General features: G+C 36.7%; 4 protein-coding genes across 10 annotated transcripts; 1 reads left to right on the plus strand and 3 right to left on the minus strand.

The window, feature by feature from the left end:
• Positions 1-16,781: 16,781 nt before the first annotated feature.
• On the minus strand, positions 16,782-63,813 carry WASHC3 (WASH complex subunit 3). Of its 6 annotated transcripts, none has more exons than XR_003121911.1 (8): positions 63,601-63,813; positions 62,953-63,051; positions 49,677-49,742; positions 47,748-47,855; positions 43,513-43,620; positions 29,784-29,848; positions 21,535-21,623; positions 16,782-17,031 (listed from the first exon to the last, which is right to left on the minus strand). XR_003121911.1 is itself a non-coding variant. In XM_025403581.1 (7 exons), the coding sequence occupies exons 1-7, from the start codon at positions 63,649-63,651 to the stop codon at positions 16,947-16,949; spliced, it is 582 nt and encodes a 193-aa protein (XP_025259366.1). In that variant the 5' UTR covers positions 63,652-63,813; the 3' UTR covers positions 16,782-16,946. The 6 variants fall into 6 exon arrangements, 4 of the variants coding, with proteins under 4 accessions (XP_025259366.1, XP_025259365.1, XP_025259364.1 ...); XR_003121912.1 differs by lacking the exon at positions 21,535-21,623 and adding an exon at positions 23,109-23,203 and having other exon boundaries at positions 43,513-43,623; XM_025403581.1 differs by lacking the exon at positions 21,535-21,623.
• A 12,303-nt stretch (positions 63,814-76,116) lies between these two features.
• Positions 76,117-122,568, minus strand: NUP37 (nucleoporin 37). Its single transcript, XM_025402928.1, has 10 exons — positions 122,378-122,568; positions 120,677-120,897; positions 114,431-114,555; positions 103,312-103,384; positions 101,351-101,445; positions 87,752-87,842; positions 79,281-79,462; positions 78,754-78,804; positions 76,954-77,047; positions 76,117-76,395 (listed from the first exon to the last, which is right to left on the minus strand). The coding sequence occupies exons 2-10, from the start codon at positions 120,830-120,832 to the stop codon at positions 76,282-76,284; spliced, it is 981 nt and encodes a 326-aa protein (XP_025258713.1). The 5' UTR covers positions 120,833-120,897; positions 122,378-122,568; the 3' UTR covers positions 76,117-76,281.
• On the plus strand, positions 122,499-186,773 carry PARPBP (PARP1 binding protein). Of its 2 annotated transcripts, none has more exons than XM_025402927.1 (11): positions 122,499-122,605; positions 124,053-124,208; positions 139,545-139,773; positions 145,140-145,247; positions 155,101-155,271; positions 156,401-156,555; positions 165,811-165,994; positions 168,910-169,088; positions 172,401-172,479; positions 184,565-184,700; positions 185,210-186,773. In XM_025402927.1, the coding sequence occupies exons 3-11, from the start codon at positions 139,630-139,632 to the stop codon at positions 185,548-185,550; spliced, it is 1,497 nt and encodes a 498-aa protein (XP_025258712.1). In that variant the 5' UTR covers positions 122,499-122,605; positions 124,053-124,208; positions 139,545-139,629; the 3' UTR covers positions 185,551-186,773. The 2 variants fall into 2 exon arrangements, with proteins under 2 accessions (XP_025258712.1, XP_025258711.1); XM_025402926.1 differs by having other exon boundaries at positions 122,505-122,605; positions 139,540-139,773.
• Positions 185,718-187,098, minus strand: PMCH (pro-melanin concentrating hormone). Its single transcript, XM_025402929.1, has 3 exons — positions 186,775-187,098; positions 186,230-186,428; positions 185,718-185,960 (listed from the first exon to the last, which is right to left on the minus strand). The coding sequence occupies exons 1-3, from the start codon at positions 187,021-187,023 to the stop codon at positions 185,911-185,913; spliced, it is 498 nt and encodes a 165-aa protein (XP_025258714.1). The 5' UTR covers positions 187,024-187,098; the 3' UTR covers positions 185,718-185,910.
• Positions 187,099-231,925: the final 44,827 nt, after the last annotated feature.

A 231,925-nucleotide genomic window follows, 5' to 3' on the forward strand; every position in this document is an offset into this window, starting at 1 on the left:
CAAAAAAAAAAAAAAAAAGAAAAAAAAAAAAGAAAATAGTCCATATATATTATTTGTGAAGCACTGACTTTGATTTTTAAAAAGTATCTGTTCATGGCTTTTCCATCACTAGATTGTGAGTCCCTCCCTGCCCTCTGTTCTGTCTATCCTCTGCCCTGGCTTAGCTTTTCTTCAAGTACTTATCACCATCTGGCATGCTAGGTTTGTCTCTATCCCTCAAAAAGAATATGAATTACATGAAGGTGGAGATGTTTTACCTGTTATGTTCACTGCAATCAATATCCTTGATAGCTAGACTACAACAGTGTCTGGCACATAGTAAGCACTCAGCAGTCATTTGTGATGTAAACAAATAAATCTTCGCCCTGAGCACTTACAGCAGTATCTAACACATAATGTGGGTTGTTACACTCTACTGCAACCTTGTTTACTCATCTGTCCCTGCTACAAGAGTGTAACTCCTCAAGGTGACTGTATTTTGTTTACCTTAGTATCTCCAGTGCTTAGCATTTTTTTTTTTTTTTTTTGGCATATACTATACTGCATAAATAAATCTCTTCAATACTGCAAATTCATCAGGGCAGGTGTGAGGTCCCCCAACACCTGGAATACTGCCTTCCACATAAGAGATATCTGATGAATGTGTGTTTATGGCAAGCTGAGCATAAGCCACAAAAGAAATTCTTTATAAAATTGAAGCATAATACCAGGGTGTGTGAATAGCATTGTACATACACAAAATCAGTTTTTGAAATCCAACCATGGGGGTCTTATGATTTCAGGTTAGGAATTAGATGCTTACACTGTTAAAAAAATAAAATTTATGAGAGGAGCATAATAAATTGGGATTATTTCATAAATTGTTTTCTTTATCTGAATAACGCAAAGATTTACTAATTTATTAGAGGTAACAAAATGGTGATATTTTATTTTGATTATTTTTTCTAAGCTGGAATGTTTCTTAAAAAACACATTTTCACTCACTATTTGAACATTTTGTATAGAAAATATAATTCTTTTTTTATTTGTTTCAAAGTAATGAGTTAGTTCACTTCCATTCTTCGAAGAAGAATAGTACATTTTATTTTTAACTTTTCGTACTTTTGTGACCTAAAGGATTTAAACATATTTAAAGTGTTTTCAAGTCATTGCAGTTATTATCTTTATTGATCCTCAAATTATCTTATTTGTTCAGTGGAAATCTATGCAAACCAGTGCTTGGATAGGTTGACTTTTTTTTTTTTTTTTTTTTTTGAGGCAGGGTCTCCCTCTGTCATGGAGGCTGGAGTGCAGTGGCACGATCTTGGCTCACTGCAACCTCTGCCTCCCAAGTTCTGACGATTCTCATCTTCAGCCTCCCAAGTAGCCTTCCAAGCATTCTCTTGCTTCAGCCTCCCAAGTAGCTGGGATTACAGGCATGCACCAGCACGCCTGGCTAATTTTTGTATTTTTTTGAGATGGAGTTTCACTCTTGTTGCCCAGGCTGGAGTGCAATGGCGCGATCTCGGCTCACCGTAATCTCCACCTCCCCGGTTCAAGTGATTCTCCTGCCTCAGCCTCCTGAGAAGCTGGGATTACAGACGCCCTCCACCACGCCTGGCCTATTTTGTATTTTTAGTAGAGACAGGGTTTTTCCATGTTGGTCAGGCTGGTCTCAAACTCCTTACCTCAGGTGATCCACATGCCTCAGCCTCCCAAAGTGCTGGGATTGCAAGCATGAGCCACTGCGCCTGATCAATTTTTGTATTTTTAGTAGAGGTGGGGTTTCACTATGTTGTCCTGACTGGTCTTGAACTCCTGACCACAACTGATCCACCCACCGCGGCCTCCCAAAGTGCTAGGATTACATGCATGAGCCACCAAACCCGGCCAAGCCTGGCTTCATTATAATAGCTTTCACGCTTGCTGATATGACATCTTGTCCAGGTTCATATTGTATATTTTCTATCCTGGGCTTAGAATCAACTGTTTTTCCCAGGAGACTTGATTTCTCATATGAGAAAGGGTAAAAAGTCAAAAGTCAGAACCTAAGGATGCTCATTGATATCAAATTGATCATGATTTTTAGGTATTTCAGCACAAAGGGCAACAGTTCTTTCTTTTTTAAACTTTTAAAAGGTTTATATGGAGACACAGTCTCACCATGTTGTCCAGGCTGGTCTTGAACTCCTGGCAGGGTACAAGTGATACTACATTTTGGCTTCATAAAGTACTGGGATTACAGGCGTGAGCCACCATACCCGGCCAGGGCAACAGTTCTTCCTGTCATGTTTCTCCAGTTACTTTGGTGACCTGCTGCTCATTCTCTATTGGATTCCTGAGAAAAATATTATGGGAAAAATATTCTATAATCAAGTTCTTGCATGCTCTTATAAGTATTTTATTGTGGTAAAATACATATAAAATAAAAGTTAACATCTTAATTTCTTTTTTGTTGTTGTTGTTGTTTTGTTTTGTTTTGGTTTTTTGAGATGAGGTACACTATATTGCCCAGGCTGGTGTCAAACTCCTGAGCTCAAGCGGTCCTCCTGCTTCAGCCTCCCAAGTAGCTAGGATTACAGGTGCACACCACCATACCTAGATCATTAATCATTATTAAGTATGCTGTTCAGTGGCATTAGGTACATTCACATTGTTGTGCAACCATCACCACCATCTATCTCTAGAACTTTTTCATCTTCTTTAACTGAAATGCTGTACCCATTAAACTCTAACGCCCTACTCCAGTCCCTGGCAACCACCATTCTTTCTGTCTGCATGAATTTGGCTACTCTAGGTACCCCAGACAAGTCGAGTAATAAAACATTTGTCTTTGACTGGGCACGGTGGCTCATGTCTGTAATCCCAGCACTTTGGGAGGCCGAGGTGGGTGGATCACTTGAGGTCAAGAGTTCGAGATCAGTCTAACCAACATGGTGCAACTGCATCTCTACTAAAAATACAAAAAATTAGCCAGGCGTGGTAGTGCACACCTGTGATCCCAGCTACTCGGGAGGCGGAGGCATGAGAATCACTTGCACCCAGGAGGTGGAGGCTGCAGTAAGCTGAGATCGTGCCACTGCACTTCAGCCTAGGCAATGGAGCAAGACTCTGTGTCAAAAAAAAAAAAAAAGGTCCTTTTTGTGTCTGGTTGACTTTATTTTTCATAACATCTCAGAGTTCACTCATGTTGTAGCATATACGAGAAAGCCTTCGTTTTGAAGACTGAACAATATTCCAATGTGTGTATACACCAGATTTTATTTATCCATTCATCCATCAATGGGCATTTAGGATGGCTCCAACTTAGAGCTATTGTGAATATTTCTGCTATGAACATGGGTAGACAAATATTTGTTTATACCTTTGCTTTCACTCCGTTTGAGTATATACCCAGAAGTGAAATTGCTGAATCATAGAGTAATTCTACGTTTATTTTTTTGAGGTACTGATCTACTGCTTTCCACAGTGGCTGCACAATTTTACATTCCCACCTACAATGCACAAAGGTTCTAATTTATCTGCATCCTTGCCAACTCTTGCTGTCTTTTGTTTTATTTTTTGATAATAGTCATCCTAATGGGTGAGTGGCGGAATCTCATTGTGGTTTTGATGTGCATTTTCGTAATGGTTAATGATATAGACCATCTTTTCATGTGCTTCTTGGCCATTTGTATATATATACATATTTGATTTTTTTTTTGAGAAGTGACTATCCAAGTGCTTTGTCCATTTTTAAATTGGGTTGTTTATTTGTTTATGTTTGCTGAGCTGGAGTATTAACAGTTTGTATGTTTATATTTGAAGTTCAATTTGGTTGGATATGAAATATTTAGCTCATATTTTTTTCCTTGGGGTGTCTTAAATATGTTACTCCATTATCTTTCAGCACAAACTTACTACCAAAAAGTTTGATGATGATCTAATGTTATTTCAATTAGAAATGACTTGGTCTTTTTGCCTGTATGCCTGAAAGATTTTTTTTTTTCTTATTGCCTGATAGGTTTAGTAAAATGTGTCTTGATGTTAGCTGTTCTGGGTCTACTTTCCCAGATACATACTGTGCCTTCCCAGTATGTAATCATTTTTGTTTCAGAAAAGTTTTATTGAATTGTACCTTTTAACATTTTGTTACATTGTATGGCTTTCTTTTTCTTCTTCATGAACTCCTATTACATGTATGTAGCATCTTCTTTGATATATACATATATATAATAAATACATATCTAAAGTTTGTGTATATATAAACTTTATCTCAAATTCTCCACATTATTGCCAAGAGTTGGTATGTTCAGTCATTTAAATTTTAGCCATTCCAATAGGTGTAAATTAACATCTCATTATAGTTTTAATCTGCATTTTCCTAATGACTAATAATGTTGAGCATCTTTTCATATGTTTATTTGTCATATGTATATCTTCTTTGGTAAAGTATCCATTTAAATCTTCTGTCCTTTTGTTTGAGACAGAGTCTTACTCTATCACCTAGGCCAGAGTGCAGTGGCATAAGCTTGGCTCACTGCAGCCCAAACCTCCTGGGCTCAAATGATCTTCCCACTTCAGCCTCCTGAGTAGCAGGGACCACAGGTGCATGCCACCATGCCCAGCTAATTTTTGTACTTTTGGTAGAGATGGGAGCTGGTCTCAAACTCCTGGGCTCAAGTGATCCATTCACATTGGCCTTCTAAAGTGCCTGCATTACAGGTGTAACCCACGACACCTGGCCTTTTGCCCTTTTTTTTTTTTTTTTTTTTTTTTTTTTGAGACAGAGTCTAGCTCTGTCGCCCAGGCTGGAGTGCACTGGCCGGATCTCAGCTCACTGCAAGCCTTTTGCCCATTTTTTAAATGGTGTCTTCCAAAGAGAAGTTTTTAATTTTGTGTTCCAATGTATCGACTTAGTTTTTATGGATCACATTTCTGGTCAAGATCAATATATAAAAATATATCTAAACTTACCTATTAGTTCTAGTAGCTTTTTAATACATTACAATAGATTTTAGATATAGATGACAATGTCATCTATGAGTAAAGATAGTTTTATTTCCTCCCCACTATCTGTATGCTATTTATTTCTCTTCTTGCTCATTTTACTGGCTAGAATCTCCAATGTAGTGTTGAATAGAAATAGTAGGAGCAGACATTGTTGTCTTGTTCCTGGTCTTAGGGGAAAAGCATTTGGTCTTTCACTATTAAGTATGATGTTAAGTCTAGGATTTTTGAAGACACCCTTTATCAGGTTGAGGAAGTTCATTTCTGTTTTCAGTTTGTTGTTAATTAAAAAAAAAATCAGCAGTAGTTGTTGGATTTTGTCAGATGTATTTTCTGTACCTATTGAGACTGCCATATGGTCTTACTTTTTTGTTAGTTTGTTAATATAACAAATTACATCGATTGATTTTTCAAGTGCCAATCCATTCTTGCATTGCTGGGATAAGCCCCACCTGGACATGATGTATTATTTTAAAAAAATTATAGGTTATCTTTTTAGTACAGTTGTAAATTTACAGAATAATTGAGTAGGTAGTATATGTAGTTTCATAAATCCACCTCAGGCTATTCCTCCCCAGTTTCTCCCACTATTAAAATCTTGCTTCCATGGCACATTTGTTGTAAATAATGAACAACTGATACATTATTATGAATTAGTCCATAGTTTACATTAAGAGTCATTGTTTGTGTTTTACAGTTGTACCAGTTTTGACAAATGTATAATGGGGTGTGTCCATAATTATAATTTCATACCGGATAGTTTCACTTTCCTAAGAATCCTCTATACTTCATGTATTCATTCCTCTTTTCCTTCCTTTCACATCCACTGATCTTTTACTGCCTCTATAGTTTTGTCTTTTCCAAAATGTCGTATAGTTGGAATCCTAAAACGTGTAACTATTTCAGACTGGCTTCTTTCAGTTAGCAATATTCATTTAAGGTTTTTCTGTGTCTACTGCTTGATAACTCATTTCTTCTTATTGCTGAATAATATTCCATTGTGTAAATCTATCAGAGTTTGTTTATCCATTTGCCTATTAAAAGACATCTTGGACTGGGTGCCATGGCTCACACCTGTAATCCCATCACTTTGGGAGGCCAAGGCGGGTGGATCACCTGAGCTCAGGAGTTCGAGACCATCCTGGGCAACATAGTGAAACCCTGTCTCTACTAAAATACAAAAAATTAGCCCGGCATGGTGGTGCATGCCTGTAGTCCCAACTATTCAGGGGGCTGAGGCACAAGAATAGCTTGAGCCCGGGAGGTGGAGGCTGCAGTGAGCTGAGATCACACCACTGAACTCCAGCTTGGTCTACAGAGTGAGACTCTGTCTCAAAATAAATACATAAATAAAAAACAAAATAAAATGAAATACATTTTGGTTGTCCCTAGCTTTGGCAAAACTATAAGCAAATAAAGTTTATAAAACTTATAAACAATGCTGCTGTAAACATTCACGTGCAGGTTCTTATGAAGACATAAGTTTTGGTCAAATACCTAGGAGTGTGATTGCAACATGGCAAAATTATGTTTAGCTTTGTAAAAAAACTGCCAAAATATTTTTTCAAGTGGTTGTACTATTTTTCATTTCTACCACAATGATTGAGGGTTCCTATTTCTCTGCATACTCATCAGCATTTGGTGTTGTCAGTGCTTTGGATTTTAATCTTTCTAGTAGATATGTAATGGTATCTCATTGTTGTTTTACTTTATAATTCCCTAATGCTATATGACAATGAGCCTCTTTTCAGATGTTTGTTGATATCTATATATCTTCTATAATATTGGTTTGATTTACTAAAATGTTTTAAAGAATATTTATCCCTGTTTTCATGAGGAATATTAGTTTGTAATTTTATTTTCTTGTAATGTCTTTGTCTGCTTTCATGTGTTGGCCTCATAAAATGTCTTAGGAAGTAGTTTCCTTTTTTTCAGTTTTCTGCAAGAGCTTGTGTAGAAGTGGCATTATTTATTTCTTAAACGTTTGGTAGGATTCACTCCTGAAACCATGTGCGTTTCTGGTTTTCTTTATGGGAATGTTTTAAACTCTACATTCAATTTCCTCTGTAGACATAAGGCTATTCAAATTAACTATTTAATCTTGAGTTATTTTTGATAGTTTGTGTCCTTCAAGAAATTTTGTCACAGATTTTAGCCATGGAGGTTTTTAAATTTTTCTATCTAGGTATTCTGTGTTTATGCTGGCCATTTTAAGCATCCTCACCACACACATACACACACAAAAGAAGGGTGATAATGGATGTGTTAACTAATTTGACTGTAGTAATCAGTACACAATGTATACTCATACCACCTCATCACACTGTTCACCTTGAATATACACAATTTTGTCAATGAAATATTTTAAAATACAAAATAAAAACTATTCTTCCAGCATCTCAGAATTTTGTAAGGTTTTATTTCTAAAACTAGAATGACAGTATAGCAAAGTATAAACCAATATGATTAAGAGGTCCCTAAGAAAATGTGGAAGTAGCTTTACTTGATTGCCACAGGGTCACATCTTTTAATGCAAGTGAAAAATTGAGAGATCAATATTAAAATGTACTTAAGATACATGAAAAACATTTCACAACTTCACTTTGCAGATTACAATGTGAAATTTTAATAAGATTACCAAAATTTTAAGTATTTGGTCTTATATAGATAACTAAAATTATTAATATTTATTATAAGAATACTGGTATATTAAATTTTTTTTATATAATAAAACTCTTTTCTTTCTCATGTTTCTTGGGGGAATCATTCAACTTCTCTGAGCCTCAATTTATTCATTGGCAAAAATGGGTCAATTAGATTAGATTTTTGCTAAGACTTCTTCTAGACCTCAACTTTTAAAAAAAGTTTTCAATGTTAACTGTAAAACAAAGTGTTTACCTCTAAAGTGTTTTAAAATAATTATATCAATTGGAACATAAGTATATATGGATGCCTAGCAAATAATTTATAGATACTGTAAAATGAGTTTTTCCCCACATTTATTTACTTGTAAACTGCTAATCTAAAGTAATATTGTTTTGGGAATAGAGGAAATGGAGTCACAAATGAAATCTTTATACTTTTTTTTTTTTTTTTTTTTGAGACGGAGTCTCGCTCTGTCGCCCAGGCTGGAGTGCAGTGGCCGGATCTCAGCTCACTGCAAGCTCCGCCTCCCGGGTTCACGCCATTCTCCGGCCTCAGCCTCCCGAGTAGCTGGGACTACAGGCGCCCGCCACCTCGCCCGGCTAGTTTTTTGTATTTTTTAGTAGAGACGGGGTTTCACCGGGTTAGCCAGGATGGTCTCGATCTCCTGACCTCGTGATCCACCCGTCTGGGCCTCCCAAAGTGCTGGGATTACAGGCTTGAGCCACCGCGCCCGGCCGAAATCTTTATACTTCATGTTCCAAAGGAAGAGAGATGTCTCTTGTTTAAGCAATCTGCCCAAATTCCAAGTCAGAGTGAGACTTGCTTTGGTGTCAGTCCTCTCGTTTATGAATCTTACCAACAAAAAAGGTAAAAGTGAGTGTTTTTGAGAAGATACCTTGGCACTGTTGCAGCAGTTATTAAAGTAGAGGATTAAATTGTGTGAATCTAAGCTCCTCATAAGCCCTGGAAATCAAGCTTGTTTTTGTGAGGAACTTGATCAGAAACAAAAGAGTTTGACTGAACATTATGCTGTCTGGACAGTCTTCAAGAGCACATGGACACAATTTATTCTTTAACAGGAGCCATGTTCTGGTTCAGATGTAAAAGTTTCACAGAAAAACACTGTGGGGTATGTGTAAAAGGAAACACTTAAAAATTGTATTAAAATTACTGCAGACTATAAAGATACAGATTTAGTCATTGTTTATCTTTTGCTCATTCTTGGAAGATTTTTAAAATTAAAATTTTTAATAAAAAGTTCTGGAAATCTTGAATGTGGCTTACTATCCAACTTGTCTTTATATCCAACAAGAAAAGTGTGCATTTTAAATAAAGGTAATCTCAGGCCCATTTGGTGTTTTGGAAGCAGCACTGTCTGTAGCTGATACTTCTGGTGGTATTCTGAAATATATCCCCAGGCCCACCTTGGATTTCAGCCACTGCTGTAGTGGAGAGTTCCACTCAATTTTAGACTCACTTTTTGGTGACAGCAACCAATCTTTTTTTTTTTTTTTTTTTTTTTTGAGACGGAGTCTCGCTCTGTCGCCCAGGCTGGAGTACAGTGGCTGGATCTCAGCTCACTGCAAGCTCCGCCTCCCGGGTTTATGCCATTCTCCTGCCTCAGCCTCCCGAGTAGCTGGGACTACAGGCGCCCGCCACCTCGCCCGGCTAGTTTTTTGTATTTTTTAGTAGAGACGGGGTTTCACCGGGTTAGCCAGGATGGTCTCGATCTCCTGACCTCGTGATCCGCCCGTCTCGGCCTCCCAAAGTGCTGGGATTACAGGCGTGAGCCACCGCGCCCGGCCAGCAACCAATCTTAAATGATTGCCCCATTTCTCTACTTTCTGATCTTGTATCCTTTCCAAGGTCATGGGAGCACCCTAGGCCTATGTAAACAATAACAAAATTCCAAGGCCCCCCAGCCATCTGAATGGACACCTCCTCTCAGTCAAGGGCATTCCAACATTATCCTGAAAAACTAGTTAGGGGATGATGGGAAGGGGAAGCCAGACATGCCCTTCTCCCTTTTGGAATTACTGATAGACCAGACTCTTTAAGTCTGATAAGAAACATTTACAATCTAGTCTCTCTGAAGTCTGCTACCTGGAGGCTTCATCTGCGTGATAAAACTTCACAACCCCTTATCATAATCCAGACATTCCTTTCTATTGATTCCAGGTCTTTAGATAATAACTCTTTCAACCAATTGCCAATCAGAAAAGCTTTGAATCCACCTGTGACTTGGAAGCATCTGCTTCCAGTTGTCCTGTCTTTTCAGCCTGAATCAATGTACATCTTACATTGGTTGATGTCTTCTGTCTCCGTAAAATGTATAAAACCAGGTTGTGGCCCAACCACGATGGGTATATGGTCTCAGGATCTCCTGAAGTCTGTGTCTCAGGCCACTGGTCACTTGTATTTGGTTCATAATAAATCTCTTCAAATATTTTATAGATTTTGACTCTTTTCCTTGATACCTGTGTGCGGGTAATCCTGTGATTATGGAGGGGTAATGCCCCACACCAGAGGGTCCAGGTTAGTGGACAAATGCTACAGCTGCCAGTCCTTCCAGTGGACAATTCTAAAAGCACTGCTCATTTCTGAGGAGTCTCTGGTCCTGGAATCAAATCCCACATACCCATAATGGCAGTCACAGTAATATACATCTTATTAGGTTTTCTTCTCTCTCATTCTTCCTGTTCTCTCACTCTTGCTTCCTGGGATTACCAAATAAATTCCTTGCACCCAAGTGTTTGTCCTAGGTTTTCTGCTTTAGGAGAAATGTAAAACTTTGATATGAGGCGTGACCCTTGAGGGCAGATCTTAGGATGGGATTCTGGAACTGGATCACTTACCCTTATTGCTGGGATAAGTGAGATGGTGATAACGGTGTGCATCCTAATTCCTATAAATCTTACCTGTGGTGGATTGGCATGAGAAGAAGTAGGTTATCTGGTAGCTCTATCACTACAATGGTGTGGAGACAAAGGATTGTGGAATTGGCTCACATTTGTCAACTGCTTTGGAAGCCTTGAAAAAACAATACAAAAAAATAACTGGCAGGCCCAGATCAGCCAATTATCAACTTAGGGCATGCTGTGAAAGCCACAAGTCCTCCTTGGCAGTGTTTAAACAGGCTATTATCCCTTCAGCCATAGGGAAGCTGTGCTGAAAGTCAGATACACAATGTAACTGTAAGGATGGCAGAGTGGCAAAGAGATAAAAGATGCCACCTCAACAAGTCTCCTTTGCTAAAATCAGGGCCCTCATGTCAAAGGAGTGGGACTCTGAGACCTGGGATGAGACAATTTGAGTGCATGTGCTTGAGGATCTTGAGTCCCTGATTTCCTCTGAACCCTCCATGCCAGCCAAAGGAGGTATTTCTCCCACCCTACAGGAGAGCAACCTCCCCTTACCTGGAGACCATGTGAAGTGCTCGTCTGAGGTGGATGGCTTGTTAAATGACTCCTGTGTCTTCAAGATCTAATTCTGCCTTCCCTGACTGCTTTTAGATTAATTAATCTCAGATTTCAGCTGAGAAGAAAAATACAGTCCTTGAACTGGGAAGAAATGGCTTATTTACTGAAAGAATTTTAGGTAGTGGTTAGTAAGTACTGGCAATAAGTTGGAGAATATGAGTGAAGATAAGTCTTGTGTGGGCTGGACCAGAGAGGCAGAATATAAGGCTGGATAGAGGAGAGTTTACTGACACAGGAGCACACTCTTATGACTCAAGGTATAGTATCTCATCTTTAGGACACATGAGCTGGTTTTAACAGGCTGTTGGGGTGGCTTGGTCATGATGGCCTACACTAAATGAGGCAGGAATGCTGGAAATGCCTTATCAAAGTGAAGAAGAGGTCAGAGGCAGAGAGGTGGATATGTTGAATGCATTTATTTAATGCCAAGAGAACAAAGGTAGTATTTTCCCAGGAAGGGCCCAGAGAACACTCTCTTGACTAAGATAATAAAGGATGTTACTGAGGGTGACATCAACATCTTTGATAAAATCATCAGAAGCTGTACCCTTGAGGCCAGGATTCACAGTAGGATATGATGCTGTAGAATTAGGCTCTTTAGTACTAACTGAGATGATAGGATTCCTTAATGGCAGGAGGCAGGTAGTGGCATTCAACCATCAGCAGCAAAGTAACAGCAAGCCTGAAGTAAATGCTACCTATGTCACCAGGAGTATATACGGTAAACATTCACCCAATCTTTCTTCAAAGGACTTTGAACCACTTCACAAAGTGAAACAAGTGGAATACTCGATCTTCGCAAAGGTTGTTGTATACAGGGCTCAGTTGCTTGATATCAAGTGATCTAAAATTGTCCTCATTGTCCCTCAAATAGAGTGGACACCACACCAAATAGAGTGGATACCAGGGAATAGATGGAGTTTGGGCTCTAGTCTATTTCACAGTATTTTCAGTTGCTCCAGCGGGGTCCCTCTGATTGTTTCCCTGGTCTCTAGTGCATACCTGATACATATTCTTAATAGCTTCTTGTTAGTTTCCTGACCTATGGAAAAAAAAATCCACTGTGGCAGGGAGGATCAAGTGAAAAATCCCTAAAATTGTACCTTCCGTATCCCAGCCAAGACAGCAAACCAGAAACAATACTGCATTCTGAGTGGAATTTTGGAGATTAGCACCACTTCCAAAGACTTACAGGATGCAGAGGTAGCATCTTCTGCATTTACCTGTATGGCATTTGCCATGGTGGAAGACAAGGGGATATTATCAACTTAATAAAGTGATAGTGCCAATCATGTCTACCATGTCAAGTATGGTACCTTTCCTGGAACAGATCAACACAGCCTCTGCATGATATGTGGCTCTTGTTCTGACAAACATTTTTTCAATCATTAGGAATATCAAAAGTGTTTATATTTATATGGAAAGGATAGCAATATGTATTAACTTGATTGCTCCAGAACTATGTTAGCTCTCCTGCTCTCTCTCACAGTGTAGTCTTTTTTTTTTTTTTTGAGACAGAGTCCTTGTCGCCCAGGCTGGAGTTCAGCGGTGCCATCTCGGCTCACTGCAGCCTCCACCTCCTGGGTTCATGCGATTCTCCTGCCTCAGCCTCCTGAGTAGCTGGGACTACAGGCACGCACCACCACGCCTGGCTAATTTTTGTATTTATAGTAGACTTATCATTTATTTCCCGTATCATTTACATCTCTTACACTAATGCCTTTTCTTCAACTTACTTGTATGATCTCATGGAGAATCTTCAGTGGTCAATTGTATCAGTTATTTATTGCTACAATTATGTGGTAACAACCAAGAACAACAAAAAACTGTATGATAATCAACCGTGAGTATTTGTTATTCACATCCACAGCCAGCTGAGAATTGGCTAGGTAGGTTTTCTGACCTTGGCTGGTCTTGCTCATGTCTTGGGTTGGCTGATACATGGACGTAACAACTCATCTCTGCTCCACGCATCTTTCATCCTCATTAGACTATCCAAGTCATGTTCTTATGTCAATAACAGAGCCGCAAGAAAAGGCAAGACCAACCAAGTATTTGTCAAGCCTCTGCTTGGATCACATTTGTTAATATTCCATTGGCTAAGTTGAGAATCAAAAGTTGAGGCCAAATGCTCTATTCAGAGGGGGAGGGCAATGCAAACATATGGCAAAAGGCATGCAATAGGGAGAAAGTGAATAATTGAAGTTACTTTTGCCATATTAGCTCACCAGCTGACAGGAAGCAGTGGACCTTGTTGATGCATGGACAAGCCTGATATATTGGTGTGGGCAAAAATGGCTGGCTGCCACACTGCTGCCTCTGACAGAGGTGGCTCTAACAATTAGTGGTGGGGAAAATAATCTTCCTGATGGACACAGCTTCAAACAGTACATTTTGTCATGATGTTGCTGAAGAAGCATGTAGTCTGAGTTAAGTACTATAGACTTTTGATCTTGGTAACTGGCTTGGCTGGTCAGGGATAAGGAGGGAGCGATATTGAAGATTAGAGAAAGCGAGATTTAAGGATGAAGAATGTGGACAAAACTATAGGAATGTGCACAAAGTGTGAAGATTTTTGTAAGACGAAATGTCAGAAAGAAAACACTCACTTGAGGAGGCAAAAATTAGGTGGACAGGATGATTTCTCCAGTGGATGTCAGTCAGCTAGCCTTGTCCTTGATTGCCCCAGGTTACACAATGAGCCCACAAATGGAGTAATCATGGTGGTAGAGATGCCGGCTATGCTTGGGCTCAACAGCTTGGGCTTCCACACTAATGGTCATCTGGTGATGAGCTAGATGAGCTAGGATTCAGCTACTGCTGAATACCCTATTTGTCAGCAGCAGAGACCAATGATTTGGTACTATTCCTTGAAGAGGTTAACCAGTCACTTGGGAGCAATTTATTTGCATTAAATTCCTTCTACCCTGGAAGAGGAGTAATTCTTTCTTATTGTAATTAATTACTACTCTTAACAGGGGCTTTCCTTTCCTTCCAGTGGCACCTCTGCCAGCATTGCTCTCTGATAGCCTACAAGATGCCTATTACCAACATGGTATCTTGCATTACACTGCCTCAGATCTTCGGATTATTTTGTAGCAAATGAGTAACAATAGGTGCATGAATTGTTGGATCCACTGGTCTTACCGCATACAACATTATCCAGAAGAAATCAATCAAATAGAACAATGAAATGGTCTATTATAGGCTCACTGTAGGCACCATCTCAGAGATTCTGCAGGGTTGAAGTGCTAAACTCTAGGATGTGGTAAATGCACTACAAAAATGGCTAGTATATGATGCCATGTCCTCAACTGCCAGGATTCATGGATCCAGGAACCAAGAGAAAAGAAATAGGAATGCCTAGACCAGCGGAATTTCTGATATAGAGCAGGAGAAACGTAAAACAGGTGGTGGAAGAAGATGTTAAGTACCAGTTTGGGCCTTGCGTCCAGTTGTAGTGATAGTAACTGTGGCTTGTCTCACTAATCTTCCTGTGTAGATTTTAGAAAGACTGTGGCTGGCTATCACCTTGTGACAAAGTAGACTTAACATGGGACTCAAGCAGTTCTGAACTGACTGCTTTTGGGTAGACTGCAGCAAGTATCTCTTTTGCACATTCCGTCGTCCACTTCCAGTATCAGTCACAGCTACATGGATAGTTCTAGGTGAGTAAGCTCAGACTTGTCCTTTCTGTTGGTGAAATCCCACTGCAAGTCAAAGCCATGTATCTTTCTGCTTCCTGTTCCAAGTCTTTCTTCAACACTGGGGTGCTGCTTTCCCACACAGAAGCACAGCCCGGAAGTGTAAGGATAATTAACGACCCTGGAGGCAACTCTTAACTAATGGGGGATGGAAACTGGTTAATCAATGTTCCCAGTTCTATTAGTTGAAAAACCCTGGGAGGCATTCTGAAAGTTCCTCAGAAGGTCTTGGAGCACTCAAACCCCAACTGTCAATCTTGATAACACACTCTTTAAATTTTATTATTTTTGAGAGTCTCACTCTATCACCCAGGCTGGAGTATAGTGGTGCCATCTGGGCTCACTGCAACCTCCACCTCCCGGGTTCAAGTGCTTCTCCTGCCTCAGCCTCCCAGTAGCTGGGATTACAGGAACCCGCACCATGCCCAGCTAAATTTTGTATTTTTAGTAGAGACAGGGTTTCACCATGTTGGCCAGGCTGATCTCAAACTCCTGACCTCAAGTGATCCGCCTGCCTCAGCGTCCCAAAGTGCTGGGATTACAGGCATGAGCTACTGCATCCGGCTGATAATATACTTTTAAGTGATTTTCTCCCTTTTCCACTCCCTGTTTTTTCACTTCTGTTTTCTGGGATCACCTTGCAAATGACCTTATACACGCAAGCCGTTTTCTCAGGCTCTACTTTCAGGTGAACTAAACTAAAACAGGCACAATTAGTTAAATGCATTTATATATTTTTTCACATAAGTACTTTAGGAATTTTCTAGACTGTGTATAAGTAACTGTGAATAATAATTACTTATTTGCAAGGTGAGGTGAGAACATTTTAATCCTGCTGCGCAAATTTTTTTTGTTTAGGTAATACAGGAGTTGATGGCAATGATGGTTACTCATTCTGAACCACACTGAAATGACCTTCAACTTCCATCTGCTAATAAATACAGTCATGCGCTGCATAATGTTTTGGTCAACATCCCCTAAGATGATAAAACCACATTTGACTGCACCTTTTCTACATTTAGATATACAAATACCATTGTGTTACAACCGCCTACAGTATTCAGTACAGTAACATGCTGTGTGTAGCCTAGAAGCAATAGTTTAAGTACATTTGTGACGAAATCCACAATGTTTGCACAACAAAATCGCCTAATGACGCATTTCTCAGAATGTATCCCTGTTGTTAAGCAATGCATGACTGTATAAGAATATCTGACTTAAAAACACATATGAACTAATGGCCAAGTGGTGAAAGGCTGTGTATGCTAAAAAATACTACCAAAAAGTTCCATACCCATAACATATGTGATATGTGAGTTTTAAGTTGTCACAGAAAATTTCAACCCAGTATTACTTTCTACCAGAAATGTCTTTAACAACTCATGATATGAATCCATATACTTTTCACACCAAAATATTCACAAAAGTTGAATAATTCACTTAGCCAAATTCACTTTTTTTTTTTTTTTTTGCATTGGGTCTATTATTGATCACTAAACTCACACTGACTTCATTTAAAATTGTTCATTGCATCGCTTTTGTTTTTTTTTTTTTTTTAGATGGAGATTCGCTCTTGTCGCCATGGCTGGAGTGCAATGACTCAATCTCGGCTCACTGCAACCTTTACCTCCTGGGTTTAAGTGATTCTCCTGTCTCAGCCTCCCAAATAGCTGGGAATACAGGCAGCCACCACCATGCCCAGCTAATTTTTGTCACCACGCCCAGGTAATTTTTGTATTTTTAGTAGAGACGGGGTTTCACCATGTTGTTGCCCAGGCTGGTCTTGAACTCCTGACCTCAGGTGATCCACTTGCCTCGGCCTCCCAAAGTGCTGGGATTACAGGGGTGAGCCACTGTGCCTGGCCGTAATTGTTCATTGCATCTTTAAAATATTCCATCTTAGTATGTGTAGCACTAATTGTACTTTATTTAGGTTATCCTATTTTTCATTTCGAGGCCCTTTATTTTAGCGACAAGACACACCGGCAAGTTAAAAATGCTTTATTATTATTTTTTTTAACATAGAAGAAGCTTGGTAGTGGACATGTGGCCATTCGACGTTCTTATGACTAAGAGAGTTCAGGCTCATCTCTTACAGAATGTAAGTGTACCCCTATGCATGCATATGTAATTCTTCTCAAAATTAAGCTTAGTCACTAAAAGAAGATTCGCTATCTGAACTTTCTTCTACAGTTTTTTCACTTTCACCATCAGGCACTGGAGCATCTGGCCTCCTAAAAGAAAAGGAAAAAAAATTTAAAGGTCTTTTCCAATTGAAAAGAACACTTACAAACTCTTAAAATTGGTTCATCTTAGAATATTGCTGCTACTAATAAATCTGCCAAGTCCGTGTCCTTAGTCTCCCGCACTACCCCACTAGCATGCTTCTCTCAGGCTTCTTCGGCACCATGGGGATTCAATGCTATGCCTGTAGAGGCTGCGGCAGTATTTTCTCTTGCCAGTCCTTACATAGTGCGCTGCTTCAGCACTTTCTGCTTCTCATTACCATGGAGACCCAACTACAGACAGAGATGCGATCTGTAGAGGCTAGCATGACCAGTGCTAAATCCCTGAAGCTTCCAAGTGTACATGAGGTACAGAGAAAGGAAAGCTAGAAATGAAAAGGAAACGCTTCATGTTCAGGAGAGCTTCAGGGAGAAACTTAGAAATGGAAGAGAGTTCAAAAATGGCTATTAAAAAATAGGTAATGTGGAAATTTTGTAGCGAAGGAGAGTGCCTGGTCAAAAAAGGTTCTTAATGTTTGTTAAACGTTTTCACTTCCATGTTTTATCTTTACAGAATGAAAATAGAAAGTATGAGTTGGCAAAAATACTGTTTCAAAGATCCCCTAGGCATAATAAGGAGACATGAGAATGGTTAGATTCCAACTTTGCATGGATGTGCTCTAATAAACCTAAATGAAATTTTAATGATGTTATTAAAATAGTCAACTAGTTAAGCCTCAATAGTTTTGTGCCAGTAAATCATTTAATCAGTGCAGTGGCACTATCACTCAGCCTCTATTCACTCTTACCAAGAAAGTAAATTAAGCAAAAAAAGTATTTTCTGGGGGCGGGGGAACCAAGAGGAAAAGGAGTAACAATATAACTGCTATATATTTTTTTTTTTTTGAGACAGAGTCTTGCTGTCGCCAGGCTGAAGTGCAGTGGTGTGATTTCGGCTCACTGCAACCTCCGTCTCCCAGGTTCAAGCCATTCTCTTGCCTCAGCCTCCTGAGTAGCTGGAACTACAGGCATGTGCCAGCACGCCCAGCTAATTTTTGTATTTTTAGTAGAGATGGGGTTTCACCATGGGGGCCAGGATGGTCTTGATCTCCTGACCTTGTGATCCACCCGCCCTGGCCTCCCAAAGTGCTGGGATTATAGGTGTGAGCCACCGTGCCTGGCCTATAACTGCTCTATCTTAATAATGAAAAACTACCAGACTGATTTCTCCCTCAGGCTTCTTGACTCTTATTAAACATTTAGGACACTTAAAACTCTTATTCACCACAAACAGAAATTACTATTACTAAAATAAGAAAATGCACAGTCTAACAGTTACTTTAGGTATTAAAATTATGGCTCATATTTTAAAATATATTTGGCATACTACAAAAGAGAAAGAAATACTGGCATTGCTCCCTAGTTGTCAAATATAAACCCATTTGCTCTGCTGAATAATTTTAGATTGTATCTACAAGGAAGCCTTATGTACTCAATACAGTAAAATTTTAAAGCTGGGTATGGCGGTTCCAGGATTTGACTGATGCTCCATCTGCCTAAAATACTAACATGGGACCATCATCGTCATCGCTTTGCATTAGAAGCAACAACTCTAGAATTAGTGGGCATGAATACTAGGCACATTTTACTCAGTAAATTTCTCTTTGCTATATAGTTGATTTCTTACTGTCTACACTTTGTTAAGTAGGAAAACATTACCAGTGGGAATTATTTTAATACCACATCAAAATTATATTAGTATCTATGACAACTCAAACAAATACAACAATGTACATAACTTCCTAAAATAAATGCTACTTTAGAAAAGGGTAGGTCAGGGATATTGGTTCATGCCTGTAATCCCAGCACTTTGGGAGGCTGAGGAGGGTGGATTGCTTGAGCCCAGGAGTTCAAGACCAGTGTGGGCAACAGCGCAAAAACCCCATCCTTTGCAAAAAAAAAAGATAAATTAGCCAGTAGCGGCCTATTGTGCCAGCTACTTTGGAGGCTGAGGTGGATTGCTTGAGCCTGGGGGGGCAGAGGCTGCAGTGAGCTGTGACCATGCCTGGGCACTCCAGCCTGGGCAACAGAGTGAAACCCTGTCTCAAAAAAAAAAAAAAAAAAAAAAAAAGGAAAAGGGTAAAAGCTTAGGACTAGAAGAAACTGAAACTATAAAATTCATTAATTTACATGTGTAACCATTTATTGAAACGTGATGCTATATTGCATAGTAATTAAGAATATAGGCTCTGGGTACAGACTGTCTGTGCTGAAATCCCATCCTTGTTTCTTACTTGTTGGCCAACTTTGGGGAAGCTGTTTAACTACTTTGTGACTGACTGGATTTTGTGATGATTAAATTAATAAATGTAAAGTGTGTTTGATAATATCTGGCACATAGTATCAAATAAATATCTGCTGTTACTATGATTATTTATTTTCATCATCATGCATCTACTACTTGCTAGAAAATGTGTTAGGTACGGGAGATACAGAGATGAATAACGAGTAGTTCCTTCCCTGAAGCAGCTAATATTTTTGTGAGGGAGACAGAAATGCAAACAACTTGTTACAGAATGTGATATAGCCATGTGCCACATAATAATGTTTCAGTCAGTGATGGACTGCATATGATGGTGGTCCCATTAGATTATAATGGAGCTGAGAAACCTCTATCGCCTAGTATTTACTATACTGTACTTTCTGTTATTTTATCTTATTTGACAAGGAGTCTCACTCTGTTGTCCAGGCTGGAGTGCAGTGGTGTGATCTTGGCTCACTGAAACCTCTGCCTCCTGGGTTCAAGAGATTCTCCTGCCTCAGTCTCTCGAGTAGCTGGGACTACAGGCATGCACCACCACACCTGGCTAATTTTTTTTTATTTTTGGTAGAGAGCAGGTTTCACCATGTTGGCCAGGCTGGTCTTGAACTCCTGACCTCAACTGATCCATCTGCCTCAGCCTCCCAAAGTGCTGGAATTACAGGCGTGAGCCACAGCACCCAGCCTCTCTTGTTATTTCATTTTGTTTTACATTTTTTGAGACAGTCTTGCTCTGTCAGGCTAGGGTGCAGGGGTGCAATCTTGGCTCACTGCAATCTCTGCCTCCGGGGTTCAAGCCACTCTCCTGCATCAGCCTCCTGAGTAGCTGGGATTACAGGCATGCACCACCATGCCCAGCTAATTTTTATATTTTTAGTAGTGATGGGGTTTCTCCATGTTGGCCAGACTGGTCTCGAAGTCCTGATCTCAGGTGATGCACCTGCCTCAGCCTCCCAAAGTGTTGGGATTATAGGTGTTAGCCACTGTGCCTGGCCTCTGTTGTTATTTTAGAGTGTACTCCTTCTACTTACTTTTTGAAAAAAAAAGTTAATGTTAAACAGCCTCAGGGAGGTCCTTCAGGAGATATTGCAGAAGAAGGAATTGTTACAATAGAAAATAGCAGATTTATGTGTGTTATTGCCCCTGAAGACTTTCTAGTCAGACAGGATATGGAGGAGAACAGTCATATTGATGATCCTGACATGTGTAGGCCTTGTATGTGTTTTAGTTTTTAGCAAAAAAGTTTAAGAAGTCAAAATAAAAAGTTTAAAGAATACAGATATAAAGAAAGAAAATATTTTTGTATAGCTGTACAATGTATGACTTGTCTTTTAAGCTAAGTAGTATTACAAAATAGTTAAAAAGGTAAAAAAAAAGTTGATAAAGTTATACTAAGCTAAGGTTAATTTATTATTGAAAAAAGTTTTTAAAATAAATTTAGTGTAGTCCAAGTGTACAGTGTTTATGAAATTTACAGTTGGTATAATAATGTCTTAGGCCTTCATATTCACTCCCTATTCACTCACTGACTCACCCAGAGCAACTCCAGTCCTGAAAGCTCCATTCATGGTAACTGCCCTATGCAGGTACCATTTTTTACTTCTATGTTTAGATATGCTTAGATACACAAATACTTGTCATTGTGTTACAACTGCCTACAGTATTTGGTACAGTAATATGCTGTACAGGTTTATAGCCTAAGTATGTCGCACGCTATACCATTTAGGCTTGTGTAAGTACATTCTATGACGTTTGCACAATGACAAAATCACCTACAATGCATTTATTGTAACAGATCCCTGTCATTAAGCGATGCACAGCTGTATATATACAAATAAGGCTGAACTGTTTGTTTGAACAGAAAAAATGGTCGCTGAAGTTGGTCAGAGAAGACTCCAAATAATTGGAAATACTTGTGAAGAATTTTATGATTCGAGTAAGACTTCGCCAGAAACAGAAAAGGTGGAAATAAGAGAGAATGACAGCATTCTGGGTAAAGAATAAAATGGGGTGGTGTAGCAGGCTGCACTCAGAAACTGTAAGTCATTTGGTAGTTAGAGTGTAAGGTACCCCGGGGTGCAACATTAGATGAGATTAGAACATCTAGCAGGAGCAATAGGTGGAAACTCTGTTTAACCCTCCGAGGAGCTGCCAAACTTTTCCGAAGCAGCTGTACCATTTTACATTTGTACCTGCAATGTGTGAGGGTTCCAATTTCTCCACACCCTCAGCAACACTTCTTATTGTCTGTACTCATTCATTTTTTTCTTTTTCAATTTTTCTTATCGTGGTAAAATACAGATAACATAAAATTTAACATCATAACCATTTTTAAGTATACGGTAGTGTTAAGTACATTCACATTGTTGTACAACCATCATCACCATCCATTTCCAGAACTCTCTTCATCTTGCAAAACTGAATCACCGTACTCACTTATTAATATTCCCTTCTCCCTCCAGCTGCTGACAATCACTATTCTTTCTGTCGCTATGAATTTGACTACACTAGATACCTCATGCAAGTGGAATCATACAATATTTGTCCTTCTGTGATAGGCTTATTTCATTTAGCATAATGTCCTAAAAGTCCATCTATGTTGTAGCATGTGTCAGAATTTCCTTCCTTTTTAAAGCTGAATAATATTCCACTGTATGTATATACCATAATTGTTCCTATTCATCCACTGATGGTTACTTGCATTGCTTCCATCTTTTGGCTATTGTGAAAAATGCTGCTATGAACATGCATATACAAATATCTCTTTGAGACTCTGCTTTCAATTCTTTTGGGTACATGCCCCAAAGTGGAAGTGCTGAATGATAATTCTATTTTTAATTTTTTGAAGGATCACAGTACTCTTTTCTATAGCAGCTGCATCATTTTATATTCCCACCAACAATGCACAGGGGCTCCAATTTCTTCATATCCTTACCAATACTTATTATTGTCTTTGTTTATTTATTGGGGATATCTCATTCTGTTGCCCAGGCTGGAGTGCAGCGGCATGGTCAGAGCTCACTATAACCTAACCTCCTGGGCTCAAGTGATCCTCCTGCCTTAGCCTCCCAAGTAGTTGGGACTGCAGATACACACCATTGCGCCTGGCTAATTTAAATTTTTGTAAAGATGAGGTCTCACATTGTTGCCCAATCTGGTTTAGAACTCCTGGCTTCAAGTGATCCTCTATCCTTGTCCTCCCAAAGTGTTGAGATTACAGGCATAAGCCACTGCACCTGGCTCCTCATTCATTTTATTTTATTTTATTATTTATTTATTTATTTAGAGATGAAGTCTCGCTTATTTATTTATTTAGAGAGGCTGGAGTGCAGTGGCACCATCTTGCTCACTCCAACCTCCACCTCCCAGGTTCAAGCAATTCTCCCTGCCTCCGCCTCCCAAGTAGCTGGGATTACAGAAGCCTGCCACCACACCCAGCTAATTTTTGTATTTTTTAGGAGAGACAGGGTTTCACCATGTTGGCCAGGCTGGTCTCGAATTCCTGACTGCAGGTGATCTGCTTGCCTCAGCCTCCCAAAGTGCTGGGATTACAGGCATGAGCCACCGTGCCTGGCCCCCTCATTCATGTTAAAATAAATTTTATGCTACTTGAAATTGGAATTGCCAGGAGAACAAAAGAAAAAGTACATACTAGTTCTCTTTGGGTACGAAAAAGAAAAGCAAGCCACAAGAATCAAATGAAGATAGGAAAGCATTTTGTAAGTTGTAAAGTCTTTTAAGTATTACTAGTAATAATAAAACTCACAGCAATACCATCATTTCCAGCCTGGATATTTGTATTTTCAAGGGGAACAGAAATTTGGCTCTGCATATTTTGATCATAAATGTTCTTACTTTACCCTGTAAGTTGTTTTTCATGGAAAGAAATTTAAAGACATATTTGAAAAAGTTGCTACCTTAAACTACTAAAGTTTAGCTTCTCCCAATTCAAAGAAAACACACTTTGCTACTAAAAATTTGGAAATGAGGACTTTATAATAGTCTCTTGTTATTTTAAATATATAAGTGAATTTCCAAAAAAGATTATATCAACAAAATACAGAAAAATATATATCATGAATATCATGTGTATTTTTTTTTAACAATTTCAATCTTTGGTGGTTACAATAAAAACACTAAATTGGTGGCTACATTTTAATAAGCATATTTATATTTGTGACACCAAAATTATCAGCAAAATTCTTAATAAAAGCAAATTTTTAAAAAGTTTAAGTTTAAGCTAATTATTAAACTTATATCTTAAAAATATATCTTAAAAATATTTTTAAGATACATCTTAAAAATATATATCTTTTCAAAGAAGTTACTAGGTTGACCTCAACTAAAAATGAGCCAAAATATAGAAAGGTGCAGGAGAAAGGACGAAGTATATACAAATCTGCCCTTTTTAGCATACCAGATGCTGTGCACATTCTAATTTTGACACCCACTCTTCTCCCATTGATGTGAATCAGTGAAGGTTGTCAACTAGAATCCTCGCTGTCCTCATCTTTTCCCTATCCACTTCCTTGTTTCAGTCACGCAGTCTAGGCCCGGCTAATCACAGGAATCTATTCCCTTGCAGCGAGAGAGAGATGGATTCAAGGAAAGGCACACAATTCAAACAGGGCTAGTCAGAATGTTTCCTTATAAATGAGCTATGAGTTATGGAGAAGAGGGAACTCTCTCTCTGTTCAACTGGAAAAACTAGCAATATTCTGGGGGGCTATGTTCCCAGGCTTCAGAGAGGAAACTCATCAGCACTAGGAGAGACACGGTTTATTACACCAAGGAAGTAAAGGTAGAATGAAGTGGGGAGAGAAGAATGCCAGTCAGCCAGCCCTGATGACACTGAGTCCCTAGATCCTGTCCTTACCTAGATTTTTCAGCTATGAGAGTCCATAACTTCCCTTCTTACATAAACTAGTTTGAGTTGATTTCTGCCATCCTAAATATGAAGAGAGTCCTAAAATACCAATATTGTTGGTTTAATTTGTTTTCATTAAAGGAAGATTTGTATTTGTGTTTAAAACTAGCTACTTTAAGGACACAAAAACCAAACATTCTTTGGGAAAACATGTAAGATAAAGAGTTTAAAAACATTTTTCATTTTCTAGACACTTAAAAACATTGAATTTAAAGCAGATTAAGTACCAAAAACATTGTCAGTAAAAATATTGCTGAGTAGGAGATGATGAGGTAGTTATTATTCAAATCACTAATGGCAACTACACACACATAAAGTTATAATGTCACATGGTACTGTTGTCCATTAATGGTCTGTCAGAGCTATGCGATGGCAATAGGTGGTCTTAAGAGAGCCAGGTGTCGTGGCTCACACCTGTAATCCCAGCACTTTGGGAGACTGAGGTGGGTAGATCACCTGAGGTCAGGAGTTTGAGACCAGCCTGGCCAACATGGTGAAACCCTGTCTCTACTAAAAATACAAAAATTAGCCAGGCATGGTGGCATGTGCCTGTAATCCCAGCTACTTGGGAGGCTGAGGCAGGAGAATCACTTGAACCCAGGAAGCAGAGGTTGCAGTGAGGTGAGACTGCACCACTGCACTCCAGCCTGGGTGACAAGAGCAAAATTCTGTGTCAAAAAAAAAAAAAAAGAAAAACAAGACCCAAAACACTAAGATTCTTGAATTAGATTGTATTGACTTAATAAGGGCCTCTGGGTAATTAAAAATGTAACAATTTTGACTTTGAATTATAGTAGCTAGTGAGATTAATTTGGTCTTTTCTCTTTTGAATTCTCATCAAGACAGGTATATCCTGTTTTTTGTCTTAGTAGGTAGACTCCTGCAACCATGAAAACAATTTAATGCCTAATATCATGAAGAAAAAGAAAAGCAGCTGTTCTAGGTAGGATGGACTTTTGCTATTGGTCTTGGGATCCTTTATTTCCCAGCAGCTCCTCTGCCACTTGCTTGCTAGCCACACACAGACCCACAACTGCTTTCTAACATCTCCTCTTTGATATATCTATTATCTCTCTCATTCTTATGATCAAGTTCTCTAAAAGTAGACCAATTACAATTTTTGATATGGTTTGTCCTATACTTTCTAGCTAGTGTCTGTCAGCTAATGAATGAGGACTGGTAATTACATTAAATGGAGAACGTAGCTCAGCAAAAACTAACAAAATGGAAAGAGTAAAAACCCTATTTTTGCATGTCCAGTTGTGCAACTGAGGTCTAATCTGTCCTCAATCAGCTAAAAGTCAATCTTTACTCCACTATGCTGTTGTATAGCAGGAGGTAAAGATCCTCCTGGCAGATAAGGAATGATCTTAGAGGGCAGGAAAATCTGCTGGGCATGCCATGTAAAAAAAAGTTTTCTTGCTTTCCAGTATCCTTTTGTTTAACAATAATAAATCCCCTCTTGTCTCAGCGATAAGTAGGCTAAGGTGGCTACTTTTATTTCTGGCAACCATAAGAGTGGTCATTCCACCGTCTGGGAGGATGGTATAAATGTCTTTTGGATAGATATATCCAGGAGAAATGCCAACTGAGCTGGTTCTGTTCAAAGTCTGCACAGTAACTTGAACTCAATTATATGCTTTCTTTAGTCAAATCGATAAGCTGCACACTGCACCCTCCCACTAAGGTTAGGAGTGTGTTCAACTGAACTTCAAATTCAGAAATCTGTTCTTTAAAGCAAAGTTAACAATATAGGTTCTCAGTTTGAGAAAACAGAATATAATTTAAAAAGATAACTACTCTGTATATGTTAAATACGTCTTTGTTGAGAACATAATAGTATATAGGCAACTACAGGATTATAAACAAGTTGTTATCCAAAGCCTGATAAATCCATTGTCTAGAATTTGCTACATAGTCCTCGATTAAAACATTCATAAATCACAACTAATATGTATTAAACATTTACTGCTTATCCAGAGCTGTGTGTGCTGAGTGCTTACATCATTAACTATCTAGTCTGAACAACTCTATAAGGAGCGAACTCTTCTATTTCCCATTTTACTGATGAGGACACTGATGCACAGAGAGGTTTGGTAATCAGACCAAGGTTATACAACTAGAAAGTGGCAGGGTAGAATCTGAATACAAGTAAGTAGACCATCTCTAAAGTCTGCCTCATCCTGAGCCTCAACCATTGTGAATTTCATGGCTTGCCCATGGGCAAGTCCAGAAGCTAGTCTGTTTATCCTAGAATTGTAAAAGTAGCAATTACTAGGTAACAATAGTAACGCTAGTTCAGGGACATAAATGTAAGAGTACAGAACAGGATGGGGTGAAACTTTTTTCTTTTTTTCTAAGCAAGAAAATCTAGGCAGTGATTGAAAGAATATTTAAGGCATGATTTACCCATTGTATATTTCTGAATGTATTAACCTTTGGCCAAAAACCAATCAAATTTTTCCATTTTCCCCTTAACTCTTTTGAGTATTTTGATGACAAATACTCTTTCACATATCTTTTTATCTCACTGGTAGTGAAACTAATTTTTAGAAGCTAAACAGGACTAATTCTTGGTTATATATAAATGATTGTTATTTTCAAAAAATTTAATTTTTAAAAACAATCACGTGAATCAAATCCAATATTTACTTAGCAATTATCACGCATTTTCTACAGTTTTATAGACTTTCTAAATTCTGTAATAGTCATTTTCCTGGGAAAATTGCTAGGATCTCTTCTCTCTCATCATGTAAATATTTTTGATTTAAAATTATGTACTCTTAGCTTCCAATTTTTCATACAAATAAGCCAATCAAATAGCAATATATTTTCTGATCAGTATTTATTTCTGTATTAACCTCAGTTTTGCCCTTTGCTCAGTGCAGACAGAGCTAGGCCATTTCTTCCAACAGTTGTATGAGTTTGTCTTACTACTTAAAGCTAATAAAAAATAAAGTGTATGTTTATACTTTAAAAGAAAAAAGAACACAGAACAATCTTTACTGAAAGTTCTTGGCTGAGGCTTAAAATGTACCTAAGATTCTAAATAAAAGTGTACTCTTCCCTTGGATGGCACATTTTCTTCTCTTTCATCATCTCATACTTCTCTCCTGAAGTGAGGCTCCGTAACTTTTATGTAAACATGATTCCAAAAGCACCATAATTCCTCTGTTAACACGGTAGTTGATTGCACTTATCATATCTAGCTAAATACAGTTGAAACTGGGTTGCTAGTAGTGGTGATAGGTTATAGTGAGTCATCCCCCCCATAACCAGTGCCCCTGGTGACTAATGGCATGTGCATATGAGGTAATGGGTCAGAATTCAGGCTCCAGGCTGTGGTTGAGGAGCAGCTTTTCTGTAAGACAATGTTAATTGTTACTGGAATTTTACCCTTAAACTTGGCACTACCTCACAACTGAATGTTTCTCAACATTTATAGACAATGAAATACCCTCAAACTGGCCAAGCGAGACACAACGAAATGTTGAAGGGCCTGGGATCTTCCCCCATGGTAGTTACCTATGGACTCTATCAGGTGGTGATACCTGATGGAGTCTTGAAGAATAATAGGTTAGCCAGGCCAGTAAGATGGGGGAAGGGAGTTCCACAGAGAGAAAGGAGAACATTTAAAGACACCAAAAGGGAATAGGAAAACGATACATTCAGAGAACTGCAAGTAGTTCACTATGGCTATATGAAATAGGCATATGTGAAAGAAACGCAAGAGAGGATGCTAGTGAGAGAATCTGCATCTTGATGATAAAAGCATTTCTATGCAATACTAAGATGTTAGACTACATGTTGATGGGAGTGGAGGGTCACAGGAAGATGTGAAGCAAGAATGAAGTATGAAGAGATCCACTCAGGCTTTAGTGGATGGCTTGAAAGAGACCAGGAAAACCAATCAGTAGCTACTATAGTAATTCAGATGACAAATGATGAGGGCGTGAACTTAACAGCAATGGATATGGAGGTATACGGTGAGATGTGAGAGATATTAAAAATGAGAACACATAGTGATTGACACTGTAGTGGGTAAGGAAGAAGACAGAATCGAGGATGATTATCAAGTTGCTAGTACAGGTAGCTGGTTGAAGTAAAGGATTATGAAGTAGGTTTAGGCTGGGCAGGGGATGAAATGAAGCCAGTAGCAGGTAAAAGTCTTGGATATCCAGCACATGCTGATGCTTACAGGGTGCTAGTTTTCCATTTATTATATTTTCTCTAGAAAAAGATAATCATTTTAAAGGTAATTTTAGTTCTCTGTTATTATAGGAGGTCTAACTGTATTTCCAGAAGCAAAAGGTGGTCATAGTTAATGTTAAATATATTTACAACCTATATACTGCAATGAGTACCAAAATGGATTGAACCTATAGGTCTGATTCACATTAAAATATATATCACAATCCATCTGGCTTTCAATGTGTGTGTCAGAAACAATTTCCAGAACAAATGCCAAATATCTCAGAGATCCTTCAGTTCAAGTTGCCAAGCTATGCCATTGTACTTGAACTGTTTGCTACTTGGATGTATACCAACTGTAGATATATGTTTGAAATTTATTCTTGTAGACTTTAAAAGAATTCATAAATTTCATATTTTGGCAGATAAAATATGAGACAAAGACTACTTCATAATGTTTTACCACCAAAGTGTACACCTTTTCTTGGAGGACTGAGAGCCAAGAAAAATTCCAAAGTATACTCTGCTAGTACAGTAATGAATGGTTGGAGTGTGCAGCTAAATACATTGGGGTGAACTACAACCCCAAACTGGAAAGATTCTTTACAAGTACCTAGATACTTGCAAAACAGAATTCTTCTGAAGAATCTATTACAATATATTTTATACAAGATGAACTGAACTATGCAGCCAGATTTGCTTGGATGAAATAAATTGTTGTCAAATTTCTGAGCTACAATTTTTTTTATCATTTCTCAAAAATATTTTATAAAATTCACACAATAAGGGATTAAATACTTTCAGGTTAAAAAAACTCACATAAATTAGTATCTAGTTTCTTAATAATCATTAACATAGACCTAGGGAAACTTTAGCCTATTTATTTCTCAATCTGGCTTAACCTAGATTATAGCAGACTAAATTTCTTACACACTGAGATCTTAAATGAAATCATCTACCCCCCATAGATAATAATCACCCCCCACCAAAAAAGGACAAACAAACAAACAAAAAACCAAGAGGTAGTACAAAAAGGAAACCAAACCAAACAAAAAAACAACTGTCATTAAATTCTAGCTCCTTTGGATATCTAGAATCATTACTAATCTATTGAAACTGTTCCTAAAATGTGTAAAGGCTGGTTTTAGTAGAATAGGATATTTTTCTTTTTGGTAACATAACAGAGACACTATTTACAAAGATGATATCCTCAACCATAAAACACTGTAGGGATAAAAATATAGAGAATTTGAAATATTTTTATTATAACTGACAAATTCAATGTCCTGGCAATAATATAATTATATTAGAAGAATTACTTACTCAAGAAGATCTGGGTCTAGTCCTTCTGATATCATTTTGTTTCTTATTGCCATCACTGGTACACCCTAAGCAAAGGATATAAGATAATTTCATCATTAAAAATGCCTCCTTTATATGTCTACACATACCATCTAAAACAAGACCTTTAGATGCCTCATTATTTAAGAGTTCTTATTCTACTTTTAAATTAACATGTGCCAAGGACTTGAATAATTTAGTGAAGTACCCATTTTACATTGACCTAACAGAATCAGTCTTATCCAATACCACATAAGCCCAAACTACATCATTTGAGCTTATTCATTACTAATTCTGCTGTATAGAGAACAGAAATCATATTCTCACTCTTCTTATATCACCAAAAGAAAGGAAACATTACTCAAATGATTAAAATACCAGCTGAAGCGATACAATGAATAGTTAACAATATGAATAGGTATCTTTTCAAAGATTTCAGAGACTTCTGCTCTTAAGTATAGCTACATTAATGTTCTTTTATTAAGCAAACAGTTCAATTCCATTTGAATACTTTAGACACAAAAATCAAATCTAATTCAAGAACCTCCCTGGGACTATATTACACATCTTCCCAACACCGGTGCAAACACTAACTAATGACAATTTTAGAAGTATATACGTTACAAAAATAGTAAAAACACGTGAATCTCAGAGTTCAGGTTAAGAATATGAAAACAGTAAGAAAAGAATATGACAGAAATAGACACGTTTACTTGAAAAGGAAAGAGACTTGATGTATAACTAAACATTTATTCCAAGTTCACTTGGTGAAGCTCCAAGGGGAGAAGATGTAATCAGATCTCTGTCAACTCCCCTCTCTTCACACCATCCCCAAGGATAAGAAACACTTATGTGTTCAATTTGAGGGCCTTGATTCTATCTCCTTAAAGGAGGCAGGGTCACAGCATGGGACCCTCTCTCTCACCCCGTGTGGCATAAGAAGGAAAGTACACCCAGGCACACTCAGGAAAAAGCCCAGTCACCTCTCTATTGCTGTTGTACACTTTTCCTTTATCATTAGCCAGTTGTGATGTTCATTTTTTTACTTTTTAATTGCCAAATAATAATTACACATATTTTTGTGTATAATGTGCTGTTTTGAAACATGTAGACATTGAGGAATAATCAAATTAGGCTATTTAGCATATCCATCACCTCAAATATTTATTATTTGTGGTAGGAACTTTTAAACTCCTCTCCCATAGCTATCTTGAAATATACATCTTGAAGATGGGATAGGAGTTTGTCTAAAATGAAAAACACAAATACTTAGAAATATACACAAATCTTTATATAGCCTATCATATGTGCACTTGTCTCAAACTTTTAAGTACATACTTGTCCAGATATACTCCTTCCCCTCCAAAATGCTGATTTTATATTTCCCAATAAAATCTCAGTTTAAGTCCAGGCATGCATATGTACAAACGTGAGAGCTAAATTTATTACAAATTTAATATGGAAAGTCTTCAAAGTTAAGGACACTATATATAACATAGTATCTTGTATCTCACAGATCTTGCCAAATTAAGTTAAATCATTAAATTTAATCCTCCTTTTTTTAAATCAGAACATTTTATGTCAAAGAATTTAATTTTTATTTACTTTTTAAAAAACTGCCCAGAAAAGATAGCTATAGAAAGAGTCATAATCACTTATTTTGGCTATGGAGGAGAAAATACCTACATCCCCTTTCACAGCCTGCTAGGTTAAATAAGGCTAGGAAAGCAGAGGCTTTCTTTTGAGTTTACAGGTTACTAAGAAGACTCTCATGAGAAGTAGCAAAGGCAAGGTGGTCATTTGCAGGCCCATTTATACACTTATCTTGGTAACTGTTGTGTTTTATCTTATAAATTAGTAAAATTTAGCTTACTAAGACTCAGGTAAAAATAAATACTTAAGTGCATTCTAAATATTTTCACGAATCAATATAAATAGCACCATCTTTGAATTCTCTTCAAAACCATACCTCTGAAAGCAATATTGTTCCATGAGGCAATTTTTAAGATATTCTGAAAAGTGCATTATAATAGGTTTCGAAGTCAAAGAAGGTGGAAGATAAGTTTAATGACCAAAAAAGAGAAAAACAAAAAGGAAAAAGCCCACTTGCTAGGGGCATCCAATGTGAACAGACTAAAGTTTGGAATAAAGAAAGCAAGAAATTAAAACTAACACCACTTTTGAATATATTATCTAAAACTAAGACTTGAATGAAACATATTTAAAAACAAAACATACTTAATACAAAATTAATTTTAATAGTAGAGGAGAAAGCTGATTACTTGACACAGCTGGGAATTTAACTTGATAATTAAATGCCATTCAATTATTTATGATAACAGGGGGTAAGTTAGGAGTTTGAAACATTCCACAAAAAAAATATGAGTGCTAGGAAAAAAAGAGGAGAAGAGAAGAGTTAATGTCATAGTTCTTTAAAAAGACCTTTCGGCTTCTAGTAACTATGGTTTGATAGTATAAGGTCTTTCTACAAACTCAAGCATGTGATTTATTTATTATACTTTAGCATAATCCACAGGACATCACTGGAAAGGTCACACAAATAAGTTACAAAGCCAAGAAAAGAGAAGGGAGGAGAATGAGGTTGAAAAAAAATTTCCTAAAATATAGCAAAGAAAGTGTATATTGGGTGGAGGTGAGGGGAAGCAATGGGTGGGAAGGGAGGAATGGGGAACAGAGAAGTTGGTAGAATTAGATAAGCCCTCTATTTGAACATCAGCTTCATGAAATTGATTATAGTATAAGAATAATAGAAACCTAAACCTGTAAGCTCCAAATGTGAACCTTAGTTTCTGGGGTCTGCTTACAGCAGAACAGCACAGATATGCATACAATTTCGTATTTTTAGTCATTTCTGTATATGCATATGGGTAAAGAAAAATATACACAATTGCTAATATCTTACTTGATTCTGAGACTTATTATCCCTACCTTAATACAAATCTCATAAAGCTTGATAAAAAAGAATAATTTGGCCTGTGTTCCAAATAATGCATTCCAAAGGGATTTGCTGTTGTTTCCAGTGACGTTGCTTAGAAAATTTGTTGTTTTGCTATATTCTTCCTTAGAAGTCAAGTAACAGTCTGGTTTGTTAAACACCAAAAAGAAGTGTCCAATTTCTGATCGCCAACAGACAAAGCTACTGGTGGTCTAAGAAGGACAAGAAAGACCTCAAAACTGAAGTCTACTGAACTGTGGGATTTTTTTTGGCAAGTGAAAATGACAGTGTGTCCAACATAAGTAATGAAGAAGAGAGAAGGCAGCCATAAGTCTGATGTTCCAAAAAATCACGTCTGTATTTGCGTCACTGGAGAAAGTGTGTAAAGAAGCCACACTAATGAAATTATGATGGCAACACTAATAGTTAAATACTAGTTTCTTATATCACAAAAAACTGTTTGGAGGTTTACAGGCCTGCCAATATTTACATTTATTTCTTATTGTGTTAAAGAAAGTCAAACTACAAAATCCTTTTATAAACTTTAGGAAATTTTCCTAAAGTTTTAGATTAGAAGGGGGAAAAAAAACTTCATTCTCAATTTAAGATAAATGACTTTCCTTGTTTAAAAATAACTAAAAATGCTCCTTATATTTTAGAGTTTTTCCTCTTAGTTTAAGAGTGTGAATTGTAACAATTCAGTTATGAAAGATGAAAAACATGAAGTTTTCTTCCCCACCTAAGGCAACAATAAAAAATAAATCTACTGAATACGTTGGTGGAAAAAGCTTTTTCTTTGCAGAGAGCGGGAACTAGTAGAATTTGTAAAAATGCTACGGATTGTTAAAAGGCAGCCAGTCCCCCAGTCAGGGTCCTTTTACTTAAAATTTAATAAAATGGACTCAATCATATCTTTGCCTTCTGAATTTCAACAGTCCTATTAAAAAAATATTTTACTGAGGCTGGGCTCAGTGGCTCACGCCTGTAATCCCAGCACTTTAGGAGGCTGAGGCAGGAGGATCACCTGAGGTCGGGAGTTCGAGACCAGCCTGACCAACATGGAGAAATCCCATCTACTAAAAATACAAAATTAGCTAGGCATGGTGGTGCATGCCTGTAATCCCAGCTACTCAGGAGGCTGAGGCAGGAGAATGGCTTGAACCTGGAAGGCAGAGGTTGCGATGAGTCAAGATTGCACCATTACACTCCAGCCTGGGCAACAAGAGTGAAACTCCAACTCAAAAAAAAAAAAAAAAATTTACTGTATTTTATGAAATAAATAAATTAGTAGGATGTACATTTAGGATAAAATCTTCAGATTAAATATTACATATAATGCATTATTCACTGAATGAATCATAACACAAAAGAAAGCAAATGCTCAATGACCTTTTCTCTTCGAAGCTTTCAATGAAGGAATATCAATTAATTTAAATAAATTTTTTAATCACGTAAAATGAATATGGCTGTCTAAAAAAATGGAAACTTTATTTCTAACGACCTATACAGATCTAGAAAATACTTGGTAAACAACTAGTTCCTGGAAACAAATTCTTCAAAAATGAACATTTTCACAGCAATTAAATGTCACTAAGGATGGCTATAAAAAATGTGATATTAGTATTAAAATATTCTCAGCTATATGATTATGATAACAGTGGTATCAGTGAAGAATAAACAGATTAGAATTGAGGGAGGCATATATGATATTACCAAGTAGGTACTGACACGACAACCATATAACTATTTAGTATCTGCCCACTACATGGCAAGTACTTCCTTCCATCTTCTAGCTTTATCATGCATCAGAAAAAGCGAGAAATTTAAAACCTGAACTTAGCAGTATCATTGTTTACTGCTCTCTAACAAACATTTATAACAAGAAAATTTAAAAATACGCAAAAGGGCAAATACATAATAGAAAGATTTATGTTTTGAAACAACATTAAATCTGTACACAGTACGACTGGTTCTAAGCTCCCCAACTTTCAAGGCAACGTAGAGGGTTCAAAAGGCAGCTAAAATGATGGAAAAATCATAATCTGTAAAACTGCCATAATCATTCTTCACACATGATTTCCTTTGAGGTCAGTTCACTGACTTTAGCAGAGAGTAATTTTTGTAATTTCTTGCTAAAAGTCTGACAAAAGTTATCTTTCTCTAGGTCCTCTGTATACTGGGGCCATGGCAAAGCATAGGTAATATGGCAGGGGCTTCCAGTTGGTGGCTAACTGTCACAGTTTTCTGCTTAAGGGAAAGCTCTATCCAAACCTTCTTGCATTTGATATAAGCTAGAAAGTAGGAGGAGGAGGACAAATGTCAGAGGTCACTTGAATTTCATTGATCCTAACTCAAAATTACTACTCATATAGTCTACCATTTTGCTAAGCTTTGCTTCTTTCTTTTAGTTGTAGTCACACAGACCTGCCTAACTTATTTAGTTCATGGGAAGGATAAAATAGTTTTACTCAAAATTTTCAAAGTTGGCTAAATTCTACAACTAATTAAACAGACAAATGTTCATTTGTATCTTTTCTTTATAGTCATAAGTGTGGCAAATCAAAGTCATTGGACATGAAGCTTTATTTTTCAATGAACAGAAAGAGGCTAAAACAACACAAAATAAACCTTCATGTACTCAATAAATATTGATCTTGATATTGATTAGTAAACCTTAGGTATTATAAAAGAAACGAAATACATATTAATATTATTATACCTATAGTTAGAAAACAATGAAAAAATAAATCACAGCTATTAAGCTAAACCTGTAACAGTGTTGTTCACAGCTATGATTATATACGAACCAGTAGCTCCTCCTTTTTGACTATACTTTGACTATACTGTTGATCACTGATGAGGAACTTACCTGGAGTTCTCTAAACCATGGAAAGCCACATTGGGGTTATATCCAAAAAATGTTTTAAAGACTTTAATTACTCTTACAATAACTACATCTTGTTTGTCATCTAAAGAACATGCTATTTCATGCTTGATTGGGTTTCACAAGGTCCAAAGTGCATAACTTCTTGATGAACATCTTTAATAATCATTTAGAGCCTCTTCATCCTTAGGTAATGGAAGTCACATTTCCTCAGGCCAACATTCACCGCTGGCAACGGATGCATCAGAACCACCAGAACCAAAGAGATTATTCAATTCACATTTTAAGCCAGCCAAAGAAAATAGAGCTTTAAAAAAAAATCTAAGCGTCCAAGAGACTGTTTTGGCAAATACGGTTTCAAAAAATACAAGTCATTAGCTTCTTAATGTGGAAGTCGGACTTGCCCAATGCACAATTTATTACTGGCAAAGGATTCACCAAGATCTGCCAGTAAAGAGGGGAGAATTGTTGGAAAAGTGATCTATGTACACAATTCCAGTTAAGTTATAAAAGCAATATGTAATTTAGTAAAGGCTTGTGCTGCACTATTATGACAACAAACATTAAATCAAAATCAATTATCTGCCACATTTGGAACACAACACTATTACTCACTGAAAAATCTTGTATAAAACTTGCTTAAAAAGGAAAAAAAAGTCAGAAAATGCCAGCAGGTGTTCCAGGAACATTCATTAGTAATGAGATCCAAATTTGGGGATCAATCAATAGATCACAAATCTAAAAGGAATTTCAGATCTCATTTTATGTGTGAGGGAACTGAAGCCTTGAGAGGTGACATGACCTGATGTGATGGCAAAGCTAAGAAACTATACCATGTTGTATTTCAGAAGTACTGGGAAAAGATCTGGGTGTACTCCTAGGCAATGAAATTTTCTTCCAGAGAAAGAACAACTTTTCTTTAATTGTTTTAATCTAATCATTGTTTTATCTCTCAGAGTGTAGTAATCCAGAAGTGACAGAAAAAGGCATGGAGACCAAAAAGTAAGGTATTGCTTATTACTCTGTCGACTGGTACTTGTGATTAGTGAAGGACTGTGTTGATTTTTGTTCAAAGGAGTTTACATTAATTAAATAGTTTTCATTATCTAGACTGTAAAATAGATTTACAGGTATGTGGCAAGTGAAGCAAGGCATATATAAAAGCAAGGCATTCCAGGAGATAGATAGTTCCCAGGAAGAGGAAGTTTTCATTGCAGTTTAGGGAGGAACCCAAAGGGGACTGGAGTTCATCCTCATATCCAGGAAGTCTTAACATTAAGAAAAATCTGTTTTTGTAACCCACAAGACTTTCTACCATATCTGAAGTGAATGATCACATCAGAAGTCTGCAAAATAAAGCTTTCTATACTACAGAAGAAGCTCAAAGGGCTTGAAAAACACGATTCTGTCATATTACAGAAGACAAAATCGTTCTAAACAATAATTCAAAAACTAGGAGAAATGGTTAAAAGATTGTTGAGGAGCTATGTATCAAGATGATACTGAGTGGAAGTATATTACACTTTGGAAAAAGAAACACAGTATAATTGGAATAGAGGTATAAGACTCTTCTTATGGGGCAGTAACTCATATTTTTAAATGACAAGAATATAAAGGCAACTGAAAAAGAGACAAATCCTATTATTACCCTTTCACAAGGTGAAAGACCTTGTAGCACTGTTAATTCCCTTTTGAATGTATAGAGATGGTTATTTTTAGGATCTTAGGATTAAAAATTGTTGGCATAAAGGATTAGATATTGTTGGTATAAATACAGTTTTTTTTCAGAAAGAGTTTTTTTTTTTTTTTTTTGAGACTATGCTATCTTCCTTTGTGTTAATATAAACAATTCCCTAAAAGCTGAGATGTAGGCTTCTAAAACTGTTTCTATAACCTGTAGTCATGTGTACAGTGGATGTAAACTACTCAAGGTTATACTAAGAGACAAATTAGAACTCATTTAAAGAATTATGTTGTTATCGGTCTTTCTCTGCATTAAGAACTAAAACTGAATTTTGAGTGGTGGGTAAGCAAACGTTAGTCACCCCTAAAGTTGAGAAAAATTGGGTCTTTTAATGCAAATCTAAAATCTTGTTGGGAAAGTGATACGCTTTTCAGTATGATAAGGTAGTCTGTAATGAAGTCACTCTCTAGAATTAACTGGGGTTAGGCTCCTCCTTATAGCCAGTGGTCAAATTTGCTTTTCTATCTATATCCCTGTTTGTTCTCAGTTACACTCGAAGAACTTAACCACATTTTCAGAGGGAACAACCGATTAGAAGACAAACACAGAAAATAGGAAGGCATATCACTATCCTGAAGTATAGAGATACAAAGCTATCTGTTTTCTTTCCATGTCAATGACAGAAAATGAATGGCTCAGTGGTACAAATTATAATAGGTCTCTAATGATTGTTCTTCACTCCACTTCTCTGAGTCATTTTCTAAAGCAAAGTGGTACTGTTATCTGCTCTCCCAGTTAAAAGTTATAGTTTGGTAACGGAATGGATATAGGAAACACAACTTGCTACGCAGATACTGCTGAAGAATAATATTTTAGGTGATAACTTACGACATTAGAATGACTGTACTCTTGGAAAAGTGCTAAGTGGTTTGGAAGAACCAACAGATTATGTTCAGCAATACCCACAGGTATGTTCAAGAAGCTTTACACTGAAGTCAAAAGATTAAAAAATCCTCAATTAAAGTTTTAAGACTAGACCTATGAATAACAACAATATAATGGGGAAAAAACAGTGGAAGAACTGCCAGGAAATTATTAGGAGGAAAATGTAAACGGCAAACAAATCCAACAGCCTAAAAAAAAAAAAAAGTGTGTGTGTGTGTGTGTAAATAGAGCAAATCTGAAATTTCAAAATAAGTAAATCTTGGGGACTGCCAACACTTAATGGGAAGAAACTTGTGTATGAGAACTGGCATTTCAAAGAAACGTCTTACAATGTTTTCCAGCAGAAAGAGGACAATAACCATAAATCAAAATATATACACGTATATGGAAATTCTTGAACATGAGATAAAGAAACCCCTAAGTGACGTTAAAAGAAGGCAAAAATTTTATCAGATGGAGCATACTTTTTGGCTACCTAGCCGGGTAGAAGATTTAGATAAGGCTTTCTTAAAACGCTGTAAACAAGCAGAAAGATCCAGACACGATGGGGGATATTATCCATCTACAGGTACTAGAAGCTTAATTTTGCCTGTATTAGAATATCTGATAAATTCCTAAGTTGCCCCACTGAAAATTTAATTCCTCAATAGATAAAGGGAGCAATGAGGCAAACATGCAACTATTTGTGCCTAACACAAAGGCCAAAATAAATGATAATGAAGAAGGGACAGGAATTCTGGTAGTAATCATGCCAAGGAAAGAAAATTCCTGGGCATTGTCAAATATGTAGCCTACATCTGTTGTTGGAAATTTTGACAGTCACTCATGATATGCTTAGAAAACAGAAGAAGGAGTGAATTTATAGATGGCTCAATAATCATAATCCAAAAATTAATGATTGGCAGATTCATGTCAACCTCGAGGAAGACCTCTGCTGGGTCTATTCTTGTTATGGTCCTGAAAAACATTTTAAATTGATAACCTGAAGAAATGAGAGCATATTTATACATATCCAGGGAGCACAAAGTGAGAAAGGAGAGATCATATGCAGGATTACATATAGAGTCCATAAACAAATATTGATTGAGCACCTGTATGGGTAAGGTGTTAAAATGAATACATGGATTAATCAAGACACCATTCTTCCTCTCATGATTCCATTTTCAAATGGAGATAAAAAAATATGTACAGATAATCATAAAACAAAGTATTAAGTGACAAACTGCAGAAAGAATACCGGTAAAGTCATTGGATAGGTCAACAAAAGGAACTATTACTTCTATCTAGCTTTCTGTGTGTTGGTGGGTTTAGAATCTGGAATGATTTAGTGGACACAATCATAGGAACATGTTAGATGACAGAATTTGGACATGTAATAATAAAGAGAAGGATAATCTAGATTCAGAGAAGGAAAAGCATGGCACTTACACAGGGAACAGTTTGTGGTTCTGCCTGATTAAAGAATGGAATTCAGGGCTGGGCACGGTGGCTCACTCCTGTAATCCCAACACTTTGGGAGGCTGAGGCGGGTGGATCACCTGAGGCCAGGAGTTCAACACCAGCCTGGCCAACATGGTGAAACCCTGTCTCTACTAAAAGTACACAAATTAGCTGGGCGTGGTGGCGGGCACCTGTAATCCCAGCTACTCAGGAAGCTGAGGCAGAAGAATTGTTTGAACCTGGGGGCAGAGGTTGCAGTGAGCCATGATCATGCCCCTGTGCTCCAGCCTGGGTGACAACAGCAAGACTCCGTCTCAAAAACAAAAAACAAAACAAAACAAAAAAAACAAAAGAAATGCAGGACAGGGAGCAATAGGAAATAAAAGTTGGGTAATAAGGTTCTGGGATGCAGGTTGGCACAATAAACTAAAAACAATAAAATTAAATTTAACTTGGATGAACTTCTAGTTTTAGGATGGCAGTTTGATGTAGCTCCCCACTTTCTTCTTGAAAATCACCCCTAAACAATTTGAAACAGAATATGACCTCCAGCTTTAATGACTAAGAGGCATATATGAACCAATTACATAAAAATTAAGAGCAGATAGAAGAATGATTGATGACTTAGCAGAGCAAAAGAAGGTCAAGTCCATGTGCCTGACGAAGGAGATGCCAGGAAGAAGCAGCACTTCCAGAATGCTGAAAATGCTTAGGAAATAGATAAACCCCCACCAAAGGCAGAAAGGAGACAAAGGGCTAAAAACAGAAAAATTTGTCTTAAATCAGAAACAGTCTGAGGCAGAAGAAATTGAACCTCTAATCATACTCAGTGACATCAAGCAAAAAGGATAGGCTGGAGTTAAGTGCCAAGTACTGCCAGAAAGTTTAGGCTTTTAAAAAATAAAACAATTATTTATTTTCTTAAATGCTTTTTAAGTTTAAAAAATGTAAACGATATTAAGACATAGTTTAAAATGTTTTTAAGCAATTCTTAATCAGGGTTTTTTTCCCCAAAATACATACGCTCTATGTATCAAGTACCAACTTTAGAGATTCTAATTTTGTAGGGTAGGGCCCAGGAACTTATATTTTGGAAGTTTATCAAACTACTGAGCTAGTGTGAAAAAGGAATCTATCACCTAAATCTATCAAAAGGTGAAATGGTATAGACAAATTATAAGCATTTTCGTTCACAGGACTATGTACAAGGTATTGTTGCAGGAATGAGGAATAGTGTAGTACACAAAAAAATTCCCTGTCCTTTTGGAGTTTATAATTTTGTAGGGAAGAGAGACAGTAAATATATAAAATATGTAGAATGCTGGAAGTTGATAAGAAGAAAAATACAGCAGAGAAGGAGTAAAGGGAATTGGGTAAGAGGACACTGCAATTTAAAACAGCGTGGCCAAGGAAGGCTGTACTTAGAAGGTAATATTTTTGAATATAGATTTGAAGGAGGTGAGGGAGCAAACCATGAAGGTATCTGGGGAAAAGTGTTTCAGGCCGAGAGAATAGCTGAAGCAAAGGCCCCAAGACAGGGGGCTGCCAATGTATTTTTATTCAAGGGACAAAAAGGAGGCCAGTAGAGCTAGAGAAGAGTGAGCGAGGATATGAGATCATAAAGGTAACAGAGGAGCTAAACTGTATAGGATTTCATGGGCCTGTAGAGGATCTTGGCTCTTATTCCTATGAGGTGATAAGACATATGATTAAAAAAGTAAATATTTAAAGGGTCATCTATTTGTTTTTTTTTTTAAGACAGAGTTTTACTCTTGTTGCCCAGGCTGCAGTACAATGGCATGATCTCGGCTCATCGCAACCTTCACCTCCTGGGTTCAAGCTATTCTCCTGCCTCCGCCTCCCGAGTAGCTGGGATTACAGGCATGTGCCACCATGCCCAGGTAATTTTGTATTTTTAGTAGAGACAAGGTTTCTCCATGTTGGTCAGGTTGGTCTCAAACTCCCGACCTCAGGTGATCCGCCTGCCTTGGCATCCCAAACTGCTGGAATTACAGGAGTGAGCCACCGTGCCCAGCCCGGGTCATTTATTTTATATGTATATTTATGACTGAAAAGCAATCAAACTTGTTCATGTAATTAATAACAAAAATAAAAATTGCAAGTGGTATCTGGAAACCTTAGCTGGCTAAATAAATCTAGACAGTACCTAATACAGTAGCTTAGCTTAAATTAAGTATTTGATAAATATTTGTGAAATGAACAGATGGTGGATTTATAATGAAAAAGAAAAAGAGTTTTTGAAGTTCTTGTAAAATTGAAGGCAATATATCAAGAATTTAACAATTATCCTAAGATGCAGCCTTCATAAAAGATTTCAGGGCATTTTTACGGAGTATCATCTAATAGATTTTCCTATTTCTTATTTTATATAGATTTGGCAAGAAGGGGCTAATATAAAAAATCTTTCAGTCATTTTGAAGCATCTCCCTTTTGTTTAGAAGAGTGAAACACAGTTGTTTTTTTTTTTTTTTTTTAACAAGTCTATCTTTTAAGCTTAGGCTTTCCTAGGTTCTAGTTTTAAAAATGTGTTCATCATGATTCATGCCTAAACTGGCTGTGTTTTATTCTTCTTAATTAAAAAACTTCATCTATTTTCACCCCGAAGTTTGGTTTATTTTTTTCTAAATTGACCGCCAATATCCTGAGCTCTAGGCTTCAGAAAAAAGGAACTGTGGAAGTGAAAAATCCACTTCTGATAGCTAGGAAAAGTGCAGCTTCCAAATGAGCCAATCTACTCTTTCTGGTTGTCAGAATTTGCTTTTAAATTACTAGGTGATAAACTATCCCATGGATAGCAAAACAAAACTGTCCTTTAGTATTAGTATTCTGCTTCTTTTGCTTGATAATAGAATTTTACAAAAGCATTATTATTATTACTATTTTTGAGACAGGGTCTCTGTCACCTACACTGAAGTACAGTGGCACAATCAGTCAGGTGAGCCAGTGCACCCTTGAACTCCTGGGCTCAAGCAATCCTCCCACCTCAGCCTCTTGAGTAGCTGGGACTACCAGGTGCATGCCATCATATGGAGTTTTTTTTTTTTTTTTTTTTTTAAATGTAGAGGTAGGGGGTCTTGCTTTGCTGCCCAGGCTGGTCTCAAACTCCTGTCTTCAAGTCATCCTCCCACCTCAGCCTCCCAAAGTGCTAGGATTACAGGTGTGTGTCACTGCGCCAGGCTTTAACTGTTTGATTAACAGAAAAATGATGGACAACTAACTCCTTCAACTATTGAAATAGTTTCTAAAGGAATAAAAAAATGTTAACTTCTGCTATTATAGACAACTGCAGATATTTTTGGTACCATACCATGTTATGATTTCTCAGGAAAAATATGAATTCTGAAGTCATATAATATCAAAAGCATTACCTTACATGGCCAAGAGATCATTGATAGATGAAAATAAAAATTTTAAAAAATATTATTTGTGCTAATATATGGGGATTAAGCTAGAATCAACTGATTTACCAAATGAATAGTCTAATTTCATTACTTTTTGTATGTAAGATTTGCATTGATAACTTTGTGTAATGCAAAAAAATTTGTATAAATCTATATTAAACTATGTTAATTTAAAGTGTGGGATCGATTCTAATTACAAAGATTTGACTTCTTTTTTTTTTTTTTTAAATCAGAGAGTTAAAATAGAAAGGAAGAGAATAGAAAACTTGGTTACTTGGTTTAGCAGTTTTCTCAAATTGAAAAAAATAACAGCAAAACCTCCAGGGTTAAGAATTTCAAATGAGGCTGCTACACAAAGAAGACAGACCAAATTAGCTTACCACTTGAACCATTTTGAGATATCTGGCATATCTTGGATCCTTGGCTACAGTTAAGATATTTTCTGCTGATACTTCACTTTCCTGTAGTCCAGAGTCTTGTGTACTGCTCTGCTGTAGAGAGTATTTTGTGTAAATCTTTAGACAATTTACAAAAGGGGTCCATCATGTTACTTAAAAGGAATGCTTCTTTCCATAATTCTAAGGCAATAAATTGCAGAAAAAAAAGCATCTCCCCAAATTTAAATACCAATAATTTAATTATGAGATATGTTTGCAAATATCTACAAATATTTAAATATCACTTCAGAGGAGGTTACACTTCAACACTATATTGGTTCCTTAAAACACAAGTATATTCATGCATTAAAATAAAAATTCTGTTTTACTTGTCCTCAGAGTGCTGATACAAAGCATGAATTATATATAGGTGGTTATACTATTTTAACAAAACTTTTAAGAAACCTAATAAAACTATCAACTGTTTATAAATTAATAATAAATTTACTGAGATAATGATGAATTGATTTCCTAGATATCTATAATCTACCTAATTGAGCCCTTTATTTAGTAAATCATTTTATTCTAAGTGGACATGGCTCTTCTAACTTTTTAGAAAGCAATTTTTGGAGAAGTTGTAGAAGAGAAGCCAGTTTGTCAGACAGAATTATCTGGTTCTATATATTTCAGCTACTGATGGAACTATTAATGGTAACATTGTCTACAGAGTGGTTAAAAGTCATACTACATACGACTTGTAATAAAGAATCTTGGGGAATGGCCTTTTTAGATAAAAATGCTATTGTTATACAGGCAGTCTTCACTTTGCATGGTACCATGTTACTGAAACTTGTGCATATCAGAACCATATCCTTGCTTAAATGCAAAACTAGAACTGCCTGTATACAGTACTTGATTTTTGTATCAAACCAAACATTTAGAAAAAGCTTAGTTTTGTGAATCTCTCTCATTATCTGTATATAAGCATTAAGAAGAATTTCCTCAGAAGAAATCAATTTTATGTCTATTGTTCATGCTGAAATGTAGATAAATCAATATCTTTATATCTTCACAGTCTTTAGACTATGAATGTGAATTACATATTGAAGTTTTTCCTCAGATAATTCAAATATAAATTAAATCTGTTGAAAATTCCAAAGCAAATAAAACATCCAAAAATCCTTTAGGTTTCTTCTGTTACATGATATAGCTAAGTTTTACAAAAGTCAGTGTGTGTGTGTGTATATATATATGTGTGTGTGTGTATATATATATATTCATCTATAATATACATAAATACAAAAATTCCAAAACACTGTTAATTAAATAAAAAATTAAAACAATAACCAAATATGTTTTTTAACAATTTATGGAAATTAAACTCATATAATAGCAAAATGGTGCAAATGAGAACTATATCCTGGCCAGATATCAACTCTCAGTCGTTAACTTTTGCATAATAACCAAGACCTCAACAAGGTTTAATTATGAAACACCATTGCTATCTGAATGATCCATTAAAACCTCTATCATATCTCTCAACTGTCCTTCATTTATTCTCAAATCAAACTCACTCTGCACAATTGGATATTCTATTGTGAATAATGATGAAATCTGAACTATGAAATTAAAGTTGCAGAAATATCAGTACACAAACTTTGGGTCTTTGACTCATGTATAGATTAGAGAGAGTGATAAATAGATGATTTTTTAAAAAAGTGCACTATTCCCCTTTATCTGTTAATTGAGTGAACTATAATGTCAATGAAAACTCTGGATTAAGCAATACTTAAGCCCACTTCAAAATATTTTGTATAAAATATACCAGTTGATAACAACGAAGAAATGAGAAGTTGATGTGAATATTAAGAACATGCTGAGCAGTTATTTTATTAAGCTAATCAACACACAACTTTATCACAGTATTTCAAACTTTGGAAGCCAAAAGAACTTCATAAACCCTCTAAATAAATACATAAACATTTTTAAATAAAATTGCCAGAGATATACCAGGTTATTCTGAATTTGCAAAGCAAATTAAGAAATTCAGCTGTGATTACTGGTAATCAATTTTTTGGGATATTAAATATGTGAGGACCAACACAACTGCATAAAAATTTTAAAGGGCATATTATAGATGGCATTCATAATAGCACCTGGAAAAATTAATAATCAAAGTTAGGTATACTTAAAAATATTATAGAAATATATGACTGCTCTATCCACCACATAATAACTACTAGATAGAGTGGAAATATTTTCTTGATATTCTTTATAGATGCTTTGTTTTAGAAAGAGGATAGTCATATTTAATTGAGAGAATATAAAGTTAAACTCCTCTATAACATCTGGATATCCTCTTGCATTTTATATATTTGAGTGGCCAGGATAATGAAGTTTGCTATATTAAATAAATGGATGTTAAATTTTATAATATCTAATTAAGTAAATGATAATCTAATTTATTACCCAAATATATACTATATTCTAAATATATGGCTTTTCCTACAGGGCCTCATACCACATATCCTCAATATGTTTAATAAATTGAACACAGGTACTGAAAACAGAGTAGTGTAGTGTAGTATAGTGTAGTGTAGCAGGTAAGTGCTAGGGCTCTTGGCACCAGACTTTCTGGGTTAAAATTCTAATTCTTACATTACTTTTCGACCTTCAGCAAGTTACTTAACCTCTATATACCTCATTTGACCCATCTATAAAGTAAGATTGATAATATGGTGCTTATATTATAGGGCTGTTGTAAAGATTGAATTCATTTATGAAAGGCACTTAGAAACGTGCATGCCTTGGTAGACAGAAAGCACTCTTGAAGTGTTAGCTGTTATCATCATTGTCAACATCATCATGATCTAAAAAATATCCTGTGAAAAGTGCCTCCAGGTACAAAGGCAGAATTCCATTATAAGTCTATTTGTTTAATTTGTTTATTATTACTTTGGTAGGCCACCACTTTGATAATTATTTTGTTTTAGATTTTAATACCTCGCTGAGATACACTAGAGATTGTTCTCAAAAAACAAATAATTTTTATTTTTTGAAATAAAAAGTAATAGAAAATTGAAATTCATACAGAAGCATAAGTAAGTGTTAAGATCTAAGAGCCAAATGTAAAGTATAGCTTTTATTAGGATGCTGATTCAAATGAATCAACTTCAGAAACACAGTTTTTACACAACTGGTATTTCTAAGATCAGTAGCTCTCAAATTTTAAGAGCCTACAGATCACCTAGGGGTCTTGTTAAAATGTAGATTCTCAGCAGTTTTGGGGTGGAGCCTGAGATGCTTCATTCTAACAAGCTGCCAGGTGATGCCCGTGTGGTTGGTCCATGGGGTGTACTTGAGTAACAAGGGGTTAGACAATACCAGCGAATGTTCATTTATTTTATTTTTGAGGCAGGGTCTTGCGCTGTCACCTAGGCTGGAGTGCAGTAGTGCAATCTCAGTTCACCGCAACCTCTGCCTCGTGAGCTCAAGTGATCCCCTCACCTCAGCCTCCTGAGTAGTTGAGACCACAGGTGCGTGCCACCACACCTGGCTAATTTTTGTATTTTTAGTGGAGACAGAGTTTTACCATGTTGCCCAGGCTAATCTCAAACTCCTGAGCTCAAGGAATCCACTTGCCTCAGCCTCCCAAAGTGCTGGGATTACAGGCATGAAAGACTGCACCTGGCCAATTATTGTTAATTACATTGTATATGATAAGGGCATTTATATAAGCAAAATGTTACAAAAGAACATGTCAAAACTTTTCAGAGATGCTCAAAAATTTATGCAGGGGTGAGATGATAAGCTGTCTGGGATTAATTTCAGCAAGTGACCAAGAAAATAGATAAAGCAATTGTGACAAATCATAACTGGTGAATTCAGGTCTATTTTTGTGTATGTTCAAAAATTTTACAATAAAACATTTTAAAAGTACATTTCTTATAAGAACTTAGAAAAATTTCTAATTATTTTGAAGAAAATAATTATTTGAAGATTTTTCCTAGTCCTACATAGACTGATTTTCTTTTTTATAGGCAAAGAAAGTATTAACTTAAGGAAGCCCTTCAAAATAACACAGCTAATTTGTTTTTCCCAAACTTCATTTTCTATGTTAAGGTTTTAAAATTTTACTATTAGAAGTTTTACATTTTTATTTTTCTTCCTTCCAACCTGCTGCTTAAAACTATCAGTTTCAACCAAAAACATCTGCTCATTTCTTAGAACTCACTTACCTGTGGTTGCTCTGAAGTGGCTTCAGGATGTGCTCCATTTGTGACACTGGTGACATTTAAAGGAGATACTTCAACTGTGACATCATCTAGGCCTGGGATAGATGACAACTGAAAAAAGATGAAAAGAAAATTGGTATTGAAATATGAAGATAGTACCTGCATAAACACTATAAGTTTCTAGGTTTGTATATTTTTAATAGCTGTCTTAAGTTTTAAGGCTATACAAACAGGTTCATAATATCTTGTCTTAAATTTTCCATGTCATAAACTAAAAGTGGAAGACAGTCACAAATTATTTTGAAGAACTTCTCAAAAATCTAATTTAGTTTATATAACCATTATTTTCAAAATACAGGCAATCCTAGTGTAATGACTGAGAGCTGATCTTTGAAGTCAGACTGTCTAGGTTTAACTTTTAGCTCTACCACTCACAAGCTGTGTGATCTTGTGCTAATCTCCCTATGTCTCAATTATCTCACCTGTAGAGATAAGAAAATGTACCTAGAAAAGTTGTTGTAAAAATATTTCTATTAATAATACTTTGAAAAAAAAGGGCTTTGTGCAAATTTTGACTTTCAATTATCTAGGATATGCCAAAGCTCTTGTCTTTACACTTTAATGTATGACACAGCTCATTCTTATTTCTTTCTTTGAACATTCACCACTGAACGTTATTAAAATACGTTTCTTGTATGCAAAAAAAATGGGCATATTGTTGGTATTTCAACCTGAAATGGTTTAGCATTTCAGGTTAGATCTGTAAGACCCATAAAAACCTTCTTTTCTGAGTTCATCCTGATATCAATGACACACATTTGTCAGACGTTTGGCTAATTTTGGGGATGACTCTATGGCCATGGAGATAACTAAGGTTAACTTGTCCATATGGTAACTTAATGTGTGACCTTGGACTCTAACTCCCTAAGAATTCCTTAAACACTAAAATAAGACACATATTCATAATAAAGAATAATAATAAAAAAAAACCAATGGTAATAAGATCTCAAGCAGCAATACTCATTGAGAACTGTTGACTGATAACCATAGTTAGCACAGTGGCTACGGCCCAAATAGTTTCAAGTGGGTATGGCTGCTAGAGGAATACTTGAACATGTTCAAGGCCAGGTTTCCAAACAAGAGAAATGTTCTAAGAGAAACACAGTTGCTGAAGTCCATAAGGACACGTAGTAAGTACAAACTAGACATTCTGGTCATATTAAAAAGGGATATCATTTTTTTCTTCCTCATAAATATTCACTGAATATTTCTTAGGTTTTTTTTGGTAAATGGACAAAGAAAATATTAATTTCAGAAAAGTTAGTAATGAAAATACACTAGTGTCTCCATAATTTTATAAACAGAAAAAACACATGTAAAAAATATTAAAAATGAAACCAAACTAAATACATCACTGTTATTGAAATCTTTAAGCTTTCAATCTAAAACAGTCTTCTGTTTTTCTTAGTTATCATTTGCAATTTCTGACATCAAAATTGTATTCTTCATTAGCATTTAAGGTATTCGCAAATAGAAACAGATGATATTGTCTCTAAAATTTGCTCTGAGACATCTAAAGATTTATATAACTATTATTGTATTATCACATAATAACTAGTAAAATAAATTTGGAATTTTCTATCAAATGAAGTGCGCTTGATAACAGCTCAACTTGTTAACATGTTACTCGCATTATGCGTTTGCCTAGCACAATGAAAGAAATCTCAAACCATGTGTACGTTTGAATTAATGGTTCATAATGAACACCATTTTCTTTGCAATTGCAGTAAAATTAAAAACACAACCAGTATCACTTCACAGATACAGAAGTTAAATGGAATCACTCCCAAATGCAATGAAAGTTAAGTATGATTAAGAAAGCTGGTATATGTACAGCAAAGTTTATACTACAAATTATTCAGAAATACTAACCTTTGCATCTAAAATATTTAGAGTTGTTTCAATTTGTTGGATACGAAGCGAAAGGTCTGCCAGTTTCTGGAAAAGAAAAATTAGAGACATAAATATAAAGATTTTAATTAAAATAAACTGTTAACAATAACTAAGGGCAGATTTGAAAATATTAAAAACCATTAAATATTTGTCATATTCTAATGTAGTACTGTCTTATTTACATGAGTAGGAATGAGAACTCTTCTATTACCTGTATTAGAATGCTTCTTAGTTTTTGGGTTTTTTTGGGGACAGAGTCTTGCTCTGTCACCAGGTTGGAGTGCAGTGGCGTGATCTCGGCTCCCTGCAACCTCTGCCTCCTGGGTTCAAGCGATTCTCCTGCCTCAGCCTCCCAAGTAGCTGGGACTACAGGCACGCGCCACCACGCCCAGCTAATTTTTGTATTTTTAGTAGAGATGTTGTTTCACCATATCGGTCAGGATGATCTCGATCTCTTGACCTCGTGATCTGCCCACCTTGGCCTCCTAAAGTGCTGGGATTCAGGCGTGAGCCACCGCACCCAGTCGCTTCTCAGTTATTTTATAAAATCATATTCACTTATAACAAAGTGACATTTTCTGCAAACTCATTATCAGAGCAGTAAACAATTGTTGAGACCAGAATATAAACAAACCAGGATAGAGCCTTTTGTTTACTACTGTACCTGTAGTGCCCAGAATAGTACCCTGACACTTAATAGGAGCTTAATAATTATTTGTTGATGAAGAAATTTTTTCATAGAAAATAAAAGAATAAAAATTATTCAAAGACACTCTGCAACAAAGTCTGCCTTTATAAATTACTTAAATGCATAAGCATATATAACTCGTCCCAGATTTAAACATCCATAGTTTGAAAAATAAAGGGGGATGGAATTGGAAGACGAGTAATTCATTTCGGAAAGAGAAGAGAAAAAACTAGAGTATTAAAACAAAATCTACCATCAAAACGCAAGGTAAACCAGATTGAAGAGCTTATCATGCTTGTTACTCTATATAAATTGTCAATATACCTTGTAAATATACACCTACACAAAGAAAGGTAACATCATAAAATATGACCTATAAGAACATTTACTTAAAACCTCTTAATCTTTTTTTTTTTTTGAGACGGAGTCTCGCTCTGTCGCCCAGGCTGGAGTGCTGTGGCACGATCTCGGCTCACTGCAAGCTCCGCCTCCCGGGTTCCCGCCATTCTCCTGCCTCAGCCTCCCGAGTAGCTGGGACTACAGGCGCCGCCACCTCACCCGGCTAGTTTTTTTTTTTGTATTTTTTAGTAGAGACGGGGTTTCACTGTGTTAGCCAGGATGGTCTCGATCTGCTGACCTCGTGATCCGCCCGTCTCGGCCTCCCAAAGTGCTGGGATTACAGGCTTGAGCCACCGCGCCCGGCCAAAACCTCCTAATCTTAAACATTACATTCAGTCACATAATCCAAGAGCAGTTAGCCAGTTTACAAGTTGGCAGATACACAGCATCCTGACTGTATTCTGGGCTATTATTAAGATCCTGACTATTAAGTAGAACTTTATCATTCTGTGAAATGGTCACTTTGCCCACAATTAGAGGGGACAAAAAACTGAAAGTGGCCACAAAGCTTCTTTACAGATCACTTATTTTTAGGTTAACATCTTGATATCCACAAAGATATAATCCTCAAATAAAGTATTAGGATCTAGTTTTTACGGTATCAAAGCTAAGTTCACCCTTGACTTCTAGAATTCATTCACATAAGGCTTTTAGGTAAACACCAATACAGGTTTATAACATGTATTATGGATGAATCCTCTCCAAATTATAAGTGTATTCCTTAAAATCATAGAAATTTAATTTTGGCAAATCTAATCAGTGTCTCAATTCACTAGAGAAGAAATTCTACAGCAAATTAATATGTAAAGTGAATGATAATTTCCACCTTATTTAAAAACGGACATATTGGTTTGACTGAAGGAAACAAAAAAGGAAACAAAAAATTGAATTAAAAATTTTTCTGTTTTAATATACCTTTAGAAGTATTTACTTTTAAGCAATAATCATCAATATTGTAAATATTTGAGTCTTTGCCTTGCCACATACGGCACACTGTATATGCAACATATCAATTGAAATCTTACACCAAATCTATGAAGTAGGAACTATTACGCCAATTTTAAAGATGAGAAAATTGAGTTTTATAGAAGTAAAATATCCCGAACTCAAACCCTCCAACTCCAGAGGCAATACATTTCATCAGATTTTTTGAGAATTTTACATTGTTAAAACATAATGGTAAATTATTGGGTATTGCATAGAATTTTTGTTATCCAAAGCTAACAAATGATCAATTCGTTTCTCACTAAGATGATTCTGTGCCAAGAGGAAAAGCCTTTTGCTCTTCTGATTCTGAGATGATCACTTACAAAGTGGTTCTGAACTACAGTACATGAACTAGGATGAGAGAAAAAAATTCTACCTTTATTTTTATCTACTTCTACCTTAAATTTGGCATTGTTTAAAAACATAGTAAAAAAAAAAAATCACCGTAGGTTGGGCACAATGGCTCATGCCAGCACTTTGGGAGGCCGAGGCAGGTGTATCACCTGAGGTCAGGAGTTCGAGACCAGCCTGGCCAACAGAGTGAAACCCCCATCTCTACTAAAAATACAAAAAAATTAGCCAGGTGTGGTGGTGTGCGTCTGTAGTCCCAGCTACTGAGGAGGCTGAGGCAGGAGAATCGCTTGAACCTGGAAAGCGGGGGTTGCAGTGAGCTGAGATCATGCCACTGCACTCCAGCTTGGGCGATGAGTGAGACTCTGTCTCAAAAAAAAAAAAAAAAAAGAAAAAAAAAATCACGGTGGTTTTAGGATCTATGACTGTCATCAATAGAAATCAGATTTTTTTTAAATCACATCACAATTGCTGCAGATTTCTTTACACTTCAAAATTATGGTTATTAGACATACGAAAGGATAATATAATTTAATGCTTTAATAAATAACCTACTAGTATAACATAGTTTTAAATTTTTTTAAGTATATAACTGGTTTCTTTTGTAATCCTAGGCATTTTATTTTATCCACCTGAAAACATTAATTTGGTTTCACTAGACTGTCAAAGCGTCCATGGCATGACTAAGAAAGAACTCCTTTTCAAAGATAATTGAGTCTAATAAATGGTTTTGTATGTTCCAATGTAATTATTGCTATAACATACCTGAATGTATACTTTTTAAAGAGACATTGTCAAGTGAAAAGGTATACCTGGGTTCACTGATGGGTTGCTGAAGTTCATTTCTAAGATGTTTATGCTTGTGGCATTTTCCTCATACAACTCCCAGACCACTATAAAACAGGTTTTTCAATGCTGGCTATATTGACATTTGTGGGTGAAATATTCTTTGTTGCAGGGGACTGTCCTGCACGCTACAAGACGCGTAGCAGAATCTCTGGTCTCTATCCACTAAATGTCAGTAGCACTTCCCAGTTATTACACTCAAAAACACCTCTAGACATAGCCATATGTACCCTGGTTGAGAGCCACTGCTCTAAATTATGGATGACTATGGATATAACGAAAGTAACATAATTGGTGACAGTAGCTGTTCTCACCTCTGAAAGTTTTAGCAAGAGGAAATGGGAAGGTAACGGTCTATCATCCATTTAACCATTGTTTTATGAACACTGAAAACAAACTTGAAATGCTATGGTTTGGGTAACAGGGGAATTTATAAAGTCCCTGATATTTGTCAGATAAGCTGAAAGCTTGATTTACTATCCATCTATTTCCAAAGCAGTACATTTTATAAAGTTTAAAAAAGGACAAAATAAAGAAGGAAATATGGAGTTACTAGTTGAATACGGAAACAAAACACTGGTGTTTCATGGTTGTAAAATACCTTGCTTATATATCCATTTCTCTAAAAGGGAAACAGTATTTTAAGATAATGGATCTCTTGGTATACCCCACTGTGTTGTATGTGCCCCAGAAGCCAGAAAAGGAAGCAATCAAGGTTTTATTAGGTTGTGTCTGATACTTAAGCCCAGCAGTTGTTAAAGATGTAAGAGCAAATAAGGATTTAAGTAAAACATTATCTGATTAAAAGTTAAGTCCAATGGCAGGCTAAAAAAAGGAATGTAGAAGATAAGCACTAAAGAAACTTTTAGGTTATGTGACAATTCTCAGCACTTTTGCTTGTACCTAAAGATTTTAGAAAAAAGAAAAATTTCAGAATATTAAAAAATTATTTAAAAATCCAATATCTCAGGCATGTAATAAGTCTGAGTTTGGCTGAGGGCGCTTGTAATCCTAGAACTTTGGGAGGCTGAGGCAGGCAGATGGCTTGAACTCAGGAGTTCAAGACCAGCCTGGGCAACATATGGAAACCCTGTCTCTACAAATACAAAAAATTAGCCAGGTGTGGTGGCATGCACCTGTAGTTCCAGCTACTTGGGGCACTGAGGCAGGAGGTCTAGGCTGCAGTGAGCTAAGATCACTCCACTCCACTCCAGCCTGGGTGACAAAGTGAGACCCTGTCTTACAAAAAAACAACAAAAAAAGTTTGAATTAAAATAACATTCTGGCCAGGTACAGTGGCTCATGCCTATAATTCCAGCACTTGGGAGGCCGAGGCCGAGGGATCACTTAAGCCTAAGAGTTGGAGACCAGCCTATAATGTAGTGAGATGCCATCTCTAACTCACACACACACACACACACACACACACACACACACAAACACAAACACACACACAAAATTAGCCTGGTGTAGTGACATGCCTATAGTCCAAGCTTCTAGGGAGGCTGAGGTGGGAGGATCACTTGAGCCCAGGAAGTTGAGGTTGCCCTGAGCTGTGATCACGCCACTGCACTCCAGCCTGGGTGATAGAGCAAGACCCCGTCTTAGAGGGAAAAGAAAAAAAAATTATAAAAAACCCCAAAAACCCAAAGTTCACATTTGACACTCCTGTTTACAAAGTACCACTACTTTAAAACTCACTATAAGGTTAAATGCTCAGGTTTCACCTGCAATATGCGTAGATCTTATGTTGCTTCCCGCCAACCCCTCAAAATTTGCAGTCCCAATGGATGACCATAAGATTTTGCTGACTAAAGCAAGAATAAAAATGCTCACTGGGGATTTGTGATGGAAGAGGAGATGACCCTAAGTACCTCTGCAATGTGGGTCTGATTCTACTACTTTCTCTGTCATCTAATCTCTCTTCTACTCTGGTGCCAATCACTGGAAGAGTTACAAAAGTAGCCTAATATGCAGAAAGTTTTTGCAAAGTTGAGTTCTTCACAGAATGCAGTTTTATACTCTTCTCTTTAGTGAAGAACTCTAAAAACAGTGCCACAGACGAAGAAAGAAGCCTAGCAATTTGTTTCAAACTTAATTCTGGCTTGAGGGTTTATCTATGACTGAAGTTGTTTAAGTTTGGGTTTGGTTCAAACCAGATCCTGTCGGGGGATGGGGAAAGTTTTCTTTTTCCTCCCAGTTCACTCTCAGTTCAAAAACTAACAGTTGAGGTTCCTCTTTTGCTGAGAGAAACAGTCAGTTGGTTCTGGTTTAAGGCTTTAAATAAATAAGGACTAGAGGCCTATTAGGTACTATTAACAAAAACATTTCAAAACACCAAAGTGACTTTAACTTGGGAGAAAATGGCACCTTACATTTGAATACATATATTCTTGGAATTGACATAAAAATATATTACAACAAATAGACATAGCATAGCAAAGAAGTGAATATGAATCTAAAAATAGATTTTAATATAGCTATAAGGTACTTGTACTGCACACTCTCACTTGAAACTGACATAAGCATGCTTCTTAATCAGGTTAAGTCAGTGCAATGTAAGAGAGTAATGAGATATTGACTTTTCCAGTTAAAAAGTCAGTGGGAATCCAGTTCTGCTACTTTCTGTGTATGTGCAGCTAATGCAGCTACAACTACTGGGGGCATGCAAAAATATGTTGAATGAATGAATGACTAAGCAAATGATTTAAACTCCTCTACATCTTAGTTTCTGTATCTGTATGAGTGGGATAACTAAGCCTCTCTCAAAGGGCTGACTGCTATAATTAAATACACATAAAGCACTTAGTATGATGCCCAGCACAGAGTAAGTACAGAATAAATATTAGTTGTCATCTCATTGAGCAGCCTCCAGCTGACATGAATATCCAAATTGCTAAAATATATATTGTAGAAAATCAGTTACAGTCAACCCTAGATTATCAAACATAAAGGAGAAAAAGGTGGGACAACAGCAAGATGGGGAAACAGGACTTTCCAGCACTGATCCTCCCACAGAAACATCCATTTGAAAAACTATTCACACATGAAAATACCTTCTCAAGAGCTAAGGAAACCAGGTGAGAAATTGTAGCACTGGGTGTAGCACAAAAATAAGAAAAAACACATTGAAGAGGGTAAGAAGGACAGTTTTACAGAACTCATGTCACCCTTTCCCCAACTCCTGGCAGCACAGCATGGAGAGAGATACCCTCCAAGTGGGCGAAGGAGAGGTAGTGAGCACAGGACTTTGCCTTGGACCACAACACCAGGCCCACCCCAGTAGAACTCAGTGCTGAGCAAGCCCCCTCAGCCCAGACTCCAGGCTGACACCTGCAGGCGAAGCCTTTAGGCCCCTCCTGGCACTAGGCTGGATCACCTAGTCCTGAGTTCTAGGCTTGTCCCACTGGGACCCCAGGCTCCAGACCAGCTCAAGACTCAGGACAGCCCCAGCACCAGGCAAGACTGCATAGATTGTCTCCAGGTCTGCTCTAGGGGCAGGCCAGCCCCAGTGGCCCTAGGTTCTAGACCACTCCCAGCACAGGGCTGGCCTCCATGGGCCCAAGGTTCAGGCCCACGCCAGCACCAGGCCAGCTCCTGCAGATACAGGTTCCAGGCCTGACCAATGCCGAGTCAGCTCCTGTGGCCCCAGTTTGGCTCCTGCAGCCCACACCCCAGTAGAAGTAGGTTTTAGGCCCATCCCAGTAGGCCCTTCTGTTGGGCTGGCACCCATAGACACAGGCTCCAGGACCATCCCTGTGGACTCAAGTTCCAGGCTAGCCACTATTGCCCTAGGACCCCGGCCAGCCCCATGTAGCCCAAGTCACCAGGCCACCACCTATAATCCCAGGCTCCAGTCTGGCCCCTGTGACCCCAGGCTGCACACTTGCCCCAGCACCACGCTGGCCCCAGGCAAATCCCTGTGGTCAGTCAGAATCTAGGTATGTTCCAGCAGACCCGGAGTCTGGGACCACCCCAGTAGATTCCATTGCCAGACTGGCCCCCATGGACTGAGGCTTCAGGACCATTGCTGCAGACTCAGGCTCCAGGCTAGTCACAGTACAACCAGGACCCAGGCCCACCTCCACATACTCTGGCTCCAAGTCCATCCCAGGGGTCCCAAGCACCAGGCCCACCTTGGAACCTGGCCAGACACTGCAGACTCAGGCTCAAGGCTCATCCCAGTGTCAGACCAGCCCCTGCAGACTTAGGTTTCAAGTCAGAACCCTAAGGATCCAGGCCCACCTCTATAGAGCTAATCAGCAGGTCCATCCCAGTGGATCAGGCTCCAGGAACAACCCTATAACCCCAGGCACCAGGCCAGCCTACCCAAGGACTCCAGCAGCAAGCCTGCCATGCACCACAACAGATGGCCTGTCTAGAACCTCTGGATGGGCTTACTGGTGAAGGGCTTTCCCAGACAAAGCCAGTCTGCAAAGACTGGAATAAGTCCTTACTTCTTCAAACACATACATACCAACACATGGCCACAAAGACCAAGAATAATCAGGGAAACACGTCACTACCAAAGAAACAAAATAAATCACCAGTAACTGACCCTTCTTCACAACGAATCCAAAATTATTGTTTTAGGGAAGCTCAGTGGACTTCAGGAAAATTCAGAGAAACAATTCAATGAAATCAAGAAAATAGTAAGTGACCAAAATGAGAAATGTAACAGAAAGATTGGAATTATTAAAAAAAAAAAATCAAACAGCAATTTTAGAGCTGAAAAAAAATATATACAGTCAAATTCAGAATATTCTAATACTGTCATGGTGATTAAATCATTTGTATCTTTAGTATGAAAGTTAACAGATAAAACTATTACAAATAATAATAGCTAAAATAACTTAAGGGATATGCAGTGTAAAAAGATGTACAATGCAAAATCAAAAACAAAATGTGGAGAGGTGGAGTAAAAGTGCAGAAGTTTTTTATGTTATCAGTTATGTTATTATTAGTTTAAAATAGCCTGTTATAACATGTTTTATGTGAGCCTCATGGGAACAACAAAGCAAAAACCTAATAGTAAATACACAAAAGATAAAAAGTAAGGAATCACAGTATATCACTAGAGACAATCATTTAATCACAAAGGATGACAGCAAGAATGGAAGAAAGGAACAAAAGATCTATAAAGCAACCAGAAAACAATGAACAAAATCGCAGCAGTAAGTCCTTACCTATCAATAATTACCTTGAATGTAAATGGACTACATTCTCTGATCAAAAGACACAGGTTGACTGAATAAGATACAAAAATAAGACTCAACTACATGCTGTGTACGAGAGACTCACTTCACCTTTAAAAAATGGACGCACATAGATTGAAGTGAAAGAATGGAAAAGAGCTGGGCACAGTGGCTCACATTTGTAATCCTGGGATGCCAAGGCAGGAGGATCCCCTGAACTCAGGAGTTTGAGACCAGTCTGGGCAACATGGTGAGACCCTGTCTCTACAAACAATTAGAAAATTAGCTAGGCATTGTGGTGTGTGCCTGTGGTCACAGCTACATGGGAAGCTGAGATAGGAGGATAGCTGGAGCCTGGGAGGTTGAGACTACAATAAGCCATGTTCACGCTACTGTACTCCAGCATGGGATGTAGAAGGAGACCCTGAAAAAGGGAAGGGAAGGAAAGGGAAGGGGAAAGGGGAGGGAAAAGAGAAGGGAAGGGAGGGAAGGGAGGGAGGTAGGGAGGGAGGGAAGGAAAGAAAGAAAGAAAGAGAGAGAGAGAAGGAAAGGAAAGAAAGAAAGAGAGAAAGAAGAATGGAAGAGAATATTTCAAGTAAATAGAAACCAAAAAAGAGCAGGAGTTGCTCTTTTCAGATAAAACAGACTATAAGTCAAAGGCTGTAAAATGAGTCAAAGTAGGTCATTATATAATGGTACAGGGAGCAATTCATCAAGAAGATATAACAACTGTAAACATATATGCATCTAACATGGGAGCACCTAAATATATTAACATATTAATATTAATAGATCTGGAGATAGACTATAATATAATAATAATGGGGGATACCAATAACCTACTTTGAACCATAGACAGATCATCCAGGCAGAAAATCAGTAATGAAACACTGGCCCTAACAGACATATGTAGAGAATTCAATAAAACAGCAACAAAATACACATTCTTCTCAAGGGCCCACAGAACATTCTCCAAGTTATATGATATGCCACAAAACAAGTTTTAATACATTTAAGAAGACTGAAATCATATCAAGTATCTTTTCTGACCATACTGGTTTGAAACTAGAAATCAATAATAGAAGGAATCTTGAAAAAAAATCATAAATATCTGGAAATTAAATAACATGCTCCTAAACAACCAATAGGTCAAATAAAAGGGAAATTAAAAAATATTTGGAGACAAATGAAAATGGACATACAACACATCAATACTTATGGAAGGTGGTAAAAGCAATTTTTTTTTTTTTTTTTTCTTTGAGACAGAGTCTTGCTCTGTCGCCCAGGCTGGAGTGCAGTGGCCGGATCTCAGCTCACTGCAGGCTCCGCCTCCCGGGTTCATGACATTCTCCTGCCTCAGCCTCCCGAGTAGCTGGGACTACAGGCGCCCGCCACCTCGCCTGGCTAGTTTTTTTTGTATTTTTTAGTAGAGCCAGGGTTTCACTGTGTTAGCCAGGATGGTCTCGATCTCCTGACCTTGTCATTCGCCCGTCTCGGCCTCCCAAAGTGCTGGAATTACAGGCTTGAGCCACCACGCCCGGCAGGTAAAAGCAGTTTTAAGAGGAAAGGAAGTTTCAGCAATAAAGACATATAACAAAAAAGATGAAAGATCCAAAATAAACATCCTAGTGTTACAACTCAAGGAATAGAAGAACAAATAAAACCCAAAGTTAGTAGAAGGAAAAAAATAATAATGATCGGAACAGAAAAAAATGAAAGAGACTAGAAAAACAATAGAAAAGATGAATGAAACTAAGAGCTGGATTTTTGAAAAGATAAACAAAATCCACAAACTTTTAGCTAGATTAAGAAAAGGAGAAGATTCAAATGATATCAGAAATGAAAGAGATGTTATAACTGATACCACAGAAATACAAAGAATTGCCTTTTACAGCCACAGAGCGCAACTCAGCTCAGTGACGTTACAATGCTGATGAACTTAAGGTCTGGTGTGTGTTTGAAAGAATCAGTGAAGCTTTTCTTTTTTTCTTTTCTTTTTTTTTGTTTTGTTCTTTTGAGATGGAGTATTGCTCTGTTACCCAGGCTGGAGTGCAATGGCGAGATCTTGGCTCACTGCAACCTCCACCTCCCAGGTTCAAGTGATTCTCCTGCCTCAGCCTCCCAAATAGCTGGGAATACAGGCGTGTACCACCACACCTGGTTAATTTTTGTATTTTCAGTGGAGATGGGGTTCCACCATGTTGGCCAGGCTGGTCTCGAACTCAGCCTCAGGTGATCTGCCCACGTGGGCACAAAGTGCTGGGATTACAGGTGTGGGCCACCGTGCCCAGTCCATCAAAGCTTTTCAAGTAGATAAGCAGTATTTGAATATGGGACCATTGATATATTCAGAACAGAAGTTTTTGCTTTCTTTGTCTCTTTCATGGTGGTAGCTGGGGTGAATTGAGATGGTCCCAATTTTGTATAGGAATGTTTAGATAAGAATTTTTTGTTTCTGTCCTGTGGTTGAGTTGGTGCCATAGAGAATTTCCATAAAATTCAATTCCATTACTTAAAATAGTTTTTTTGTTTGTTTTTTTTTTTAACTAGTTTTTCTATCAACCAGCCCCAGTCTGAAACTTGAGACAGTGTTAACACAAAAGAGCATACTCTACCTACAAAGACATGACCTAGAGTAGTTCTTCAAGCAGGTCAGTTTTAGGACACATTAATTCTATCCAACTAGACTAGCTATTTTACAACTATGGAAGACAACTTTATAAACTCTGCTTTAACTTACAAAGGTTATTTAATAATACCATTGTTTTGATGATTCTAAAGATTATAAGTTTATTTTTACAGTCTACTCTTAAATATTACTGTTGAGGCATATATACAGCAATGGTGGACTTAATTCTGCCTAAGATATCTGAGCATCTGTAGTAAAATATGAAGCTACCTTCATTTGGTTGGTATGCTAAAGAAATTTTGTAAGCATCTCATTTTTAAAAAATTTGGTTTGTGTGTTTTGTGTGCTCAGGAATTTTTCCACAGTACCAGAGATCACTGTAGTGATTAAATTTGACCCTTTTGACAGAAAACAGAATAACAGATTCCTAGGGATAAAAAAAGGGTGACTGCAAAGGAACATGAGGGAATTTTTGGAGTGATTCTACACCTTGTTCTACAACTATTCTACATCTTGATTATGTTATGATTATGCATTTGTCAAATCTCATACTTAACGGTAAATTTTAGTGAATATAAGCTCATACTTAAATAAACATGACTTTACAATTAAAACAAAAGAAATATGAAGGCTCATAAGAGACTGCTATGACCAATTATATGCCAACAGATTGGATAACCTAGAATGGATAAGTTCCTAGACACATACAACCTATCAAGACTAAATCATAAAGAAATAGGTAATCTGAACAGACCAATAATAAGAGATCAAATCAGTAGTTAAGTCTCCCACTAAATAAAACCCCCGGGACCTGATGGCTTCACTACTGAATTCTACCAAACATTTAAAGAAGAACTAATACAAATCCTTCTCAAATTCTTCCAAAATACTGAAGAGGAGGGAAAATTTTCAAACTCAATTTAGGAGGCCAGCATTATCCTGATTCCAAAGCCAAACAAATACACTACAAGAAAAGAAAACCAAAGGTCAATATCCCCAATGAACATAGAAGCAAAAATCCTCTACAAACTCTAATTGCTAAGGCTATACCTTACATAAGGCAGAATGTTCAACAGACTTACTTGTGAATTATCTAAGCCCCATAATTTACTTTTCTTTCCTTAAATGCAATTTCAGCCCATGGTTCCCATTGTCCTCCCCATCTTCTTTTTTGGCTTTTTAAAAGACAGGGAGTCCCTGGATCCTGGATCTTGTACCTATCCTCTTTTTTAAAACAAAAACAAAACACTGAGTTTCTCTATGTTGTCCAGGCTCGTCTCAAACTCCTGGGCACAAGTGATCCTCCTGTCTCTGCCTCCCGAGTAGCTGGGATTACAGGTGCACACTACTGTGCCAGCTCTGGCACCTAGTCCCTAGTTGGATACTTAATCCTTACAAGTCATTTGCAGAAAATATTTTTATTTCTATAATCATATTTGATGCCAAAGTTATGTTTCCAGCCTATCTCCTCTAGCCATCTTTTAGATTCGGAATGTAAAATAAATTTAATATAAACAATGTGGTTTTGGGGTACGAGAACGAATAACAAATAGCAAAATAAAAACTATTTTCAACTAATTTTAGAAGTCGGGCACGGTGCCTCGGGCCTGTAATCCCAGCACTTTGGGAGGCCGAGGCTGGTAGATCGCCTGAGGTCAGGAGTTCGAGACCAGCCTGACCAACATGGTGAAACCCCCGTCTCTACTAAATACAAAAAATTAGCCAGACATGGTGGCGCATGCCTGTAATCCCAGCTACTCAGGAGGCTGAGGCAGGAGAATCGCTTGAACCCGGGAGGCGGAGGTTGCAGTGAGCGGAGATCGCGCCACTGCACTCTAGCTTGTAAGAGTTAGACTCTGTCTAAAAAAAAAAAAAAAAAAAAAAAAAAGAAATTTTAGATTTTCCTATTGTTCTCTTTAATCGCAATAAGCCTGACTGAACTATCTCACAAGGACCTCTAGAACACTAATTCAGTAGAGGACGGTTGCAAGATTGATTGTAACAGAGTAAAAGAGAACTTAAGGTGTGTTAACACAATTGGGTGACGAGAGGTCATGATACATGAATAAAGACTGTAATTCTTGTTTTACTCCATTTGTCAATCTCAGCAGTGCAAGGTGACTTCTAGGCGACTCTATAAACCAGTATCACAGGACCTACCTCCTCACAAACTGTAGAAAAGCGGTTGAGGAACTGTACAGTGTGCACCACAAATTGGTTTAGAAAAGCCACCGTTCTTTTCTGTTGAATAGCTGGCACCTGTGTTACGTAAAAACAAACATGGTTCATACAGGAGGAACGTACACAGTGCAAACCTTTTCATATTTGGAAATAATCACGAGGCACTTTGCTGTGTGATACGAATTTCTTGAAGGACTGGGAATAGTCATTAACTTGTTTTCCTAAACTGTGGGTGGGGTGTCCGAAGACGACAGAGGTGCATAAAAGTTTGAGAACAGGCTCTAGACTCACTGGTACGAATTTTGGCAGGCAGAAGCAACACACAAACACACACAAAAACTTGGGGGCTGAAAAAGAGGTAGGGCTAGCTATCACAACCGGCGTCTGTCGCCGGCGGCACAGAGACACGAGAGATGGGAAGCGAAAGTTGGGAGATGCACACCGTCTCCTTAATCAGTTCAGGAGGGACCCCATTTGAAGGTGGACTGCGGAGCTCTCCCTCCTGAGGCCGGCAGAAGGGCCCGGGGCCGTGACAGAGTGGGGACCCGGAAGGTGTGGTCTCCCCGGGAAGCTGCGTCTTCCCCATCCTCCTCCCGGTGGAGGAGTTTAGTATCGCCTTTTACAAACCTTGGTCAGGTCTATGCCTGACCCCATGAGAGGAAGCCCGTCCTCATCCATCTCCTCTGCGGGCGGGAGACCCCGAGTTCACCCACAAACCCCTCCCAGATGGGGCCCGACCAACCCGGTAATCGCGTCTCAACTTTCCCCCCAAGTCCCCGCCTCCGGGGCCCTTCCCGCCGGAAGAAAATGCTTCCGCTCACTAATCACTCGGCGACTTCCGGAGAGCCCGCCTCCTCGCTCGGCATTCTGGGATTGGTAGTTTTAGTCCAGATTGTGACGTCAATTTCGCGATGGTGCAAGGATGCAGTTATAGCAGTAAAATCTTAGGAGGCAAACAAAACAAAACAAAGCCAGAAGTTGCGTCCCTTTGAGGTTACCCCTACTTAGTCCTATCTGTTATATAACGGCTCCGTCATTCCTTGAGCAACAATTTTTTTTTTTTTTTAAATCCTAAGTGTCATATATATTCTGCTAGGCTTTTACTGTGAAAACAAAGATTGAGTTTGATTGCTGCATTGGGGAGGTTTATGCTCTGAAGAATGAGAAATAAGACCTACTTCCAAAGGGTGTGTGTGTATATACACACCAGTTCCCAGGCTAGTCTCGAACTCCTGACCTCAAGCGATTCTCCTGCCTCAGCCTCCCAGAGTGCTGGGATTACAGTCGTGAGCCAACCCGCCTGGCCTTCCAAAGGTTTTTAAAACATGAAATAAAACGTCAACTACTAGAGGTGAGGCACAAACCTACGGAAGTGACTGCCATTTACAGGGAGCATGGAAAAGATGAAGACCAAGTTGGCAGCTTTAAAATGGGGGTCTCGCTGTGTCACCCAGTCTGGTGTGCGGTGAGGATCATAGCTCACCATAGTCTCAAACCCCTTGGCTCAAATGATCTTCATGCTTTGGCCTCCCTAAGCACTGGGATTATAGGTGTGAGCCACTGGCACCTGGCCCTGTTGGTTTGGTTGAAGCAAGTAATCCCATACATGGAGAATGGTAGGAAATGAGGTAAGAGTGCTACCGGTGGAGGGTGTCCAGGTTCTTGACGTTTTGAACAAAGAATTGGACAAAATGCACAAAGCAAGGAAAGAATGAACCAACAAAAGCAAAGATTTATTGAAAACCAAAGTACTCTCCACCCTGTACTGGATACAGAATCTTCTTGGGGCCAAATACCCGCTAGAGATTTCCCATTGGCCACTGGTGTTCTCCTCAGGCAAATGAAGTGGTGGCCACAATCAGTATGATTGGTTGTGGAAAGCAACCAATCAGAGGCTGAAGTAAAGTTACAAAGGTCACACTCCTATACAAACATCTGGTTGGTTGTGGAAAGCAACCAATCAGAGGCTAAAGTGATGTTACTAAGTTGCACATCTATGCAAAGGAAGATTTGGTCCGCAATCAGTCTGATTGGTTGAGGTACCTTCAATTTCCATCTGCCTGTCAGAAAAGGTGGGGATTTGCAAAGGGAGTAGCCGCTGCTCCTTTTGTTACTTAGGTGTGGAAATTTGGGGTTTACCTTTTGATTTAGTTCTAGGAAGTCAGCGTGAATTGGCCTTAGGTTCCCTGCCTCCAGACCCTATTCTGCTTCAGGAGATGTAGCCAGAAAAATTTCATTTAAGGGCCTTTTATGCCAGATTTGATACTATAGTCCATGTTTATCTAATGTGATCCACAGGGCATCTGTAGCAATTATTTGGGTGTGGGTATTGTTTCTTAAAGTTGCACATTGCACAGCTTAACCTTACAGTGATCACCTTCTGATTGAACTTTCTTAATTTTTCTTTCAAGAAGGCAAATCTTCTCTGATTTTCTTTGTATCACTATGGTCATTTCTTTTCAGTTTCTTTTGCTGGTTGCTTCGCATGTCCCCATTCTCTAGAGTTTCTCACATTTATATATCTAACCCAGATCTTACATTGGAAGCCAGTATAACTGAAGCAGAGCGAGCAAGGTGGGGAACTGAAGGACATGATGGATAAAAGTTATGTGGAGACCTGATCATGCAGAGCTTTATGGGACATCATAAGGACTTTGGCTTTCACTTTGGGTGTGATGGGAAGTCATGGAAAGATCCAGAGCAGAAAAATGATGGGAGCCACTGAAGAGCTTTTAAGCAGGGGGTGGCATGATCAGAATTGCATTTTGGGACATTCTGTTTGGTACAAGGTAATGAATGTGACTTGAAGGTAGGTGGCTGAGCCTGGAAAGGTTACATAGCTCTAACAGTCACTCTTTACTCCATCCTCCTTTATATCTAGTCATTCATCAAATCTTACCTCTTCTATTTCCTAAGCAGCTCTTGAATCAATCTGTAACTCTCCATCCTTACTGCCATATCTCAAGTTCTGTACGACACAGTTTTATGCCTGGGTTACTGCAATAGCTTCTTCCTGCCTCCATCTTGTGTCTCCAATCTATTCCACACATTGTAGCCACAGTGATTTTTAAAAAGACAAATCTGATTATATTACCCAGGATATAATTTCGTTCCCCATCTCCCTCAGTTTAATATGCTCACACGTCCTCTCTATGGCTCTTGGCCACTTCTTTAACCTTAACTCTCACTGTTATAACTTTCTCCTTAGCCCCAAATAATTTCTTTCAATTCCTGGAACTGCTTGCAGTGTGTGGGTCTTTCAAGATGTTGTCTTCCTTCTGCCTGGAACAATCTCCCTTGCTTCCCAACAACCCCTGCCTGGCTAACTCCTACTCATTCTTCACATCTCTTCTCTCCTTTATCCTTGGTTTTCAAGTTTGAATATAATGTGCGTGGGGTATGGGTATGGTTTTCTTTGTATTTATCCTGCTTGTGGTTTGGTGAGCTGCTCAGATCTGTGGGTTGGTGTTCTAAATCAAATTTGAAAGAAAGATTTTTGACCATTAATTCTTCAAAAAACGTTTTTGTGATTTTTCTCTTTTTCTGGGACTTCAAAAATACTTTTATGTTAGACTGGTTAATATTGCCCACAGATCATGGTGCTCTGCTCATTTCCCCCAAAACATTTACTTCTCCCTGTGTTTCAGTGTGGATAATTCTTACCAACCTATCTTCAAGTATTTTCTAGTTTCCAATTTAGTTCCAAAACACATCTAATAAATTGATTTCAGATATATTTTTGTTCTAAAAATCTGTTTTTTAGAATTTGTTTTTCTCTTGAAATTCCCTTCATTCATCTTTTCCTCTATATTAAAAAAAATGTATAAGTTTTTAAAAAGTCCTTATCATGCCAATTTCTGGTTCATCTATGTGCCTGCTTCTATTGACAACTTTTTCCTAATTATGAGTTGTGTTTCCTGCTTTTTAGCATGTCTTATAATTTTTAATTTTATTATGAACATTGTGAAAAAAAGAACGGAAAGTTCAGTGAGAAATGGAACATTCAGATTCATTCACACTTTGAATTGAGCTGATGCTGGGCTGCAGCTTTAGATGAAGTTCAGCTGCAGTTAATTCAATTCAACCTCCTGCAAAGGACTGAGCTCTTGGATCTTGTCAGTGTTTGTGTTAGAGAGGGAGGGATGGGCCATAGTTTCAGATCATTTGGTTCACCTTCGGATTCAGCTTTAGCAGGGCTCAGGAATCCAAGCACTGTAAGAATGTGCAAGATTCAGTGAATTCTCTCTACTTACTGAAAACATTTCTTCCATTGCTGCTTTCTTAGCAATCTTGGGTGTGGGATGTAGGCCTAAGTGATTTATTTTTGTGATTGAGGTCCTTGCCAGATCCAAGTCTGTCTCACCAGCCTATACCATTGGCAAAGTCTCAGCCACTTTCTCCTTAACTCTGCAAAGTCTCCTAGAGTGTTGTAGGCTTGTTCTTCCATCTACTTGTATCCAGACCACGCCCTTCTCCCTGGGCATGGCAATGCCAGAGCTCTCTGTTAAACTATGTTCCTCCAAACATAGGCATGACTGTAGAATTTATTTCATTAAGGTCTTATATACATGGCTTTTCAACAGCCCCATAAAAAGTATGATTTTTATCTGGTTATTTCTTATTACCACTACGTAAAAGGCTTTCATGCATCTTTCTGTATTCTAACGTAGCAGAAGTCTTAACATTCCATCCTTAGAGCTTTCCTGAAGCCACAAAGATTAGATTAACTGTTCGTACATGCTTCCGTAGCATTCTCTGCTTAACTCTATCATAGCACATATAATTGCCTGTTTGAAAGCCTGCTATATTATCAATTTAGGGCAGAGTCTCTGTTAGTTCACTATTAAGGCCCTAGCCCAATGTTTGTCCTATAGTAAACGCTAAGTATCTTCTGAGTGACATTTGGGCTTAATGAACCTTGTACTTCCACATCCTACTTGATATTTCATTAACCTTTGATTTAGGTAGGACTCACAACTTTGGGTACTCCATCAGTCTCCCTGAGCAGAATTCCCCACTGGTCAGCCTAGCCTTCTTCTCTAGAGCCAAGAGAGACTCCCAGCCAGGAGAAAAAAATCAAACAAACAAACAAACAAAAACAACACAGCAACTTTATGGTTATAGTTATGTATAAGTAGCAGGCATTTATATATGTGTATGTGTGTATATACATGTATATGATATGGTTCTATACACAGTTATGGGCCACAAACCATTTCCTCAGTGATGGACTACATATTAGAGGGTGGACCTATTATAGTAAAAGGTATAGTATTTTTACTACACCTTTCCCATGTTTAGATACACAAACACCATGGTGTTACAATTGCCTACAGGATTTAGTACAGTAACATGCTGTACAGGTTTGTGGCCTAGGGGCAATAGACTATCAAAAAAAAAAAGTTTGTAAAATGGTTTGGTTTTTAGAGTGGCAGTTTCTTTGCCTCCTAGGATATTTGATGATTACTGTTCGTCAGTCATCCTTAGCTCCTCAGAGCAGGGCCATTCACATTTTAATAACTGATTTCCAGGACTATTAAAAACAATCTATACCTAGAAGTCTTGGCCAACCACCAGATGACCTTTGAAGTATGTACTCCTTCCTTCAGGCTTTCTTGCACTGGTAAAAATGAAAAGTATTGCCAGATTTCATTTACTGTAGTGAATTTTGGGGGCCAAAAAGATTGTAATGAATACTGATTTCAAAGACTATGTGTGCCACCTCCATGTATTCATTTTATAAAAAACTAAGAATTTTTCAATTTCTTGAAATGTTTTCATAAGATTACCAGAAAATTGCTGTTATCACGGTATAGTCTTGGGTGGGGAAACAATAAAAAATGGTCCCCCATTTTTTTTTTTTTTTAAATTTCTCCCTGCTTTGCTTCAGGATGGAACAGTTAGAGAGGCATGGTGTTGATTCGTAACAGTGGGAAAATAAAATTAAATGTTTCCCATCCTTATTCCCTCCTCAATCCCATCTCTCAGGAGTGATACCAATAATCTGTTGAGACTTCGTTAAGTGAAGGAATTCTAGCCTTGCTTCAACTGTGTTAAGAATTCATGTTTCCCGTTATTCCTTTTAATTGTTGTAGCTTTCTTAACTTCGTACAGAAAATTGAGTTGTAACCTTATATCCTCTAGGCAGGAGACATGATTCCACTTTGGAAAGCTAACTCCCTCAAGAGAAGAGACCTAAAGATACTTATAGTCAGCTATTCCCCAGTGAAAGAGCAAACAATCTAAATTATCCTGCTCTCTTTGAGGGGATTGGGAAAAGGTCTCACTGTACTCATTTGTGCTCATAGGACTTTTACTTATGGAGACAACTAAGTGATGACACAGGCCAATGCTATTGAAAGAATTTAGTACTTACAGTTCCCAAGAGGGCACACCATGCCGTGAAAGGCCACAGGGGAAACACGAGTTTGGTCAGGAGAAAGAGGCAGAAGCAAAGGAACTTCTTAGGAGCAACCATTACCATTTTTATAGAGCTATGGTACTTTATCTTGAATTCACTGGGTGATGTTTTTCCCCTTTTGGTGCAGTAGAAATTAGGTAAACCTCAGTCCTGAATGTTTGCTTAGTTTTGTACACTTTCGTTAGCACTCTGTCCTCTTCATAGAATCGCCATCTCTGTTTATTTTTTTTAAAAAGCAGCAAATGATGCCACTATCAGCTGCTTCTAATTAACCTCCCCTGGCTGTGTCTGTAAATGACTCAGCACCTGGCTTTCTTAAAGTGGTCAGGTTATTTTGAATCACAACCATATAAAATCACTTAAAACTACTCAGAAGTTCAACACCAACATTTCTTCCCGAAGCTTTGTTTCTAGAGTTCAAAAGGATCATGCTAGAGCCTTTGCTATCAACTTTAAAAAAATAACTGGGCCACAAATTAAAAGCCAGTCAATCCAGGAAAATGGTTCATGGTGTTTTCCAGTATGAGAAGCCCTTTTAATAATATTCAAAACATTCTGAAGAACATTGATGATGACTGTGGTTGGACATCTAACATTCACTGAACAAACACATAGACATTGTTGTGGGAAATTGAAAATAGGAATATAGGTGAGCTCTATTGGGAAATTCATCTTAAAATCCCAAATTTTCATTCAAAGATAGTATTTCTCTCCATTTCATTTACCAGGCTAGGTTCTATTAGTTTTCTTGTAATACATCCTGCCTTAGAAAGTCTTGCCTCCTATATACCACACAGGAAGGAATGGTTAAAGTACACTGGCTTATTTCCAAACACCAGAGCTAAATCTGAAGACATGTAGTAGATTATCAAGTTGACAAACACACCTCCACATATCTGGGAACACTTTTTTACCCTCTAAGATTGCTGAGATCTACAAAAGCCACTATCTCTGAATGTGAATGGAGAGTTCCTTGGCTGGGTCATTCCCCTCCTTCCTGTTATGGTGTTTTGGGGAGGAAGTGGAAGATGGCAAGACACCTTAAGTCAAAGTCTGTTGGGAACATGTGAGCAAGTTTGATTTGGGGGCTGTCTATATTATCTCAGGACCCCAGGAGGTCATGGCTTCTAAGAAAAAAGAGAATTTTGCTAATGGTAGCATGAATATAATTTTGAGAACCCTTGCAATAGTTCCATATTCTCCCAGGTACTTACCACCAAGGTTGGGGAGCAATGACCCAGGGTTACATGAAAATTATGTATACATAAAAATACATCTTAGTTATTGTGTTAGGTGAGTATAACCATGGGAAGAGAGAGGTCAAAAACACTGACAGAATTCCGGAATTGTTCCATTTTCTTGGGGTTTAACGTATTTGTGGGTTAAGTCTAGGATGAGGTGAGACTTCTGAAGCAGCTGTCTATATAACCACATCCTGTACTTGGCTCAAAATCAAGTGCCAGGAAAATCGTATTAGCCAATCCAATATTAGAGCTCTACAGATTTCAGGTGAGGGGTACTACCACCGATGTTCTCTTGGAATAGGCAGTTTGGAGAGAAATGCATTATTAGCTGTTCACAACACAGCTTGAGGTGCTAGTGTCCAAATCTCAGGAGAATCAGCCCTACAGAACATTTGGCAAAGTATTTAAAATTCCAGAAAGTCTAATACTTAATGAATTTTTTTTTTTTTTTTGTAGGCTGGAAACCAAAATGAGCTATTACACAGTTACAATAAAATATATCAAGTTATTCTATTTGTAATAAACACCTAGTTTTATTATTAGTGGAAGAAAGTACTAGCAATTAACCAAAGAAACATTAAGATGGTAGAAAGAAGTTCATTAAAAAGTAACTTATATTGGTCTGATTTAAACTTAATGTCAACTAAGACTACTATGGTAAGAAGTGACTTTCTAAGTCAAAATGAACCAAAATGAACTTATTTGGTTATGCAGTTTCCACCTTTCCATCTTCTTTATCACTATGGTATAATTTATCATTAGTTGCGTCTGGCTTACTTTAGAGGTCAGTTGTCTGGAACTTACTTCCTTTTATGCTGTCTCAAAAACAAAGATTTCCTAAAACAGTATTAGAAAGCTCTTACTTGAGATGGTTGCAAAGATTAACCTTAATTTTGGCCAGGGTTTAATCCTGTCTGAATTTGGCTCAATTATAGGACAACAGCTGTGTTTATAAGATCAAAGTTTTATGTTTAACCACCATTAGAAGCACAGATACCAGCAGCATTTATTGTCTTTTACTTCATAGAAACAGAAACTCAACTCATTACAGCATTATAAATGAAGTTGGTAGAAATGAATATTTCATAAATCTTTAAGTCAAATTGTTTGTAAAGGCTGAGAAACCCGGTGGTCTCCCCATTACTTACTATTTTTCATGTGGATTTTATAAGCTTACATTGTGTTACAAGTCCCAAGGTAGAGTATCCTGTTAGAAATTAGTTTAAAAGGCAAATAGCTGTATAACAAAGACATGTTACACAGAAATAAGCTGATCCAAGGAAATTTTCAGACAAACAAACGTCACTTGACCCTATATAAGGACAATTTTTTTAATTAAAGTAGTTCAAAGAACAGATGAAAATGTCAGAAAGTAGATTAAATGCTTTTGATTTTCCATGAAATCTGTGCCCAATGCATGCAAAAGGAAGTGCTTATGAGTTTGAGTGATGGATATATCATAACATGTGTTTTTTAGCTTTTGTGAAATGAGATCTTCAAAGCTGATACACTAATTATTTTGTTGTGTTACTGTGATTAGGTAACAAATGGTTGCTATAAATTAAAATCATGTTAATAAAAAAATTCTACCTACATTTTAAAGGGCATTATTTCTTTAAATGTATAATCAGAAAAAAATGTTAATTGTTTTGAAATTCTTTTCAAATGCCTGTTAAATGTTTTTCAATCAGCAAGGTGTTAAAATTAAAGAAGCAGAGTGTTCTCTCCTGTCCTTGCTGCTGAGCACACAGTTTGATAAAGATATATCGGAACACAATGCTGCTTCTGAGGACTTGACCAAGCTCTCATGAGGAATATGTGGAAATGGATCATAATTATCATTTTTATTTGGCAAATTTTATTTAGGCTCAGAGCTAAGGCTATTATTACTTGTATGGTATAAAGTTGGATTAAACTGAGTTTAACTTTTTGAGGTATAGAAAAACATGGAAAATAGTCTAGAGTGACTACTTTTTCTCTCCTAAAAACTATTAAAATCAGTCTTGGGCACAATACTGCCTCATAACTTCCCAATCAGCGTTTCTGGGACAATGTCAGATTTTAGACAATTACAGAAAACCAGGCACAAATGTGCAAACCAGATTTCAATTTCTTCTTCACTGACATGAGATTTAAAACAGCAACAGAAACATTTCTAGGTCAGTGTCAATATGTAGTCACAAATTACCAAAGTAAGAAACAAATTGGAGTGCATGGGTGTGTGATTTTGTGTTTTGGCATGGGAGAGATACTGAAATACTCACAACGTAGAAGCCAAATCATAAAAATGAAATGGGACTTATGATCCCATCATTCTGAAAAATGTAGGATTTAGCTCTGACATCTTGCAGATTTGTGATATCCTGACTTTTGCTTCAATAGTCCTAAATAATACAAGTACAACTTTTTTCACTTTGATGTTTTAAGTGAAGCAATCCTGAGGAAAACTTAAATTTCAACAGAAGAAAAACACTCTTGGACATATTTACAAACAAACATGGAAAAACTAAAACTGGGACATACAATGTGAAATATCTCATGTTATCATCAGGAATTAGAAGTGATGACCAATAACTAATTCCTCATAAATACTTCCTCGTGTCTTAGTCTAATTTAAACATATTTCGAAGAACAAAGTTTACTAAGAAAAAAAATTATACGATTTAAAAATAATTAAACACAATAAAATTTAACAACAAAGTATAAGTTGGAACATGGTCCTGTAGCCTACTATTAAGATCTAAAGAAAGAAAAAGAGGTTAGAGTTCTCAATGCTTACACAGGATAAAGTACATTTCATTTCTGAAACTAACAGGTGAAGGCAACCCTCTCATTTCTTGAGAATGTCTTATCTTACAGTCACTATATTAGTCCACAAATGGAATCACCATTTTCTTCTCTTTGAGGATAACATTTCCTGCCTCTTTTTGGCATAACAGTATACAATCATCATGAGTTATCTTTTTCCAACACAGCTTCCCCTACTAAAATACAGAAGTTCTATTGGGTATTTTTTTTTTTTTTTTTTTTTTGGAGATGGAGTCTCGCTCTGTCACCCAGGCTAGAGTGCAGTGGTGTGATCTTGGCTCACCACCACATCTGCCTCCAGGGTTCAAGCAATTCTCCTGCCTCAGCCTCCCAAGTAGCTGGGATCACAAGCATGCACCACCATGTCTGGCTAATTTTGTTTTTGTATTTTCAGTAGAGGTGGGGTTTCACCATGGTGGCCAGGCCGGTTTTGAACTTCTGACCTCAAGTGATCTGCCCGCCTCGGCCTCCCAAAGTGTTGGGATTACAGGCATGAGCCACCATGCCCAGACCTACTGGGTAATTTTATCAGACAACTTTTATATTTTGGTTAAACCCTTATTCCAGAGAATCCATTTCTTATACACCCAAGCCCAACATAATCATCTCCCTAATTTCCATCCCTAAATAAAACCCACCCACTTCATACATCAATTTTTCTAAGTATATGACAACAACTTTTGAATACACTGGCCTTAGAGGTGACTTTTTTATTTCTTGGACACATCCTGAAATGACAAATTCTTATAAGAATCACTATTGATAGCCCTTTGGCTATCCTGATGCTTTTAGGAATCCTTGCCCCATCACAGAGAGTCTTAAAGAGAACCATGTCAAAATTCCTTGCTCTTTGCTTTTTACTTTGTTAGTTCAAAATCTTATTATGAAGGGGTAAACAAAACCATTTATATCATTTGGTTATAATATTTAACTGTATTAAAAAAATTAGGAAATTGCTATGAAATTTTTCATCTGTACTTTAAAGCATATAAAAGTTGAACCCAAACATCTACATATTATAAAATTTCACTGAATTCTTTCTTTTAATTACCTGGAACATTCTCCTATCTCTTAAAAATATCATGTTCTTTTTTTTTTTTTTTTTTTTTGAGACGGAGTCTCGCTCTGTCACCCAGGCTGGAATGCAGTGGCCGGATCTCAGCTCACTGCAAGCTCCGCCTCCCGGGTTTACGCCATTCTCCTGCCTCAGCCTCCCGAGTAGCTGGGACTACAGGCGCCCGCCACCTCGCCCGGCTAGTTTTTTGTATTTTTAGTAGAGACGGGGTTTCACCATATTAGCCAGGATGGTCTCGATCTCCTGACCTCGTGATCCGCCCGTCTCGGCCTCCCAAAGTGCTGGGATTACAGGCGTGAGCCACCGCGCCCGGCCAATATCATGTTCTTGATTCTATAATTATTTTAAGACACCTTACGAATAGAAAACTGCAGTAAAAAATATTTACTGGCATTAAACATAAATCTCTAAAACCTCAAAAATAAGACCTACTCATCTCTGAAATAAATAATTTCTATACATCTCTGAACCGTGTGACAGACACATACTAGGTACTTTCATTCACCTTTATTTAATCTTCACAGCAACTCCACAAAACAATGATTTCTATGGGTACTTTACAAGAGGAAGTGAAGCTTCAAAGAGGGTATTAACTTGCAGGAATGGGCAGTTTGTCAAAATGTATTGAATTCTGTATGTGACTGACAAGCAGAACCATAATTTTATATCCTTCTGACTGTACCATGATGTGTCCCCAAAATGTGATACAGCTGTCTTAGATAATGTTGATTTTAATGATCTTTGAGAGGGTGAACATGGTTCCATTGCCAATAGGTCCCATCTCAAAAACACTTAAGTTTCTAGGTAAGAACAGTGAAGATTCATAAAAAGGAGGCTGTTAAAGGGATACACTAGAAGTCATTTTGATCCCATATACCACATGTTCTAAGACTCTTAAAACACCTAGTCCAAAGGAATCTGCATATAATAAACAGGGTTAAGTAATATAATTACATATTTAAGAAACTGAAAACCATTTTTTACATTGAGTATACACACACACACACACACACACATATATATATATACACACACACACACACACTCAACAACCACTTCCGGAGTACCCTAAGATATTTTTTTCTCCTTTTATTTTTTTTTTTCTTTTGAGATAGTCTTGCTCTGTTGCCCAGGCTGCAGTGAAGTGGCACGATCTTGGCTCACCGTAACCTCTGCCTTCCAGGTTCAAGTGATTCTCCTGCCTCAGTCTTCCAAACCATGCTTGGCTAATTTTTTAATTTTTATTTTTTTAGTAGAGATAGGGTTTCACCATGTTGGCCAGGTTGGTCTTGAACTCCTGCCCTCAAGTGATCCACTCCCTTCGGCCTCCCAAAGAGTTGGGATTACAAGTGTGAGCCATTGCACCTGGCCTTTTTTTCTCTTGATAAATGTGGCCCTGAGAATTAGAAAAACAGCATACACTCAAAGTACAGAAAATAGGTACACTTTAAATATTCCTTTTCTGATAAACTCAAAAGCATTATTTTTCCTTGGTCATCTCTTCTCTGGAGGTCAGTTGCTGAATCAATATATGATTTTATAAGATTATTAAAAACAAAATATATATATACACACACACACACAGAGTAGAAAAATAATTTTTCAAATCATTCACATTTTATTTAATAAAAGCAACTAAGACATTTTCTAAAGTATATGGTATATTTGATATAAAAATTCTTCAAAATATGTACTATAGAAATTCTTCAAAATATGTACTAAAAATACAAAGTTTGTGAATCTAAGGTACAAAGAAAACTTTATACTTCAGTCACCCAAAACAACAGCTTGTGGTCTCCTCCAATTACACACAGAGGGAGAGTTCGATGCCAGGACAGGCCAGATCCAACAGCTACAGAACCCATGAGGATGGGCTATAAAATATGTGAAGAATTAAAGAAGCACAGTAAGTCCCCAAAATTAATAAATAAAAATGACTTGCAAAAATACAAAATGCATTGATAATTTATCTTTGTAGCAGAAACAAAATTTAAAAATATGCCCCCTTACAGGTGAAATACACATTATTGATATGCAGCTGGAACATGGGATACAATCCATGTATGAATAACTGGTACAATCCAGACTCCATTTTTGCAGTCTACACCAACCAAACAAGCAAAATTAATGTATTTAAATAAAGAAGAAAATATAAAAGTGACAGAAGAATAAAAAGCTTCTTACATGAACATTGGCCAAAAAAACCTGTTGTCACTGGTAATGCAAACATCAAAAAAAAAAAAAAACAACACACACACACACACACACACACACACAAAACAAAAACAAATGAACCACCTTTTCTTGCAATTTAAGCAGATAACAAACATAAATGTCTTTAGTTAACAAATTACAAATTTGGGGCTATGAGTGGAAAAGTCAAAAACACAAATTAAGAAAAGCACATATGTTATAAAACATTTCCACATTACCTGAGGGTGTCCTAAATGATGAATTTGAAACTGGCTTGCCATTTTGCCAGGATAACCAGTGGTTGCAAACAGATTTTCACTAATTGTGGACCACCTGTGAAACAAGGATGCATAAAATTAAGTATTGTATCCTATAGACAACGACAAGCTTTTCTAAAGCGGGTTTTTTCTTTTTCTTTTTTTTAAGAGACAGGGTCTTGCTCTGTCACCCAGGCTGGAGTGCAGAAGTGCTAACAAAACTCACTGTAGCCTCAAATTCCTGGGCTCAAGTGATCTTCCCACCTCAGACTCCCTAGCAGTTGGGACTACAGGTGTGTACCACGATGTCCAGGTAAGTTTTAATTTTTTTTTTTTTTTTTTTGGTAGAAATCGGGTCTTGCTATCTTGCCCAGGTAGATCTCAAAGTCCTGGCCTCAAGTGATCCTCCTGCCTTGGTCTCCTGAAGTGCTGGGATTATAGGTGTGAGCCATAGCACCTAGCCAGAAACAGGTTTCTTTTTGTATAAAACCAGTGATTTTAATAATGCTAAATTTGTTAATATGTCTTTACAATTAGACTGGGAATTTGAGGAAAATATTCCATAAATATTTTCTCATACTTTTAAGTATTTATGAAGTGCTTATTTTGTGTCATTTCATTAAGTTCCAAAGTCACACAAGGTTAATACAATCCTTTTTTTCACAACCAAAGGGGTAACAGTGTGGTAGAAGACACAAATAAGGTATCAAATACGACAGTCATTCTGCCCATTTTCTATGCTAACTGAACCCCAACTTTGTTCAGGGCACAGTGTGTCCAACCCTAGGGGATTAGACATAATTAGTTTAAGGCAGTCATAGCAATCTCCCATAAAAGGAGAGGGTTCCTTCTTCTCCTCTTACTTTTTTTTTGTTTAATTCTTTGGCAAATGGAGTACATCTCTTATGCCTGGAACTCTCATAGCCATCTTGTGACTATGAAGCAACAAGTCCCAAATCCTTACCATTGAGAATAGCAGAGGGAAAGGATGAAAAGGGTCTGAGCTCTTGATGACAGTGATGAGCTGCTAAACAAGCCCTGAGACTACCTCCTCTAGACTTATAAGTACCATAGCTCATTGATTTTAAAAATGATGTATACTCGCTCATTGGTGTATATTTGTTCACACATCTCTGAAGTCAGGATATCTCTTATGATCCACGGCATTCTTACATTTAGTCGAATGTATTTTATTCTCAACAATGGTATCTCTAAGTTCTACAACTTTATTGGGGATATTTTATATCCCCAATATATTGGAATATAGCATATAATAAAATTTCACTGGTTTTAGTCTCTCATTTAGTTTTGCTGTTCCTTAAAAAGCAGAAATAATAGCTTAATGACCACACGATACAATGGAGTATTATGAAAAAGAACAAGGTAGACATGTATGTTAATTTAAGTGAAAAGCAAAAACACATCGCAGAGATATACTATCTAGCATGGTTTCATTTAACACACAATAATAAAGTTTATATACATGAATATGGGCTCCCCTACATTTACATCCTTAACAGCACAGAACAATCAGGAAGCATAATATATTCCAAATTGTTGGGGTGGTAGTGGTGGAGTGGTTACATGTTTTTCTGTATAAAGAAAATATTTGGAAAACAAATCAACTCCTTGTCTAGACCAAAAGACACAATCGATGACTTAGTTGTAATCAGGGAAAAAAAAAAACTCAGTGCAAAGAAGAGAACTACAAAAGTATCCCAGTGGTGGCACAGCACGACATCAAAAGATCAAATCACAGCTCTGACAAAAATGGTACATTACCTGAATAAGCAGGCTCGATCCATGTGAACAGGTCTCTTATTTTGAGGATAACTAAAAGATAATATTTTGCATTTTATGAATTATGTGTTAGACTCAAGTGGGTGAACTTAAGGTTTAAACGGTATCTTCTCTTTATAGGACAGAATGTCCAATGTGTTTAAACTATAATAAATCCTAAACAAGCAATCAGTTAAAACAGATGAAATACAATAAAGACATGACTTAGAACCACTGCAGGGAACCATCATGCAACAGGGTCGGTGTTTTTCTTATTTTCCAATATAAGTAAACATTGCACAGATCCAAGATTTCCTCTTTTGCACTGTCCTTTCTGGGTTACTCCCAGAGTAAATCTGGATAGCAACTTTATGTTATGTAAAAATCCATAGCTCTGGCCTTCTATAGGAGAGACTTGTTTTCGCTTGACAGTGTAGTCTCAGGTATAACAGGATGGACGAGTGGATCATTTAGCAATAGTTACTGCCTTTTTTTTTTTTCTGTAATAGACAAACATATCAAGAAAGTACCTGGACCGAGTAATATCCCAAATTAACCAATCATTTCCTGCAACGGCTCCAACTTTGAAGGTGTTTTTTAAGCACCAGTGTGCTGACATTAATGGCACTTGTTCTGATTCAAGAGATAAAATAGCCTGTTGGGCCAAAAGATCATAAAATCGGATTGTTCCATTCTTCTCTGCAACCATTAGCTGTAAGACAGAAAAATAAAAAGAAACTCAATCACTTATCTCACTAACTATACCTGAAGTATCAGCAGAGATTCACTGTTGTACGGTAAAATGTAAACACTTGCAATATACAGGTTGAGCATTCCTCATCTGAAAATCTGCAATGCTCCAAAAACGAAAACTTTTTGAGTGCCAACATGATGCCACAAGTGAAAAATTCCACATATAAGCACTTAACACAAACTTTGTTTCATGCACAAAATTATTTTAAAAAGTTATATAAAATTATCTTCAGGTCATGTGTATAAGGTATACAGGAAACATAAGCGAATATCAAGACTTGGCTCCCATTCCCAAGATTTCTCATGTATATGCAAATATTACAAAATGCAAAAAATTCCAAAATCTGAAACCCTTCTAGTTCCAAGAATGTCAGATAAGGATCCTCAACCTATATTACAGATGGCAGATCAAATATAAAGGAAGTAAGAGGCTATGTAAAAATCTCCACAGAATATAAAAAACCTTAGAGAAAACTGGCAAGATAAACGATTCAAGATTTGGCTGGGTGTGGTGGCTCACACCTGTAATCCCAGCACTTTGGGAGGCTGAGGCGGGCAGATCACTTGAGGTCAGGAGTTTGAGATCAGCCTAGCCAACATGGTGAAACCCCGCCTACACTAAAAAAAAAAAAAAAAAAAAAAATAGCTGGGTGTGGTGGCACAAGTCTGGCACAATCTTAGCTACTAAAGAGGCTGAGGCGGGAGAACTGCTTGAACCCGGGAGGCAGAGGTTGCAGTGAGCCGAGATGGCGCCACAGCACTCCAGCCGGGGCAACAAGAGCGAAACTCCATCTTTTTTTTTTTTTTTTTTTTAAAAAGAAGGTTCGAGATTTGGTAGAATTTTAAGTGATGATGTATGGTCACTAAGAAGAGATCAATTTACCAATTCCTTCTGCGAAAAGTTACTTTTAAGTAAGTTAGTTATGTTGTCTAGAAAGAATACCTAAGTATGTATCTCTCAAGAGAGACAGACATTTATGTGTTACGCATACTTACGCAACTCAAGTTTGTTTCTAGAATGGAAGGCAGGGCAGCAGAGTTAAAGAGCACAGACAGGCCACTTCCTTCACTTATAAGCTGAGTGACTGCCATGTGACTGGCAGCTTTCTCATTTCTAAAATGGAGATGGGAGGATAAGAATGGCTACAGGATTGTTGTGATTATTAAATAGTAATGTGTGTAAAGTACTTCAATGTAATGCTTGACAAATAGTAGCCACCCACTCAAAAAATAGTAGCTATTACTTCACTATTTCCTTTATTCTAAGATACCATTGACTTAAGATGTTTAATACATTGATAAGTTTTATGTGTGAAATACTTTATCAAATGCACAAATTAATTATAATGTGAATTCCAATTTTACAAAATAATAAAATGTGAAAAAATTTTTCTTAATCTCAAGGAAGCATGGCATTGGTATACCCATTTGTGGGAGATAAGGTATGAGATTGCTATAAGTATCTAAGTGCATGAATAGTTGATGCCTGAATAAAATGCTTTTCCACTCTCTACATCTCTGTAAAGTTCTTACTTTTAAACAGTGTTCTTTTAATTCTGGTTCTATTTAGTTGAAAAATCCTTAAGGGTGTAAAGTAGTAGTGGTGGATTGGTAAGAATGTGGGATTTGGCATCAAAAATCCTAAGCTGTACCATTTAATCTGTTGAGTAACCTGGAGTTAGCTTTCCTATCTGTAAAATGGAGGATAATTATATCAGAGTCAAAAAGTTACTGTATGGCTAAAATGTGATTGTTCTTTAAGAATGTACTTTTGTACTTTCCTAAACACATAAAACATCATTTATTCTACTATTCATCTAACAGGCTTTTACTGAGCATCTATTTTATACACACATACGGATAGTCAATTATTCAGGGTAGTTTGTTGTTATAAAGTTGCTGCAAACACTCAATTAGTGAATACTGAACCATTAGAGAAATACACAGTTAGGTTCCCTGCCAGCCTGTGGTCACAACCTTTTTGATGACTGATCAATATGTAGCTTTTAAAAACTGTGTTTCTTTTTAAAGATATCTTAATATATACTGATTCACTAATATAGACCTCACCATGAACAGCGCTATAACTCATGCCTAAACAAACCTTACCTAACATATTTATTTTCTTCATAAGGCACATCACAGCCTTCTTGCACTTAGAACACTAGACAGCACTACATTACTGTGCTTGGGGATGATTTTACACGGCAAAATTTTACACAGTAAAATTACCCACAAAAAGTACAAAAATGTTAAAAAATGTGGCACTAAACTGACGAGGAAAAGACACCTATTTACAGTATGAAAGCTAAAATAAGAAGCCAGAGCTCACCTTGTTCAACCTAAGCTGAGCAAGTGCACATAAGCTGACTCAAACCTTTTGTTGTTCTGTGCTCCCTGCGTATGTCTGTGACTAAGGAAGTGCTTTGAGTATTGATTTTGGGGTTACAAATAAAGTTTAGTGAGGAGGGAAATTCAAATATGCAAAATCTGTGAATAATGAAGATCTACTATATACAAACATACACAAAACACTATATTAATTCCAACAGAAGTCAAAGATAAAGGACATATTCCTTGATCTCAAGAAACTTTCTATCTAGAAAAGAGAATTATGAAAAAATCGGACAATAATTTAAGGCAAAATGCTCTAGAGTACAAAAAGGAATTATTCCAGAATACAGACAAGGTTTGGAATTACAGTATTCTTAGAAGAAGTGGAATTTGAAATTATTTTTATTAGCCAGGCGAGGTGGCAAGTGCTTGTAGTCCCAGACACTCAGGAGGCTGAGGCAGGAGGATCCCCTGGGCCTGGGAAATAGAAACTGCAGTGAACTATGATTGTCCTGCTGCCTCCAGCTTGGGCCACAGAGTGAGACCCTGCCTCAAAAACAAAACAAACAGAAAACAGAAATGATTCTTTAAGAACAGGCAAATGTTAAGATAATACTAATGCTACTAACAATAAATACAATGAGGTCAATGACAAACATACAACAAAAACAAGTACAACACTGAGGTGAGAGCTTTACATGTCTGCTTTATTTAATCCCCTAAGCTACTGTATGAGGAAACTACTATTGTTAATCCCATTTTTCAGATGAGACTGTGGCTCAAAGTGATTCATGTGATTTGTTCAAGGTATCAACCCTAGCCCATGATGGAGCCTGGATTTGAATTCAAGTCTGTTTAACTACAGTGCACACATGTTCCTTGCTACAAGGCTAGGCTGCTGAAGACTGGTGAGTGGTCTAGTGTGCTATAGTCTGGAGTGGGGAAGGATCAGAAAAGGTAAGAGAACGAGGAAGATTTACCAAGACCTAGTAAAAATATTTGATATTTTGAGAGTGACTTGAAAGATCTTGCGAATTTCAGGTATGACTTATGGACTATGGAAGGGCTAAGACTACCTGAGCCTGGTCCGAAGGTACTAGGAGCAGTAAAGCATGGTAAGCAGGTGTGCAGCCTCTATAGCCAGACTGCTTGGATGGGGCCCAGCTCCGCCTTCAGGAGCTGTAAGATCTTGGGCAAACTGCTTACCTTTCTGTGTTTCAGGTTCTTATCACTAAGAAGGGACTAATAAGAGTATCTACTTGATAGGACTATTGGGAGAACGGCAGGAGTTAGTAAATATAAAGCACTTAGAACTGTTTTGGCACAAAGCAGGCACTCAACAAACCCTGGCTATTATAGGTTAAAGTCAAATTAAAAACTCACTTCTAACACAAAATTTTTGTTATTTGCTGTCTGTATAACTGTGCTCAATTATGACAATAAATCTTTTTTTGGGTGAAAGAACAGATAGGGTAGAAAAACTAAGTGAGTTTGGGAGTAGCTGAATCTAAAAATGGCACATGGGGATTTTTTCCTTTAGGAATTTTCAGAACTATAAACAACACCATGCACTGTGAATTTCCAAGGGGGAAATACTTTAAGTGGCATAGAACATTGTCATATTTGAACCAGATTGAGTTCAAATCTGTCACTGTGTGACTTTGGGCAAAATGCTTTACCTTTTGGTGCTTCGGTTTTCTCATCTACAAAATAGAATACTAGTACTGTCCCTGTAGTGTTTTGTGGGGATTAAATGAGAATACATGTCAAGTACTTAGTACAGTTCCTGGCAAATAGGAAGCATTCAACAAATGTTAAATCTATTTCATTTAGCTATTTTTTTTTTTTGAGACAGAGTCTCATTCTGTTGCCCAGGCTGAAGTGCTCACTGCACCCTTGACCTCCCTGGCATGAGCAATCCTCCCACCTGAGCCTCCAGAGTAGCTGAGACTACAGTCAAGCACCACCACACCTGGCTAATGTTTGCATTTTTAGTAGAGATGAGGTTTCACCATGTTGCCCAGGCTGGTCTCCAACTACTGAACTCAAGTGATCCACTTGTCTCGGACTCCCAAAGTGTTGGGATTACTGGTGTGAGCCACTGCTCCCGGCCACATTTAGCTACTCTTTAACCTCTTTTTTCTTAGGGTAGAGACTGAGATGTCCTCAGTCCCAATTATTTGATCCTGTGACATCCTAAATCCTTGGTCCTGTTATTAGTATGCATTGAAATCCTAGCTCCTATTGAGGCTTATTGGATTTGGGAGCTTAGTTTTTGGAGGTCTCTTGACTTTTATATATTTTACTATTAAATTCTAGCCATTTGTTTTGTGTTCTCCTGATTTCATGGTTTTTTTGTGGTTTATATCTCTTGGGATTTTCATAAGCATTCTATGAGATAGGTAATCAAGAACTCATCTCTCTCTTCTCTAGCTGCCTTATTTTCATCAAGGCCAAGCATAAGAGGCCAACAATTCTGGGCTTGCAGAGCACTGAAATGATTGTAGAGCACTGAAAACGAATGGCAGAGCACTGAAAGCGATTGGGCTTGTTACCACTGCAATGATAGTATCAACAATGACCAGTAGCTAAAATTGACTGAGTACTTACTATGTGCTTTTTAAAGGATTTTACACGTTAGCACATTTAATCTTATATATCCATTTTATAAGATGAGGTGAAGACAGTGAGAGAAAGTTTAAGTAACTTGTCAGAGATCACATAGCTAGTAAGTGGTGAAACTGGGATCTGACTCCAGGCAGTTAAATGAAGAATCCACACTCTTAACCACTTCTCTGTATTTCAGGTGTCTGAGTTTAGCAGTGATAGGATGAAACTGATATTCTAAGACTCTTAGTCCAGTAGGCAAGAAGAATCAAAGAGTAAAGAACCACGGACTTTAGAAACAAGCTAAGGTTTGGCAAGTTAGGCGTGAGAACAGAAAGTGGGAGAATGCACCTTAATGAAGAGAAGAATGCTAGAGTTAGTGAAAATGAAGGAAAAATTAAAAGACCTGGAATAGTTTGTGTATAGGGAAAGAAGGAATTAAAGGTAATTTTAGGATTCTGAGTTTATGTGATTTAGAACAGGGACTTTCAAACATTCTGAAGTCATGGAAACATCATAAAAGAAAGGAGATGGGGTAAGGTGAAATTTTAATGATAAGTAGGAGAAAAACAGAAATTAAGTTAAAGCATATGGAAGAAAGAGATAAAAATAACAGCAAGAAATTAAGCATTAAGATGTAAGTTTTGGGATAGAAGTTATAATAAATGTTCTCATTTGTCATGCAGGTCATAGTTTTTACAAAGCAGTTTATTGTAGTTATATGTGGTGATATTAACATTTTGGTAGAAACTGTGACTGTGTTTTAATTTAAGTAGATTCACTGCTCTTGGGGAGAAATGTAGGCATAAAACAAAATTTAGGAACTGGACTCAGAAATAAACCTATCAATTTAATAAGTTAGAACATTTCACTCATGCACATATGCAGAGTATAATTCTACTGATGAAAAGACTCAATGGGCCTGAAACAAATTTCTATGAAATCCCAGGGTTCAGAGAACACACTTACACACAGTCTGGGGATTATCTCCTCTGTGAAAGCTGTGAGAAGATTTGGTTAATCCTTCTTTATGTCATCATTCTACTTAATAGATTTTTTGATTCTAAAACTTATTTGTGTTGCTGTATTTACATGTTTTTCTTCCTTATACATCAGTATACAACTTAAAAGCAGGGACTTTATTCATTCTTTTATTCCCTATTATAATAAAGGGTACAGTGTAGTGAGAATTAACCCTTGAAGCAATTCACATATGGTGAAAGAAAAGTTGGCAGAGTATAAAGAAAAAGGGAACATATATGCAAAGTTGCTCAAAAGGACTTAGATAATGTGGCTTTAAAAATCAAACTAGCATTGCAAGAAGGAGGTGATCAGCAGTGTAAAACACTGGCTGGAGAATAAGAATGAAGGAAAAGGCCGTGGGATGTGTTGAAAATATCCCTGGTACCTTCTGAGAGAATAGTGGAGACTGACTGAGATTACGGTGTTAGGCCAAAGGATGGGAAAAGAAGAAATGAAGTTAAAAGGTACAAGTGATGGATTCAAACATTCAGAAATAAAAGGTGTGATGAAGATAGTTTAAAATTTAAAGGGGAGGTGGAAAAAGGGAATTTTTAAGAGTAAGATCTATGGAGCTGGGAGGCATGAGTTCAAATGCCAATTCTTCCACTTACTAGCTGTGTGACCTTGGATAATTTATTTAATTTCTCTGCACCTTGGTTTCCTTATCTGTAAAATGGGGATAATCACAGTGCCTATCTCATGTTACCATGAGGACTAAAAAAGCTAACATAATGAAATGCTGACTATGGACCTGTCATATTTAAGCACTACGTGCTTGTTATGATTAGTGAAACTTATCTTCTCATGCAAACTTGAGGACGGAACAGAGTCGACAGAGAACAAGCATGAAGACGGCCAGTGCGGTGGCTCACAACTGTAGTCCCAGCAATTTGGGAGGCCGAGGAGGGCAGATCGCTTGAGACAAGGAGTTTGAAACTAGCTTGGGTAACATGGTGAAACTCTGTCTCTACAAAAAATACAAAAATTAGCCGGGTGTAGTGGTGCATGCCTGTAGTCCCAGCACCTTGGGAGGCTGAGACAGGAGGATCACCTGAGTCCGAAACACGAAGGTTGCAGTGAATGACGAATGCTAGAGTTACTGGAAATGAAATATCAAGCATGATCCCAAGTTGGCCATGCTTGGTAACTACCAGATTAAAGGTCAGTTGGTTGTGCCACTGCACTCCAGCCTGGGTGACAGCCAGGCTCTGTCTCCCAAAAAAAAAAAAAGAAGTATGAAGACATTAGAGGACTGTGGGAGTCTAAGGAACTGCCATGAACTTTAGAGAACAGATGAAGAATTAACTTTAAGAAAGATGACTGTAGTAACTTCTCAGATTCTAGGGAAACATACAATAACTACAGTGATGATGAAGAGAAGACACTGGCAAATGAGAGAATTCTTGTTTAATGGCTCCTATCTTCCCAGTGAATCAGCATTAAGGGTAGTTGATAATAAGAACTTGTAGTGTATTTTTAGTGTTTTAGAAAGCTCTATCTTGAATAGGAATTGAACACTACTGTAGCTAAGACAAATTTGCCTTCGTCCACTAATGTTTGTTCACACTAGGGCTCACCAGGGTGGATGATGTAACTTAAAAAAAAAAAAAACAAAAAACTGCCTACTGGGCCAGGTATGGTGGCTCATGCCTGTAGTCCCAGCATTTTGTGAGGCTGATGTGAGTGGATCATCTGAGCTTAGGAGTTTGAGAGCACCCTGGGTAATATGGCAAAACCCCAGCCCTACCAAAAATACAAAAAAATTAGCCAGGTGTGGTGGTACGTGCCTACAGTCCCAGCCATTCAGGAGGCTGAGGTGAGAGGATTGCTTGAGCCTCGGAGGCAGAGGCTGCAATGAGCCAAGATCACACCACTGCACTCCAACCTGGGTGACAGAGAGAGACCCTGTTTAAAAAAACAAAAGCAAAAACAAAAGAAAAACCAAAACAAAAAAAATCCCTGCCTACTGCTACTAGATTGTTGGAACACCAGTTTTTACACTGACATCCACTAAAGATCAGGAAAAGTGTAGTTTGAATAAATGCCAATTATGGATGATGGCTGCCAAATACAAATCTTAACAATTATAGAGAAACTTCTACAGTACAGGTTTCTAGACTGACCCAAATACATTTTTGCTGATTAGTACAATCCAAATGCATTTGTGCTGATTAGTACCTCTGAGATGGGAAAAATCATTGCTCTTTCTCCTCGATGTATGTGATGTCTTATATCTCTATATGTCTTTTCAATTTGATAAGAGAGTTAAATTATAAACAATAACCTTAAAAGTCTCCTCAGGATGCCAGCATACACTCATGCCAGGAGAATGCAGAACAAAATGAGCTGTTTGCACGCCTTCCAAGTTCCAAATCCTAATAGAAGAATAACAGTATAATGTTAATTGTTCTTGATATATCATTACTAAAAAATTAAATTTCCATGAATTTATTCAAAGCTATTAACTACAGATTATAAGGCAGACATTTGTATTTAATGTATATCTTTTAAAGAAAATTATAACACCACTTTTAAATAATATGAAAGTAGTATGAATAATTTAAATTTTACCATACTCAATCATAGACAAAAGAGTCACACACATTTTCCCTCTAATTAATCTATCACAGCAACACTGTTACATGGTAATCAAATTAAATTATTTATATACTCTTTATTTTGTGGGCAAAATCTTGAGGTTTCTAGGTCACTAATCAGGTTGTCTGACTACTTCAGTAGTCATTTCAATTGACAATAATTACTACTGAGGTGCTTACAAACACACACACACATGCACGCTGAGTATTTTTATTTTCAAAACAACATACAAAGAAGCTAATATGAAGTTATGTAAATGTAGCAACATGGCCATCTTCCATATTGTTTATTCCTTCTACCTTTAGGATTCCAATCCAGTGGCTACTTCCTATTTATACCTTTTGTAATTTGGCTTATTTTTTCAGTTTTCTCTCCCCAAGCTGGCCATGGTTGATGATTAAAGCTGGGGTGAAAGAAGAGGCATTTGGTTCTTGCTGTTCTCTCTTTCCTCAATAGTAACAAATCCACAGTAATAAGGACCAGGTTACCCACCAACATGGCTCTCCACTTCAATTGCTTTATCATCGCAGAGGGAGATCAAGACTCAGAAACCTCAGTCATGGCACTATGTTGTGAAAATGCTATCCCTCACCCACTGCTCATTCTCCATATTCAGCCACTGTTACCTTGCACTGGCACAGAGAGTGGCACAGAGTACAGCAGGTGACAGAAGTCGGTGAGAGGCTGGCAAAGTGCACATACAATTCTGATCCTTAAGAACTGAACTTGACTGAGTGACATGGCTCATGCCTGTAATCCCAGCACTTTGGGAGGCTGAGACAGAAGGATCACTTGAGCCCAGGAGTTCAAGACCAGCCTGGCAAATACAGTGAAACTTCGCCTCTACAAAACATACAAGAATTGGCCAGGCGCAGTGGTGCACACCTGTAGCCCCAGCTATTACTCGGGAGGCTGAAATGGCAGGCTGACGTGGGAGGATTGCTTGAGCACAGGAGGTGGAGGCTGCAGTGTGCCACGTTTGCACCTCTGCACTCCAGCCTGGGTGACAGGGACCCTGTCTCAAAACAACAACAACAGCAACAGCAAAAAACCAACAATAAAAAAAGAACTGAACTCATTCATTGGAATTTTTCTTCTAGGTTTTATAGTTCATATCTCATTAGAGACCAATAAAACAGATTTAGCCAATTTCAGGAATTTATTTTCAATGTGTAGGCAAAAATTTATTTCACAGAAAGCAGAATATATATTGGACAATGCTACTATTCTGTGCCAAAACACATTACTTCAAGTATTCTTCTTCCTTGTAGAAATTATTGGGTCTCTGAATATTAAAATATCATAGTTACATATAAATGAACATAGATGTTTTTCAAAATGATTATCTTAATGATTAAACAATTTAGAAGCATACTGTCCTCTTGCCAAATCAATACTTTTCATCTGTATTTATTATACAAGGGAAACAACTACAATTTAATTGAAGAGAGAAATCACATTTAGCAAGGCTTTATGCATCTGTGTTTCACTCCCCACGACGAATTAGATGATTAATTATGGCAACTGATTAAGTATTTCTTCTCTATTGCCTTCTGCAAAATAAAGTGTTGCGCTAGCATGTATTTTACCACTATTGAAATAGTAGGAATTTGTCTTGAAAATTCAGCAAGTTACATAAGAGGATGGTTTAAAACCTCCATTCTTTTGATCTTATTCTAATATGTATTTGTTTTGTTGGCTATTATATAAATTGAGTAAATACATTCCAAAATATTTCCATGATTTTTTCTTCCAAATGAAGGAAACAAAAGAGGTAGAAAATATGGATAAAAATATTAAATAAAAACTGGTCAGTTAATGAAGTGTATTCCTGTCCAATGAACCAAAGTTTCACCTAATTTTTTTTTTTTTTTTTGAGACAGAGTCTGGCTCTGTCACCCAGGCTGGAGTGCAGTGGCCTGATCTCGGCTCACTGCAAGCTCCACCTCCTGGGTTCATGCCATTTTCCTGCCTCAGCCTCCCGAGTAGCTGGGACTACAGGCGCCCGCCACCACGCCTGGCTAATTTTTTTGTATTTTTAGTAGAGACGGAGTTTCACCATGTTAGCCAGGATGGTCTCGATCTCCTGACCTCGTGATCCATCCACCTCAGCCTCCCAAAGTGCTGGGATTACAGGCATGAGCCACCGCGCCCGTCCTAATTTTTAACCAGTATTTTATCCTGAACAGAGCCTGACATTTAAGAAAACAAACAAACAAAAACCTGACTTAAAAATGAGATTAGTTTTCAAGGGATTGGGATAAAATGATTCATGGTTTATAATTATATGCTTATTCAATAATTCTTAGTGGTTACACAATCCAAGTACTAAGTATGTAAAATACAACAAACGGGGCTGAATCTAGTTATCCTAACTAAATTAGCTACAGATGGGACAATTTAAGTTGTTAAGTCTTATTTTCCTTTTTGATAGATTCCTTAATTAAGCCCTTCTCAAATCCTTTTGTGGAGTTCAGCTCATTTTTCTGTGTCTTTACTATACAGCTTATCTAGTTAATATTACTTACATGAGATAGTCACTTCTTTGGATAAAATTTTTGAAGTATACCACATATAATAAAAGTACACAAATCTTAAATGTACAATTCGAAGAGAAGACACTCAAAAAGAATGGCACCTAAATCAAGAAACAGAGTATTGCCAAGGCTCCAAAAGTTGTCTTGTGCTCCCTTTCCAGTCATACCTCTTTGCTCTCTCACAAAAGGTACCCACTCTTCTGACTTCAAATGTTATTGCTTACTTTTGCCTATTTTTGAACATCATAAAAATGATGTCAATTTTCATATGTTACATGTTTTCTTGGTCTGACTTCTTTTACTCATCGTTAGGTTTTGTGAGATTTACCACCATTTGTTGCATGTTGTTGTAATTTGTCTTTTCTTAATGCCTTATACAGTCTTCAATTAATTCAGTACACAACAACATATATATTCATTCTACTCCTGACAGACATTTAGGTTGTTTCCAATTTTTGGTCATCACCAAGAATGCTGCTATAAGCCTTCTTGCACATGTCTTTTAATGAATATAGATACCCACATACGATCACATACACACACACACACTTGCTGGGTACATACCTAGGCATGGAATTGCTGGATCACAGCTTACAAATATATTCAACTTTAGCAGGTAGTTATCATCAAACAGCTTTCCAAGTTGGCTGCACCTCATATTTCCTTTTTCCCTCTCATATTTAATTACCAGTGGAAAAAGTCAAAACTTTCTCTCATTCTCTGACAAAAACAGTCTTAAACAATTATTTATATGAATGGCAACAGGTACAGCTTTTCAGGTGGTCTTATTTTGTAAGGTAGATTTCTCATCTTTTTTTTTGCATTTTACTTTCATGTATCTATGTATGGACAAATGTGCCTAAGTTTTAAAATGTGGTAAACACAGTCTACAGTAGAATCTCTCTGAACTGACTCTGACAGATTTTTTTTTCCCTCTATAGAAGTGACAAGAATGAGAACGCTATTTTTTAATATGCCCACACGTGCATTTGTTATATGTGTACGAAGAGGGAATATAGCTTCTTTGCTTAGCAAACCACTGGTTGTATGTGATGTAAACCCATGCTTATTAATGAAATTACATAATATTATATAAACTGACAAAATATGAATGTGAAAGCTATTTCAATGAAACCAAGTCAGTGCCAACTAACTAAAGGTAAGTTTCTAAAAGAGAAAAAAAAAACTCACTCAAATTAGGTATGTGTGACAGTTTTAAAAGATTAAATAAAAAAAATAAAAATCTAGATGTATTCTGAATTAAGATTGCTTTTCTAAGTGTTATTTTCATTGAAGACATTGTATTTTGGTTGTGGTTCATGTCAAAAAAGTGGTCCCAAGGCAATCAATGGACTCATAACCTAAGAAAAAAAGCACTGGCCTAATGACTGGCGAATGGTTTTTAATACACATGGGTCGTATATTAAAATAAGGCAGGTAGGCATTCTTTTAAAATGATGTCCTGAGTTTACTGACTTTTTGTTATCTAAGAAACTTTTGGTCTAGACCACGACAGACAACAGGATTTCTACTATAAAAGAAAAAAATTCAAAATCTGAAAATTCAGGTTTTAATATTTCCAAATTATTACTATTGCAAAGTCAGTTATAACCACAGAAGCACACTTTTCAGGAAAGTAGTGCATCACAGAAAGAGAAATGCTTTAAAAGCTCACAGCCGGCCGGGCACTGTGGCTCACACCTGTAATTCCAGCACTTTGGGAGGCTGAGGCAGGCAGATCACCTGAGGTCAGGAGTTCAAGACCAGCCTGACCAATATGGTGAAACCCTGTCTCTACTAAAAATACAAAAATTAGCTGGGCATGCTGGTAGGCGCCTGTAATCCCAACTACTCGGGCGGCTGAGGCAGGAGAATTGCTTGAATCTGGGAGGCGGAGGTTGCAGTAAGCTGAGATTTCGCCACTGTACTCTAGCCCAGGAAACAGAGTGCAACTGTCTCAAAAAAAACCCAAAAACCAAAAAAAACCCCACAGCCTTCATAATACACATAATCAAACATATGAAAAGATGACAGACCACTTATCAAAGGATAAAAGTACATAATAAATGTTATCAGGTTTAATTACCTTAGACAAAACCTAGGATTTATATTAATATACATATGCACATATTTAAATGTTTGCAAGGGAAATTTAAAAGGAAAAGCTTTTATGGCAAAGTTATGTGCTGACATATTGAGATGCCAATACAGACCAAATCAAATGGGAACTAGGTAAATAAAGCATCACTCCTCAAGTGAAATAAAATGACAGTTTTCATCCAATTTGAACTGTAATTATAATAAACATCCCCATCCCTCCTAACATTGTGGTCCTAAATAGAACTCTTAGATTTAGCTGTAAAATGATGGGATAGAGAGCTATCCAGATCTAAGATTATGAATTATGCTTATTTTACGTTTAGTATTTTATTGCATAATTATTGCTCCATTTGAGGCCGAGTGCTTTTCAGCAGAACATTAAGTATCTCTACCATATGGTATTTAAATGCTATTGTCCCATTTAATTAATAAAAAGGTCCCATAAATTGGGTGTTGGCATATTGGGGATATCCTAGATATTCTCAAAGGTCTTTTAAATGGACATTAGTAAAGAAAGATGTTCTGTCTGAGGATTCAAAAGGAAATTTCCTGGGTAATACTCTGTTTAATTGTTCATTCTCCATTTTTAACATTTTTGGCAGCTCATTGTTTGCTAGGGAATTCATTGCAGAAGGGAATTTCTACTACCAAATGGTTTTTGACAACACAAAAGGAGGAATGGATGACATTAAATGACACATCTGTATCCATTTGGCCCTAACTGGTAAAGCAAAAAATATGAACCATAATCTTTCTAAAAGACATGACTGGATCACATGAATCTGTGTATTGATTAATTAAATGAGAAAGAAAGAATAGTAATACAGAGATGTAGTTATAAGGATTAGCAGGCACTTTACAATGTCACTGGTACACGAAAGGGACCCTCAACATTCTTAGACAAGAAACAGATTTTTCACTGAGCAAAACTAGGATTTTCTCTTAGTTCCAATCAATCAATTACTAAGTTAAATCAGGTTATAGATGATTCAAAGTAGGGTAAGCCATAGTGTGTTTGCTTAGTAAATGAGTACACAATTAGAAAGAAAAGTGAAACATTTTGCAAAGTGCTAAAATATCTGGTTTTAAGTGCAAAAGGAGTTCAGAGGTGGGGAACCATGTAACTGAAAGCCCACATCTAGAGATTAGATGGACAAATCTTTTCGGTGGGTATGGTAGGTTAGAGTTGGTAAATAAACTTTGTCAGTTTATGGTTGAGACTATGGAGAACTTTGACAGCTAGGCAAAAGCCTTAAAAGTGGAGACAACAAAATAGCAGGATAGTCGGAAGTAAGAATTTTGTAAAGGATACTTTCAGTATGTGTGTCCAAATATATTTAGAAAATAAGATTAGATTAATTCTTTTTTTTTTTAAACTTGAGACTACTGAGCAAGTAGTAGCTGTAGCAGTAGTTTTAATGTACTAGCAGTACTAATGATAAAATATTATTATTAGAAGTTTTACTGACTTCAGAGCAAGATTTAAGAGGGTGAAAATGAGATAATTGTACATGCTTATTATCTTACCCCTCAATAACTGAAAATAGTAAGTCAAAATCAGAGTTGATAACAAAGGCTGCATGTACTTTGAGGGTGGAGAGAGAAGGAAGAAGGTGCCCTGTTTCATACAGAACACTAATAAACTACACCACACAAAATTTAATCTATTATACATCTTCACAAAGCTTTGGGGAGGGTAAAAATCTTATCAATTTATATGCTGTTTCTTCATTTTGATTTCTTGTAATTGTAAACAAATTGAGCAGAAACTACAATTTATTATCACAGAGGTGAGAAACTGAGGCTGTCTCAGAGGACAATTGTTAACATCTCATTTAACTTATACAGACAGATAAATTTTTGAAGGATGGAAATTGAGAAATTTTGTCACATTTAAAAATAAACTTCAAAAATTAAACTCTCAACTGCAAAGAAATACCATATGTTAGTTTTCAAACAGACCATGTGTAATGATTTCATCTTTAAGGAATTCAGAGTAGAAGGGCTTTTTCTTTAACTAACATAAGCCTTAACACAAGCAACAGTAACACTACCCAGGAAATATTAGCATTTCATTTTATCCAAGAAAAATTTTGATAAACTTTACAACTTAAAATTTGACTATATGCTGAATACTAAAGCTATCAATAAGAGAAAGTACTCCTTTATCATTCATATAAACGGTCTTTCAAAATCTGGAAACTGTTTATGGATATGATTCCCATTTTACAATCCACTTACTGTAACCACATGAGGGCCACCTAAAGCAAGCTTAAATTACTATAGTCACTGATTTGGTGGTATATTTTATTAAGTACTTGTTTTGTATTTCATCTACAAGGGTATACAAAAAAGAACAAAGTATTGGCTACTAGAGAGTGATTTTTACCAGTAAATGATCATGTCAAGTTTTAGAAAACTTTTTCAGCACTTTACTGACTCCTACTCTATTACAGTCTTTCATTAACACACTATTTCATTGCATTGAATTTAAAAATGTCTGCAAAAGTGATAAACAGGTTTTAGTATAATTTTTGGAGAGCTCTTTTAAAGACAATCTCTATGTTCTATCACTGGAGCTAAAGTATTACCACGCTCAACACAAAGTGTCCATTTTATCCCTTTCTCAAGGCTTTTGTTAGAACTATGCAATAACTGATCTTTATTCAAAATGTTACAAAAAATTAGAGTGAGTTTTAGAAGACAAGCAGGGAACTTTTCCTGAATTTTAACTATAACACTATAATAAATCATGTAAATTATTCTGATTATACTTTGTACCCGGGCATGGTTTATGCACTCCTAGATGTGGATTACTTTCCAAAGAATGCTTCATTGGCCTGCCTTCAGAAGGCTCTCAGTTTCCTTTTTTCTGTTTCCCACAAGGACTATTATTAAGTACATTGCATATTTTGTGATCTCAGTTGGGGTGGGGGTGGAGGAAGAACACTTCACCTTAATTATGGATCTTAAAGACTTGCAAATGTACATAAACAGAGGTAATATGAAAAACACATAGCTTGCATGTGGTACACAGAACAAATTTGATAAAAATCCTTTTTCCTCTTGTAACATTTTTCAAACAACTATTTTACTGGCTTAGTCAGTAGCTTAGGTAATTTAGTATTCCTTTATACAGTGATTTGGTTACATTCCTATATCTTATTCTTTATTTTTTATATGCCACCCTTCTCTCATTCTTTTAAAAAGTGATCCCAGTTAGAACATGACAACTACAAATATTCCATGGCTTAGAGAAAGTGAATGGAACATTATATGCACACCTATATTTTATTAAACTAAAAATTCCCTGGTTACTAGAAATCAGTTTTCTTTCACCATAAACTTTTATCTAATATTTTAAAAGATTATTGAGGGATGAGGAGGAGGGATGGGATTTACTATTGATATCCTTTGTAGTTACAGTGAGTGCTAGGTCTTGTATTTCTTTTGTATCACCCGAAGTACTAAATATTGGGTATACTAAATATGTTTAATAAATACTTGTTGATCTGACTTGTTCTTACAGAATGGTACTGTTTCTAATATACAAGAACATCTGTTATTTGGCAATGACTGGGAATGAGATGTTCTGTATTAGTGAGTTTTAAAAAATAATAAGCTTAACCCATTAAATACTTAAATGACACTTTTACATTCTTTTGCAGGAAGAGATAATAATTTTTTCTAAATGAATATGCACTTCTTTACCTCTCAAATACCATAATAATTTTAGCCTTCTTTCAATGACACTAGGTCATAACTATGAACATAAGTATTTATATTTTTCTGTGCATATGCACATACAAACACACACATAAAGCATCAGTATTTGTATCAACATGTGTATATATGTGTACATATACATTTTTATATATACATGTATATGCACGTGAGTGCATTTGCATATGGTAGACATGATGAGGGATCATAAAGAAAATGGTGTAGAATATGAGGCTGAATGACTAGAAACTCCATGCTTTACTTGGGAATTTCCTTTATTAAACACATCTCTCAGACGCTTGCTGTTTCAGTAATGGCACCTTTTTCATAAAGATACATATTTCTTCATCAAGATATATACTTTTCTGTAAGTGTGTGTGTATATATATACTTCCTGTAAGAAAAGTATATATATACTTACTTTTTCTATAAGAAAAGTATATATATACTTACTTTTTCTGTAAGAAAAATGAAAATATATATATATTTTCATACAGAAATAGTAAGTATATATATACTTTTCATACTTTTCATACAGAAAAGCATTCTTTTACTACCAGAAGAGCATTTTTCTAAGCTCTTCTATTACTACCAGCAGAGTATTCTTCTAAGCTGTGTGATGTCCTCTACAGCAGCAAAGCATGGCCGAATCCACAAAATACCTTATTAGTGAAAGTCTAAAGTAACCTACTCCAGAATAGCTTTCCCTACCCTCCAGAAAAGTCTGTTTCTCAGCAGCAGTCAAACCCTCTGTTACTTAGGCATCACTGATACCATGCAGCTCTCTGTGGCAGCTTGCATTTTCTCCTCTTCTTTATCTGAATAACTGGGCTAATGTGGTATGAAGAGGGAACCTAACATCTTCATTTCAAGGATTGGTACTAGAGTGTGATGTCAAAGGTATCTTTAAAAACGATAAGTTCTTTACCAGCAGAAGATGGTAACACTTCTATAGACATGACTCTAAATACAATTCTATCAATTTTATGAAGCTATAACTAATGCTTGATTTTGATCAGAATGGACAGGTAATAGGAACATTTGCTTTTTCAATAACCCCAAAAGACTAAAATCTCTTAGAGAATCTTAAAGTAGAAACAGTATACTTCAGTACTTAAGAGACAGACTGCTATAAAAGGGGAATACTAAAAGAACCTATCCTATAAGGTGTTTGAGGATTAAATGAGTGAATTCATAAAAAATGCTCAGGATAGTGCCTGGTCACATATTATTATCTAAACCAATGAGCCTCAACAAGGGGTTGGTCCAATACCTAAGGGGCTATTTTTGGTTGTCCTGATTATTGGGGTGCCACAGACATTTAGCACATGAGAGCCAGTGATGCTAGTCATTTTATATGCCTTTTGAATGACTGAGTGAACTTTAGAAATCCCAAAAAGTAGGGACATTTCAAAAGAGATATTTTCTGCAATCTTCATTAATTATTTCATTCCATGGCATAACAGTGAATTACTTTGATACTGTACATATAAAAACTAGCTGATTTGCAAGAATATTGTCTTTCCTTATTTTTCCAACTTGACATCCTATGATTTATCTTGCTATGTTATTCCTATTTTGATTACCTGTATTTCCCTATTTCTCTTATGAGATTTAATTTCATTCTATTACTACTAACATGAGCTTTTATCCTACAACTGTAGATCTGCTCAGGGCTATGACACTGTAGAACTCCAGATGGCACTATTTACATTATACTCTACACAACTCATAAATCCTTGCAACTGTGCAAGTTGACTGCCTTGCCTCTGCCTTACATTTTCGTGTTATCTAATTTTTCTGATATCCAGTCTTATTCGTTGTAAAGAATAACAAAAGCTACCTCACTATGTCTTCATATGTAGTTGTATCTGAGCTTATACACAATGCATTATTATTCTATTGGTTTTCCTTTTATAGAAACATATAATAAAATTAAGGGACTATAACAATTTTTCTGTACTTACATATTTGGAAGGCTACATTTTCGGTGAGTTTCATTTAAAAAGGTGTGGTAGGCATTATAAAACGTTTGTTAGAAAGGCAGTGTTGGAACTGATAAAGACCGACTTTAATGAGAACTCAATTTTCTTATAAACTTGCATAGATCACAGAATAGTAAAACTAGATGGAATCTTAGATAAAATGTAATCTATCATCTTCCATAATAACATTTTATATTATCAGAGGTACTTTGGTTCACAGTATGACTCTTTATTCTATTTGATTCATAATTTGGCAATTTTCAATACAACACATACATTTCATGAACCTATTCAGGTGACAGATTGTTTTAAAATAGTGTTCCTAGGGCAAAATTCTGCTAGCTGATTGTAATATCGTGTCTTTCTTTGAAATGTCAAAGTCAAACATCAGAAAATATGCACAGATCAAAATATTAAGGTTATTTAAAAATTTTTTAAGCACTGAGTCTGCTCTTTACAGTACAGAATACATGTTGTAGAACTGCTCATATGATAGTCTCTTTTGTCACATATGTGATAATGTAAGAATATATAAGTGATATTATAAGAATCTTACATTATCACATATGTCCTCTCAGAATTCCTTCTTTTCTTGCTATGAGAGTGTATGATACTATCTACTCTTTCTCATTTTAAATTTGTTTTTATATGTGTTCTGTTTTTTTAAAAAATCTTACCTATATTGCTTAGGTTTTGGCCTAAGAGGTTTGGCTTTAATAACCAATCAGAGTTGTTTATTTTTGGTTGGTGAACTAAGCTGTAAAATCTAAAAATACTTTGATGTGCATCAACCCGAAAATCTCAGTGGTTTACAAAAATAAGCATAAATTTCTTGCACATGGGTCTATGGGAAGCTCTGTTTCCATAATGCCATATGGGTCCATATCTGCTCCATGTGTTTCTCATTCTGTGATTGGTAGCTATCTAGGACATGCTCATCTTATAGCAAATGACAGAGCACAGGAGGTCAAGTCAAGCCAGGCAAAACATTTGAAGCTTCTGCTGTGTCACACCTGTTAATGCTACATTGGCCTAAACAATTCACAAAGGAAGGGCCAATCAGGTGGGAAAATCTCCTTTCATGGGAGGGTGAAAGGAAAGCAAATATTTGTTGAACACTAATATCAACAACCACAGTCTGGCAAAATGAGAAACTTAGGAGCAACGTAGTGAGGTTTTAAAAAATTAGATTTATTTAAATGAAAAGACTTACTCTTTAGTTATGCCTTTCCTACTTTTTAGAGTAATAATGTCCTTTCTTTTATAAAATGATAATGGTAGAAGGCAGTAAACGTAAGAGTCTTATATTTGACAAAATAAAAAGTTATCAACCCTATGTCAGTCCCCTAAATTTTTAAATAATTTTGCTAGTGTACAAAAAAAACTGAGTCATAAGAAAACAAACAAACAAAAACATAGATACTGAGTGTGATCCTAGGTCTCTCTGGCTTTTGTTCACTATTCAGAGGCGATTCCTTGGCTTGCAGAGACACTCATTTTCCCCCTTTGCAGATTTCATTATTCCAAATGCTTATGATTAGGACAGTCTTACGTTTTAAAGGGCTGAAATGCCATTATTTATTTCCAGTGATTGAATTTTTACCTTAAAACAATTCCATTTACTCTTCAAGTCACTATACAAACTTGATTTTGTAGTACCTGGGGCTCTAGAATCTTAATGTCATGTAAATCTTTCATATCTCTGACATGAAAATTTTAACAGACAGTACATAAAGAATAATGGCCTATGACTCTATCACTTTAAAAAGATGAGCTATATTAAGAAGATTAAAAATTTAAAAAGTAGCTAGCAGCTTTACTTCTAATGTGAACTCATACATATTTAATAGTTTTATATGTACATAAGTACTAACAAATACTAAGGATTTTGGCAGAGTTTTATGAAACATTATGCAAAACAGCAGAGCAGCAGTTTTTCTCTTCCTCAGTATTGTTAAAGCAAATGAAGCAACTGACACCCTTCCAATGACTGATGCACTCATTCCACTCCTGACTTCTCAGCTTATTTCCACCTGCTATTCTTCCTTTTCATCTTGTTCTTTACTTGTAAAATTCTCCAGCTTTAGGCACTATTAAAATGTTATAGCTACCTCATCTGTTCTAAATTAGAGGGTGAGGTAGAAGAACATAATAGTTAAATGTATTGTATCTAAAAAAAAACTTACGTAGAAACTACTGATTTTATCAAAACACTAAATTTTCCATCAGTCTTATGTAGCAGATGAGAGTCATAGTTCATTATTACACACTAACTTATACAACATCTGTGAAGTAACTTGACAACTGCATTTTACTCCTACTCATCTTGTCCAATATTGAAGAATTTGATCCAATGTATGTTTGTGTGTGTGTGCTTTTTTTTTTTGAGATGGTGTATCGCTGTGTCACCCAGGCTGGAGTGCAGTGGCACAATCTTGGCTCACTGCAACCTCAGCCTCCCGGGTCCAAGCGATTCTCTTGTCTCAGCCCCCCGAGTAGCTGGGATTACAAGTGTGCACTACCATGCATGGCTGATTTTGGTATGTTTAGTAGAAATGGAGTTTCGCCATGTTGGTCAGGCTGGTCGTTAACTCCTGACCTCAGGCGATCCGCCCACCTTGGCCTCCCAAAGAGCTGGGATTATAGGCATGTGGCACTGTGCCCAGCCCAATATAGATTTGGAATTCATAAATGTGAAAATCTGAAATAAGAGATAAAAGACACACATGGGAGGCAAGGGAAGTTTTCATTAATGGCGATGAGGACTCATCTCACTGGTTTTGAAACTCATGTGTGTGCCATACCAACAGTTCAAATAAGGTATGCTTCTTTTACAACACTGTAGAATTTATATAAAAGTCACATTGTTTTCTCATTTTAAAAATGTAATTCTCATTAAAATGACAATTTAAAAATGTGGTTATAACATAAGCAACATACCTACAGGTGTGATCGTCACTCACACTTGCAATTTCTTGGCCTTCTTTGGGATCAAACACCAAACCATTAATGAAATCTGTATGGCCCTCTAAAACCTAACAGAAAGAGAAAGCTTAGTAAGAAAACAGAAAAATAACCTACAATATTCCTACATAATATTTTTGCTTCACTGCCTTAAAAGCTTTCACTGCATGTTTTTCTATAAATATTTCTTAAGCAATCTGCTATTTTTAAAGCATGATTTATACACCCACTTTTCTGGAAGGTTTATCTTGGAAAGAAATTGATCATTCAACACACTATTAGCTTAGTCTTTCTTTTCTAGTATGCATTTCTTACAAAAACACACACGCATTTTTATTGTACCTGTCCTCATATCACCTCCTTTCTCACTTATTATATAAAGCCTAAATAAAAATTAGAGCTAGAAAACTTTTTAGGGGTACTTTTTAGGGTACTGAGGGGTACTTTTTTAGGGTACTTTTAGGAACTTTTTAGGGTACTGAGGTAGAGTACTTCTAGGCTTTTTACCTTATATCTGTTGTTCTGCATACTCACTACTACTTAACAAACATACACAGGATGGACTTCCCCATCTAATGACTTCATTTACACGCTCAATGTGACTGCCAGCAGTGAAGACAGCTAGTTGTTATAAGCCCATAGTCATCACAAACACAAAAAATCTTCTCGACACAGAAGCAATAAATGAGAAGTTGCACAGTGGAGGACTGTGTGAGCAGGTAAGGCTCAATCTGTCTAAATCTTCATAGTTGAAATGCTAAATAGGCCTGTCAGATAATTACTTTAATGGTTATCATTCTTTCTACCTTTCCTTCTTTCCAAGAACTCAAATTTGATCTCAGTTCTGAGGTTATTAAAGCAGTTCTATATAGTACTGCTCACTATGTAGAAATGTAACATTAAAAAAGAAAAAAAGGATTTGGGTCAAACATTCCTGAGCAACTTTAACAAACCCAGGTCCTCCAAATCATTCTCCAAAGCTTCTGTCACAGTCTACAAGACAAACTAAATTAACAGTAAATGTTTAATGTGTATTATAACTAGCATATTAACTTTGGATAAGTCAAAATTTTATGTGCCATTTATATACTTGGTTATTTCTGGTACAGCCTTAAATTAACCAATCCATACAGTACATTAAGCCCATTGTAAATAGCTTACAGCATATTTTTTTTACTATTTTCTAAATGATTGGAAAAGTTTATAATTTATCTTTGTTTTATAACAATATTCATATTTTGGCTTATTAGAAAGCCAAGAAGGCAATACCATTCTTATAAGAAAACATGATGCAATTTCAACCCAATCTGAGGGTTATTATTATAGTAACAGAAAACACATATGGCGTTTACTATGTACCAACATTATTCTAAGTGTTTTATATGAATTTGCTCAGTCAATGCTCGTAATCCTATAAGGCAGCTGCTATGATTACCCACATTTTACAGGTAAGGATATTAGCACAAAGAGATTAGGTTACTCAACCAAGGTCACACCATTACTAAGTAATAATACTGGGGTTTAAATGCAAGGAATCTGGCTTCTGTGTCTGTGCTCTTAACCACTTTGGAATCCTGCCTGTGCTATGCTGTACCGATCATTTGTTCCCATGAAGTTCAACTCTTACTCTATGAATGGTCATGTCTATCATACTCCTACTATATCCAACTGTAAATTTCTAATTCTTTCTTATTTGTTGTTCCTACCTAATATTTCAATAAGAGATATCAGATTTATAGTCATTATTAAGAACCTAGTTCTTAGTAATATAGTAAGCTAGTTACTATAACCTATAGTAGAGTAAATGAGACCCTAAATTATATACTTTAATGATGACCATAAAAAGCCATTTTAAATTGGAATAAATCCAATTAAAAAAGCAAAAAACAAACACGTTTTAAAATAAACTCTAAAGATGTAGACAGTTGTCAACATACCTTATATTCATTTTTATCTTGAAGATCTGAAGTAAATAATCTAATTTTCATATCAGCAGCTGAAGTACAAAATCTGGAAGCAAAAAAACAAAAATATACCAATTTTCAGCCTTTGTAAGTGAAAAGTCTCCCCTTTCCCCATCCTTCCCTCCAGGTCACTGAAGCTTTTATCATAACTCATAATCATGCTTTTTATGGAGGGGGAAAGAAGACTGTTGTGGCTTTATTGTAAAAAGTATTATACAGCCATCACAGAAAGTAGGAGTCATATTATTTTATTTTGAGAACATACAAAAGGTTAGTCTATTCTGGATTTGCTTTTTCAATAATAAAAGTATAGAATTTTACACTAAATCAGCACTTGAATTTAATTTTAAATGTTTTCTTAAAAGCAAAAAAGGATGGATTTTAAAAAGTATCTTCATTTTAGCCAGGTCAACAAGAGATATTAAAAATATTGTTATACATCTACTTTAGTCTTTGCCCTCTTCTGTTATCCATAATCCTTAGTTTTTTCTATTCCTCCAAATAAATCAGATGAAGTAAGATACTATTTTTATAACTATAAAAGCTGATACATTTATACCTACTAAAGGCTGGAGTATTATTTATACTTTAAACATTTAAAACATGTTTTTCAGTAATCAATGGATTATTAAATTAAAAAACAAAACCTAAGCAGCAAACCCTCCTTTTTTTTTTCTTTTTTTTGAGACAGTCTTGCTTTGTCACCCAGGCTAGAGTGCAGTGGTATGATCTCAGCTCACTGTAGCCTCCACCTCCCAGGTTCAAAAGATTCTCCTGCCTCAGCCTCCCAAGTAGCTGGGATTACAGGTGCCCTCCACCACACATGGCTAATTTTTGTATTTTTAGTAGAGACAGGGTTTCACCATGTTGGCTAGGCTGGTCTCAAACTCCTAACCTCAGGTGATCCACCCACCTCGGCCTCCCAAAGTGCTAGGATTACAGGCATGAGCCACTGCGCCCGGCCAATAACCACTTTTTAAACTAGTTTACCTTTAATCCTAAATTTTCTAGATTCGCAGGATGTGAGACAATGGCTGAGAAAAAAATACAAATTATATACTGAAAAACAAAAGTTTATTTTCAATTCTTTGGTAAAAAGAGTATCATACACAGATCTAAATTCATTCTTTAGTTTGACTACAGTGAGCCATTTTTTTCTTAACTAAAGGCTCTTAATCCACAGACCCTGATGTGTTGGTAGACCTTTGCTACTACACCCCTTTCCAGTAATTTGTCAAGAGTTGTTAGAGAAAACAGATCAAAGCCACCAGGGAATGATTCTTTGTCCAAGGTCTTCTCAGAGGTAAAATTAAAGTGGTAGTGGAATAAAGCATGTTTTCTTTCAAGAAATGTCTACTCAGGTTCTTTGCCCATTTTTAAATATAACTGTTTTCTTGTTATTGAGTAATTTGAGTTCCTTACATATTGTTGATATTAGCCCCTTATCAAGATGTATGATTTGCAAATATTTTCTTACTATCTGTAGGTTGCATCTTCACTCTGTTGTTTTCTTTGCTGTGCAGCTCTTTAGTTTAATACAATTCCACTTGCCTAGTTTTGCTTTTGTTTCCTGTACTTTTAGGGTCAGATCCAAAAAAATCACTGTTGTGGAGATTAATGTTGTGAAGCCTTTTCTATTTTCTTCTAGCCATTTTACAGTTTAAGGTCTTAGGTTTAAGTCTTTAATCCAATTTCAGTTGATTCTGCACATGGGGTGAGATAACAGTTTAGTTTCATTCTTCTGCATGTGTATATACCATTTTTTGCAACAACATTCATTGAAGACACTGTACTTTCTTCATTGTATGTTCTTGGCATCTTTGTAAAAAATTGATTGACCATAAATGCATGAATTTATTTCTGGGCTCTCTATCCTATTCTATTGGTTGAGGTATTTCTTTTTGTGTTAGTACCATGCTGTCTTGAATACCACAGCTTTGCAATATATTTTGAAATCAGGTAGTGTGATGCCTACGGGTTTGTTCTTTTGTGCTCAAAATTGCTTTGGCTATCTGGGGTGTTTTATGATTTCATATAAATTTTTAAATTGATTTTTCTATTTCTGTAAAGAATGACATTGGAGTTTTGATAGGTAGGCACTGCATTAAATCTGTGGATTGCTTTGAGGAGTAAGAACATTTTAACAATATTAATTCATCCAATCCATGAACACAGGATATGTTTCCAATTATTTTTGCCAAGTTCAATGTCTTTCATCAATGTTTTATCATTTCTGTGTACAGATCTTTTACCTCCTCAGTTAAATTTATTCCTAAGATATTTTGATGCTTTTGTAAATCATATTACCTTAATTTCTTTTTCAGATAGTTCATTGTTAGTATATTAGAAAGGTTACCGATTTTTGAATGTTGATTTGCATCATGCAACTTTACTGAATTCATTAATCAGTTCTAACAGTTTTTTGGTGGAGTCTTTAGCTTTTCGGTATATAAGATCATGCATCAGGAAACAGATAATTTAACTTCTTCCTTTCCTATTTGGATGTCTTTTAATTCTTTTTCATATCTAATTGCTCTGGCTAGGACTTCAAGTACTATGTTGGCAAAATACTAGCAAACTGTAATCAAGAGTACATTAAAAAGATTATTCACCATGATCAAGTGAGACTTATCCCTGGGATGCAACAATGTTCAACATACGCAAATAAATATATGTGGTTCACTTTATTAACAGAATGAAAGACAAAAACCACATCATCTCAACAGATGCAGAAAAAGAATTTGACTAAAGACAACATTATTTCTTGATAAAAACTCAACAAATTAGGTATAGACAAAATATTCTGCATCACAATAAAGGCCACCTGTGACAAGCCCACAAGTAACATCATTCTTAATGGTGAAAAGATGGTGGTCTCTCTTTTAAGATTAGGAACAAGGACGTCCATTTTTGCCACTTATATTCAAAATAATACTGGAAGTCTAGCCAGAGCAATTAGGTAATTCTATTTTTAATTTTCTGAGGAACCTTTGGAATGTTTTTCATAGCAGCTGCACCATTGCTACATACTGACCAACAGTACAGAAGAGTTCCAATTTCTCTACTTCCTGGGTCAGCATTTGTTATTTTCTGCTTTTTTGGTAGTGGCAATCCTAACATGTGAGGTAACCTCTCATGTGGTTTTGATTTGTATTTCTTTAATGATTAGTGATGTCGAACATCTTTTCATATGCCTGTTGGCCATTCATATACCTTCTTTGGAGAAATGTTTATTTAAGTCTTTTTGAATCATTTTTAAATGGGATCATTTATTTTGTTGTGGTTGAGTTGTGGAAGTTTTTTGAATACATTCTGGATATTAACCCCTTGTTAGGTATATGGCTTGCAAATATTCTCCCCCATTCTGTGGGTTGCCTTTTGACTCTGTTGACTTTCCTTGCCATGTACTCGTTTTAAAGTTTGATTTAGTCTCATTTGTCTATTTTTGCTTTTATTGCTTGTACTTTTGTTATCAAAACTAAGAAATAACTGCCAAATCTAGTGTCATACAGCTTTTTCCAGATCTTTTCTTTTAGGAGTTTTATAGTTTCAGGTCTTAGGTTTAGGTCCCATTTCGAGCTCATTTGTGCAAGGTCCAATTTTATCATTCTGCATGATACTCAGTTTATTCAACACCATTTATTGAAGAGACTATCCTTTTCCCCATTGTGTAGTCTTGGAACCTTTGTCAAAGATCATTTGATGGCTATGTGAAGGTATTTTTCCTAAGTTTTCCACTCTGTTCCATTGGTCTACATATTTATCTTTATGCCAGTACCATACTGTTTTGATTACTGTATAGCATTGTAATACGATTTGAAATAAAGAAGTGTGCGACCTTCAGCTTTCTCAAGATTGTTTTGGTCATTTGGGGTCCTTTGAGATTCCATTTGAATTTTAGGATGGTTTTTCTGTTTCTGTAAAAGTGCCACAGAGATTGATAAGGACTTCATTGACTCTGTAGAGCTTTGGGTAGCATAGACTCTTTAATACTACGAAATCTTTCAATCCATGAACACAGGCTTTCTTTCTATTTATTTGTATCTTTCATTTCTTTCTGCAATGTTTTGTAGTTTTCAGTCTTTGGCTTCCTCGGTTGTCTAGTGAGGGTTCTTATGAAAGGGGATACCATGCACTACATTAGCATACAGTTTATTTTGCACCTCTATATATTTATATATTGCACAAGAATGCCATGGTCGGGTGCAGTGGCTTATGCCTGTAATCCCAGCACTTTGGGAGGCCAAAGTGGGCAGACTACTTGAGCCAGGCGTTCCAGACCAGCCTGGGTAACCTGGCAAAACCACATCTCTACAAAACAAACAAACAAACAAAAAACAATTAGCCGGGTGCAGTGGCGTGTGCCTGTAGTCCCAGCCACTTGGGAGACTGAGGTAGGAAAATCTCTTGAGCCTGGGAGGCGGAGGTTGTAGTGAGCCAAGATCACGCCATTGCTCTCCAGTCTGGGTGACAGGAGCGAAACTCTGTCTGAACAGCAAGAATTCCATATTATCTTTAGCAGGTTAAAAAGTGCCCTCAGGCTGGGCACAGTGGCTCCCGCCTGTAATCCTAGCACTTCAGGTGGCCGAGGTGGGCGGATCACTTGAGGTCAGTTTGAGACCAGCCTGGTCAACATGGCGAAATCACATCTCTACTAAAAATACAAAAATTAGCAGGGCATGGTGATGTGCACCTGTAATCCCAGCTACTCTGGAGGCTGAGGCAGGAGAATCACTTGAACTTGGGAGGCTGAGGTTGCAGTGAGCCGAGATCACGCCAATGCACTCCAGCCTGGGTGACAGAGCGAGGCTCCCTCTCAAAAACAAAACAAAACAAAACAAAAAACAAAAAAAAAGTGTCCTCAAAAAGATAAGTCTATCTGCTAACCCCTGGTAACTATAAGTGCTGCTTTATTTGAAAATAGGGTTTTGCAAACATGATTAAATTAAAGGATACTGAGATGATCATCCTGGATCTAGGGTGGGCCCTAAATTTAACAATGAATGAAACACAAAAAAGGATAAACACAGAGGAGAAGGAGGTATGAAGGGTAAGAGATTGAAGTGATGCATCAACAAGGCAAAGAAAGTCAAGGACTCCTGGTCACCAACAGAATCTAGAAAACAGGCATGGAATGAATTCTCCCTCAGAGCCTAATAAACCAACCCCACTGATAATGTGATTTTGAACATGTGCCTCCAGAACTGTGATAATAAATTTCTGTTGTTGTTTTAAGTTATCATGCTTGTGGTGATTTGTTATGGCAACAGTGTGAAATAAATATACCCTCATAAATCGTATACAAATATATGACTGTTTCATTAAATTGCTTAACAGATGTTGAGTATCAAGTTATCCCCTAAAAATCTGCCATATTTTAACAAGATTTTCATTTGATTAACCATGTCAGCCTGGTAGTGGCTCTACTACTTTTTAGCTATGCAACTTGAAGATGGCATTTAACTACTCAGGGCTCAGTTTCCTCCTCAATAAAGTAAAGGAGACTGGATTAGTTTACTTCTAATGCCCTTTGTATTAATAAATGAAAACACTCTATCAATCTCATTTTAAAATGCAAATGTACACTCTTATCATTACTGTCACTTAACCTAACGAATACCTATATTTAATTAACAACACATTATAAAAATAGGTGCTTTGATTTGGGACATAACAGGTCTGGCAAAAAGCAAAAAAAAAACAGGGAGAGCCAAAACCCAATCAGGTCCACTTTGTGGTCCTGATGGTGAAACTGGCCCAACTTCCCCACAGAACTAATGTTTACGGTTTGGGGATAATTACAGAGATTGACTCTCCTGTTCTTAAAGCCTGAAACTTTTATTTGTCTTCTCTGAGTTCCTTTCTCAGGAAACTGACCTTCAGGCCTCCCAGATAGTATAAAGGAACTGAAACTTACCAGATCATTGCATCTGGACAATGAGACACCAGACCCCTCGTTTGTCATGCTTGGTTCCTTACACCCTAGAAGTCCTGTCTTTCTACATGTAGTTACATTTCTTCCCTGCTGTATAAATCCCTAATTTTAGTGGGTTAGTGAGATGGATTTGAGACTTATCTCCCATCTCCTCAGCTGCAGCACCTGAATAAAGCCTTCTTCCCTTGCAATACTCGTTGTCTTAGTCACTGGCTTTCTGTGTGGTATGCAACAGGGCCTAGACCAATCCCTTGTGTTTTGGTAACAATGGCAACACGTTAAAAAAAAAAATCCCCTCCTATGCTGCATTTGGCATACACATGGAATGACAGGTTGCTAATGCCCAAGTTTTGATATCAGAATTTTGCCCACTTTAGTTCAAATTCCCCTATCTAGGCTAGTCAGCTTCCCTTTGGTTGACCTGTCAGTCCATCTCCCCAATCATTCTTCACATCTTTTACAAGTGGATAAGACAAGGAAAAAAAAGGGGAAAAGGAGGAGAAAGAAAAGGCCTAAGAAACACTGAAGAAATATGTGTCAGCTGTTAGGGGAAAAGTATGTTTCAAGTATGTTAACGGTAGACTCGGTCTCAAAAAAAAAAAATGTGCACATGTACATTATGATATATATGCACAGTAATGTTCAAACAGCACATTCAGAACCCCAAACTGGAAATATAGTATTAATAGAATGCATAAACTGTCATAGACTCACAACGAAATACTACATAGTAATAAATAATTAGATCTACAAGTAGAAACATGGATGAATCTCATATATATAACGTGAAGTGAACAAAGCAGGACAAAAAAAATACATATAGTATTATTCTATTCATAAGAAAGTTCATAAGCAGGCAAAATTAAGCTATATTGCTCAGGGATGCATCAATAACTGATAAAACTACAAAAAAGCAAGGAGATAATTATCCTAATAAACATGAAACTGATAGCCTTTAAGGGGAAAGAAGAAGGTTGATTGGAGAAGGGCACACTGGCAACGTCAAGTGCTAGCAATGTCCTATCTCTTGACCTCTGTGATGATTACATGAGTGTTTATAATAAACATGTTACAATGCACATATATACTCTGTGCTGGTTAATATTAAGTGTCAACTTGATTGGATTGAAAGATACAAAGTACTGATTCTGGGTGTATTCGGGTGTTTCTGGGTGTTGCCAGAAGAGATTAACATTTGAGTCAGTGGAGTGGGAGGGGAAGACCCACCCTCAGAAAGACACACCCACAATGTGGGTGGGCACGATCCAATTGGCTGCCAGCACAACTAGAAAAAACAGACAGATGGAGGTGGAAGGAGCTAACTTGCTAAGTCTTCCAGCCTTCATCTTTCTCCTGTGTTGGATGCTTCCTGCTCTCGAATATTAGACTGAAGTTCTTCAGCTTCTGGACTCGTAGGCTTACACCAGTGGTTTGTCAGGGGCTCTTGGGCCTTAGGCCACAGATTGAAGGCTGCACTGTTGGCCTTCCTACTTGTGAGGTTTTGGGACTCCGACTGGCTGCCTTGCTCCTCAGCTTGCAGACGCCTTATTGTGGGACTTCATCTTATGATCATGTGAGTCAATACTCCTTAGTAAACTCTCCTTCATATATACACCTATCCTATTCATTCTGTCCCTCTAGAGAACCCTAATACATACTATATGTATGTTTAAGCATGTATGCTATATTTTATACATGCAAATAAAGGGTAAGAAAAAAACTGTAAAACAAAGCTTATTCTACCTAATTCTTCTCCTTTGAATTTGTCCCATTAATATTTTGGGAATTCATTATTTCTTTGCTCATAGGAAACTCTACACAAATTTGCCATAATAGTATCACTCATGTTGAGGGTCTCCTTCAGTAGATTTCCTCAGTTATAACAAAACTTTGTTCAAAATGTCACCTCTAAAACAGATAAAAGCTATTTTGGAAGTTGTTAAAAGAAATATCCCAACTAAGAGGGTTTGTAAAGAGGTATTAATAGCAAAATGAGGCCAAGTTCAGTAAAAATGTCAGCAAACAGAGGAGTTACAGTAATCAAAGAATACTTACTTAAAAAGAAAATTAATAATCTTATTAGGATCTAAATAAAACCAACCAAACAAACCCAGAAAACTTTATGGCCAGCCTTGTGTTGCTCCACTTTTCTTTGAATCCTTGCTGTTTTAGGGATATTTAAGTCCTTCTTTAACTGAACCAGAAAATCTCAGAGAACTGAAATAAGATGAACAATGAATTCTCTGGCCACTGTAAAAGAAAAGCAAGTAGTGATGGAAAGAGTAGAAAGGCAGGGAGAAAGAGAATTTAAGGCAACTACATGCTAATGATAAGTCATCATAAAGGGTTTCTAAATGTAAGACAAAAATTAATGATGATAAGAGAGATGCTGAGTTATACCTTAGTCATGGTGACAGACAACTATTTATTTTAGAATACTATAAAAAAGTAAAGTAAAAAAAGTATAGAGAGTTACTCTAGTATAATCACAATTATGTACAATTATGTACAAAAATGAAAAGGGTATTGGGAGTACAGGTGGCATTCTTCTCCTTTTTATTTTCTGTGTTTTCTAAATTTTATCTATTAAGCATTTATTATTTTATAATAAAAATAATTTATTTGAAAACAAGATTGTGCTGTCATCTTGCTCTAAAAATAGTCTAAAATTAATGGCCTGCTAATGCTTTTCGAATTTGTTACTGATATTTGTACAGTTCCAAAAAGGACTTGAGACAGTTTACCAAAAAATAAGAAAAAACCAACCAAACAAAAACACCAACCAGAAATGATGAAACACAGCAAATTCACTAAAAAGAGGACAGGAAAACAAGTACCAAGCAACAAGGAGAGTATAGAATACAACAGCTGAATATCTAGATTAAAGTATCACAAAACTTAAAACCAAGGGAAAAAGACTGTTTCCACAGCTTTCAAAATGTAAAGAATCAGAGACTTGTTCTTGTTTAGGTCTAGATATTGTTACCACTTTCTTTTAATATAAAAGGAAACTAACAGCACACCAGCTGCTGGCAATGACATTACGTATGCTGACAAATGCTATTGTGTAGATTATTCAAAACTAAGTTAGCTAAATATCGGTACAGGCTTCTAGGAAAAAACATGCAACATCTTCACAACCTATAAGAAATCACACAATGATTTCTAATAGAAGAAACGAATACACCAAAAAAGCGTCAGCATCATCAGTCATCACGGAAATGTCATTGTGGCATCAACTAGAATGGCCAAAATTAAAAAGACAGGCTGGGCACAGTGGCTCAAGCCTGTAATCCTAACACTTTGGGAGGTCAAGGTGGGTAAACTGCTTGAGCCTGGGTGCTCGAGACCAGACTGGGCAACATGGCAAACCCCATCACTGCAAAAAATACAAAAACTTAGCTGGGAGTGGTGGTGCATGCCTGTAGTTCCAGCTACTTGGGAGGCTGAGGTAAGAGGGAGGGTTGAGGCTCAGCCAAGGGAGGTTGAGGCCGCAGTGAGCTGTGATCACGGGTCTGGCTGTCAGCCTGGGTGACAGAGTGAGACCCTGTATTAAAAAAAAAAAGATTTACAATAGTAAATATTGGAGAATAGGCCAGGTATGGTAACTGATGCTGTCATAACAGCACTTTGGGAGGCCGAGGCAGGTGGATTGCCTGAGCTCAGGAGTTTGAGGCCAGCCTGGGCAACAGTTTGTAGGGACAGGCAAATCCCTGTCCCTACAAAAAATGCCAAAATTAGCCAGGCATGATGATAGGCGCCTATAGTCCCAGCTACTCAGGAGGAGGCTGAGGTGGGAAGATGGTTTGAGCCTGGGAGGTAGAGACTGCAGTGAGTGGAGATGGTGCCACTGTACTCCAGCCTGGGCAATAGAGCCAGACCTTATCTCAAAATGAATGAATGAGTGTTGGAGAGCAGGAAGACCACCCTTAGATTATTGGGGAAAAGACAAAATGGTAGAGCCACTTTAGAAACAGGCACTTTCTTAAAATGTTAAACATACATCTACCCTGTGACTCAGCAATTCTACTCCTAAGATAAATTAAATCATATAACCACCCAAAGCAGTATTCAGCAAAAAATAATAACTGAAGTCTGGAAACTATATTGGTACCCACTTATAGAAGAATGAATAAACAGACTATGGTCTATTGATACACTGCAATGAAGTACTACTTAAAAAGCACTGGTATACATAACAGTGTGGAAAAATTGCAAAAACAAGCCAGACACAAAAAACATTCTGTATGATTCCACTTACATGAAGTTCTAGAATAGGCAAAACTGATTTCTGGTAATAGAAATCGGATCAATGGTTGCTTCTGTAGGGAGTGGGATACAATGATTAACTGGGAAGAAATATGAAGAAACTTTCTTGGGTGACAGAAACACTGTGCATGAATAGGGTGTGGGTTATACAAGAATATGCATTTGTCAAAACTGATCAAACTGTACCCTTAACAGCTAAGAATATCAGAGTATCTAAATTATCCCTTAATTTAAAAAATGAAGTTAGCTTAATAGTTGATAACTTTTAGTTCCTAAGAACTGTTTACTAAAAAAGACACATCTTTTAGATTTGACATTTGTAGGAGGCAAGGCTAGTGTTTTGTAACAGATCTTAAATAACCTAACATATTCTTGCCCCTGTAAAGAGGGTTTCAGCAGGCATTGCTAGGATTTTTTCTCAGAAAACCATCATTCTTTTTAAACACTTTCACAAAAACTGAAGTCCAAGGACCAGAACTACAGATTTATATACTGTTAGACAAGAAAATGTGATCTTGGCCTATGTGTGGGGAAGGAAAGCTCATTAACATCTCAACTACATTTAGTTATTTTAAGAGTTGTACTTTCAATTAAGTTGTAAATTCAGTGAACAATCTGTAAAGACCTTGATTCAGATGAATCTCACGTAAAAAGCTTTGTAGTTTGACTCAAACACATGGTCAAAGAATCACAGTCATGGCTGTATCTTTAAATTACAAATTCAGATGATAAGCCTAAATTATTAAGTAGTAGCAAGTATCAAAATATCTAATATCTTGGGTTGTGGAAAATGGAAATGGAGAAAAAAGTATCTATGATTAGACTTCAGATGATGTAACACAATCAAAGTACACTAGTAAAGAATGCATTTGGTACTGTTAAACTTACTTGATTACTGGAGGCAGTGAATCAAGTCTAGTCTCTGGGCTCCAAGCTATGCCATCGACCCTGACTCCATGGTGAAATGTTCGAAGTGTTTTATACTGAATGCCTTCAACGTCTGCTTCTTCTTCCTAAGCATACACAGTAAATGTTTTAGTAAGTAATGAGAACAAACAATATTCTGTATTTCATTATAATGAATTTATCAGAAGGTTATGTTTATGCTTTTGAAAAGTTCAAGAGCAAATTACATATTAAGATTTAACCAGTTCATTGAATTTAAAAAAAAAATCCAAAGTTGTCTAGGCCTCACAAAATAACTCCTAAGGCAACTAGAAACAAACAGTAAATATGTTCCACTTTATCTTAGGAGGCATTTCATAATAAGTTCAATGAAAAGGGACTGCTTGGTCAGGTGTGTTGGCTCATGTCTATAATCCCAACACTTTGCGAGGCTGAGGTGGAAGGATTGCTGGAGCTCAGGAGTCTTAGACCAGACTGGGCAACATAGTGAGACCCGTCTCTACTTTATAAAAAAAGAAAACAAAGAAAATGGAATGCTCTAAAGAATCAAAATATTCTAGGTAAATGAATTACCAGAACCGGATTATCTACTGACAATATTAAAAAAAATACACTGAACATTTTGATTACATGGAAAATACCTTGGGACCTCATAAAGATCTCAAAGTCTTTATAATCAGTGTCAACGATGTTCATGTAGTGTTACATGTGGCATTATATGTGTGCAAGATGCTACAAATAATTCATCTGGACTATTACAGTCTATGAATAGTGAATATGTAAGAAATAATCTGGTTAGTTTTAGATATTTGATTCTGGGAATAAATGCTTAATAAAGTTGGCTTATTTATCTAGTTCAGCCCTACTAGAATGATTTCAGTTTATCTTCATGGGAAGGTGAGAAAAAAATCAACTTTAAAAGTCAAGCCATCCATCGCTGGCAATGGGGACAATAACCTGAAAAGTTCTCCCATTACAACATTGCAAAAATTCAAATACAGACAAGCAAACAACTACCAAGGTATGCAGCTGTTATAAGGGCATCTGCCTACATGCAATGATTTAAAGCTTCAGTTTGCAATAGAGAGGAGACAAATCCTAGTGCCAGGACAAGGAAGGATGCCAGATGAGAGATCTCTGCATAGATCCAGGGCCCTTAAGGGGGAAGCAGGAAAAAACAGACAAACAAAAAGAAAACCCTGCCATGCAAAATACCTACCATGAGTAAGGGAAGGATACTTAGGGGGCCTCAAAAGAATTGCTAATGTTCCTTTTCTTAAAATAGGCAGCAGGTATATAGGGATTCATCTTATTATTCTTTATGCCTTTATGGATAACACATATTTTATAAGCATTAAAATACTGCTCAGCACCATAGGAAAGGTAAAAAAGAAAAAAAATGATAAAAAAATTTTTGCAATTTTAATAGTAAGTATATCATTGTTCTGTTATTTAAATCAATACCTGAACTGGGTCTAGAGACTAACGCCAAATTTTCATGACAAATTTGTCCAAGAAATCTTGTGTGTTAACTACAATTATTTTTAGTATCAGGGAAAAAAATCTAGCAGGTGAAACTTGATATTTAATGAAATACGTATGTCTATATTGATAGGAATTACTTGAAGGCCTGATCTAAGAATTCCATTCACCCAGAATCTAAATGCAAAGTTTTATAATGTATACTCGAATGAAATCCAAGTAGATATACTGATTTTTCCAGGATAGCCTATGGGATCCTAGTAAAGTCATTTCACAAACATACTACACATCTTTCTCTATATAATTCAGATACCCTTTGAAAATAACTTCAAATTTCAGGTGAACTTAAAGTTAACAGCAAAAAGTTTTTCCATAAATGAAAGAATAGAAATACACATATCAAGGAAAGAAAAACACTGTCAAATTTTACTACTTCGTAATTTGTGTGTATAATAGTTGTATAGCTAACAGCCAGATATGCCAAGACAGCAGCCACTAAGCAATTTTAAAATAAGTTTAGAAGCCTAATCATAGCTGACTTCACAGTTTGGATTACATCTATTTTTCCAAACTTGACAAATCAGTCTCTTAAAAATGAAGTTTTTACATGTAAATACACATCATCTTGCTACTGTAACAATATTATTGACAATCAGGTCCTATAATTTGTTACCCAAATCACATACAGGATTACTGGGTGGTCATGGGGATAAAGAAATCCCAGGGACTGTATAGCCTGGGCTTTTTATATTGCCAGTGAAACCTTTTTTCCTGGCAGCACTGTTTGCCACTAAGCCAACTAAAAGGCCAGGGTGTGTGTGTGGTATAGGCAGAGACAAATGCTATTTTGGATTTAGTTTGGGGTGTAAGCAGAATTGTATAGGCAGGAAATTAAGACACTTTGGAAAACTTGCTATAATACAAATGATTACACAAGGCTTCAGTATATTTGAGGTTGGGGCAAAGCCAGGTTGATGGAAGTGCTATTATAAGGTTTGAAACTGGCAGGCCCTCCTACCACACCCATTTAAGGCCAAATACAGAATTTCAGTTAGTCAAGACTATGAAGTTTCTCTAGTTCAATTCTTTCCCCTAATGCTTGAATCCCTAGGAGAGCATCTGAGTTTACACAACCCCTCTCTCTGAACATTTCCAGTGAGAGGGAACTAGCTACTTCTTTGGAAAGTTTATTCAATTGGGGAATAACTCTAATTATTAGAAGAGTTCTTAACGTTAAGCCAAAATCTGTTTCCATGTAAATTCTACTCATTATTCCATGTTCCATCTCTGGAACCACACCAAGTCAGTCTAAATTAACGATGGCAAGTATTTGGCCATAGTTGATCTCCTCTAGGTGAAGACACACTAAGCAGTGGATTCAGCCTCAGCCTGAAAGCATTATAAGCAACAACTCTGTCCACTCAAATAGAGTGACAAATAACATAAAATCCATTTACCATTCTGAGTCTAATACCTCTTTCACAGTTTTAAACATTTAGATACTACCCTGAAATTTGTATTAAAATATATTATCTTCTCTGAATCATAATATACTGCTGAGAACTAAAGAGTATTATTATTATATTAAAGATTATTGTCAATTTACAGAGGAAAATGCAGAGAGAACTGTGCTGTCTGATATGGTAGCCACTAGCCATATAGGACCTTACGAAGCACGTGAAATGTGGCTAGTTCTACTTGATACGTGTACACTTTAAAAAGTGTAAAATACATAGCAGATTTCTAAGTCTATTCAAGGGGTCTTCATTAGTGAATTGAGGCCTCTAGTAGAACTTGGACGAGAACACTGATTTAGGCAAGCATACACGTTCATGCTCCTCTGCCCTTTAACAAAGGTTTTTATAGCAGTTTTCTTATTGCTCTGCTTTATATTTAAATATTTCCTTAAGGATACGGTCCTTGCTTTTTTCATGTCTTGGCACCGAGTATGCACTTAAGGAATATCTGACAAATACATGACACCAGTTAACAGTACTATCGTGCAGAAGCTCGTATGTCCATCATAATCAAAGGGACAGCATGAGATTCTGAAAAATGCTTTGTTGAAATTCAAATTCACTATATCTACAACGTTTTCTAAATAGCCTTAAAATAAGGATTATCTTTCTGACAGGAATGTGGAAATCTTTCCACTTAATTTACCTTTACTTAGTTTTCTCTCAAGACAAGAGGTATGAAACTGGGTGCAATGGAACTTGAAGGTTCTAGGATAACAGAATAGTAATAATGTTTAACAGTGTTTAGCTAGATAAAAAATAACTTCAAAGAAAAGCAGTAATTTATTTTGAAATGGACGTGCTTAATTGTATTTCCAATGTCTGGTGCAGAATATAATTTGTGTTTACTATTGTCCAAATTAATAAAAATCTAATTTTTTCCTTAGTAATTTGGGCATGAGACCTACATTGCTAATCTCACAGGTATGAGGGTCAACTGAGACAATACATGTGACCATAAAACGTAACAGAACACAAATGTTTATACTAGTTCTTTTTTCTCACGTTGTCATTTTCCTTCTTTCTCCCATCTTCTCCCTCTCTCATCTTTGCCTTTCTCTTTTCCTAATTTGTTCTCCATTGACTTTCTCTCTCAACATTTCTTAATCATAAATGAGAGACAAACATTTTTCAGTGTTTTTGAATACAATTTTATGTTCAGTTATTAATTTTAGAAGTAATGAAGTAAAAATTAGTTTTACCTGTAGGAGGCTGCTTTACTCTTTTGTGCATTGGTGGCCTGCATTAGAGAAACGGTTTTTCCTCAGTCTTTTTCAAGTATGTAACATTGTTTTAATCATATAACTTTTTATGATCCTAAACCATGTCCATGTAAGTGAGGCTGAGGGTCATATTTAGTCTAAAAGGTAGTAATTTCTACCCCCCCACCCAAAGAGACAGTATGAAATAGCCTAGGAGCTGTCATATTCTACTCAGACAGCAACAAACTGAAACTTTTAATTCATACTTCCTCTTAAATATGACTATATTCCAATTTGTAAAGCTTTATATATTTATTGTGCTATAAAATGCCAAATTGCATTTCTGATGTCACAATACTGTAAGATTCAGAATTGCCGCTGGGCATGATGGCTCACGCCTGCAATCCCAGCACTTTGGGAAGCTGAGGCAGGCGGATCACGAGGTCAGGAGTTCAAGACCAGCCTGACCAACATGGTGAAACCCTGTCTCTACTAAAAATACAAAAAAGTTAGCTGGCATGATGGCACGCACCTGTAATCCCAGCTACTCAGGAGGCTGAGGCAGGATAATCGCTTGAAGTCAGGAGGCAGAGGTTGCAGTGAGCAGAGATCGCACCACTGCACTCCAACCTGGGTGACACAGCAAGACTCCATATCAAAAAAAAAAAAAAAAGATACAGAATTGCCTTTTCAGTAAAGGAGGAAATAACATTTATGATATAATATCACTTTAGTGATAGTTATTTTAAACCTTAGAAAATTGCACACTTCCAAATTACTGTATTAATTATAATTTGAGAAATACAGTTCTATTAATAATATTCTGATAGGCCAGGAAGGGTGGCTCACACCTGTAATCCCAGCACTTTGGGAGGCCAAGGTGGGCGGGTGACATAAGGTCTGGAGTTCGAGACCAGTCTGGCCAACATCATGAAACCCCCTACTAAAAATACAAAAATTAGCTGGGGGTGGTGGCGCATGCCTCTAATCCCAACTACTCAGGAGGCTGAGGCAGGAGAATCAATTGAACCCAGGAGATGAAGGCTGTAGTGAGCCAAGGTCACACCAGTGCACTCCAGCCTGGGCGACCAAGCAAGACTCTGTCTCAAAAAAAATAATAATAATAATGATAATAAAAATAATAATATTCTGACAGACAAAGGATTAGCCAGATAGTCCTGACGCTTGAACCTTTGTTGTTCAAAGTCTCTCTTACATGTAAAACTAGTTTTCCTCTGCGAAAACATGGTTTATGTTCACCACAAAGCAATGTTACTTTGGTGATTAAATCTGAGAGTGTTACCATTGCCCTTATCAATGACAACTAAAACATATATATGGATTACAATGTTGTCAGATGCCCTCTTGGAATTTTACACATACTAAAATTTGAGCATTGTTTTCCTCTTTTTTACAGGAGAGGCTAAATATCTTATTCAAGGTCTCATAGCTAGTAAGAAGTAAGTAAAGCAGGAGTAAACATGTAGGCATTCTAGTTCTAGAATTCACGCTCTTAATAGCGATGCTTAACTGCCTCCTCAATTAATAAGACTCCATACTCTGCATACTTCAGATGCACAAAAAGTATGACAACATACTAATAGGAAAGCTGAATATTATAAAAGGTATAAAATCTCCTGGAAGATCATTTTCCAGGCTCTCAATATTAGCTGGTTTCGTATGTCAAAGCAGGATGTAGAAAAACCGTAATTAATTGGATCTCATTTATATTGTTTTTTTTCCTGTACATACCATTGTTCAGTTAATCATAGCCTTCAGTTATCAGAATATTCCATTAATGATCATGAAGCAAAAGAGAAGCCTCATACTATTCTTTTTCACTATCTATATAATGTTTACATAAATCTCAGGCACATATAACTGGGAACATCTTTCTCTATGGGTGTTATCTTTTTTTTTTTTAATATTCAAACTCAATATACTTTCAAAGTTTAGATTTGGTTTGTGTAAGTTCTCTTATCAGTGAAATATGTTCACTGTCATTCGGTGCAGTTTTGTAGACTAACCTGAAACGTACACGTGCCAATGACCACATAATTATTGCCACCATATGCAATTAGGTTTCCTGAATCCCCATTCTCAAAGGGATTAAATTCTACCACATGCACATAATCTTCACAATCCACAGTGTAGGCAGCATTTCTTGAGGCGTCTTGCTTCATCTTGTATGTCAAAATTCAAGCAGTTGTGAAAATTAAATAGCCTTCTACTGGACAAGGTCACGAAACTGTGGATTACAGCACAGGTACAATTAGAATGGTTGAAGTATTAGTCATTAAACAAATGCATCAAAATAAGGTTGTGGTGTTACAATGAGACAGAAAGCTCAAAAGAAACATTTAAAGTACTTATCAAGGGACACAAACTGAAGGAAAAATATTAAATCTAGTTATTAATGGTTCCACATTGGCTCTACAGCTTTTTCCCGTATCTGTGATTCTAGCAGACAAAAACACCATAAAGTTCTGTTTAGATTATCTAAAACAAAAAGTATTCCATCTGAAGATGGAATCATTTTAATAGCAAATATGTTAATAAAAATAACTTTTATGAACCACTATTTGCAGGTGCCACACTAAGGATTTCACTGACATGACCACATCTAGTATCTGTACAAATCTAAAGGCAGGTACTACCTCTGGTCTCCATTTTGCAGATGGAGAAACTGTAGCTTCAGTAAGTTAACTAACTTGCCAAGCTTGTAAGCAGGGCCAGGATTTGGAAGACTTCATTGTGTGTGGAGAACCAGTGCTAATGAAGAAAAAAACAGCCTTCTGGCTTAAAGGAGACCACAATTTAGCGATAGTTATGACTCAACGTGAAAAGGGCTACAATATAAACAGATACAAAATACAGGATCTGTTGTAAGGAGTGCCAAAATTTGTGATACAAAAATAATGTTCGGGGGGCTGGGGGAAGGGAGAGCATCAGGATAAATAGCTAATGCATGTGGAGCTTAATACTTAGGTGATGGGTTGACAAGCGCAGCAAACCACCATAGCACACGTTTACCTTTGTAATAAACCTACACGTCCCGCACACGTATCCCAGAACTTAAAATAAAATTTAAAATAGTAATATTCTTAAAACTAGGCACAAGACTTTAACCGTCAGGGACTAGTGTGCACTCTGGAAGTAGCATTCCCACAGGAGAATTATGGGTTTTAGAGTTTTTGGTTTTTTAAAAAATTCGACACAAGCGTTGTCCTGAAAACAGACGGGCTCAGTAACAAACATATCAAGCATCTTAACAGCATCTACTGAGAATCAGATGAGTCCCACCTCGAGACGCTTATAAACTAGTAACCTTAGGAATGGACATCCGGGACTGAAAACTTGTTAAGGGTGACCAGCAAGTGTTAGGGACAGGGAGGCAGAGAGGTATAGGAAGTGCAAGAGATTCGAGGTCAGGATATTGTGCAGTTCCCACACCTACTGCTCATTAAAGCAGTGCCCAGGGCCTCACCATACACGTTCGGCAGGACTTGCCCCTGTAAAACTAGAAGGGCAGAGAAGAAGGGAGGGAACAAGATAACTCCCTGCAATGAGCCCCGACACCTCTCCCGGGCCAGGCGAGTTCCTCAAGACCCCGCTCCCACCTCCCGGGGCCCGAGGTGGGAAGGAAGAACTCCTGGGGATAGAATGGCAGGGCTGGGCGGCCGGCAGAAAAGCATCACGGCCTCTTGGGCTCCCCGCTCGATACGCACCGCAGAGCGCCGGGAACCGACCAGAGACAAGCCGGTCTTCGTTGGGGGCTCCTGCGACGCGCTCTGGCTCTGCTTCCGGGTCGGAGGGCGAGCACAGCGATTGGCTCCCGAGGTCTCCCGCGAGGTTTGAAATGTATTCAGCGGCGGCTGAGGCGGCCGTGGGAGGGCTGTCCTTGGGGGAACTTTCCGCAAGCTCAAGCGTACGTCTTCGAGTCTACCCCTAACCAGGTAAATCTCGCGTCTGCCCCACCCGCACTGTCGCATTTTTAAGTGATGTTTCAGGCTGTGGCTTTTGAGGGTGTTTTGCACTATAATACCCGGTCGTAGCAAAGTGCTGTGGGACCGAAGTATTATGGTGCAGTGACTTCGCGCTCGAGTCTGGTTGGGCCTGGGGGCTGTAGGTGGAGTTCACAGTATCTAGCGATGGAGCTGGAAGGTCCTGAGGGTTCGTCTGCAGCTTGGAAGACAGGCCGATAACTGATTAGTTACAGTTTAATATGATGCTTTAGGAACACAGCTTATAGAGTTAGACGTCTTAAGTTTACACTGTTTGTCCACTTACAAGCTGAGAGACATGGAGGATATTAGGTAAAATGAGGATAGTAACAGACCTGTCTTATTGGACACTTATGAGAATTGAGTGAGGTAATCAATATTAAGCTTTTGAAAAGCATCTCCACCAAGTAAGCTCCTAAATATTAGTTATTTTATTGGTTATGTAGTACAATGTAACAAACCATTTCAAAAGTTAAGGTTTTAAAATAACCCTTTCCTTCTGATTCTGTGGATCAGCAGTTTGGGTGGGACACTGCTAGGTGATACTCCGGTGGTCACGCAGGACACAATTCCTCCAGTAACCTGTTGTGACAACACATGTGAATTATCTACCAGGGAAGCTTATTAGAGACTCCATGCCCAGGGTTTTTATTGGGGGCTAAGTGCAAAGGCATCCACTGTCTGACATGTACCAAAATTCCAGACTCGCAAGTGTTTAGCATAAACTATATTGTTTGAATGAACAATTTAGCCCAGTGAACCACTCTTACTGGAAACGCTCCTGAAATCTAAGTTCCCAGACTGAACTCCAGCTTCAAAGGAGAGCATTCAGGCCTATTGTATTAGTACTTCTGCACATACCACTTAAGGCCTAAGCTCAACTCCCACAGCGTCATTCTTGCCACATTCTATTGGTTAAATCAAGTCACGAGGCTGGTCCAGATTCAAACAGGTAGAAAAATAGGCCACCTCTTTTGGGACAATGTAGGATGGGAAGAAATTGGCTTTTTAGTTTTTTTTTTTTTTTTTTCCAATTTATCAGATATTACCTATCTCAAAACAAATATATATATTTAAATACAACTTTAATTAGTTATGTTTGTAATTATAAGTTCGCAGTAAATTTGCATGTCTGTTTTTGTGTGAATTTTCAGAATTGAAGGCTGCATTTTGTTCTTTCAAAAGGTTTGGCTTAAGAAACCAAAGGGAAGGGAAATATGATTGAGCAGAAATTGTATTATTTTGTTTTCCTAAATGTAATTAAAAGCAATCTTGGTAAATACGAAATGACCTCTCATTCACTATATATTTTTCTCTATCTGTGCTTGCCTATACATGTTAAATGTTAATTTCCAGTTAACGTAAGGTACTTTAACTTTGTATTCTGTCCTACTTTAAGATAATGGCTGTGCTTAATCAGAAGTCTGTCCTGGATATGATTAAAGAGTTTCGAAAGAACTGGCGTGCTCTTTGTAACTCTGAGAGAACTACGCTATGTGGTGCAGACTCCATGCTCTTGGCATTGCAGCTTTCTATGGCAGAGAACAACAAACAGGTTGGTAAACTATATTTAGGTTAACTTGTTTTTTTAAAGCAAAATTTCATTGCTGCCCATTTGAATAAACTTAAGAATATTAATTTCCTTACAATATGTGCCCTTCTATGATAATACACCATTTTCACAAATGCCTCTGTGTATCTGTGTCAGAATGTTACAATTGAATTTGAAATTAATTATTTCAAAATTAGACTCTTCATATGTATGATTATGCATGGGACATGCACATTTGTTGTTTAATAGGAAGACTCAGGATAAACATGTAACTATTATTGTGGTCAAATTATTTTTATTTAATAAGACTTTCTTTGTTCCCTAAACTTTAAAAACTACTGGCTCTTGTACCCCAATCCTGGAAATTCTGATCTGCACTGAGATGCTGGAAACTGCCTTTAAACAATTTCCACAAAGTGATTCTTACTTAGGTAGCTTGAGCCAGACTAGTGTTTGGAATTAAGCCCTAGCTAAAGGGCTGGAGGTGTTCAGATGAGAAAAGGATGAATGTAGGGTAGAGTGGTAAGGAACGGCTTTGTGATATTAGATGGATTTTAGATAAAGGAAGAGAAGGCTGTAGAGGAGGCATGATGAGGAAAGTCAGTTCAGAAGAAGGGTTCAGGGGAATCAAAGTCATGGTTTGACTTTGGTAAAGATACCGGCTTGACTAGAGAAGAGGATTTTTGAAGGGTAGAATTAGTTTCAATGGGTCTATTGGTCTAGATATTGAAATGACATTCTGATGAGTTGTTTTAATTTTACATGTCAGTAGTTTCCAGATTTTTAGATTCCATAGACCAGTAAAATTCCTAAAAAATTATTAGACACTGACAGATTTTAATCATTTCTCATTTTTGCAAATAAGGCCATTGAGAAAAAATAGTTACTATATACTATGATCATCATTTTGAAAAAGGAAGAATATTTTAACACTTAAAAAGTATAAAATCTTAAAACAGGGATAGTGTTTTCTACCCAAGAATAATTGGCAGTTTTGCATATTTTAAACAATGCATGTTAAGATAAATTTTGAATCTCTGAAACAATGACAGTGATATTTTACTTTATATAGTCATTTTTTGAACAAATACTGAGTTTTTACTGTGTGTTAGACATCATTGTAAAAATTGGGAATACAGTAATGAAAGAAGTCTCTGTTCTTATAGAGTGAACCTTCTAGGGAGAGATAGCTAGTACTGTAAGATATTTAGTCTTTTAGGACATAAATGCTATTAATAATAGCGTTATTAATATGTACATAATAAATATACAGAAAAGAATAAAACAGATGCAACTAAGGAATATGCAGAGTTTGGGATAAAAGGGTTGTTGGAATTTGAAATAAGGTGGTCAGGGAAGGCCTCACCTGGAAAGTACTATTTGAGCAAAGATTTGAAAGAGGGGAAGTCATTAGCCATGGGGATTTTTATGGGAAGGGTCTATCTCAGGCAAAGGGAGGAGCAGGTGTAGCAGCCCTGAGGTGGGACTATGCCTGTAATGTTCCAGGAACAGTAAAAAGGCCAATACAGCTGTTTAAATAAATGTTAATCTCCTTCCCTCCACTAATTACTTTTTTCTCTTTTTCTATTTTTGAACTTCTACTATATGCTAGGCATTGTGATATGTGTTGGGGTTAAAACGGTGAGCGAAACCAGACTTGACTCCTGCTGTCATGAAGCATATTACCTAGTAGATAAGGCAGACATTAAGTAGAAGATCATACAAATACATGTAAACTAATAGCCATAAGAAGAATATGATGCTCAGACACCAGACAGTTGACTTCATCAGAGAGATCAAGCTGAGCCCCTCAGTTGTACTCTTTGATCTAGAGACTCTTTTTCACCCTCTCCAGGGAATGAACCTTCAATTTTCTGCCAAGTTAGATGATTATTCTCCCCTACCTCAACAGAAATTAATTATTAGGCAAAAATCAAAGCAAAGATTACCCAGAGAGATAAGCACAATACTGGAATAACTTCTAGAATCACTTCATTGGCAAATCTCTTCACCAACGCCTTCCACTGGGCAAATTGTTTTTCTAGGAGACATATTAAGAGTGTTGCCTTTAGAAGGCTTTGGCTTTATGTGGCGGGGTGAGCAGAAAGGGTCTCTGATTCAGCTTTCTACCTTTCTTGGACTCTTCCTTTGTCCTTTAAACTTTGCGCTCAGGGTTTAGAAAACCAGTTTCTAGAGTGCCAGGGAGTAGTAGATGCCTTGAAACAAACACAAGCCCCACCTTTTGCTTACCCTTCTATATTGGCACTTTCTCTTTGTTTTTGACCTTTTGTAGTTTCTCTTTTATAGACTATTTAGTCATGCTTTAAAACATTTTTTCTATTTTCTCCTGTAGTTTTAGGTATTCTGTACCAGGAAGTTTTTCTGCGTATCAAGTTAGCCATATTGCACTGTTGGTGTGTCTGTTTTAAAATTGTAACAGATGGGGCCGGGGGCGGTGGCTCACGCCTGTAATCCCATCACTTTGGGAGACTGAGGCCGGCAGATCACGTGAGGTCAGGAGTTCAAGTCCAGCCTGGCCCACTTGGTGAAACCTTGTCTCTACTAAAAATATAAAAATTAGCTGGGCATAGTGGCAGGCATAGAGGCAGGATTATCACTTGAACCCAGGAGGCAGATGTTGCAGTGAGCCACTGTACTCCAGTCTGGCCGACAGAGTGAGACTCCACCTCAAAAATAAATAAATAAAATAAAATTATAACAGTATCAGTTCTTTCTATATCTTTTTTTCATCCAACATTATTTTCAAGATCTTTTCAGGTACTGATAGAAAAGTTAATCTAATTTATTCATTTTATCACTCTCACATGTTCCTTTAATATGACTGCTACATTTTATTTATTGGTGGATCTTTAGACTGAAGTTCTTTTGTGTTACAAATAGTTTTGCCTTGAAATGAAATGTTTGTACCAAGCAAGAGGTTCCTTAGGCTCCTTATTTAAGTAGTTACATGATAGACACTTTTTTATCTTGCATGTGGCAGTTAGAATTTACATTTATGGGCTAGGCACACTGACCCATACCTGTAATCACAGCATTCTGAGAGTCCAGGATGGGCAGATTGCTTTAACCCAGAAGTTCAAGACCAGCCTGGGCAACATGGCAAAACCTCGTGTCTACAAAAAAATACAAAAATTAGCCAGGTGTGGTGGAGTGCGTCTGTAGTCCCAGCTACTTGGTAGACTGAAGTGAGAAGATCACTTGAGCCTGGGAGGTTGAGGCTTGCTGTGAGCTGAGATCACGCCAGTGTACTCTAGCCTGGGCAACAGAGTGAGAACCTATCTCAAAAAAAGAGAGAGAAAAAAAAAGAATTTACATTTATATCATCAATGGAAGAGAGTGCCATTTTTTATCCCTCTTTCCATATTAGATGTCAGATTTTATTATAAAAGAGAAAAAATCGTATTTCATTTTATTTTTTGGACAGCTACCGTGTTTAAAAATTTGTTTAAATGCTTATTTGATCATTTAGGTATCTTTTTCGTAGTAGATTCATTTTTAATAATGAAATAAACTAGAAATATTCTACACATATATCAGCTGGAGGTTGGTTGTATATAGCATTGTAAACCACCAGTAGAATAGTGTGCAATAATTAAATAGCTTAGGTACGTGTACATTTATTGACATGGAAAAATATTCAAAATATATTGTTAATAAAACAGAGCAGTTTGTATTATGGCTAAGAATAAATGCTAGGGAGTCAGTTGGCTTGGGTTCACAGCCTAATTCAGCCTTTTGGCTGAGTGACCTTAGACAAATCACTTAATTTTTAAAAAAACATAGTTTTTTAAATTGACAAAAAATTGGCTAGTAACCATCATTGTCTTTCTACTTCTGTAAGTTCACCTTTTTTTTTTTTTTTTTTTTTTTTTTTTTGAGATGGTGTCTCACTCTGTCTCCCAGGCTAGAGTGCAGTGGCACAATCTTGGCTCACTGCAAGCTCTGCCTCTCGGGTTCACACCATTCTCCTACCTCAGCCTCCCTAGTAGCTGGGACTACAGGAGGATGAAACTCCATCTCAGGAAAAACAAACAAATAAAAAAAAAAAGAAGTGGGCAAAGGATATGAACAGACACTTTTCAAAAGAAGACATACATGTGGCAAACAAGCATATGAAAAAAGCTCAATATCACTGATCATTAAAAAAAATGCAAGTCAAAACCACAATAAGATAGCATCTCACACCAGCCGAATGACTATAATTAAAAAATCAAAAAGTAACAGACGACTGGACACAGTGGCTCAAGCCTGTAATTCCAGCAGTTTGGGAGGCCAAGGTGGACGGATCACTTGAGGTCAGGAGTTTGAGACGAGCCTGGCCAGCATGGTGAAACCCCATCTCTACTAAAAATACAAAAATTAACTGGGCATGGTGGCATGCACCTATATTCCCAGCTACTTGGGAGGCTGAGGCATGAGAATCACTGGAACCCAGGAGGCAGAGGTTGCAGTGAGCTGAGATTGCACCACTGCACTCCAGCCTGTGTGATGGAGCGAGACTCTGTCTCAAAAGAAAAACAACAGGTACCGGCAAGACTGGAGAAAAAGGAACACTTATACACTGTTGGGGGAGTGTAAATTAGTTAAACCATTGCGTAACGCAGTGTGGAGATTCCTTGAAGACCTAAAAACAGAACTACCATTTAACCCAGCAATCTCATTATTGGGTATAAATCCAAAGGAATAGAAATCATTCTATCATAAAAGCATGCATGTGTAGGTTTATTGCAGTGCTATTGACAGAAGCAAAGATTTGGAATCCACCTAAATGGCCATTAACGATAGACTAGATTAAGAAAATGTGGTACATATACACCGTGGAATACTATGTAGCTGTAAAAAGGAATGAGATCATGTCCTTTGTTGGAAAAGGAACTAGAGACCATTATCCTTAGCAAACTAATGCAGGAACAGAAAACCAAATACCACATATTCTCACTTACAAGTGGGAGCTAAATGATGAGAACAAATGGACACATAGAGGGGAATAACAGGTACTGGGGCCTACTGAAGTGTGACGGGTGGGAGGAGGGAGAGGATCAGGAAAAATAACTAATGGGCACTTGGCTTAATACCTGGGTGACAAACTAATCTACAGCTGGGCATGGTGGCTCACACCTATAATCCCAGCACTTTGGGAGGCTGAGGCAGGCAGATCGCCTGAGGTCAGGAGTTTGAGACCAGCCTGGCCAACAGGGTGAAGCCCACGTCTCTACTAAAAATATACAAATTAGCCAGGCCATGATGGCATGTGCCTGTAATCCAAGCTACTTGGGAGGCTGAGGTGGGAGAATCACTTGAACCCGGGAGGTGGAGGTTGCAGTAAGCTGAAATCACTCCATTGCATTCCAGCCTGGGGGATAGCGACAGAGTGAGACCCTGTCTCAAAAAAGAATCTGTACAACAAACCCCTATGACATGAAGTTACCTATATGACAAACCTGCACATGTACCCCTGAACTTAAAAGTTCAAAAGAAAAAATCCATTTTGAGTTGATTTTTGTAAAAGAGATAAAGGTCTAATTTCATTCTTCTGCGGGCAGATACCCAGTTGTCCAACATTTATCGATTAGACTGTTCTTTCCCCATTAGGTGTTCTTGGTACCTTTTTTGAAAGCCAATTGCCTGTAAATCTGTGGATATATATTTTGGTTCTCAGTTCTGTTCCATTGGTCTAGCCGTATGTTTTTATGCTAGTACCATGCTATTTGGATTACCATAGTTTTGTAGCATATTTTGAAGGTAGGTAGTGTGTGCCTCCAACTTTTTTCATTTTGCTCAAGATTGTTTTTGCTGTTTGGGGTCTGTTGTAGTTCCATATAAATTTTAAAATTGTTTTTTCTATGTTTTTGCTGTTTGAGGTCTGTTGTAGTTCCTACAAATTTTAAAATTGTTTTTTCTATGTTTTTGCTGTTTGAGGTCTGTTGTAGTTCCTACAAATTTTAAAATTGTTTTTTCTATTTCTGTCAAAAATGGCATTAGAATTTTGATAGGAATTGCATTGAATCTGTATATTGCTTTGGATAATATGGACATTATAACAATATTGATTATTCCAGTTCATCAATATGGGATAACTTTCCACGTATTTGTATCTTCTTTAATTTACTTTATCCATGTTTTATAGTTTTCAGTGTGCAGATCTTTCATCTTCTTGGTTAAATTTATTTGTAAAAATTTATAGCTATTGTAAATGGGATTTTCCGGATTACTTTTTCAGATTGTTTTTAATGTGTTGAAGTGATACTGATTTTTGTATTTTTATTTTTGTATCTTGCCACTTTACACAATTTGTTTATTCTTATGGTTTTTGGTGGAGTCTTTATGATTTTCTATATATAAGAACATGTTATCTGTAAACAGGAACAGTTTCACTTATTTCTTTCCAACTTGGATGCCTTTTATTTGTTTTTCTTACCTAACCACTCTGGCTACACCTTCTAGTACTATGTTGAATAGAAGTGGGAAGAGTAAGCATCCTTGTCTTGTTCCTGATCTTAGAGGGAAAGCTTTCAACTTTTTCACTATTAAGTGTGACGTTAGCTGTGAGTTTGTCATATATGGCCTTTCTCATGTTGAAGTATATTCTTTTATATCTAATGTGTTGACAATTTTGATGATGAGAGGATATTTAGTCAGATTTTTTTTCTGTATCTTTTGAGATGATCATAGTGTTTGGTCCTTCATTCTGTTATGTGCCATATTTTGTTTATAGATTTGTGTATGTTGAACCATCCCTGGTATGAATCTGACTTTATCATCGTGAGTGATCCTTTTAATGTGCTGTTTAATTTGGCTTCCTAGTATTTTGTTGAGGAATTTTGCATATGTGTTCATTATGGATATTGTCCTCCAATTTTTTTTTTCTTGCAGTGTCCTAGTGTGGCTTTGGTATCCAGGTCATGCTTGTTTCATAAAATGAGTTTGGAAGTATTTCCTTTTCATTTTTTTGGAAGAGTTCTTAGTTCACACAGAACATTCTTCAAGATAGATCATATGTTAGCCCACAAAACAAGTCTTAACAAATTTAAGAAGATTGAAATCATACCGAGTATTCTGATTAAAGTGGTATGAAACTAGAAATCTGTAACAGGAAGAATTTTGGAAAATTAACAAACACGTGGAAATTAACCAATGATTCGAAGAAGAAATTAAAAGGAAATTTTAAAAACCTTAAAAAAATGGAAGTACAACATACCATAACTTATGGGATGGAGCAAAAACAATTCTAAGAGGAAAGCTTACAGCAATAAACACCTACATTTTTTTTTTTAAAAAGATCTTTAATAAACTTAACGTTAAACCAAAAGAAACTGGGAAAAGAACAATACACTAAGCCCAAACTTAGCAGAAGGAAAGGAATAATAAAGATGAGAGCAGAAATAAATGAAATAGAGACCAAACAACCAATAGTAAAGATCAATGAAGCTAAGAGTTGGCTTTTTGAAAAGATAAACAAAATCAACAAACCTTTAGGTAAACTAAGAAAAAAGACAAGACTAAAAAAAAAAAAATCAGAAATGAAAAAGGATACATTATAACTGATACCACAGAAATAAAACAGGCCATAAAAGACTACTATGAACAATTTGTATGCCAACAAATTGGATAACCTAGAAGAAATGGATAAATTCCTTGACACGTACTATCTACCAAGACTAAATCATGAAGAAATAGGAAATCTGAATAGACCAATAAAAAGTAAGGACATTGAATCAGTAATAAGAAGTCTTTTATTAAAGAAAAGCCCAGGACCTAATGGCTTTACTGCTGAATTCTACCAAACATTTAAAGAACTAATACTAATCCTTCTCAAACTCTTCCAAAAGCATGCAGAAGAGGGAACACTTTCAAACTCATTTTATGAGGCCAGTGGGTAGGTATTCTCCTTATAGACTTTCTGTTCATATCCTTTTCTTATTTTACTATTGAGTTGTTTTTGTCTCTTGTTTTTGTTTTTGTGGTGAGATAGGCTCTCACTCTGTCACCCAGGCTGGAGTGCAGTGGCACAATCATAGTTCATTGCAACTGCGACCTCCCCAGGCTTAGGTGATTCTTTTACCTCAGCCTCCCAAGTAGCTGGGACTACAGATATGTACCACCATGCCCAGCTAATTCTTTTATTTTTTATAGAGACAGGGTTTCTCCATGTTGCCCAGGCTGGTCTTGAACTCCTGGGCCCAAGGGATCCGCCTACCTCGGCCTCCCAAAGTGCTGGAATTACAGGCATGAGCCACTGTGTCTGACCTCTTTCTTATTTGGAATATTTCTATATGTATTTTAGATATTCTCTTTGTTATAAATTTTGTTGGTACTGAAAGGGAGGCAAAATTTTACCTCCACCCTTTTAGGGTTTTTTGGCTGGGCCTGAGAATTAAATTGACATAAGACAGATCAACAGGAGAAAATCATACAACTTTAATATGAGTATTACATGGCACAGGAATATGCATAAGGAAATGAAGACCAAAAGACAAGTTAGAGTTGAGCACTTATATACTGAATCAGAGAAAGAGTAGTAAAATGAAAATGTGACGAGGCAAAGGAACTTGGCCTAGGGTGTTTAATTGGATGTAGTAGTGGCCAGGAAATAAAGATTAGTTTAATAAGGTTTGTTTGTATAGATTTCCCTGGACCTCAGCTTATACTCCTTGATGATAAGACTGTTACTTATATAAAGAGGATATCTTTCACATGGGAATTTTGTCTTCTGCTTTGAATAAACAGAAGGAAGTTCATAGTGATCATTTTGCACCTGCTGTTTTTCAAGTACTTTTAGCCTAAATTTTCATTTTACCAGGTGGCATAATTTGGGGGTGGAGTGATCTTAATTCTTTCAGTATCTTCTAGTTTTACCTACAAATTTTACCTTTTCTCCATTTTACCTACTTTAACTGGATGCATTTCCCTTACACTGTTGTACCTGCGTTTATGTGAGATACCATTCTACTGGGTCTTAAATCTAGTATGATCATCTTTACCTTGATGTCCCTGTACTGTTTCCCACATCATTTTTTTTTTCGAGATGGAGTCACTCCCACATCATTTTTTAAATAGAGCACATTGTTTGCTTTTTCAACTTACTTTCCCATTCATACTCTTAGTCGTACTGGCATGTGCCTTGTTCACTCAGTCACTTAAGTTGGTAGCCTATTTTTATTTTAATTCATTCTTCTTTAGTAGTGTGAAGAAATAGTACTAAGGTAAATGATGGATTTGAGAATATTGAATAAATAGACTAGCTAAGGGTTAAACCTTGGTGACCATACACTGGAAAATAATGAGAGAGGAATTGAGGCCATTTTTCAGAATCAGTCTTGTATAGTGATTGAAGGCTGTTATTCTGCAATCAGACTACATTCAAATCACCTCCTTTCATTTATTTATGAATTACTTCTAAAGAAATAAATAGATTTTATCAATAAGCTAAGTGAAATGTACCCTGAAAAACATTTAACCCTCATTGTAAAAATTTTGACATACTGAAATACTCAATCCAAATCAGTTTTTCTTCAGGATTTATCTATGTAGCAGTCACTCAGTGTCTCTACTTGCTAATTTTCTACTTGCTAATTCACTTAATTCAGTGTGAAACTTCAGACTCTGGGTGGGAAAGAAGAGGTGAGTTACAACTGAGCTTTTCACAGTTCTTTTATGTGTGTGCACATGTGCAGTGGTGTGGTGGGTTGTAGGTCAGTTTTATTTCAACTTTCCACATACAGAGTTAGCTTAGGCATCCTCAACTGTGCTCAGACTTCCAAGTACTCAATGATATGAAACAACATACATATATGTCTGCAGGTGCATTCATGAGTAGCATATAGTAGTTAAAAGTAGATAGAGTTGGTTGTGTATATCCATTGCTTATATTTTTTATCCTGTGTTTGAGCTCTATTTACGTTTCTCTCTTGTTGTCTTGTTTTTTTTTTTTTTTTTTTTCTGAGACAGAGTCTTGCTCTTTGCCCAGGCTGGAGTGCAGTGGCGCGATCTCCACTCACTGCAAACTCCCGGTTGACACCATTCTCCTGCCTCAGCCTCCCGGGTAGCTGGGACTATAGGCACCCACCACCATGCCCAGCTAATTTTTTGTATTTTTAGTAGAGATGGGGTTTCACTGTGTTAGCCAGGATGGTCTCCATCTCCTGACCTCGTAATCCACCCACCTTGGCCTCCCAAAGTGCTGGGATTACAGGCGTGAGCCACCACGTAGGTTTTTAATTCTCTGAAGTTTGAGAAAATAAGTCTTAAAGTATAATTCTTACAACTGAATTTGACTACAGTAAAACTTTTGAATACCTAGTAGAGTTGTTAGTCTGTCTAATGGCATATTTGTTTTTTCTTAACTGTTAAAGTGGGAGAAAAGAAAAGATATATTAAAATACCCTTTACATTTTAGGTTTTTAGCATGTTTTTTGAGGGGGAAAATTTTTTAGCTTGAATTATACAGTGCCTCTCTAGCAGTTTTATCCTGCTAAATTTTTTTTTTATTATACTTTAAGTTCTAGGGTACATGTGCACAATGTGTAGGTTTGTTACATATGTATACATATGCCATGTTGGTATGCTGCACCCATTAACTTGTCATTTACATTAAGTACATCTCCTAATGCTATCCCTCCCCCATCCCCCTACCCCATGACAGGCCCCAGTGTGTGATTTTCCCCTTCCTGTGTCCATGTGTTCTCATTGTTCAATTCCCACCTATGAGTGAGAACATGCAGTGTTTGGTTTTCTGTCCTTGCGATAGTTTGTTCAGAATAATGGTTTCCAGCTTCATCCATGTCCCTACAAAGGACATGAAGTCATCCTTTTTTATGGCTGCATAGTATTCCATGGTGTATATGTCCACATTTTCTTAATTCAGTCTATCATTGATGGACATTTGGGTTGGTTCCAAGTCTTTGCTATTGTGAATAGTGCCGCAATAAACATACGTTGTGCATGTGTCTTTATAGCAGCATAATTTATAATCCTTTGGGTATATATGCAGTAATGGGATGGCTGGGTCAAATGGTATTTCTAGTTCTAGATCCTTGAGGAATCGCCACACTGTGTTCCACAATGGTTGAAACAGTTTACAGTCCACCAACCGTGTAAAAGTGTTCCTATTTCTCCACATCCTCTTCAGCACCTGTTATTTCCTGACTTTTTAATGATCACCATTCTAACTGGTGTGAGATGGTATCTCATTGTGGTTTTGATTTGCATTTCTCTGATGACCAGTGATGATGAGCATTTTTTCATGTGTCTGTTGGCTGCATAAATGTCGTCTTTTGAAAAGTGTCTGTTCATATCCTTTGCTCACTTTCTGATGGGGTTGTTTGATTTTGTCTTGTAAATTTGTTTAAGTTCTTTGTAGATTCTGGATATTAGCCCTTTGTCAGAAGGGTAGATTGTAAAAATTTTCTCCCATTCTGTAGGTTGCTTGTTCACTCTGATGGTAGTTTCTTTTGCTGTGCAGAAGCTCTTTAGTTTAATTAGATCCCATTTGTCTATTTTGGCTTTTGTTGCCATTGCTTTTGGTGTTTCAGTCATGAAGTCCTTGCCCATGCCTATGTCCTGAATAGTATTGCCTAGGTTTACTTCTGGGGGTTTTATGGTTTTAGTTCTAACATTTAAGTCTTTGATCCATCTTGAATTAATTTTTGTATAAAGTGTAAGGAAGGGATCCAGTTTCAGCTTTCTACATATGACTAGCCAGTTTTCCCAGCACGATTTATTAAATCGGGAATCTTTTCCCCATTTCTTGCTGCCGCCTTGCAGTTCGATCTCAGACTGATGTGCTAGCAGTGAGCGAGGCTTCGTGGGCCTGGGACCCTCCAAGCCAGGCGCAGCATGTAATCTCCTGGTGTGCAGTTTGCTAAGACCGTTGGAAAAGCACAGTATTAGGGTGGGAGTGTCCCAATTTTCCAGGTACCGTCTGTCATGGCTTCCCTTGGCTAGGAAAGGGAATTCCCCGACCCCTTGCACCTCCCGGGTGAGGCAATGCCCCTCCCTGCTTCGGCTCAGTCTCCGTGCTGTGCACCCACTGTCCAACAAGCCCCAGTGAGATGAACCTGGTACCTCAGTTGGAAATGCAGAAATCACCCGTCTTCTGCGTTGCTCATGCTGGGAGCTGTAGACGGGAGCTCTTCCTATTCTGCCATCTTGGAACCTCCTCCTAAAGATTTAACCTTTATAGATTCATTGAGGACTTTTGACTTCATTATATGACAAATGTATGACTTCATTAGGTGGCAAATAATATTTTGGCTTTCTTTCTTTGGAATTAGCTTCCTAGTTTGCATCTGACTGGCAATCGTGTTAATAGAGGCTATTTTGTTTTGCCTTAAATTGTCTTATTGAGAAACTTTTACAGTATTCCATTGCATAAAGCAGATGAAGGTATTAATTTTATACCTTTATGGAAAGCAGTTAAAGTACCTGTGATTGACTGTCAGATTTGAAAATGATATAACTGGGATCTAACAAGAAGAAACAGGTTTTTAAAATTGTATTACATTTTATCACCACTCTTTCCCCTCAAAACAATGATTTTACTTTAAACAAGAGAAGAGAAAGGAAATTGACATTTTTGATTACCTGTCATTTGTCAGGTGTTATTTAATCTGTGTAATCTCATTTTATAACCAAGGAAACTGACTGAAGGGTTTCAGTATCTTACCCAAGGTCACATAGCCCATTAGTGCTCTTAAGTAGACCTATCTTTTCTCTAATGACAACAAAACATCTAGTCAATTAAAAATGTAAAGTTTTAAAATTTTGAATTATTAGAAATATATGATATAATGTACAGAGTACAAATGCTTTGGAAAATGTGTAACTCTTGCTTTTCTCATTTTATTCTTGTGAAATACAATCCTTCTTATGTCCATCAGAGAATTAAAGTGCTGAACATTTTGAACTTCCTTCATATATTAGCCAGCTGGCATGTTTTCCTAGCAAAATATTTTCTGATTTGACCACAGACTCTCTCAATCAGTTGTTACTGGTTTGAATAATAGAATATGCTGTCATGGTGGGCACCTGATCATGAAAACTGATATCTGGAGTGCATTTTTATTTGGATTTAAAATGTTTTTACAATCCCAGTATAAACACTGTTAATCTAGTCAAAACTTTTTCTCACAAGATCAAGAGCTTACATAGTTTTACTTTAACTAGTTATAGTCAAAAGGGTAAGAATAAGTTGTGCATTTACATTACACAAAATCTTATTTTAAACATGAAGGATGTCAGACTAAGAATAGTTTTGCAAATTTTTGAGATAAAACAGTTTAGTTTTAAAACTAAATAACTGGATTTATTTAATTTAAATACCATTTGGAAATTTTCTGATGTGTATGTAACCTTTGTGGGGTTGGGGAGTAAGTGTACAGTTTTTGGTACAATGCTGGAAAATTACAAATATGTCCTACATTTGGAGAATAGATCCAATGTTTGAGAGTTACCGATTTTTTTGGGGGGCGTTATTCATGGAACTAGTTTCATGAAATAGAATTAATTTCCATTTTCATGACACAACAGGCCCCTGCACTAAGGACAATTAGGATAATTTTTTTAGTTGTGTTTATATAGATGAGTAAAGAGCTGCTTCTTTTAAGGCAGTTGGACACTTTGTCTTAAATGTGGATAGTGAGTAGTAACAGTGGCTAATTATTATAGGAAGTATAAAAATGCAGATTTAAAAGGGTCAAATATATAGAAAATAATATTCAGGAGTACTTAATTTCTTTCTATTTTTGTTGGGTAAAGGTTATATTGTAGTTTAGTTCTAGTGAAATGTAGTCGTACTTCAATACACACCCATCTTTAAATGCAATTAATGGACAGATCTTGGTGTTAATGGAAACTACTAAAATATTAAAGGAACTTAAATATGGAAGACAGCAATGTATTACATTTCATAAACCATATATAGATACTTAAAAATATTTAGTACTCATGGTGTATTAGAAAGGAGTAGTTAGAATTGGCCAGGCGCGGTTGCTCACGCCTGTAATCCCAGCACTCTGGGAGGCGGAGGCGGGCGGATCACGAGGTCAAATCAAGACCATCCTGGCTAACACAGTGAAATCCCGTCTCTACTAAAAAATACAAAAAATTAGCAGGGCGTAGTGGCGGGCCACCTGGTAGTCCCAGCTACTCGGAGGCTGAGGTAGGAGAATGACATCAACCCGGGGGGCAGAGCTTGCAGTGAGCTGAGATCGCACCACTGCACTCCAGCCTGGGAGACAGAGCGATACTCCGTCTCAAAAACAAACAAACAAACAAACAAAAGGAGTAGCTAGAATTTAATTTTTGCTGAATTAGGGCTGGCAGCTTTTGGAAGGCATCATTATTAATTTCATTAATAAGGGAGCAGAATGGAATCAATAAAAAAACCCTTCAACTTGTTCACTGAGAGAACTTATTATGCAGATATTGAAGACTTTAAAGAAAGTTTTATAGTTAGATAAAATATTGGCATGCAAACATGTTGGTAACATTAGTGGGTCTCTAAGCAACTATATGTCACTGTGGCCAGGTTATAATCTGTTTTATTTCTTGTGGGAAAAATAGAAACTCTGTCAAAAAAGAGAAAGAAAGAATAATTTTGCCTGATTACTAACATCTGACAACTTACAGAAAGAAACCTGTGTCTTTTTAGCACTTGTTTGTTACAGTTGCATGTGTCCATGAGCTGAGAAGAATCAAAATTAATCTCTGGCTCAAGATTTTACACTTGGTCTTAGCCAAAAGGCCAAGAAGCAATGGCTCAAGGTTTTAGCACTGATGTTTTGCTTTCCTTGTAATAGTAATGAAACATAATTTAAAAAAATTAATCTTTATGACCTTATTTTAAGACTAAACCCTTGGAATATTATGTTATGTGGGAATTCACTATGGCATTGAGAATTTTAAATACGAGATTAAAAATAGATTAGCCAAAAGAACTAAAAGGAACTAAAAAGAATCAAAATTTTCCCCTATCAGTAGTATTTAAGTATACTTTACTGCCCACCTATCCATCCACTATGGGTAGAAGAAGGTTGACAAATTTCAAGAAATGTAGCAGTGACTATGTATGTACCATTTTTGTCATGTGCAAACTTGCCTTAGTTGTTCATATTTTATAAAATCATGAAAACCTTTTTCTTTTATATCTGGTTTCCAAAATTGTCTCATAGTTCAACTTGGGTGTTCTCTTCAAACCCACAAAAATTGAATGTAGACTTTAACAAAATTTAGTTTGTATTTCTTATCTCAGTTATAAGTTATTGAATATTCTGGGACCCAACTTTATCTCTTTTTTTGGCATTATCTTTTGCAGCACAGTGGAGAATTTACAGTCTCTCTCAGTGATGTTTTATTGACGTGGAAATACTTACTCCATGAGAAATTGAACTTACCTGTTGAAAATATGGACGTGACTGACCATTATGAGGACATTAGGAAGATTTATGATGATTTCTTGGAGAATAGTAATATGTTAGATCTGATCGATGTTTATAAAAAATGTAGGATTTTGACTTCTAATTGTGAAAGTAATAAAACAATATGCCCCGTAAGTATTTTTTTAAACAATTCTATTTTAATCAAATTAAAATTTAGCTCTATTTATTTTAAATTATACTATCACCAGTTATAGTACCTTGGTAATGTTTTTGCTTTGTGAATCGTGTTAAAAATGGGAAAATTTAGCTACCTGAAAGCTACTTATTACTTGAAAGAAATATTTTGGTGGTAAATTTTCTTGGACTTGTGTTATTGTTATTTCGTTGCTATGAGAATAGCTTCTAATTAGACCAAAAATTTGTAACAAAGAAATTTGTCCCAAATGATTTCTTTTTGATTCATGTCAAAGATTGCTTTCGTATTTCACTTCCTTGATTTAGTGTGCACCTGTTCATTTGGCATATGTTGGATAAATGATTGGTATGACTTTTTCTATGGATTAATAATGTTATTTTACTACGTATAGGTATCATTTATGAGAATAGTATTATGCAATATACATGAGATAATAGACTGTTCCATTTTTGTACAAGCATTTTTTTTTTAATGGAGTATAAATTTAAAAATTAAATGGAGTAGTATCCCTTGCAGCTTGGTTTTGTCTATGTTAGAATTTATAAATTGTTTTAGAATATATTTGGGTATATCTAGTTATTTTTAAAGTGTTGGAAATATTTTTGGTTATTTGAATATTTACTGAGTGCCAATAAAGTAGTAAATAGTGGCAATAAATAACTGTAGCTGGAATTAGAAGAAAATGTTTACTATATTTTATAAGATATTCAATTATTTTATAAATGTTTCAATGTAATACTTGAGAACAGTGTTTTAGCTGATTATAGTAGAAACCTCCACTACAATAGTTATTTAGAGAAAACAGAAGTATAACTCTTTTATTTAAGATGTCTAAAGAAACGCAACCAGGACTGATATGATAGCTCCATGGTTATCTGACACCTGGACTTTCTCTGTCATTCTGCTCCCTCATTTTAGTCCTTGGTCCCTACCCTCAAGACCATTTTATGTTCCAAGATGAACATTGGAGCTCCAGCCATTATATTCATTATACTGGTATTCCTTGCACCAAGAAGTAGTAAGGAAGAACAGCAGTTGCTTTTCTCTTAAGGGTACATAGCTTTTTCTTTCATCTTATTGCCAAAAGGTTAGTCATATGGCTGCAACAAGCTGCAAGGGAAGATGGAGAATATAGATCTTATTCTGGGTAATATCTTGCCAGAATAAAAACAAAAGCTCTATTACTGGGGAAGAAAGGGAGAATGGATATTGGCAGGCAGCTTGCTGTCTTTGTCTCATTGAACTATCACGAAAACCTCTGCCTTGTTACAACTTCCCCAAAACATATCCACACACGTGTACAACTACACTGTGGTAAGGATACTTGTAAAGATAGTTTTTAAAATTCTTCCTTAGCTATATCTTATTTGCTTGCTTACAGAGATTATTTTTGTCTATTTTTCACATAGTTGATTTAGAGAGGCTTAATCATATATCAGTATTGGATTGCAGGAACAACAAAGATCTTAAAAACCAGTGATAGTAAAATCTACCTGAGGTCTTTGGACTCATTGTTTTCCTTCTATTCCTTGCCCTTGTCTAAGTCCTCTAATAAGTTTCCTCATTTGAGTGGGTTAAGTTATAGTATGATATGTATCAGGGTATGAGTTCGAGGTTGTCTATGTGGGAGACTGTCTCCAAATGTCATCATGTCACCAGGAGTAAAATTGAAGCTAAGATGGTAGTAGATGAAGTAGAAAATGTTCTGCATTTTAACCCTGGAAGATCAACAACTCAATCTCTGATACTATTGTTTGTTCCAGGGAAATTTCCAGTGTGGGGAAAAAGTAGACAGGAAAATATATCCTTAGATTGATTTCTCAAAAATATACTAGATATAATCCCAATTTATGCTAAAAGTCTCTTTAAAGATACATATTAGAATATTCCAAACAGTTTTGAATGTCATGATCCTGAATTTTCATAATCCTGATGAAGTTTCTTTGTTTCATATTTGTAGCTGAAGTAAGGTAGGGATTATGAGGAATTAAGATAAAGCTAAGTCAGGGCAATTTTGGGAATGTGGTCACTTAAACAGTGCCCTCTTCACTCCCTACTTATGATTCCTCTTCTAAGGAAAATGGATTCAGGGCCCATGGGCATCTCGGAGCACATAAGGCCTTAGATTGTAACTGGAGTCTAAGTAGAGAGATTTGATACAGGGCTTGCTTTCTCATGAACTGAGCAAGTATCTCAGAAGACAGGATCAGAGACCTGGGGTGAGGAGCAGAAATGGTTGATCCTGACAAGAGCTTAGCCTTAGAGATCTGTGGAACGTCTTTTGGGGGAAGGTCAGCAAATGACCTCTGTGGGTACACTCATATTCCCTGACCCTCAAGCCAAGAAGTAGCTGAATAGATGGGCTCACTTCTTGTTGGTGAAGCTTAGGAGAACACAAGACTCTTCCTTAGCCTCAGCAGGTGACTGGTAGCCTGTTTTTTTGTCCACTGCTGCTCTGTAAGTATAGATAGCATTTCAACTTCTATTACTTGTAGAACTGTCACCACTTAAGCTACCTCAGCAGTCAGATCTGAGTCCCAAAAAGCTAATGAAGAAAACAACACATGATTTAAGGGTTTCCAGCAGCCAGAGAAGGGTGAGTTCGCTGACAACACACATGCCTAACAGAACAGAGCTACTACAGGGGAATGACAGCAACTTGAATACATATAAATGTTAGGTACTTGGGAAAATTCAAGAATAGCACCTCAACTTAAAACTACGGATGTGACAAAAAAGAAGGTAGCGCACCTGCGTGGGCCTGGGTCTGGGTGGGGGTGCCGTGGGTGCTTCATGATGCTGGGCTCTCTGGGATGGGGGGATGGCAGAGGGTGCTGCAACCACCCAGGGGAGAATGCAGCCAAAGGCGTAGGTTTTTACCTTGAACTTCTTTTGTGATGAGAAGGCCACCCTTGAGAAAGCTCATAAAACATAACACCTCTGCAGAAATGGTCCTTAGTTGGAGACTGCAACTGCTGGGAGATGCATCAACATCAGTGAATGGGGTCTTGCAAGTGGGTCCCTGATGCCTGCACACTTTTTTGGACCTTCTGATCTACCTGGCAGGGGTCAACTATACAGCCACTTTTGGAAAGAGGAAGCTTGCTGCTGTCCAGGCCAGATCTCTTGGCTCCTGGGGAAGATCCACCAGTGTCAGCCTCATTGACCCAGGAGCAACAGAAGGGAGAATCCCTCTGAGCATGGAGCTGGTCTCTAAACTTGGGATTGCCTGGGATTCCCATCACAGTCCAGAAGAAACCTGAAGAAGCTGGCGGCTGCCATGCGGCAATTGAGACAGTAGGAAAGCCACCTGCTTCAGAACATTGAAGAAGCCACCTGGCACCAACTCACTGTCCAAGCTGAGAAGAAGGAACCAGGGACCCAAGGAGCTTCAGTTTAATATAAAACCAGCAGCAAGCCTCTGAAGTCCAGGCATGTCAGAGAAATGCCTTTTTTTGTGGGCACATGGTTACCAAATACAGAGCTAGATTTTATTTTTGTAAATATTTGCATCCCCTACTTTATCAAAAAGCTTTCCTTTTTATTTCTAAAAAACAAAGAATGCTTTATTTCCAACTGCATCCCTTGCTCTGCTGCCTCCCTGCTCCTCTTCCCAGATGTTGGGCAGGTGCTGGCTCTTCTCAGGAATGCAGATGAAAGCTTGTTGCTAGAGTGGAATAAAAAAGGGCAGCCCCTGTTCGAAAATTCAGACTGCATTGAAAAACGCAGGGCATAATATAGTCTAAGTCCATCTGGGATCTTCTGTTTTAAGAGACAGGTGTAAAGATTACTCTCAAACTGCAGGATGGGTGGAAAGTATTCCAGATCAAGGTTCCAGTTCTCCCTGGGAGCACCCACATTTCTTTTAAGGTTTCCAGCAGAGATGTAATGATGAAATTAATCACAAAAGGGATGAGATGCAGGCTGGTAGTTGCAGTTACTGGGTTACTGTAAATTTCATCTGTTGATGTTCTACATATGTGGTAAGAATTTATTTACTGTGTAGTATGTTTAAACATTTGTAAATTTTATGAGCTAGTTCTAGTTCCTCCTGTATAAGCTGACAATTCAAATTGTTCACTGTTTTCCTGTGACAGTTATTATCTGGTTATAAAATTATCAGATAAAAATGAGAGAAATTTATTTTTCAAATACAACATGAAAGTATAAAAAAGTGGACTTTTTCCTTTGTAATTGCATAACACTGAAATAAATACTTCAGAGTAATGTCATCTGATATTTATTAAAAACAAATCATTTTCATGACAATTAAAAAGTTCCCAACATGGTAGACCAATTCAGACCAAAATTAGTCTCTTGAAAATTAAGCACAGTAAATACTTAAAGCACAAAGAAAAATATTAGATAAAGAAATCATGAAGTACTTAGTAATTTTCCAAGTAGGAGAACAGTAAAAAAAAAAGAAAAAAAGAAAAAACAGGGGTTAAACAGAAGCAGATCCATGAGGCTATAATTAAGTACATAATTTGATATAGATATATTTGTTATAAGACATATTTTCCTTAGCTGAAACAAAAGCAGATAACACCATTATGATAGGTTGGCCTTTTGAGATATCTTTTCAGGTTTTTTGCATTTCTGACATCCATGGCTCCACCTGGACCAACCCAGAAGCAATTTAGCATGAAGGACAACAGCTTTGATCCCCTATTTCCTCTCTGCCCAAACCAATCAGCAGCAAGCCTAGCCACCCCCATCCCTTCTTCCAAACTGCCTTTGAAAACCCCCTAACCTATGAGCTTTGGATGAGATTGGTTTGAATACTAACTCTATCTCCCACGTGCCATGGCCAGCCTTGTGCCTATTAAACTCTTTTTGATACAGGGTCTCACTCTAGCACCCAGGTTGGAGGGCAGTGGTGCAGTCACAACTCACTGCAGCCTTCCCGGGCTCAAGGAATCCTGCCACCTCAGCCTCTCAAGCAGCTGGGACTACAGGCACACGCCATCATGCCCAGCTAAATTTTTGCATTTTTTGCAGAGACAGAGTTTTATCATGTTGCCCAGGCTGGTCTTGAACACCTGGACTCAAGCAATCCACCTGCTTTGGCCTCACAGAGTGGTAGGATTACAGGTGTGAGCCACGGTACCTGACCCTAAACTTTTTCTTTACTGCAGTTATGTGATCTTTATTTGTATAGCAGACAGGAAGAACCCATGGACAGTTACATTATGAAGTTTAATTATATGTATACTTAATGATTGCTAACAATTGTCAGGTAATACTCTGGACTGAAACATCAATGACACTGAGTAGAGCTTTATGTGAAGTAATTTTTATAGTCAGCATTTTATTAGTAATACCCTGTATTTTCTACAGAGTCAACTACTGGATTTTCTGTCTGGCAAACAGTATGCAGTAGGTGATGAAACTGATCTTTCTATACCAACATCACCAACGAGTAAATACAACCAGGATAATGAAAAGGTACTGATAAACTGTGAGTAAGTTCAAGCAGACTATAATCCCTTTCAAATCACTGAATTTGGTGGTACCTTAAAGTTACTAATGCTTTGTAAAAATTTTTTTAACAAATCTTTAATTTGTTTAAAACTGTATTCACAAAGAATAATACATTGGAGGCTGGTGAGAATGTGAAAAAAGAGTCTTTATGATTTGGGGCCAAGGTAACAGGCATTTAGTAAAAATAGGTATCATTCAAAGTATCAGGAAAGTAATTGAAGGTCCAGTTTGTCAAAGTTCTTTGAATCTCTGATAAACTTCACATTTACTCTTTTAGATCATTGATCCTTGGGAGAATGTGCTCAACTGAAAAATCTGGTCTATACCCTTTGCTGTAGTACAACTCATATATCAGGAGTTTGCATGATAGGGTTTGTTGTATAAACCACCAAAAAGTAGTGCCACATACAAGTTTGGTTTAATATAATTTACCTTCAGCTGAACACTATGCTGGGTACCTAATCATATGTGGTAACCACACTAACCATAGTAGTAGTACTTATGAAAATGGGGACAAAACTATGACCTTTTTTCTCTCTTGCCCAAATTCCTATTTAAAGGGACTGGGGAGTATACCTTCTAAACTGTAACATCTCATCAGTTGGGTTTTATTTAACCGTCTATAATGTGGTTTACTTTCCAACCTGACTCTGGCATAATATCACATGACAGATAGAGAAGGAAATAAAAATATTTTACCCCAAAATACATTTCTTTGCCATATTTTGAAATGGTCCTACAAAGCTGTCTTTTGTGGAGGAAAATTTGCGTTTGTAAAGGATCTTTATTAATGTAACTAAATCTTTCCTCTTCCAGGCCCTCCAAATCCTGAAGAGATAACTGAGAGTCTAGCACCTTTTACAGGTCTAAATAGGAAGCATTTGCCATCTGTTGTTTCTAAGGGTGGCCATCTATGAGACTTCATCTACATAATAAGAACCTTGGTCTTCACAATCCCATATCTTAAACCAGAGACTCCTTTCTACTGATTCCGGGTCTTTAGATAATAATTCTTTCAACCAATTGCTTGCCAACCAGAAAATCTTTGAATCTACCTATGACCTGTAAGCCCATTTCAAGCTGTCCCACCTTTCCAGGCTGAACCAATGTTTACCTCACATGTACCGATTGATGTCTTATGTCTCTCTAAAACATATATTACCCCAGCTACTCAGGAGGCTGAGGCAGGGGAATTGCTTGCACCAGGGAGGTGGAGGTTACAGTGAGCTGAGATCGCACCACTGCACTCCAGCCTGGGTGACAGAGCAAGACTCCATCTCAAAAATAAAAACGAAAAACAAAAAAACATATATAATCAAGCTATAACCCAACCACCTTGGGCACATGTTCTCAACATCTCTTGAGACTGCACCTCAGACCACTGAGAGACAGGACTAGCTGGATTTCCTAGGCCGACTAAGAATTCCTAAGCCTAGCTGGGAAGGTGACCACATGGACCTTTAAACACGTGGTTTGCAACTTAGCTCACACTCGACCAATCAGGTAGTAAAGAGAGCTCACTAAAATGCTAATTAGGCTAAAACAGGAGGTAAAGAAATAGCCAATCATCTATAGCCTGAGAGCACAGCGGGAGGGACCAAGATGGGAATATAAACCTAGGCATTCGAGCAGGGAACGGCAACCCCTTTGGGTCCCCTCCCATTTTATGGGAGCTCTGTATTCACTCTGTTAAATCTTGCAACTGCACACTCTTGTGGTCCATGTTTGTTATGGCTCGAGCTGAGCTTTTGCTCGCCATCCACAACTGCTATTTGCCGCTGTTGCAGACCTGCTGCTGACTTCCACCTCTCCGGATCTGGCAGGATGTCCACTGTGCTCCTGATCTAGCGAGGCGCCGATTGGGCTAAAGGCTTGCCATTGTTCCTGCATGGCTAAGTACCCAGGTTCATCCCGATTGAGCTGAACACTAGTCACAGGGTTCCACGGTTCTCTTCCGTGACCCATGGCTTCTAATAGAGCTATAACACTCACTGCATGGCCCAAGATTCCATTCCTTGGAATCTGTGAGGCCAAGAACCCCAGATCAGAAAACAAGAGGCTTGTCGCCACCTTGGAAGCACCCACCACCATCTTGGGAGCTCTAAGAACAAGGACTGCCGGTAACACCATGATCACTCATATTTGGCTGAGAATAAACCTTCTTAAATATTTCACAGGGTTTAACTCCTGGCAAAGTTTCTGTAATTAATAAAATCACATTGACAAGATGAGAATTTAAGAGTATTGAAAAAAGTGAAATTATATTCAACATATTTTAATTATTTTTATTTTATTTATTTTGATTATTATTACTTTTTTGAGGCAGAGGCTCACTGTGTTGCCCAGGCTGAAGTGCAGTGGCATGATCTCCGCTCACTGAAACCTCTGCCTCCTGGGTTCAAGCGATCCTTCCACCTCAGCCTCCCAAGTAGCTAGGATTACAAGCGTGTGCCACCACGCCTGGCTGATTTTTGTATTTTTAGTAGAGACCAGGTTTTACCATGTTGGCCAGGCTGACTTTGAACCCCTGACCTCAGGTGATCTGCCTGCCTCTGTCTCTCAAAGTGCTGGGATTACAGGCATGAGCCACTGTGCCCAGCCAACATATTTTAGAAATACGATATATAAAAGGTCTAGAATACATTTACTTCCAAAATCACCTGCTCCAATAAGTTAAAACACTTGGTGAATCGCCTTCATTTTTTGACAAACATTGCTGAGGTAGATTCTTCTATGTGTCCCATGTTAAATAGATTGCACTTAAAATATGTATTTTAGCAGTGCCCTCAAATACCTGTATGTCTCCTTCCTAGATTTAATGAAGTGTTTTATATGTGCATCTGATATTTTTTCTGTCATATTTGAAAGTAAGTTGCTGACATGTGGATCCATAAAATTCCTTAGCATACATTTCCTAAAAATAATGACATAACTGCAATATAATTATAATAAATAAGAAAACTTTAACAAGTATTTTCAAATATCATTTACTAACTTCCATATTTAAATTTCTCCATTTGTCCCCAAAATGGTTTTATGTCTCCTTAGACTCTTTTACTCTAGAAGAATTCCCGTAATCTTTTCTTAAAAAAAATTTCGGATTAATTCCTTGTGGTATTATTTAACTTGTTTCTCTATTTGCTGTATTTCCAATAAACTGGAAGTGACATCTAAAATCTTGCTTATATTTTGGTTTAGCATTTCCTAAGAAATACTTCTTAACTGATGCAGAGTATTTCATTTTTTGTCGTATTGGGAAGCAAACTCAGGTTATCCTAAATTTCCAGGTCTCTCCAGTATAAAGATGTAGTTTTCCCTTTGCTGTCAGCAAAGATCTGTGAGGTGACACTTTGGCACTGTATAAATATCCTGTTTCCCAGTAACCTTTTATCTAATGGTTTTAAGCATTGATGATCCCTGCTTGAATCAGTTATTTCTATAGTGTCTATAGAATAGTGAGCTTCTAATTCTGTTATGTCTTTACATTAATTAATTGCCATTTCTCAGTAAAACTTTATCTTATCAAATGAGATGAAGTACCCTTCTCTAAAAATCTCAGGGTAACTCCTTAATTCTCTACCAATTTAGGGGTTAGTGTAATAGTTATATATAATATAAGTAAATTAGATATTTATTCTTTTATAGTACTCCCTTTTGTGTATCTATTATATGGATTCATGAATTTATTCAGTGTAAAATGAGCTACACTCATTAATCTTTGATGCTAAAATAGAGGAAGCTGCTTCGAGCAGGTTTTTCTGTCTTTTTTATATGCTCTAGTAGACTTTTCGAGCATTTTCCTCTTTTCTGGTACAAGAAAATATCCCAGCCCACCTGCCCAGACCTGTTTCCTTTTAGATTTCTCTTGCTTGAAATTAACTTTTCACTTACATTTCCTCTCTTTTCCCTCAATGCCCAAATCTTGACAAAGTGATTGCCAAATTGCCTGATCTTTTCTCAGTGGCACTTAAGTGGTGCATTTGTATATCAAGAGGGTAGATCACTTAAAGATCTCTTGTATGTGCTAAAGATCTATCCTGTATGTGCTATAGGGAGGAAATTATAGTTGTTATATCTGTATTTTTAAAGAGGAATGAACTAATTTGTATGTATGAAAAGAAGCTTTTGGAACTTCAACTTATAAAGTTTAAAGGGATATCTGTGACTAAAGATTACAAGCATGTAGTTTCCTGATTTAAACAACACTGATAGTTTCATTGTGTTAATTCTCTAATTTCTCTCTTTTGCTTTCTTGGATTGTATTTTCTAATAGAATTTTATCTACTAGTTCAACTAATGGATTTGATTTTCTGAGGAGTATTAAATTGTCAGCCATCTTCCTAGCCATGCTTCTGTTACTTGCAGTTTCTAATTTTTCTTTTTACAAGGTCTTTTTGGAAGTCAATGTATTTCTTTTTTCCCCTCTGAGACAGAGCGTCACTCCATTGCCCAGGCTGGAGTGCAGTGGCGCGATCTCAGTTCACTGCAACCTCCACCTCCTGGGTTCAAGCAATTCTCCTGCCTTAGTCTCCTGAATAGCTGGGATTACAGGCACGTGCCACCACACCCGGCTGATTTTGTATTTTTAGTACAGATGGGGTTTCACCATGTTGGCCAGGCTGGTCTTGAACTCCTGACCTCATGGTCCACCCATCTCGGCCTCCCAAAGGCTGAGATGACAGGCGTGAGCCACCGCATCCAGCCAAAAGCCAATGTATTTCTAATTAAAATCTTAATGTGAATTTTTGGGCTGCAGTCTTGCAAAGATATATTTTGACCATCAAATGTGTTTACTAATAGAACACCAGAGTCTTCAAGTAGGTGAATGGATTGAATTTGAGAAACAATATTTTTGTTTCCTTATTTTATTTTACTTCATTTTATTTTTCCTAAGGTACTAAACCATTGCTTTTAAAATTCTGAAGTAATGAAGGGAATAATAGAATAAAGTCCAAAAAAAAGAAAACCATCAGTTTAAAAAAAAATCTGAATATCTTAGTTTTTGTCCAACTTTTTTTTTTTTTTTTTGTCAGTATATATAACCAGTTATGCATTGGCAAACAAAAGTTAAAAAAAGACCCTGTATAAATTGTTAATCTTCTCAACTTAGAAGAACTGACTTTCTTCAAACTGAGGTTGAATATCTGCCTTTCTCTCAGTAAGAAGAGATAGGAAAAGAAACTTGGAATTGTCAGAAAGCTTAAATAAAATTGACCAACTTCTAAACAAACATTGCAAATACTTTGTGGTATGGATAGAATCAGTTTATTAAACAAATAAACAGAACAGTATCCTTATTTTTGGTGTCTTGGTAAAGGCTTCAATCTTGTGGATTTTTTCAATTTAGGCCCTTGCTCTTGGACATCATAACTGTACTTATGTGGACTGCTTTTCCAGGGAGCCTCTTTAAAACTCACTTGTAAATACAAGAGCAAGGAAACCATAACAACCATGTTATCTGACCATAATGATAGGGATAGATTTCCAATTGCAGCCATGAGTTAAACGAAACACTCTAACTGTGAGGACTCCAAGATGTTTTTCCCTTAAGTTTGCCCAACATCACAGATCAGAAGGACAAAATTTGCTAACCTTAAGGAGCAACTTATAGATGTGAGAGCTTAAGCCCTGGTTTTGTACCCAATTAGGATCAGGTATATACATATTTGTTAAGTTCTTGTTATTTTTGAACAGCAGAAGCACAGTGACATAGAGATTGCATTAAGTTAAATTTAGGGAAAGTTTCTGATTACAGTGTGAATATCACTTTTTCTCTGCTTTGATTTTTGGTAAATTGTGTTATTCTTCCCAAATGTCAAAGGAATAAAAAGAATTGTGTTTTAGACAGACTATTGCACTGTGAAGTTAAAATGGAAACTCATATTATAGACTTGTATAATAGAAGTATTGTGATTTACTGTGAAAATAAAGATAAAAGGACATTTGAAATATGAGCAGAGGCTGGTCACGGTGGCTCGTGCCTATAATCCCAGCATTTTGGGAGGCTAAGGCAGGCAGATCACCTGAGGTTGAGAGTTCGAGACCAGCCTGACCAACATGGAGAAACCCTGTCTCTACTAAAAATACAAAATTAGCCAGGTGTGGTGGCACATGCCTGTAATCCCAGCTATTTGGGAGGCTGAGGCAGGAGAATCACTTGAACTTGGGAGGCTGAGGTTGCGGTGAGCCGAGATTGTGTCATTGCATTCCAGCCTGGGCAACAAGAGCAAAACACCATCTCAAAATTAAAAAAAATAAAAAATAATTTAAAAAAGAAAGAAATATAATCAGAAAACTATATTATACCTTATTCTATAAAATTTTAGGAGAAACTTTAAAGCTTATTTTTATTTGGTTGTGCCTTAGAATACCTTTCTTTGTAAGGCACCGTAATAAAAAATATAAGCATTTATTTTATCCCAGGTAAGTTTTTTTTTTTCCCCTTTGGAAGCAGTCTCATTCTGTCACCCAGACTGGAGTGCAGTAGCACTATCTTGGCTCACTGCAACCTCCACCTCCCAGGTTCAAGTGATTCTTGTGCCACAGCCTCCCGAGTAGCTGGGATTACAGGTGTGTGCCACCACGTCCCGCTAATATTTTGTATTTTTAGTAGAGACAGGGTTTCGCTGTGTTGGCCAGGCGGGTCTTGAACTCTTGGCCTCAAGTGATCCACCTGCCTTGGCGTCCCTGTGGTGGGATTACAGGTGTGAGCCAACACACCCAGCCTCAGGTAAGTTTTTCTTAATAGATTTTTAATTTTGAAATTTTTAAAAGGACAAATTTATATATTGATTTTTCTTTCATCACTGAAAACTCATTGAGAACCTATTGAGTTTCATTAAATGAAAACTCATTGAGAACAAAAATAGATTGGTTACCTACTATAATGCGAGTCATTCCGTTAGCATCTAAGGACACATGATTTGCTCTCATGGAACTCATAAAGTAATAGGAGGATTAAGAAACGTTACCAGAAAGTGGCTAGGCACAGTGGCTCGTGCCTGTAATCCCAGCACTTTGGGAGGTCAAGGCAGGAGGATCACTTGAGCACAGGAGTTCAAGATTAGCCTGGAAAACAGAGTGAAATATTGTCTCCATAAAAAAATATTAAAAAGGAAAGTATCAGGAAGTGTTAACACCTATGCAGAGAATTATAATAGGGTGGTATGCAGAGTTATCACAGGATGGCTGGAAAGAGAATACATGAATGTCTACTTTAGATTGGGGAATCAGGGAGCATCTCTGAAATGGTAACGTTGAACTAGTATATTTAATATGCAAGGAAAAATCTTTCTCATGGTTAATCTTTAAACTTTGTTTTCTTGTAGTTAATTTTGCTTCAATTCTATCTCAAGTCCATATTTAAAGCAACGCTTTCCTGTCCAGTGAAGTTTTTCTTTTAAATTGACCCTGACTGCCTCCTACGTTTCAAGAATCGTTTTTTACATGGAAATTTAAATAGTCAAAATATATTATCTTTTGAATTTCTTTTAAGATGAATATGCTTAATAATTATTTAAGAGACTTGCTAAGGATTTGTAATTTTTTATTACTGCCTTTTTTAGTTTCTTTGATGCTTCAAAAATTTAAAATGTGATTAGATTGAATATGATGAAATTTTAGTTTTAATAAGGGAAATATTTTCTTAGCATTTACAGATGATAAATTCCTGGGACATTAGTTGTGACTGAAATTACTGAAGGATTTTTGAATTTCGTGTGTCTTGGGCAGGAATCGAGTTTAGAGTTTGTGAGTCTGTTATCTGAAGGAGTAGGCAAGAAGATGATTTCAAGTGGGCAGTTTGGGAACAACATTTAAGAATTAGAAACAAACAGGGTTCTAGAGCAGAAGGTGGGATGGAAGTAGTTGAGAAGGCAAAAATAGGAAGAAAATTCCATGCAAGGAATTTAATTTTGAGCTGCTCATGGTGGCTCACGCCTGTATTCTCAGCACTTTGGGAGGTCGACGCGGAAGGATCACTGGAGCCCAGGAGTTCAACACCAACCTGGGCAACATAGTGGGACCTTGTCTCTACAAAAAATAAAAACATTTAGCTGCTTGCGGTAGCACATGCCTGTAATCCTAGCTACTAGGGAGGCTGAAGCAGGAGGGTCACTTAAGCCTGGGAGGTTGAAGTTGCAGTGTGCCCTGATTGTGCCACTGCACTCCAGCCTTACAGCAAGACTCTGTTTCCACAAAAAAAAAAAAAAAAAAAAAAAAGAATTTGATTTTGATGAAATCCAATTTATCTTTTTTTTTTTTTTTTTTTTCCCTTTTCTGATTGTGCTTCTGGTGTCTTACGTAAGAACTCTGCCTTATTCCAGGTCATGAATAATTTCTATTACATTGTCTTTTAAAAGTTTAATAGTTTATATTGTACATTTATAGACTTATGATCCACTTTGAGTTTACTTTTATAAAAGGTGTGAAGTTGAAGTTGAAGTTCATGTGTTTTGCATATGGATGACCAATTGCTCCAACACCAATTATTGAAAAGACTGTCTTTTCTTCATTGCTCCTTTTGCACATTTGTGAAAAATCAGATTGCTCTATTTGTGTTGGTCTATTTCTGCACCCTATTCTGTTCCATTGAGCCGAGTGTTCTTTTGTAAATACTACTCTGTCTTAATTATTGTAATCGTATAGTAATTTAGATTGCTTCTCAGCATGTTTAATACACTGTTCCAATATCATCTGGCCTACATAATTCTGGATGATTTGTTAACCTTATTATTGTTCCTCTCTAGGTAATGTGTCATTTTGTGCTGGCTGCACTCAAGATTTTTTCTTACTTTTGGCTGTCAGAGTTTGTATACATTTTGTTTGGTTTTCCTACTTATATAGCTTATTGGATCTATAAATTAATGTTTTCTACTAAATTTGGGATGCTTTCAGACAAAATTTCTTCATATATTTTTTCTACCCTTTTCACTTCTCTTCAGGGATTCCAATTACATGTATGTTTGACTTCTTAAATTGTCTCATACATCCCTTTGGTTCCTTCTTCTTGTTGCTGTTCTCTTTCGTTTTTCAGATTTGGTAATAGCTATTGGTTTGTCTATAAGTTCACCTGTACTTTCTTCTACTCTCTCCAAGTTGCTGTTGAACCCATCAAGCAAATTTTGTTTTATTTATTGTACTTTTCATTTCCAGAATTTATTTTGTCCACTTTTCTGTTGACATTCCCTCTGTTAATTTGTTGATAACAGATATTCTTTTAATTCATTGAACATATTTCCTTTTAATATCTTGAACATAATTCATAATAACTGCCTTGATGTTTTTCTGCTAAACTCGGCATCTAGGTCTTCTTGGTGGCAATTTCTATTGACTACTTTTTACCCGGAGTAGGGGGTCACACCTTTTTTCTTCATTTATTGATTTTTGGATGAAAACTGGATATTATAGGTAATATTTTATAACAACTCTGGATTCCTTTATGTTCTTCTGAGAAATATTGTGTTTTTGTGCTAGTGGGCAACTGACTTGCCTGAATTCCAACTTAATACTCTGTTTCCATTCTATGTTGGTATGCAATTGCTGATATCTGTTCTTGTGTCTTCCTTTGCTGCTTTTTTTTAGCTGCATTTTTGTAGGTCTCCCCTCTGCCTGCCAAATTTGGTAGTCAGTCAAGAATTTGGGGAGAGATGGAGTTTACTGATTGTCCAACTTGTTTTTATATGGCAGTTCTCTTTTTCTAAAGAGTTAAGTGAGGTATTGTGATTGAATGATTATATACATATTTACTGCATATGAAAAAGATTATGGATTTAGAAGAATTGCAATAAAGAAATTAACTGAATATTTTATTGCACAGGTGCAGCTGCTAGCAAGGAAAATTATCTTTTCATATTTAAACCTGCTAGTAAATTCAAAGAATGACCTGGCTGTGGCTCATATTCTCAATATTCCTGATAGAGGACTAGGAAGAGAAGCCTTCACTGATTTGAAACATGCTGCTCGAGAGAAACAAATGTCTATCTTTTTGGTATGAATGTGTGACATGTTCAAAATTAAGACTCCTTGCACAGTGGATCCATGTATCCTAATATGCTTGTAACTAGGATGAAACAACTTTTAAGTGGTTAACTTATGTTCTACCTCTGTATTTGAAAATCCATGGTATTTTAATTTTTTACCATATCCTTCAAGTTTGGTAAAGGAGAATTTCTCTAAAGCAGTGTTTCCTTACATATGTTCTGTATAGTGCTGGCCCTGATAAATTCTCTGTGAATAAATGTTTCCAATGTCAAAACGTTTCTGTTAAATGTTCTTTGAATAAATGTTTCCAAGGGCAAAATGTTTAGAAGTAGTATATACCCTTATTCATTATACATAATCCATGATTGTATATAAGAGCTCTGAGAAGTCCTGCCATAAAGAAATCTGCTCGTAGCAAATTAAGCTTGTTATTTAATGTGTTGTTTCCTAATTTATTTGACCGTGGAACTTTCCCCTAAATTACTGACATTTCACAGGATTTGTCTTTCTTAAAATGTACCTTGGAACATTTCATCTTTGATTGAAACACTCTTATGTACAGCTATCACATATGTATTTTTATCATTGTAAGGACAAGCCTTTTGAACTATACATGATCCCAGGATGGGAAAGCTGGATAGAACTTAGTGATTATCTAGTCTATATTTTTATTTTACAAATAGAGAGGCTGAGGTTTGGAAGTGTTAAATTGCCCAACCAATTCATCTGTTTAACACAACAGATCAGTTGACAGTAAAAATTCCCTTGTTCCATATAACAGTTTCAAAGCCAGTAGTCAACTATATTAGAATATATTCATAAATGAGTTATTTATAGTCAATAATACATTCTAATTAATATACTTTAGCTCTTAATTTGTCCTCTAACTCAGCTCCTCTGTCTCGATCTGCAGCTGGGTGTGTCATTGCTACCACACTTGATAGCATGAATTCTGCATGGCATTTGTTTCTTTGGTTATTTGCTTCTGACTCAACGTGTGTCATGAGCCATAAAGTGTGCTTCCCTTTTAACTGTATACCCAGAATTATATAGATTTACTTAGCTTTATGAAGTAAATTACAGTTTTAATTTAATAAATCACTGGACATAACTTACCCATTTGTTTTAATTCATAGGTGGCCACGTCATTTATTAGGACAATAGAGCTTGGAGGGAAAGGTTATGCACCACCACCATCAGATCCTTTAAGGACACATGTAAAGGGATTGTCTAATTTTATTAATTTCATTGACAAATTAGATGAGATTCTTGGAGAAATACCAAACCCAAGGTAATGACTTTTGATATTTTACAAATATGTTATTAATCTATCTTTAAAACTTTATAGAATTGGGTAGAAATAAGAGATATTGAAATGACCAAGCATCAGACCAAACGGTGGGGAGAAGAAACAAAATCTGGATGAATAAATTACGATCATATGACCTTACCTCCTAAATTTCTGCCTGTGATTCTGAGTTTTTGCCAAAGTCAAAAGTCATGTCCATACTAAATTGATTAGAGAAGAGAGTTAGCATTTATTTTTATCTGATGAAATAGATTTTTGAGGACTGGAAATGAGCAAACAGATAATTTCTGTATATGTATTTAGCCGTAAAGGAAACTGATATCAAGAATGAGTAAGCAAATTAAGAAAGATATGAAATCCCTATTCTATTTTTTGTTATTTTTCATTTTCTTATGTGCAAGTCTTTGGTTCAGCTGGGATTTGTTTTTATATGATATTAGAGGTAAGAGATTTTTAAAAATCTGATAGACCCCCATTTATAATATTGGTGTAATAAGTGGTGAGTAAGTTTTGGGGGCAGAAGTGGATTGTATTTGCTAGCAATCATGGTGGATCATTGTCAATTTGGTTGGTATCCTGTAACATAAATAAACATAATAAAAATAGCTGATATTTATTGAACACTTGTTATATGTCAGACATTGTGCTAAGTTCTTTACTCAGATTATCCTTTGATCATTACAACAACCTGACTTGATAGATATTATTACTATCCCTAATTTAGAGGTGAAGAAACTAAAACATAGGGATCAAGTAACTTGCCCTAGTTTATATTAAGTAGCAGAGTAGGGATCTGAACACAGTCAGTTCTGACCCTGTCATCCATTCTGTTAATGACTATATCTTGTTCTATGAAACTTCATTCCATTCTAAGATTCTAAGAAGGATTTTTTTCAGGGTTTTATTCTGAATTGCATTCTATTTTCTCATATGGATATCCATTACAAAGAAGTAAATTTGGAAGAGGGTTTTGAAAATAACTTAGAGACAAAATAAGTGACATCTTCTGAACTTCCAGATAATATATTGGGGGCCATTTCTATTGAAACATCATATGTTTAATTTTAAAAAATTTTTTGGTAAGGCAATATAGATATATTTTGTTAAAGTCAAATACTACAGTCATCTGCAGTTTTTTGCCCTTGAAGATATTCCTTCTGGAGAGTCCCCTGTCGTCTTTATTCAGTCTTTGCTTTTGCTTGCTGGGCCTGTGTCAGAGTGACAACCATGAACCTTCATCCTCACCTTGTGAAACAGTCTCTGCCTCTTTCCTGGCTCTTATGACTTTACTTTTAATTGTTAAACCCCTTGTTTTGCTCAAGTAGCTTTCTCAGAAAAAGTAAATGGTAAGCAAATATTAGTCTCACATTTGATTGTATATGATTTTATGTCATGTTTCATTTATTTCTTTAAGATTATTTATTATATTTAATGTAAAAATATTGTTATCTGCTTCCTGAATGGTCTTTGTTTTATCTAAATTGGATGCTTTTCTGTTTTTTACTTTCTTTCTTTTGCCCTCTTTCGTGGTAGAGGTGTTCCCACAATGTGTGGTGATTCTGAACTGTCCTTTCATATTTAAGAGTGAGGCCCTATAGAGCTGATTAGTAGCTCTATATAGTGGGCTTATTTATAGCATGCTGCCCAGTTGGCTCTTTTGTTGGGGACTTACTCTCCAAATGTCAGTAACTTTAAATCTTTTCTTTGGGACTTTCCCAAAAATTTCCACAGAGGAATCTTTTAATCTCTGAAAGCTGTAAATCTGGCTAGCAATATTCTGGGATTTGAGATAGGTCCAGGTTGATGCTGAGTCTCCTGGTTCCGTATGTAGACTTACTCAATTCCTTTTAGTCCTGCTGCCCCTGTGTCTGGAGCCTCTCTTAGTTTCTTTAGAACAGTCCTGCTTCCCATGCTGAGGTGGGAGAGAAGCGCTAGCCTAACTGCTCAGAATAGAGAGAGAATGGAGGTATAAATGTTCCTTATGGAGACTGTCAACTAGCTTTTCTGTTTTCAACCCCATCTTTACATAGCCTTCAGTACTGCCTTCAATTTCTGATTAATTTCTGAGGTTACTTCTTACTGATGTTCCTCTTAGCGGTTACTTAGGTTTTAGCTTTTGTATTCTGGGTAGTTAGTTATGACTCAACCATCTGTTTTCATTTTTTTGTACTTTCATGAAATGCCTCTACTCTCATCAGCTGTTGTTTCCTCTCTCATTCTCTTTTTCTTCATAGATGGAAACTTTTTTGTTTTTTGCTTTTTTGTCATTTTAGTGAAGTTTTGTGAAAGAGCAGAGATAAATGTGTATGTTCTATCCAATATGGTTTGTTGTAATTACATTCCTTTTGGAGGAATTTCTGGTTGTGGTCAACAGGGTAGAAGGATATTTATTTTAGAGGCATGCAGGGTGAGGGAATAGACTTCTTCAACTTAGCAGCCGTTTATTTTGGATATCCCATGTGGTTATAATGAACAAGTATCTTCTAGAGAAGGTCTTGAGGAAGTGAGTATCTAAATAGTGAATGTCTTCAGTTCGGTGTCTGAATAGTCCACTTGAGCAATTTTTGTTCTCTTTTTTGTGGTGATTTGTTTATTTTTGTTCTGTAGTAGGTATAGGTTTGTTCTATAAATAAGAAAGTAAAATTATTAAAAACTAAAAACATATACCTTATACATATCATAATAGATATTAATAGAAGGTATACAGAGGAAAGGGCAATTGACCTGGTTTGTGGGAGCCAGGGATAAGGGTGTCAAGAATGCTTATCTGGATGGGTGTTACAGTTAAGCCTAATTTTGAAGGATGAACTTGAAGGAGTTAACTAGACATGGTGGGTGGGAAAGTGGATAACCCATTCGGACATTGCTTCACTGGTTATTCATTTTATCTTATAATTTCAACCTCTTCCTTTACTAGTACTTTAGCCACAGTCTATAAGCTTATAAGAAAAAAACAACAAACTGTCTTCTCTGTTTCTTCCAGTTCCTTCTCCTTCCATTTACAGCTCAAATTCTTAAAGAAAATACTTTCCATTTTTCTGATTCCCTCTTTGTAATTATTTAATGTATATTTCTCAATAGACAGTAAACTCAGTGAGGGTTTATTGGTTTTCTTCACTAATATTCCCTAGCCCTAGCACAATTTTTGCCAGAAGAGACAGTCAATATTTATTTGATTGTCTGTACTTGACTGATTTATACTCCTTCACTTTTTCCCTCTACTGAAGCTATTCTGCCAGTGGTCACTTGTGATCTTCTAATTGTCATAGTCTGTGGTCTCTTTTGAGTCTCCAAATTTAGTCATTTCCTACTGAAACTCTTTTTTCCTATAACTTCTGAGAGGTCATTCTCTTATTTTCTACCGACCTCTTCTACTATATATATGCAAATTCTTCTAAATCTATATTTCAGTGAAATTTGAACCTCTTTCCTGAGTTTCAGAAACATATCCTCAGCTATCTTTAAGATGGTGCCTCACAGGCAACTCATATGTCCTAAACTAAATTTTCATCTTTCTCTGCAAAACTGCTTCTCCTCCTGAAGTGATGAAGCCTGTCTTTCTCCAGCTCCCAAACAAGAATCTGGGGCATATCCTAAATGCATTCACTCAGTAAGATCTGTCACTTTTTCTTACTTCACATATTTTATGTTCTTTCTTCTCATCTCTTCCTATTACTGTTTCAGACTTTCATCCCTTGTTGCCTGGACCTTTTCATATGCCACCGAGTTGTCTATTCTGCCTCCAGTCTTAAGTTGCCCTATCCTATCGTCCTCATTGCTGCCAGAGTGATTTTTCTGAAACAGCAAATGTTACTCCCATAATTAAAACTTTTCAGTGATTCCATATTTGGTACAGGATAAAACTCCAGGAACCTCAATATAATACACAAAACTGTCTATGCTCTAACTCCTGTCCATCTCTCACTCTGGCCTCTTTATCCTCCTCGTCTCTCTCAACCTTAAAACTTAGAGATAAAAATGTATTTAGCTCTTGTATCTGAGGAAGAGTTTATACTACTTATTTTAAAATAGAAAAATTACAGTAATCTTTGAGTCTAAGGAAGGGTGGGATAGACAGACTGGGAAGAAATAAAGAAAAAGAATTGATTCTTACACTCATCGCCCCACTGCCAGCTTTCCATGAGGCCATCTTAGCTATAGGTGGCTGTATTTCTACACTTTGCCAGTAGGTGACACCATAAAATGCATAGTGTACTTTCACCTGAAAGATGTCTTAAATGAGATGTTTCAAGTTATATCAATTAATAGTTCCCTGTTGTTTAGAAGTTGAAAATTCTGTATTTCACATTTATCACACAACTTTTGAATGCACATTTACATTATACTGTCATGCACCACGACGAAAATATGCTCTGAGAAATGCATTGTTAGGCAATTTAATCATTGTACAAACATCATAGCCTGTGCTTACACAAACCTGGATGGTATAGCCTGCCACACACACAGGCTATATGGCATAGGCTGTTGCTGCTAGACTACAAACCTGTATGGCCTGTTACTGTATCAGATACTGTAGACAATTGTAACACAATGGTATTTGTGTGGCTAAGCATATCTAAACATCGAAAAGGTCCTGTTCAGAATGCAGTATAAAACATAAACATAGATAAACATAGATACGCATAGGGTACTTGCCATGACTGGAGTTTGCAGCACTTGAAGTTGCTCTGGATGAGTGGTGAGTGAATATGAAGGCCTGGAACATTATCGTAAACTCTTGTAGACTTTATACACATTATAAACCTAGACCACACTAAATTTACAGAGCAAATTTTTCTTTCTTCAAGAATAAATTATTCTTAGCTTGCTCTAACTTTATGAACTTTAAACTTTTTTGACTATGAATTTTTTAAAATTTTCAAACTTTTTGACTCTTGTAATAACACTTAGCTTAAAACACAAATACATTGTCCAGCTGTACAAATTTTTTTCTCTGTATTCTATATGCTTTTCTCTCTTTATTTATTTATTTTTTTTTTTTTGCTTTTTAAACTTTTTTGTTTAAAATTAAGACACAAATATACACATTAGCCTAGGTCTATACAGGGTCGGGATTATCAATATGACTGTCTTCCACCTCCACATCTTGTCCCACTGGAAGATCTTCAGGAGCAATAACACCCCTGGAGGTGTCTTCTCCTATAGTCACAACACCTTCTTCAGGAATACCTCCTGAAGGACCTGCCTGAGGCTATTTCACAGTTAGTGTTTTTTTTTTTTTTCTTAATAAGTAGAAGGAGTACACTCTAAAATAATGATAAAAGGTATAGCAAATACATAAACCAGTAAGATAGTCATTTATTATAATGACCAAGTATTACATATTAAACATAACTATATGCACTATACTATTATATGATTGGCAGCACAGTAGGTTTGTTTACACAAGTATCACCACAAACATGTGAGTGATATGTTGAGCTATGATGCTACGATGTTATATCACTAGGCGATAGGAATTTTTCAGCTCCATTATATTATGGGACTACCATCGCATATGTGGTCTGTTGCTGACCATAATATTATACAGCACATAACTATGTATATTGGACTAAATATACATGTATGGAGTGTTAAATCTCATTGAAATTATTCAGTCTAATCTAATGTTAACATTTTTCTTGTTTAAAATATTTAAGAAATATTTTTCATACATTTTATGTGGCACCTTTAATTACATTTAATTTTTAAAGGTGAAATTTACTTCAACAAATAGTTATTAAATTCTTGAGTGTGGTATGGAAAAAGCAGTCACTTTATTTAGGAAAGTGAAGATAGTAATTACATTAAAGTATTACCAATCATTTGCCTGTATTATTGCTTAGTGTTCTCTTCTAGTTACTTTATTTTGGTACAAGCTTGGGGATTCGGTTGTGCTTTTCATCAGCAGCCTCGGGTTTCTCTTTCTGCCCTAGGGCACTGGTGTGATGCAGTTAAGAGTTAGGAGCTCAGTTTGCCTCTTTCTCATCTAAATTCTGCTATTAATGTTTATCCAGAATCGCCATAATATATCTTCTGGGAAGCACTCCTGAATACCTCCTCCTTCTCTCTACTTCCCCACTCAAACTTGTCTATACTTTCAGTAGTTCATTGTATCATAATCACTTGTGAGCTCTTAAAGAGAAAGATTGTATTCATTTTTGTATTGCCAGTGAACAGCATAAATATCCTGATGTCATTTTAGTTAAAACTTCTGGAGTTTCTCGGCTCTAGAAGCAAGAATTTGAATTAAGCCACTGTGTTGCTGAACAGATATTAGAAGCCAACCTAATGGTGGCTCTAGAAGTGAGTATATAGTAATAGAGTAGTCAGAGCACTACTGTTTGGGGTATTTTGCCATGGGTTCAAAATGTTGACCTTGGCAAGTCTCTGAAATACAAGTCTTATTTTTTCCTGAATACAATTCAGCCAGTGAATTACATCATCTTTAAAATTTAGCATTTTTGTCTTGTAGAAGGAATGAGAAAAAGAGGTCAAAGGTGACTTTCCTAATATCATTTGAAGCATATTTTTTGTTCTTATAATTGGCACTAAGACACTTCCAGATTTTATTAACCATTTGAATCTTTTCCAAAACTCTTTTCTATTAGAGATTAATTCCCAGGAAAAGCATATAATGTTAATTATGTTTTCATTTTGGCTACATTTCATCCAGTTCACAGCTGAAAAAGGAAGTCCTCATATATGTGAAAGAATTCCCAGGGTTTACTCAGACTTCTGATTACAGAAGTATGGCAGACTAGGCCCCCAGATTGATTCTTCCATTGAAAATAATTAATAATGTTGGATAGTATATTTCAAAAATGCTTCTTAAATGCATTGGTAAGTAGGCAAATGTAATGAAAATACAGGTCAAAAATAGGTGAAGGAGGAAAGCCAGAGAGGCAAGTCAAGAAGGGAAGCCAGCTTTTAGCCCAGGAACTGGCCAGCATGGGGAGATAAATAGGAAACACGTACCCACTCTACAGGGCGAATCCCTCAGTGTAAAAATAAACTAAGAATAAGGGCTTTAATTTGACAAAAGTGTTTCTATAAAAACCTAGTTAATGTTAAAATGTTTTAGCGTTCTGCTTAAGAATAAGACAAGAGTACCTGCTGTCATAATTTCTTTTCAATATAGCATGAGATGTCCAATTCAGTGTAGTAAGACAAAAAGAAATAGGAGATACAACAATTGAAAAGATAAAATTCTATTTGATGATAATATGACTAATTATATAGAAAACTCCAAGAATCTAAAGGCAAATCATTACAATTGGCAGTACAGTTTAAGAGTGTTGCTGGACACAAGGCCAATAAACAAAATGCAGTTGGATTTCTGTATCATTACTAAACAGAAGGATTTTTTTAAAAAAAGCTTCAAAAATATAAAATACATAGAATAAATCTAGTAAAAACCATACTAGCTTATTCTCCCTTGAAAGGTTCAGACTGAACGTGGAAGTCCCTGCTTGTCCTCTTCCACCTTGCTGCTAGCCCCGAGCTTTGTATCCTGATCACAGTGTTACTAGAGATGTTTGTCCTCAGGATGATATCCTGCTGGCTTACTATGCACAGCTTTCAACTTACCATGCCAGGTCTTGTTGGTTTCTTTTTAAGGGAGAGATTGGGTGGTACTTGAAGATTTTTGTCTATTCAGTGATATGTTCTTCAGGGTATCTAGTATGCCATTGTGTAAGTAGACACCGCCTACGTACTTTTGTATTGCAGATAATAATATGAATAGTAAAATATATATCATTTCTCTTACTATTAAAAACTTTAGATTGTTGCATGTGATAGTATTCATTTATTCAACAAACATATGTCAATCATCTCTTCTGTGTGCCAAATGTAAACTGACAGTATGAAGATTAGTAAAATATGATTGCTTTCTCAAGGAGCTGATTTTTTCATGACTTTTTTCTCACCCTTGCCTAATCATAAGAATCACCTGTGGTACTTTTAAAACAATGCAAACATTCAGTGCTCTTCTCTGGAGATTGTAATTCCATAGGATGGGATCTGGAGTTGATGTTTTAAACAAATGCTGGATATGAGTCTGATGATCAGGAAAATACATTGTCATCATACACTAAGTCTCTCTGCAGTTTTCTTCTAACTTTCCTCTTCTATCTGGACCAGCTGTTTAAATATTTCTAGCTTGTTAGGGAACCTGGCATTTCTGTAAAACATACAACCTGGCAATAAGGCAGCAAGAGTGAAAACTTCATTTCATAATTTCCTTTATGCCTCTACAAAAGAGAAGTTCAGTAGCATACCCAAGGTTGAAAGTGGCAGAGCTGTGGTATGGGCTCAGGCAGCCTGACTTCAAGGTCTGTAGTCAGACTACAACAGTTTCTCATTTGGCATTGTGCAGCCTTTCCAGTGATACCTCTAGGGATAGGATTGCCTGGCTTCAAAAGAGAATCCTCTTCTATTGGACACACCTCATTTCTTCCTTAAAATGGACCAGAATCCTTCCTCTTATATGTTTCTCACATTTGTCCTTTAGAGCAGAAGCTGCAACCCAAACTCTTAGATTTAGGTGTGGTATAAAGAAATATCAATTTCAGGTTTTTAAAAATACTTATCTGTTGGCCATAGCTGGTCCAGTTTCTTGTTTGCTTTAGGTCAGTACTAACTTGCTTAGTTTCCTCTTCCATATAATAAGCTTTTACTTATTAGAATGCAATATCATGTTTTTCAGATCAGTTTACTTCCTCCTTGTCTCTTCCCTCACACAGAACACCATATGTTCTTGGACAAACCATTTAACTTTTATAGGACTCAATTTTCTCATTTGTGATTTAGGGATAATAATACCAACTTACTGAATTGGTTTTAAGATTAAATGAATGTAAGAGTCTAGGTATTCAATGAGAGGTAACTGTTTTTGTTATTTTAGTTGTATCTAACGGTATGTATTTTAAATATTTTGAATGTATACAACCACTTCCAAACCTGTTATATTTCACATATAACCAAATTATTTCCCTTCAGCTTTCAAATCAAGGAAGAAGAAACTTATTGAAATTACTTGCTTTTAGACAAACTTTTAAATTTTGTTTCTAATGGTCCTCATCTTTTTCTTAAATGCTTTAACTGTTTGATTTATAAGATCAAAGCTATATTCTTTGAAAAGTGTTGATTAACTCTGAAAATTATATTTTCAAGTCTATAAGCATATTGTCATTTGCAATACTTTTATAGAGGCAATCTTATTTCTACTTTCAGCATTGCAGGGAGTCAAATACTGTCAGTGATAAAGATGCAGCTGATTAAAGGCCGGAACAGCAGGGATCCTTTTTACAAAGCAATAGAGGAAGTTGCTCAGGATTTGGATTTGAGGATTAAGAATATTATCAATTCTCAAGAAGGTGTTGTAGCTGTTAGCACCACTGACATCAGTCCTGCTCTGGTAATGAGCTTTTTATTTTTCATTATCCTTTTTTACAAATCATTATCTCTTCTATTTATTGTAGAAATGGTTTATTATTGCTACTTAAGTCAGAAGAGTGTGTTTCCTGTGTTCTAAAATGATGTTGAAAATGTAAGTTTCTCAATAGGATTATGTAGGATTATATGTTCAACTTGTGTAAATTATCACATATTTGGGCTGAATTTCTGAATTTGTTAAAGTAAGGCATAGGGTAATCTCTGGTATCCCTTTTAGTACTAAAAACTTATAATTCTTGATGGATATTAAGGTGTTTTATGGTGTTTTTCTATAAATGTTCTTTTTTTCTTTTTTGAGACGGAGTTTCACTCTTGTAACCCAGGCTGTAGTGCAGTGGCACGATCTTGGCTCACTGCAACCTCCACCTCCTGGGTTCAAGCGATTCTCTCACCTCAGCCTCCGGAGTAGCTGGAATTACAGGCGCCTGCCACCATACCCGGCTAATTTTTTGTATTTTTAGTAGAGATGGGGTTTCACTATGTTGGCCAGGCTACTCTCAAACTCCTGACCTCATGATCTGCCCACCTCAGCCTCCCAAAGTGCTGGGATTACAGGCGTGAGCCACCATGCCTGGCCTAAATATTCTTATAAACAATTACTTTCCCATTTACTCAGACATAAAATAAGAGCCTTTTTTTTCTGTTTCTGACTTTAATACTAAGCCTTGTATTAGGACAGCAGTCCTGTTAGAAATTGCTTCCATTCAGCAGTTTACTTTTCTTTTATAAATCTCTGTCTCTTATTTTCTACCTCTATTCTCAGCCTACTGAAACCTGTACCTGGCAATTTTTAAACCATATGTTCCCAGAACATTTACTTATTCTTAATTTTTTTATACAGATAATTAAATAGAATAGATTCTAACCCACAGAATTATAAGAGAAATTGACTACTATGTTTTTAGAACAGAATTTTAGAGTAGTATAGTTCTTTTATTGCAGTTTCTTCAATTTTTCTGACAGCCCCTTTTTATTAGGTGTGATTATGTTAGCCTGTGTATGAAGAAAGACTTTTGCTTAATTTTTATTATTTATCATTCATTCATTCATTCACTCACAGCCCTCTAGGACCACTTTTAGCTATTTTTCTATAACAATGCTTGTTTTTAGATTTACTTTGAAGGTGGGGTAGATTCAGGGTTGTTGCCCTGTGTGTTTCATGGGTGTTAACACTTCCTGGTGAATAGTTTAGCTCAAATGACAACCAGGTTATTACTATAAATATCAATCAGGATCTTTCAGCTCAAATAATTAACATCAATTGCTTCCATTTCTTGGCAGAAGAAATAAAGATACCAAAAATCTTGTTCTTAATTTCGTGTTTTCAACCAAATCAGAGATCTTTGAAAAATATGATCAAATAGTACTCATGAAGTTACTATTAAGCAATACGGAATTCTCTGGTACTAATGAAAAATATGTGTGAAGCACCAGATTGTGATAGGCAATTTGTTATAATTCCAGTGGATCTATATACATTATAGTTCACCTGGTAGCCCAAGTCTGCCAAGAGAGAAAGAAGGCCAAGACGATACTGATGAAAGCCGAAGAAACTGGCACAGCTTCCAACAGATGTCCCAGAATATGTAGCTTTGATATCTAGGTATAATGTCCACCAACCCTCTGGGTTAGGCATTATCATTGCCTCTATTTCATCAGGGAGTTTAAGTAGAGAGGTCAAGCACCTTCTCCAGAGCTATACAGGATATATAACTAAGAAGTTGGTATCAAATCCAGCCAGAAATGCCTTCAGAGTTTTTGCTTACATGTATCTATAGATAATATTTTATTATTATGTATTTTATTTTATTCTATCTAGTCGTGAAGTTTTTTTCAACTTTCCCTTTTTAATCCGCTTTATCTCTATTACTACTATCTTAGTTCAGAACTCTCTACTTCTAAACTGGTCTACTATAGTCTTTAATTTGTGACCTGTCTCCAGATTTGATAACATTCATATCTCACAATATATTTTACACATTGCCATCGTTGATTCTTTAAAATCTAAATAGGATCATTTTACTTCCTTGCTTAATAAAGCAAGAGATTTTTCCTCTGTAACAGACTGGCTTATAACTTCTTGGCATGATATACAAAGTTTTCCAGGCTCATCTCATATTACTTCCTCCCTTTTACCTTCTTCTTCAACCATGCCATGCTACCTGGTCCCTGAAAGTACCATGCTCTCTTCTTCCTCTGAGTGCCTCCTCCTCTATGGAATCATCTTTGATGCCAGGGTACATTGGTCACTTCTTTTGTACTCCTACTGCACTGTGCATACACTTGTTAGAAATAGCACTTAGCATTCTGTAATGCAATTGTCAGTTACTTATTTATCTTATCAAGGAAACTATGGGTTTCTTGAAGGCAGTGGTTGTCACCTTTGGAGCCTTAGCTTTAAACACAGTGCTTGGGACATAATATATACTTATCAATGATCATTGAATGAATGAATGTCAACTAGCTTTTCATTTTTGCATTTGATCTTTATAGTCATCCATGGGGCCTGTATTCAGATGGCCAGAACCTCGTACTTCTTTGGCATGAGAGAGAAAAAATAGAGATGTTGAGCCATGGGGTGATGTCACATAGCTAGATAGTGGCTAAATTTTTCTGACTCAAAGCCTAATGTTATTTTGACCAGAACCTAATGTCTTCTTCTGATGATATTATTTTTGTGCATCTGGAATTGGTAAAGTTGATTATAGCATGGCTTAAGGAAAAATGGTCACATGCCTTACAGCCACTTCTTATAGCTGGTGTTTTATTACTTTAACAACAGATGAAAGAGGCCAGTGCCACAGGGAATTGAAAAGTATGGCCATTCACCCAGCTGGGGTGATTATTACATTTACTTAAAATTATTTTTTTTCTTAGCCAAAATCTCATGCCATAAACCATGGCACTGCATACTGTGGCAGAGATACTGTGAAAACCTTATTAGTTCTTTTGGATGAAGAAGCAGCTAGTGCTCCTACCAAAAACAAAGCAGAGCTTTTATATGATGAGGAAAACACAATTCATCATAATGGAACTTCTATTCTTACACTTTTTAGGTAAGTAATGTGGAAGTTATTGTATTATAAATGTTAACCCTGGAGAATTATAAAAGAAATGTATGCTTATGGTAGGAAACTTAGAAACTACAGAAATTGTGAAGAAAGAAAATAAAAGTTAATTAAAGAGAGATTGAACATTTGAATTCAAAGAGGTTATATATAAAAGAAGTAGTATTTTATGAGAGTACAGCATGAGAGATGTCTTTGGTTTCAATGTTGTTTTTAGTTCTTGTTTTGCTTTGAAAATATTTCTTTCCTTTGCTATGTGTCAAGAATTTTGCTAAATGTTTTCAGTTAAATTATTTTAGCCTTCCCAACCACCATGTTCTTAAGTGAAGAATTAGAGGCTCCACTTTATAAGTGAAGAATTAGAGACTTGAGAGAGATTAAGTAATTTGCCCAAATAAGGTATGTTAGCAATTAGCAAGGGTGTCTTTCCTAAAGCCTGAGGCCTATGCTCTCAGGACTGCTAGTCTGCCTAGAATAAGAGAGAGCACATACACCAAACTTACACTGGAATTGACAGCTCCTGTTTCTCCCTCAAATTATGAAGAAAGATATTTACCAAATTAATGCTGGTATTATGTATAAGACATTGATGCTGTCTTCGTCTACTCAGGCTGGCATAACAAAATACTATAGACTGGGTAGCTTAAATAACAGAAACCTATTTTCTCTTTGGGCTGGAAGCTGGAGATCAGGAGGCCAGCATGGTCAGGACTGGTGAGGGCTTTCCCCTTGGGTTGCAGATGGCTGCCTTTTTGCTGTGTGCTTACATGTCCTTCCTTAGTAGAAGCACATGGAGAGAGATCTCTTTGTCGTCTTCTTATAAGGCCATCAGTCCTATTAGATTCGGATCCCACCCATGTGACCTCATTTAATCTGAATTACCTCCTAAAAGCCCTATCTCCAAATACAGTCACATTTGGGAGTTAAGGCTTCTATATGTATGTGTATAATATATGTATAATATACACACACACACACACACACACACACACACATATGGGTGATGCAGTTTCATCTATAGCAGATGCTCTCCAGTTTTAATGATTAGGTCAGTCATTGAATAGGTTGTTGGTATTTTTAATTAAGTGGACGTTCAATTTGAGAAACATTAAAATTTTTAGAACAACCATTTTAAATTGTATTTAGTACACTGTAGAGAATTGTCGCAAAATTATCCTACTGTTTGATCTCTTCTATTTTCTACTGGAGCTATTTTATTGAAATCTGGCTTCATGATTGCTTCATGTACTCTCTCCTATGCCTCATTATCCTATCTCTGCAAAAATAAAAAAGAATTATCCAGTGTGGTGGTGCATGCTTGTAGTCCCAGCTACTTGGGAGCCTGAGGTGGTGCATGCCTGTAGTCCCAGCTACTTGGGAGCCCAGGATTGCTCGAAGCCACAGTGAACTATGATTGCACCACTGCACTCTCTCCTGGGCGACAGAGCAAGACCCTGTTCTCTTTAAAAAAAAAAAAAAAAGAAAGAAAAGAAAAGGTTTTCTATACTTAATCATGTCACTGAACACATTGCTATTGTTTACAGTTTGGATTCTGCATTCACATTTCTAATTGTCATTGTGCACACTGGTCTGTGGTAAAGTAAATTTTCAGTGGTCTACACTGAAATGATAAAATTAGGACAATGAGGTATATCAATTTAAGGTTGTCAACTATTCTTTCTTAGGGTAGCCAATCTTTTATTCTTGCTTAGTAGTCATTTGAGTCAAGGGGGTTCTAACTTTGGCTCTGTTAAGCCAAAAGGGATTAATTTATTAAGGTGTTCAAGTTGGTCTGAATCCAAAACTATAGGGTGGGTCTCCTCCATTTTACCTTCTCTGACCTTCCTATTTCTATGTTTTTCTCTTTTGAATTCCTGCACTATTTTGAATTTCAGTTATGTGGATTTCTTATGTTCCTTACTTAGACTTCAGGATGCCTGAATATAGGGTCAATAAATGAGTCAACTTTCTATTCTTCACAATATCTTGAATAGTGCCTTACAAATAGTAGAAGCTCATGAAACGTTTAGTTACTGGATTAAGTAACTAAGCAAACCATTACTATTTAGGATTCTCAGAATAGAAATACTGACACTTCTATAAAGTACAGTTATGCACTGTTTAATGATGGGGATACATTCTGATAAAGGCATCATTAGGTAGTTTTGTCGTGTGAACATTATAGAGTGTACTTACACAAACCTAGATGGTAGAGCCTATTACACACCTAGGCTACAAACCTGTACAGTATGTTATTGTACTAAATAGTATAAGGAAATAGTAACATAAAGTAAGTATTTACGTGATAGGAGTTTTTGACCTTCATTATAATGTTATGGCATCACTGTCAAATATGTGGCATGTTGTTGACCAAAATGTTGTTATGCAGCACATGGCTGTATTATAAACAAGTAGATTTAGTTGTCCTTTATCCTATAACTGTGCTTTTGAGTAGAGGAGGGGCAGATAGTAGTTTAAAAGCCACTTTGGTTTGTAAGTGTCTTCATCTGTTCAGGCTGTTATAACAAAACACTCCAGACTAGATAATTTGTAAATAACTGAAATTTGTTTCCCATAGTTCTGGAGTCTAGAAGTCTAAGATCAAGGCACCAGCAGATTTGGTGTCTGATGCGGGCCTCTGCACCATAGATGGTATTTTCTTGCTGGGTTTTCACGTGGTTGGGAAGACTGAAGGGCAAAATTGCTCCCACAAACCCTTTCATAAGGGCATTGATCCTGTTCATGATTTAATCACCCTGAGGCCCCACCTCTTAACACCATGGATGGTCCCAAACTGATGATGGTTTGACTTGTGATTTACGTTCACACAACTTTACAACTGTGTGAAAGTTGTACACACTCAGTAGAAACTGGGCCTCTAATTTTGAATTTGGATCTTTTCCTGAGCTAGCAATATGCGGACCAATATTCTCTCATGATTCTGGGAAGCAGCAGTGAACCACAGTACTCAGCCACATGATCATGATGGTAAACAACGGATACTCTACTGTGTTTCCTGATGATTTTGCCCAACAGATATTGCAATGTACTAATTCCAGTTAATTCCATGTTTAAGATAGGCTAGGCTAAGCTATGGTATTCGGTGGATTGGGTGTATTAAATGCACTTTTGACTTAATGGTATTTTCAATTTGTGATGAGTTTATCTGGAGGTAACCCCATCATAAGTTGAGGAAAAACTATATTGTATTGGGAATTAAGTTTCACCATGAATTTGGGAGGGAAACAAACATTCCAAACAAAGCAATAAATTTTTTTTTTTTTTTTTTTTTTGGCATAGGTCCCCCACACAAGTGAATAATTCGATAAAACCCCTAAGAGAACGCATCTGTAAGTCAATGCAAGAGAAAAAAATTAAGGTACAATTTAGTGCATGGCATGAAAATAGCAAACACTGTTTTATTTTTAGAAGAAATAAATACATTTACGGCTGAGCTGGGTATTGTAAATATTGTAAACATTGTACATGACACAATAGGAATTAAATGGAAAATGAGTTATGACAGTTGGCATACAGTGACTTTCCTTTTATACAGTCTTGACTAATCTGTTTCTGGTTTGCTTAATCACTGGACCTAAAAAAGGGAAAGGAATAAGCAGTTGCTATTGTAAGTGTTGAATAAATATCTGTTGAATGAGTGATGTGGAAAATAAAGAAGATAAGTCTTTCTCATTTACATTTCTGTATCTTAAACTGAATCTCAAGATATGTGACTTTAAAATTGCCTCTGTCTGAAGATGTAATGCAGAATATAATTAATTGTAGATTGAGCTGAGAGCATTTTACATTGCTCTTGACTAGAACTGTTCCTGTTCTTTCTTCATTTAGTTTGAACTAAGTTTTCCTGTCCTCATATGAAACATCTGTGCCTATAAGTAATCAATAATGGGTTTTCAAGCAATTTTTATTGGCCTTATTTTTCAAAAGGAAATTTGGCTTTAACTCATTTGTTTAACATACTTTTATTGGGTATCTACTATGATCCAGACACTATTGTATGGTTGGGAATTCATTAATTCATTAAATAAGATTTTTATATAAACATAATCATCCTTAAATTGTCAAATATTCATCTTGATACAACAAAAAAGAGAACAGTAATTTGTATGCCCTTTATTTTTTCATTTGGAAATTTAGTTCAAATTAGCAAAGCTTTTAGTTAATACCTGTTTCATCTACATACCCTACACCCATTTAGTTTATTCATTAATACCTTTTCTTTCTATTGGTTATTAGTAATTGTTAGCAATTAATGCTTGTGGAATACATTGAGTTTCATAAAATTTTTCTGTGAATAAGATTTGTCCATTCTTTGTCATATTAATATAAGTATTTGCAATCAAGGGGTAAGATTTTTAAAATCTATCCTTTGGACTTGGGTAGAAATAGAAATGTAACATATCAAAACATTTTTTTTCTTGCTAGGGATACTGACAAACTTTAATATTTTGATTTAAAAATAAGTCATATTTTGGGGGACTCAATTTCTCTGTCTCTATTTCAAATAGAATAAGAAAGTGGGTCAGACATGGTGGCTCACGCCTGTAATCCCAGCACTTTGGGAAGCCAAGGCAGGCAGATCACTTGAGATCAATAGTTTGAGACCAGCCTGGCCAACATGGTGAAACCCCATCTCTACTAAAAATACAGAAATTAGCCGGGCATGGTGGCATGCACCTGTAATCCCAGCTACTTGGGAAGCTGAGGCAAGAGAATCGCTTGAACCTGGGAGGTGGAGATCACACCGCTTCACTCCAGCCTGGGCGACAAAATGAGACTCTATCTGAAAAAAAAAAAGAATGTAAGACATCACATAAGGAAAAATCACTGACAGTGAAGTACGTTAAATATTACCAGGAAAGGGCTTAGAGTTTTCTTTTCTTTTATTTACTTTTATTATTTTAAATTTTGTTGTTTGTAACTTCTGTGGGTAATAGTAGGTGTATATATTTATGGGATACATGAATAAGCATGCATTGCATAATAATCACATCATGGAGAATGGGGTATCCATTCTCTCAAGCATTTTATCCTTGGTGTTATAAACAGTCCAATTGGATTTTCTTAAAATTAAATCAAAATGAAAAAAACTATCTGAGAAATGATAGTTTTTTTTTTTTTAAAGAAAATGTTAAGGCTCAACTAATTACTACAAAATGTATAGACGAATTCAGAAACTTTTGGGAAATAGAACAGAGATCATCTAATGCAGTCTCATTTACAGATGTGGAAACCAAAATTGTAAGAAGGCAACTTACCCAAGATCTCATAACTACCATGAAATATTTTATAACAGTTTGGAAAACCATGGTTAAATACTAATGAGGTTATAATTACATTGCTTCCATTACTTAACAGTAGAGCTGGCTTAGTATATACAGCTCTGAATCTATTAACAAATGGCAATCAAGAAAGGAAAGCATTGCTTATGTTTTACGATACTCTTTATAAAATGAAGTATGAAAATGATTAGTTTAACCAGGTATACAACTGAACCATAGCCATGTAGAGTATTTGTTGGAACAACAAAAAATGCTGCCAATATTTACTACCAAAGTTCCTATGGAAAAGTAGTTTAGCAGCTGATTACCTTATTACTCTGTTACTTTTGCTCTTTTGTCATATAGTGGTTTTTAGTCACAGAAAGAATATGTGATCTACACTGGAAATATCCTGAAATGAGCATTTAAAGGTAGAAAATATTAGAGAACTTAGAATTTTGATGTACTTACTTATGAAATATCCATGTCATTATTATACGGAGTAAATTAACTCAGATTTTAGTTTCCTCATTCTTAAATAGAAATAGATGCTCCTATGATCACAAAAGTCTATGAAACCAATTTGGAAATGGTTCATGAACACACTCATTTTAGGTCCTGAACTTTTATTTCCTACTGTAGTGTATCAGGAATCTTGTTTATGATGGTCAAATAAATTTCCCACAAAGGAAACCAGAAGGTTCTTCCTGAACCTTCATTATTTTGTTGATTTTGTTAGGACCCTTTAGCGAATGTTTTCTGCCACTTTCTTACCCCAATTTCCAAGCACTTTATTTATTTATTTTTAAAAATTCTTATGGGTACCTAATAGGTGTGTATATTATGGGTACATGAGATATTTTGATAACAGGCATAGAATGTGTAATAATCACATCAGGCTATATGGGATATCCATGACTTCAAGTATTTATCATTTCTTTATGTTATGAACATTCCAATTATACTCTATAAAAATGTATAATAAATTATTGTTGAATGTAGTCACCCTGTTGTGCTATGAAATACTATATTTTATTCATTCTATCTATATTTTTGTACCCATTAACTATCCTCACTCTTCCCAACCTTATGCCTTTCCCAGCCTGTGGTAACCATCATTCTACTCTGTCTCCATGATTTCAGGTTTTTAATTTTTAGCTCCCACAAATGAGTGAGAACATGGGAAGTTTATCTTTTTGTGCCTGGCTTATTTCACTTAACATAATGTCCTCCAGTTCAATGCATGTTGTTGCAAATGACAGGATCTTTTTATTTTTATTTTTTTTCATTCTTTTTTTTTACTCCATTTTTTATATGAACCACTTTTTTTTTTTTTTTTTGGAGACAGATTCTCACTCTGTCACCCAGGCTGGCATGCAGTGGCGCAATCATGGCTCAGTGAAGCCTTGAACTCTCAAGCTCAACTGGTCCCACCTCAGCCTCCCAAGTAGCTGAGACCACAGGTGTGTACCACCATGCTCGACTAATTTTTTGTATTTTTTTCTAGAGATGGAGTTTCACTATGTTTCCCAGCCTGTTCATGGGTTCCTGGGCTCAAGAAATCCACCCACCTCAGCTTCCCAGAGTGTTGGGATTACAGGTGGCCTACATTTTTTTATCCATTCTTCAGTTGATGGACACTTAGGTTGTTTCCAAGTCTTGGCTATTGTGAACAGTGCTGCAGTAAACATGGCAGTGCAGATATCTCTTTGATGTATTAGTTCCTTTCTTTTGGGTATATACCCAGCAGTGGGATTGCTGGATTGTATAGTAGCTCTATTTTTAGGTTTTTGAGGAACCTCCAAACTTTCCTCCATAGTGGTTTTATTGACTTACATTCCCACCAACAGTGTACGAGGGTTCCCTTTTCTCCACATTTTTGACAGCATTTGTTATTGCCTATCTTTTGGAGATAAGCCAATTAACTGGGGTGAGATGATATATCACTGTAGTTTTTTATTTTGGATTCCTCTGATGACCAGTGAAGGGGGATAGTTTACAAATATTTTCTCTCCTTCTGTAGGTTGTCTCTTCACTTTGTTCACTGTTTCTTTTGCTGTGCAGAAGATTTTTAACTTGATGTGATCCCGTTTCTCCATTTTTGCTCTAGTTGGTACTGCCTGTGGGGTATTACTCAAGAAATCTTCGCCCAGACCAATGTCCTGTAGAATTTCTTATTCGTTAGAGAAATAGTAGAAGTGGCAATGGAAGAGAACTATAGACAAAATGTGGAAAATGAACCCTGGGATTTACACACTGAGAGAAATAAAGGCTCTAGTTCTACCTACTGAATTGGGGAAATTATCCAAATGTTTTCCTTCCACTTGATTGAAATACACTCCCTAATGAGATGAAGTGAAACTTCCTTTGGTATATACAATACCTAATAAACTCCTAGGGTGCAGAACCCAGAAATTTTCATAGACTACCTGTCTCCTCAGATGAGTTCAACTTCTACCTCTACTGTTCCTCAAGCTATGGAAAAATGAGGGATAACAGAAAAAAATGCAACTTTCAAAATGTAACTCTGAGGAGAAAATAAAATGCTGTCAGATAAGGAAGGAACAGAATCAAGTAGTGACGTGGAGACTTCTTTTTTTACTGAGGATATAGTACATCATGGTAGAACACCATTGTCGCTACAACAGCAAAACAATAAAAGGCAGATAAGTTGGGAAAAATATATTTTAAAGATATAGGAGAGCTATATAATCAAATAATTTTAAAAAAATTAAAAATCGGGACAGGATAACATCCTTCTGATGGGAGAAGTCTATTGTCAGCTATTTTCTTCCCTGGGATTTGTTGCTACTTTTGAATATGAGCTGAGGATTGGTGTTGGCCCATGTAAAGGAACTCTGTTGAGGAACAGAGAAACCACCAAAGTGTTTGGGTGTCTTGAGGGGCTGTCAACAAATTGGAAACTTCAGGAGTCCTAAATGCAGTTATTTTTACCTAGGACACACACTCTGGATTTTGTAGTTATGTGGGGGGTAGGGAGCCTTAATACAATAGACTAAAACCACCTTGATTCCACTTGAGAAGTGGGACCTGCCTCAGACACATGGCTGGTCTTTTTTTTCAAGGTATTTGCCATATTTGGAAATAAAGTGGGGTGGGTGATCACAGAACACAGTGTGAAAACCCCTGAAAAACAGACTGAATCCCCCAGATTTTAGGCCAGAGGTGATAGAGATCCCTACAAAGCTCTCAGTTGAAAGCTTAGAAGGAACACACCTTAGGAAAAGGTAAAAAGCGGAAGTCAAATGTGAGTTAATGAAAAGTGCAACCCAGCTCTGAAACAGCTCATTCCTTGATTGTATTGAGGTTATCAGTCTTTCACTGTGTCTGCCTAACAGTGAAAAGGAGAACTCTTCTTGCTGGAAGAGGTCATCTGTTAGCTTCTAGAGTTCCTTTATGTACAATATCCAGCATGAAATAAACTACACTGGACATGAGAAACGGCAAGATGATTTGTTCTTTAATAAAGAGAAAACATTTAACAATAGAGGGAGACCCACAAATGATCCAGATATTGAAATTTACTGGCAAGGAATCAAAAGAAATTAACTTATCAAATTAATTGGAGGAAAAGATAGTCAAAATATATGAAAAAATGGAGAATTCCAACAGAGAATTAGAATCGATGACATAGAACAAAAAGACAATGTTTTTCCAGAACTGTAAAAACATTATCTAAAATTAAGACCTTGTTAGATGTGGTTGGTAGAAAACCAGACACAGCATTAAGTAGGATAAGTGGACTTGAAGATGGAGCGTTAAAAAAATATCCAAACTGGAGAGAAAAGAGAGAGAAAAAAATTAAAAAGCAAAATAGAAGAGCAGGACACAGATAAAACGTCTAATGTATGCCTAATTGGAGTCCCAGAATGAGAGGAGAAAATAGGGTAGAAACAGTATTTGAAGATATATTGATCATAATTCTTTCCAAAGCTCAGTTCACATCAGATTACTACCTAGCGTTTAGAAGAGAGGGTGAACAGATGCAGGGTTTCCTTTACAAATATAAAGTTGCATATGGGTTCCAAACGTGTGGACCCAGCAAACTACAAAATGTCCCAGAGTCCTTTGAGAATCCATCTGCAGCACATGAATATGCCACAGGGCATAGACTGTAAAGCTTTGTTCTAGAGCAGTGCTCTCCAGTAGAACTTTCTGTGGTGATGGAAATGATCTGTGTTTGTACTGTTCGTTACTGAAGGTCCTAGTCACATGTGGCTATTGAGCACTTGAAATGTGGCCACTGCAACTGAAGAACTGGGTTTTAAATTTTATTTAATTGTAATTAATTAACCACACATGGCTGGCACATTAAACAATGCAGTTCTAATGGATTAAAGATATACTTAAATGCAATAACTAGAGACCCATATTAAGTGGAGGAAATAATAAGAGATCAGAATAAATAGGATTTGAATAGGCAGAGAGAATGAAATAGAGCATTTCAAACAACCGATGATGAAAGTATTAAATTGCCTTGATGTTGTAAAGAGAATGTGTATAGGGTAGTTGCGAAAAAAGAACAACAGTGAATAAATAATGTTGGGGAAGATTAAGGACAGTATGCCTTTTATGGTAGGAGGAATAGGGTAATTTTTTTTGTAGGGGTTTATTTTAAGGATGTGTACATGAGAGAGAAAGGCAGAATATTTAAGAACTCAAAAGTAAACGGTGGATATTAAGCAGCTTAAGGAATTCAGCTGCATAGTTCTTTGTACTTAAATGTGATTTAGGTTTTCTCTGCATGTATATTTCTCTCTTGTTTCTGTACCAACTGGTTTCTTTACCCTATTGAACAGAGTAGAGTTTACTCTGAACATATTTTTCTACCTCAAAGCTTGTGTTCCTAGGGTGATATAGCTGTTCTTTTCAAGTCTACTTACTTTTTTGAAAATTACTTTGGATACATACTAGTTGTATATTTTTATGGGGTACATGTGGTATTTTGATACAAGCACACAATTGTCATGTGGTTGCCTTACAGAGTTTATTCTTTTTCCACCTCCAAACTTTTGCTTGCTCATGGCTTCTGTTCCCTCATAGCTCTGCTTGCATATACTTGTTATAGTCTGTTGTAATTTTACTTCATTAATTAATTCATTCAAAAAACAATAAGTACCTCCTGGATACCAAGTTCAGTCCTAGGCACTGGAGATATATCAGTGAAAAGAAAAAAACAGATAAACCTTCCTGCCCTAAAGGACAAGACTTCCCTAAATATTTGTTCAGCTGAGGTGCAAGAATCTAAATGGAAGCCACTGGCCTACCCTGAAACCCCTTCAACCCTGATTTTGTTTCATACTTTGAAGGACACTCTCCTAGTAGGTATATATACCCCACAGCCCATCACCCTTGCCATAAACAGTCAGCTCTTGAACCTAAAGGAAGAGGCCAGCGCCAGCCCAGTTCCCAGGGGTCCCTGAAACAGGATCTATAAAGGAGGTCATGGTTTCCTGGTGAGCATGTCTGAAGCCCTGGGGACTCCTCACCTTGTAAGGAGGGGATGGCAACCGGAGGACCACAGCTGGCCATCAGTTGTCAAACTGTAAGGGTTTTACTGCTGGTGGAGAAGCAGACAATAAACAAAACAAACAAGTGGATTATATGGTATATTTGAAGGTTATCAGTGCTGTGGAGTGAAATAAAACTGGGGCAGGGGCTAAGGAAAATGGGGTTCCTTTGCGTGTGTTTGGGTTTTAAATAGCCATAAGTAGGAGTCTCCTTGAGAAGGTGACATTCAGCAAAGTCTGTAAGGGAGTGAGCAACATTTTCCATTAGAATGAAAAAGGAATGTTTGTATTAGACTGAATTAAAATTGAATTTGTTTTAGCTGAAATAATGGGATCAGGATTTATTGAGTACCTACTAAGTGTCTGATGTTTATACTGGATATTTTATATCCCTCATCCCAATTAATCCTTGCTCAACTCTAGAAGTCATCATTTTGCAGACCATACAGCTAGTAAGTAACAGCGCAAGGGTTTATAGTCAGGTGTCAGACTTCAGTGTTTATGCTATCTTCATATAGTCAGGTGTCAGACTTCAGTGTGTATGCTATCTTCAAAGAGTAAATAAAGGCATGGCAATTATGATGAAGGGTCATGATAATGTTACTACTTAGGTCAAAAAGATTCTTTTTCTGCTATTTAGCAGGGTAAATGGAATTTCACCGATGAAGAAATGGATTATTTGATTTATGTACAAATTAGTATGTAATTAAGGATATAAAATCTTTGTTCTTTTGAAAATGTGATAATGTAAAAATAAGATAAATTTAGAATATTTTTAGTTACATATTTACTAGGTATGTTGAATAATTTCCTTTTTCAAACTTGCTAATATATTTGTCATATAATGGGAGTATAGAACTTTCATTTTCTTGTTGATACAGCTAACTCTGAGAGTGTCTATGACTTTTCAGTGTTTTGACTCATTCATTTTAATTTAACTGGAGTCAGGCTTTCCTATGTGAAGTGCTATTTTCCTCAAACTGGGAACGTACTAATAATTTCAAATTAAAAAGAGCTTGTGGCAAAAGGACTTTTCCAATTCTTGGCAAGTGTGAAGTTCATTGCAATTATGCTGTGGATAGAAATCTTTCCAAAGAGGGGAAATCACTCTACAAAGGCACACTTTCAATCCATTTCTCTCATGTGACTTGAACATGAAATGATTTTAACAGCCATGTGTGAATCTGGACATTATTCTTAGTTGTTTAGTACTTCAAAAGCACTTTCAAGAGGGAATTATTTTGCTTATTCGTGATTCCAAATCAAATACACAGAGAGATTTGGAAGATTTGCAACAGGAAGTAATCTCAGTTCTATGTAGCCACTAATCTTGTGTAGAAAAATTCAGCGTTTATGAACAAAGGAAAAGCAGTCTCTTTTAAGTTATAAATATAAGCCAATGTAGGTTGCATCGTTCAAATAATTAAAATGAAGAAGCTGTTTGTAAGTTCATTTTTTTGAGCTGCATTCCTAGAATCATTTTAGAATTGGCCTGGTTCTGAGACACCTTATTGAACAGATCTTTTTCTTACAAGAATACCCTCTTCCTACATGTTATTACGATAATAGTGATATAGTGTCTGCATAGATTTCTAGAGTCTATATAACCTTGACATAAGTTAACTGCATCCAATTCTGATAATTCTATGAGGTAAATATTCCCATTATATGTGGATAAGTGAGAGGTATAATGGTTTCCCCAAAGTTATCTAGTTAATAAGTAATAGGGCCAGTATTAGAAGCCAGGTCTTCTGACTGCAAATCTGATGCTTTTCCCGTCACATCATCTTACCTTTTTGTGCTGCTTTCTTAGTTGGACATCACACTGTTGGCTCTGTCAAGTTTGTATCTATTTAAATCTCTAGGTCTTTTACATATGTTGTTTTTAAGTCAGGTTCTCCTCATCCTGTACATCTGTAATTGATATTTTTGAACTTAAATACTGGACTTTGTTTATCCCCATCCATTTTCATCTTATTATTTTCTACTTATGGTTCTAGCCTTCTGAAATCTTTTCAATCTTGATTCTATTATCCAATTTATTTGTTATTCCTTCCAGCTGTTTGTCAATAGCAAATTTTATTAGTAGAATGTCTTTGAAGTTGTAGAAGCCATCCTAGTAATCTCTAGTATACGCTGTGCTTATCACATAGTTGGAACTTAATAAGTGGTAATTGATTTAAAAAAAAAAGTGATTTTTGTACAGGACAGGGAAAAGAAAATCTACATATAATCATTTATGTAAAGAAAAAACCCTCAATATACAAAGGGGAGAATTCTGTTGTGTTTATTTCTCATATTTTAATACATTTATAAATAATATTTTTCATGGTAGAAAAAGTCATTAATTATTTTTCTTTTACATCTGAATTTGTTTTCAGTACTTCAGGAATCCATTGCCTGTGATGGTAGTTTTCTGAAATTTTACTGTGGTCACTGAGGATTCTAGAATTTGTCTATGGAGGAGCCTGAATTGAGGAAATCTAGTTGTAAGGAGAGCTATCACACTTATTTTGTGACTATTTGCACAGCAAGCAAAGATTTTTTTACCTAGACTATATGTTAAAAATTAATAAGAGTAATGAAACATTCTAAAGAAATTTTTATTCCTGCTAAACATGAGATTGAAAAACATTAGTTTTCTGTACTAAATAATATAATTATTATTTAGTATTATATTTTTATTTAGCATGTTTTATGGGTGGTGCTTATGAAGGTTTTGCAGTGAGAAGCTAACATCTCCCAAGCTAACTCTAGGTGCCGTCACTACTGGGGTACAAAGAGTGATCCAAGCCAGCCACTCAGCATCTATTTGCCTGCGTGGTCTTACTATACTCTTTATAACTCTTTATAAGCAATAAGTTTATAATTCTCTATAAGCCATAACTTCTGTGAAGTGAAAATAATGTGTGAAAAGATAATATCAACAGTTAGTACTGGTGTTGCAGGTGGAAATAAAAGTTCATGGATAATGCTACAATTATGTAGTATAACATAGAGTCAATTTTATAAATAAAACTTATTTAAATAGGTTTATCAAGTGCTTTAAATCTGTAGTTATAGGATTAATAAAGTCCAGAAAGAGCTACTTAAAGTCTTCAGTTATATATAGGGCATCTTGTGGTAGAAGCTATATAAGTGTTGCATTCATAGGGATTCATGAAGGTAGTGGGTTGTAGTCCCATTCATTTTTGAGAGTCCATTCTGTTCAACTTTTTAAAAAATAGTTTTTGATCTTGTATATTTTCATGTTTATTTTCAGTTTTGTACATTTTTATGCTTAAATGGAAGATAAAATTCCAATTGTCTAATGCTTCATGTAAGCACATGAAACATAAGTTTTAGTGATCTGGGAGATGGAGACTGTCACAGACCTTATTAGTCAGAAACAAAATATGTCATCCTAATAAAACTTGCTTTTATGAAGCAGCTGGACAAGCGATTATTCTGACTTTTTCTAAGCCGTAGTCAGTAGATTTCACTGCTGTTATCTTTACAAACATCTGAGTGAATTAATGCATCGATCTCTGAGTATATAACATAATATACAACTACTCAATGTATAATGTAAAGTCATGCTGTTTTAGATTTCATGACTGTATCAACAAATACTCTGTAAGTGGTAATCAGGGTAATGTAGTTACATTCAAAGTTTTAAATTTTTGAATTATTGAAGTCATCATTATTGAATTATGTATTTGAAACTTTGTCTATTTCATAAAACGATTTCAGGTGACTTCTATTTGGAGACATCTCTCCATTAAACCTGAATGGTATTACACACCATCTGTAATTGTTGAAATCGGCATTATTTATATAGGCTACTTTGTTCTAAAATTAATTTCTATCCCCCAATAGCTCACTGGTTTATGTTTGTGGAATACATTTCCAAAACTACTTTTTTTGGCATCCTTTTCAATGGTCAATAATTAAGTTTATCTTTGTAATTTTCTCCTATTTGTGTAGAAAGTTAGGCCCTCCTATTTGATATTAGAAGATAAATGCAAGAGTATATTTTGAATTTCTGACCATTAAGTCACTTGGTCACATCTTTCTAGAATGATATATTGAATCCTCTTTCTTGTTTTCCTAAATGCTCGAGAAATAATGTCTTTCCTATATCATTTTGTTTTATCTTGTAGTTTATTTCTTTGCTAGTTTCCTGTTGTTGATTGGCCTCACCTAATTCTTTTCTTCGTCTTAGCATTTCTTCCCTCCCTAATTTCCTGAATTTTGTGCTATTTTTTTCCAAGAGTTGTGTTCTTCTTAGGATGAAGAACTTGTATGTTTCTATGATTATGTATATCACCTGTATTTTTATTTTACTTACAATAAGATGCTCCAAAGCAGCACTGACATAGGAATGTGTAACAAAGCCCTATAGAGTCTAAAATTGATTGTTTTGTAACTGTTACCAAAATATAAAACATAAAAAAATACATAAAGCTAGTATTTTGGAAAAGAACAAAAATGCTAGCCATAGCGATGAATGAGTTTGCAAACTATGAGATATAAAAGGTTAGAGGTTCTCAATGAGTAATAGAATTTCTAAGGGAAATTGTTATACTTTGATTACTATAGAGTGTGTGTCCATCTAGATGAAGAAATAAAATAATGAATAAATGGCATATTTTCTTCTTTCTGTTACCAGATGAAGCAAACTTTAATTAGATCCCAATTTGCTTGTACTTATAAAGATGACTACATGATAAGCAAGGATAATTGGAATAATGTTAATTTAGCATCAAAGCCTTTGTGTGTGCTTCACATGGAAAATGACCTTTCTGGTAATTGGCCTTATTTATGCAATTAAATAGCAATTTAATTCTAGTCTACTAATTAGTTTTAACTTAAGTAAAATTAGATTATTTTTGCAAAGTACTGTGAAATGTGAAAGGTTATATTTGTAAAGACCTCAGTTTATTTAAAAAGTTAAATCTAAGTACAAATTTATGGATAGGAATAGGACATAGTTTGATTTAACTAAATGTATTTAAGAAGTAATTTGTAGCATATGTTTAAGGATTAAATGTCATGCATTCAAACAAATATTTGTTAGTAGGGCTGACAAGTTGATTACTGGCCAAAGTTAACTCAGAGGTGCTATGGTAAAATGAAAAGTAATGGGATAGTAATGTAGCTGTATTTGTTAATCATATTATTTATAGCATTATTTTACTTTAAAAATAAACATTTGAATATTCTTTAGCCATTTTTAGAGTTTATTGTAAAGTTCTCGTGAATATTAGTACTAAATATTATATAATTCCTTTCCGCTTTTTATCTTGCATAACAGAGGGTGTAAATTCATCTGTTGGAAGATCAACAATTGGAAAGAGTTTTGGAAATGTTCATCTGGACAGAAGTATAAATGAAAAAGTATCAAGAAAATCAACTAGTCAGACAGGAAATAAAAGCTCAAAAAGGAAACAGGTGGATTTGGATGGTGAAAATATTCTCTGTGATAATGGAAATGAACCACCTCAACATAAAAATGTTAAAATACCTAAGAAATCAAATGATTCACAGAATAAATTGTACAGCAAACTAGCTAAAGTAGCAAAAAGTAATAAATGTACTGCCAAGGACAAGTTGATTCCTGGCCAGGCAAAGTTAACTCAGTTTTTTAGACTATAAATTTGTGTCTTATATGCTTTAGGTTTATGTGTCTATAAACCATTCACCAAAAACATGCTTAATTTTTAAGAGATCAAGGTGTAAATTATGATGATTTATTATTTTGGTCTACAGTGTATGTAAGGTTAGTATGTTAAGCATTGTTTAAAAATACTAGTAAGTCATAATTATGCAGAATTTTCACAAAGTTTAATGCACAGTAAAAGCATATAATTTCAGTTACTGATACATCTTAACACTACTTTCTTTTAAAACAAACATTTAACATGCACAAGTTATAGTAGCATTAGGGGCTTCTCCTCCCATTGACAATTAAATGCTTTTATTTTCTTCTGAAAAGATGATGTGGACCAACAGGTATCAGACTTGCCAACAAGGTCGGTAGACTCTTCCCAGCATACATCTGAGCACTGAAGGAAGAAGAAAGTTTAAATTGTTTAAAGGACTATGATTATCACACAAAATTTATTAAGAAAAAAGAATGGATCTAGCATAACTAATTCTGAGTAAACCAAAATGATAATAATTAATTATTGCTATTCAATCCCACATTTTTGGCAGGTGTAATTGAGCCATGGTCTTATTTGATTTTGTTATGATTGCATCCAAATTCGCTTTAACTCAGAGTTCTGTTTAATGGTGGTAGGACGTAGAATTGAATTTTGAAAAGACTACTCACTGTCAAAATCTCTCCTTCCTATAGGAAATTTAGCTGAGTTTTCTTCATCCCCAATTTCTCTCTTTTCTTGTGTTGATTCAGTATTCTGAACTCCATTTTCAGCTGGAAAAGCTACAGATCCTTTTAGTGCAAGATAAGGTTTTATAGCCAGATTCAGTGGCAGACCGTGATTTAAGAAATTATGTTTGGAGCCTGTGTTCTGTAAAGAGAAAGTTGATTTGTTTTTTAGCTATCGTATTCAGAGTGGAACTGTAATAAACTGCATAATATTCTTGTCGATCAATTCAAAGATGCTCTGCACTGTTTTTGACTCTTTAAAAATACCTTAGATGCAAATTTATAGGAGAAAAAAAAACCTTTCAGATAAGAGGGTTTTCCAGGATGGAAGAACTACCTGGCATGCAAGAAATATCGTCAGTTGTCCTAATTCATATTGTGACTGCATATACTTCTGTTTATAAAAGTATTAGTTTTACTTTTCAGAGGATTTGTAAGAATCATTTAAATTTTCATTGAAATAAATGACAAGTCACATTGCCACTTACCTTTGAAATTTTGTTTTCCTCTTCGTTCATGAAACTGCTCTCATCGTTTTTATATTGTTCCAGGGAAGGAGCAATAACTGATTCTTCTGCAGTGTCTTCCTTCTGAAAGGCTTTCCCCAACCTGAATGTATTAAATACCATGTCATCGTCTAAATTTCTTATGGACTTGGATGCTGAAAGTAAAATACCTTGAGAAAACAAAGAAAAAGTTAGTATTAATATGTAGGAAGAGAGATTCATTTTTGCCATTCTTAGTTTGATGTTCGCATACAGTCAAACAAGAAAGAAAATGAAAAATTTCTCAGTCAGCCTGGTTGGGAAACGATTCTGTATCTTTATATATTTTCCAGCTTGAATAAAAAGTACTTCAAAGAATTATACTTTTCATCATTTTAGAAATGACTCAACAGATTGAGGCTAACCTTTATGCAGCTGCTAATACCTATTGTTTTGGTTTTAGTGGCACATTGTTTATTTTGAGTGTGAATTTTCTCAGCATCTGATTAAGATCCTTGGTAGAATGCTTTCTGTTGAGTAGATTATAGTCTCTTGAAAATGGGTTGTTATTAAGGAAGACCACAGGACATCAGGCTCTCTCTATATTATTGTTTCCTTCCATGTATTTTCTGATTAAGTAAAGATATTAAAACTCAAGTTATGTCACTCAAGGATGATAAGGATAAAGTTTTATTTCCTTTTAATCCTGATTAAACTGAAATAATCCTCAAAAGGGATTTTCTTTTATTAATACTTGATATAGTCTTTGGTGATTAAGGTACATATGCCTGTCAGTGTGAACAAAAAGCCATTCATGCTATATCAAAAATTGACCTGTCAGGTGTATTTTATCTCTGCATTTACAAAAGGATAATAGGTACAAATATTTGTTAATGAATTTAGCAATTAATGAATAAGTACATGAAAATAATATTTATGTGCCCATAAACATTACTTTTGGATGATGAGTGTATATTGTATGACTTAATTAAACATTTCAGAGCTAATTTCTAATTTTGACCCCAATGAGTAAGATAATACATTCTTTTATATGTCTTCTGGTACATATATGTAAGAATTTTTCTAGAGTATATTTCTCAGTATGGAATTGCTGGGTCATGGAGTATGTATATGTTCAGCTTTACTAATGCCACAATGTTTTCCCACATACTGGTAAGCGATTTGTGCCTCCGATAAACAGGGTATGAGAATTTCCATTGTTCTATGTCCTAGCTGACTCTTAGGCATCTCATTGTCCTTTTAATTTGTATTTTCCTAATTACCAAAGAGGTCAAGTGTCTTCCTATATGTTTATGAGCCATTTATGTTTCCTCTTATGTTAAATGCTTTTTTTTTTTTGCTTTGTCCATTCTTCTATTGGGTTGCCTTTTTCTAATATATTTATGGGAGTTCTTTATATATTCTGGATATTAATTGTTATATATGTTGCAATTATTTTCTCAGTTTGTGACATATTTTCAACCCCTTTATGGTGTCTTTTGGTGAACCAAACTGATTAATTTTAATGTTAAATTTTTTTCTTTTTTCTTTATGGCAACTACTTTTAATGTGTTGTTTTTAAGAAATCCTTCTCAATCCTTAGATTATTAATGTGTTTTCATATGTTTTCTTCTAAAAGTTTAAATATTTTGACTTTCATGTTTAGGTTTGTAATTCATCTGTAATTTTGTGTATGATATAAGATAGAGATGTAATTTTACTTTTTCCAATGTCCTTATATATTTCTCGAAGAATTCGTCCTGTCCCCACTAATCTGCAGTGCCATCTCTGCAGTATATCAGATTTCTATATATGTGTGGGCTTCTTTCAGAATGTTCTATTCCACAGCCAAATCTACAGTATTAATATAACTTTAAAATAATTTTTAATACTTGGTAGGTCAAATTTCCCAGCCCTCTACTCACCCACATGTGTTTCTTTTTCAGTAGTTCCTTAGCTATTCTTAGTCATTTATTTTCCATATAAATCTTAAAATCAGCTTTTCAAGTTCTGTAAGAACACTTGACAGGATATTAAGGTTCAAGTTAGGTATCCCTTATCTGAAACACTTAGGACCAGAAGTATTTTTGGATTTGGGATTTTTTTTCAGAATTTGGAACATTTGCATTATATCAGTTAAGCATCCCAAAATCTGAAATCTGAAATGCTTCAGTAAATATATATTTTTTTAGCATACTGTTAATGCTCAAGAAGTTTCAGATTTTGGAGCATTTTTGGATTTGGGGTTTTCAGATTTGGGATGCTCAACCTATAATCACATTGGTTTTAAAGATTAATTTTGGAGAAGGATTGATACCCTGAAGGTAATTTATTATCTATGAGCATGGCATTTTTCTATATTTGCTTAGATCTTCTTTAATTTTTTTTTCTTCTTTAATCTTTTAATGACATTTTCTTTTCTTCATAAAGGTCTTGCATACCTTTGTTGAGAGAATTATAATTCTTTATCATTTTAATTGAATTTCTTATTTTTGGTTATTATAAATTGTATTTTTTAAAAATGATATTTGCAACATTATTGCTGGTATGTGCATGTGCGTTTGGCTTTTGCATAGTAATTTGATAACAGAAAAAACTTTCCAAACTCTTTTTTTTTTTAATAGTTTATAAATGTATAGATTCTTTGGGATTTTGTATGAAGACAATTGATATAAATGATATAATAATGGCATTTTATCTCTTTCTCCTCAGTTCATCTATATTGTGTATACATGTCTGTGTGTCTGTTTGTGTGTTCATACACACTGGCTAAAGCCTCCAGTAAATACTGAAAATGGAGATAAGAGATATCCTTGCAGTGTTACTGATTTTACAGATAATGATTTTAATGCTTCACCATGGAGCATAATGTTTGATGTAGGTTTCTTGTAGATACTTGTTATAAAGTACAGGATGTTCTTTTCTATTTCTGGCTTACTAATAGTTTTTATCATGAATTGTTGAATATTATTGAATGCTTTTTTTTTTGCATATATTGAGATGATCAGATCATTTTCTCCTTCAGGCTTTGGAAATATTAACAGATTTTTCTAACGTTAAACTAACCATGTGTTCATGAAAGAAACCTTTAAATTATTGGATTCGGCCGGGCGTAGTGGCTCACGCCTGTAATCCCAGCACTTCGGGAGGCCGAGGTGGGTGGATCACAAGGTCAGGAGATCAAGACCATCCTGGCTAACATGGTGAAACCTCATCTCTACTAAAAATGCAAAAAAAATTAGCCGGGCGTGGTGGCGGGCGCCTGCAGTCCCAGCTACTCGGGAGGCTGAGGCAGGAGAATGGCTTGAACCCGGGAGGCAGAGCTTGCAGTGAGCCGAGATCGTGCTACTGTGCTCCAACCTGGGCAACAGAGTGAGACTCCATCTCAAAAAAAAAAAAAAATTATTGGATTCAATTTGGCAATATTTGATTTAGTACATTTTACTAAATCAAATTTAAATCAAATTTACTTTTTATGAATAAGAAAGATCGATTTGTAATTTTCCTTTTTTATATTGACTTTGGTTTGATATTAAGGTTGTACTAATTTCATACATTTGAGGCAAGATTTATCCTTTCTTTTCTGTCTTGTTAGACTGTGGGTTTGGTGTTTTCTTGGTAGGATTTTTGTTAAGAATTGATTTACTTTCTTCAGTAGCTGTAGGAACATTTAGCTTCTCTGTTTCTTTTTTAGTTTGTTTTAGGAATTTACATTATTGTATAATTTTTCTATTTCACTTAAGTACATTTTATCTGAGGTAGACTTAACTGTTGATTTTCTCGGGGACTATTAAGATCTTTCTCAGTAAATGTTTCGTGAGTATAATTATAAACAAAGGACTCTGACATCCCTTGACTTTTTTGATCTTAGAGCTTCCTTATCTTTTTAATGTTGTTAGTTGCGCCCTAATTTGTTTCCCTTGGTTTGAACCTGGTTTGGATGTGCCTGTTTAATCTATAAAAGTCCTTGTTAGGCTGCATGCGGTGGCTCACGCCTGTAATCCCAGCACTTTGGGAGGCCGAGGTGTGTGGATCACCTGTGGTCAGGAGTTTGTGACCAGCCTGGCCAACATGGTGAGACCCCATCTCTACTAAAAATATAAAAATTAGCCTGGTATGGTCGTGGGCACCTGTAATCCCAGCTACTTAAGAGGCTCAGGCAGGAGAATTGCTTGAACCTGGGAGATGGAGGTTGCAGTGAGCCAACACAGTGCCATTGCACTCCATCCCAGACAACGGAGCAAGACTGTCTTAAAAAAAAAAAAAAAAAAGTCCTTGTTAATGGAAATCTTTTTTCTTAGATGCTGTTCTGGGAGGGTAATAAATATTAATAATTATGTATTTTGTTTTACATTTCCGCCGGATGAATTGGCTTGACTGATCTTCACTCAAAATTGGGACCAAATCCAAATGATTTTGATGGTTTAGAAAAGTTAATGCTTTATTTTGTTTAAACTGTCATAGCCTCTGAACATTGTGAGGTTTTGCCATAACCATTTAATTATGGAGATAGTTTCCAATTTTTTTAATGATAACTTTAAAAAAAAAATTGGTTACTGTGATGTGCAGTGGAGCATAGCAGACTTCTTTTTCATTGATGCTGAAAATGGAATGTCCCCAAGTAGTAGAAGGGAACTTTGGAGAAGTAAAACTATTGCTAGATGGGTTTGGGTGGCTCAGTAAACCTTGCAAAGGCAAAAGGCTTATATCAAATATGATCTTCTTTTTCTGTAGAACTACTGCTGACACTATATATTTGTAAGTCACTTTATATTAAAGTTCTCTTTGCTCCAATTAACACATCTTTGCTATGTGTTGCCGATAAGTTAAATGGCAGTTGGCCATTGGCTTACTGAGAATCATCATTTCTTAGTGGCTAATTGTATGAGTGTAAAAGCCGAGATTGCTCACTTATATAAATTATCAAAAGATGTAAGAAAAGTTAAAACTCCTTCTCAGATTTCTATAGTAAACAACCCATACACTTTCACCTAGAGTTTACCATTAGCATTTCACTTCTATCCCTTCCATCCCTTTATTAATCATCTTATTCTTTTAATTCATTTCAAAGTATATTGCATATATCAGTATGCTTTTCACTAAATACTTCAACATACATATCATTAACTGGAATTTAATAGTTGTTTACAGCTTTTTTTTGAAGTAAAATTTATGGAAAGTGAAATGCATAAACCATAAGTGCATATTTGCTAATTTTTGATAAATGTGTATGCTTTTGAAACCCGAAGTCGTTTCAAGATACAGGACATTACCCTCACCCCAGAAAGTTATGTCTTACCTTGTTAGAGTTTACATGTACCACCATTTTCCCCATTCCCACCCCTCATTCCAACTCTGCTCTTAGACAATCACTGTTCTGATTTTTTTCCGCTGTGAATTAGTTTTGCCTATTTTGGAAATATACAGTATGATGTCTTTTATGGAAGGCCTCTTTCACTCAACACGTTTGACATTCATCTTTAATGTTGTAAGAAGCAGTAGTTCCTTCCTTTTTTATTACTGTTGTATAAATATACTACAATTGACTTGTCTCTTTTCCTGTTGATGGACTCTTGAATTGTATCCAGTTTTTGGCTATTACAAATAACACTACCTACATTCTTGCACAAGTCTTTTTGTGGACATGTGTTTTTATTTCTCTTGGGTAAATATATAAGAATGGAATTGCTAGGTTATAAGATAGATGTATCTTTAATTTTGTAAGAAATCGTTATTTTCCAAAGTAATTGTACCATTTTATACTTCAACAAAGACTATATTAGAGCTTTGATTGCTCCACAGCCTCACCAGCATTTGATGTTGTCAGTCTTAATTTTAGCCATTCTGGTAGATGAGTAGTGATATCATGTTTTAATTACATTTTCCTAATAACTAATGATGTTGAACACTGTTTCATGTGCTTGTTAGCTATTCATATATTTTCTTTTGTGGAGTGTCTGTTTACATCTTTTGCTCATTTTGTTGGGTGAGGGATGTTTCTTTTTATGACTGAGTTGTAAGAGTTATATATATTATGTATATATTCCTCTCACCCCAGAAATTGCCCCCCCACCCCAGAATTTTCTTATCTTTATCTGTGTTTCCAATTGGAGTGGGCCACACGAGACATTCTTGTATAAGATTGGAGAGCAGAAGTGAAGCAGATGTCACGTGCGGTTCACACATGATGTCGCTTATCTGCTGGCTCATGTCATTGGCTCAGCAGCAGTCAGGCCTGTGACTGCTCCACTTTCCACTGGATCCACTTCCAGTTTCTCTGACTCCTGGGACACATGTATGCAGTTCTATGACAAAGGAGACTAGCTGTCCTGAGGACATCCATACCATTGAGGTCAGATACAGCAAGATCTGATACGAGTTTCAGTGTATCCTCATGGGTTTCAGCTCATGCTGGTGAATTCCAGCATGTTCTTCTTCTTTCCTACTTTACATCCATCTTTCCTTCCCGGCAGCCTGCCCTGTGGACTCCAGCATCTGCTTAATATTGCTTAATTAGCTTTAACCATTGCATGAGACAGATTTATGTAACAAATTGTCTATATATTTCTGTATATGTGAATATGTATGTGTGTTGTTCTGCTTCTGTTTTTGACTTCTGACTGACACTTCCCAACCCTTTACGAGTCTAGCATAAATTTGTTGCCAAAACCTGACAATGATATTACAAGAAGGGAAAATTGTAGGCCAATGTTTTTAATGAACATAGATGTAAAAATCCTAAACAAAATATTATCAAATAGAATCTAGTTATGGAAAAGATAAAATTTCATGACCAGGTGAGGTTTATTTCAGGAATGTAAAATTGAACTTTTAGAAAAAAATCAGTAAAGTTCACCACTATAAATGAGTACCAGAGAAAAAAACATGATCATCTCAAATATAGAAAAGCACAATGATTGGCTGTGCTGTATGCTACTGGTTGAGTAAGATGAGAACCGAGAATTTATCTTTGATTTGGCTATGTGATAGTCATTGCTGACCTTAATGAAGCAGTTTCAGTGACACTGGTAGAGATTTAACCTTGACAGGAGAGGATTTAAAAAGAATGGAGAGAGAACAAATGGAAACATTGAATATAAATAATATGTCACCGATTTACACTGAAGAATACAGAAAAATTAGATTGTAGATGGAAGAGGGTGTGGCTACTACTATTTAAAGCTGGAAGATATTATAACATGATAATGAAAAGAAGTGGCTATACTGAATTTGTGGGACTCAAGTAACAAAAGGATTTACATGCTATTAACAGTATGGAATAAAATAGACATTCATCCTCCTTCCCAACTCTTAAGTATGTGTGGTAGTAAAAGGATCAGTGAAGTGGAGAACGCTATAAGGGTATTTGTTATTCAGAAGACATAATACAAAGGTTGAAGAGGGAAGAGAGAAGAAACCCAGTGCTGTTTGGAGATGAAAGTATGGGAGGATAGATATCTAGAGGGGCTCATATTTGGATGGAGAGCAAGGGTAAGAGAAAACAAGGTGGAGTACATTTGGCTAGCAAAATAATTAGTCCTGACACTACCTTAGAAGGGGTGTGTGTGTGTGGTGTTGATATAGTTGGCAAGGAAGGGTAGCTCCTGGTAGGCATTTAGGCCACTCAGAATTCAGCAATAAAATTAGGAGGTTATCCTTATGAGACAGTTTGAATTTGGTTGGTAAGTTGACCTCCAGTTTTTTTTTTTTCTTTCTTTCTTTGAGAAGAGTCAACTTGAGTTTTTTGTTTGTTTGTTTGTTTTTAATTTGAAGGCTCAGAAGAGAGATCCAAGGCTTCCAGCATGTGGGATTGTAGGGAGTACTTAGAGACTCGAGATATGGGGCCAACTGAGAGTGGTGAAGATGGTTAAGCTCTCATTTTGCTCCAAGAATGGGAGTGGGTAAGGTATCTTCTCACCGTGCTCAATGTTTGTGAGATAGTGGGGTGGGAGACATGAGGAGAGTTTATGATGCTCCACTGTAATTAGTCCAGTAACTGTGAGATCAGTTGAGTAGGAACGTGGATATCCTCGAGCTTTGTTCTACTGTTACAGCTGGTAAACATGGATGAATTGATTTAAATATTTATTTTGCAACAATGTGGATTTGATTTATGGATATAGTTTCCTCTTTTTGGTTAATTATGTGCCCATTTGAATTCATCTCTGTCTATGAGTACTAGTGGACTAGCTGCTTCCTTGGATCTCATTACTGGATGGTATGTTGCTCTTAGTGTCATCCAAACAGAATTATTTTAAAAGCAAAATGAAGAAGCCAGTTGTAGTGAATTGTACATCACCAATTTTTAGAGCTGTAGACTAATATCATGAAAACTGCCTTCACACCTTTGTGCCACAAATCAAGATATAAGTAACATTAAGAGTTATGTGAGGCCGGGCGTTGTGGCTGACACCTGTAATCCCAGCACTTTGGGAGGCCAAAGAGGGTGGATCATCTGAGGTCAGGAGTTTCAGACCAGCCTGGCCAATATGGTGAAACCCCATCTCTACTAAAAGTAAAAAAAAAAAAAAAAATTATCCTGGTGTGGTGGCATGCGTCTATAGTCCCAGCTACTTGGGAGGCTGAGGCACAATAATCTCTTGAACATGGGCAGTGGAGGTTGCAGTGAGCCAAGAATGCACCACTACACTCCAGCCTGGGCGACAGAGCAAGATTCCATCTCAATTAAAAAAAAAAAAAAAAAGGTTATATGAACATGCTTGAAATGATGTTCATGGCTAAATTTTTTAGTTACCCTGTAAAGATTATTCTTGGATATTGTTTTGATTCTGAGCAATTTTGGAGTCATCTGATAGTATGCTTCAAGAATAACAATCTGATGATAGCTTTCAACATTGGGTTACCAACAAAGCTTGTTACTTTGTATACATTGATTCATAATTTCAGGTTTCTTCACCATTATGGTAAGTAGTGCATTGAGTCTTCATTGTAACACATTAGGAATTTATGTTTGTACTCATGGATGTCTTTAGCCCTCAGACATTTCTACTTATATTGAGAACTCTAGACTGAAAACATTTTGAAATGTTGTGGTTTTACTATGTAGGAGGAATGTGTGATTCATTTGTTCTGCTTCATTTTCTTCTGTTTGTGATAGAGATTGGATCAGATGAAAGCATCTTGATACTATACATGCCATTCTTTTCATTCTATGTATTTATAGTCCTTTTTTGCTGTCATAACTTTGTTTATGATATTCCCTGCTCTTAAAATACCCTCATCTTGTCCCTCCACCTATCTATATCTAAAATATCCTTAAAGGCCTTCTTTTTGCAGCTTTCTCTGAGTACTACAGCCAGATCCTCTTGTCTGAACTCCAACATGTGTAATACAATATCATCCTGTTTAAATATAATTATTTCTTATATTTATTAATTTATCAAGGCCCTAAATAGCTGCATAAGCTTGTCTTCATGGTTTCACTTTTTCATTGTTCTCTATATTCATGCCATGTAACTTTGGCATGCGTTCCCACTGTGGGTGAGGTAACCTGCCCACTGTTTGACTCTGGTTTCAGGCATGTGATTTGCTTTAACTAATTAGATATTATCAGATATCATGCAAGCAGAGACTTGAAATGGTCTTGCACATTGGGAATTCCCTCTTGGGCCTCTGCCACCACCATGAAAACATTCCCATGCTAGCCTGCTGGAGAGAGCCACATGCAGGAGAGCCATGCTACCCTAGTTGCCATAGCTGAGGCTATCCTCGATCAGCACACATCCATTCAAGCACCAGACACTGGAGAAAGTCCACTTGAGGTCAGTAGAGCTGCCTAGCAGACGGCCAGCTGACCCAAAAAGCATAAGACATAAACGTCTATTGTATACCCTCTGAAGTTTTGCATGTGTTTGTTATACCATATTATTATAGCAATAGATAATTGATACAAATGTCCTACATGGCCTAGACCATGCATTCCTTACTAAATTTATTTCTTACTACTCTGTCCCTCTTTCATCACTCTCTAGCGATATTGGCCTTCTGTTTTTATGATATGCCAAGATCACTTCTGACTCAAGACTTTTCCCCTGCTATTCTCTTTGTCAGGAGCATCTTTCTCCTGTTATTTAAGCATTTATCACTCATTATCGTGAGGCTCAGCTCAAATATCATGGTTTCTGAGAGTGCTTCCTTGACCCCATGAGCTAAAGGAGCCCCCTTCCTGCTCATTCTTTCCCTGTTCCTTTCACTCCTTTATTTTCCTCACTGGGCTTCTGTCTAAAATTATCTTGTTTACATGCTTATTGTCCATCTCCCCTAATGCCAATGAGGGAGATAGTATCAAGAACAGAGTATCAAGAACAGAGTCTGGAACATAGTAGCCTTTCAATAAACATGTAATACATGTATGAATTATTTTTTCATTAAGAGAACAGATGGTAGAAAGTATGATAGGTTCTAGAATATAATAGTATTTATTTGTTACCTACGTCTGCTGTGACAGATTACCACAAACTTGATGGCTTAAGGCAAAAGACGTTTATTTTTCATTGTTCTGGAAACCAAAAGCCCAAAATCAATGTGTGGACAGGGCTGTGCTTCCTCCAGAGGCTCTAGGGGAGAGCCCTTCCTTGCCTCTTCCAGCTTTGGGTGGCTGTTGGCATTCACTGTCTTGTGTTAGCATCCTCTACTCTGTCTTCAATGACCTTCTCTTCTTTGTGTCTGTTCCTAGTATTCCTCTGCCCCTCTCTTATAAGGATTCATGTGATGGCATTTAGGGCCCACCAGGATTATCTCCTTGTCTCAAGATCCTTAGTCACATCTGCTAAGACTCTTTTAAGGGTAACATTCAAAATGAATAAAGAAAACTACAGGACAATATCCCTGATGAACACAGATGCAAAACCCCTCAACAAAATACTAGCAGACCAAATCTAGCAGCACATCGAAAAGTTGCTTCACCATGATCAAGTAAGTTTCATTTCTGAGATGCAGGTTGGTTCAACATATGCAAATCAATAAATATGATTCACCACATACACAGAATTAAGAACAAAAACCATATGATCATCTCAATAGACACGGGAAAAGCTTTCAGTAAAATCCAACATCCCTTCATGATAAAAACCCTCACAAAACTAGGCATTGAAGATACATACCTCAAAAAACAAGAGCCGTATCTGACAAACCTACAGACAACATCATACTGAATGGACAACAACTGGAATCATTCCCCTTGAGATTGGAATAAGACAAGGATGCCCACTCTCACCACTCCTGCTCAAAATAGTACTGGAAGTCCTTGCCAGCGCAATCAGGCAAGAGAAAGAAAGAAAAGGTATGCAAATAGGAGAAAAAGTCAAGCTGTCTTCACTGGTGATATAACTTGATACTTAGGAAACTAAAGACTCTGCCAGAAGGCTCCTGAAACTCATAAGCAGCTTCAGTAAAGTGTGAGGATACAAAATTAACATACAGAAGTTTGTAGCATTTCTATACACCAGTAACATTCAAGCTGAAAGCTAAATCAAGAATGCAATTCCATTTACAATAGACACGGATACACACACATACCTAGGATACATATAACCAAAGAGGTAAAAGATCTCCTCAAGGAGAACTACAAAACACTGCTGAAATGCCAGATGACACAATGGAAAACTATTCTATGCTCATAGATTGGAAGAATCAATATAATTAAAATAGCCATACTGTCCAAAGCTATCTACAAGTCCAATGCTATTCCTATCAAGCTATCAATATTATTTTTCACAAAACTAGAAAAGACTGTTCTAAAATTTATATGGAACAACAACAACAACAACAAAAAGCCCAAATAACCAAAGCAATCCTAAGCAAAAGAACAAAGCTGGAAGCATCAAATTACCTGACTTCAAACTATACTATAAGACTACAGTAACCAAAACAGCATGGTAGTGGTGCAAAAACAGAAACACATAGACCAATGGAACAGAACAGAGAGCCCAGAAATAAAGCTGCACACCTACAGCCACCTGACCTTCATCAAAGTTGACAAAAATAGGCAATGGGGAAACGACTCCTTATTCTATAAATGGTTCTGGGATAGCTGGCTGGTCACATGCAAAAGAATGAAACCAGACCCCTATATTTCACCATATACAAAAATTAACCCAAGAGGTATTAAAGCATAAGACCCCAAATTATAAGAATTCTAGAAGAAAACCTAGGAAACATCATTCTGGAGATTGACCTTAGGAGAGAACATATTATTAAGTCCTCAAAAGCAATTGCAGCAAAACCAAAAATTGATAAGTGTGACCTGCTTAAACTAAAGAGCTTCTGCACAGCAAAATAAACTATCAACAGAATAAACAGACAGCCTACAAAATGGGAGAAAATATTCACAAACTATGCATCCAACAAAGCTCTAACATCCAGAATATATAAGAAACTTAAAACAGCTGAACAAGCAAAAACAGCGCCATTAAAAAGTGGACAAAATACATGAACAGACACTTCACAAAAGAAGACATACAAGCAGCCAACAAACATTTAAAAATGCTCAACATCACTAGAGAAATACAAATCAAAACCACAATGACATGCCATCTTATACCAGTTAAAATGGGTATTATTAAAAAGTCAAAAACCAACAGATGCCAGCAAGGCTGTAGAGAAAAGGGAACGCTTATACACTGTTGGTGGGAATGCAAATTAGTTTAGCCCCTGTGGAAAGCAGTCTGCAGATTTCTCAAAGAACTTGGAACAGAACTACCATTTGACCTAGCAATCCTATTACTGGGTATGTATCCAAAAGAAAATAAGTTGTTCTACTAAAAAGACTATGTACTCATGTGTTCATCACAATGCTATTCATAATAGTAAAGACATGGAATCCTCTAGGTGCCCATCAATAGCAGACTGGAAAAAGAAAATGTGGTATTACACACCATGAAATACTATGCACCCATAGAAAAAAACAAAATTATGTCCTTTTTAGCAACATGGATACAGCTGGAAGCCATTATCCTAAGCAAATTAACACAGGAACAAAACCAAATACCACATGTTCTCACTTATAAGTGGGGGCAAAACAGGTACTTGTGGACATAAAGGTGCTAACAGTAGACTCTGGGGACTACTAGAGGAGGGAGCAAGGGAGGCAGGGGGTAGGGGCTGAAAAATTGTTGGGTACTATGCTCAGTACTTGAGTGACTCAACTAATAAATATGCACACGTATGCCCTGAATCTAAAAAGTTGAAATTATAAAAATAATAAAATATTTTTAAAAGGTAGCATTCACAGCTTCCAGGGATTCAGTGTGAATACTTTTGGGGGCCATTTTTTGGCCTGCCAGAAGTATAAACATTATCAACTCTAGTATGTGACAGGCAAAACAGTATTATATGCTATATATCATGCTGTTTAAGCTCTCTGTGCCTACTTCCTCTCCTGCAAAGCGCAGATACCAATAGTACCTATTTCCAAAGGTTGTTATGAGGATTGATATGTTAGTACCCAGTAGTTTCTATGACATTAGGATTCAATAAATATCATTACACTTGTTAAGCAATGCCTACTGAGAATTTTCTGTGTGCCAAGCTTTGTCCCAAGCACATGTCATGCCTTAGCCAACTTAGTCCTCACAACAATCCTATGAGTACAGACTGTCACTTGCTCAAGGTCATATACCTAGTAAGTGGTGGTGAGATTGAAACCCAGACACTCTGTTCCAGAAGTCTGTGCTCTTAACCAATCCAGATATGGGCTTTCTAATGATGCTACTGTTGTTTTAAAATAATTGCTCTAGGCTGGGTGTGGTAGCTCACACCTGTAATCCCAAGACTTTGAGAGGCTTAGGCAGGAGAATTGCTTGAGTCCAGGAGTTTGAGACCAGCTTCAGCAACATGGTGAGACCCTGTCTCTACAAAACAAAACAAAACAAAACAAACAAACAAAACCCCAGATATGGTGTTACGTGCCTGTGGTCCCAGCTACTTAGGAAGCTGAGGCAGAAGGATCACTTGAGCTCAGGAGGTGAAGACTGCGGTAAGGCATGATTGTGTCACTGCACTCCAGTCTGGGCAACAGAGCAAGACCCTATCTCAATTAATAATAATAATAGTAATTGCTTCAGGGCCAGGTGCAGGGTCTCATGCCCGTAGTCCCAGCACTTTGGGAGGCTGAGGCTGGAGGACCACTTCAGTCCAGGAGTTCAAGACCAGTCTGGGCAATAAAGTGAGACCCCATCTTTACAAAAAAATTTTTTTAAATGGCAGGCCTACTGGTGTGCACCTGTGGTCCCAGCTACTTGGGAGGCTGATCTGGGAGGATCACCTGAGCCCAGGAGGTTGAGGTTGTAGTGAGCCATGATTACACTAATGCATTCCAGCCTTGGCAGCAGATCAAGACCCTGTCTCAAAAAAAATAAAATAATTGCTGTGAAATTTCTATTAATGTTTTTGGGAAAACCAGAGGTTTCTGTGTGACGTGAATCGCAGAGGAGAAATCATGAATCTTTATAGCCTTGTATTAACATGACTTCCTTTTGTTGATAGAGTGATTTATTAGTCTCAAGACCTTTGAAATGGCACAAGAATTGCTTGAACAGATTGTGGAGCCATCCACCCTTCTTTGGAGATTTAAGTGAGTAGAACCAGTTAGTGTGCCTCTTCCTGTTTCTCACCTTGCTCAATGCAGAATGAACTTGGCGTATATCCACCAGAAGCACCTGCTTATCTACTGTTTGCTGTCGTTGCAGGTATCTGTGAGATTAGCTGTTAATGAGTTGTATGTAATTTTATAACTAACTGAATTAAGAAAAACCTTAGTAAGATTCAGTATCTGCTTCAGGTCATTGAAATGTAAAATTGGAATGTAAGCTGAGGGCAGGGTATTTTTTTTCTGTTTTTTTCCATTCATTCCCGCACCACCTTTGCCATCCACTGCCAATAGTTTCTTTTAAATTTAGCATCCAGAGTAGACCTTTGACAGTGCAAATCAAATCACTTCATTTGTTCATTAAAAACCTTCAGCGGGTTTCACATTATTCTTAGGATTACATTTAACGTCCTTATGCAGTAATCTCCAAGCCTCTCCTTGATCTGGTACCCTCTTTCCATCTCTAATCTCTTCTTTAACACTCCTATACTTGCTTACTCAGCCCGAGGTACATTGGCATATTTGCTGTTGCCTGAACATGCAAATTCCTTGAACTTGCTGTTTCCTTGCCCGAAACTCTCTTTCTTCAGATATCTGCCTGGCCTTCCTCTTAACCTGCCAGTCTTGTCTCAAATGTCATCTTTTCAGTGAGGCCTTGCTTGACCAGCCCTTTCCCTCACTACATCCTGCTCTCCACCAATTGATTTTTACTTATCCATATAACTTTTATCCCCCATGTGCTACATATTTTACTTATTTCTTGGTTCATTGGCTGTCTCCATCCACCAAAATGTAAGCTCCATGAGGACAGGAATTTTATTAATATCAGTTTGTTCATTGCTATACCTCTAGTGCTTTAAACAGTATTTAGCACACAGTAAGCATTCAATAAATATGTATTGGGCTAGACACGGTGGCTCACGCCTGTAATCCCAGGACTTTGGGAGGCCGAGGCAGGTGGATCACCTGAGGTCAGGAGTTCAAGACCAGTCTGGCCAGCATGCGAAACCCCATCTCTACTAAAAAGACCAAAATCAGCCAGTCGTGGTGGCATGCGCATGTAGTCCCAGCTACTCATAGGCTGAGGCAGGAGGATCACTAGAATCACTAGAATCCAGGAGGCGGAGGTTGCAGTGAGTCGTGATCAGGCCATTGCACTCCAGCCTGGGTGACAGAGCGAGACTCTGTCTTCAAAAAAAAGTATTGAATAATTGAATGAATGTTCTGCAATGTAACAGTCCAGTTAGCTATATAGCACTGCTTGGGATGCAGTGTGGCCTGCTTGTCTCACACTATTTTGGAGATATTTCTATGGATTTATTTGTATTATTAGTGATTGAGTTTATAATCCTAACTTTTCATATTGTGTACTTCAAATGCTGTTAATTTTCTAGATAGCCAAGGATGGCTAAACTCTCTTCTGCCCTTCTTTAACTACAACTTAGAGAAGTGGCATTTCCATGCAAGCAACCTATTGACCATCTTTACTGAATATCTTTTATTTGTGTATATTTTGGGAGTAGTGGGGAAAAGGGACATTTTAATGGCAAAATCTAAGTTAGGGCCCCATTCTCTACTTGAAACTCTAGAAATTTTTAACTGAATTTTTAATAAAAATTAACAGAGGCTTTGTAGAAAAAGATGAGAATAGGGTAGCATAGAGTAGTTGCACTAGCCACATTTCAAATGCTCCAGTGCCACATGTGGTTAGTAGCTACCATATTGGACAGTGTAGATATAGAACATTTTCATCATTACAGAAAGTTCTATTATACAGCACTGCTCCAAGCAGTAGGAACTCTGAACATTGAGCTAGATAATAAGATACAATCATTTTATGTTTTGTATCCACAGTGGGGAAATATAAGGAATTGTGTCTTGTAATTCTCTTATACTGTACCTTTATTTGCTCAGCAAATGTTTATTTTGCCTCTAATAATATATACCAGGCACTCTACTAGGCACTGGGGATTCAGGGATAGACACGATAGCCTAAGGCCTTTCTATATGGAGCTTGTATTCTAATGGAAGAGCAGTCATTAAGTAGATAATCATACAAATAACTATAGTCTCTATAGTGCTGGTTGTATAGTAGATGTTTAAATGACTGTTGATTAATTGACTAACGTGTACAGTCCCATCATCTTCTTAGATACTGACAAATCATAGGAACAAAAAGTTAGGTAGTAATTTATAGTTAAGGTCTGCAGGCAACATTAAAATTTCAGTGCAGTCAATAAATTTAGTTCTGTTCAGACTGTTTTTGGTATTTTTCTTATTTTTGACATAGAGCAAGGATTATGTCAGTTGCCCTGTGGTTTAAAGCCACAGTTATTCGAGAAGCACAGTTGCCATCATTGAGTAGTAGCTGATCCAAAAGAATTCCAGCCAAGGTCTTGCCAATGATGGAAAGAAATGATGTGTCCTGTAAGTTGCCAAAAATTATGTTTTTCTTGTTGATGACAATCTTTTTGTCTTTAAGTTCTTCATACGTTGTGACATGAGCACATATGAATGTTCCCTAAAAAGCAACGATCAGGCTGTCAAAGTCATTTAAGCAGTAGTTATCTCTGTATAATCTGAAGTTATATAGATGCCTAATAAGTGTTTTCATGTTGTTGCTACTGATGTTGCTGATGACAGTCTATAGAAAGTTGCAGAAGATAAACCATGAAGATTGGCACTTTACCATTATTATTTTGATTTTGTTTCTCTTTTCACATCATCAAGTCTTGCTTAAATGCTGTTAAGCCCTAGCAGTTCTTTAACATGGAAGGGGGTATGACATATAATTTCCACCTTTGAGAATGGAGCTTGCAGGACTGGACATTGCTCTCAGTGTCAGTGAGTGAGTGGTGAGTAAATATGAAGGCCTAGGACATTATACTACTGTAGAATTAAGAAGTGGTACATTTAGGTTATGCTAAATTTATTTTTAAACATTTTCTTTCTTCAGTAATAAATTAACTCTAGCTTACTGTTTTTATTTTATGAATTAAAATTTTTAACATTTTTTGTAATAACAGCTTAAAACACAAACACATTGTTCAGCTATACAAAAATATTTTCTTTCTTAATAACCTTATTCTGTAAGCTTTCTTACATTTTAAAATTTTTTATTTTTTTACTTTTTATACTTTTTTGTTCAAAAACTGTGACACAAACATACACATTAGCCTAGGCCTACACAGGGTCAGGATCATTAATATCACTGTCTTCTAACTGCATGTCTTGTCTCACTGCAGGATCTTCAGGGGCAATAGCACTCGTGGAGCTGTCATTTCCTATAATATCAATGCCTTCTGTAATACCTCTTGATGGACCTGCCTGAGACTATTTACAGTTAACTTTTTTTTGGAGGTAGAAGGAGTATACTCTAAAATAATGATTAAAAGTATAGTAAACACATACATTGGTAAGATAATCATTTATTATCATGATCAAATATGTAATGTACATAACCATATGCACTGTACTTTTATATGACTGGCACTGCGGTGGATTTGTTTACATCAGTATCACCACAAACATGTGAGTCATGCATTGCATGATGACATCACTAGGCAATAGGAATTTTCCAGCTTCATTATAATCTTATGGGACCACCACCATATCTGCAGTTTGTCATTGACTGAAATGTCATTATGCAACACATGACTATATATTTGTACATGGAAAAAAGCTTTTAATATATTATTTGAATAATTTTTTAACATATTATTTAAAGAAAAATACAAAACCATTTTAAGATACATTTAAAAAACACCAAGCATATATTTCTTTCTGGTAGTGTGTATGTTTGTATGTCTCAAAGACTATACAATCAATCCTACCTATCACAGGACATCAGTTCTGGGACACCAAACCAAAATCCAGAGATACTCATGTCCCTTGTATAAAATGGTGTAATATTTGCATATAACCTATGCACATTCTCTGAGATACTTTAAATCAACTCTAGATGAATTACAACATCTAATACAATATAAATGCTATGTCAATAGTTGTTATATGTAATTTTTAAAATGTTGTTTTTTATTATTGTATTATTTTTATTGTTTTGTTTTAGAGTATTTTCCATTCACAGTTGGTTGAATCTGTGGATGCAGACAGGCAGATAGTGAGAACCAAGTATATGCTAAAATATCAGTAGTGTTATTTCTGAGTAGTAGGATTATAGGTAGTTAAAATACATGTATTTACTTTTCTTTGTGCCTGTCTGTATTCTGAGTTTTCTAAATTAAGCCTTGTTATAAAAAAAGAACTAAAAATAAGTGATCTCTATTATTGATTATATCAGAATTCATATAGGAAATATGCTTTGATGCAGGAATTGTTGTTAAAAATTGATTTGTAACTCATTTTGTTTTCTTAGTTATTTATTTTTAAGAGATCGGGTCTCACTGTGTTGCCCAGGCTAGAGTTGCCTATTCACAGGCATGATCCCACTACTGATCAGAATGGGAGTTTTGATCTCCATTTCCAACCTGGGTGGTTCACTCCTCCTTAGGCAACCTGGTGGTCTCCTATTCCTGGGAGGTCACCTTGTTGATGCCTAACTTAGTGTGGACACCCCATTTGTATATAGCACATTACAGCCCAGAACTCCTGGGCTCAAGTGATCCTCCTGCCTCGGTCTTCCTAGTAGATGAAACTACAGGTGTGTGCCAGTGTCCCTGGCTTACATAACTTATTTTATCCCTGGCCATCCAGTACTGACTCCTGGTGATTCCACAGCTCCAGACTGACACTTCTTCCCCCTGTACCAATGCATAATTTGATCAGTTTTCTTGATTTTCAGTATTCCTGTTGTGTGTGACTAGCAGTTTCCCTTTTGCCATGACCTTAAAACTCCCCACACATGATGATCGCCCTATGGTCAGTTTTGTTTGAATATGTTCCAACCTATAGAGTAGTTGTGGGTAGTTTTGAATGTTCACGATAATATTTACAAAGAATTGAATAAATATTTTTTATTTCCAAATATTGGTGGTGGTGGTGATTAAGAATCTGAATCGGATGAACCAGCCTTGCCTTTAGAGAAATGTCCAAGTTACGTTTGGTTTATGGGGGCTCTATATTGGGAGAAGTGAAGAGGCCTAGGACCCAGGATTTCCAAGATAAGGTTGTTCAGCAGGGCTCATAGAGAACATCATTTAGAATTTGGCTTGCTCCCAAATGATTCCCTTTATATTTCTTAACAGAGAGGCTCTGACTGTATCAGTATGGTGTTTCTTTATTAAGCAAAAGCTCATGCCAAGCGACCTCAGGTGCATTTGACTTCATATGTAGCCACAGTGTGAATGTCTGTGTGATTAACTTACCCATCACAGTGGTGAAGAATGAGATGGTGGTAGTGATGCTGTGATTATATTATGTCATTCATCCTTGATTTTTGGTGATTAGTCTTCCTTGAAACTTTCTATTGACGTGGACCATCAATATGGAAATCTGAAGCTTCCATTGATGGAGGTGGTCTCTGAACTAGCATCCACCCAAGCCAGGAATAGACTGCAATAAACTTATTGAGAATAACACAGTCCTTAATTGTAAGTCTAATCCATAGCTTTCACTGTCTTTACCACACCAAATGGCACTGCCAAGTCTTATTTCTCCTACTTCCTCTGCTTCTCACCCAACCTCTTTTCTTCATGGAATTCCATTTTCCATTCCATTTCCATTCAATGAATCTTCCAAGCCTAAATGTTTAAATCTGGTCATGTCCCTCTCTTCCATGCAGTTTCATTTCTAAAATGACATTGAGGATATTGCCATGGTTGTTTCATACTTAGTTGTTATTGTTATGATAGGTAATATATAATTCTGAACTAAAATTGCTGGCTATTTTTTGTCATTGTGACAACAGGTTTTAGAAACATAGCACTCCAATTATGCTACTGAATGTTTTGATTAAATGGGAGGAACTAGAAGAATACAATTTAAGAGCAGGCTTCAGCAATAATTTTTAAAAATAGATTCAGAGTCGATCATCTCACTACATTTCTAACTAGGCTTATCTCCCTTCATGCAGTTAGTTACAACACTTGGAAAGCTGTTTCCAAGACTGGCACCAAAGAGGTCAGTTTTTCCACTCTCTCTCCCAGAAAAGATCAGAAAGTGCAGTAAGGTTCATGAAAATTTAAGCTTGAAGTTTAGAAAACTCAAAACAACCCAAACCCTCAAACATTCAGTTTGGTTTGAATCTTGGACAAAGGTTTTCTATGCAGCTAGTGGAGTTATTTCAGTTTAACGGCTGTAGTAACTTCATTTCAGGGCTAGTGATGGGGAAATTATGAAACCATAACTTGGATCTTGTTTTAACAAAACCAAGAAATAAAAACACTTACTGGGGAATCTGCATGGGAAAGGGGACCTACCTAACCCCAATTGCTGCTATTTTACTATGGCAGCTCCTCTTACTATAGGAATTATGAAACCATTCTTTCCAATTCCTTTGGAGAGAGCTGACTTTTGAAACTGATTGAGTGGCCTGCATCCAATTTATAAGCCTCCTGATGTGCACAACAGGGAAGATCTTTCATAGGTGATTAAATCCAGTAGAGTTAAGGCCTGTCATTGTGATTTCCCTCCTGGTCAGCTTTCATTTCAAAAGTCATCCCAGGAGAACCACTGTAGTTCTTTACCTAGTTGACTTCTGAAACAAAATTTTCCACTTCAAAGAGAGCCCAATAATTTAGACCCTCTCCTCCTTGGATACAACTTATTTGTTCCAAGGATAAGAATTTAATTTAATGACTATTTACTGAGTGGTTTCATTATATCTGGCATAGGATAATATATTCCAGGCAGAGGTATACAACATAGGGGGAAAAATTTCCTCAAAGATCTTTTGGACCAGTTCAATAATCAACAATGAAAACATCTTAGAACAAAAACAAATTCAGAAAGGATTTATTCTGAAATAATTTAGAAAACCTCAGTTGATTTTTAAACATACCCAATAGAGGATGTCACCTCATTTACAGTTGATCACTTATCAAATACTGCAGAGCAAAATGAGATCGAGCCTCAGGCTCTGCAGATGTGGAGCACAGCCTCAAGGGGCAAAACATCAGCAGCCTGCTGAATTTCTGAAGCACACAATCTCAGAGGATTTCAGAACTATTTGGAGCCTCAGAGCATCCAAAAATACTGAAAATTTAATAAAGTTCATGTTTTCTTATTTAGGTAGAGACGGATTTGCCAGATAATAGAAGTGACTTAACTAACAAGGTTCCAGTTAATAAGTACCATAAATATTCCCCCAAAGTATCTATATTCTTATCAAACTAGCTTGTTCTCTTAATTGAGGATATACTTAGTTAGTGATTTTAGTTGGATTATATTAAGCATTCACCACCCTTTTAAGTGATTATTTCTGCTATTATATGGAATTATGTTATTATGAAATTTGAATTAACTCACATGAAATTTGAATCACAAGCCAGTGAAATGTGGTTAATGACATTTGTTGCAACTTGAAATTTTCCTTTTTTTTTGCATCTCTTTTAAAATAAAATATTGTTTTAATATTATGTTTTGATGATGTCAGTATCTAATTTCTTTCCTTCTTTATGTACTTTAGAACTACAGGGAGCAAATCTGTTTCTTAGAATAGAAATCCATCTAGTGAACATTTCAAAATTTGGAGATCTCCTAGAACTATTTTCTGAGCTAATAATGATGCAATAATGATTACAGTTAATAGTGGAACTATAGGAGTATCATATACTTTAATAACTTGAAATTTTAAAATTTGATTCTGAATATTTATCAAAACTATTAATGGGCAACCAATACACACTGTGTAGAGTTCTGTACTTAGGGAGTGAACCAATGGTTGAGGAAATGAAACAAATCTGAATGTTAAATGTCTATTAAGTGGCAGGGACAGTCAATTCCAAACAAGGAAGTAATCATTTCCAGATGGGGATGGTCTGAGTGCTCATGGAGGAGGTGAAATTAGTGTTCTCCTTTGAAAGGCATATGCATTTAGAGACTAGCGAGCACGTGTTTCAGAGGTGAGAAATGGATGCATCAGAGGCTGGAAAATGCAGCCGTGTGTGTAAAGGACAATGAGAAGACCTCTTTGCTGGGCTTAAACACAGAATTGATGTAGGAGAGTAGTGGGTGTTAGAGCTTAAAAGGTAGGATAAAGCCAGATTTTGGAAGACTGTAGACTTTTTACCATAGATGCAAGGAGCTGTTTTAAGTTTTTGAGATGAGGATTGAAATAGTGAAGTAGTGTTGTAGGAAGATAATGTATGTAGTAACAGGATAAGTGGAAAAGAAAATGGTTGAAGATATGACAATTCATTAGAAAATTTTTGTACTTGCCTAAAAAAAGATGATAAAAAAATCTAGTGCATAGTAGTGGCTACAGTGCTGGAAAGGAAAAACATTAGGAAGAGAACAAAGTATCAACATAATTTTGAGATTGCTAGACAGGGGAAGTGAGGGACAACTTAAAAATGGCATCTTTTTGTTTAATGTATGATTTTGAACCTGTGTATCAGGGATAATGATGATCATAAATGAGAAATCTGGAAAATAGGTCAGGTTGGAGTTAAGGGTAGAAAATAGGCTTTGTTTTAAATGAATTGCTCTTGAGATAGTGGCATGTCTTCTAATAAGCAGGTGGAAATGCAGGACTCAATTTTATGAGAGAGGTCAGGACTACTAACAAAAACATGGGGACCATTTATATATAAGTAACAACCGAAGTTGGAGAGGTAAATAAGATCACCTAAAGGCTTAGAAATGCTAAAAATGGAAAAGCAAATATCTGAGCTATGAGATGTAGGATACATGAGATTTGGGTGGTGAAAGGTGGAAAAAAGACAGTAAAAGAGACAGAAAACAAAGCAATTGAAAGGTAAAGAAAAGAACCAGAATATGGTAGAGTCATAGAAGTCAAACAAGTTATGAGTTTTCAAAATAGTAGTAGTGATTGGCAGTGTCTCATACTTTAGGCAGACTAAGCAGAATGGGGAATGGAAAACACCATTGATTATGTCAGCTAGGAGTCTTTGGAGCCAATTAAGTATAATTTTCATAGAGTAGGAAGAGCAGAGCCAAACTGTGTGAGAAATAAGGAGGCAGTGGTGGTAAGGAAGTAAAAGAAGCAGGTATATTCAACCCCTTGGGAAGAAAGGACAAAAAAGAACAGTGGCAAGATGAGTCCCAGGCCCTCTCCTTTTCTCCCTCCCCAGGCAGATTCAATCTCTTTCATGTAGAATCACCATTTATATGCTAATACTTTCCAGAATTATATTGCAAATATAGAACATGGTTCCTAACACCCTAGCTCCCATATTTCAGCAGCTCTTACTTTGGTATCAATAGATACCACTTCAACTTCAACATCCAAAACTAAATTTATAATTTCCCCCTGCTTCTACTAAAAAACAAAACAAAATACAGATAAGCATAAATAAACAACAACCAGGTCCTCTTCTAGTGTTCTCCATTTCAGTAAGTAACATGACACTCTCCCCACTTGCTCACGCTAGAAAGCTCGGGGTCATTTTTGATACCCCAATTTGCTCTTTATTTCTCTCATCTAATTCATCACCAAATCTTGTAAACACACTTCTCTCCACATCCACTGCCCCTCTAGTTGAAGACTCGGTCATCTGAACAAACTCAATAGTATTTCGCGTGTTCTGCTGCATCTCCTCTTGCTCCTCACAGAAGCCAGGGTAATCCCTTAAATCCACAAACCTGATTACTATTACCCTCCTATTTAATACCTTCTAATGGCCTCTTTTTTCCTTCAAGCCAAGTGATGTTATGAAAACAACTGTTTTAGAATGAAGCAACTAATTCTGTATGGAGGAATTAGAAAAACCTTCATTAAGATATTGGCATACAGACTGGCCTTCAGTGTCTTCAGGTGGAGAATCATATTAGCGTGAAGTATGGGATGACAGTGACAGAAGATCATTCCAACTTGGGGAACATCATGTGCCAAGGTAGGAAGTAGGTGTTCAGAAAAGCGTGACAAGTTCAGAGGGTAATGTCAAGGGATGGGGAGTAGCTGCAGAATCCAGTTTTTGAAAGCCCTTTTATGTTGGATTTTATGGAGGTCTTAAAGCAAGGGATAATATAAAGAACCAAGCTTTTTATGGCGAAGGGGAAAGTTGACTGCAATGTTTGAGTCTTAGAGAAGAGAGAGCAGTTCAGCGCCTGTTGCAGGGACCCAAGAAAGGTGATAGAGGCTGACACAAAGGCTATGGGGCTGGGGAGAAGTTTCAAGGCGTATTTAGAGTAGGACCCACAGAAATAATGCAACATTTGAAGCTAGATATCCTTGAATAATGTTATTGTGAGTGGGTTTATGTGCAAAGCCCATGATCTGGCCCTAAATAGACATGTTATTCTGTAGTCTCATACTCTGTAGAATGTATTATTTTTGCCACATATAAAATATACTGGAGATAAATTACAATTAGTTTGTGTCCTAGTCAAAGCTACACTAAAAATACAACCCAGTAAAAATATTTTTAAGAATATCTGGATTTTTCACAGTTCTGTCTCTGGTAAGTTTTATAAACTTGGTCAAGTCATATACTCAGCCTGAGACTTAAATTTCTCATTTGCAAAATGAAGGAGTTGACTAGACTCACTGAATGACCTCTAAGGTTCCTTCAAGTTCCTTGGAACCAGTGTCAACCTCTAGGGTATTTTTCTGCTTTAGTTGATTGACTTGAGTCTAACTAGCAGGAAGCAGACTGCTTCATACTTTCTTGAAAACATAGTTATCTCCTTGAGGAACTGTGGTCCAGGGAGTGTTCTGAGTAGCATTCCTAGACCCACCTTGTCTTATGAAATGCATTACATTTATAATCCTTCTAGAGGACCTTTCCAATCTCCCATAGTTGGGTACCAAGAAAAAATTATTCCAGTTAATAAAAGCCATTTGTTAGTAATAGTTCTATCATACTTGGTGTGGCATATTTTCTTTTCTCCCGAAGGCTTCTCTTAACTAGGAGAACCTTAAAAGCACATTCATTGTCAAGTCTTTCTAGACTTTTGACTTCAAGAACTTGTGTAGAATTATGTGTTTTTTTCCTTCAAGTACGATTTGCAGAAGGGTAGGGACATATATAATTTAATTAAACAAATTTAAGCCTCCACCATGTATGAAACATTGTGGAGAAAAAACAGGATGGGCAAAGGAATGTGCCAAGAGGGATAGGGCACAATTTCTGTCTTCAAGTAAGTATAGTATTTAATAGGAGAGCCTAGAATGTTAACACATACTTCAAGTAGGTATATGAAAATGGTAGTACAGTAGAAGACAGTGCTACATGTAGGATGAGTATGATTATTCCAGCCTTGGGCTTGCAAATTGAAATAACTGTCCTCTGGTAAGTGCTATTCCTAAATTGTGTCTGAGCAGGTAGATATTTGTATAAATAACCCAGGTGTGGGTCTAAAATAATTGATCAACTTGTCTTTGGCAAGTATGTATAAAGTCTTAAGCAATCTCTTATTCCACTTCAGAGATATGAAAAGGACCAACTCCTTGAAAATGGTTGATTGGTTATAAATAGACACAGTCTAAATTTTTGGCAAGAACATGATAAAAGCTTTTATGAAGTTATGAAATTGTGGCAACATATTGTCAACTGTGGCACTTGAAGTCAAGTCATCAGAGAATCACATGAACAGATCTAGTATACTACTAAGCCGATAGACATGCTGGCATAAATAGTTATTAAGCTGCAGGCTAAACTGAAGATTAATTTTTAAAAAATGATGCTTTACAGCATATTGTATGGGTATTACATTTTTATGTCCATCATATTCAACTCCTGGATGAGTGTTATCTTAAGATTTTCTTCGTTGAATTTAACATATAGATAACAAGATTCCATTTCTAAAGATAGGGCATTTGTCTCATTCGATGTGAGTACTAAAATATTCTTGTTCTAGAATTCATTCTTCTGAGAGATAACTGATTTCTGGCGGTGTAAAGGTGTTCTTCCTTGTTTTGTCTTTGTACCATGAGAATGAACAATCAGGTAAAATAAACATAAAATAAATTGTAGGTGAAATAAACTTGCAGGTTTAAAAAGCATAAGAAAGCTAGTAAGCCAGGAAACTGGTATATATAATATAATAATAATAATATATATTATATATATATAAAAAAACCTGGTATTATATTTTCTGTCTTCATCTAATTATGAAAGTGATTTAAAAGTTTAATATAGTGAAAAATGTGTCTAAATTGTGACAAAAGTTCTCATCCCAGATTTGTGTCTGTATTTGTTCTCATGCTGCTGATAAAGACATACTTGAGACTGGGTAATTTATAAAGGAAAGAGGTTTAATGGACTCAACAGTTCCACATGTTTGGGGTGGCCTCACAATCATGGTGGAAGACAAAGGAGGAGCAAAGTCACATCTTACTTAGTGTTGGGCAAGACAGCTTGTGTAGGGAAACTCCCATTTATGAAACAATCAGCCCTCGTGAGACTTATTCACCATCATGAGAACAGCATCATTAAAACCTGCCCCCATGTTTTAATTACCTCCCACCAGGTCCCTCCCATGACACATGGGAATTATGGAAGCTCCAATTCAAGATAAGATTTGGGTGGGGACATAGCCAAGCCATATCAGTGTCACTAGGCTTTTAAGCTGGAGCAGTCCTATAAGAGGGCATGGAAAAGTCTAAGTCACCTTAAGGTATGTTTCCACCAGCTCTAAGCCTGTATTCTCCATCAGTATGTTAAGGCATACTTTTTAAAGAAATTTTTGTTAAAATGAAGTCTGTTATCTGGCAAGAGTAAGATATTAATATTAGCTGACAGTTAAGCGCTTAATTTGTGCCTGGTACATTGGCTGTCTTAATGCTTATTAAATATGGTATGGATATATAATATATAATACTTATGAAGTTGGTACTATTGTATTTAATCATTTTTAAGATACACTTCTTTCACATTTTAACACTCTAAAATTGGGATGTTTTACAATCAGTCACATCTTTTTTTTTTTTTTTTTTTTTTGAGGCAGTCTTGCTCTGTGGCCCAGGCTGGAGTGCAGTGGCGCGATCTCGGCTCACTGCAAGCTCCGCCTCCCGGGTTCACGCCATTCTCCTGCCTCAGCCTCCCGAGTAGCTGGGACTACAGGCGCCCGGCTAGTTTTTTGTATTTTTAGTAGAGACGGGGTTTCACCGTGTTAGCCGGGATGGTCTCGATCTCCTGACATCGTGATCCACCCGCCTCGGCCTCCCAAAGTGCTGGGACTACAGGCGTGAGCCACCGCGCCCAGCCTACGATCAGTGACAGCTTACAGACATCATTTAGAGTATTCTTGTTTTGTAAGTGGCATGTAAAATCATGGTGAGAGTGACAATAAGAAGGCATCATAGATTAGATGAAATATGATATTAGCCACCATCCCCCTTTACCCAATCTGACCTAAAAGGAACCGAAACATGAAGAGGTTAAGTAATCTGTTCAATACCTCTGAAATGGAAAATGTTTGAGCCAGGATTCCACACAATTGTTTAACTCAACCCAGGAACAATGCTTCCACCCAGCATACCATGCTGTCTGCTGGTAATCTACCAGCACTTCTTAAGCTTTGGCGAAATTGGTGTATCTGGGTAGCCATCTTCAGAGAGCTGCACACTGGAGTTGCAGTGGCACAGTGGAGCTGGGAGGACAGAGAATTTGCAAGGTCCAGAATGGACTGCTGAGTCAAGAGGCATGGTGGAGGACCCTTGGTAGTCGGGGTAATCATGAATGAAATAGACCCTGAAAAGACAGAAAAGCTACAGGAATGTAGGGAAGCCCTAAAGGTGGAGGCCACCCATTTTACTATTTTATCTAGGTCCAGACTTGGGTGTGTGCAAATACTTCTATGTGGGATACAGAAGGAAAATTCTTATGTATCAGGGAGAGTTATTTATCTATAGCTATATATTATCTATTTCTATATATCTATATTTATCCATGTACCTATATCTAAATCCATATATTTTGAGAGACAGAAAAAAAGAAAGAAAGTTGTATTGTGTTTTTGTTTTTTTTATATGGAGTCTCGCTCTGTTGTCAAGCTGGAGTGCAGTGGTGCAATCTCTGCTTACTGCAACATCCACCTCCCAGGTTCAAGCGATTCTCCTGCCTCAGCCTCCCAGGTAGCTGAGACTACAGGCACATGCCCCCACACCCAGCTAATTTTTGTATTTTTACAAGAGATGGGGTTTCACCATGTTGGCCAGGATGGTCTCAATCTCTTGACCTCATGATCTGCCTGCTTCAGCCTCCCAAAGTTTGTGCTTTTTAAAAGGGAATATTACATTATGAACAAATATTTTCTTATCCTACAATTAGAATTTAAAATTTGAATGTGTTCTGCATGTTTCTTTTTTATTTGCTTTCCCTCCCATAGTGCCTAGCACAATTTAGTGTAAATATTAGGAAGGACAAGCATTAATTGAATACATAAATAATAAGAACTCTCTCTTTACCTCAAATACCATACAGAATCTTGGAAGCATATATGAGTTTAACAAAAAGATGCTTTAAGTGGGGGTGGGGAGCCTCTTAAAGAGTTGTATCAGTTACTGAAATAACAAAGAACTAGTGTAATTTCTATTACTGCTTGTCAAGAAATGAGGCAGGCAAATTAAAGTCATCAGGATCTAGCACTGCTGCTCTGCCTCCAACAGAAAAGATGAGCCCATGAAAAGACAAGCCAGTGAAAATATGCGGTTACTCCCCGTCAGCCCCAGTGTCCATACACACAAACACTATGCAGACCAACACACACACACACACACACACACACACACACACACACACATATAAATTGATGTATTTTCTTTTGCCTATGTGTCTAGTCAGCTTAAATGGGTCGACTCGTGTTTTGGCTCCTATCACCAAACCAGACTCTTTGGCTCAACTCTACCTGCAAACTTTCTGGACTGTTTCAGTATAGTGAAGTGGTTTAAGTTTCTGAGAACAAATAATTAGGCTCTAAGAGAAGGCCAGGGTTATACAAAAACCATTCGTTTTTGCTTCTGTGGGTTCTGTGTCTCTGTAAAAAAGGAAAACAAAGTTAGGTAAGAACAGTGTTCAGCTATGTGAGCTTCATGATATTTCTCCTATTGTGTTATCAGAACACTTATTTAATTTTTATTGTTCTGAACCTGAGATACCTAGGGATTAATATTTTTAAGTTACATCTCCTTTAACTAATAGTATAAATCTTAGACTCAGAATTAGTGTTGGCATGGACAAGAATCGGCCCTTATCTTTGTTACCTCACCTTATCTTTGTTACTTATCTTCTCCCTTTGGACTTAAAAGGTAATGAAGTTTCAAACTAGGTTTAGGAGCATCTTCAGCTAAAGAAGCTAAATATAAGGTATTTATTTATTTATTTATTTTATTAAACTTACTCCACTCTCTTTCTATGGTACTTTCTCCATATCATAAAAACTTTGGAGACCTTTTTCGTTGGGAAGATTGCTTAGCTACAACAGAGACTAAGGGAGGCACTGACTTCGTCAAGTGATTTTTGGTGACCAAGGGGCAATAATTGGGCCTAATATAAACCTTCTCTTCCTCCAGTTCACAAGCACAGCATTTAATTCAATTTTAAGTGGTTTTAAAATGTAGCAGAAGTTTCACTTTTTAGGTATTTTTTTCTTTATCAGAGATATAACTTCCAAGAAATTTTTCTATATTACTCATATTTAGGTGTTTTTCCAAATTATGAATCACCTACTATACTTATTTATTAATTGATACTTTAGTGAGTTAGAGTGAACTGCTTGCATTTTCATTTACCCAAAGGTGACCACTAGTATTATTTTTATAGAAGTTACAGATATTTAATTTCCTAAGAAATCCACAGCCTTGTATGTTAAGCTTGGAGTGAGGTAGAGAGGGGAGAGGGCAGGAAGCACTTTTCTCACACTCAAGCTCAACATCATGTCCGGAGGAAATAGGACAGAAACCTTCTTTCCCAGTGGTGGGGCTATTTCCTAAGGGAAAACAGGGAAGTGAGTTTTCCTTTCCTAAGGGAAGGCAGGGAAGGGAGTGTTCCCCTCAATGACTTTATTTTCTGTTTTTAATCTCGTTCATCAGATGGAATTTTATGATTCAGGAATTATCAGTGTCACCTATGAGTTATTAATAGAATAGAAAATTATTTTGACCAGTGAGGTGGAGGAAAAGGAAACGATAATAAGAGTAAACTGCTCACATTATGGGACAAGGAGATGAGGTCAGTGGAGAGTAAAAATAATCCATGTGAAAGATTATGTAAAAGTTAACTAGATAGGAATTATTCTATCCCCAAATAACTTTTGTAGGGTAATCCTAATTCCTTACCTTAAAAATAAGGACAAAATTATGGTAGAAAACTAGTTTAAGCCTTAGAGAACCGGAGAAGTGTGTTTTATCTTTCATTTCCATATTCATCTTCACTCTTTGCTTTTTCAAGCTGCGGGCAAAAACTCCACCACCTTTAGAGGTTCTGGCTTATCCTAATAATTTGAATCTTTCCTTATTTTCGTTTCTAAGCTATCAATTCATTTTCAGCTTAACCTATTCTGGAGCTTGGTACTGAGACTGAAGAGAAGGGAAGTGACAAAATATCAACATTTCTAAAGTTTGGAAGTGAACATTGGACATATTCCTTCATGGTACAAGTGCAATGTTATAACTCCTCAATGGTGATTTAGTAACTGTCAAATCTGTGATTTTCATGTGTTTATTCTGCTTTTTTATTTGGAGTGCCAGGGAGTTTTTCTTGGGTCCTTCAACAATTGTCTTGATCTGATCCCTGGCAACACAACATAATAATCAATCTGGGTTTGTACTTTTCATTGGAATGATAAAAATGTACAGTTTGGCAAAGATTGGAAGGGCAATCCCATTGAAACTGCACCAACTGAGGTCATTGGCCACATGAAGATGGCCAGATATTCCACCAGAAATAGACAAATGATGAGTTTTGAGGTCCAATGAAGTGGTCACTCTCATAATTATGGCAAATTTATGAACTCTTATGAAAACAGTTCAATTGCGTGGCCTTCTTTGATTTTTGTACAGCTTGAATGACAGACTTGTAGACTCTGAAGCTGATGGTGACAGAGAAGAGAGGCAGGGTGAAATACGAAGCCACAGTGATGACGCTGAAATCTCCAGGGAAAGTAGCATGATCCATGTGGGGTGAAGAAAAACTCAGATTTCTTCACTTTTTGCCAGAAAACCAGACAGTGTATTACACAGAAAACTGAAGAACAGGCTCCCAGGCAGCCCCTTTATCACACCTCTTTCCCCAGTTGCTGGGCATGGAGTGTTTGTCCCTCAAGGACAAAGAGGAATTCGATGGAATCGAGTGGCCTCCAATAGCTTTACTGTGGGCTTTTTCAGCAAGGACAATAGAAAAAGAAACAATAAAATAATTACGCCATTGGTTCTCCCAAGTCCCTTCACTCTTTCCCTCCATGCTTAGACTCCAACTACTAGTAATGTCTTGATATCTGACCTTCTAGATTTTATTATTTTATATACCAATTGCTTAATATTTCATTTAAAAATCTCTTCTGCCATTGGATTTTTCCTCATCAAAAATGTTCTCCAAATGTTTTATTGCCAATTGTCTCTCTACCCTTGCTCCAATCCCATTCCACACAGGTAAGCTACCAGTAATGTTTTGACTTCAATTATTTTATATGCTAACCAGAATTATAGACTGTTATAGCTGGAAGGGACCTTGGAGATCATCTTTCAGTCTTTCCCCACCTTCTTTCACTGTGCCACCACTGCAGGCTTCCAGAAGATATATAGACAGGCTAAATGCCCTACCCTAAGTTCTGCCTCAGCTAGCAATTGACATGGGACTAGAACCCAAGTCTTTTCATTGCTAGTTAAGGGATCTCGCCAACCTCATCCCACAATTTTATATTTTTAGTTTGCTGGATGTCCTAAAGAAGTAGTTTCTGTAAGATGGATTTGAGTGGTTTACGGCCAGATTGAATTTTACAAGGTAGCCATCCATTTTTGAAGGAAAAACAAACACTTCTAACCAAATAGAAATGACTGTAGTTCATCTATTCTGTCCCTCCTTTGGCCTCAGTGACTGGCCCCACAGGACCAGCATTCTGCTTTCTTGGAGCAGCTTTGTTGTACTAAGATTGTCCTTAGATCCATCTATCACATGGCAATGTTGGCCTTCTTTTCTCTTTTTAAGTCATTGGCTTTGGGCATAGGCACAGCTCTCCATGCTTTTGCTTCAAATGTTTCTAGAAAGATGGAACTTAAACCAGCTGGCTATTGGAGTTGCTGATCTTCTGGGTATCTTCTAAAGATTCCACATAAAACCAGGATTTTCTCCTGATAGAGACATCATGTTTTTTTATTCATGTGCCCTCAACTGAGATTTGTAGTTTGATCAGTAAATTCTTACTTACCTTAAACTCTAGGCTGGCCTTTTTCTTTATATATATATTTTTTTCCTTTATATTTTTAAGCAGACCCCTCCTTAGGCTTTAACTCTAAGTTCAATTTGAACACCTCTCACACCTTCTTTTATAGACGTAAAATGCACACTTTCACAAAATAACACTAATAAAAACCTTCAGATCTCATTCTACCTCCACCCCCTAACCATTCTCAGAACTTCTCAATTACCTGACCCACCTAGAAGTACACACTGGCCCAGATCTTTGATCTTTGTCCAGGGTCCAAAATGTCTTTTGAGTTATGGTAAGCATGCATACTTTAACTACAGTCAGGTCTCTGACACAGACAGAATTCATAGTGAATTTTGGATAAGGTCTTTTGTTTTGTTTTGTTTTTTGTCAAGGATCCAAATTGACCCAACTTGAATTTTTAAAGAAGAACATGTCAGGGGTGGATGCCAAAGAGGCCCACTCTGCAAATATATTTTGCAATTAACAGAGTTCAAGTGAGCTCTTCTGAGTTTGGTGGTAGCTGTTATTGCTTGGGGATCTCTTTCTTTCACATAAGTTTTCACACAAGTCTATTGTTTCCCTTTGTGTATGCTTGTGTGTGTGCTGTGGGACATGATAAACAAGTATCATTTTGTTTCATGTAATTACAGAATCATGCTTTTATGTTTACCTTTCATATCCACTTTAAGGATAGAATCTGTTTTACAATTGGGACTGCTTCTATAACCAATTCTGTAGTGTTGCCTTCAGTTCAGGCACATGCCTCTGAAACCTTAATCGCAAACAGATGCTGTTCTGAATCAAGAGTTTCCCTCTTTGGCTACTCAGCCTGAGCAATGAGCTGCCTAACTTGGATCCTATAGGCTTCTTGAAAAACTCCACAGGCTGCCTTACTAGCACACTGGGTAACATGCAGAAGATTGATATTTTCCAGGCCCAAGCAGGACTTTGAAATAATACCTAGCAGTTGTAGAGAGCTATTTATTTTCCCCTCCTCCCACAAGTGTTTTCACATACATGATCTCATTTTATCCTTCAAATAGTCCTTGGAGTTAAGTAGAAAAAGCAGTATTTTCCCCTAGGAACCTGAGGTCCAAAGATGTTAAGTAACTCGCTCAAGGTCACACAATTAGCCTTGACTCCTAGTCTGGTGTTCTTTCCACCAAAATGACACCAGTATTTACTTTGTCTTCTTTCAAAGTTGTTCAAAGTCTTTTAGGTGCTGCTTGGATCCAAGCTGTCATTCTTATAGCTCAGATTTAAATTAAATTTGTAACATCTTTTAGTGTTTCATGTTTTTTTCCCCCCCTAGGCCTTAAGTTATGTCTAAAGTGGTGATTTTGTGGGGCCTTAAAATTACTTGGAGAGAGAACCTTTTTAAAATAAAAGTTGAAGGAAAAAAATTATCTGGGGAGCTTGTTCAGTAGATTATGGTTCAATAGAGCAAAGATACAGTTGTAAATTCGGCATTCTATAAACAAAAACCACCCATGTGATTCTGAATTAGGAGGTCTGTGTAATCACTGTTCTCAGAGTTAAAGTAAGCAAGGCATGTAAGAGTCTGAGGCTCACTTTCCTCATTTAAGAACCAAAGGCAAGACTAGAATCAACTAGTAAATTGTCTCCAGAAATTAACATAAATTCTGATCTCCCATAAACTTAACAGCTCGCATCAGCATCCTTATGATGGAGGAAACAGTATTTGTCTGAAAAAATTCCTTGGAGGTAGAAAATCCCCCTCACGTGACTGGGTTTTCTGGGGAGGGAGGGAGGAAGAATAGAGGAGAATTTATTGAAAGACATGAAGTTGGGAACTGTGTAGGTTAAGGACCAACAGAGAAATCCCTAGGAGTGGATGACCAGAAAGGACTCTGGAGAAAGAGGGATGATTGGTATAAAGTTTTTAAATGTTTGCTCTATGATCTTCATATAGTCAGTAAAATCTGTATTTTGTGTGATTGGTAGCTTTCCTATAGGAATTCGTGAAGAGGCCAAGTTTTGCTTTCAGATTGACATAATGCAGAACTAAGCAGAAGATAGAATGAGAATATAAGTCTTGGGAATTTGCCGAAGTCTTGGAGACAGCTTTGGATTTCTGCAAACTAGAACTGAAGGCTTAAATCAACTTCACTTAACTATCCATGGGATCAATATGATGAGGTGACATCCGGGGTAATATATGACAGTGAGCAAGAAGATCTAGAAAATATTGTTTTAAAAATACTCTTATGGCTTTAGAACAGGGGTCTCTGGTATACCACAGAGGTACCAGTCTGTGATGTCTTAAGAACCAGGCTGCACAGCAGAAGGTGAGCTACAGGCAAGAGAGTGAAGCTTCATCTCTGCCCCCCATCACTTGCAGTACGGCCTGAGATCTGCCTCCTGTCAGATCAGAGGCAGGATTAGACTCTCATAGTATGTAAAATCCTAGTGTGAACTGTGCATGCAAGGGGTCTAGGTTGTGTGCTCCTTCTGATAATCTAATGCCTAATGATCTGTCCCTGTCTCCAGTCAGTTAAGACCATCTAGTTGCAGGAAAACAAGCTCAGGGCTCCTACTGATCCTACATTATGGTGAGTTGTATAGTTATTTCATTATATATTACAATGTAATAATGATAGAAATAAAGTGCACAATAAATGCAATGCATTTGAATCATCCTAAAACTGTCTTCCTCCCGCTGGTCCATGGAAAAATTGTCCTCCATGAAACCAGTCCCTGGTGCCCAAATGGTTGGAAACTACTGCTTTAGAAAAACTAGGATAAGATTAGAGATCTCATAATAAAGGTGCACATCAAGAAAGTGAATGTGAACAAAGATGTTTGCAAACAGAGTACATGAAGATCAAGAACCTTGAGATGCAGTTCCAGCTTTGGCCCAGTTTGCGGAATGATTTTAACTCAGTTTTAATGTGTTTGTTCCCTTTCCCATGTAATTTATAATGGTAGTTCACATGGACTGTTGATGCTTTTACTCTAGCAGCCAGAACCAGAAAATTGGGAATTTTCTACATCTGGAAATATTTACCTCGAGATCTTGAGAAAGAGTTCTTGATCTGAAGAAGCAGAGGATGGGGAGGAGCAAGGCAGAGAACAACAGAACCAAAGTGTTAATTTCCAGTTCAGTAAAGAATAGACATTTTACACAAATGCAAGGAACAGAAATGTCCTCTTTACAGAGAAATAGGAGTCCTAATATGTTGTCTTAAAAATACTAGGATACCAGAGAGTCACAAATTTAGAGGACAACAAGATTCTATTGGAATGCTTATGTTGGATGGTTTCAATTCTCTCAGTAAAATAAAAAGGGAATTAGCATTGTCTGTTGAAAAGTAAGGGCTGGGATTGTAGAAGTTTGTGGCCTTCAAAAGAGGTCTGAACTAGTTTTGGGAGAATGAAGCTAGGGAGGCAGTGATAAGTTAATGACAGGACCTGTCCATGAGTGTCTAGGGCCAAAGAGTTCCTGTACTATCTTACATAAACTGCTAAAATGAAAACTCCTTCCACTTTCTTACTGTCAATGAAATTCAATTCCCTTTGACAATACTGCTCACATGGGTTTCTTATTCTCCCCCAACTCCACTAGAGTGATGGAACCAGGAGAGAAAAGCAGAGAAAAGACCAGTATTCCTCTGGTGTCCTCTTTTAGTTATTCTTGCAATTAGCAAATATTTGTTGAGTAGCTACTAGTCTAGGTGTTCTAGGCTAGGTGCTGGAAGAAGCTTATTTTAACTCTTGATAAGAATACCTCTTTTGAAGCCTATGCTGTATAAAAATACCACCTCTTCTTTTTGCTATCCTTTACCAAATTGCCCATTTGTTGAAGGTATTGATGCTTGTCTTTCAAGTCTGGATTATGGGTATGAGTTGGGTGGAGCATTCTTGGAGCTGTCCCTCTGCTCTTCAGATGATGGAGACCATACCCTAAATCCCTTTTCATTAAGCCGTCACATACACCTGAAAAGATTTATTGGATATCACAATCTTGCTCTGGTACACTTTAACCCATTCAGCAAATTTAACTGTGAGTGTAATGGCCATACTCTTGATTGGATCTTTGCGTCAAGATTGAGTCTTGATCAGCATTCAGTGTTCAGTTGTTTATTTTACCTTATGGGATTGAAAAGCAGCTGCTTTCTCTAACCCTGTGAAGTTCCCAAATTCCTGGACTTTTTCCCTTTTATTACTGATTGCATATTGGTCAATCCTTTTCTAAGTACATTTATTCCTTCTAATACCTTGCTGTAATAGTTTTCTGGAGCTGATGTTACAAAGTCACAGAAACTGGGTGGCCAACACACTAGAAATTTGTTGTCTCCCATTTCTGGAAACTAGAAGTCCGAGATTAAGGTATCAGCAGAGTGGGTTTCTTCTGAGGGCTATGAGGGAGAATCTCTCTGTTCTAAGCCTCTTTTGTAGCTTTTGGTGGTTTACTGACAATCTTTGCTGTCTCTTGACTGGTGGATGAATCTCCCTATTTCTGCCTTTATCTTCACATGGCACTCTCCATGTGTGCATCCCTCTGTGTCCAAATTTCCCCTTTGTATAATGATACCAATTATATTAGGACCTCATTTAAACTAATTACCTGTATGTCCAATTCCGGTGTACTGGGGATTAAGGATGCCAGTATACCCTTTTTGAGGAGCTAGGAGGACACAGTTTAATCCATAATACTTACCAAATATGGACACCAGCAACTAAGACATGCTACTCACATTCTGTTTTCTAACCTTTCTTTCCTAGGGTTAGAAGTTAGTTGAGTAAATGATTTGCCTTCCAAGTTATCTCAAGCAACAGTTTTACCAAATGTTACCAGTTTTAGCCTTTTCTAAATTTTATCACCACCCAAATACAGGCTCCTAAGCCAATGCCACATACTCTTTCACATTCCAATTTGTGGTTCTGGAGACACCAACAAATTAACATAATATTCACAATAGTTGCCTGTGGAGGCTGAAAAACATTTGCAATATTAGACTACTAATATTACTCTTAAATTTATAAATAGTCCATTTGTACTCTTGCTATCTCCCTGCAAATGTTAGAAGAGGTGTTTCTGACTCCAGATACTTTTTTGACTGCACCGGTTATTTCAGTTTCTTTCTTGCTTGCTTGCTTTCTCTTTTTTTGTTTTGATAGTTTTGTACCTGTACCGTACTTGTAGGATTGTTTCAAAGAGAGAGGAAGTATTACAATTAGTCCTATGTTCAGAGAGGTAAAAGCAACTAGAAAAGAGAAGTGGTGGCACAGAAAAGTGGTGGAAATATAGAACCAGTTTTCTGAGCGTACAGAGAAAGAACTAATTACTTGTTTAAAAGGGTCCTTTTTAAAAATTGTACTTTAAGTTCTGGGGTATATGTGCAGAATGTGCAGGTTTGTTATATAGGTGTGCACATGCCATGGTGGTTTGCTGCACCCATTAACCCATCATCTACATTAGGTATTCCTCCTAATGCTATCCCTCCCCTAGCCCCCCACCCTCTGATAGGTCCTGGTGTGTGATGTTCCCCTCCCTGTGTCCATGTGTTCTCATTGCTGAATTCCCACCTATGAGTGAGAACATACGGTGTTTGGTTTTCTGTTCCTGTGTTAGTTTGCTAAGGATGATGGTTTCCAGCTTCATCCATGTCCCTGAAAAGGACATGATCTCATCCTTTTTTATGGCTGCATAGTATTCCTTGGTATATGTGCCACATTTTCTTTATCCAGTCTATCATTAATGGGCATTTGGGTTGGTTCCAAGTCTTTGCTATTGTGAAAAGTGCTGCAGTAAACATACGTGTGCCTCTATCTCCTTCAGCTCTGCTCTGAGCTTAGTTATTTATTGCCTTCTGCCAGCTTTTGAATTTGTTTGCTCTTGCTTATGTAGTTCTTTCAATTGTGATGTTAGTGTGTTGATTTTAGATCTTTCCTGCTTTCTCTTGTGGGCATTTAGTGCTATCATTTTCCCTCTTCACACTGCTTTAAATGTGTCCCAGAGATTCTGATACATTGTGTCTTTGTTCTCATTGGTTTCAAAGAACATCTTTATTTCTGCCTTCATTTCGTTATGTACCCAGTAGTCATTCAGGAGCAGGTTGTCCAGTTTCCATGTAGTTGTGTGGTTTTGAGTGAGCTTCTTAATCCTGAGTTCTAATTTGATTGCACTGTAATCCTTCCAGTTTTTGCCCATTCAGTATGATATTGGCTGTAGGTTTGTCATAAGTAGCTCTTATTATTTTGAGATACATTCCATCAATACCTAGTTTATTGAGAGTTTTTAGCATGAAGGGCTGCTGAATTTTGTCAAAGGCCTTTTCTGCATCTGAGAGATGAGAGATGGTCTGAGAGACAGTTTGTTGTGATTTCTGCTCTTTTACATTTGCTGAGGAGTGCTTTACTTCCAACTATGTGGTCAGTTTTGGAATAATTGCAATGTGGTGCTGAGAAGAATGTACGTTCTGTTGATTTGGGGTCTAGAGTTCTGTAGATGTCTATTAAGTCTGCTTGGTGCAGAGCTGAGTTCAAGTCCTGGATATCCTTGTTAAACTTCTGTCTCATTGATCTGTCTAATATTGACAGTGGGGTGTTAAAGTCTCCCATTAATATTGACAGTGGGGAGTCTAAGTCTCTTCGTAGGTCTCTAAGGACTTGCTTTATTAACTGGGTACTCCTGTATTGGGTGCATATATATTTAGGATAGTTAGCTCTTCATGTTGTATTGATCCCTTTACAATTGTGTAATGGCCTTCTTTGTCTCTTTTAATCTTTGTTGTTTTAGTCTGTTTTATCTGAGACTAGGATTGCAACCCTGGCTTTTTTTTTGTTTTCCATTTGCTTGGTATGTCTTCCTCCATCTGTTTATTTTGAGCCTAGCAAGACTGATAAAGAAGAAAAGAGAGAAGAATCAAATAGACGCAATAAAAAATGATAAAGGGGATATCATGACCGATCCCACACAAATACAAACTACCATCAGAGAATACTATAAACACCTCTATGCAAATAGACTAGAAAATCTAGAAGATATGGATAAATTCCTGGACACATACACTCTCCCAAGACTAAACTAGAAAGAAGTTGAATCGCTGAATAGACCAATAACAGGCTCTGAAATTGAGGCAATAATTAATAGCCTACCAACCAAAAAAAGTCCAGGACCAGACGAATTCACAGCCAGATTCTACCAGAGGTACAAATAGGAGCTGGTACTGTACCTTCTGAAACTATTCCAATCAATAGAAAAAGAGGGAATCCTCCCTAACTCATTTTATGAGGCCAGCATCATCCTGATACCAAAGCCTGGCAGAGATACAACAACAACAAAAAAGAGAATTTTAGACCAGTATCCCTGATGAATATCCATGCGAAAATCCTCAATAAAATACTGGCAAACTGGATCTAGCAGCACATCAAAAAGTTTATCCACCAAGATCAAGTTGGCTTCATCCCTGGGATGCAAGGCTGGTTCAACATATGCAAATCAATAAACGTAATCCAGCATATAAACAGAACCAAAGACAAAAAACACATGATTATCTCAATAGATGCAGAAAAGGCCTTTGACGAAATTCAACAGCCCTTCATGCTAAAAACTCTCAATAAACTAGGTATCGATGGAATGTGTCTCAAAATAATAAGAGCTATTTATGATAAACCCACAGCCAATATCATACTGAATGGGCAAAAACCAGAAGGATTCCCTTTGAAAACTGGCACAAGACAAGGATGCCCTCTCTCACCACTCCTATTCAACATAGTGTTGGAAGTTCTGGCCAGGGAAATCAGGCAAGAGAAAGAAATAAAGGGTATTCAGTTAGGAAAAGAGGAAGTCAAATTGTCCCTGTTTGCAGATGACATGATTGTATATTTAGAAAACGCCATCGTCTCAGCCCAAAATTTCCTTAAGCCTATAAGCAATTTCAGCAAAGTCTCAGGATGCAAAATCAATGTACAAAAATCACAAACATTCTTATACACCAATAACAACAAACGGAGAGCCAAATCATGAGTGAACTCCCATTCACAATTGCTACAAAGAGAATAAAATGCCAAGGAATCCAAGTTACAAGGGATGTGAAGGACCTCTTCAAGGAGAACTACAAACCACTGCTCAACGAAACAAAAAAGGACATATACAAATAGAAGAACATTCCATGCTCATGGATAGGAAGAATCAATATCATGAAAATGGCCATAGTGCCCATGGTAATTTATAGATTCGATGCCATCCCCATCAAGCTACCAATGACTTTCTTCACAGAATTGGAAAAAACTACTTTAAAGTTCATATGGACCCAAAAAAGAGCCCACATTGCTAAGATAATCCTAAGCAAAAAGAACAAAGCTGGAGGCATCACACTACCTGACTTAAAATTATACTACAAGGCTACAGTAACCAAAACAGCATGGTACTGGTACCAAAACAGAGATATAGACCAATGGAACAGAACAGAGGCCTCAGAAATAACACCACACATCTACAACCATCTGATCTTTGACAAACCTGACAAAAACAAGAAATGGGGAAAGGATTCCCTGTTTAGTAAATGGTGCTGGGAAAACTGGCTAGTCATATGTAGAAAGCTGAAACTGGATCCCTTCCTTACACCTTATACAAAAATTAATTCAAGATGGATTACATATTTAAATGTTAGACTTAAAACCATAAAAACCCCAGAAGAAAACATAGGCAATACCATTCAGGACACAGGCATGGGCAAGGACTTCATGACTGAAACACCAAAAGCAATGGCAACAAAAGGCAAAATAGACAAATGGGATCTAATTAAACTAAAGAGCTTCTGCACAGCAAAAGAAACTGCCATCAGTGAATGGGTAACCTACAGAATGGGAGAAAATTTTTGCAATCTACCCATCTGACAAAGGGCTAATATCCAGAATCTACAAAGAGCTTAAACAAATTTACAAGACAAAAATCAAACAACCCCATCAAAAAGTGGGCAAAGGATGCGAACAGAAGACATTTATGCAGCCAACAGACACATGAAAAAATGCTCAACATCACTGGTCATCAGAGAAATGCAAATCAAAACCACAATGAGATGCCATCTCACACCATTTAGAATGACAATCATTAAAAAGTCAGGAAACAACAGGTGCTGAAGAGGATGTAGAGAAATAGGAACACTTTTACATGGTTGGTGGGAGTGTAACCTAGTTCAACCATTGTGGAAGACAGGGTGGCGATTCCTCAAGGATCTAGAGCTAGAAATACCATTTGACCCAGCCATCCCATTACTGGGTATATACCCAAAGGATTATAAATCATGCTACAATGAAGACACATGCACACGTATGTTTATTGCGGCACTATTCACAATAGCAAAGACTTGGAACCAACCCAAATGTCCATCAATGATAGACTGGATTAAGAAAATGTGGCACATATACACCATGGAATACTATGCAGCCGTAAAAAAGGATGAGTTCATGTCCTTTGTGTGGACATGGATGAAGCTGGAAACTATCATTCTGAGCAAACTATCGCAAGAACATAAAACCAAACACCGCATGTTCTCACTCATAGGTGGAAATTGAACAATGAGATCACTTGGACACAGGGCGGGAACATCACACACTGGGGCCTGTCGTGGGGTGGGGGTATGGTGGAGGGATAGCATTAGGAGAAATACCTAATGTAAATGATGAGTTAGTGGGTGCAGCAAACCGACATGGCACATGTATACATATGTAACAAACCTGCACATCGTGCACATGTGCCCTAGAACTTAAAGTATAATAATAAAAAATAAAAAGAAAAAAAGAAAATAAAAATAAAAAAATACATGTGCCTGTGTCATTATAGTATAATGATTTATATTTCAGTTACTTTCTAATGCATTGTGTCCCAATAGATTAGTTCACATTTGGATCTTTTTTTTCTGTATTTATGCTGGGCCCTATAATAATCTATTACTAGAGCTTGTCCTTCTTCATCACCCTTAATACTCTCACTTTCTGTTTCTCTGCTCTGCTTGGCCTGAAAAATGCCAGCAGCAAACTATATCCAATCATTGTCATCCTCCTCTGACATGCAACACTGTTAAGGATTTGTGAAGGAAATACATAGGGAGCTCCTACAACTTCATGATGTTTAGTTCAACTGTGTTCTCAACACTGCTAGGGAGTCTTGCAAGAGTTACCTCACTCTCTCTTTTCTCTTTATGGATATGCATAAGACGCCTCTTAAAGAATAACCTTGTTTTTGTTATTTATTTCACCATGGGAAACCTGATCTAGTCAGTAATTTTTCAATGGTTACTTCTAACTTCTGTAACATTCTTACTACCTGCACCCGTTTGTTCCATTTTCCTTTCTGTTTCAATATCCCTCCTCTTTTCTTTTTTTTTAAAATTTATTTATTATTATTATACTTTAAGTTGTAGGGTACATGTGCATAACATGCAGGTTTGTTACATATGTATACTTGTGCCATGTTGGTCTGCTGCACCCATCAACTCGTCATTTACATCAGGTATAACTCCCAGTGCAATCCCTCCCCCCTCCCCCCTCCCCATGATAGGCCCCGGTGTGTGATGTTCCCCTTCCTGAGTCCAAGTGATCTCATTGTTCAGTTCCCACCTATGAGTGAGAACATGCGGTGTTTGGTTTTCTGTTCTTGTGATAGTTTGCTAAGAATGATGGTTTCCAGCTGCATCCATGTCCCTACAAAGGACGCAAACTCATCCTTTTTTATGGCTGCATAGTATTCCATGGTGTATATGTGCCACATTTTCTTAATCCAATCTGTCACTGATGGACATTTGGGTTGATTCCAAGTCTTTGCTATTGTGAATAGTGCTGCAATAAACATACGTGTGCATGTGTCTTTATAGCAGCATAATTTATAATCCTTTGGGTATATCCCCAGTAATGGGATGGCTGGGTCATATGGTACATCTAGTTCTAGATCCTTGAGGAATCGCCATACTGTTTTCCATAATGGTTGAACTAGTTTACAATCCCACCAACAGTGTAAAAGTGTTCCTATTTCTCCACATCCTCTCCAGCACCTGTTGTTTCCTGACTTTTGAATGATCGCCATTCTAACTGGTGTGAGATGGTATCTCATTGTGGTTTTGATTTGCATTTCTCTGATGGCCAGTGATGATGAGCATTTTTTCATATGTCTGTTGGCTGTATGAATGTCTTCTTTTGAGAAATGTCTGTTCATATCCTTTGCCCACTTTTTGATGGGGTTGTTTGTTTTTTTCTTGTAAATTTGTTTGAGTTCTTTGTAGGTTCTGGATATTAGCCCTTTGTCAGATGAGTAGATTGCAAAAATTTTCTCCCATTCTGTAGGTTGCCTGTTCACTCTGATGGTAGTTTCTTTTGCTGTGCAGAAGCTCTTTAGTTTAATTAGATCCCATTTGTCAATTTTAGCTTTTGCTGCCGTTGCTTTTGGTGTTTTAGACATGAAGTCTTTGCCCATGCCTATGTCCTGAATGGTACTACCTAGGTTTTCCTCTAGGATTTTTATGGTATTAGGTCTAACATTTAAGTCTCTAATCCATCTTGAATTAATTTTCGTATAAGGAGTAAGGAAAGGATCCAGTTTCAGCTTTCTACTTATGGCTAGCCAATTTTCCCAGCACCATTTATTAAATAGGGAATCCTTTCCCCATTTCTTGTTTTTCTCAGGTTTGTCAAAGATCAGATGGCTGTAGATGTGTGGTATTATTTCTGAGGACTCTGTTCTGTTCCATTGGTCTATATCTCTGTTTTGGTACCAGTACCATGCTGTTTTGGTTACTGTAGCCTTGTAGTATAGTTTGAAGTCAGGTAGCGTGATGCCTCCAGCTTTGTTCTTTTGACTTAGGATTGTCTTGGAGATGCGGGCTCTTTTTTGGTTCCATATGAACTTTAAAGCAGTTTTTTCCAATTCTGTGAAGAAACTCATTGGTAGCTTGATGGGGATGGCATTGAATCTATAAATTACCTTGGGCAGTATGGCCATTTTCACGATATTGATTCTTCCTATCCATGAGCATGGTATGTTCTTCCATTTGTTTGTGTCCTCTTTTATTTCACTGAGCAGTGGTTTGTAGTTCTCCTTGAAGAGGTCCTTTACATCCCTTGTAAGTTGGATTC

This window comes from Theropithecus gelada, chromosome 11 (assembly GCF_003255815.1).
Source record: "Theropithecus gelada isolate Dixy chromosome 11, Tgel_1.0, whole genome shotgun sequence".
NCBI lineage: Eukaryota > Metazoa > Chordata > Mammalia > Primates > Cercopithecidae > Theropithecus > Theropithecus gelada.

What these genes read in the sequence shown, in the direction of transcription:
- PARPBP (XM_025402926.1), top strand. Translation starts at nt 124,056, where the DNA reads ATGGCTGTGCTTAATCAGAAGTCTGTCCTGGATATGATTAAAGAGTTT. An exon ending in TGGCAGAGAACAACAAACAG is followed by an intron (nt 124,209 to 139,539) that starts GTTGGTAAACTA and finishes TATCTTTTGCAG; the next exon opens with CACAGTGGAGAATTTACAGT. An exon ending in TCTATTCTTACACTTTTTAG is followed by an intron (nt 169,089 to 172,400) that starts GTAAGTAATGTG and finishes TTTTTGGCATAG; the next exon opens with GTCCCCCACACAAGTGAATA.
- WASHC3 (XM_025403578.1), bottom strand. Translation starts at nt 63,559, where the DNA reads ATGGGGAAGACGCAGCTTCCCGGGGAGACCACACCTTCCGGGTCCCCA. An exon ending in CTGAACTGATTAAGGAGACG is followed by an intron (nt 63,052 to 63,415) that starts GTGTGCATCTCC and finishes TACGTAACACAG; the next exon opens with GTGCCAGCTATTCAACAGAA. An exon ending in TAAATATTTTAGATGCAAAG is followed by an intron (nt 47,856 to 49,676) that starts GTTAGTATTTCT and finishes ATCTTTTTTCAG; the next exon opens with TTGTCATCTATCCCAGGCCT.
- NUP37 (XM_025402928.1), bottom strand. Translation starts at nt 120,832, where the DNA reads ATGAAGCAAGACGCCTCAAGAAATGCTGCCTACACTGTGGATTGTGAA. An exon ending in AGTGACGATCACACCTGTAG is followed by an intron (nt 87,843 to 101,350) that starts GTATGTTGCTTA and finishes TTCTTCTATTAG; the next exon opens with GATTTGGAACTTGGAAGGCG. An exon ending in ATCCTGAGGAGACTTTTAAG is followed by an intron (nt 79,463 to 87,751) that starts GTTATTGTTTAT and finishes TCTGTCTTACAG; the next exon opens with CTAATGGTTGCAGAGAAGAA.
- PMCH (XM_025402929.1), bottom strand. Translation starts at nt 187,023, where the DNA reads ATGGCAAAAATGAATCTCTCTTCCTACATATTAATACTAACTTTTTCT. An exon ending in AGGAAAACAAAATTTCAAAG is followed by an intron (nt 186,429 to 186,774) that starts GTAAGTGGCAAT and finishes TTCTCTTTACAG; the next exon opens with AACACAGGCTCCAAACATAA. An exon ending in AGGAAGGAGAGATTTTGACA is followed by an intron (nt 185,961 to 186,229) that starts GTGAGTAGTCTT and finishes TTCTTCCTTCAG; the next exon opens with TGCTCAGATGTATGCTGGGA.